This window comes from Micromys minutus, assembly GCF_963924665.1.
Source record: "Micromys minutus genome assembly, chromosome: 5".
In the NCBI taxonomy this organism is placed as follows: Eukaryota; Metazoa; Chordata; class Mammalia; order Rodentia; family Muridae; genus Micromys; species Micromys minutus.
In genome coordinates, this window is record NC_137974.1 from 26,836,283 (window position 1) to 27,078,622 (window position 242,340).

The window sequence follows — 242,340 nt, forward strand, 5'->3', positions numbered from 1 at the left end:
GAGAGTGCCATGAGGTGCTGAGAAGAAGGCATATTTGTTTGCTTTAAGGTGAAATGTTCTACAGATGTTTATTAGTTCCAATTGGTTCATAACTTCTGCAAGTTTCACTGCATCCTTTTTCAGTTTCTACTTCCGTGGTCTTTCCATTGATGAGAGTGGGGTGTTGAAGTCTCCAATTATTATTGTGTGTGGTGCAATGTATTTTTTGAGCTTTAGTAGAGTTTCTTTTTTGAAAATGGGTGCTCTTATATTTGGAGCATATATGTTAAGAATTGAGAGTTCCTCGTGACAAATTTTCACTGTAATGTGTAAAAAGTGTCCTTCCTCATCTTTTTTGATAACTCTTGGTTGAAAATCTACTTTATTCGATATTAGAATGGCTACTGCAGCTTGTTTCTTAGGGCCGTTTGCTTGGAAGATTTTTTCCCATCCTTTTACTCTGAGATAGTGTCTGTCTTTGTCTCTGAGATGAGTTTCCTGTATGCAGCAAAATGCTGGATTCTGTTTATGTATCCAGTCTGATAGCCATGTCTCTTTATTAGGGAATTGAGTCCATTTATGTTAACAGATATTAAGGAATAGTGTTTTCTGTTTCCTGTCATTTTTGCTTTTTAGAGGTAGAATTATGTCTGTGTGTCATTTTTTAGTTTTGTTGCTTAGTTATTTTCTTGTTTTTTTCTAGGATATAGTTTCCCTCCTTGTGTTGGGTGTTCTATCTATTATTCTTTTTATGTCCGGATCTGTGGTCAGATATTGTGTAAATTTAGTTTTGTCCTGGAATACCTTAGTCTCTCCATCTATGGTGATTGACAGTTTTGCTGTGTATAGCAGTCTGGACTGACATTTGTGTTCTCTTAGGGTCTGTATGATGTCTGTCCGGGATCTTCTAGCTTTCATAGTCTCTGTTGAGAAGTCAGGTGTGATTCTGATTAGTCGGCCTTTATATGTGACATGAGCTTTTTCCCCTTACTGCTTTTAGTTCTTTCTTTGGTTTGAACACTTTGCATTTTGACTATTATGTGTTGGGAGGAATTTCTTTTCTGGTCCACTCTATTTGGAATTATGTAGGCATCTATTATGCTCAGGATCATCTCATTCTAAAGGATAGAGAAGTTTTCTTCTACGATTCTGTTGAAGAAATTTACTGTGCCTCTTTGTTGATATTCTTTGTTCTCTTCTATTCTTATTATCCTTAGGTTTGGTCTTCTCATTGTGTCCTGGATCTCCTGGACATTTTGGGTTAGGAGCTTTTTGGTTTTTGCATCTTCTCTGAATGATTTGTCTATGTTTTCAATGTTGTCTTTGGTCCCTGAGATTCTCTCTTCCATCTCTTGTAGTCTGTTGGAAATGTTTGCATCTGTGACTCCTGATTTCTTTTTTAGGTTATCCACCTCCAGGTTTGTTTCTTTTTTTGTTTCTTTATTGTTTCTATTTCCATTTTCAGTTTCTTTATCTCTTTGGTTGTGTTTTCTGGTAGTTCTTTGATTTCTTTGAGTGTTTTTGGGTTTCCTCCTTAAAAGCTTCTATTTGTTTATGGTTGTCCTCCAGTACTTGTTTAAAGTAGTTATTCATGCTCTTCTCAAAGATCTTCATCATCTTGAGGTATGATTTCAGGTCTGAGTCTTCTCTTTTGGAGTGTTTGGCAATCCACTACTTGCTGTGGTGGGAGAGCTGGGTTCTGATATTGCCAGGTTGTCTTGGTTTTCATTGCTTAAGTTCTTTCATTTTCCTCTTGCCATCTTGCTGTCAGTGATTATATGTTGTCTTGTTGTCAGTGATTTGTACCAGTTTCTCTCATGGTCCTGAGGGCCCATGGGTTCAGGAAGAAAACAGCTTCTGAGTGTTTGGCTCTTGGTGGGCAAGCAGTGGGTTCTGGTAGCAGTGACTCAGCTCTGTCTTTGTTGGCTCAGATGTGGGAGCTCTTTTGAGGTTGTTCTTGTAACTCAGCCCTGTACCCACAGATCCTGAGTACTACTGGCAGGAACCTGGCTCTTTCTCTAGGCTACAACTAATCTTTTCCAGATAGCGTGGTACTTTCTGCTCTCTCAGGACTCACACCATGCTCTCCCTGGTCCTATGTGTCAGACTCCCCTCTAAGAGGGTCTATTGAGTTGAATTTTAACCACTGTCTTTTCCTAGGCAAACCCCAGCTCCCACTGACAAGGGCCTGTCCTTTACTTTTGGCCTGTGTGTCTAGACTTTAAGTCAGGGCTTTTAGGCCCGTGCCAAGTCCCTATGCTTGAGTTCCAGCTCCACTGAACCAGAGGGTCGCATTTTCCACGTGCTTCGCTTTGGTTACTCACGGCACAGTCTCACCAGGCCTGTATCCCTGGATTTCTGCTGTTCCAGGTGCCAAGGGGCCTGAGCATTTGGTCTGTGCCCAAAGGCTCTCTGAATTCGCTGTTTTTAAATAGTTGAGTAGTATTCCATTGTGCAAATTGAGCCATTCTTATCTCCTTGTACAAAGCCCAAGGCCAAGTGGACAAAAGACCTCCACATAAAACCAGGTACAGTGAAACAAACAAAAGAGAAAGTAGGGAATAGCTTAGAACACATAGGCAGAGTAGAAATTTTCCTGAAAAGAACACCAGTGAATTATGGTCAAAGATCAAGAATCAACAAATGGGACCTCATAAAATTACAAACCTTCTTTCAGGCAAAGGACACTGTCAATAGGACAAACAACAGTCAACAGATTATGAACAGATTTTTAACAGTCTTATATCTGATAGAGTGTTAATATCCAATATAATCATATAAAGAACTTAGCAAGTCATACTCCAGAGAATCAAATAATTTTATTAAAAAATGGACTAAATGAAACATTCTCAACTGAGGAATACAAAATGACTGAGAAGCACCTAAAGAAATGTTCTAGTCATCAGGGAAATGAAAGTCAAAACATCCCTGATATTCCACCTCACACCAGTCAGAATGGCTAAGATCAAAAACTGAGGTGACAGCAGGTGCTGGCAAGGATGTGGAGAAATATAATCACTTCTCCATTTTTGGTGGGATTTCAAGCTCGTACAACCACTCTGTCAATCAGTCTGATGGTTCCTCAGAAAATTGGACATAGTACTACCTGAGGACCCAGCTATACCACTCTTGTGCATATACCCAAGGATGCTCCAACACATAACAAGGACCCACGTTCCACTATGTTCATAGCAGCCTTATTTATAATAGCCAGAAGCTGGAAAGAACCCAGATGTCTTTCAACACAGAAATGGATACAGAAATTGTGATACATTTACAAAATGGAGTACTACTCAGCTAGTGAAAACAATGACTCATAAAATTCTTAGGCAAATGAATGGATCTAGAAAATATCATCCCGAGTGAGTTTACTCAGTCACAAAAGTACACACATGGTATACATTCACTGATAAGCAGATACTAGCCCAAAAGTTCAGAATACCCAAGAAACAATTCACAGACCATATGAAACTCAAAAACAAGAAAGACCAAAACGTGGATGTTTCAGTCCTTCTTAGAAGGGAGGAAAAAAACACTCATGTAAAGAACTACAGTGACAAAGAGTGGAGTAGAGACTGATAAAAAGATCATCCAGAGACTGCCTCTCATGGGGATTCATCCCATATGCAGCCACCAAACCCAGTCATGATTTCTGATGCCTAGAAGCGCTTAGTGAAAGGAGACTGATATGGATGTTTTCTCAGAGGCTCTGTCAGAGCCATATGGATACAGATGAGGATGCTTGCAGCTAACCATCTGACTGAGTACAGGGACCCCAATGAAGGAACTAGAGAAAGAATTGAAGGAGTTGAATGGGTTTGCTTCCCCATGAGAAGAACAACAATATCAACCAAACAACCGGCCCCCAGAGCTTCCAGGGACTGAAACACCAAGCAATGAGTACACATAGAGAGACCCATGGCTCCAGCCACATATGTAGAAGAGGACGGCATTGTCTGGCACCATGGGAGAAAAGACCTTTGGTCTAGTGAAGACTCGTTTCCCCAGTGTAGAGGAATGTCATGGCAATGAGGTGGGAGTGGGTGGTTGGGAGTAGTTGCATCTTCATAGAAGCAAGGTGAGGATGGAGGGTTGATCAGAGAGGGAGGAAAGAGGATAACATTTGAAATGTAAATACATAGCATATCCAATTTTTAAAAAAGATATTATTGGTCAAACAGAAAATAATAAAAATTTTGACTATAAAATCCATTCACTACTTCCATTACCTATGCAAATTTACCTATTTCAATTGATAACTATCATTTTTCAAAAACACCAAAATATTTGTACAGTTATTTCCAAAAAGAAAATAAAAGACTGGTTTAACCACAGTGGCTAGAAATGTAGAAATGTTTACAGGTCTGTTTTTCTTACATCTGCAGAATTTCCTGAGTTTATCCTTGCCACTAAAGCAAATTGTACCTGAAAAACACTTTGGCATAAACCCCACCTTTTTCTTCTTTTTCCTCCTTGAGTGAAGTTATCACTATACTGTTTTATGGTGCTACAGACTGTTGCCATAAATGTGATCCGAATGCCATGAATTCAGAATTTCAGCTTTGGAGCACCAGTGGCACAATCGGTTAGCGCATGGGACTTATACAGAATTTCAACTTTATGGCACAGTTGAGGTGGGAAAGATAACAACTCTATTCTGAGTGAATCCTGCCAGTACTGCTGTGTGACAATCCAAAGGTGCACAGAAGCAGTACAGTGGACAGGGAGAATAAAAACAGACACTGGGGACGAGTATTTCTACGTAAGCCACAAAACTGCTCCCATCTCACCCATAAAGGTTTCAACATGGCCGCTTCTGCTATTAATTGTTGTGTGCCCAGGGTGAAAGGATAAGACATTCATGTCTGTTGTGAGCCCAGGCTTCTGTCCTTTGAGATCAGTAGCTAAACTACGGACCCATCCTTGAGCTTGTGCAACAGATGGTACTCAATAAAGGTAGCACCACTAAGGGTTTCCTACTATCTAATAGGAGTGAATTCAGTCTCCGATTTATAAGTCCCTTCAAATTGATTCGTGAAAGACAATTCATTATTTACTTTATGGACAGATTTAGATGGTCAAAGTGAAAGAAAGCACTTGGGTCTTAAAAAGCTGTCTCTCTGCACTTAGCTGTGCTAGTTTCATATCATCACGTTCATTATTCCCTTGTATTGTACAGAGACCAGAACACCTGCACATCATGGTCCGTACTCACTCCTGTGATTCCAGTGTACCAAGTCAACGTTTCCATACAAAGCTTGGCAGCCCCCCACAAGCTCAGTCCTGTTCTAGCAGTAGCTTTCAATAGCTGCCATTGTCTCACAAATCAGAACCCTTAACCATTCCCATGCCCATCGGTTCGAGTCCCTCACTTGTGTATACTACATGATGCAACTTCTAACATCATCAGGAAAAAGAAAAGTGCTGTTGCAAGCTTGTATTTTTCAAAACCTACTATTAATAAGGGTACTTAAATGTTTTAACCTAACTTCAAGTCCACCACTCATCAGAGGCAGTGGAAATGAAAGATTAAAACGACAAAGGAGGATGTGGTCCTGTTTAGAAATAGTTCTTTGGAGCGAACCCAATCTGCATTGTAAAGTTACCAGCAGTTCAGTTTACACAAATCAACAGCAGTGGCTTGATCCACTCAAAAACGCTATTCATGAATCAGCAGTGGCAGTTTAATCCAGAAGAAACCTCCAGACTCTGTCAATATGCCCAAGTCCATGGAAGCAGCAAGAAGAGCCACCAGACTACCACCAGTTCTTTGGTGCGTTTCTCTCTATGAAGTCATAACAAATGATGATCAGCAAACAATGGCAAGATGAACCAATACCATACAATGTCATGAGTGAAGAACCACCATAAGCTGAATGATGACCAGCAAAGAATGGTAAGACATAAGAATACCACACACTGTCTGCTGGGTTATATTCTCTTTCCAAACATCATGTGTTTTCTCAACTGTTACCCCCCCCCCACAACAAAATATCAAATGCCCTTTTCCAGGATGCTTCAAAAAAAAAAAAAAAAAAAAAAAAACCACATGTCTGTTCTCAGCAAAACATCCTCTCATAAGACATTTTCCAGAAAAATGTCATGACACAACTGAGTCTCCAAAAGGAACCAGACGTTTCCACTTCATATTGTCCTTGTTCTTTTCTCTACGGTGTAGGAAGAGGAAACCAGTTCAGATCAGTTACACTCTCCTCTTGATTAAGATTCTTTAGCTGTTTTCAGATTTAAAGTCCCATTGTGACTAGAGCTACATGCTTCTACACAACCTACCCACTGCCCATCCCTCTTCTGCTCTAGCCACCTGGACCTTCACATTCTCAAATGCACCTCCATTTTTTCACCTCTTACTTAGCATGTGGTTTTTCCCCTTTTCAGAAATGCTTTCCCCATCTTCTGCTACCATCCAACCCCTGCTCAGTTTATCCAATTCATTCTTAATAACCACTTGCCTTGGAGTGCCTTTTCTGACTTTGGATTTGGGAGTCAATCCATTTCCTGTATGTTTTTATATAAAATCGCATCCCTTTTCTTCAGAGCTCATATGTCAGTGGATAATTATATAACTATTGGAAAATTGTTTAATTAACATCTCATTTCTACACATATTATAAGTTAGGCATCTGTTTTTAATAGGCAAGTCATCTTTTTGATGCAGAAATTAGTAACATATGTTAAAGAAATTTTTGAAATTTTGTCTGATGGTATTTATTACACTTAGATTGTATCACAAATGACTTTTTAAGATTCAAAAATCAGAGTGTAACCATAAAACTGTATCTGCTCCACTACGTAATGGTACTATTTTTAATAATTTTTCAAAGTAGTTTTAGTAACAATAAAAAAAAGAAAATGAAAATTCATGAAATGATTGTGCAAACAATAGGAAAACTAATATTTGGTAGCTACATATCTCAAAAACATGTGTCCTACCTAAAAGATGTTTACAAAAGGGTAAACTTTAATATAAGCAGTAATAGTTCAGCAATCCTCAGAATCTTTATTCTGAGTGAAAGAACACAGCCATATCTAAGGCATCCTTCTGATTTTATTTGTATAAGTTATAACGATGGGAAACATGTCAGTAATTGACTGGGAACTGATAGAGTTTGACAAGGAAGATTGCATAAGCAGGACTGAACTGGTTTACTCTGGCTACACTGAAGAGACAAGAATTGAAAAGTTGATAGACAATTATGTGAGACCAGTATTTCTCTTTTTGGTGTAAGCTGTAATGACAGGAAGCATGTCAAGTATTAGCTGAGAAAGGGAGAAATGGCAAAAAAAAAAAAAAAAAAAAAGAGAGAGAGAGATAAAATTAGAGGGTGATAGAAATCACTATTATTCTGAGTGTGGTGACCATTTCAAACATGTAAGCCTATGTCAAAAGGATATCCTTGAAACAGAGATTTATAAATTGTCAATTCTACACTGACAAAAAACATACGCATATATACATCCAATAGAAACCATTGAGGTCAGAATACGACTGCTTCAGACTTAACGGTTCATATAGAAATATCATAGTGGGTATGAAAGGGGGGGAAACAAAGTTTTAAATTTCACAGCTTGGTCCTTTAAAATTTTGTCATATTACTTAAAAAAAAAACAGGAAAATAAGCCAATTTTTTAAATCTCAATTTGAATACAACAATATTCCCTGCCAAAAAGTAATAGGTAAATTAATAGCAATGTATTTTTATTTGGGTCTTTTTTTGCTGGTAAACACTGAAGAATAGTTTCATGTTCATCATCTATGAGGATGTGGAATACTCAGTACTCTTGCAAACAACATGATCAGATTTTTTTAAATCAAGAGATGCATAATTTTCGCACCAGTATTTCTAAAAATAACTAGAGTAAACAGCTCTTCTGCATTTTCCCACTCTCCTCTGTATTTCTTCATTGGAATTTGGCTTCTGCATCTGAGTAAATGCTCTGGGCATGTTTTGCCACAGGCAAAATTTCATATCCTCTTACTTCTGCGATACGGATGCATCAGCTATTTCAAATTTTTGCAGACTAAATAGAATATTAATGGCCCTAATGATTTTTAAATACTATTTGCAAGGTTGTTTAAAATGTCTTGGCAACAATCAATAAGATAATGAACATGAAAATACTGTGTACGTGGCAAAACGCTACCCAAGCATAAATAAAAAGATTAAAATGCTTTTTATAAAAAAGTACCTTCGATGGAAGTTATTTGAGGGGATAGAATAGATGATAAATAATCACTACTTATTCAAGTAGAGGATGTATTAAAAATAAATCCAGACTGCTACAGATCCCAAGACCAAGTGGAAACTCATATGGTTTGTTGTTTTAGAGCAAGGAGACATTATTTTCCATAAACTGGGAAATGATCCAATCTGAGGTGTATTACTTTTTTTAAGCCTCCAGGATAAAAATATTCTTTCATTGTTTTCTATTCTGGGAAGCTTAAGTCCAAAATAAAAAAAAATATTTTGAGGAGAGTCTAAAATATGAACATAACTTCAGGAGTCTGGGACATGTTAACACAAAACAAAGGTGTTGGCAACAAACATGATAGCAACGTGCAAGAAGAGAAAACAGTGAAAACGTCCTAAGTGATGCCTTCAAATGCCCTTGCCTGCTTAAACAGTTTGCTAAGAGCCCCTCAGAAGTACACAAAGACCTCTGGCCAAAAGAGCAAATGGGTCCTAAAAGCTACTGCATGACACTCATCAGCTATGCTCTTGGATTTGAGTGCTTCAGAGAGATAGATGATAGATAGATAGATAGATAGATAGATAGATAGATAGATAGATAGATGATAGATAGATAGATAGATAGATAGATAGATGATAGATAGATAGATAAATGATAGATAGATAGATAGATAGATAGATAGATAGATACACACATACATACATACATACATACATATAATTAGAGAGAAAGAGAGAGAGAGATAGGGATAGGGACAAAGACAGACAGACAGAAATAGAGACAGGCAGAGACACAGACATTTAGTGTTTTACAAAGCCAGTACCTACCAGATTCCTCCATGCAGAGGGTAGTTTTCCTCCCTAGTTCTCCATCGAGAACCCCTGAGTGGAACTGACTCAAGGGTGCTCTATTGTGTTCTCTCAGCTGACAGTTTCTTCCTCTGGTCCTTTTCTCAGAGTGCCTCTTGACTCTAGTGACATGGTAAGACACTAAAGGCTCAGCCTCCACCCACAACCCAGAGGGCAAGGACAAACTACATCCCTTTTCTTCACCTAGATAGAAATATCTACAGGACCTCAGGTAAAAGTAGGGCAGTGGATATATGGGAAGAAAACTTTTAAAAGTAAAATTGTTGTCATAGGTCTAAGGCAGGCTCTGGGTAGCATATTTCTAGGTCCAGCATCATACATAGCCACAGGAGAAGTGATTGGCAGGGAAAGACAAAAGTCTCTGCAAGGCAGTGAAATAGGTCTACACTGTGAGACACCTACTTCTATTTTCATCCAGGGTTATATGCGTTAAACATCCCTGCTCCTCTAACGTTCCACATTGTATTTTATAATCATAACTTTTTTGATTATATGTGTGTATATACACATATATGTATATGTATATATATGTGTGTGTAATTTCATATACATAATGCTATTTTAAAGCTTCTCTTGTACAAAGAAGAAATGACTTGGTTATTTGTTGTGGTTTATGCCACTTAGCAGCTTCTGGTAGCATGGACACCCTTTAAAACACTTCCCATAGATACTCTCTTGGGATCCCCATAGGAACCTATACATGGGAAAATGCCACAAAGAGGAAGGCTTTGTGAAGGGGTGACTTCTCTCAGCTCCTCCCCAAATTCCTGTCTATGACTTCTAACCGAACCCAAATGCTATCTGGCATTTCCCCAACACTTAGGGTGACATTTTTGTTTTTTTTAGGGAGAGGAAAGCAAACAAGCAAATAAAAGATTCAATTAGATATAACAAAGCAATCGGCTTTCTGCAGCCTGGGAAATTAAAGCACTGTCATTCTGTGTGCCAGTCTATGACAGAGCCCAGCCAGCGCCGATGAAGATGTGTCCAGAGTGCTTACATCAAGACGATGAGACAGACCTTGGTAGGGAACAAGAAAGCACAGAGACGGGAAGACAAAGGGGAGCCAAGAGGGGTAGAAAGGAGGAAGGGGGGTGTAGAAAAAAGGAGGGAGGTGGGGGAGTAGAGAACCTCAGTTGCCTGTGACAGCCCAGTCTGCCCACACTAGCACAGAATTCCCTCCAGTTTAAGATATGGTTTGGAAATAGACATCCGAGTTAAGTAAGACATCAAAAGAATGACCACAGAGCTTCTGACAACAAAATGACATTGGAAAGACAGCCAAGCAGGTTCTTTCAGGTCCTAGTTCCTATCCCTTCGGAGAAATGTGACGATTTTTTTTTCCAAGTTAGAATTAGCTTAACATTCATTTCTGATGTTCTGTCTGAATGCCAAGACCCTGCTTATTCAAGTGAAGTGGGAGGAGGCTTCTCCACAGGAGAAACAAAGCTCAGGCCAAGAGCATGTAGGAACTGATGAGCAGATTCTCCTGGATTCTCCCTCCCGAGGTTTCTCCTCAGCAGCACAGTGCCAACTGCTTGCAACTCAATACTGTCCTACATGTGAGACCGCCGTCTCCCAGCAGAGCGGGACCCATTTGATAGATGGTGTCAGAGAGCTAAGGTGGAAGTGGGTTTTGATTGCTTTGATTGTGAAAATCCAGGCATTTAAAATGAGCTAGACAGCTTAAATCTTTATCTATTGGTCCTATAATAAATGGGACAACCCCCCCAAAAAAATTTTTGTACGTTCCACAGCGCAAAACAGAGATCAGTTTGATCCAGCGTGTCTGAGGTGGATTGATGAGACGTATATTCTTCAAAACTATCTTATTACATGAATAATACATTTATACACTTCAGCAAAAAAAAAAAAATTCAAACACTGCAGAGAATAGAGTGAAATGAGTTCATGTTTCTAGCTTTTACATACCCCAAATATTCCTTCCGCAGGCAGCCAAACTTAAGGTATTGTGATTTTAGTCATTTTTCTGTATATTAAATAAACAGAAGATTTTTTTTCTGGATATGAGCTTCAGTTCCTACATATTGCTTTCCTTTTTCTGTTTAGCCTCACATCTCTGAGGAACACGCTGCATGACAGGACACAGAGTTCTTCTACTTTGCTCTTTGGTACCTACAGACCTAGTACAATTGATGTAGAACACTGTAGTTGTGCTTTGGTGGCTTAAAGAAAGTTTGCAAGCTTATGCAACCTTGGCCTGGTTTTGCTGTAACTTAAAAAAAAAAAAAAAAGTGGTGGTAGCTGGCAAATTCATGCTCAAGTTGTTAGTCACTGAAAACCCACTTCACAAAAAAAAAAAAAAAAAAAAAAAAAAAAAAAAAAAAAAAAAACGACACCATCAGGAGCAGGCTGGCTGGCTTTCTGCCTCGGAATCTAGCAAGTGGTACAGAAAATTCTTGATTCTCCGTCTTTGTGCTACCTACTTTAACCTGGCTATGGTTAGATCATTTCCAAATCTATGTTTTACATGAAATGCATATTATCATGTGACTCTGTAGGTTTTTAACTCAAAAGAGGGATACTGGGAAGGGCATGAAAATAGGAAACAGATCAGCTGGCTTGTTGAGATGGTTTCTGAGCTTACTTCTTTGTATCAATCCTGAATGGCTCCGAAGTATCTTACTAAACTCTGGTGTTAACTGGATACTTCACCTTATTACTACAAAGTCTTTCTTCTCCCCTGTGAACGACATTACCAGTGTTTGGTTATTGTGCCAATAAACAGGCGTCATTGGGAGTTTTCTACAATCATTTTCTCTTTAAAAAAATAAAATGAGTCAGAAGTTCAGAGGCAGGGGAAAACACTAGCAACCTCAGGAGCTTAAGCTTTTAAGACAAAAGTGTATCCTATTTACTCCCCAAGAGCTAAAATCATCATTTTATGTCATTTTGTCATGAATTAGCACAACTCTTTGATCAGTGACATCAAAAGCTATCAGCAGTACCAATAATACAGTTGTTAAAAAAGTTTGCATTGATTAAGTGGCTGAAATCAATCAACCTTTTACCATCCTCTCCCTCCTCCCTTGCTCCTGTAGAAGGAAGGTGACTCGAGTAAATTCGAATCTGACTCCAGGAAGCCTTCCATGAAGAAATGGATCAGCTAGATAGTACCAATAGTTCACTCGTTATCAGCGACTGGAACTGAACCCACCAAAAGCTCACGTAGTTCAAGTTCCCTCCTCAAGGAAATATCAGAACCCAAGTGGTCCTCACACCCTGAGATGCTCTTGCTCAGAGGATTTTCCAGCTGTGTTCCTTGTGCCCACCGTGGCTCCTCTGCATCCTTGCGCCTAACAGCGTCGGTCTCAATGCAGCCCAGGCCGTGCCCTTGTTCCTTGTGTTCAAGTGACATTTCCAGGGCTCTGCTGTCGGGCCAATTATCTCAGAAACAAGCAATTATAACCACATTCACAGACCCCTAAAAGAGTGGGTGCATTCTAATAACAATTTCTCATGAAAGAAACACGGTAGGTCCCCGCCCCTTTTCTCCTCGCTCTCCAAATACAGAGAGAGGAGCGAGAGAGAAACACTCCGCACTTACCTTCCCATTGGAGGAAGGGCTCTTCTCCATCTAAATCTACTAAATATATTCAACAAGGAAAAAAAATAAAGCCTCAGTAACAATAAGGAGCTTGGCATTCTGGGTCCTGGCCATGCTGAAGTCTTCAGTATCTATGTGTTCATCTCTTGCTTACATATTGTTGAACATAAGCACAATGTAAAATATTTGCAGAGTGTTCTCCCTGAGGTAACACATGTAGAGGTGCTTTAGAGAGGCAGATTATCCTGCTGACCTAAGGTAAACTTCGTCCTTTGGGGAGTTAATTCACATCTTTATCAGTGTAGCATAGTTCAGCTCAAATCAAGTGTGGCGAGTCTTTGAGGAAACCAGACTGTCCTATTCGCTGCTAGATGCGGTGCTCTAAACAACTAGAACAGCCCCTCAGATCTCAATCTCAAATCACTACAATACAGCAGCCCACAGCTGCAACTTCGAGCCCCACACTCAAACACAGGCCCTAGCTGCTTTACCTGTCCACAGCGATTTTCCTATGACTGGGTAGTGAATTCTTGGACATTAAGCCCTTATCTTTGCATCCCCGCGACACAGAATAAAAGGCTTTCTCCAGCATCCTAGGCAGTAGCTAGCTGTTGAATTGATTAACCATCATTCTGGATAGTTTTTCAGATATTGGACCTCTGAAACGCCAAATAAACACACAGAGAGACAAACACAGAGTTTTAGCCGAATCATGAAAACCTTGTCAGATATTTTATCCAAAAGAAAGAAAGTTTCGCTTATTTGTGTTTATTTATATATTTCCTTTTGGACAAAGTAAATGTGGACTAGCCACGACGCTATTCATATTAGTTTATATATACACTTGCCTGAATATGTACTGGGGCTTTGAGACCACTTACTCCATTTGGTTCTGGAAACGAGGAAAGTAGACCAGGGTAGGAGAGATAGAAAATGTCTAACCTTGCTTTGTTTTTCATGCATCCTACCAGAGCATTAGAACAGAGGGGAGACAAAAGGTAATTGAGCTGGGATCCTGGGAAAGCATTTTCTAAGTGAATAAAAGGCCACTGTGATGAGTTCAGCGGCAGAGGGAGTTCCCAAGCACATCTCCCGAGACTCTGGAGTCAACCTAAACACAAAGGCTTTCTTTCTCAAAAATGCAGGGAATGCTAAGTTTAATATTTGCCTCTTGCCTGCGCTGGTGACACCGGTTTGGACCTCAGAACACCCCCGCCGTTGGGTGGCAAGGCTGGACGGGTGGCTGAGCGGAGGCGGAGCGCCATCTACTGGCGACTGGAACAAAGCCGGTCCGTAAGCTCAGTTCCTAGGAGCCATCCTGCACACTTACAGCGCTGCTTCTTCTCCAAAAAGAAAGGACAAATTACACGAGCTTCTTACCCCTCCATTAGCTCTCCTTCCCCAGTTAACCTTACGGAGAGCACACAAAGGAAAGAAACTGTGAACATTCTTAGAAAATAATGGAGTAGCAGGGTGAAGGCGGAGTAGCCTTGAGAACCTACTTGTTTTTACCTATTTGGTAAGGCTCGTGCAAGGGACTTCTCTATGCCCTCAGTTCCTCTAAGGTTGCTGAATGCCAGGAGGCTCAGACAGTGACCTGACACAAAGGCAGAGTAATCTGGACGCCCGGGGTTACCCAGCACACCTCCATCCCAGTATAGAGACTTTGCATGAAGGGCTGGCTGATTTTCCACTGTGGTTTCCCCCACCCAGCAGTAGAGAATCATTTGATGTCCTGTCCTACTGGTTTCTGAGGAGGGGACCTTTTTACCATTCGGTGGTTCCTGGAGTTTCTCTGAGGAATTAAAAAAAACAAAAAACAAAAAAAAAAAAAAAAAAAAACAAAAAAAAACAAAAAAAAAAAATAAATAAATAACACGGGATAGCCTGTTTCAAAGGGTTAGCATAGCATAACCAGAAACTCACCGCAAGACCCTAGGCCTTACCATCAACTTAAAATAAGAGGACAGCATACCACTCTCCATGAGGTGTCCAGTAATAGAAAGCACTGTGGCCTCGTTACCTATCGAGTAATCTTCTTCCCACGTCCATGTGCTCTTCCCAGGATCTCCTTCATTGGGAGAAAGTTCGGTCTCACCCACCTTGCTTCTCAACAAAGTCCCAGGAGGACATCTGCAAGGCTGGGTTTGCCATGACCACCTCAGACATTAGCACCCATTTCAAAAAGATGAGACCTGATGATGATGCTGATGATGATGATGATGATGATGATCCTGAAAACAGAAAAAAAAATGTTTTCAAAGGGTTTGATGTCTATTTTTAGAAAAGTATTCAGTGGGTCCTGCATTTTCTTGGTTATCTCTTGGAACAAAAATCCTCTCTCAGAACTTCAGAGAAGGCGAGTTCAAAGCGACTCCTTGCTCTTCCTGATGCAGCCTCCCTCAATTTCTAAGTAAACCCATACTTCATAGGAAAACGCAGAAAGCATTCAGCTCCAGTGAGGTGTTAGATGGCCGTCTCAGATGCAGGAGTGCACAACTTAACCTTAGGTGCTCTTTGGCTATGTGTCCAGCTGGTAATCCCAAATGATATCTGCATTCTTCATGGGTAAGGAGCAAGTGAATCCTTGTATGAATGATCATTCGTGACATCAATGATTCGGAACTCTGGGAATCGGGAGGTCTTGCCAAGGTCAGGTTCAGAGGAATGGCAAGACCCAGACTAGAGGTTGACAGAGCCTTGAGAAAATATCTATCTAGACTTGCTCCTCTGGGCTACATGTAGCCATGGACTGCTCCCCAAACTACACTAGCTAATCTCCCTCCCCATTCAGTTACACACAAAGAAACAGGCTGAGTTTCTAGGCTGTTGGAGCACCTTCATTGTGGTGCAGTGGACCATACCAGGAAACCTAGTATTGACCTGACTTCAGGAGCAAGATAAGTAGCTCTCCAGAAATAACTCATCTCTAGTTTTTGCCTGGAATCAGCTTCTCCTGGACCAATTACCTTCCCTTCTAGTGATGTGATAATGCTTGAGTCTTTCTCCCTAGAACCTGGCCCATTTCAGCTTGCAAGTATGGTGCTAACCTTGGGTGTTTTAGAAGTACCATCAAACCATAACAGGACAACCAGAGCTTGAATGAGTTTCTGGCTTATGGAGCACACACCACCTAAATGGCAGAGCCTTTACAAAATTGCAAAATGAAAGCATGTCAGACCTTCAGAAACTTCCCTCTACCTAAAATTGTGTTACATTCTCTTCCCAGGATCATTCAAATGTGTCGTTGAGCACACAACATCCCTTATATGATTTCACATTCCAACTCACACATGGACACAATTAGCCTGCCAATAACTGGGGCTGTCCTTCCAGCCAACAGAGTCCAGAAGGCAGAGGCCCATCTGGACTCCAGATTCCTGATTGTCTCCCAAGAGGCTTCCAGGAGACCCGACGGTGACAAGAAATTCCTCCCAGGCAAGTCCCAGGTGTGGGAAACATGAACAGCACAGCCTGCGCCTCCCTCAAGAGGGAGAGGCCAGCTGGGCCTTGTTCACAGGGACTCAGGATTGAGAACACAAAGATGATTTAAAGCAGGCGATTTCTGGAGTTGAGGAATTGTAGAATGTAACATTACAACCATGGGTGGGATGCTTTCCTAATCTTGGCAGCATGCCAGGGGATGCTTGCCTATGACCTGTTTTAGCTGCCGGTGGAAACAGCCTCCAATATGGGCTGAGAAGCAGAAATCAGAGCTCTTTCTAGATTTCATGGGAAGTGTGATGTCAGTGAGTATAAACCTCAGACAGACTTACATGGGTAGAGTAGCCTATATTCATGAGTTCATGGCTTAATGTTGATACCCCTTAACGCAGCTCCTCGTGTAATTATTCCCCAACCATAAAATTATTCTTGTTGTTACTTCGTAACTGTAGTTTTAATGCTGTTATGAATCATTAAGTAAATACTTGTCTTTTCCAATGGTCGTGGGTGACCCCTGTGAATGGGTCACTTGCCCCTCCACAGGGTTTGTGACCCACAGGTTGAGAACTGCTGGCCTAGAGACTCGTTCGATCCTCAAAAATAGTCTTTCTTCTTCTCACTTTTCCAGCCCATATGAGAGTGTTGCCTATGGAAACACTTCCTGCCACAGTGCCATTGAATACCAAGGACATCCTAGAGTTAGGTACAATTAAAATGCGGTGAGGAACTTGGTTTCCCTAGCCAGGAAAGAACGACTCATCAATAAATTTTGAATTTTAGGTAAATAGTGACTTTTCCTCAATAGATAAATGTCCCATGCAATGCATAAACATGGACATGCTGTACAAATTATTTTTTAAAAATATAACTTCAAGAGTAATTGGCCATTGGGTATTTTATGTCACAATCCTACATTTTAAATCTTAGTTTATCTTGTATTTTGACAGATTTGACTCTTGTAAAACTTTCACTGCACTGTTTAGGTTCTCACAAGAGTGGCAAAAATAAAATAAACTAGGCTGCTGCTAAATATAATTTTATCGAGTACTCAGAATTCATCTTTACTCAAATCCTGCCAGAAACTTCTCTTCTTGTTTCCTAATCTTATCAGTCACTAATTGATCAATTCACCTAGACAACACTTTAATAGACACTAAGTTCCTACATGCACTGGTCCATAGCTCTATCTCTTAACTCTAATGGGTGGAATGGGCTCCCGTATTCTTCAGTATAGAGTCACTATAAACTCATCTCCCTTTGTAATTAATTAAATTTTTACTTTTTCACTTTACATCCCATTCATTGCTCCCTTCCCAATCACCCCACACGCAATCCTTCCTCCATCCCCCCTCCTCTTCTCCCACTGAGTATCCCCCGACCCTGGCACTTCAAATCTCTGCAAGGCTAAGCGTTTCCTCTCCCACTGGAACCAGACAAGGCAGCCCAGCTAGAAGAGCACATCCCACAGACAGGCAACAGCTTTTGAGAGAGCCCCTGTTCCAGTTGTTCAGGACCCATATGAAGACCAAGCTGCACATCTGCTACATATGTGCAGGCTAGCCTAGGTCCAGCCTGTGTACGTTTCTTTGGTTGGTGTTTCAGTCTCTGAGAGCCCCAAGTGTCCAAGTTAGTTGACTCAGTCTTCCTATGGAGACCGTATCTCCTTTGTGGCTCCCAGTTCTTCCTCCTATTCTTCCATAAGAGTATTCAGGCTTAATTCACTGTTTGGTTGTGTGTGTCTGTATCTGTCTGAGTCAGCTGATGGGTGGAGCCTCTCAGAGGACAACATGCTCCTATCTGTCTGCAAGCATAACAGAGTATCAATAGTGTCAGGGACTGGTACTTGTCCATGGGATGGGTCTCAAGTTGGGCCAGTTCTTGTTTGGGCATTTCTTCCGTCTCTGCTGCATCCCCCATACCTGCATTTCTTGTTGCCAGCATAAATTTTGGCTTCAAAGTTTTGTGGCTGGGTTGGTGACGCTATTGCTCCACTGTGGCTCCTGCCTGGCTACAGACTGTAGCCTCTTCAGGTTCCATATTCCCAGTGTAAAGCGTCTCGGCTATGGTCACCTCATTGATTCCTGGATGCCTTCCTTATCCTGGGACTCTGTCTCCTCCTGAGATACTCCCCACCTCCTCAGCCCCAACCGTTGCAGATTTCAATTCATTTTCATGCAAATTAGCCTCCTGTCCTTCCCCACACCTGATCCTGAATTCTTCCTTCTCCTCCCTACCCCCTCTACTTCCCAGTTCCTTCCCACCATCTGTCTCTTTTATGTTATTCCTCCTTATAAGTGAGATTCAAGCTTCCTCACTTGGGACTTCCCGTTTGTTTAGCTTCTTTGGTTCTGTGGAGTGTAACATGGTACCTGCACTATTTTGGCTAATATCCACTTATAAGTGAGTACATGCCATGCATGTCCTTTTGGGGCTGGGTTACTTTACTTGGGATGATATTCTCAAGTTCCACCCACTTGCCTGCAAAATTCATGATGTCTTTGTTTTTTAATACCTGGATAGTATTCCATTGTGTAGATGTACAGTATTTTTTATTCATTCTTCAGTTGAGGGGCATCTAGGTTGTTTCCAGTTTCTGGCTATTATGTATAAAGCTGCTATGAACATACTGGAGCACGTGTCCTTGTGGTATGATAAAGCATCTTTTGAGTATATGCCCAGGAGTGGTATAGCTGGGTCTTGAGTAAGAACTATTCTCAGTTTTCTGAGAAACCCACCAAATATATTTCCAAAGTGGTGTACAAGATTGCACTCCCAGCAGCAATGAAGATGTGTTTTCCTTGCTCTACATTCTTGCTAGCATGTGCTATCTCTTGAGTTTTCATCTTAGCCCTTCTAGGTGTACGGTGAAACCTCCAAGTTGTTTTGATTTGCATTTCCCTGATGACTAAAAATTTTAAATATTTCTTTAAGTGCTTCTCAGCCATTTGAGATTCCTCTGTGTTGAACTTTCTGTTTAGCTCTGTACCCCCTTTTTAATTAGGTTGCTTGGGCTGTAGTTGTCTAATTTCTTGAGTTCTTTATAAATTTTGGATATTAGCCCTCTGTCAGATGTAGAGTTGGTGAAGATCCTTTTCCAGTCTATGGACTGCAGATTTGTCCTATTGACAGTGTCTTCTGCCTTACAGAAGCTTTCAATTTCATGGGGTCTCATTTATCAATTGTTAATCTTAGAGCCTGGGCCACTGGTATTCTGTTCAGGAAATTATCTCCTGTACTAATTCTTTCAATGGAATTTCTTACTTTCTCATCTATGAGATTTAGCATATCTGGTTTTATGTTGAGGTCCTTGATCCACTTGGACTTGTGTTTCATGCAGGGTGATGAATATGGACCTCTTTTCATTCTCTACATGAGGACATCCAGTTAGCCCAGCACCATTTGTTGAGAATGACTTCAGTTTTCCATTATTTGGTTTTGGCTTCTTTATCAAAAATTGAGTGTTCAAAGGTATATAGGTTTATTTCTGGATTTTGATTTGATTTCATTAATCAACCTGTCTGTTTCTGTACCAACACTGGGAAGTTTTTAATCGTTATTGCTCTATAGTACAGCTTCAGGTTAGGGATGGTGATTCTTCCTGAAGATCTTTTCATTGTTCATGATTATAAACACATCTCTTGACAGCTCTGCACCAGTGACACAATGTTGGTAGCTCAAAAGTAACTAAGGTAGGCCATTCATATCACCATAATAACCAAAACCTAAAAATCTAAACATCTTTTCCTTGGTATGTGTGTGTATATGTTTATGTATATATATATATATGTGTGTGTGTGTGTGTGTGTGTGTGTATGTATATATGTATATGTATGCATATGTATGTGTATGTGTGTGTGTGTGCCTGTGTATGTACATGTGAAAGCTAAAAATTAACACTGGATGTCTTTTTCTACCACTCACTCTCCACGTTACTTCTGAGGCAGCACCGTCATTAACCAGAACATCTAAACTGTCTGGACAATGATTCTTTTGCCTGAAATGTTCTCCTAGTACCTCGTCCTAGGATAACAGGCCACCACCACATCCAGCGTTTCCGTGGGTGCTAGGGATTTTACTCTTGCAGAGAAAGCACTTTATCCAAACTGTACAAAATCTAAGAGCCACTCACTGCAGGACATTTATCACACTGTGAACCCCAAGTTTATATACTAAAAACAAACTGTCATCTGGCATCAATATGAGAAGAGGTTTTTGGTCCAGGGAGGGCGTGTTTTCCCAATGTAGGGGAATGCCAAGGCAATGGGGTGGAGAGGGTAATCAGGAGGGAGGGCACCTTTGTGAAGGCAAATGGAGGGGGAGGAGGATGGGAGCAGGGCAGGGAGAAAGTGATAACATCTCAAATGCAAATACAGAGTATATAATAAAAAAAGAAAAAGGAAAAACAAAAGTAAACTGTCTCTAATTGTGGTGTGCCTCAGCTCTAGCATACACCATTCCAAACAGTAACCTTTTAGGTCTTCAAAATGATTATGAATCCACAATGGTGAATACACCTGGATTGTAAAAAACACTACCAATGGACAAAACTGCCTTATTTCTGGGCAAGCGGTGGACACCTTTGGGTTTGCTGACTAGGCAAGATTGCCACTAAGCTGACAAACACTACCCAAAGATCAGCTTCAGACTACAAACTGCTCAGGACATTCAAATTTCTGAGCTCATATGAGACTGACAAGAACATTTTACAGAACTTTGAACTGAAAAAATAACTGTCTTAAGACTGCCAAATACAACCAAACTGGACATTGGCAGAAACTTGGCAAAAATAACTTCATTTTTATAAATAGTTTTGTTTTGTTAGAGTTAAAATCTTTCCTTTCTATTTAGACAAAAGGGGATACGGGAATAATATAGGAATAATAAGAATAAAGGGTAAATTATTTAATCTATTCTTAAGCCATAAAGCTACTACTACCCAAAATTCTTATATTGGTATGGATCCTTGTATATCGATACATAATTGGGGTTATATTTGGTTAGGTCTTTGTATATTGATTCAAAATTAAAGTTATATTTGGCTACATTGATATAGATCTTTGTATGTTCATATAAAATTAAGGTTATATTTGGTTACAACATATTATGTATCAGGTCTTTTTAAGGTATTTTTAAGGTAGTGTTTTTGAGAGCTGCTATTATAGACTGTTAGGGTAATTTAAAAATGCAAGTTAATAGTCAGTTAATCAAACTTATGCTCCATTCATATATTGGTTTAGTTTTTATAGAAATATGTTTCCAATGTTGAGCAGATGGTAAATAGCTAAAAGCAAGCAGCACTTGCCTATTCAAATATACTTAGATAGACAGGTGGTCTTCAAAAACCTTCTGAGATCCACAGAATATGGCATTTAAAGATGGTTTATTAATTTGAATTTAGGACAATGAGACATGTCAGCTCCTGACAGTTCCTCCACAGTACCTCAAAGATTATGAGGATTGAAAAACCTCCACATGGAGTTTGCTTCAGGTGTGGCAAAGCTAGCCATAGAGCAGACAATTCCTTAAGCCTCAACTGCCGTTCAACATGGATTGGACATCCAACATATGTGTGAACAAGCAGGACACAAACAAAGTCAGATTTCAGTGGAAGTTTCTGGTTGTGTCATATGATGCATGCTCCTGTGGTGTTTTGCTGAGGCAAGACTCATGGGAGCACACGTGGTGTCCGGAAAGAGTGTAAATCGAACTCAACAGTCAGTGGCAGGGCCCTTGCGTGGTTAGTTGTACAACTCCTCGTTGTTCTCACATCTTTGCTGACCTTCACTTCATCGAGAGAGGCACCAGAGAGAACTCCTGGCAGCCATTCTGGTTTGTCCTGGTCATGCCTGCTGATTCATGCAGCATTAGAGGCCTGAAATTCTCTTCCGCTGGAGATCATGTCACCATTGCTGATTCATGTTTGGTGACACTTTTGAACTGGACTGTTGGTATCCTGACACTACTGAGCGAAGCCTACTGTAGGCTTGGATTTTTCAAAATCTACTTTTATAAGAGTTCTCAAATGCTTCAACACCTCTTTCACCTGACTGTCCAAAGGTAGGGGAGAAAAGATGGTTGAAAAGAACAAGGGGATGGGACCTGTTTAGAAATAGTTCTTTGGGGTGATTCCAATCTCTGTCAGGATACCAGCAGTCCAGTTCAGTGAGCAGTCCTGTTGTTGTTGTTGTTGTTGTTGTTGTTACTGTTGTTGTTGTTGCTGTTGTTGTTGTTGTTGTTGTTACTGTGATGGCTTGAATAAATGTGGCTCTCATAGGTTCATATGCCTTGGGGTTGTTATAGGGAGGCAAGAGCAGGGTACAGAAATTTGGTAATACATTGTTTCAGGAAATACATTGATATTTCTTCGTGAAGGCTTTCAAGAAAACATTCTCTTGGAAACCTCATAAGTCATAAAGGGTATGGCTTTAAATACCAACCATCTGATAGTGACTCCCATTCATAAATTCTTAGGCATAACCCCTTCATCAAAATCTACCTAATATTTTCAAACTACTAATTTTCTTAATAAGATGCAAAAAATAAAAAGCAAAAAACAAAAACAACCTAGTTCTCAATACATGATCATTCCAAGCCAAACTCCAGTTGTCTTTGACTCCCTCATGCTGTATATATAAGACCTCAGGAAACCATGTTGACTCTGTGGCATTGTGATGGTTTCTCAACAACTCTATTGTGCCCTGGTCCACTAAGATCAACAAGGCTGGTAAAAACACCAGGTTATTTTTCCATTAATTACAGTCAGCCTACAGTTTAAACACACACTAAGTTGCATCATCCCAGTTTTCTCTTCTTGTCTGCAACAGTTGATCATCTCATCAGCATTAAGTACCAAAGACCTTCCCACAGCCACAAGTTCTCTATAATCTTATCCCTAGCTCCATCTCTCTCTGACATTCTCTACCTTCGTTCTCTTGCTTCTTCCCTAGTAGCCTCTTTTGTGTTTTTCAAACACTTCTAACTCTACTTTTGAGGTAATTATTCTATATGTTTGTTCAACTCCCTTTTTTTTGTCTGTTCTTTTTTTTTTCCCATTATCATGATGGCTTGAATAAAGATGGCCCCAACAGGTGCGTCCATTTGAATACTTGCTCCCTAGTAGGTAGGACTATGTGGGAAGAATTAGGAGGAATGGCTGTGTTGTATGTCACTAGGGTTCAGGCTTAAGATTTCAAAAAATTTAATTCATCCATACCTCCAACCCCTTTTCCTGTGGTTGTTTCAAGATAAGAACTCTTGGCTACTGCTCCATCCCCATGACTGATACTATATTCCCTGTTCTGATTGTCATCAACCTCAACCATGTGAAACCATAAGCCCCAAATAAACTTTTTCTTCTCCAAGTTGCTTTGGTCATGGTGTCTTTCCAAAGCAATAGAAAATCTACTTGACCAAGAAAGTCATTTTATCAGGGAAGTATTCTCTGAATACTCAGCCAGACACAAGCCACTCTCTATATCTCTTAACATAGCTCAACTTTTCTTTACAATGTTTATTATACCATATATTTAATTGCATGAGAGGAAGAAAGGGAAGGAGGAAAGAAGGAGAGGGAAAGGGAGGATAAATATAGATATGTTAAAAGTAATAAAAACCTTACTCAACATTTTTCTATTTTTCTAATAATTACATCCTCTGTGACAGAATGTTGTCATTTGTCATGTACAGCTTTCCAAGGTCTGGATTTTGTTGCTGACATGTTTGCTCTATTGTGTCCAGTGTTTCCTATAAGTAGGCCTCAGAAGGTAAGGCTCGATTAAATTCAGATTTGAGTGTTTTGGCAAGAGTATTTCATAGGTATGGTTCTTACTGTCATTAACACAATGTGACTGAATTTCCTTTTTTTCATATCAGTAGCCATTATTACTGTCTGGAGTGATATACCTTATGTGTCTATGTATTTATGTTAGTATATTTATGTACATGAATTTTCTTTTTAAAGCAAAGTGACTTCCAAAGATTTTATTAACCTCATATCCTTTTAGGTTTAATCTCCTCTCCTTTGCATGTCTCATAGCTATGGTGAAAGAGCAAGGTTTACTGGGGTAGGGTTGGTAGACGTTTCTAAAGAAGCCAGAATTGAAAAGAAAGAAGAATGCCAGGTAAAGGGAAGAGTTCCTAGACAAGGAGGCAGAATTAGTCTGAGTCCAATAATTTCTTCTCATAAACTGTGAGCATGTTCACTGCTTAGGTAGAAAACTCCAGGCAAGAGAAGACTATGTGTTAAGTTGGTAAAAATGAAGACTTGGGTTTGACAGGGAAAGGACTGCTCATACGTTATCTCTAAAAGTATTCCATCAGTGACTAGCACAGATTTGTTTACAGTGTTCTGATCACTTCCCTCTAAGGAAAGGACTCCAAAGATGTGAAGCCAGAATAGTCAGACAGACATGTCTTAGCCCTCTCTTGCTGCTGTGACAGAGTATGACAAATAGGTGGCTTATGAATAACTGAATTCACTCACTACTTGAGGGAGGCAACAAGGTCTAAGATAAAGGTTCTAGCATTAAATGTCTGGTGAGGGCCCATTTTCTTGGTTAGAAATAGTGATTTCTCTTTGTTTCTTAACAAGGGGGAGGGAACAAATTCTCTGAGGTTCTTTATTAAAGACTCTTTTCATTGCCTTCAGGACCTAAGCAACTGTCAGATTCCACACATCCTAATATGTCAACCCAAATATACTGGTGATACCACTATGAGTCCATCCTTCTAGAGGCAGTGACTTTGGAGGATGCTGTTCTTTTGGAAGGACTGAATTCATGTTCCAAGTGGAGCTCAAATCCCCTTTCCTCACACAGAAATCTTTTTCAACTTCTGCTGAAAGAATAATCAAGACACTTCAGGCACCTCACCTGTGGGATGGGAGAAGAAGAAATCAGGCATGCATCCATTATATCATTTTTCTTGTCACTTTAAATTACTAGGTGGCAATGCCGAAATACTATACATGGATGAGTATGGACTCCAGTAAATACCATGTCTGATGCTAGCAGAAAATAGATTTCCACAAGGCTAAAGTAATTTTAAAGCTCTCTTTCTTGAAGAGGAGGAGATTTTTTTTCCACATGGAAAAATGATAAGCTTTTTGAATATTGCCCACATAAATTATATTTAAATTTTTGGTCTGCATTTAGCATTTTAGCATTTATTTCTCTATTTTTCACTCTTGACATAGTTTTGATCACTATCTGAGCTTTTTCTCATCCACCCCATGGTCTATTGATGACCATTTTTACCTCCTTTGGTTATTGGCTTCTTCATTTATCTTGTCTAAAATGGAACTTTGTATTTGAAAAGGGATGTCGTCCTTCCCCATCATTTCTTTTCCTGGCTATCAAGACCTTTAATTTCCTATTTGACATATAAATCTAGAGTAAAATGGTGTGCAAAAACCAAGATAATTTAATTTTAGCTTTTCTACAAGGTCAACACTATTCTGATTACACAAGTCCCCACATTTTTCTTACACATTTTTTACTAAAGTTTAATTTAAGAGTCCTTTTTATTTGTAAACCATTCTCATTGGAATACTACCATGGGTAGAATACTAGGTATGCACAGAGGAATCAGAGATGAATTATAAGAACATGAACATGAAATGCCCACATCTGAAATCAAACCCACCCTCACCTTCTTTCTAATAAGTTCTCTAAGCCCCAATATAAATCTTTTAATTAGAAACTTGTTACTAATTTTTTAAAAGTCTCTTTTCTTATCTAATTTTAGGAAGTAATTTATTTCTATTAACAGAAATACACTCCTGATGTTAACTTTCAAAGTTCTTTTCTGTCCCCCCTTCTTTCTCCTTGCCTGAATCTGCACATGATGTCTGTAAACTCTCTTCTTGGGTGCCTTTCTTGCTCTTCTCTTCAATGTATTCTAAAGTTCAAATTAATTTTCCAACCTTAATAATTTGGTTACAAAATTATCTTTGTTTAGGCATCCTTCTTAAGGTTTTATTGCTGCGAAGAGACTCCATGACCATGGCAACTCTTAAAAAAATTATATGGGTTTAGCTTAGAGGTTTAGTTCATCATTATCATGCCAGAAAACATGTCAGCAGGCCAGTAGACATTGTGCTAGAGAAGGAACTGAGAGTTCTAAATCTTGATCCAAGGGCATCAGAGGGAGGTTGTGTGCCCCACTGGGTACAGCTTGAGCATAGGAGCGAAAGCCAGCCTCCACCATGAAACTCCTTCTTTAACAAGGCCACACCTACTCAAACAAGGTAACTCCCTATAGGCCAGTCATCCAAACACATGAGTCTGTGGTGCCTGTTCCTATTCAAACCAATATAGTATCTTTACTCACTAAATGTGTAACTTATTTCCTTAAATGTTTCCTCAAATGTAGTATAAAATGCCACAAAATATGGCAAATTTATCTGACAACACAAAGTTTTTAAAGATTTGAAAACAACTAAGTTAAAAAGTAAAACTATCAAAGAAGCTTCTAGCTACAACTAATGGAGACCATTGCAAGAAATCACAACCAATTGTCATGTAGATATCAGATCATGGGGAGTACAGCACTAATGGATACATTTCCAATGAATCCCAGCATCTAAGTCCTAGAAAGCATTATGACAGAGTACATGGAAAGATCCAGAGAACCAGAAAAGCCCCTGTGAGATTGTATCTCCTAGAAATGACAGAAAAGATAAAACTAAGATACCATAAAATCGATCTGCCTAAACAAGACCTGAACAGTAATAAATAATAAACTTGCTTGCATGGGAGGAGAAATTTCATTTGTCCTCATGTGTCTAGACAAAAACAAACAAACAAACAAACAAAAAACCCTATAGGCAACTAATGACTACAGAGAGAAGAAGAATTAGCCTATCCCAGGGATGAGCCCCCTAACTAGCTATGTAATTCAAAGAAGTCAGTGTGGAAACATAGAAGATGTAGATCTAAATATAGATATATAGATACATAGTTGTCATTTTTGAGAGGGAGTGAGGACAGCATGGGAGGGACTGGAAGAAAGATAGGAAAAATAGAATAATGCACTTTAAAATATAGAAAAAGAACAAATAAAGCAAATGAGTTGTGGATATGATGATTTCTATTATGGGCTTATGAGAATATCCATAAGAAATACGTGCTGAGTACTGTAGCATTCATTCTCACTGACCATGGGAAACTTCTTCACCACCTGTTTCTATCCCATGCAGTTGATCTCGTGGACTTAGTTCCATGGGTTGTTAGCTTGAGAACTATTGATCTATAGTACAAGTTCTAAATTCCTTGGAATCATTTTCAAGGCCTTCTACAATCTGACTATTGTGGGTTTTCCACAGTCTCCCTTGTCCACAACTATATGCCTGAGTTCACTTTAGTTCATGGAACAAGAGGTTTACCTACTTTTCATACTTCCTTTTTCCTAGAACAATTACTTTGCTTTGATTTCTTGAGAGAGTACGCATCATTAGAGACAGAAAGCCCCAGAGAAAAAGACAGAGCAAAACTGATGTTTGGAGATCCCTGAGGCTTGTGACAAAGGCACAGTCAGTTTTGGAGAATTCTGCCAAGCACTCTGGAAGGAAAAAGGGCACAGAGTAGGTATATGATGAGTGTATATGATGAGTTCACTGAGCCACAGAACAAGTTCTGAACTCCTTCTTTCTCCTCTACTTTCAAACAAAGTACATATTTCTTTGAGGTTTAAACCTTTGCTACTAAAATATGTGGTTAGGGAAGCAGCATTTGGCACCACCAGGGAGTGTGTTGGAAAGAGAAAATCATACCCCACTGCAGAACTACTAAATCAAAGGTATACTTAGTATGTTTCCTAGCTAATGGAAAAGGCTATAGTTTGAGAATGGATTGAAGTCAATGGCTGTTGTTTTAAAAACAAAATCTCAAAGGTTTGATTTTACCAAAAGAACACTTAGGAACTAGACACTGTAGTGAAAGCCCACTAGCTCAGAGAGGCAAAGGAAGCACCCAGTTGATCTTCCTCCTCAACTGACATCCCAGGAGGAATGAAGGAATGAGCCAGTTGCTCTTCTAGCCCTTCCAACTGACTGTCCCTACTTTTTACTTCCTGTGTGTGTCTCTATCCATCTCACTTCCTCTCACTCTTTATAGTTTTTTCCTGTGTTTACAACCTGGCAACTGGTTGCTTCCTCCGCCTCTTGAACTACTGTTGACTTTACTTAATCTTGTTTACAATAAATAGAAAACTCTTGGATGAAAGGTGTATGCTAGAGCTAAACCACAGCACAACTAGAAACAGGTTTTCTAGTACACAATCTGTGATTGAATATTCTACAACACTCTAAGATTAACGGTATGTGCTAGGGCCAAGCTACACAATTAAAGTCAGGTTTTTTTTTCCAGTATGCAATCTTGGGGTTCACTGTGTGATCAAATATCTTGAATAATTTCCCCTTTTTGTCTCAATAAAAGACTCCTTGTCTAGCATCAACAAACTATATTATATATGGTAAGAATTACATTCACAATGTCCAGTCCATTTGTATTTGACAAACTTGGAGAAACTCCTCTATCTATCCTATCTTGGTGAGTCTAAAGCTCTGTCCCTAAATCACTTTCTATCATAACCTGCATTTAGCAACCTAGACACATTATTTTAGGCCTTAAAACATTTTCTTAACTCCTAAGCAATTTAAGCTTAATTGTGAGACTATAACTAACTAGTCTTCAACCTCATCAGAGACCAGAGAAAGATAAATATTGTCTGAGTAAACATGAAGTGCAGAGGAAAGAGCTTCTAAACTATAGAAATGACAGAGATTGGTGGCCACATGGACAATCACCCGAGATTTGCTATCTAAATAAATAAATAAATAAATAAATAAATAAATAAATAAATAATGGTTTTACAAACATAAGGAATAATTAGCTCAAAACCTAAAGTTAAATGTATTTAACCAGTTTTTTCCTACTGGTTTCATCCATTTCTCAAATAGATTCTTTAGCATATTAATATACCTTAATTTATCTTTTGGCATTTCTACCTAATGTTTTCTTGAAGCAAAAGGAACATTTACCAAGTATTCGCTATCAAAAGATAAAGTGGACAATGTGATTTATGACTTCTCACAGATAACATGCTTCAAGTGAGTGAGATCAGCTTAGACTATCTTGGGGGGAAAAGCGCATCTGTGTCTAAATCAGTCAACTATAAAATTTTATATTGAAATTTATTTTTTGTAGTTCATAAAATACTGTCACTTTTTTCTGAACTGAAATCAATATGCAGATCAAACCTCTAATTGACAGTGTTATATAACATATAAAAGCAAATTTGAAAAATACTTTATAGATATTAATAAATTTGAAGTTGGCTTTCAATGTATACAATACTTTTAAAAATTTGATGTTAAAATATAGCATTTATACAAGCCAGTGAATTTCATTCTCTGGAACATGGTTATGAAGCTCATATTTGGCTCTAAAGTCAAATTAAAGTATGAAACATTTCAACCCATGTCAATCTGAATATTTTAGTATTTCAGAAAATACTAAATTTGGAAAAACTCAAGCATGTAAAACTTCAGCAAGAAATTTTATAAAATACTAATACAAAGAGAACCTTGCCAATGAAGATCCTACATTTAGGATACAAATTAAGAGGAGCAGTAAATACAAATGACAGAATATCTCAAAGAGTTGGGAGGAAATGTGCTGATGCTTTTTGTTGATTAAATGTTAAATGATAACGTGATAATAACATCTATTGTTAAAATTAATGTTACCTGTTTCTTTTACTTTTTTAGTCTGGCTACCAGAAAATTTAAGATAATGTTCATGGGCTGAGAACGTAGCTCAGTGGTAGAGTAGGGAAATCAGCATGTAGAAAGCATTAAGTTTAATTCCCAACACAAGGAGTGTTGGGGTGGGTGTAGTGGACCCTGAGGTCTCTATTTCTGCAACCAAACACCATGACCAGAAAAGAAGCTGTGGAGGAAAGGATTTATTTCAGCTTACACTTCCATATCTCTGTTCATAAGCAAATCCGGACAGGAACTCAAATAAGATAGAAACGTAGAATCAGGAACTGATGCACGTGCCACGGAGCATTGATGCATACTCTCTGTCTTTCCATGGCTTGGTCAGCCTGCCTTCATAGAAAACCCAGACCACCATCCAGGGATGGCCCAACCTACAATAGGCTGGGCCTTCTCCTATCAATCACTAATTTAAAAATGTTTCATAGCTGAATCATATAGATGTGTACTGGCTGGTTTTGTGTCAACTTGACACAAGCTGGAGTTATCACAGAGAAAGAAGCCTCAGTTGAGAAAATGCCTCCATGAGATCTGACTGTAAGGCATTTTCTTAACTAGTGATCAAGGGGGGAGGGTCCAGCCCATTGTGGTTGGTGCCATCCCTGGGCTGGTAGACCTGGGTTCTATAAGAAAAAAAGCTGAGCAAGCCAGGGGAAGCAAGCCAGTATGCAACATCCCTTCATGGTCCCAACATCAGCTCCTGCTTCCTGACCTGCTTGAGTTCCAGTCCTGACTTCCTTTGGTGATAAACAGCGATATGGAAGTGTAAGCTGAATAAACCCTTTCCTCTTTATCTTGTTACTTGGTCTTGATGCTTGTGCAGAAATAGAAACCCTTACGGAGATAGGATGTGTGTTATCAATTGAGGTTCCCTTCCAAATAACTGTAGCTCATGTCAACTTCACATAAGACCAGCGAACATAGTAAGCAACGATGAAGGCGTTTGTCAGTGGACAGGGAAGGGCAGCTAGGAGGTAGGTGGGTAGCCTATATTAGATGATACATTTAGGTGGGAACTTTGGTGAACAGTTGCTTCTTGTTTCTTTGGGCTCTTTTCCCATAAAGCATTTGTTTCTTACTGAGACGTTAAGGAAGAAGTGACTTTTCTCACATGACACAAACACCCATCCCCCAACATCAAACTTGACAGCTTTGCAGAAAGAATGGAAAACTAAAGTACATGGATATTATTAACCTCTTGGAGTAAAGAGACTCAAAGAGCCTATCCTCAATATCGTATAGTGATAAAGGAGCTCTGTGTTTTACAGGAACTCATGACGACATAAACATGTGTGAATGAGACTTCATATGCAGACATTATGTCTTGAACAAGCACATAAACAAATATCAACTTTCCACAACTTTTCATGAGTCGTGAAGCAGCCAGCCCAGCATAGAATTTAATAAACTAGAGAAGGAGGTGTAACAAAGGCATTTGGAGAAAGAGACTCACCCCAAGAAGAAGCTGGGAACTCAGTCAGGCATAGTAGCTAAGTATAGCCAGCATTGATTTAGTAAACCTGAAGTTAATATTAAAACTCACTATAAACCATTTATACTTGATACATATTTTATGCTGTTATTACTTATAAAACAAAACCAACAGAGAGATATTGCTCAATAATATGATTTCATATATTCATGACTTAAATTTTTAACATTTTCATGAAAATCTAAACAGCTTATCTCAGGACATTTATGAAATGATGCCAGGTACTGAATGGTCCCTTTTTGCTGAGAATTTATACCGGTACTATCACTGTGCAAAAAGATAGGAATACCACTGAGCAACTCCTCTTTAGAAGTCAGCTGATGATTACTTTTGTCTGAATATGCTACATGTTGACCCAGTGCTGCTCCCCAAAGCAGGGAAGAGCCACACATGGTTACTTCAGTACTTAAATTTGTATCTCCCTGTTCTGAAGAGCAGAAACAGAGTACTAGAGATGCAAATATACAATTAACTGCCTCAAAGGTTTAGAAGACAAATAGTCTGAGAAATAGGAATGTGAGATTGCTCTCTCTCTTTCTCTGTCTCTCTCTCTCTCTCTGTCTCTCTCTCTGTCTCTGTCTCTCTCTCTCTCTGTCTCTCTCTTTCTCTCTCCCTCTCTCTCTCTTCTTCTCTCACTCTCTCTCTCTTCCTCTCTCTTCCTCTCTCTCTCTCTCTCTCTCTCTCTCTCTCTCTCTCTCTCTCTCTCTCTCTCTCTCACACACACACACACACACATATGAATATATATATATATATATATATATATATATATATATATATATATATATATATATATATATTCATGTCTGTTTCCTGTCCCGTTAGTTCCTGTAAACACATATTCTTACCTGGCGTGTAGGGGCGGTATGTGGCCTGATTCTAGGAGGATATGTAAAAAAGACTGTTTGCCATACCATCTTTAAAAAGACTCCCAGTATAGCTACACAGGATTTTCTGTGACCCATCCGTTTCTCCACCTCAGTTGCCTGCTAATTTAGAACCACTCAATGAAATAAATTACCAAGGTGCTTCTCAACCAAAACAGTCCTAATTCTATGACTCACTGAATCATGAAACAATATAATGGATATGGCACAATACAGATGATCCCCTACCCGGTGAATTCACTGACATTTGACCCCAAATAGCCTGAAGAGGGTAATGGAGTTCCTATAACTGAGTACTCCCACCTCACTCCCCCCACACACCAAAATAGTCTTAGCCATTTCCCTTTAACTTAGTCAAATCAACCTCACCCACAAACCAGAACCGAATTAGAACATTAAACCTAGTGCACAAAAATGTACTAAACATTTGCAGCATAAGCACATGGAAAGTACAAAAAAATCAGTTTTTATTATGAAATTTGTAAGAGCCACTCACTTCCAATTTGGAATCATCTTCCTCGTGACTCATTTCCTGCATCCTCCAGCTGTGCGGGAGGGTGAGTTATCCCAGCTTCCCTGCCATAATTTCAGCTGCACAGCAGAGAGAGGAGCAAATGCTCTGCTCGCTCATCAGATTGCACTCCCTTTATTGACTTCATATTTCCCTTAACCAAAAATGCACCTTGCATGTGTTTGCGCTCTCTCTCTCTCTCTCTCTCTCTCTCTCTCTCTCTCTCTCTCTCTCTCTCTCTCTCTCGATTGGAGGTCAGTTTGCAATTGTAACAGGGTAGTCAGTGAAGCATCAGTCTATGAGTATCTTAAAGTTTTCATCTGGTCCTCTTTGGAGTCAGGTGTTGCTTTATTTAAAGTGTTGAATTATTTTGTTTCCATGATATGTTTTGAGGCTAAATCAACACTAAACATTGTGCTATATATATATAATTTCTTATATATATATGATAAAAGAAATTACCTGCCATGTTTAGCCAGGCTTTATGAAACTGTGCTTTGATGGTACATGTGTTTTTGTTGTTGCTGTTTTTAGTCATAATTTCTGGCCTTTTAACTCTCTTTTCAAGGAATCATATGGGATCAGAATTCCATTTCTGCCAGGCAGATCTTAAGAACTTCTATCTCTCTGCCTTCGAAGATGCATAAGAAAACTCTCTGACCTATCTTGTCTGATGATAGATGCTGAGACACTCTTTCAGATAGTATCTCATCTTGTAGGTACAGGAAAAAGTACCAGGCAGACAGGCTGACAGGAGTCTAGCCAAAAGGAACCTGCTAGGTCTCACCATTCAGTCTAATCCTAGTATATAAACAATGAACTCTTCATAAAGTGAAGTGGAAACAAGTTTTTTGAATGGTGTTTGGCTGGGAAACACCGAGAAAGAGTGGTGCCCTCAAGTGGACACAGGCGAAAGACAAAGGCAGACTCCTACGGGGGCTTTGTGCTCAAGCAGACACAGGAGAGAGGATGCTCAAGCAAGCACATGAGAGGACAGATGATGAAGGAATCTGTGCTAACCACAAGCATGTGTTGGTCTGTCTTACATTGTGTAGTTGAGCTCCAATTGTCTGGATTCCAAAGAAAGATACGCCAGAAAAGTTCTAGTGGTAGTGCTGCAGTGTCTTCCTGCTTCCAATGACTTGGGCTGATTGGCAGAATGATATCAGCTGAGACAGACTCACGAGCTGAGGGGAGATATGTGGGGAGGCAAAACCCCTGAAGGACACATATTTGTAGGGTATAAACAGTACTTGACAGAGAGTGACAAAAGCTGAGCTTGGCTTGTTTATGGAGCTGGCTGAGCAACACCTGTTGGTCTTACATCTTCAGTGATCTTCAATACCCTTAGAGAGGCACAGCCGAGAACTGGCGTCCATCCATCCAGGCTCCTCCTGCTGAAACTGAGGTCTAGCTGCCTCTGTCATGGTTGCTAACCTGAGTCTTCTGAACTGGACTGATGGTGTATCCATGAAATACTGATCCGTGAGTGACTCGAGCTGCCATTGCTGACCTGCAAACTGAACTGCCGATTTCCAGTCAACACAAATAGAAGTTACTCCATATTATGTCTGTTATTTTGTGACTGGGTTACCTCACTCAGGATGATATTCTCTAGATGCATCCATTTTCTTAAGAATTTCATAAGGTCATTGTTTCTAATAGCTGAGTAGTATTCCATTGTGTAAATGTACCACAATTTTTGTATCCATTCATCTACTGAAGGACATCTGGGTTCTTTCCAGCTTCTGGCTATTATAAATAGGGCTGCTATGAACATTGTGGTGCATGTATCTTTGTCGTATACTGAAGTATCTCTGGGGTATATGCCCAGAAGTGGAATAGCTGGATCTTCAGGTAGAACTATGTCAAATTTTCTGAGGAATTGCCAGACTGATTTCCAGAGTGGTTGTACCAGTTTACAACCCCACCAACAGTGAAGAAGTGTTCCTCTTTTTCCACATCCTTGCCGGCATCTGCTGTCATCTGAATTTTTGATCTTAGCCATTCTGGTAGGTGTGAGGTGGAATCTCAGGGTTGTTTTGATTTGCATTTCCCTAATGGCTAAGGATGTCGAGCACTTCCTTAGATGCTTCTCAGCCATTCGATATTCCTCAATTGAGAACTTTTTGTTTAGTTCTGTACCCCATTTTTTAATAGGGTTGTTTGATTCTCTGGTGTCTAGCTTCTTGAGTTCTTTGTATACCTTGGATATTAGGCCTCTATCTGATGTGGAGTTGGTAAAGATCTTTTCCCATTCTGTTGGTTGCCGTTTTGTTTTCTTGACAATGTCCTTAGCCTTACAGAAACTTTGCAATCTCATTAAGTCCCATTTGTCAATATTTGAGCTTAGCGAACAAGCCATTGGTGTTCTGTTCAGGAAATTTTCTCCTGTGCCTATGTGTATTAAGGTTTTCCCTACTTTCTCTTCTAATAATTTCAGTGTACCTGGTTTAATGTGAAGATCTTTGATCCACTTACACTTGAGCTTTGTACAAGGAGATAAGAAAGGGTCTATTTTCATTCTTTTGCATGCTGAGTGCCAGTTGGACCAACACCATTTGTTGAAGAGGCTGTTCTTTTTCCATTGATTGTTTACAGCTCCTTTGTCAAAAATCAAGTGACCATATATGTGAGGGCTCATTTCTGAATCTTCTATTCTATTCCATTGATCCACGTGCCTATCTCTGTACCAGTACCATGCAGTTTTTAGCACAATTGCTTTGTAATATAGCTTGAGGTCAGGTATAATGATTCCCACAGATGTTTTCTTGTTGTTGAGGATGGATTTCACTATTCCAGGTCTTTGGTTATTCCAAATGAAATTGCACATTACTCTTTACAACTCTATGAAGAATTTGGTTAGAATTTTGATGGGGATAGCATTGAATCTGTAGATTGCTTTTGATAAGATGGCCCAGTCACAAAAGAACAGACATAATATGCAGTCACTGATAATTGAATACTAACCCCAGAAAGCTCTGAACACGCCAGAAACAACTCACAGACTATATGAAGTTCAAGAAAAAGAAAGAAAGAAAGAAAATGAAACACCACTATGCTTAATCTTTACACACTAAGAAAACTTTGACTATTTCCAGGTTACATCTTGTTTTACATGTACTTTATGCTCATTGTAACTAGTAAGATCTTAATGCACACTATCAAACCTTTAAAAAAAACCAAGTAGTGACAAAAATGTATTCGTATACTTTTATGCAAAAAAATGCTTAAAATCTGTACATTTATCTTTGTTTTTTAAATAAAATTGTTCAATTAAAAAAACAAGAAGAAAAAGTTGCTCCAAAGAACCTTTCTGAACAGGTCCACTTCCCCCATATCCTTTATTTCCAGGTACTTCTGGTGGGTCCTGGGCTAAAAGGTAGGTTACAGCATTTAAAGATCACTATTAAAAGTAGTTTTTAAAAATTAAGGTAACAATGAAGTATAGAGTTCTGAGACAGCAAAGCATATGGAGGATTCTGAAGACAGGTGGAAGGCAACATGAACGTTCTGTGTTCCTTCCCAGGCACAGCCCCAAACTCATCTTCATCTGAGGCGTGTCCTTCATCTTCATTTCCTCATCATTTGTAATACCCTTCCAGCAGACAACATGTGTTCCTCTAAGTCACATGAGCAGCTCAAGAAATTTAGCATGGAAAAATCCTCCCAGTAAGAACCAGGAGGAAAACATCTTGTGATTGGCATCAGAAGAAGAGGAACCAGTGTTGGCCACTGCACCCCAATTCTAGATTGCCACCAGGTACCATTACAGTTGACTTCATGGATATCCAGCAGTGTCCACTGAAAAACTGTTGGCTATCTTGCTTTGGAGGAGAAATAACCCCCCACTGAACTTATTGGAGCTGTGAATCCATAAGTATCTACTTCCACTGAATTTCATTTTTCTACTCTACCTTCAGATGCCAAATAGATGAATTGTCCATCAGAGAAAATTTTAGACTGACAACAAAGTAGCCCATAAACATCAATAAAAACCAGCACTTCTAGTCTTGTTCTGCAACAAAAGTTTCTAAATTACTACATCATTCATATGTTCTAGAAGTAATAAATTCTAAAATAGAAAGTAAAATAAGGTAAGTCTGTGAGTATCCAAAGTACCATAATAAAATGAGCAGAGCAAATTTCTTTAACTGTGTGCATAACCTCACTAGAATCTGCATTGCATTTCAGACAATAATTGAATCATGGCCACAACAACTATAGATATTATAAATATTCTAATGAATGGAATGGAAACAATAGAAGGTTAAAGCCTATAGACTCTGTCATCAAAGATAAATTCTATGTGTGTACGTGTTGGTTTATACTTTCTACTTAAGCATTATCTGTTTTCTTCTTACTGACATTCAATATTTTACTTTCCAAAGAACATATGCTTACGGACAAAAACAAGAAAGCATGTCCAATGTTATTATCCAGAAAGGGTTACTGCTAACACTCACTAAACCTTAGGAAAAGGACAGTTAAGAAATAAGGACCAGCATTACACTGACCATAGTCTGTGTAATATCCTTTCAATAATGGATAATACACCTCTGGGTTCTTGAATAATTATGGTGTAAATGACCTCAAGGACTGCATGAAACATCCTGAAAACAGAGCACAGGAATCTCAGAAGACTGCAGCAAAGAGATGGGGCTAGGTTTGCAAACTGCTGAGCTAACATATACACAGGAATCTATGTGTTTTAAAGCTAAACATCCATATGAAATATAAATTCTTATAAATTGCTGACTTTCTGCTCAGGATTTTATATGTTGATTAAGATATTGATCCACTTATTAAATAAGCATTTATCAAACAACTATAATACACCAGCACTGCAGTTATTAAATGTAGTAATAACTGCCTAGCTCTCCAGGATTTCAAATTATAATAGAAGACTATAACTTAAACACAACTTGGTAAGAACCATTATTAAAAAATGAGCAAGGCATTGTGGGAGTCAGATTAATATTAGAGAAAAATTCCTCTACTTCCCTTTTTCTCTAACAATAGTCTACCTCCTTTGTGTCTCCTTTCTGCATTTCGCATAGACCAGTAAGGCACCAGAGAAGAGGATGTGAAACCAGTCAAGTCAGAAGAACACTAATGATGTCATTGATTTAGGACTTGAAAATTCACTGGGGAATCACTCCAAACTTTGTTTTTTAACAGTCCAGTGAATAGGGACTCAACATGAAGGTGTCTTCTGGTGCCATCTAGCAACAAAAACCTGCCAATCTTCTACCGTATTCTACAAAGAGTAATTACTACTCCACCTCTGGATTTACTCTCAGGAACTTGTTCTTCATGCATAGTGGTGGTTGGGAAAATGTACAGCCGAGGTCCATGCCCTCACTGGTTTATAGATTTTGCTAAGGGAGAAAGTAGCTCTGCTTCTGGGGGCATGGTTTCACACATCAGGAATCTTAACCCTCAGGAAGCTGAGGCAGAAAGATCAAGAGTTTAGGCTAGGTCTGGGCTACAAATGAGATCCTGTCTTGAAACAACAAAAGGCCCCATGTCATCTGTGGGAATAGGAAGAACTACCTTTGAAAATGCAAAGAAAGCCGGGTTGTTTCTTAATTCTTTCTGTGGTTCTCCATGTCTGCATTGCTGGGTATCTGGCATCTCACTGAGGCTAAGGATGAAGAAAATGGTTCCAGCTCTCCCGTGTCCATACTCAGGACGAGCTAATCCTTCAGCCCCTCTCCTGCTGTACCTGTTCCCTAGGGAAACACAGAAGGTTTAAGGTAGGAAGCGGGATGTACGGATCCAGCACTTGACAAACACAATAAAAATCACCTGATGGATTCATTCATTCATAAGGTTTAACCTGTGTATAATGGCAGCTGCCACCCAATTTCCCTTTTAAAATATTCTCAGATGTGTAGGGCAATCATTGTAGGTCCACCAGCTGCTGCTCTGTTTTTACAAAGTGCAGGAGTCGCTATCTAGCACCTATAACCTGTCACATTCCGTCATTCTTGCAGAGATGTGGCCATTATTTAAATTAGACTATGAATGATTTTTTTTCCCCCTCTACAATGGCCTTTTAGGTGGTGATATGTCATCCGGGGCCACCATAAGTTGGCGGTGAGCATTCTCAACACATTAGTTCTGCTCGTAATTTGCCGCTTTCAGAAAAGCACGCTGGTCATACAAAAAGATTTTGTCTCTGTTTATGCCTGGCCAAAAAAGAAATATATTGGACATCGTTACCTGATTATGAGCTGGTCATTATGGGATGTAGGGAAACGTAAAGTGGCTTTACTTATTGCCAGCTAGAATTGGTCCTTGATGAGATGTCTCTTTTGAATAGAGGAAGGAAATAATCCCTCACATTTGATTAGTACTTAAGGGTTCATAACGCCTTAAAGGGACATGATCTCATTTCATTTCCACCGCAATGCCATGCCCTGGCCGAGGATCGCAGCTCATCACTACTCTCGTTGTGCATGCAGAGAACAGCACGGAACACTTTTGGAGACTTGAGGGTACAAAAGTTTAACACAGAGAAACAAAACACACCCAGACTTGTAGTTTCAGAGCTGCTTCTAGGACAAGTCTGCTGCTTCCTGGGGTGTTGTAATCACAGCACTCGTTTCTTTATTGGGTATTTTATTTATTTACATTTCAAATATTATCCCCTCTTTCAGTTTCCCCTCCAGAATCCCCTTATCCCATCCCCCCTCCCCCTGCTTCTATGACGATGCCCCACCACTTGCCCACTCCCACCTCCCCACCCTGGCATTCCCCTACACTGGGGCATGGAGCCTTCACAGGCCCAAGGGCCTCTCCTCCCTTAGAGCCCATTACTTTAAGGCTAGCCTGATCTATATAGTGACCTCTAGGCCATTGATGGCTGTACAGCAAGACTCTGTCTCAAAAACAGTAACAGATGGAGCTGAGTGTACTGGCAAGCACCTATAATCCCAGCCCCTGTGGAATGGAGACAGTCTGATTAGGAGTTCAATGTTATTCTTTCCGACATAAAAAGTTTAAGGTCAGCCTGGGCCACATGAGATCCTATCTCCAAAGAAAATGCAAGAGGCAAAACTAAGCAGCACCAACAAAAAAATATTGTTTTTGAGTCTTTCTGGCTTCAGGCTATTTTCTGTAATGGATTCACTTTCAAATGTTTGAAGATGTAAGCATTCAAATTGCAGAGAAGTCATATGGGGTTAGTGAAATGGCATAGTGAGAAGTCATATAGGGTTAGTGAAATGGCATAGTGAGAAGTCACATGGGGTTAGTGAAATGGCATAGTGAGAAGTCATATGGGGTTAGTGAAATGGCATAGTTGGTAAAGAGTTGGCCTACAAGCCTGGGGACCTGAGTTATCTCTAGAACACATGTCAATGTAGACAGAAGAACTGACGTCAAAGTTGTCCTATGACCTCTACATATATACCCATCATACACATACACAACAACACATTTTTAAAGATTACAGAAAGAGGTCGTATCTAACTATAGTGTGGTTCTCACAATTTTCAATCTGTGTACTAGGCTCATCTGGGAAGATTATAAATATCCTGGTTTCCAAGGTCAAGGTAGTCAGATTACCTTTGGTGGGAGCAGCAATCAGCATCTTTGTAATTCTCCAGGGACTAGAGAAAGTGTAGACAAATGGACTAATTCTCCAGACAGCTGTGCACTGTACTCGAAGAATCATGTCAGATAACAGCCCTTTCTGCTCTCAAATTTAACTGATTAGACAGGAGTGGATCTGAAATACCTGAATTTTAACAGGTTCCCTTAATGGTTCTGATGTTTACAAAGTTTGAGTACCTACAGTCTAAGAACAACCTTCAAGTTCAATGCACTTGGGTCTGACAGTCATCTAGCACAGGTGTGGCTCTAAACAGGTTGTTTAGCCTCTCCAAGCTCCTAAGCTCTGGGCTCCTTATTGTTAAACATAACAGCATTGCCGGTTCTTCCTTCACAAGTGCCCTGACACTGAGGCAATTCTACTCACAATATGTAGTTCTCAAAATGTGTTTTCTGGGTCAGCAGCAGCATCAGTATCAGCCAGGGTATTCACAGATCCACAAACATGACTAAATGTCCCATGACACTAAATCAGACACTCAGAGAATGAGCCTGGCAGTATTTAACAAGGAGCCCTTTAAGACAAGTGTTGTGCTTGCTAAAATCTGACCAGTGGTCCACATGGTTAGATGGTCCAGTGCCCGGTAGACGGTATCAACAAATAATACATACCATGCTGTGGTCATCCTCACTGGTCTAGTTTAATTTCTGTTGCTGTTATAAAATATAATACACCAAGTTTACACCGGTCTATTATTATATTACAAAATATAATAAACCAAGTTTGAGGCAGGAGCTTTAACATCCATAGTCAAGAAAGGACAGAGATGAATCCTGCCTGCCTGCCTTGCTGTGAGTGTGAGGTAGCATCCTTCTCCTTTATACCCCTGCCTGGGAAATAGTGCTGCCCACAGTGGGCAGGGTCTTCCTGCATCAACTAACAATCAAGACAGCATACACACAAACACACACACACACACACACACACACACACAGTAACCTCACCTAGATAATTTCTCTCTATAAAGGTTTTTTTTTTTTTTTTTTTTCCCCCAGATGATCCTAGGGTAAGGACAACAGGTAAAACTAACCAGCACTGTAAGAAAGATTTCTAAATCCTAGTTTGAAATAATAATAATAACTTCAAACATCACAGCTGGAGATAAAATCACTAAGGAAGAGAAGATTGAGCTCAAAGTCACTACCATAATTCTCATCGTAAACAGTTTATCTCTCGTTCAGCAGTCCCCATAAATTTTAATTTATGACTGTATCATTTCTCTCTTGAGGATCCTACCCAGGGTGTAGATGGTACTCTACAGTCTTAAAAACTGCCCTTGCTTTCTATATCAGATACGTATGTTTAACTGGCCCATCATTTTTTTTTAAGACAGGTCTTGATATAAGAAATGTGCATGTCTAGCTCCTGACACTTTTTGTTCTGTGCACTCAAACTCTGTTATGAACATCAGGATGAGATGTAGTGATTTATGCCAATACGGACTTCCTTTTCTGCATTTCAAAACTCTAAGAACAACTGCCTCTTTAGAAAAGAATGCTAACTAAATTGAGTAATTATCTTTAATAGGACTTCTGAGATCCTACTTTGTGCTGAAGTTTTGTAAATGAATAAAATCAACCTCAGACTTAATTTATTATAAATCTAAGGGGGAACAGATATTAAAAATGCTCATAAATAAGTGTCGATACGTGCACAAAATCTACAAAGGATGGGTGGGTGGCTTTGATTGCCATGGGTCTAGTGACGTGTCTTGCACAACAGTGAAGAGGGCATACCTTAGTTCCCTGAGAAAATTACATGCTCCCTGAGACCGGGTACACAGAAAATATGGAGGATAATGGTAAGGTGGGCACAAAGATTGTGAGGACTCTAGTTGTAATAACAAGTGCAAAGGGCAGCCATGCATTCTGAGATGGTGAGTGTGTCACAAGTCAGAGCTGATGAACACTGAAACTATTATCAGTGTCAGGATTAGGTATGGCGATTTATGTCAATACGAGCTTCGTTCTTTGCATTTCAAAGCCCAAGGGACCCTTGCAGGTCTCACTGCTGAAACTCTATGATACTATCAACACGAATCAAACATATTTTAAAGAACACAGTATTTTGGAACCCCAGTGTTTAGACCTGACAGAAAAGCATTAAAAATTAGGCAGAACACCTCGTAAAGAACTATAATGAAGATGTTTTTTAAAGTGTGTTGGTTTGCCTTTATAAAACAAGGATGAAACACTGGGCAGGGGATGCCTGTAATTCCAGAACTCAGGGTGAGACCTGGCAAGGAAGGAGGAGGAAGGCTGGAATTAATGGGATGGGGAGGAGGACAGAGCTGAAAGAGGGAGGAGGAGGGAAAGGGAGGAAGGGGAGGAGAGAGAAGAACGAATGCACACGAAGGGGATGAGAAGAAGGAACGCCTTGGCTCCATCTTGGTTTCTCTACTTTTCCCCCACGGTGTGTGGTGTCTTCAGCAATAGCATCTTAGCATCTAGTTCCAGTGAGCAGTCACAAGGAGCAGAAAGAGCCTCTGCTATTTGGGAGCAGCTGTGGACACTGCCCGTGAGTCTGCACCCCAGTCCTTGCACTGGGAGCCCTGGTTAATATACAACGGCTTTTACGAGCAGCACCATCCAGCCGGGCAGGGCATTGCCCTTCTCTTTTGGCTTTGCAACTTATATTTTTAGTTGGTTTTTCGGAGTATTAGGGTGATAGACTTCTGTGTGGCTTTTTCATACGCCTTTCCTTTTGGTGACACACACTCCTCATCCCCTTGTCTCTTGTGTGCTGTCACACCCACTTGAACCTTTCCACCTCTCTCTCTCTCTCTCTCTCTCTCTCTCTCTCTCTCTCTCTCTCTCTCTCTCTCTCTTCTCTTTCCTCCCTCCCCCCTCCCCAAGCATCAACTGCAATGGTCCCTTTCTAGTCCCCCAACTTCTACATGCCCTTCCACATGCAAGTGTTTCTGGACCTCGGTTACCTCACCAAGTATAATTTTTCTGCAGTTTTGTCTATTTACCTGTAGACTTTATAATTTTGTCTTCACAGGTGAACAAAGTTTCATTGTATGTGTCCCCCAACTTCATTATAATTCACCAATTTATGGGCCTCTAAGTGGTTTCCACGTCCTACCTACCTTGCATAGAGCAGAGAAGGACATGAACAGGTTCACAGCACTGTACTAGGACATAGAGACTTTCAGTGTATGTGCAGGAATGGTATTTCCATAGTGATTTCCATATTGGCTGCACCAGTCTATAGGCCACCAAGGGTGAGAATGTGGCTCTCCTTTCCTTACAACCTGGCCAGAACCTACTCTCATTTGATTTTTGGTACTAGCCATTCTGATGTGGATGGGCTGGAATTTCACAGTCCTGTTCATTTGAATTCCTCTGGTGGCTAATCTCGAACGCTTTCTAATGCTTTTAATATTGTTTTGAGAACACAGTCTAGTTCCCATCCCATTCTTCAACTGGGTTGTTTAGTTGATTGACGCATACAATTTTTAGTTCTTCATATACAGAGATAGAAATCCTCTCAGACATATAGCTGGGAAAGCTGTTCTCCCATTCTGTAGGCTGCCATTCCAGTCAGTTAACAGTTCCTGTCACCATTCAGAAACTTTCCACCGTCATGAAGTCTATTTGTCAATCGTTGAACTCATTTCCCGGATGTTCAGAGTCCTTACCCATCTGTGTATCTTCTGTGTATTCTTTACCTTGCCTCTAGTACTTTCAGAGTTTAGACTCTATCCCAGAGAGCTAACTTTCTTAATAGCAGAAAGGGCCGTGCAGGCTGCTGGGCACATGGGCACTGTGGGCTAGTGTGCCTGTGAATCCTAGGAACTACAATCCCAACCTGTTGGGCAAGATATGCCAACTAGCGTATGTTTTTATGTGATGACCAGTTGCTCTCAGTTTGTATTTGAGGCCCAATCCCAAGGAGGGGAAAATACCTAGGGTTGTAAACCCATCAAAAACCCATAGCTAGGGAGATCTATGTCTTAGAAGCAAACTTAGTGTTTTGTTTATCCAAGTTGCCATGGCATCAAAGAGCCTTCTCATGCTTATTCTCAAGGCACTCAGCCTTAGTCAGAGAAGCTTCACTTTGGTGTGAATGACAGAATGCAGACACTCATAGCTGTTCAAGGTCCTGACAAAATACAGCGGCTGAATTTTGAATCCACACACGATACTTATACGACTCCCTCTCCGTCTCAGAGAACATCATGGAGGGGGAGGGGCAGACAGAATGAGGGAAACGCTGTGTTCAGGGCATGGCACAGCCAGTGCAGCCATGGTCTCCTGCACTGGCCCTGTTCAGCACTGGGACTGTCAACTGAATCATGGCTTAAAGAGGGGATCATAGGTCCCTATGCCTCCTTGCAGAACTACTGGGCACTGAGACAGGAACAGTCATTGTCTCCAGTTGTGTTCACAATAGTTCCAAACTCGTTGCCACACAGACTGTTCTAGCTAAAATCAGTGATTAAACAAACAGGCAAAGGCATGAGTCTCTAAGAAGAGACTTCGGGGATGGGGGGGTGTTAAGAGAGAATGAGGGTGGGGTAAAAATATATTCACACAGACATTCCTGTTGGTCTTGTGTTTGGGGAAAGCTTTTACATATAGGAAGATCGCCTGATCTGCTTCGGCTCCGCTGAGAACAGAGGAAATCGTTAATATCTTAAACATCAGTGAGCAGAGAAAAAACCCATAGAGTCCATGTGAAGCATTTTCTTGACGTCAGCACACAGAACTGTGTCGTCAGGCCGTTACAGACGGAAGACTGATGGAGATCCCGAAGGCATTGCTAAGTTGGTACTTACTCGTGTTCTGGAGCTCTTTTCCCTGGAAGAAGAAGGGTCACCGCTATCGTTTCTTCATAAACGTGGTGCTCTCCGAAGAGGAAAACAATAAAATTGAAAACAACAGTGTCATCTAGTGGAAATCGCAGGAACAGCATCCAACACGCCAATCTATGATTGAATGAATAAAAAGGATACGTTAAAATCAAGTTGATTTCTACAGAGAGATGCAGCTTGTCTCAAACGTGTGTCTTCCCATTCATGCCTTCTCCGCACACCCTGATGGAAAGAACAAGTTCCAAACCATCAGACTGGTGGATGCTAAATCCTCCAGGGCTGGAGGGTGGGGGGGTGGGCGGGGGTACATACAGGTTATTATGTAGTCTGATGGCCACAGTTTAAAGACTAAAGCACAGCAAAACTAGAATGTTTTTATTACATTCCTAACAGAATTATAATGTTTTCATTAAATTCTTATCATCCACACTCTTTATTGTATAGGTGCTATTTTCCAGATTGATGCTAAGTAGAAAGCTCTGTTACTAAGACAACGGGTGATTATTGATCAGTTACCAGAAAGTGAAAACGTTAGCAAGACACCAGACTGCCATCTAGTCCTCTGCAGACTAGAAGGCCTTCTCCGTCTCCTAGAAAGCATCTCACACGGACCTTCCTCGCAGTAGGATCAAATATCGGCTGAATTCAAACACTGAGCAATTTCTGAACTTATGATTGGTGTCTCTGGTAGCAATTACTTAAATTACTTAAAATAGAAAGGGTTTTATGAGGTTTCAGTGTGATAGAAAATATGAATTACACGCCAAATGTCTTGGTTAAGGTTTCTGTTGCTACAACAAAACGCCCTGGTCCAAAAAGTTGGGAATGAGTTTATTCAGATTACACTTCCACCTTGCTGTTTAGCACCGAAAGAAGTCAGGCCAGGATCCTGGAGGCAGCAGCTGATGCAGGGACCATGGAGGGCTGCTGTTTACTGGCTTGCTTAACCTGCTTTCTTACAGAACCCAGGAGCACCAGCCCAAGGAGCGCACCACCCCTGGGCTGGACCTTCCCGCATTGAATATTTTTGTCCATCGTGAAGCTGAATCTTCTATTTCTTGTTTGTAGCTTGGACGGTCACATAATCTAAACTTTGCAGGTAGAGGATGCAGGAAGAACTCAGCAGAAGGAAGTTGTGCCTCTTGTTTCCACGGTACTCTTCTCTGGGCATACACCTGCGTCTGCTGCCTCCTCCACAGCCGCTTCAATGCGGGCAACTTCCCACGAACCTGACTCCTGTAGTGCTCGACGGCTGGCACAGAACGTTATTCCCCAGACACGGCTTCTCTCCGTGCTGCACAGACATCTCTCGGTAAAGTGCCATCGGCCTGGCATCTGCTCATATGCAGCTTCCAAAGGGTCCTTTGGGAAGATTTCACACTTTGTGAGGCTTCACCACTCTGTCAAGAGCTGTGGCCATCCCTCTCCAGCGAAGCATGGCTCTCTGCCTGATGGGGGAAATGAAAAAAATCGGAGGATGCAGTTTCCATGTTTGCCCTCTGCTGGGTATTTCGCTTAGTGCCTGCTCCCTGCACTGGCTATTTTGTGTCCTTTGAATTCCTCTTCACTTCTTACTTTCCAATTCCCACTCATTCCCATTATAGTTTAAAAAACAATCACCGTACCAACTCTTCCCTCTTCAAATTACTCTGTCTCCTGCCTGCATCATAAGTACAGCCCGAGACAATTGCTAGCGAGTGACAGGCTGAAGCTTTGTGAGTTCTGAGCTTCACATAATTTGACATCCACCTTCAAAAGAAATGCTATGAAATACCGATAGAGAATCTTGGGGACTGGGGGAGGGGGGTCTCATGCAAATGAGGAAGCTTGAAGCAATGACATCACAGGAAATCCTCCCCCAACGGTAGTAATGTTTCTAACATGAGGACTGTGTAGTGCTCACGGATCATCTGTGGGCTCCTGGGATTTGAAAAGGAAAACTAGCCCCCACAGGCAAACAGTACTTTGATGAGCTGCTGGGAGATGTCAGATATTTACGTTACAATTCCTAACGGTAGCCAAATGACAATTATAAAGTGGCAACAAAATACCTTTATGGCTGGGGAATCACCAAAATATGAGGAACTGTAACAAAAAGTCACAGCCTTAGGAAGGTTGAGGACCAGTGTGCAGAGGGAATATTGAAGCTTGGCTGAAGGGCTGTTCCGTGACTATTGTCACACTTTGGGTCCCTGTAGGTCCTTTCCCGGCTTTTCCTAGACCTGTCCTTACCTCATGCCTGCCAGCCACAGCCAGACTGAACACAGCAATTTTTTTGTCCTACTTACATACGAATAAGACCTTCAGTCCAGCTCTCACCATGAGATTCTGCGAACAGAAGTGTAAGCATGTATCTGTGTCTCTCTTGCCTGGTAAATGTACATACAAATCGATTCAGTGAAAGCTGATCTAAATAGAATTAAATGATACAAATTCCTAAAACTAGCCAGTGCCCTTCAGGTCATATGGTTCAAAGCTGTGATGATGGAATTATTAATATGAGGTAGCTCCCACGCTGAGGTCTATAAACACCAGTCTAGCCTGAAAACTGCATGTTAATCTAAAAATGCACTGCAAATCAGTTAAAAAATGGATGCAGTTTTGCATCAAAGGAAAAATGTACAAAAACAAAACCTCCATAAAGTGTTTTGAAGTGGATGTCACCTAAATTATATTAGCCCTGAAGTTATAGCCACCATGACAGCTATTCCATCTTTTAATCTTCCAATAAAAAGAAAATCCATTTACTTGAAGATCTATTCTAGATTGTTCTCTGAAAGGCAGAAAAGCCACAAGCTTTTTTTTTGGTTTGGTTTGGGTTGGTTTGACTTGGGTTTTTTGTTTGTTTGTTTGTTTTTATTTTTCTGCTCAGATTTCATTTCCTGTTGCTGTGATTAAATATCTTGACAAAAGCAACTTGGGGGACAAGGGGTTTATTTAGCTCGCAGGTTACATTCATTGTAGTGAAGTTAAAGCAGTGGGAACTTGAAGTACCTGGTCTCACTGAACCCAAAATGAAGAGTAAAGAGCAATGTAGCTAATGCTCAGATAGCTTTTCCTACCCTTATACAGTCCAGGATCCCAAACTTGAAGAATAGTGCCACCCACAGTGGACAAGTTCTCCCCATTATGAACCTTATTTAGATAATCTCCCATGATATTCTCAGAGGCCATTCTAGATTGTATCAAATTGAGGAAATTGATAAAAACTAACAATCTCAACTCCTTAGCTACCTAGTTACATGCTCCAAGGCACTGAGATTTCTCCCATGTCCTCCCCAGGTCAATTAGCCAAGCAGACAATAAAGAGCAATGGTGATCACAGTTTTAATCTCTCATTCTAATCTGTTAGCCTGTCTTTTCTTTACACTTTTCCTCAGAGTAAAACAAATCTTATTTTCTATCATACCTCTTGTATGATCCTAGAAGCCTCTCACTAAACTTTGGTATCATTATGTAAATTTCTTTCCATTGCATAAGCATTGAAATCATGGCAGATAAACTTGATTCATGATCCATCTTGAATAGGATAGATGGATGGATGGATGGATGGATGGATGGATGTGTGGATGGGTAGATATGCGGGTGGGTGGGTGGATATGTGGGTGGGTGGATGGATGATTGGATGGATAGATGGATGGATGGATGGATGGATGGATGGATGAATGAGTGGATGGATAAATGTGTGTGGACGAATGGATGGATGGATGGGTGGGTAGATGTGGAAGTGGATGGATGAATGTGTGAGCATATGGATGGATGTGTGGGTGGGTAGATATGTGGGTGGGTGGATGTGTGGTTAGGTGGATAAATGAATGGATGAATGGATGGATGGATGGATGGATGGATGGATGGATGGATGGATGGATGGATGGATGGATGGATGTGTGAATGAATGGATGGATGGATGGATGGATGGATGGATGGATGGATGGTTGGATGGATGGATGGATGTGAAAATGGATGGATGGATGGATGGATGGTTGGATGTGTGGGTGGGTAGATGGGTGGGTGGGTGAATTAAAACCATGTCCACAATTCTACTTCTCTACCAGCCCATTATACTTAACTACTATGGCTCTGCTTCTCTCCTATGTGAAACGTCTTCCTAGTCAGAACCATAGTCTAAGACCAGAGAAGAAAATGAGGCATTGAGCTGTAGGACATAAGGCCATTTCATCTTCATCACATCCCCAATGTCTCTAGAGTAGAATACCATGGAGGCTTGAGGATGCAATGGTAGGTGGGAGATGATTATATTGTGGGATCCATCCAGGAATTTTGTTAACATTTAATACAACTCTATTGAGATAGAAATTATTATCTTTTCCCAATTCATTGTGCTAAAAGTTCGTGGAAAAGATACATCATTAAATGCTATTAGTTCATTTAAATATGAGCATCCAGTTAGACAGCAGTAGATGTCCACAATCATCTCTGACTTCATTCAAAGTTGTTCTCACAATAGCTCTGAACAGTTCAAGTCATCAGAAGTGAATATTGTAGCTCTATTTATCAATCACCCTTCACCTTTCCCATCCCTAATCTTTAAACTCACTTCCCTCTGGCTCCTTAAAATGTTTATCAGTGGAACAATGGTGAAAGGGCTCTCAACAGAACAAATGAAGAAACACACACGCACATAGTCACATGTACAGTCACATGTATGCACACACACACTCATAAATAGCCACATGCCCACATACACAGTCACATGCACACACACACACAGTCACACACAGTCACTTACATGCATACACAGTCATATGCACAGCCCGACAGGCTTTTTGTGTTTGTTTAAGCAGTACTTTGTTCCCAGATAGTGATTCTGTTTGTGGAGGTTATGGAGTCTTTAGGATGTAGAACTCACCTAAAAAAAAATAGTGGGCTAGGCTAGTGGGGGCAGATGGTGCACTGATACTGGTACGTTCCCTCTGCTTCCTGATTTACTTACTGCCATTCACTCGAGTTTCCATGGACCCACCCACTCGTATGCCTTCTCTGCCCAGGCAGGCAGTTTCCCCAACAAATCATGATCCAAAATAAGTCCTTTCTCCTTTAAGTTACTTCTTGTCCGGGACTTGCACACACAATAGATAAAGTAACTAGTGCATTCCCCAAGCATAACAGGGGCACAGAAAGAACAGGCTCTTCAGACACACCATGAAGAATTCAGCCCAGCCTCCCTGATTTACCTAATATGTCATTGTTGTTTTCTTATCTGTAAAAAAAAAAATGTAAGATTGTTTTCATCCATAAAGTTTTTTTAATTAAATAAACAAATAAGGGAAGGAATCTAAAACAGCATTGCTCTGATACGTTACCAGTACAGAACAGTTCTAATTGCTACATTATTAATATTACTATAACAGAAGTCTTTCTTTCACATTTAGAGATCAATAAGAAGTGATGATTTTTGCTACATTCAATAAGTCAGATTGTCAAAGCAGAAAGGCCCACTATATGTTCTTGGTTATCCTTATCTCTAGTCATAAATGAGAACTGTCACATTTTGCTTTCTTAATTCTAATTTGTGGATCAAGACATCTTCAAGATGCAGCTCCAAAGACCTAAAGTAGCAGCGGGGACTGCTCTGTTTATACACAGGATAAGCTGGGCACATCCTGTGGGCAGCTGCCTTGAACAAAGCTGCCTTTATGATTCTCTCCTCTTTTTTTTCTTGCCTTAAGAAGAAGACTTTTCCAGATTTCGTGTCCCTGCGATTGCTGATGTTAGTTAAAACAGCACAATGTGTATGAGGAGACTGGAGCTTTGGGTAAAGGGGGCTTTAAGTGTCAGATGAAAGCTTTCAGAATTTGAAGCCTATGTGACAATATGGGGGCAAACTATACATACTTTTATTACCGCACTAGTGTTATCTCTCTGGATTTGTGACCTATACTAAGCAATAAAGAGAAAGCCAGTAAACAGCACTCCTCCACGGCCTCTGCTTTGGTTCCTGACTCCAGGTTCCTGTAGTGAGTTCATGTTTTGACTTTCCCTCAAGGTGAACTTGAAGTTGTGAAATAAAACACCCCCCCCCCAAGTTGCATTGGTCATGGTGTTAACCACAGCAATAAAAAGCAAACTAAACTAGGACACACACACACACACACAAATACTATATATATAAAAGTCTAGGGTCCACACAAACATAAAAATTAAAGTCTGTGGTCCACATAAGGAAGAAAAATATGCAATATTAATCTGAGTCACCTTGCTGAATATAATTTCCAATTTCATCATTTTCCTGAAAATACTGTGATTTCATTTTGCTTTATGGGTGAGTAAAACTCCATTGTGTATATGTGCCATATTTCCATTATCTATTCATCCGTGAATACATACCTGGGCTGATTCCATCCCCTAACTACTGTGAGTAATAAAATGTGTGGTATCTCTGTGCTAAGAATCTTTTGGATAAATGCTCAGGATTGGTATACAGAATCTTGTGGCAGATCTATTTTTAGATTTTTGAGAAACATACATACTGATTCCACCGAAGCAGAAGTAGTTCTCATTCCCGCCAGCAGTGAACAGTGTCTTTTCCCACATCCTCATCAGCATCTCTTGTCATTTATTTTCTCAACATTGGCTATTCTGACTGTAGTAAGGTAGAATATTAAAGAGATTTTGTTTGTTTGTGTGTGTGTGTGTGTGTGTGTGTGTATTCTCTGATGCCTGAAATACTCAACATTAAAAAACAATTTTTATTGGTCATTGGCTATAACTACACTCGTTTATCGAACACAGTGAGTTGTCACATGCAGGAAGAGTGCTTACCACTGAACTTGATAACCTGAGTTCAGTTGCTGCAACCCCACACGGTGGAAGAAAAGAACTGACCGCTGTAAGTTGTCCTGTGACATCATAAGTGTGCCATGGCATAGGCATGTGCCAAACCACATAAATACACAATATATAATAAACAAAACACACATATAATAAAAATGAGTTTTAAAAAGAATGGCTCATCGATGGAGATTTAGAAAATAAAATGAAAAATAAATATTTGCCTTGATTCTTTGAATATGGAGGAAGTCTATCCAGACGTCAAAACAGGTCATTCTAAGACTGTTTTAAGAAAGAAAATGGACCCTCCACAATTCCCATGGACTAAAACACTAACCACTGAGCACACACTGAGAGACCTATGGCTCCAGTTGCATATGTAACTGAAGATAGCAGGGTCTGGCATCAATGGGAGGAGAGGCCTTTGGTCCAGGGAGGGCATATTTTCCCAGTGTAGAGGAATGACAAGGTGGAGAGGGTGATTAGGAGGGAGTGCACCTTCATGAAGACAAGTGGAGGGGGAGGGGGAGGGTGTGGGGGAAGGGGATAACATTTTTAATGTAAATACAGAGAGTATCTAATAAAAAATAAAATAAAATTAGGATGATAAATGTAAAAGAAGAGAAAATAAAAAATGGAAAGGAAATCAAACATATCAATGTACCTATGTGACAGGTACTACCCCTTTCTGTTTTACCTTTCGATTGTAAATGTAAGTACTGGTGAAGGCCCAGTGACTGCTCTAATTGCATGAGCTACAATAGACTAAAACAGGGAATGGTGGCTTCTCCCCACGAGTACCCAATTTACTATACAAAAGCTAAATGCTGGTTCAGACAGGACTGAAGCTGAAGAATCATTTGCTAGACAAAATAAAGCACAAATAGAAAAAGGGAAATGCATGCATCTAAGCTATTGGAAGTCAGCATAGAAGGGGCTCATTTCCTGTTTCAGAGCCGTCCTTCAGCAGAAGAGCAAAAGATGCATTTTAATGGCAATAATTATTTCTGAATAACATCGTGTTCCATTGAGATTAACAACTGTGCGTTTGCAAATTAACTCAATTTGGGAAGGGAAACAATGTCAGGGCACATAAGGATTCTACGTTGCAAGAGATAAACATGAATCTCAGCAGCATTTGAATAGCTTGTAGGAAGACAAAATCCGTCTCTTGTATCTGCAAAGCACCATTATTACTGTGAAAACCAATTTGCCAACACCAGTCTTGTATGTTTAAGGTTCTTCCATGTAATAATAATAACGATAAGTCACCCCAAAGCTTCACTTACCCGGATGCATTTGCTCTAATTTCAGACCTTGAAGGCACAACAATTTAATTTCATAAAGCAAAAACTACAGATTCATTCTTCATGGGTAGAGTCATAAAACCCAAGTTCTTAAGACAGATAAATTTATGCACCCGATATCACAGCAGCATTAATCATAATAACTAAAAGAGCATAAGAAACACAAGCATCTAAATACACCGAGATTAAAGAAACAATGTGTGGTTAATGTGTATGTTATGGGATCCATGTCTTTAAAAGGAAGGAAATTCTGGGCCAAGGAGAAGACTCGTTGAATAAAGTGTTTGATGCACAAGCATTAGGAAATAAATTCAGATCCACAAATCTATGGAAAGCTGGACCCCATAGTGTGCACCTGTAAGCCTAGCACGCCTGTGGCAAGATAGGAAGCAGAGACAGAAGAATCCTGCTAAAAACTGATGGGCCAACAAAGTACATAGCAAAATGAATAAGCCATCCCATCTCAAACAAGGCAGAAGGCAGGAACCAACACCTCCACAAACATACCACAGCACATACACACCACCACTCATACACATACACAGACCCGAGACCCATGCACACAAAGTGAGGAGGAAATTCTGACACTTGGCAGAACATAAATGGCAAGTAACAAGGGCTAGGGCAGAGAACTTTCCCATGGAAGCAGTTGCTGTTTGGCAAGAGGGAAAGAGTCACCGGGTATAGAGAATGGCTGCACCACAGTGCGGATACAGTTGGACGCCATTGGGCCTTATGCTTCAAAAGTTAAGATCCTAAGTTTTACACTGCATACATTTCACCAGAATTTTTAAGAGCAGGACCTCCTGTTTCTAATACATTTCTACAAACACATTTGTCAAGGGGACTCGGATAACTGCATTATATGCATAGCTTCATATTTCTCTGTGGCAAAAAGCAAAGCTGTACAACAAATGAAAAGATGCCTGTAAGGCACAGACTTTGAATCAAGGGAGACCCATGAGTTGGGTTCCTAGGGCGCCAGTCCAACACAGATGGCACAGAGCTCTCACAATAGGGACAGACTTGTCATAGAAGGGCCAGACCACATGGACTATAGAGGCCAGACCTCTCTGTATTCACAGTCACGGTAGGGACATTGCCAAGGGCCTTGGCAAAGGTTCCCTTCAGTTGTGTCTGCCAAAACCTGCCTTCTTTTCTTTCTTCCAAGACTGACCAGTTCTTATTGGATTAACCTAATCTTTTTCTAGATATGCAAATATATTCAGTTATATCGTAGAGAATCATTCAGGCCTAGAGGCTATGCTGCCTAGAGAAACCTCTTAGATGAAATCAAAACATGTTGATGTCTCTTCAAAAAAAAAAAAAAAAAAAAAAAAAAAAAAAAATCTCACACTGCCCATAGCTTTGAAGTTTCAGGAATACTTCATGCCAGTCCAAGGTATTAACTTTATGGCCCTTCCTTTTGTGATATTAAGCAATATTCAGTTCAGATTTTTTTTCCTGCATTCTATCATTTGTAACAAGGAAGGTTAGCATTGTCCTGTACCAAGGATTCACTGATTAGGGATTGCTAAGATGAAGGAGGCTGAAACAGATGGCATGGAAAAATGATTCGAGAAAGAAAGTAAGTATGGTGTAGAGAAAGAAAATGGAGGCAGTAACAGTAAGTATGTGGTTAGCCATTTATGTGCACATTAGTCACTATTACTAAATTCCAGGTGTCACTTAAATGTCCCCAATGTGTCCCATGGATAGGAAAGAGCTGAGTGTATTCCCTACCATGGGAGGGGAAAACACAAACTCTACAGAGACTTTGACTGTGTCCACATAAGGGGGATTGATTTAACATTGGTATTTTTATGCATTGTTTGTTTAAATTTGGGTGATGATCGGGACATACTAGTTTAAAGGTGGCACAACATGAGGATTTGAGGATAATAAGTCAAAAAAATAAAGGGATGTAAATTATATATTAAAAAGGTCCTACTGGGTAGTCTCCAGGATGAACAATAACTTAACTTTCCTGGACCAGTCTCCTGGAATTATAAACTGTTTCAATGAAAAGGATTGAATAATAAAACTGTGATAATATGGATTATAAGGAGATTAGAATACGTAGTCTCATGTTTAGTATACTACATTTATGTATACTTCATCATATGTAATATATTTTATTAACTGCAGTATACATAATCCCAGGGAGAACAAGAGTTGGATGACTTTTCCCCTCTAGGGAGGTGTGACTAAGCACCTATTCCTACTACAGAGTCGGTGGCAGACCAGGCTACAGTGTAGCCAAAGTCCAGTTCAGTGTGACTTACAGGAATGAGGATGATTCCAAAGCAGCATTTCCAGCAGAAAGGCTGGGAGTGCTGGATCCACCTCAGTATGGATAACGGCTTCTGTGGAGCTGCCGACAAGGGTCAGTTCACCCTTCTTTACATCCTCTATTACCTCCTGAGACCACAAGCTTCCATGTGCTGCTGGAAGGAATAACATCAAAGTGTGGCTCAGCTCTCACCGGTGGGTCTGATGACCCTCCTCATCTTCTTCTATAGGAGAATGTCAATGGGACCAATCCTGATGTTCCCTCCTGGGTCACCAGAGCTACTTCTGATGAAGATGATAGTGGATGTTCTGCTCAGAGGGCATCATTCTATAACCATCTACACTGAAGTCCAGGTAAATAATACTCCTATTAAATTCTTACCATATGCTGTGAAGCACCAGATATGGAGTATATGGTACTGTGTATGATATAGTCTGAACACAGTGCATAGCCAAAGCCCCCCTACTTACCATGCTTCCCACTGTTTCCCCCCTAGTGCTTCTGGTTTATTTTCTCAATCCTACATATGCCTTCTCTCTTCAACTCAACCATATACTTTCATTTCTCACTCAACGAAACAAGAGTGAAGTTGGTTAGCCTCTTTTTTGTTTTTTGTTTGTTTTTCCTTTTATTGGATTTTTAAATTTACATTGCAAATGTTATCCCCTTTCCTGGTTTCCTCTCCAGAAACCCCCATCCCCTTCCCATCCCCTTGCTTCTATGAGGGTGCTCCCCCATCCACCTATCCACTCCCTCCCCCCTCCCCACTCTGGCATTCCCCTACAGTGGGATATTGAACCTTCACAGGACAAAGAGCATCTTCTCCCATTAATACCTGACAAGGCTATCCTCTGCTACATATGAGGCTGGAGCCATGGGTACTACTCTTTGGATGGTAGTTTAGTCCCTGGGAGCTATTGGGGGCTCTGGTTGGTTGATACTGTTGTTCTTGCTATGGGGTTGCAAACCCCTTCAGTTCCTTCAGTCCTTTCTCTAACTCCTCCATTGGGGACCCTGTTCCCAGCCCAATGGTTGGCTGCGAGTATCTGTCTCTGTATTTGTCAGGCTCTGGCAGAGCCTCTCAGAAGACAGTTATATCAGGCTCTACCTGGGGATTCATCCCATATACAGTCACCAAACTCAAACAATATTGTAGATGCCAAGAAGTGCTTGCTGACAGGAGCCTCTTTGGGTTTTTTAGCTTACTTCTGTATCATATGCAATATGTTTTGCCTGCACACGTGTCTGTGTGAGGGTAATCAAATAGCCTGGAACTAAAGTTACAGATAGTTGAGAGTTGCCACACAACTACTGGGAATTGAATACTGGTCCTCTAGAAAAGTAGCCAGTGATCTTAACTACTAAGCCATCTCTCCAGCCCAAATGGTAGCATCTTAATCCACTAATAACAAGGATGTGGAGTTAGGTAGTTGCTGTGGGGGTGGGAAGATGGCCAATCTGTTTCTACAAAGCTAGCAGGATTCAGTGGTTATCTATATTAAACACACAGTTGTAAAACTGATTACCCCATGCAACACAGAGTCCATCTGTCCATTCTGATGATCAGGAAGATGGCAGGCTCTAAGATGGAGCCACAGATCCTTGTACAGTACTTAATATTTTGAAAGGACCTATTTCAAGCTCCTTTTATCTTGGCCTCAGCCACATTGGTAGTGCAGGTTTGCCACACCACTATAGCAGCCTTGCACCTTCATCGAGACCATCGGCACACAGCAGCTCATCTCCAGGAGCTGGGACGCATGCGCGTGGTGGTTCTCGAGGCTGCTGATGAGAGCATCTTAAAGGAGCAGGCTGAGACCCTGCAGCAGAAGAACATCGACCACATGCTGTGGCTGGAACAGCCAGAGAACTGGCCACTTGCATTGCCCTCAGGCCGTACCCCAAGGAAGAAGTCAGCCAGTGTCTGAAGAAGTTCCTATTGTTCAAGTGACTGGTGTTCTGGTAGAAGAGAATGTCAGCTGGGTCTGGGGAGCCAAATGGCCTGCATCCTGATGCATTGTGGACTCCTTTCAATGTTGATGTGCTCTTCCCTTCTAGTTATGATGGTTTCTCATTAATAAGTTTAAAAAAAAAAAACAAACTGATTTTCCAGAAACTGATGTCCTACATCTGAGTTTCACTAAATTTGTAAGTTGGGTTTTTATTGCATTTTCCTACTCCTTAGTTTCTGTTCAAATATCTCCAAGGGTTGAAACAATCCTGTCTCTCCACAGGTTAGTGACCATTCTTTTTCTAACTACTTTAGGGGAAGAACTAAGCCTTTCAGTGGTCCACAGAGGCCTTCAAAATAGTCCTTTTCTTGCCTATGGAAGCCCATCTCTAACCAAATCCCAAGGATCTGCACTTACTTGGTGAAGTATGACCTACACAGTGTCCCCTCTTCATCTGATGCCCTGCACCACCTAGGGCATTTCAGCGGGTACTTTGAGACTCTAAACCAAAAACCTCTTCTTCAGGACATTTGTCATACCCCCTCCTGGAATTGCCCAACCTCTTCGGCCTCAGCTGACCTCAGTGCCTCTTCCTGTTTGTTTCTTTGCATGCAACAGTATGTCATCTCTTGTTTTCCCATCATCCCTTTCCTCTTATCTAGACCAGAACTCTCTGAGGACAAAGGCTGTGAGTTCTCCCCATTGGAGTCAGCTTTGACCTAGCTGATAAGACCTGCTTTCTGAGTGAACTCATACCAATGGCGAAGCCAAAATCATATCTAACTTTGACCTCACATCCATGGATGTTCCTGTTCATGTCACTCTTCTTGTGGGTGGAGGGCAAAAGAGCACATGCTGTGAGGTGATGAATTCCTCATTCATTAGCTATCAGTGTGAAGACAAGAATAATAACAAAACTGGTAGGGCAGTGCGGATGTTAGAAGACTATACCGTTAAGACTATCCTGAGGTCTGGGAACTGGTTAAGAGCACTCATGGCTCTTATGAAGGACCTGGGTTTGGTTTCCAACAACCACATCAGGCACCTTATAACTGCTTACAACTTCAGCTCCAGGATATTAGATGCCCTCTTTTGACACTGCATACATATAGTACATATACAGACAATTGAGCATATACATATACACATATAAATAAATACATACATACATGCATACATACATTTTACAAAAGACCACACTGCATCCTTCTCCAACTTCTTATGATATACAATGATAAAAATACCTAAATATTGATTGGTAACATTAGCAATAAAATTTGGGAACCTCTTAGTGGATTCCAAACATATGAAAGAATAATTTAAAAGAAATATTAGCTATGAGTATACTCACATTACATCTATCACTAATTGCCTTAATTCTTATTTGGAAGCAAGGCTAATAGGATAATTTTGCAATTTTATATACTCTACATAGACATAAAAAATAAAAGTTCAAGTTAAAGATACAGTTAAATGACAGAGTATTTGCTTAGTGTGTATAGAGTCTTATCTTCCATCCATAGTACTGGGAAAATGGGAAAAGAGGAGAGGGAAAGAATAAGGAAGGGATGGAGGAGAAGAGCAGGATCCAGGGAGGAAAGAAATGTGGTACAAGTCCTTCAGCTCAGTTTCCCTTTTATTTCTTCAGTCAGTAATAAAGGCTTCATAATGAATGAAGTTGAAAATTGGTAACAACGTATTCCCATAATTATCTTAAACTCTCTTTAGCATCCAGGATTGTTTCAGCATGTTCAGGCTCAGGTAGTACCATCGCAGCCCATGCAGGCTTTGTTTCCAAGTCCCTAAGCAGGAGTTTGTGGCCTACCCCACCATTCAAAAAACAACAACTGAAAAGCTCAGGAAATGGCAGCAACATATTTATTGGAAATGATTCTAGACATTACATGAACATGATGAAGATGTAAAGTTACAAATCAAAACAGGTGCAACATTTTTTTAAATCACCAATGAGAAAGAAAAATCATTTTTACAAGAAAAGACCATATCCGCATTGTCTTGATCACTGAATTCCATAAACAACCCATACTGCTGACTCCCAGCATCCAGAACACAATGAAGAAATGGGAAAAAAAGAATACATATTTCTTTTCTCAACATAAGGCTCCCTCAGCCACCACCCATGTATCACATGCACAAGGCAGTTTCAACCATCAGAACATCATCCTGCTAAGAGAATAAGAGAGAGTACAAACGAAGACATTTTCAGAAGATCCAAGCAATAGATCAACCGATGACCCTCAACCTAATAAAGAATTGATAATGAGCACTTCCTAGAATCTAGAAAGCATACATCAACTCTACTAGCTATTAAGAGTTTTTTTTTTTTTTTTTTTGAGAAAACCCCATAGATCCAAGGCTACTCTGACCCTGTGAGACTTGTGACACTCAAGTGGGGAACAGCCTAGAGGCTTGGCATCCACTCTTCCATGTCTTTAGAAGCTTTACATCTTGACTCAAGAGCACTAGAGTAAAACTTCATCTTGTGTATAATAAACTCTCTTTGAGGGGAAATCACCATCTGCAAGAAGAGAAGGACTGAAAGAGCAACGACAGTAAACAGAGTTCGGAAAGGCAGAAAAAAAAGAGAAAAGCTGCATCGGTGTTCAGAGGCACTATTGCAAAATCGTCTCTGCTGTCGAGACTGAACATGTACTGAGAAAATGACTTGCCATCCATGCACCCAGCATGCATGAGCATTCTCTAGTAACCTATCTGCACGCAGCAGAAGCCAGGAGTCCAAACACAGGAATTGTAGGTTTTCACCTAGGTTGGAGACATTTCATTCCCTTACAGTGTGCTTTACATGGTTGGTTCCTAAATATTTCACAGTTCTAAATTTTCACATGAGAGGGGAAAGTGATTAAAAATATGTTCTGTCATTGAGCAAAAAATAGAAAAGCAACTTGACACAGTATATAATCTTTGGGAAATCCTAATTTTGTCTCCCTATTCTAAAACCAAAGGTCGCAAGAACTACATAGAATGCTCCCATAATTTTGTGAGAAAAAAAAAAAAAAAGCAATTCCTCTCACTTGGTAAATACAGTGCCAAGCAACTGTTTACCACTCTAGAAGTCACTTAAAATTAAAAAGGCAAAAAGCTACTCTTGACAATTCAGGAGCTTAATGGAGTTTTTGAGGCCTGGTATTTTTGTTTTGAATATCAATGCTGGTCTAATCTGCTAGAAAATTAGCAACATTCCTCTTCACCTTGAGGTGGGTTGACTCAGCCACAATGACCTGCTTTCTCCCTATGTGTACTTAAAGCAAAGCCTAACCAGACTCAAGAGATGCAAAGGTTAGACATTCTTCTTGTCACACAGCAGGCAGGGCAGAAGAGCCCCACCTTCCTAGAAGACTCACAGGAGTGGGACTGGCAGCAAATCATGGTTCTTATAGGCACAGACACATAACTAAAGAAATGTGTCTGCCTACCACACAGAGTGAAGCATGCTAGTCTTTGGGGGCAGGAAATACATTCATTTTTTTCAAGTATATTTCAATATACAAAGATGTTATAGATTTGTTTCACTACAAAACCAAAAGGATTTCATGTGTATCCAAGGAGATTCTCACTTGACTTTCTCTCTGACGTGAATTTCATGAAGTTCTGAAGAAGAAAAATTGTTCCAAATACACACCTACTGTTTGATTTGAAAGCATGAATCTTTATATATAGTTATGTACATAGTTGGCAATCAACCAGAAGAAAATACAGTCTGGATGTCTGTGATGGCTTAAGATGGAGTGCTCTGCAGAGAGCTGTGTCGCCTACTGATGATCTCACCACCAATAGTAGCTGTCCTACCAGCTTTCTCGTCAATCTTACACAGGATCCTTTTTCCTGGTATTTTTGAGGAAGCTGTTTGCTGGGGCCATGTTTGAAACTATGGCTTATTTCCTGGCTTGGCTTTGTCATTAGTTGGGTAAGTTGGGTCTCTCAACAGCAATTCACAGTTGGCCAGTGCATCTGCTGGTAGCAGCTTCCGGATTTGTTCCACTGTCTTTTGATAAGCCATCTTATCTTGTTCGAGGGTCCGGATTAAAGCCTTCATTTTGGTTTCTCTGGTCAAAAGAGTCTCTAGGTTGGATTCCAAGGCCTGAATTTTAGCATGAGCCACCTGTTTGTCAAGAAAAAAAATTCCTCTAAATTAAATATTTGAGAAGTCTGATTCTCTATAACAGTAACTGCCATGTCTGACATTTGTTATTAGATAATTAGATCACATTAGTTAACAAAACATCATGTGAAAAAACACTGAGAAAAATGTATACTTTTTTCCAAGTATATTTCAGTATATAAAAATGTCCTCTAAAATAGAGTTTTGTGGAGGGTTTGTTGTTTCTCTAAAAAGAGTGCCCAAAAATCCAGGTATTGGAAGCAGAAGATGTAGGTCAGTACTTTCCTGTCATTTAAAAGATTTTGGATTCAAATCCCAGCAACATATTAAACATGGATTATATAGACATGTGTATGCATATGTTTAATACATATATGTACAGGTATATATGGGTGTGTATATTACACTCACATGACTTATCTCCTCTCACTGATGACAACAGTAAAGCAATACTGTGATAACACCCCACAATCATCACCCATACCCACTGGAGTCCCCACCTGACTGAAGAAGAATAAGGAAACTCGACTACTTTTTGCTATGTGAGTCAGTTTCAAGCATAGTTTGGATAGATTCTACTCTAAGCAGCATGGAGCTGACTCTGACCAGGCCCCCTGCTGTATCATCCACCAAAGTCTGAGTATATTGGTGAGGAAAAGCTCATGTGTTTAAGAAGGAATCCAAGTGATGGATAGTTCCTGACAATCTTGCTCTTCGATAAGTACCTTCCAAGAAGAACAAAGTGGGATGCTCAGAAACTCCCTAATCTCTTCCAAGGCTAGAACCTTCAACAACTCAAAGACCTTCCAATAGATTTGTCTTCTCCAAATGTTCTTGGAACTCCATTCATCTCTACTGATTGGGAAGCTTGATGCTGACTATCTAGAACTGTCAGTAGAAAGTCTGCAGCAACTAAAGACCATCACCCATGGGAAATAGATGCAAATAACTTCCCCAACACAAAAGTCCTCAGTGGATACTGAAAAGGTCAAGTAACAAGGCACAGTGTAGCAACTATTTTTGTATTGTGAATTGGTTAATCACTTTGGATTAGTGTTTAATAAAAATAAATATTTTTTAAAAATTTACCTTGTTTTTATTCACACACACACACACACACACACACACACACACACACACACACACACGAGATTTAACTCCTGATAATACAAGGCTTTAGTGTGGATGTGCCCAACCCTACCAACCCTGCACCTGTTAGAAGGCTGTGCTGATACACCTTGGTATAAGTTATAATGCTACACACTGCTATCATCTTGCAGAGATCACTAAGGAGGGTTCCCTTAATCGTCATTAAGGTTCATTTCACAAGACCCTTCTTACTTCTTATAAAACTGGTTTTCCCCAAAGAAAAAAACTGGCCTTCTCTGTCCCTGGATTCCTTCCTCATCATGACAAGTCTCCCTCTATTTCCTGCTCCCACTATGACACCATCTACATGTGACACAGCCAAGGGCCTTTGCCAGAGTCAACAGCATGCTGTGTCAGACTCCAAAACTGTGGATTAAATCAACCTCTTTGCTCTGTAAGTGATCCAGCCTTGGGGACTTTAGAGAGAAATATACCTACTAACTTCCTCTGTCGGATTACTTCTTCACGCACAGAACACAGATCCAGAGCCCCAATCACACTACTTCAAGGACACAATATTACTTTGTAGAAGGTTTGTTATATTTTTGTCTGTTTGAATACTACAGTAAATTATTTGGGAATAGAGTAATTATGAATTCCTGAGTGGCAGGACTATTTGCTATGTGCTCAATTCCAACTAACCTAGAAACACTTTTCTATTTCTGTTTTATTCTAGACAAATGTCATCATCTATAACTAGATTTTCACAAATCTGCCCACCTTCCTTCTTACTCCACCCTGAATTGTTTTTGGTTTATATTGTTCTTTCAATTATGAGGCTTGAATCCTTTTGAGATGTTTCCTTCTTATGGGGGACACGTACAACTGCATTCTTAGACAACAAAGAAAACCCGTTGCACTCCATTCTCCAACTGTTCTTTCCTCAGTATGGAACCTGACCTGATACTAAGCTAATTCTACTCTTCTGCAGCCTCTGAATAAGCAGCCTCCTGCTCTGAGCAAACAGGGGCTCTCCTCACTCACTACTCAGAGCCCAGCCCAAACTCCCACATCCACATTCCCAACTCCTCAGGTTTTATTCTTCCCCTGCTAAGCTTATCTGAATTACATAACAGCCAATAATATGAACCTGAATTCTGCTTTGAATTGCTCTGTGAGTGAGCATTTTTCTCTCCCAAGTGATGCTTAGGCTTTTAAGTACATTTGTAGACACTCCCTCCTATGCACAGGAAACTGATGTCTCTTCAGTGGTTCAACCTACATGCATATCACAATCATTCTGAGCATTTCCAAGCATGCAGGACAGCACACTGATCAGTGTTCCAACCTTTATTTCCATACCTGGAGTTTTTCTAAGAGGTCCATGTTCTGTCTTTTCAATTGGTTGTTGGCTCTCTCCAGCTTCTCCAGAGATTCATTATCCTCACAAGTGTATGAAGATTCTAGAAGCTCATCCTGAAGCACGTGATATTCTACCTCATATGCATGTAACTGTTTGGAAATGTCCATCTCAAAAACCTGTTGAAACACCACAGGTTGGTGGGTCTGGCCTTCAGTATCTATGCCAAGAAACAAGGGGTAGATACTGGTAGACCTAATGTTTACTTCCCAGCACTAATAGAAATATTAAAAACATACCAAAAGTGAAAATAGGCCTGGCTATCCACACAAGAACAAATGAAATAGATTCAACTGCCAATACAATAACACAGAGTGTGCTTATATGCAAATGAAGCATGCTGAGAATGAGACCAAGTCACAGGAATAAACTAACATCTAAGGATATTTTGCAACCAAGATGACTGTAATCTAATAGCTGTCTTCTGAAATGTAGACTACCGCATTAACATTTGTTGTTGAGCAATGATTATGAGTCAGAGATAACCTCTGCTGGTCAGCAAGCACAGTTACAAGAGACTATTTTAATGGTATGCATTAATGAAACAAAAAGGTTTTAATAAATGCATAATTCATCTGCTATTTTCGGGAGCCTCTTTCAAGATCAGCACTAGATTTCAATTAATCAGTTCAAATTCTACTAGGAAGCTGGGAGTCAAAAATTCCCTTTTTAACTTCATATTTTAGTTTTGGGGGTTTTTTTCCCCTCCTTGGTTTTTTTTTTTTTTTTTTTTTTTTTTTTTTTTTTTTGCTTTTTTAAAAGAATATATCTGATTTCAAATCTCCAAAATCAAAATACATAACTGCTTGATATTCATACAAGTTATGTCAGCCAGTAGCATATTTCTGCAAGCCCAGCACTTGAGAGACAAGAGTGAGAGAAAAGCAAGTTCAAGGATAGCATGGGTTCCAGGCTAATTTAATAATTAGAAATTACTGATAATTATGCACACAATAATATGAATATTATGTATGCTTTATGATGCTCAGAATAAAATGCAGGGCTTTGCACATGGTGGCTAAACACTCAATCACTGAGTGACATCACTAGGGTAGCCTTAAACTTGGGATTGCACAGTCTCTGTCTCCCAAGTAGTTTGGGTCACAGGCCTTCTTATGAATTCTGAAGAAAAGAATTAGTGACATTAAAAAACCTAGTGAGCTTCATTTTATTTGGCTCTCTCCAGCTTCTCCAGAGATTCATTATCCTCACAGGCATACGAAGATTCTAGAAGCTTATCCTATAGCACATGACACTCTACCTCATGGCACGTAACTGGAAATATCCATCTCAAAAATCTGTTGACCTCAACTACTTCAATTGAAGAGTTGTCTTGACTCTTCAAGTTATAACCTGGGTCTTAGCATTGGTTTAAATAAAAAGAATTTCTGAAAAAAATCACTAGGCCATATTTTCTATGCATAGGCAGATGGACAATGTAACAATGATAAAATTTCATAATTGCCTCCTTTCTAAATAAAATGTGCCTGATAAAACAAAAGAAGTCCCTGAAAAAAATCAATTTTTAGGCAAACTACATTTTTATGTGAAAACATTTAGTACTTATTGGATCATTTACATCATACCTGGGTAATAATTTTTTCCATTTCGGTGGTATTCATATCAGGTAATGTACTTTTGAGAAATTCAACAATATTTTCAAAGTTTTCACACTCCATTATAAGTGCCTCTTGGCTGCTCAGTAAGCTGAGAGCAACCTTAAATATAACTTCAGTTCCTTGAAGAAAAATAATATCTAGAAAAAGAGACAAAATTTTCACAATCAAAGTTGTGTATCTATTTTTGCAAAGAGTACGTTCTTCGTTCTAAAAGTATGTTTTTATTACAACAGTAGAACTAGAAAATTTTATTCTTAAAAACAAGTTTGATGTGACTGAAGCAAAAGAACAGGATGTTGTTTCTTCTTCTCACTAAGGACCTCAGACATGGTTAAGGGAACAAAGGAGATGTCACCTCTTTTCTAACTTTATATTGTTTACAGTATAATGGTAAGTTTGTGAATTCTAGATAAAGTTCAAACATAGGTTTTTTTTTCCACAAAAGAATATAACAATATCTTGGTTTAGTCAACTAGACTATTCAAATTATCAAAATCAAAAAAGTTAGTGAGCCAGTTAATATGTCAGTAAATCTCCATTCAAGTGAAAATTTGAATTCTAAAAAAGTAGAAAGTTAAAAAAAAAAAAACTTTAGCATCCACAACACCTGGGCAAACTCAAGCCAGACAAAATCCCAACATGAAGAATGGGGCTAAGTATGAAGTCCTACCCCTAGCTGAGAACTACTGGGTTTTCTTGGTAACCGCTAAAAGAGGGAGAGCCAGTTTTCTTTAAGGTTTTGACCCCTGGGAGGTCAGCTACTCTCCAGGTTGGTCCAAAAGTATTGAGGCAGCATAATTGACTGGATGGGTTTATAAAGATACACACAGACAGACAGACAGAGTTAGTTAAATAGGGAGGTGGAGTTGAACCTAAGAGGTGGTGAATATGATAAGTCATTTATGAGATTCTCAAAGACATATCATAAACCAGATGCTAGGAAGGAAGAGAAAGCCATGCTAATTCTCAGGTAAGCTGGATCACAACAGAAGCACGCAACCATTCTAAAACACGTGCAGGTAGTTTTGTTTGAAAACTTCTGTCACCATATGTTGTTCTTTCATCAATAATACAACACAATGGGCTGCGCAACTGCTCAGTAGAATGCCTGCCAGTTTCAGCCTCTAACAGAGAACAGATTGATTGGGAAGGGGCACTGGTGTGGTGAAGTCTGCCCTTGAGAGTCCATAGGCAGTGAAAGAATCATCATTTACAAGGACACAAACACATCTAAGAAGATTCTTAGGAGTCCCACTACAAGGACTGCTCATGAAGTGCAACTGGACATTCTATTTCAGCTCAAACTGTGACAGAAGACCGTATTATCCTCCCATTAAGAAAATATGCTATAATCTTCAATATGGTATATGTGTGTTTGCATAAAACACACAAATGCTCAAAATCCGAATGTCTCCTAACAATTTTCTACTTGTTATCATCTCTATTTTTTCTGAATTTCATACTAATACATTTTTAAAGAACACTCCAATGACTTAAAATTAGAGAGCATTTAAAATTTGACCAAAAACATAACAAAGCTTCAACTTAGCACAGTGGTACAAAAATACTGAGGTCTCTGCCATGGTTTCTAGACAGATGTGCAGAACCCAGCAGTTGTAGAAGCCCTCTCTGGGCTACTGAGGTCCCAGCCAACATCATCATACACATTTATAGAGAACAAAGGTTGCTGATGTCTTTTCTTCCTTTTCCATTTTTAGATTCCATGCTGGTCAGTTTTATGTCAACTTGACACACATTGGAAAAGAGAGAACCTTGTTCGAGAGACTGTCTCCATGAGACTATCTGTAGACAAGTCTGTGGTACGTTTTCTTATAATTGATGGTTTATGTGGAAAGGCCCAGCTCACAGTGGATGGTATCACCCCTAAGTTGATGAATGGTCCTAGGTGTTAGAACCCCTAAGCTGGTGGTTTTGGGTGTTAGAAGAAAGCAGTTATTGTTCCAACCACAGTGTTGTCATTGGAAAGGGGGAGATTATGGTATCAGAAGCCAGGAGGAGGAAGCCAGTAATCAGCACTTTCCCATTTCCTCCACATCTTCTCGTGCCTCAAGTTCCTGCCTTGACTTCCCTTGGTGACAGACTATGCCGTGTAACTGTGAGCTGACATAAACCCTTTCCTTCTCATGTGGCCTCTTGTCATGGAGTTTTATCACAGCAACAGAAATCATAACTAAGACAGATGGGGTTTTATTACGTAGCTTACACATGCTCAGACTCAGAACCTGACTGTCTCTGCTTCCCAAGGTGCTGAAGCTACAGGTATGCATAACTACACTCCGCCTTGCATTTTGATTTTTAAACTACACTCTGATAAGCCAGATTAAGATTTATAGATAGATGTAAGGGCCTCCAGAAGGCACACAAACCATACCATCCTTTGCTTTTTCCAGTACTAACAGCTACTCAGTGATGTGCCTGTCTAAACTCAGTGATTTTTCTATTAGCCAGGATCTTAGGGATGCTATGGCTTCTTTAATGGCATGAAAGGTAGCCATGCAAGCAGTAAGACAAGAGCAAAGCTACATGTGAACAATAGACATGCCATTAGAAATCATAGCACAGCAGTGGGGTCGCTTTCTCTGTATGTTGAATATTAATTGAAGAAGATGAGAGAAAGGGGGAAAAACAAAAAAATAAGAATTTAGAAAACCACAGAGTCTGCCTCTAATCTAGCTTGGAAAACTGCGTTTTCTATGTTCTGTTCCCCACACAAACAATCACAGGAAGGTCACAGGAGCCCAATTATTTCCACTACATTTGAATTTTACTTAGAGCTCTACCAGCCCTAAGAGAATAGATAATACCATCCCTCTTGAACACAGGCATCTCTTACCAAAAACTCTGGCTACAAATCCTAAGGGAAACTGAGAGGCAAAGAGTGTGAGGAACCAGGGTGCAGCGTATAGACTGGGGCTGATCTCATTTTCCTCAAGATGATTGTAGAGTTCCCGGTGGTAGTCATGAAGGAGTCTCGACAGCTGGTACATCTGAATCTGCAGTTCGTATAGAGAAGAAAAATAAAATTTGTAGTAATCTGTGTGTGTATAAAATATATTAACTTTTCATAACACACATTTAGTAAGAATGACATATCTACATTTAGCTCATAATTCATGTCAGTGTAAACTCAACTAAGTCTCCTGAGCGGGGGGGTTCTACCACGTGTTTAGTATGGTGTGCATGTATGGGAGGAGCATCATTCTTCCTATGGAAAAAAATTGTTTGTGAGTTTCCTAACAGATTTTCAACATCTCCTCCAGAACGTGAACTTTTTCTTATAAAAAATATAACATAAATTAATAAAAATGCCAATAACCAATCGTGTTGTAAATTCAAGAAGTTTCCAAAGTAGAAATGAGAAACGAGACAACTTCTGTTCGGGGGGAGGAGGAACGAATCACAAAGTGCTGTACACAGCACAGCAGATTCGTCCGAGCCTTATCTGCAAGACAAATCTTGGAAACTAAGTTTCCACACACCTTAAAAGGAAGGAACCTGGGCCACAGGAAGTCATGGTTATAAAATGTGCAGCCCAGCAGGAGGCAAACACAGAAAAAGAGGTTTTGCAATGAGATTGTTATCTCGGTAAGTCATTTCAGAAAAGGAATCAAACACTGCCTTTAGGTCACTTCCAGTTCAGAAACTAGACAGGGTGGGGGCGCTCATCAACCAAACCACTAGCATTTTGGCAAGCTCAGAATCAAGTCTAATTAGTAAAATAAGTAAACAGAAAGCACGCTGATAAGGACAGTCTGTTCTTGTTCAGTTGGGGACCTGAGTGAAGAAACAAACATTTGCCATCTCATTAATTTTTAAGGATCTTATATTCTGTGCCCTGGGTTCTAAACTTGGGGACAGGGAGTCTTCCTCCATTGGAGTATATTTGGGTAGAAACAGAAGTTCAAGGTTCCTACAAAGTAAGCTTTAACAATAAAGCCCTTCCAAATGCAAAGCTGCAGATGGAAGAAGGGTGATGGAGAAGAGAGAATAGAAGGCTTGACCATCCAACACGGAGATCAGCAGAGATGCAGTGTGATGAGGAGGAGGTAAGGAAGCAAAGGAGACGTCGTCCCTGATAAAGTCACCGAAGCCCTGTATGCCCACACTCCAGAAGAAGCAGGATGTCAGGCTCACTGGCACAGGTACCGGTGCCATCTTTGAAAGCTTACAGATCACACCTGACTGGCTTCCTGCTCCACACAGTGAAGAGGTGTTCTGTTTGACTTTCTGAAGCACAGAGTTCAGCAACCTTAGAACATCCCTGGTGTCTGTCACAGCTGGTAGGAAGGCTGCCCGGGAAACTGTTACCTTTGCATTTCCGAAATCAGAAAGGGTATTTTTAGTAACGCTGATGATCATTTTAATAATTTTCTTTCTGGATTTCAGGCATAGGACAGTATTTATATCAATCACTTCAGCTACTCACTTGTCCCATGTCTCCCTCCAACCTGGATTAATGGCCTCTTCTATAATCAATATTATTACAAACACACACACACACACACACACACACACACACACAACCCATTTAATGTTGCTCATATATGTACATGTGTTTAGAGATTACCACTTGAGACTCTAGACTCTTCTGAGGTGCTCCCTTTAATAGAAAAAAACATCACATTTTAAAAATATATAACTAAATCTTACTGCCTGTGAACCAAAATCAAATACTGTTCACGTATAGTTTCTATTCTCTGAAACTCTAATAACAAAGAAATTGTTTTCTAGAAATCAGTTATGTAATTCCTTACAACAATATTAATTTTCCTCTCTGCTATAAAGTGTAAGTAAACTGTTTAATATAAAATATCATTTAACTTATTAAATATATGTATATACAGTTGCCAAATGTGTGTGTGTGTATGTGTGTGTGTGTGTGTGTGTGTGTGTGTGTGTGTGTGTGTGTGTGTATAATTGGTGAGGACACTCTGTATGCCTTTCTAAACACATGGGAGTTTTGCAAATTCTCCAACCCTCCACTCAGACAACAACTAACTGATACCCGTATATTTGTTCAAGTTCTAAGACAGTGGGCCTAGGATGCTCTCAGCCAACCTCTGGAGTGAGAATGGGGTCCCCAATGGAGGAGTTAGAAAAAAGACTGAAGGAGCTGAAGAGGTTTGTGACCCCATAGGAGGAACAACAACATCAACCAACCAAACCCCTCCGAGCTCCCAGAGACTAAACCACCAACCAAAGAGCACACACCATGGCTCCAGCCGCATATGCAGCAGAGGATGGCCTTGTCAGGCATCAGTAGCAGGAGAGGCCCTTGGTCCTGTGAAGCCTTGATGCCCCTGTGTAGGGGAATGCCAGGGAGAGAGTGGGTGGGTGGGTGGGAGGGAGTGGGTGAGTGGGTAAGTGGGTGAGTCAGTAAGTGGGTGAGTGGGTGGGTGGGGAAACACTCTCATAGAGGTGGGGGGTGGGAAAGGAAGATTCCAGAGGGGAAACTAGGAAATGGGATAACATTTGAAATATAAGTAAAGAAAATATCCAAAAAAAAAAAAAAAAGACAGTGGACCTAAATTTCTTAATTCTGAACTGTGATTCAGAAATGGCTGGTACTAAGGTTTCTGATGAGGGTCTCCTGCACCCCCAATTCATCAAGAGCCATGCCTCACCTGAAGGGACATCATGTCTGGTCGGTACTGCTTGCGGAAGCCCAGGTCGTACATAAGGAATTTGAGCATTTCAAAGGCTTGTTCTTCACTCATGTGCAGAAGCAGGACTCCGGCCACAAAGCTGATGCCCTGACAGTAGCCCACCTCCTTATCTAGCAGAGAGTAGGCTTTGAGCAGGTTAAAGAGGGACAGCTGTCCTGCCCCGAGCTGCACTGAAAAGTAAGGGTGAGTGGGAAAAGTCCTTCCTGTGGAAAGAAAGAAAAACCACGCTTACAAATCACAAGGGAACCCACCGCAGTGACCTCTGGGATGAGCTACCTAGGACACTCCTATCCTCCCCCTCCCCCTTTATCTCCTCCATCCTGCCTCACTATCCCTTAAGTTCTGTGCAACTGTGCAACAGAGTATCGCCCCCTTTCTGCAGATGATTCAGGGGTAACCATTTTATGCTGAGCAGCATTGCTGGAACATTCAACAGGACCCTGACCTCAAAGGCAGATCCAAAGCTTACCACGGAGTGGATTTCAGATTTGCTCTGCATTTAAACCAATGAGAAGTCTAAATTCATACAAAGAATCTATCCACAATCAAATTTTGCAAGGTCTCATTATCTAAGGCAAAACAGTGGCAATCTATGACCAGGTTTACATCTTATTTTGCTTCCTTGTAATATGAAGCTCGAGGGCTTTTTAAAATTTGTTTTATTTTGCTTTACATACAGTCTCTCATTTAGGAATTCTGCTTTTTTTAGATAAACTTTATTTCTCTTTGTGTAAACCATGTAGACTTTTAAAAATATATATATGGGATGTATATAATATGCATATATGCATACACACATATATACAACATACATGTCCAAGGAAAATAAGGACAGTAAAACTTAAACACAATTTTAAGTACATTCCTACTTAACATTTGTTTCTGGATAGGAAATCACCATCAATCACATCAACAAGCAAACAAACTAAATCCTGAGTCTTTAAAAAGCTGGGGTTCCATGTTCCATCATGTTCATAGCAGCCTTATTGATAATAACCAGAAGCTGGAAAGAACCCAGATCTCCTACTGTAGATAAATAAATACAGAAATTGTGGTACATTTACACAATGGAGTACTACTCAGCTATCAGAAACAATGACTTTCCGAAATTCGTAGGCAAATGGATGGAACTAGAGAATATCATCCTGAGTGAGGTAACCCAGTCACAAGAGAACACCCATGGTAAGCAGTCACTGATAATTGGACACTAGCCCCAGAAAGCTCTGAATACCCCAAGAAACAATTCACAGATAATATGAAGCTCAAAAAAAGAAAGAAAGAAAGAAAGAAAGAAAGAAAGAAAGAAAGAAAGAAAGAGGCCAAAAAGTGGAAGCCTCAGTCCTTCTTAGAAAAAAAAAAAGTATTTAGCACCCTCTTAGAGTGGAGTACACCTAGACCTTAAATCATTAATAATTCAAGAGCTAAGAATGCAGCCTTGTAGCAATTCTTGGTATTTAAAAATTATTATGCTTAATCTTTACACACCAAAAAAAATTGTCTATTTCAATGTTACATTTTGTTTTACATGTACTTTATGGTCATTGTAACTAATAAGATTTCAATGCACCAAACTTTTTTTAAAAAATCAACTACTGACAAAAATATATTCATATAGTTTCAAGCAAAAAAAATGCTTTTAAAAAGCTGTATTTATCTCTGTTTTTAAAAATACAGTTGTTTTTAAAAAATAACATCAGAGAACATTCATAAAATGCTGAGTATTCAATGTATGGTAAATAATATGATATCAATTTTTTTAAAAAAAGAAATTTACATAATAGTCTAGGCCCTCAACTTTCTTGAATAATTTTCTAATGAGAAGAATTACCTAGGTTTTAGTCATTTATTTTATCTGATGTTTTCTCAAGATGTCACATACCTCAGTTCCTACCATTGACTTACTGATGTTGTTAAAACAGAATATGTAGATGATTCTGGCTTGTGTCTTTCTTATAAAGAGTCTAAAAACTTAAAAAAACACAAAGCTGGTGTCTGTTGGTACTAATGCAGACAGGTCTTCCTCACAGAGCTGTTTAAACTAGTTTAGGACTTTCTTTGAGCCACCAGAAAATGAAGGGGAGCTGTGTGTGTGTGTGTGTGTGTGTGTGTGTGTGTGTGTGTGTGTGTGGTGTGTGTGTGTGCGCGCGCGCTTCCTTGTGAAGTGATTATTCCAGGCAACTAGAAACGGCAAAAATTTACATTTTAAAATGTGTTCTGCCACATATGCTCACAAGTCATTTTTGTTTTCCTTTTTTCCTCGCCCGGGGAACTGATAAGGTTATTTCTGCGGAGTAAGGAGGAGAAGTGAAAACCAGAAAAGGCTGGAAGAGCCCATTAGCCACTAGCAGAGCCAAACAGGCAATTTTTAAAATGCATGTTCTAATTTCTCCCTTAAATCTTTTCCTAAGAGAAAGTTCTATACACTGTGCAGGGACTTGATTCCGGCTCCCTTTTGTCTGAGTCTTTCCCTGTTGCCTTACCTCACCATTTCCATGTCCTCAGACATCCAGACTGACCCCAGCTGCAACCCCTCCATCTTAAGTCCCATCACCCCATTACCTACACAGTCCCAAAGCTCGGCAGAGGCCACCTCTAGTCCTCAGTGAACAGAGGACTAGACCCAGGGTCAAAGTAGCATGCTAACAGCCACTGTCACAGGGACATTCAGGACACTCCAGTGTCCAGTGTTCTCTCTAGAACACTTCCAATTTAATTCTATCGCGGTCAACGTGTATTAACTGAGTTAAGCCCTCCTCCAAGAAAAGTTGCTTTTCAGAGAAAAGAGCAGAGGTAAAAAAACTAGTTTTTAGCCAGTTATTTTTTTATATGCCTAATATAAACTGACCCCAAATATAAAGTATTCCTGTTTACTCTTCAAAGACTCTGGTCATGTGATATCTATTAGCTTTCAGGAGCACAGACGAAATAGTTAAATAGCAATATGAATGATTTAGATACATTAGAATAGTAAAATTACATGTAACAGTGTGCTTTAGAAGAGAAAAATTATTTTTTTTAATTATAGTGTTTGGGGGATGGGGATGTATCTCCGTTAGCAGAGTGCTTGTCTAGCATGCCCAAAGCCTAGCTTCCATCTGTAGCACCCCAGAAACCAGGCAGAGTGCTAGAAATCTACAGTGGCAGCATTTGGGAGATGGGAAAGTGTCTCTTGACTTACACAGTGAATTCGAGGTTGCCCAACACCTTGTCTCAAACAGTGAAATAAAATTAAATCATACTGATTCTACTTTTTATACTAAGTACAGTATTTAAAAGACTGCTATATGATGCTATCACTGGAAATTCTTCCAGAGAATAGAGTTATCCATCCACCCACACAGAATTAACACAGCTAACCTGTTGTGCAACCTGTAGGGATGCATCAGCCCTTTCTCCAGCTCAAGCACTTGCTGGGTTCCTTCTCTTCCCTGAGAGTTCTAGAAAGTGGCCTCTTCTCTCCTCCTGACAGAGACCATGATCAGCCCACCTGTCCTCCCATAGGGCTACTTCTTTTCTGATTTGCTGTTATCTAGGTGGTCACAGCCAAGTGCCTTCCTGCGTGGCTACTGAGTTACTTTTTACAGTGTCTGATAAAAGTTTGCATTCAAAAATGTCTGAAGGTCTTCAAATGTCCCTGTTAAGTATTTCTATAGCCTTTGAACCTCTTTCAAAGGCAGCGTAGATTATGACAGAGTTGCCTCACTGAGGAGATAACTCAGTAGAGCAGCACTTGCCCAGGGTGAACAAAGCCTTGGCGTTTTTCCCCAGCACCAAACACACACACACACACACACACACACACACACACACACACACACAAGCAAAAGTCTACTGTTCAAAATTGAGGAACTGAGAGCACCCAAAATATGACCTTCATAGTGATTCCCATTTCAAAGAGATAATCTGGGGGCGAATATTCCACTCACTGTTCTTCAATCAAAATAGAAGGTCAGCTTACCCAGACAACACAGCAGATGCCAAGAGACCCTCTTCTTCGATGCCAACCAACCAAGTGACCACCCAACACTAAGATGCCTTTTGCTTTTGTAAATGATAATCCACTGGACTGACGTACCCAAATCCACGAGGATGGCGTGCTGTTGAGCAGTGAGCTGCTTCAAAAGTTCCTTATAGGAGGTGTCCGGAGGCTGGTGTTTGTTGGGCAATCTGTGTCTCAGGCGGTACTGTAATGCTAGAAATTGCCAAATTTCCCCACGCCGACTTTTAGGGACTCCTACAATCCAAGAGATGCAGAGTCATTGGGAATAAAGCCATTAAAGTCGCGGTAGATGAAGCACATCACAAAAAGCCACCTCAGCTCGCCTTGCTGTCTGTCACCCACAGCTCATGGTCTCCAGTGTACCAACAGGAGCGTAAGTTAACAATTTCTCCCCTGCAGTCCCTTCGCCATTATTATATGTAAATGAGCATTTATAATCAAATGATTGCAATACTAAGGCACACATCGATTCTTCACTAGGCAAGAATACCAGGCATCAGACAAATTGGGGTAAGTATGAGGGAGTAACAGAATAAACTGCAGCCTTCCTGGGGACAGTACCACCGATTTCTATCCATCCATTAGCAAGCTATAGTTAGAAACAGACCCACCCATCTACACAGCATTGTTCTTTCCCTGCTTTATAAACAACTTACAACAAAGGGGAGAGAGAACATGTAGAGACCATATCCAGAGGTTAGGCACAGTCCCCATTTGAGGGTCACCCACCCTTTACAAATTTTAACCCAGAATTGCTCCTGTCAAAAAAAAAAAAAAAAAAAAAAAAAAAAAAAAAAAATAGGGACAAAGAGTGGAGCAGAGACTGAAGGAAAGGTCATCCAGAGACTGCCCCTCCTGGGAATACACCCACCAAACCCAGACACTATTGGGGATGCCAAGAAGTGCTTGCTGACAGGAGCCTGGTAGGTGTCCCCTGAGAGGCTCTGTCAGAGTCTGACAAATACAGATGCAGATGCTTGTAGCCAACCATTGGACCCCAATGGAGGACTTAGGGGATTGAAGGAACTGAAGGGGTTTACAACCCCATAGGAAGAACAACATCAACCAACCAGACCCTCCAGAGATCCCAGGGACTAAACCACCAACCAAAGAGTAAACATGGAGGGACCCAGGACTCCAGCTGTATATGTAGCGGAGGATGGCCTGGTCTGGCATCAATGGGAGGGGAAGCCCTTCGTCCTGTGAAGGCTAGATGCCCCAATGTAAGGAAAGCCAAGGTGGCAGAGAGGGATCAGGTGGGTGGGTGTGGAGCACCCTCATGGAGACAGGAGTGGGGAGGTGGAATGGGGGGATTTCAGAGGGGAAGCCAGGAAGGGATAACCTCTGAAATGTAAAGAAACAAAATAACCAATTTAAAAATTTTTTAAATAATAAAATAAACAACTTACAGAATCATGTTATGTATTCACTTCATGAAACAGAAACCTCTCCATAGCCTTCCTTAAGTAAAAATTTACAAAAATGGGGAGTACCTTCTTTAAGGGATGTGTGGATATCCTCCATGTCACATCTGATTTTAGTTCGGCAATTTAACAGCTTCTTGTCCCATGCTATTAAGACTTCCTTCTGACACGTACCAACTTCTTCATAGTCTAACTTAACTTTCCTAGACTGGAGTTCATCTCTTCTTGCTTGAAAGGAAACAAGAAAAAAAAAGAGAAAAAGCAATCAAGGCCAACCTGATGTTAAATTTAGCATTGTAAACATTGTATGCATCATTAATCTAAACCCAATCGCTTTTAAAAAATCAGCTACTGACATTTATTCTGGGGTGGGTGGAAACATAAAATTGTGAGAAGTGGGGCTGGAGACATGGTTTAGTAGTTACGAGGACCTAGGATCTAAACCCAGTGACCAGCACCCACATGTTAGCTAACAAACTCTGTAATTCTAGTTGCAGAGACTCAGATGCCCTATTGCACCCTATATTGATACTGCATGCACAGATATATAGGCAGGCAAAATACTCATATGCATAATTTTTTAAAAAACTGCTGAAAATTTTTGAGGAAAATATAGGTCTTCAAATGTTGAGTCATTTCTATGAGAGAAAACAATAACTAAGAACCTTTTACTACCTTATACGCAGTAATTTTCCTAAGGATAAAATACAAATTGGAGTTAAAGAGATTGCTCTATGTGTCAAGACAGTTGCCACCAAGCCTGAATTTGATCCAGAGACTTAAAGGTGGAAGAAGAGAATCAGTTTTTCAAGAGTTTCATTCTATAGTCACTGAACTCCATAGTAACATCATAGCATGCACAAACCATAGGTGCACACACATATACACACACAGTGTGTGTGTGTGTGTGTGTGTGTGAGAGAGAGAGAGAGAGAGAGAGAGAGAGAGAGAGAAAATAGAAGCACACACAAGCACAGAGAAAGTGTGAGAAAGAAAGAACAAGAGAAAGAAAGAATAAATGAATGAACGAATATATGTTAGCTATGCTATAAATTTCAACTTTCGGACAGATATGAAAGCCTCAGAAGTAACAGCTTCTAGCATCGTAAACATCATTAAAGCAGGCTGGACGGTTCAATGGTTAAGAGCACTGGCTGCTCTTCCAAAGGACCCAGGTTAAATTCCCAGCAACTACACAATGACTCACAAACATCTGTAACTCCACTTTCAGGGTACCCAATACTCCCTGCTGGCCTTCCAAAGTGGAGGCATGCACAGACACACATGCAGGCAAAATATTCATATACACAAAACAAATCTTAAAATCCCCTTAAAAACATTAGTTTAAATGGGATATATGTGATATTTGTATGTTATATATTCATTATATAATTGATATATAATATATAATTAATTTATATGTTAATTAATATATAAATGCACACTTACTTATTCTATATTTCTACGGAATACATATCCTGTATGAAATGCATGAAGACGACATCTCATGTATTAGCCTTAATCTGAACACTATTTACCTCGAGTGTGTCATGCATTTCTATTACTATCTGATGGATTACTCACACTCTCCTTAACACTAGACTATGTGTTCGTATATTCTTTTTTCATAACATTCTGTTTGTTTGCTGTCCTGGGGAGTAAGCACAGGGCCTTGTGAAGGCTAAGCACGTGTTCAATACTGAAAGACCCAAGCCTCTATTCTTATTAACCTTAAAAACATCATTTTATTAAAGTCAATGTTCATTCCACATTTCAAATGATACAGAATTCTCTTATTTGGTGGTTGAAAGCATAAGCCCAGACTCCTTAAAGGGAATGGCCACAAAAGCGCCCACTGTCTTGACCCATATTCATGGTAAATAATGGACTCCAGAGGAGAGTCATATCTCCTCCTTCCTCATGTTCCCCTCATGGAAACCCAAGTGTCCCCACTCCCTCCAGCTCCAGCCTCTCCACTGACCAGCTTACCTTCTGCAACACAAATCTTTGTCAAGTATCCAGAGTCCTCGACAGCACAAAAACAGTAGCAGGGTGAGTGTTACTCTTTACTTTACACAGTTGAAAGAATCCCCCAGAAGTAAAATATCTTAAAACAGACTTTTCTTCAGGCAGGGCAGTAAAGATTCTTATTTAAAAATTTGGACATACCCAAAAGCCAACTATGGAAATATTCCTCCTGGATTCCACTAGGGGGCTCTCTGGTTGCAGTTCAGTTTTGCTTCTCAATACTTGATGGGTGTGTGTATCTGACATAACCCAATTCTTTCAAAGGTGGATGTCCTCCAAAGCTAATAACCACAACCCAGCTATGACATTAGTGATAGTGTGCTTCATGGGGAACTAAACATATTCCCTTAACTATTTTTCCTACAGCCTTCCCTGTCAGCGTGCATTCTGAGTCATCTTAGAAGCCTGCTATAAGCTAGCTACCAGGCCCTGAGGACGAAATGGTGAGAACATTAATCTCCATCCTCTCGCAACTGCTTAACTCCAAGGGGACCTTGAGAAATGACTGCCATCAGACTAGAATTTTATCCTTTTTGTTTAAGCTCTGAAGTAAGAGTGGAGTTGATAAAGAGAAAGAGTTATCAGCCTCATCTCTGTCCTTCCCCTGCACAATTATATCGTGTAGCTGACCTCTGAGCGGACATGTAATCATGAATATTAAAACACTCCACCTTCTCATGCTAATACATACAGTTGAGCACTACTGTGGCATACTCAACAACAGTGTGAGAGTTTTCATGGTTAGCCCTATACTCTAGAATCTGTCCCACTTATATTCCAGCATGTTAAAGTCCTTAGTGTCCCTGCACCAGCCAGTACCTGGTCATTAGCAAGAAGACTGAGCTAAATATCCTGTAAAGCCATTGGCCATCTAAATTGCCAATGATTCTAAAACTTCTTTATGTTCAGGATATTCAAGATAAAAGCCATTGCTAAAAGTATGAATTCCAGAGTCCTACGGAAGTCTTTGAAAGCTCCACAGGGTGTGCCGTAGGTCACACAACCTCTTAAAACCGCATCACTAACAGTTTTTCATTTCCTAAGGATATTTATTTCCTCGGGATATTTAGCAAATTATGCACCTTTCATTCTGATAAGGAAATAACAATAAAAATAAACTATGTCTTTACAAACTCAATAAGAGGCGTTAAAATAAAAAAATAAATGTGTAACTGAACGGCATTGAGGTGCAGTAACAAGGAATGGATGGTAGAAAATGCACTCAGAACGTGAACACCTACATTTTAAAATCTGTCTTTCAGAAGACAATACAATGAATGCAAGTGGGAGAGGGAAGGGTTATTTGTACAGATGCCAGGAATCTGAGAAGCCAGGAACCCTCTTAAGCTAATCATGCATTTCACAGATGAAAAATCAAGCCCTGTAGGTAAAGCAATTTGCCCAAAATAATGGTATTTGTATATGTTTTGAACTTGCATACTGTCTGAGTTCTCTTTGTGTATGGATCTACTGAAATTAGACAAATCACATTATTCTCTCACGGGGCTGAAAAACTCATTCTAAAGCACTTGGTACACATAAATGTATACGAAATTGCTAATTTTCAATTGCCATTAACAACACACCAGCTCCTAGGAGCACTAGATTGTAAGTTTAGTGACTTGACAATGATTTTAAATAGATAAAGCCTAGGAACTTTGCTTTAGTTATATTTAATTGACAGCAATTAAATTGGATAAAATACAAACAAATTTGTTTGCAATGGGCATATTCTTCTTCAGAATTTACAAGTATACCTGGAAGTTGACAGTTTACATTCAAAAAGGAAAGATTTTGCTTTTTCGTGTTCCAGAGGTTTTTCTTAAGCAATGCAGAATGATATTAAAATCTCTAGTAAGTACAAGGATACTGGGGATCTAGACTCTTCACTACTCAAACGCCTACTGGCATTTCAACTCTATTTTTTAAAAGGCAAATCTGTAAAACCCTTATTTCTCAAGTCATAACTAACACAAAAAAAAAACTAGAAATAATGAGAACCAACCAATATTCAAACAGAGTATATATTCCCCCAAGAATGAGTGTGTATGGTATGGAGTCCTTATCCCTGCTTGAATAGCTAACCTTCCAGTTTCTGGTTTTCTTTCTCCATTCGCAGCAACAGGATTTGCTGGTGTATAGCTTTCTTCCACAGACTCTTTAGCTCCTTTGATTTCTTCTTCTCTTCAACTTTTTCTGTGTCCTCGTCACCAGACAGGAATATAATGAGAGGCTCTTCCTCCATGGTGGGAGAGAGAGGAGACAACGGGAGCAGCTCGGTCCTGTCTATCCCATCTACAGAGAAGAAGACAGTGAGCGGCATCCTCGGAGGTCCCCACACTGGGGCCTTGTCTGCAGAGCAGAGCGCACGTTGTTCGGCACAAACTACCACACGTTAAGTGTGCTCATGGCCCACTTGGCTAGTTGCTCTGGGTTACTGAAACTAGAGATCTGAGTAAATCCTGACTGATTTCCCCTTCCAGTTTTCCCTCATGTGGTGAAACAAAAACACCAGGTCACCGCTTCTTCTTTCCAGTCAGAACGATGTGGGAGCGAGTGGCTACAAAACAAACCGGCCTTTCCCCCAGAGGCTGGCACTTCTGCAATTCATCGAGGTGTGTTCTCAGTCTGCGTAACACGGGGTTGTGTGAGTAGGTGTGGGTGATCTCCTGAGGTCCCACAGAATACCACATCTGGGTCTTTCCATGCTGATCAATGCACCACGACCATTCCCTTCAGGCGCTGTCTACTTAACTGGGTGCCCAAGCTGTTTCTCCATCTACTACAGCTGTTCTCTAAATGTGCCAATTATTTTTCTATTAACAGAATGATACTATCTCTTAGAGCATTTCAGTGATGGCTGATGTAGATGATGGATAGAATAGATAGATAGATAGATAGATAGATAGATAGATAGATATAGACAGACAGATGTATATAATTTGATAGATGATAGATAGATAGATGATAGATAGATACATAGATAGATAGATACATAGATAGATACATAGATAGATAGATAGATAGATAGATAGATAGATAGATAGATAGATAGATAGATAGATAGATGTAGGTAATCTGATGAATGGATGAATTTAATTTTGTTTGTAAATTCACTGATGCTGCTCTTAGGCTACTGCTCCTCCTGTGCTTGTATGCCAGTGGCTGTTCTGAGCTTCCCAACAGTTCAGTACACTTAATTTCTCATTTCTTTCTTTTTAGATAAATGCAGTCCAAGCTACGAAGCCCTTGGAATATCATGTGATTTTGAAATTCAGAACAGGGATCGTAATCTTCCTTCTAGATTCTCCCACTAATTTTCTCAAATACATAAGATGTTTCAATTTCATTTTTCTGAAGTGCCCAGGATGAAACCGGGAATCTCATGGGTGCTGCAAGGACTGTAGCACTAAGCTATGCCCCAGCCAGGGTCCTCCATCTTTCTCCACTCCTATCACCCCTCACCAACCTCCCCCCACTTCCGACTGTGATTACAAAATAAAGTGCATATGATCACAATTGTGTGAAGCTTTCCAGCATATCTTTGGGCCACGTATATAACTAGTTTGTGTGAGTATTTCCTATGTGCTCAAAATGAACTAATTTTCTCTACAACTGCAAATTCCTTATCAGTGTTCGTGGAGCTTGTTTGGTTCCATCATTCGAATATGACTCATAGTTCACATCCCTATACTGAGTTTTTGGAGAGAAATTTGTCAAGCTCTCTAATAAGCACCATTGAGCTCTTTCCTTCCCTGGTCCTCTACATCCTTTCCTGGCTCTCGCAGAGACATATGTAGCACTCTCTCCATACTGCCCCGCCCTTTTCATTCCTGCCGTTTTGTCTAGGGTTTTGCTGTGATCTTTTTAGTAGGTCTAATAGATCACAGAAAGCTGCACTTGCTCCCTTTTGGTTGCTATGTGCCCTCTCCAGTGTCATCTATACGTTTCCTTATTGTCCAACTTTGCTGTCACTTTGTGTATAAAACAGCATTCCCACAGTATCTTAGCATTACAGAGTAATGCCCTAGTCAGGAAACTCACTCACATCTCCATTCAAGCATGTGGTCTCACGAGTTATGCTGATCACTTTAAATAAGCTGCTAAGAGCACAGTAGAAGCTACCTACGGATTCTCTTAAATATCTATATATTAAGACTCGTCGGTCTGTTATCTAGCCTAATATACTCGTGAAAAGGAATTCCTGAATGACTAGACACAGACCTTTTTGCTGCTGCATAGCTGAAGGGGACTTGTTCACAGGAGATGCAACCCGGAGGAAAATCCGCTGCCTCCACGAGATTCTGCGAGGGGTGACAGGGGTTCCTCCAGCATTTAGAGACTCGTTGCTGCAGGTGGATGAGGTCCTCTTTCTCCCTTCTCCATCACTGCAGAATGTCAACAAATGTGTAACTGGTAAGGGAGACACACACTTCATAGAGAGATGGAAGCACAAGCCATTCAAAAGTTCTGCAGCAGGCAAGCACAAGGCACAAGTCACATGGGAAGAGGAGATACAAGCCCTCGTGCCTCCCAGCCACCACATCTTGGGAAAACTGCAGCCCTGACCACAGCCCCATCACAGAAAGTCAGCTGTTTCTACTCCTTCCTTAGAAGGCAACCAGCCCGGGTTCTAATCTGAGGAACATCGGTCCTTATGGTGGGAGGAATGGCTACTTAAGTAATGAGTTTGTACACTGCCTTGGAAACAAAACTGATCTTTTATTCCAAACAGTGTAAGTAGTTTGTCCAATGCTCAGAAAGAGCTTTGATTACAGTTCATTCTAGATATTACGAGGTTGCTTCAACCTTGTGTGACTGTTAAGATTGATAGCTATCAAATATCCAGACCATGGTAAAATAAAATAAAATAAAATAAAATAAAAACCCAAATGCAGAGAGAATGGACAACCTGAAGGCTATTGTTAAGTTACATATAAGTAATTTTAAACAGTGAGCCAGCCAGATATAGTGGTACATGCCTTTGATACAAGCACTAGGAAGAACAATGCACGTGGATTTCTGAACATACTGAACCAACAAGAGCTGCACAGTGAGACTGGGACCTCATGAGACTGCAAAGTTTCTGTAAAGCTAAAAACACTATCAAGGAAACAAAATGGCAGCCAACAGATTGGGAAAGGGTCTTTACCAATCCCACATCTGATAGAGGTCTAATATCCGATATATATAAAGAACTCAAGAAGTTAGACTCCAGTTAGACTCTATCTCAAAAAAAAAGAAAAAAATGCAGTTAGCCTGATTTGTATGCAACATGACTTTTTGGTTTACCCTACTGCTGTGCAGAGATTTCCCATCAGGGAAATAGTGAACAGATATTATCCAACTTAGATAAAGGAACTGATCTAAGATTTCTAACCTTTGGGTGAGAGCAGGGAGGAATGTTCTATCACTGTACCTTGGAGCTCTGTGAAACTTGCATTTACAAATGCTGTTCGATGCTAAAAACCATCTTTTTTTTAAGGCCACTTCTGTATTCACTAGGCTATGTGCAAATGGAGGTCAGTGTGACTCAAAATTACTTCTGAGACCAAGTGTGTGTGTAGTTAGACACCCGTGTGAAGCTGAGAGCTGCGGACGGTGAGGGTGTTTTACTTTCTGAAGTTTCAGTCTTCGGTCCGTCCTGGGAGAACGGCGGAGGCAGCGGTATTTACAAGTGGTGATGTCCACAAAAGTCTGCCTTAGCTCAGGAACAATATTCAGCTAGAAAATCCACTGGTTCTCAAATGCTCAGAGGAGTTCGATAGTGCTGGGCCACTAATACAAGGAGAAAACTTCAATACCACCCATTACATTTTCACTCATGCTTTCCCTGTATATCTGCACTTAAGGTTGTCAGGAAATGTGTAGCTGCTGCTGCTTCTCCTCCTCCTCCTCCTCCTCCTCCTCCTCCTCCTCCTCCTCCTCCTCCTCCTCCTCCTCCTCCTTCCTCCTCATCCTCCTCCTCCTTCTTCTTCTACTACTACTACTTTTCCTTCTACTACTACTTCCTCCTCCTCTTCTTCTTCTTCCTGCTCTTCATCCCCTTCCTTACCTTCCTTCTCCCCTCTCCTTCTTCCTTCTCCACCTCCTAATTTTGCCTGTCTTTGAGATGGTCTTTCATGTAGCCCAGACCAGCCTCAATGGCTTCGTATGCTCAAGGATGACCCTGAACAACTTCTCCTGCCTCTACCTCCTCCTGAATGCTGCAGTTACAAGTGTATGTTCAGTTCCCATGGTGCTGCAGAGCAGATTCCAGGGTTTCATCAATGCTGGGTAAGCACTGGACGAAAAAAGTTCTATCTTCAACCTCACGGATAGTTATATCTAATCTGGTTCAATCTCCTACAAACACTGATTCTAGGTTCACTAAATTAGGGGTGAAAAGGGACGTAGGTGGGAGCTAACTTGCATATTGCAAGCGTTAGATGGTCTCACGTTAGGAAGTAGCTGGTTCATACACCCCATAGATTCACATGCCCTTCGATATCCTGGATAAAGTCATAACCCCACTAGTGAACAGTGCTCAAGACTACCCACGACACTGAAAAGTGTTTGCCTGTATATCGACTTGGGGGAGACATAGTTCAAGTGTTTCCTCTTCAGCATTTTTGGTTCAAATATTCTCCACTTGTCCCGCAGAATACTCATGGAATGGTGCCTGTCTTCACCCTGTAACACTACTTTGCTGGAGTTACTTTTGTTGTGTTTCAAATGCACCCTTCATGCTGGCTGTTATAAAAGCGTCCTGGTGTTTAGTCCACCAGGACACATTTGCAAACTCCGCAGCATCTGGTTGCAAGCCCCCTGATGTGATGTGTTTTATCCACATGTGGCACATAGCTGCCAAAACTCAGTGCCTAAACTGAATACTGATAATACGGGAAGGGGGTGCGTACGTAGAATATGGACCCTTTGCTTGTAGATAAAGCCTATGCTTTGCAAAAGCAGCCTGTTGCTGAAATGAGGTGAAAGCTACCCTGCTTTGCTTAAGAGAGGAAATTGGAAGGCAGCCTCTAGGTGAAGGCTTACCCAGGCAGTGAGCAATTACAGCAGCTCACTGCTGGACCAGCAAGTGGTCAGAAGTATGCAGTGAAAGTGGTCACTTAAAGAATTGAGGCTGTATGAAACATTGTGTCCTGATTTTCCTGCATCCTCACTTAGGGTACAGGGTAAAATGTAGTGTGGACATAAGGGACAACTTTTTTTTTGTCTTTTTACACTTTCTAATGTTTAAGCTTTTCTGATTAAACTTTTTAATGTTTCAACTACATCAGTTTTCACTTTAACTTCCTTAAATTTAACATTTAGGACGAGTATAACTTCAAAACTAAGCTGCTTACAATGTCTCCTGCAGCAGAGGTAACCCCGGGGAAGACAGAACACACACCACATACTGTTCAGAAATGTCCCAAGTATGGCTGGTTTCATCCTTACAGTAGCACGGGTGGGTGTCGTGATTTCCATTGCTAGTGAGAAACTCTAACTAGAAAAAGGCTAGGGAGAGATGGGTCAGCGGTTAAGAGCACTGACTGTTCTTCCAGAGGTCCTGAGTTCAACTCCCAGCAACCACATGCTGGCTCACAACCATCTGTAATGGGATCTGATGCCCTCTTCTGGTGTGTCTTAAGACAGCAGCAGTGTATTCAACATAAAAGAATAAGTAAATCTTTTATTTTTTTAAGGCTAAGTATCCTGTTCACTTCCTGTGATGGCTAGGAATGCAGCCTGAACTCAGAGCTATGTAGTCCATGGTCCAGAGAAATGTCAATGACCATTGCATTAGCTCCTACAAAGCTCCAGGGCTCTTCAAAAACAAAGGACCATAAGTGACTTACTTATGCAAATGCTGTATTGCTTTTCTTTGCAGTGCATGAGATTCAAAATGTATATGCTTATTTCAATAAAAGGGTGAAGTGAACATGCCTTAACATGGTAGACTATATGTACACTTATGTACTTTTTAGGCAATCTAACATGTCATATACATATTTTCTCTTAGTTTCCATATGACCCAGGCCACTTCCTTTTGTGACATTTAACATGAACCTATGCTGTGCTAAGTGCTTCGCTGGGTACATCCAGGAAAAAGTTGTGAAATTAACAATAAATAACCAGGAAGGCAGGGCAGCGTGGAGAACTCGTGACCACTGGCAGGTTGGCACACTAGGTTGCAACTAATCAAGAACCACAATTTGTGAGCCTTGTGAGGAATTTAGAGGGGAAAAGAGAACAGGCACCATTCTGTGTCCAATCACCACTGAAGCTGCAGAGCCAGGACTCGATACTCAGTGTTCATAAAACATGAATAGACTGTGGATAGGATGCTTCAGGGTGATGCTTTGATGAATCCTTGGGGAAGCAGGTATAATCCTGACCTAATGAATTGCTGTTATCAGTGGGCTTCTGTGACCATAGACTTTCTAACTATTCACTTGCTTTAATAAGAATCCATCCACTGGGTACCACAGGGAATGAAGGTATGCTGGTGACAATTTTCCTACTAAGGCAAGAGAGATCTACTTCGCACTCACATAAATTCTCTTGCCAGATTTACTGCATATACAGATTTACAGCAGTAAACTCTCCTGGTCCTCCTGCACCTCCTAGCACCCAGTAAAACCAAGAATCATAAAGTTCAAATCCATGACTCCCTGCTGGCAAAATCTTCATCTAAATCATTCATTGCATCTAAATGCATTACAAGTCGAGACAAATATTGGTTGGCACTTCACTAATCCAGAAGCAGCTGTTTATCAGACACTGAAAGGTTTCCCCTCCCTGAATGTCTGAAGAAGCCTACATAGGGCAACAAACCGATGAAAATTTGGTTCTTTCCGACATGACCCACGATGCTGGATAATTTACAGTTGCATCATAAGCTCTCGGTGTGTGAAAGTTCTGGCTCTCACCTGGGCAAACATCCTATGGAAAATCTTTACTAACTAAACAGAACTCAGATTCTGCCATCCTAGCAGAAGTCACTATGGTATTTTTGAGTGTGACCAAATGTGAGAGGTGAGTCAGTGGAAAAATGCACAGGAAAAAAGAACAAGAAGAATGAAGAGTTTTATACGAGAGATTCCACATCCTGATGCAGAGAGTGAAAAGGTGTTTTGTACATTGGGTTTAAAATATCTGTCAGTAGGGTCTACATTTATTCATACCTCTGCAATGTAAGATAAATAAAAAACATACCTAGTAAAAAATATATAGACTTTCCCAGAGTCGGTTTAACGCGATGTAAAACAGAACTGTAGTCTGGCCAATGTTCAGACCCAAAAAACACTTGTATTTGACTTATAGCTTTTTTGTCTTTTTCATTTCAATGATATAAACTAAACTCAGACCCTTGTACACGTTAGACAACTGCTTTGCCACTGAGCCTTGTTTCTCTGTTGGGCTTCTGAAATGGGAGAAATGATCATCCTACAATACCTGCCCCCTCCAAAGGGCCATCAATTATAATTCTCAGCAGAGTCTCTTTTTATCTTAGCATTGTGGCCAAATGATTCTCTCAAGACTCTTTTTTCCATGTGTGGCCCATTGTAGAGCAATCTTTAATACCTTTATTGCAAGTACAAAGAAGTCCAAGTGTTAGATTTTGACAGAGAGATGCCATGTGTAGTCAGGAGTCTAAGATGGGGGACACAGGCAGAGTAGGGAAGGTAGAGTAGGCAGGAAGGGGACACTTATAGTGACAGTGGCCTGAATCTCCATGTTTTTCAGAGAAAGTGAGTGATCCTCCAGGAAAAGGTATTACCACCATCCTTCCTGTCCATAAACAGGAACTCGGTGCTTTCCTGACTGTGACCAATGGGATATCTGCAAGGCATCAGCAAACTCTCACAGGAACCAATATGAGAGCAGTTAGCATGAGGAGAAGCAGACCATGTCTCTCCCCAGAACCCACCACTTGGTGTGCTTTTTCTGGATGCTCACTTCTCTATCTTTCTGGGATCAGGAAAAAAAAAAAAAAAGAAAGAAAAGAAAAAACCTCATATGCACATAAATAACTATCTAGCTAATTCACTGTGTAACTTTAAATTTCAATTGGCATTTTCTTGAAGGAATCTTAGTGCAGAATAGAGTAGAAACAGGACTTTAGCTAGCAACGGCATTGTACATGGCTCTCTGCAGTGTCTGATCACACCACAGGGCACATTTCCGCTTCCACAGCCGTCAGAGTGTGCAGAATGACAGCATGCATTCAGAAGACAACTAAAACTATATCTTTAACTGATGCAGCTAACAGCTGGGAAATAGAAAACGTTATTATCTGAAAACGTTTAGAGTGTTAATCACCTTGATTCTGAAGCAGTGTCCTGTCTAGCAACAGGAAAACAGGAATGGCATTAGCACAAGACAGATAATTTCCCCAAACCACAACTTTAAAAGGCATTCCATAAGTCATCAATTAATCACAGGCAAGTTAATTCAATAGTGAACCATAGTAAATAATCATATCAATCAATGAATACAAATAATTATAAAACAAAAACTATACCACACTTTATCAGCAATACCTTATTCTTTCTCATTAAAAAAATATATAAAATAAAGCAAAGAGTATCACCGTGTAAAATAACCATTTATTTTGACCAACAAACTTCAATATAAATAATTTTTAAACAGAAGCTTAAGACTTAATAGCAAACTTGTAAAACACAGAAGTCTGTTGCTGGAATAGAAATGCCATATTTGGTGACTATACGTCATAAAAACATGAATCATCAGGCACAGTTATGACTCAGCTATCAAGAAAAAGAATATTAACCTTTCAAAAATTAATTTGAACTAAGATTTTAATCATAAAATGCACATATTTCTTTTCTGTTGCAATTTCAAATCTGTGCAAATGAATCTATCACTCAACAAACTGTGACATTCAAAAGACCTTGGCACCTTTTTTCTCAGTGTGCTAACATGAATCAGTAACTCAGAAGAGTGGTCCTGTTTCAAAAAGTAACACTGTCATTACCCTATATCCTCCTATGTCCCATTCCCTACTCAACTAGGACTATTTAGAGATTCATTTATGCAACTAATAAGATATTAGGTACCCAAGTGACAGGAAAATTATAGCTGATAATATTATATACCTCCTTCCCTCATCATTATGAATAGTTGGAGATATCACTGTAATTGTATGTGCAAGATGTTCTCTCTATAAAAAGTGATAATGAGAGATGTAGAGTTCAGAAGCCACTGAGTTAAAACCATTCTCTTTAATGTCATCATTCTTGGGAAAGACATCCTGGTGTACTAAGAACAGGATGTGGTATAATCTACTCACACACAGACTAGATTGAAGAATGCACACATACATTTGTGCATGGAGAGCGCTCTGTCAGTGTACACAGCAAATGTAGCAAGAGGTTTAAAATTAATTAGTCAAGATATAGGATTAAAGAAAATCCTATAATATTTTGTAATTTTCTATAAATTTGATATTATTTCAAAATAGAAATATGTATATTTGTCAAGATTGTAAGTAGTATGTTTACGTCCAAGCAGCTTATACAAACCTAAGAATATATACCTTGTCCAATACTGTTACTCTGAAGACATCCAATAATGATGCATATGCATATACAACTGAAAATGCACACAACAACTGTCACAGTAGCACTTTAAGAAACCAAAATCCTATAGCTTTGTGCATGAAGAAGAGCATGGATGGAGAGGATGTGATGTATTAAACAGGATACTGTATAGCAATAGAACTAAACACACTGCAGCCTCCTACAGCCAGGAATGAATCTCACGACACAATGTCCAAAGAACGTGGATACAGAAGTAATGGATGCTCCACCAGCCCATTTATGGTGTATCCCAAAGCAGCAGAACTCCGCTCATCTCTGTGAGGTCAGAAGGTAGTAATGATCTAGGAAATGAGAGTTGCCACCAGACTTCTGGTGCCCTTGTGTGTACTAGTGTTGACATGTTGATGTTCTTCCTTAGTGACCCACTGAGCTGTGTACTGAGCTGGGGTCCTAGCCAGCGAAGATGGTTTGGGGTCTTTTAGAGTCAGGCCTGCTGACCCTGTGCTATTAAGTTAAAAGCATTGGGGGATGGGGAACCTCTTCTTTAATTTTTAGAATCTGTCACAATTTTTTTTTAAAAAAACATCTAAAAGCACTTACAATCTTCAATGTTCTGAATGTTGAGGACTTTTTTATACCTTCAAAGCCAACACTGCTAATGGCATAGCTACTAAACAGTGGAATTTTCCAACCCCAAACTCTGTGTGTCTGTGTGTGTGTGTGTGTGTCTGTGTGTGTGTGTGTGTGTGTGTGTGTGTGTCCACCTTCTGGCTTCAGCACCCTTCCATTAGCATGAGGAATGAAGGGCTACGGGAAACCATCATCAAAAATAAAGCACAAGTAAGCATGAATCCCTGAAGACTAATGAACAACCTCACACCAAACAACAGAAGTAACCTCTGTATTAATGACAAGCTCTGAAACAGACTGTGATTCATGTCCAGCCTTTGCTGACCCTGTAGCTTCTTAATGACTGTTTCTAACAGTCATTTTAGGGACAGGCTGTTCCCTAATTAAGGAAGAAAGATACGGTTCTCCCTACACACTTACCTCAACTATGTTAAACCGTCTGAATGGTCTTACTGAGTGATATATTTCAGAGAGAGGACAGAGTTAGAGACACCTTGATTGTGGAAACTCTTAGTGTTTTAAACTCACAGCATAGTCCACAGCATAGTTTACTATTTCAGGGCAAGCTTCTTTAAAAACTTTCCCACAATATTCCCCCACACCCCCCATGAACGCTCTTTATTTTATTGGCCTTATGTCACCAGAAATTCTGTTTGCGCACATTCAAAAGGAAAGTTCACATTTTTAATCATGCTAAATCCAACATGAATGAGTGGGCACATATGGACAAAGGGTACTGAGAAATAACTCTAGGATGTATCTAATCTAAGCATTTAAAGAGGCCTGTCTACTTATATGCTAGCTTTCAGATATTCTTACATCTACAAGAAAAGGAAACAAAAGAATATTCAACAAGGTATCATTGGCACACATGCTGGTTGACAATAAACAGTTCTCTACTTGACTACAAGCCTTGCCAACCATGAAACAACTGGAAACAGCCCACATGTCCATCAATAGTAAAGCAGATAAACTACGCTAAACTAAGCAGAATACTAGACAGTAGTTAAAAGAAAAAAGGAATGAGTCAAGCTAGACACAAAAATAGTAAGGAAATTTGGGATTGGTAAGCCAACAGCAGTCCCTTAGAGGAATCCTTTCATATCCCACAAAATGGCAACAGTCCACTTAGCATTTACAGAACCAGTATAATCTCAGCTATCAGAGAGGTGGTTCTCTAAAGACCACTGTTTCTAGATTTATGAAAAGAGTATTCCATGGGAGATATGTAAATATTTTAGGGCAAAAACGGAAAGAAAAGCTACAAGGTTCAGCTCTCTTTCTTGTGCTCTGAGTACCCACTGACAATCTCCTGTGCCCATTGCAGAGCCTAAAATGAATGTAAACCTGGTCATTGAAAAAAATCAAATAAATGTCTCAGAATTATCCCACATACTTACAAAACAGAGAGATATTGCACCCACCCTGTTAGCAAGCTGCTTTAGTCAATGGCTTTGGGCTGCCAAGAATATACCCAGAGACTAAAAAATAAAAATAAAACAGAAGCAAGACTGTGGAAATCTTACTACATGATGACACCGGGTCTCATTTCCAACAACAGGAAGTTTAGATTCAGGGGATGGTGGCTAAGAACAGCCTGTCATAGATCAAAAACGTCATTCAAGAAGATATAACCAGGTCACCCAAACGCTTTGTTAACTACATGTCCTGTTTTCCTTAATAAGATTAATTGGAACTGAAGTCCACACATTCGAAGCAGGTTAGAGCAAGCACATGGATGTACAAGCTTCACTCCAAAATTAACCAGCCACTTTTTTTTTAGTAAGATTATCAATGCATCACGGGAGCAAATGGTGCTTGGCAGACGGCACACCGGTCTCACCTGATTTCATTTTCATACTGTGGGGACAGTCTACCTGAACTCTGGTAAAAGCTTTTCAGGAAAGAGGGAGCAGTGAAGGAAGGGGCAGAGAAGGATGTGTGAAGGCTTGGAAGGCTGGAGGAAGAATTACTCTCCTTGTACATGCGCCGGGCTGATGGGAGAATGCTGAGTACAGAAAACACAGCAGATTTCTCTTAAAATCTATACTTCAGCGACATCGTCACGTACTAAGAAAAAGCACATAAACAGGTTCTTGCCATTAATCTATTCTTTCCTTGGAAGGCTTCGAGCTGGAGCTTGCATAGGACTTACAGAGAAGAGCATGCAGTCCTCAGCTCGGTGGCTAAGCTGAAGCTTCACCCTTTCACAAGTTATATTTCTCAACACTTTAGGAACAAACCATACGTTTACATGCAGAAGAGACTTCAAGGGTCGAGGTAGGAAAACACAAATCGCTTCAGGAAAACCATCTCCTGAGGATAAACTGATGATAAATGATACAAAGATTAACTATTCCATAGACACAAACCCCTTGAACGTATTGGTTAATAAGGTGTTTGGCAGATGTCAGTTTCCATACATGATATCTCTGGCTTATCCAACATTAAGTTCATGTTATTTCCTGTGTAGACCTGAGGCACTGTTAATCCAAAGCCCGAAGTCTACCACATTGCTCTGTTAATAAACAAGGGTTTTCAGTGGCAAATGTGTTTAAATAACATGAAATGGTACCTTTTTATACTGACAATGATAGACATTATCTCAATGTATATGATACAACATGTGGGAAACTCGGGAAGTATTGGGAGAGACATCATTTGTCTTTTATTCATGACAATAGTTTGTTTGCTCTTGGGGTGAAGCTATTTATTGTCTTAGGTAAAAAATCAATGAAGTAATCAGTTGTAAAATTTTGATTTGCTATGAACACTTAATCTCCTACACACACACACACACACACACACACACACACACACACACACACACACACACACAGGATCTCAAGACAACTCACTGCTTTGATTTTCTTTATTTTGGTAACCTATGTGTTTTATAATCTACTTGGCTTTTGGATTTCAAATCAATCAGAAAAACAGCAATGAAAGCTGCACTGTGAGAGGAAACCATGACCAAAAAAAAAAAAAAAAAAAAAAAAAAAAAAACAGTGAAATAAGTCTGATAACATTTCACAGTAAAAGTGGCCCTTTTTATGACATTTTATTTGCAGATGGTTTTATTTATGTCTCTGACTAACACGGGTAGTCAACCCTCTTGTCTACATGAAAGACATGGGGGGAAGGATAGCATCAAGATGTCAATCTGAGATAAATGGAAAGAAACTCCATATTTTACTTTTACTCCTTCCTGACAACAAATAATTCTTGTTAAACTATATACATACATACATACATACATATATACATACATACATACATATCCTTCATAGATACAGTTTTAGATAAAATGATAAAACATGTAGTAATTGTCATACTCAGCTTTAATGAACTATGTAGTAAAAACCAGCCAAATGCTGCCTGGAGTGTGAAGGGAACTTAGACTCATGCCTCAGCGTGCTATGGGACTGCAGGCTGACAAGAGGTTCTAGGTTCAACATTGAGGCTGCTTGAGTCCCTCAGAGACAGCATTAAAGAGACCAGATGTAATGTGCCTTTGTGATTTTTAGGCAAAACAATTGCATGCCATGTTTTCTCTATTTTTTTTCCCTGTGGCAAAAATTAATTAATTAATTAATTAATAGGAAGCTTCTATTTGGAATATGAGGATGTTCTCAGGGTATGTCTTAACCTCCCCCATCTTCCCTTGACTGAGAGACATATATACCTTTTTTTTTTCCTGCTCCATCTGGACCTTAACACCTGGTTAAAGCATAAAATACAATCCACACTGACTCCAAAGTGACCCTAACAGAATGACAATAAACTTTGCTGGCCCATACTGGAAACAGGCAGGACTTACCTGCAATGCTCGCTGGAGCTCTGCCTCAGCAGAGGGGACCGCAGGCCATGGGCCTTCCCATCTTGCAAGTTCAGCTTCCTCCTTGAACTTGAAGGTGGGTGGCTGAATGTGTGTGCCCGTCTGCGAAACTGTGGAGAGTCAGAATCCTCCTCGGGGAAGGCGTGCCAGGCAGAGGACAGTGGAGAGGCTGGCGGTGTCCCGGGAGGAGAGTCCCCTGGTGAAAAGTCCTACAACAGAAACCGGGAAGGTGTCTGCTGCCAGCAGGCTCGCCACAGACACCAGACACTCTGGGGCTGAGCGCTGAAAGGAGACCTGTCGTCTTCCTGACTCATGACAGAACTGTTTTGTTTTTCTTTTTACTCAACCCTGGTGAAGACTAATCTGTTTCACCACAACCCACTGCTGCTGATAAGCAGGTGTCACAGAGCATCCGAAAAGAAGGCTGATAAGAAAAGGTACTCTTCCCCTGAGGGATGTGGTGAAATACTAGGGCTACTACCCTTCCCATTGTTGCCAGAGAGATGAACAGAGGCCATGACCGAAAGAGGGATCTCCTAACTTCTGTGACCTATGGCTCTGCATGTTTCCAGTAATGTCAGAACAGTATCTCAGCGCCTGGGGCTCAGTGCAAAGCCTTTGGAAAAATAAATTAAAGCCTGTGAATTATCTTCCTCCACTCTGGATATTTCTGTCCAGTGGCATGATCCCTGAGATAAATTTCTTTGAAAAGACATGAAAAACAGGAAATGAACCAAAATGAGTCCTCTGGAATGCCTCTCCCATCCGGTCAAGAGACAGCATTAAATCTCTCAATCCAATCTCAGTCAATTGGGCACCACAGTCAAACCACTTGATGGGCTGGGCTATGGATCACAGACACATACCAACTAGGTCTCTGGTGCCAGTAAAAGTTTAATAAAATACAATTTTTAAACGGTAGTGTTTTCCTAGGACAACAAAGGTTGATAGTGCCCCTAGTTGCATATTGCAGAAAACAGGAAACAGGAAACCCGCAATAGGGCTGTCTGCGAGACAGAGGATGGTGTTGCAGCTGAAACAGAAGGAAAACCGAACAAAAAAAGAGGAAAAGAAATAACATGGAAAAAGAATAACAAGTTAGGGGCTCATGTGCACGCACGTGTGTGCATGTGAGTGTGCATGTGTATCTATGTGTGTTTGTGTCTTGTGTATCTGTGTGTGTGCCTTGTGTGTATGTGTTTCTATGTATGTGTCTGTGTGTCTTGTGGGTATATGTGTCTTTGTATATTGTGTGTCTGTGTGTGTCTTGTGTGTCTGTGTGTGGATGTCTGTGTGTCTTGTGGGTATATGTGTCTTTGTGCATTGTGTGTCTATGTGTGTGACTTGCGTGTGTGTGTTATGTGTCTCTGGGTATATGCTGTGTGTGTCTGTATGTATGTTGTATGTGTCTGTGCATATAGTGTGTGTGTCTGTGTGTGTGTGTCTGTTAATGGGGTAGTAATTGGATGGTTCAGTTTGTTTGACTTTAAATCAACAGGTACTCAAATACTATATGCAAATTATCTGTAGAGCTAAAGTGCAGAGTTAGCCAATGAAAGGGATACCTCACTCCAAAAGGAGGAAGCTTATCTGGATGAAAAATAAACTTTTTATTATTTATTTATCAAAAGATTAAAAAAATAAAAAACCTCATCACGAAATAATTAGGCACGCACTTTTACCATTGCTTTGGCTAACAACTGTTTGGTAAACCAGAGAGCCATGACCAGATACCTTCTCTGAAGCAAGACTGTTGGACCGTTCAAAGCTGTCCACACTTCCGAGCCGACCTCTCATTCTGTTAGCTCCCTGTGTGAAGAGCGTAGACAAAATCGTCATGACTGCAGTTTGCGGTTGTACAGGAAAAATACACAGGGCAATTCACCGTTTTACCTGCGCCTAAGTTAAGCCCCTCGGTTCATTCAAGCTTGTCAGCTGTAACAGCCACTAGGACATAGCACCACACACAACTCTTCCAAGCTGCCGTTTCTCCTGACTCAGTTGTTGGACAACAACAAAGATGCATCAAGCTTCGGGGTTTCTCCCGTGTCAGCCCTAAAGGTTTCTCATCGGCAAGATCAGTGAGCGTGCCAATAAGTCTTCCTCATACCGACAAATGCAAATGTGGGCACCGTGCTAGGGACACATACCTTCATCACAATGTATTACAGAAGTCACAAGTCACATTACAGGAATGCCACAAATATGTAAAAACAGAATATAATGTAATCACAGTCCTTGAGAAGCCGAGGCAGGAGGATTACAAGTTCCACATTTGAACCAGCCAGCATGAGCTCCAGAGTAATCTCAAGACCAGCCTGAGCAAGTCTTTTATCAAAATCATGCGCACTGGCTAGGCCTGTACGGAAACGAGAATTCTGCCCTTCATACTTCATTTCTTTCCGAATAAAGGAAAGAAAGCGCAAAGGTGGGTCGAGACACATATCAAATACAAGGAATGAATGGGTGATGCATGAAAGACATGGAAAGGTTCTACAAGGAGTGACCAGAAACACAAGTCAGGTTGGGCCAGTGCCTCTGCGAAAGGGAGAGAAAAACAACACAGTATTTACTTAAAAAAAATTATTAGATATTCTCTGTACTTACATTTGAAATCCCGCCCCCATCCCCCTTCTCCTCTACTTGTCTTTACAAAGGTGCACTAGCTCCCAATCATCCTCTCCACCTCAGTGCCTTGGTGTTCCCCTACATTGGGAAAACGTGCCCTCCCTGGACCAAAGGCCTCGTCTCACATTGATTCCAGACACTGCTATTTTCAGCTACATATGCAACTGGAGCCATGGGTCTCTCAATGTATGTTCGATGGCTGGTGTTCTAGTCCATGGGAGCTGTGAAGGATTTGGCTGGTCAACAATGTTGTTCTTCCCATGAGACCACAATCCCCTTCAACTCCTTCATCCCCCCCCCCACCGGAGTCCCCGTGCTCAGTCTAATGGCTAGCTGCAAGCATGCTCAGTTGCATAACTATGGCAGAGTGCCTGAGGAGGCACCCCTATCTGGTCCCTGCCAGCAAGCACCTCCCAGCATCAGCTGTAGTGCTTGTGCCTGGTGGCTGCACATGGGGTGGATCCCCAAGTGAGGCAGCCCCTGAACAATCCCCACTTCAATCCCTGCTCTTCCACTTGATCCTGTACCTTCTCCCGTGCATTTACTGTTTTCAAATCTGCCCTCATATATTAATAAATAGTGTGTGTGTGCGTGTGTAATTTAGGGGGGTGAAAGGAGATAATTTTTATTTTAGCTTTTAATTGAATACACGTACAATGTTCCAAAATTCAAATTTTGTTAGCCAATCTTATAATGCAAAGTTTTACTATCACCTTCATCTCTCACACTTCGAACTGTACCCCCAAAAGCAAGTCTTGAGATGATTTATACCAGTGGTTCTCAACCTTTCTAATGCTACATCTCTTTAATAAAGTTCCTCATGCTATGGTGACCCCAGCCACAAAATTGTATTACTACCATGGGTTATAATGTAAATATCTGATATACAGTATGTCTGACACCAAACTATCCCAAAGGGGGTTGTAAACCCTCCACCACTGTTGAAAGCCAGTGACTTCTACTGATGTTCTCAGTATTCCACTCAGAATCATTCCTTAGTCTTTCTGGGTCAGACATGATCTGGAAGATGAAATAAGTATTCTTGCTTGTTTTAACACACATACAGCCCCTCTCTTTCTCCCTCTCTCCCTCTCCTCCTTCCTCAAAGTAGTTTCATCACCAGTTAAGTTCGTGATTTCTTCTTTCCTTGTCCTGCCTTTGTAAGTACTTTCTGTGGCTAGCTACATAACTACCACAATTCCATCCGTGTCTTGGCTCTTCCTTTCTCAAGATGTTAATGACTTCTTATTGAGTAATCATGAAATTCTCCAACAGATCGTTGTATGGTCAAACACCACATGATCCACCAATGACGGACTTCATCTTTGAACTCTGTATTGAGACCTTTGTCCTCTTGCCCTGATCTGGATTCAATCTATAGAGCTTCCTGGTAGCTGCTTCACCATCAACCTAAAATTTTTTTTCAAAGCCCCAGCATTAGAGTCTTGTCTTCCTCTTTTTCAGTGTTCTTCCTCATTTTGGGTGGTACACATTCACCAGGTACTTTCTGAGGAAAGAAAGGCTGAAATGGCATTCCTCTTGATTTTCATAGCTGCAAATGTCCCTGTTTCTATGCCTACATTTCATTAATCGTTCACTTGGATGTTTGAAAAGTTTCCCTCACCATCCCTTACCCTTGCTCGGCATCCTCTGTTCAAAGGTCTAATGACGTTGTGATTCTATAGCTTCTGTGTATGTGGCCCTGTTACCCCTTCCAAGCATCATGCAGAAATTCCGGGACCACATGCCCCAGTATGAATTTTATCCAGCTGCTCTGAAGTGCCTTTTCTAAGCCTATTAGATCTAGAAAGCCATGTTCATTAAACTCTAACGTATTTTCTTTAATTATTTGTGTCTTTGGGGGTCTTTGTTTTTTGGCGGAGTTCTCAGAACATATATATCCCTTCACGTTTCACATTGTTCAGTTTTCCCACTCAGTTGTTTCATTCTGTTTCCAGATGGTTTCCTTTTCTAGCCTTCTACCGAACTTTTCCTTTGTAGCTACAACTGTTCTACCAGCTCTTCCTTACCCTTAGTCAGCTGTTTCCTACTTGCGCCAGCCTACTTCGCTTTACAGAGTAAATTATTCTTAATCATGGTCAGTGTATGCGTTAAGGGTTTAGATCTCCATAGGCTCCTTATAGAATATCAACTATAGCAACAATAAAAGTCCATCATGAGCCACATGGTGGTATGCATGTCACAGTGCATAGCAATTCTGATAGATTATTGTGACCAAGGCAACTCCCTAGCTAGCAAAGGACAGGCAGCAATGTAAACACAGGAAGTACAATTTTAAGTATGCTCTATGAGCAGGTGGGGGCAGGGAAGGGGGAGGGGAGGGAGGAGGATTGTGATGGGAGTGATGGGGAGGGGGTCAGTGAACGGGATATAAAGCAAATAAGTTTAAGGGGGGGTTAATTTTGAACAGCAAAATAAAAATTATCTAATCCAAAATAAAAGTATGCCCCTGAACCCCTACTCAGTGCTGCCCCTGTGGTCAGTGGAATTACAACACCAGAGAATTCACCTACTTGGGAGTCAGGTGTCCTGAAATGACCTAGAGTCTCTCAGTATTTAAATCCGAATTATAGCAAGCAGGCATCTAGATAGGAGACAGATTTACAGCTAATCACCTTTTTGCAGTAGTGTGTGCCTGAAACACAATCAGCAAAGCTGATGCCTGCTCCTTCTAGCTGTGGCTTATATGCCAACCTGCCCCATATCGCAAACCATGTCCATGATAAAAAGAATTGAAGTCATGTGCTTCGCTCCTTGTGGTGTTTTATTCATACCTGTGTATTGGTGTCTATGTAAAAGTAAAGAAAAATGCTTTAAAAGGACCAAGAAACGTCAACTCCTTGGAAATAGAGTGGACACTGCTCTACAGAGCAGGAAAGGGTTAAAAATAAATCACATGCACACCAGTGAGTAGATAGGAAACCCTAGAAGCAGCAACAGGCCACCAGAACACAAGGTTCCATATTTAACCACTAAACGTGAGGCTTTCTCGGTTTTACGGTGTGACGATTGGGTAACTCCTGTGCCAGGCCTTCTCCTTGGGCCCACGTCTCAGTGTTAATGATCTGAGCTTCTAAGAAATTACAACAGGAATCCCACCTCATAAACAAGTACATCTAGCTTTGGAAAGCAAACTGGAGCTCCACCCGGGCTGCACTGAACTACTGTGTGCAACCCAAGGCGGGGAGATGGTCAGTTGAGGAACACAAACCCCTTCAGATGTGTCAGACTTTTATCAAACAGATGGAGTGGCCATCCTTCTGTCACATGTGAAGACCTTGTTAGGCCACAACATTTACAGCATTTGGCATCGCTCCAGGACACAAAAGCTACAGTACCCACTGAGACCAAAAATAGGTTGGCCTTGTCCTTGCTGAGAGCCATTACAGCAATTTAAGGCATGCAGAAGAGACACTCCAAAGTCAGTCTGGCAGAGCACCAAGGTCTAAACGGAGATCAAGGGCAGCCCTTCAGCTTGTTTGTAAACAACAGGTTTCCAGTCTACAGTGAATACTGAGATCAGATCTCCGGTGTGGCCCTTTCACAATGCCAATTTATAAGGTAACACACTATTGCAATGCGCATTTTATAAATTTTATAAATGGAGGAACTACCATCGAAGAGAAATGAAATAAAGCTGTCCAAGTCCCTAGCCATAAAAGCGTCCAGGGCCAGGTCTTGCTTTCAGGTCCCTTGCCAGCTACTTGATCATTCAGATGAAATTGTTTACTAAATACGGCGTTCCGTTCCTGCAGCTGACATTTTGACAAATACCAATCAATCCCCTTCCTGAGATGTCAGAGCTTCAAGCATCACACTTGTCAGGCGCAGCAGCTTCTAAATGTGAGGTAGTGTCAGTGTGAATTGGGGGGGTTGTTCAAGTACACACGATTGGACGTGACTCCAGACTTTCTGATGAAGCAGTTCTGAGGTTAGGCCAGGATTCTGTACAACACACAGGGTCCTAGACCATCAGTTCTCTACCTGTGGGCTGCAACCCCTTTAAGGTGCCATATTAGATATTTACATATGATTCACAACAGTAGTAACAAAATAGTTCCATGGTTGGGGAGGTCACCACAACCTGGGGAACTGTATAAAAGGACTGCGGTACTAGAAAGGTTGAGAACCACTATTCCAAATGCTGCTAAAGCTGCTGGGGTGTGTCCACACTTTAAGAATAAAATGTCCCATAGAGCATAGAGAGTCACAGTGGTGAGGTAAATAGCAAGCTTCATACTCTACATCAGAATCACCTGTAGTGCATCTATACCTCAGTCCCCATTGATATAATGAGCTCAGGGCTCCTTTTCTGAAAAGCCCCGTGAAAGGTAATAGCAGCCCGTTGCCATAATCACTGAGCCACCTCATCTCTGTTATGCTTGCAGACCAGGGAGAGGTTCCGCCCAGTAGCTGACTCAGACAGATACAGACACCCACAGCCAAACAGTGGGTGGCGCTTGGGGTCTCTAATGGAAGAATAGGAGAAAGGACTGTGGGCCCAGAAGTGGACAAGAACAACACAGGAAAACCAACAGAGTCAATTGACCTGGGCTGCTGGGGCTCTCAGAGTCTGAACCAGCAACCAAAGAACATACATGGGCTGGACGCTGATCTCTCTGCACATATGTAGCAGATGTGCAGCTTGACCTTCATGTGGGTCCTGAACAACAGGAATGGGGGTTATCCTGTACATGGAATATGTTCTACCTGGGCTGCCTAGTCTGACCTCAGTGGAAGAGGACGTGCCTAAAGTTAAATAGCCTAGCATGTGATCGTGATCAAGGAGACTAGCAAAGAGGCTCAATCCTCTTCACTGCCTATCTCTGTAAGTTCTGTTTGAAGACGAAAGTAAAGGACTGCCTGCGCTCCACTGGATAACCCTGCATCTATGCACATAAGAACAGTATTAGCTGGACACAGTGGGATATAAATATATTCCCACCATAATGACGACGTCCCACTGACTTCTAAGCCCCAGCCTGTCTGTGACAAGTCTTTTAAACTGAGATCTTGCAATGACTTTTCTCAAGAGACCCTAATTATGCACATTTAAATATATTAACGTGACAAGATAATTTATAAGCAAATGGACTGTGAATTTAGAGTGGGCTCCTAAGGTAATAAGCACATTCACTCTGGCAGCCCTGTCAGTTATTCGCATGTCCTCCCTGACAGAGCAACAGCACCAAGTTTTGTGTTGGTTAAGTCATGCTTTCACAGTGGCACATGACCTGAGAGGGACAAAATGTTGGCTTGGAGTGTGTTGCCATCTGCCTTCCTTAGGGGCAAAACTCAGTAAAACATTTGCAATAGGGGACTTGAGCTCCTCATGCTAATAAATTCCCCCAAAAAACACTACTTGGAATAGCCTAGGATGGATGGAGAGACTGACGGACAGATGATAAATTGATTGATTGGTTGGTTGGTTGATTGATTGATGATAGCTAGGTAGATAAATAGGTAAACATACATATATACATACATACAGTTTTGAGTTAACTGCTAAATGACACATACAACACCGTTTTACAATAACGGCAGCCAGGTTGAACAGTACTCTAAGTGATGTCTGTCTTTCGGTTCATTTACTTCTCACCACCTCCCCAGGCAAGGCACACACCACTGCCCCACTCCCAGAACACACTGAAGTGGAACAAAAACATCTCTATTCCTCGTGTCTTCTTCTACTTTCTGGTTGCTAATGGCGTCACACCATGAGGTAAGGAACTAATAAAAAGCAAAGCTTGCTTTTGGCTCACAACTCTAGTTCAAGGTCAAGAGGGCATGTCCATCCCGGACCTTCCTGCTGGCAAAGTGAGGTGGTGCAGGGCATCTCATGGTGACAAAGGAAGCACAACAAACCTGACCAAGCTGGCTGGGACAGCAGCCCCACTCTGGAGCTAATCTATTCACACATCGGTCAACTAGATATGTGAATAAGTTAATCACCTCAGCAAGACTCCTCCTATTCTCTCCTAATAGAGGTTACACTTCCCTACGAGTTTTGAATGAGATAATCCATAACCCATCCTAATAACAGGTAGTCTAGCTTCTGCCCAGCATGAGGAAGCTGGAGTCCTCCCCTCCTGACATGGTGAACATAGTGCGGCTTCTGGGGTACAGCAAGCACAGAAGCCGTGCCTGAGCCTAAAAGGTACGTGTCGGCAAACATAAGCTGAGGGACAGCTCAGAAAACAGCGCTGGACTCAGAACGGTCAAAGACCGGAAAATGGAGAATATCTCAGGAGCCTTGACTAGAGGTATGTCCAAGCTGTAGGTCATAGCATGTGACCAACAATAGCCATGAATGTGGCACAGCACCATTTGTCATGTAGAAATCAAACTCCAGAAGTCACATTTCACCCAGCCAAGATGGCTGTCAGGTGTAGACAGGAAAGGTGCTCCCAGGTTCTCGTGACTGAAAAAACTAGGAGCTGAGTAGAGCATGTACATTTATGTGCACAATCTCAGCACATAAGTGTGGTTGATGTCGATATGCAGGTGTGGGTAGGTACAAGATAAGGCAAGGCCTGTGATTGGGCAGTGAAAAAGAAAGGCGGGCAAAAGTTTTTTTTGTTTTTTTTTTTTTTTTTTTTTTTTTGAGAGGTGGGAAAGATAGAAGAAGAAGAAAAGGAGGAGAAGGTTGACTCACCCCATGTGGCTTTAAATAGCTATGGATATCTTATAAGGGATGGATTATTATAGGACAATTTGTCTTCTTTAGGTGGGCAGTTTGTATCAATATCAGTTGGCTCTGAATTTATTGTGTGGACATTTTGTGGAGTGAGAATTTACTGATATAAATCTGATTGATAAATTACAAGCTTCTAGAGTTTTGATTTTGTTGGGAATTGTGACAATAACCACAGAGGGCGGATGCTGGGAATGTGAGCAGAGACCTCAACAGAGACTCGTAAGAGGGCAGCCACTGCTGGGGCCAGAGAGTAGCCGGTGCCAACGTGAGAGTAGCCATGGAGGCAGAGAGACTGCCGGGGACAGAGAGTAGCGAGGGGAGAGGGGTAGCATGGCACGGTGCACGGAACCATTTCACATTTTTCTAATATTTACCACAATATATAAGTCTAAGTTAAATCCAACAAGAGTTGCTTCTGGCTTCCACCCTTTGCTTTGCAGTTCCCTTCTCCCCTGATGTCATGAACATTAGTATTACCATACAGATAACCATCCTCTGATGGAGACCATTCAGCTGCATGTGATCTAACACTCCCTTCACCCCTCTGTGGCTACTATACCCCAACTGCAATCAGCACCATCAGCCTGCTCAGACTTTACCTCCCTGCGTAAGGCACCTTCCTCTGTGAATGCTTGCTCCTCACCTCCTCCTCTAATACTCAGCTAGACTTCCCTTCACAAGCTGTACCTTCCCTCACTAAGTAGGCTCCCCACACCAAGCATCCTCTTCTGCTGTGGGCTGTCTCCTGTAGTCTGGCTCTTGGACCACAAAGGCATCATTCACACTTGGAAAATGGCAGTCCAGGCCTAAGACTTTATGACTCAGAAAGAGGAGTCCCAAGTGTAAAAGGGAACATTGTGCTAACATTTAAATTAAACGTATAAAATTTCTAAACTGTATACATAATTTTCTACTACTTCATACTGTTTTTAATATTTTATGTCAGCATCTAATTGGGGACAAATGAAAGGCAGACATTTTACAATACATTATGACATATCAAAACATGTAAAGTTCTTAAAGAATTACACATCAGAATTCGATTTCCCATTTCTACACATACATATCTCTAACAAAAAATCTCTGTGGCTTGATGTCAGATTTCAGAGGTCAGAGATTGTACTGGCTGGTTTTGTGTCAACTTGACACAAACTGGAGTTATCACAGAGAAAGAAGCCTCAGTTGAGAAAAGCTCCATGAGATCCAGTTGTAAGGCATTTTCTCAACTAGTGATCAAGGCGGGAGGGCCCAGCCCATTGTGGGTGGTGCCATCCCTGGGCTGGTAGACCTGGGTTCTATAATAAAGCACGCTGAGCAAGCCAGGGGAAGCAAGCCAGTAAGTGACATCCCTCCATGGCCTCTGCATCAGCTCCTACTTCCTGACCTGCTTGAGTCACAGTCCTGACTTCCTTTGTCAATGAACAGCGATATGGAAGTGTAAGCTTAATAAACCCTTTCCTCCCCAACTTGCTTCTTGGTCATGATGTTTTGTGCAGGAATAGAAACCCTGACTAAGACAGAGACCAAACCTAGACCTCTGAGAAGGAAACTTGTTTTATAAGATTTCTAAGACATAGATAGTGCTGACAGGTAGCCCAGCCTAGCTGTCCACCCCAATCTTGCCTCTGATTCTCAATACAGGGATTAAAAGATTATGTTATTGCAGTATTAACCAAATAAAAATTATCCTAACAGCACCCCTTGATGAAGTCTTCAGTGATCTGATCATAAGTAAAGCAAAAAAAAAGATGTGTCTACCTAAAACATCCCCGTTCAATCTTACCCTGGAGAAGATATTTTCCAAGGAAGAAGTTAAGGATCTTTTCGCTTTGTTTTTCAGAACATCAAGCTTGAACCTCCCACCACTTGTAGAATTTTCTGGGATTGTACTATTTGGAATAATCTAGGAAAAGAAAAACAGCAAGGTTACAGTGTCAACACACCTGCAGTTAAATGAGGTTTTAAATGCAGGCTCAGGAGTAAGCAGTTAAAAAATGCAAGCATTCTTCAAGTTGCTCAATTAAGAAGTAATAATTTAGGTTCCATGCTGCGAACACAAAGACTATAAGGAAGGGAGCTTAGTATTGTAAGTAATAAAATAGAAATAAAATCTTCTTTCCCTGTGTCTTCATTTCATACACATTTTCCTCACTTCATTTACCAAAGATTAAAAACTCAGGATGCCAGTTTTTCTGCCACTTTTCCGTTGACTACTACCATCCCTTTCCAAAGTGTCTGTACTGTGTGCCAGTAGTCATCGGGGCAAATAAGTTTCAAAGAGCAGAAAACTCTGTAACCCACGCTGCAATCGAATGATGCTTCTGTAAAAATCTCTTTTCCAGGCTGGAGAGGTGGCTCAGTGGTTAAGAGCCCAGGTTAGATTTCCAGCAAAAACACAGTCGATCACAGTCTTTCTTAACTCCAGTTCTCGGGGACCCAGTGCCTTTTCTGACCTCTGTGGTCACTCATGCTCACACATGGACAGACAGACACAGGTGCAGGGCAAAACGATCATACAGACAAAATAAATAAATCGTAAACAACAACGACAACAAACCCTCCATTTTTATTTGTATGTGGTCATGTACTTTTCAGATTAGTAAAGTTCCATTGGTAACATGAATCACTGAGGTGCCCACGGTTAGGTGCTCTGTGTTTTTAATCCCATCAGAGTTCTCTACTGCCATGAGAAGGGGAAGCTAGGGGAAACCCTGAGAGGAGGCCCTCAAGCACTAGATAAATGTGAAATACGTTGATGTCAATGCAAAGAGAAGCGCTCTGTTTTAGGGGAATTTATCTCCTAGGCAAACATAATGTCATACAAAGGTCAGGGAAGAACAGAGACTGAAAGAGCAAACTAGGCTGCTGGCTTCAGGCCGGTGCAGGAGCCCCCAAAGGGCCACATCGGATCACCCTCTGCATCTCTGGAGGGGAGGATGAGACGGCTCAGCTAACAAAGGAGTTTCTGCCTGCATGACCGCCTGAGTTAGACTCGTGGGAGATTTCTGGGAAGAGAGAAGTGAGTCCTGCACACTTTCCTCTGACCTCCACACTGCTGCACACTCAAAACACACAAAATGCACTGAGGAGAGAATCAGCAGCTTCTAATTCTGCCTCTGGGGAGGCCAAGGCAGGGAGACTTGGGGTTTGGGGTAAGCCTGGGCTCCATGTCAAATGTCCAGACACAAAAATAAGTTACTGATGCAAATAGTGCAGTGAAATTACAAGGCTAAGATTTATCTGTGTACTTAGGTGTGCGTGTGAGATCCTTCTGATGGTGGGCTAGTGGTTTTTTGTTTCTTTGATGGTTTTTGTTTGCTATTCACCGTGCAGCTGAGAATTTATTCAAAGCTATGGGCTCAGACATGCCATCCTCCCGATTACAGTGGAGCAGACACGCACACGGATGACGATTGTCCTTGTTCAGATAAAACAGGCGTACAAGTATGTAAACCAAAAACTCATAGATCAATGTCATTTTAGCATGTATTCATTTTCTGTATGTTGTGAACATACAGGGTTGCCTTTCTTACTACCCAAAATACCAAATTATTTTACATTTTGAAACTATGATTCCATGAGCCAATGTTGGCTAAAATTTCCCATAGACTTCATAAACACTGGGCTTTTTTAAGGCACAGTAGGCTTTCACGCTAACAAAGATGAGAGCCCAAGTGAAGAATTCTCTCCCATGTCTTGTGTGTTCCTTTAACTACATGTGTGAATTAATGCACAGACAGACATAAGCCGAGGAGGAGGTCTGTTCTCACCGCTGGCCCTTCCCCGATGTGCACGTGGGTCTTCTGCTTGGCTTCACAGAGCTGCCTCAAGTGCAGAATCACAAGCTCGTTCTCCTCCTGGTCGCTGATGGGTTTCATTTTCTGTCGAAAACAGGAGAGCCAAGTCAGGCAAACCAGACTCGCTGCTCTGGGTGTGGCCTCAGCTAGACTCAAGTGTCCAGAGGATCTGTAGAAAGTTAGCCCTGGGGATGTTCGTCTCCCAGGCGATGGAACGTAAGTAAGAATTCAGTGATTGGATTCAGTGCTGCTCCCGATGTTTATTAAAGGAATCTGTGAATAGTGTTACCTGAACCCGTTCAAAGATGTCAGCTTGCTCATTATCCGTCAGCGAAGAGAGGTGCCTCTGGATTACCAGCTTGGCTCGTGGTGGGTAGAGACCTGAAAGATAGGGATGTGTGAGGTGGAGTCTGGCTGCAGAGGCACGTCGGCCAATACAGGACTACTGAAACAGGGGTGATCCGCTCCCCTTGAGGCTTCCATTTAAATAAACTAAAACTTCGTTTAGGACCATTATTCCATGAAATACTTTACTTCTCTGTGTTGAGATGTGTACAAATCTTTCCGTTGTTTCTCGTTGTCATTTTGTTGTCCACGTCAGCTTCAAATCCTGTCTCGTCAGAAACCTCTGTGCTGTGTAGCATCCCTTTCCATGTGTGCTAGACCATAAATCCCAGAATATATTACACACACACACACACATACATACACATACACACATATACACACACACATACACACACACATACACACATACACACACATACACACACATACACACACACATACACACACATACACACACATATACACACACATACACACATATATACACACACATATACACACACACATACACACACATACACACATATATACACACACATATACACACATACACACACACATACACACACACATATATACACACACATACACACACACATACACACACATACACACATATATACACACACATATACACACATACACACACACATACACACATATGTACACACACATATACACACACATACACATATACACACACATACACACGTATATATACACACATACACACATATATACATATACACACATACACACATATATACACACACATATACACACATATACAAACACATACACACACATACACACATATATATATACACACATACACACACCTACACACATACACACATATACACACACATACACACATACATACACACACACACACATACACACACACACACACACACATATACACATATATACACACACATATACACACACATACACACACACATACACACACATACACACATACATGCACACACATACACAAATACACACATATATACACACATGCACACACACATACACACATATACAAAAACATACACACACATACACACATACATACACACACATACACATACATACACACATACACACATACACACATATGCACACACATACACACATATATACACACACATACAAACACATACACACACATACACACACATACACACACATACATACACACATGTACACACACACATATACACACACAGAGTTTGTATTAAGTTCTTGGATTATTGTCTCCATAAGGATGTTTCTATTTTTAATTTTTTTTCATAAGGGGAAAGTTTCATTCACAGTTACAACGATTAAGTGAGCACCCATTGTAAAGATACAGGTTACCTGTCCCTTTAAGTACAGCTGCTGTATTTGGATTATAAAGAAACAATCTAAAAAAAAAAATTTTAAAGACCATCTAGCTATATGTAATATATGGGAAACTTTTAAATGGACTAGCAATTTTAAAAAATAATTTGGTATTGATTGATCAAGATGGTGCTTGCTGCCAAGTATGAACCCCAGAAACCAAATGGCCGGAAGTGAGAAGTAACTCATACAAGTTGTCCTCTGCCCTCCACTCGTGCTCTGTCACACTAGGACCCACATTCCACTATACGTGACAACTAAATAAATACAACTTTCAGATGACAAGACGGCACTGCAAGGTCCTCACTCTCAGGCCGTGGTAAATACAGTCTGGAACATCAAGCCATAGTTTTAGCATTTCCCACACATCCATTACTCTCACTTACAATGGTTAAGACCGAGTTGCTGACTGAAAACGCTTTCTTATGACTTAATTTGGTATAACAGAGTTTAAATACGAGCACTACCGTGTTTTATGAGCCTACTGTTAAGTTTTCTGATTGGATTTCTAAGGAAAACACCAAGTGTCAGCTAACTGAAGCAAGCCAATCTTGTTCGAGTTTTAGCTGTATGTGTGGGTGAATTTGGGGGGGGGAATGGAGGGATGTTCTCCTGTGCAAGTGCTGTGGAAGACAGAGGTTGATGTTGGATGTCCTTCTTCTCCCTCTTCCACCTTAGTCTGGAATGCCATTTCAGCTTCTGCTCGACTGTCTTGCCATCTGTCCCCTAAGACACAAGACACATGTCTGCCCCTTCCACCCCAATGGGCAAACAGGCTCGTGCCACCGTGCCTGCCCTCTGCAAGTGTGCTAAATGTAGGTCCTCACACTTACACTGCTCTCCACCCGCTTAGCCACCTCTTCAGCATCTAGGCTTCCATCACTTGGTGAGAATTAACCCATATCTCTTCAGATTAACAGATCTCTTCAGAAGAGCTGGCTCTCACAGACCTGGCTACAAGCACACCTGCTGAAATTCACTATGAGGCAGGAACAGGGACAAGGAACTTTTCAGCCCCTTCTTTCTCTCTGAAGAACATGAAAGATTCTGTGGAGAGCGGCAGAAGGAATGCTGCAATCTATTCAGATGGTAAGAAGCATGCATAAGCCCGGCTTCTTATGCTACAAAGGCTCCCTAAGAGGCCCTCAGACGACATCATATTGATTCTCAGATGACATATTATCCATATCGGTTCTCAGATGAGATTTTAGCATATTGATTCACACCCCTGTGTGAAAAAAGAAGAAACTTTCATGCTGCCTGCAGACTGTGAGCTAACAAAGCCAAACATCAGATTGGATCAGAATTGACAGGGCCAGAATTGGATCCTGGATGAATTAAAAAAAATAAATAAATAAAACTGGTGAGGAACAATGAAGGCTTTTATTTGGATGAGAGCTAATGTCAACGTTCACTTCCTGTTCTGAGCATTGTCCTGTGCTACAGACAGCATAAATAATAGTGACTCAGAAAACTCTACAGCCATTCCAAAAAACCAAACTGTCAAAGATCTTTCAAACTTAATACTTGTGTTTTCTTATGTGTTTTTTTTTTTTTAACAGATATGCTATCTCTGCAAGTGAGTAAGTTCGGTTTGCATTGACCAGGATGTAGCCAGACATGGTGGTGCATACTTTTAATCCCAGAAGTCAGGAGGTAGAGGCAGGAGGATTTCTGTAAGTTAGAAGCCAGCCTGGTTTACATAGAGAGTTCCAGGACAGCCAGGACTACATAGAGACCCTGTCTCATAAAAAGGAAAGAGGAAAAGGAATCCATGCCGGATCCAGCATCTCTTTTTTCTGTCCTGGGATCAGGATACAACTCTCAGATACTCTTTCTATGCCTGCCTGTGAGTCACCATGCCTCCCCCATGATGATAATGGACTAAACCTCTGAAACTGTTAGCCAGCCTCACTCAAGTGCTTTCTCTCATAAGACGGCTGTGCTCATGGTGTTCAGAGCAATGGAACACTGTCTAAGACCGGAAGGTTTGCAGTACCAGCCATGATTCCCTTCTTGGTGAGAGGATCTTAAGGGCAATCAGAGAACTGTGAGTCATCCTCAAGGTGTGCAAACCACCTGAGAAATGGCTTCCGAAACTTCCTCAGAAGTTTGCCCTTTCTCTTACATGTAGGGGTTTGACAAGTTTGGGAGCCAATCTGCCTAGAATGTACTTCTAAATAAGCAGTTGCTGTTAAATAAATGCTTGGGATTAGTAAGTCCAGGTTGTTACTGGCTGCTTTTATCATGTGTTTTGTTTTGATTTTTGATTTTTTTTTTTTTTTTTTTTTTTTTTTTTTTTTTTGCTGATTACAACTTTTCTGTCTTTCAGGAGTAAAAATATTTTTCTCTTTTAATTCTTTTTTTTTTTGGTGTTGTTGTTTGGTTTGTGTACACTGAGAACTTTCTTAGATTCAGCTGGAATATCTTATGGATATGTAAGTGGATGTGATCTCTCTCCCTCTTTACAGTTAGCTAATCATACAAATCACTATCCACATAGATCAGAATGCTCCCTTCACCAGCCACATAAACACACACACACACACAAACACACACACACACACACACACACTCCTTCCATTTGGTCACATGCATTCCATTTGGCAAATGGTTCCTATGTTTTAAAGTAATAACCACTTTTTAAAAATCACCCTTATAAACTCTAAGACCTGAACGTTAGCTTCAAATAGTTTTAGACCCTAGAGTTGTGTGGATATTCAATAAATCTACACCCTATCACATGCTTGTTTGGTGCCCATGAAATAGAATTGACACCCGGAAGCCACAGTGACTTTAGCAGCCTCCCTGTGGACTTTGCTCTGTTTTCACCCATTACAGCATCTATCATCCAGAACTGCGGGTCTCTACTCACATGCCTGTCTTCCCCTGTAGACTAAGAGGTTTCTGGAAGCACCGTGTGTGTCAAACATCTCTGCATCCCCAGCATATCCTGCCTGGTCCACAGAGAACAACTGACCAGTGTTACCAGATAGCATCTAAGCTCAGATTTAGAAGAAAAAAAAATGCTTCATAACACCCTTCCATTATCTTAACTCTTCCAAAGATGCCAAAAAGCCAAGCAAGCTTTGCGACAGTTCTCAACTTTCAAAATAAAGGAATCTATCACCAAGTGAGAGAGAGAACAGAAGGAAATAATTGAACAGTCTTTAGGGAGTTTGCATCTCTCCCTTCACTCAGCAAATGTTTGCTCAGTCCCCACTGAGCACATATATAACCAGTCATAAGAACTGTGGGAAATACAAGCTCTTGGCTTGAATTTGCCTTCAGAAAAAAAGGGGGGAGGGGGAGAAAGGCAAGCATGCAGAAGGGGCTGATGGCACAGCTCAGTTTGACTGAGCTTGAGAAACGCTCTGGGGGTTCTTGTTCACAGTGAAACAAAGAGCTGTTCAAGGACAGTGGGGACGTCGGTGTGTCAAGGTGCCAAAGCAAACTCAAGTCCCGCCAAGCCCTGCTCTATGGTACCTTCGATTCTCTCACAGAGCTTATGCAGAGAGTGCATGGGGCAGGCCTCACACAGCTTGATCTGCGTCTTGGCACTCTGCAGCGCAGCGGCCGTGCTGAAAGCTTGCTTCAGAGTCAGCATGACCTCATCCACCTGCAAGAAGAAACAGAACTCTTGTCTATAAAAATTGGCTTTCACGGAAACATTAAAAAAAAAAAAACCAGCCATGTGAGCGCATATAGATGGCTGACTAAATAATAAATAATAGAATTCTGATGACTAACAGAGCTGGCAGAGAACAAACAGCAAGTCTTGAAGTCGGATCTTTCATCCATATAATTAAACGCTAGACGAAATAAGACTATTGCCGTCTGTGGTATATAATACGGATCTATTATTGGATTGCTGTTTTCAAGTCCCAGGGGCAGCTATGCTATCACAGACAGTTTAATTAGCAGGTCAAGTCTCTGCTTAATTAAATGGCTTATCAGATAAAACATCTCTTTGGAAGTTTCCTTGGATATATATTGGGAACAACAAATTAGAGTCAATGTTCAATTGTGCTAATAGGCACCCTATTCTTCTAGGTTGTTCTTACGAGTAAATAAAGCTTGGTTTGAGTAGAGCTCTGAGGATAAATAATCTCAAGTTAAATACCAGTGGGGAAATCTATGAATTCTGTTGGTCTTGTGGTTACACTGTCTGATTTATTACCATCTGACTTATAATTTGTGGTTCTAAGTTCTTGCATCTACATTCGTAAGACCTGGCTCCCACTGTGGGGTCAGCAGCCCGGAATGTAGCCTATTTTCTGCATTGCTCTGGAACTTGGCCAGCATTCGAACCAACTATCTAGTATCCTAGTTACTCTTGTAAAGTCGCTCTTTGTCTTCCTCAAGCTTCAGCCCTTTCTCTGTGACATAATCACTAATGGAAGGGAAGCTGTCCCCACACGTGGTAGGATTCTGGTAAAATTCTGAAACCCTCATGGCAGAGATGTTGGATCCCAATGGTCTCATCTCAACCAGATCTGGTAAACAAACCCTCCTTTCACGAATAGGACAATATGTTTTCCCTCTGTTCTTCCTTTTCTTCCATAGCCGAGTCTAAGAATAAGTTGCTCTAAAAGAATATCAATCTACTTTTTTTATATGAAGCAAAGATGAATCTTGGATATACAAAAACCTTACTACCCAGGAAAACTGCAAGGAGACTTGAAAAACCTAAGCAACCGGCCATCGCTGTGGGACTTCATGGTATAAGGAGCCTCAGAAACGCATTGGAATAATTTTACAACATTCTATAAAGATGGATTTCCTAAAATGTCACCTTATACTACAAATAAAAATAAAAATTCCCTGTTGTTAGAACTAAAAGTGTTTACTGCCTTTGTATTTTTGTTTCACTTACTTAATTTTCTATTTAAAATAAATTTAGTTATTTATGCCTATGCTTCTTTATTTTATTTCTTGTTTCTCATTTATGTTAGACACTGAAGGGGCTGTCAATAGATTTAATAGTACATAGCATATATACATATATACCTATATATGTGTGTGTGTATATATACATATATATTGTGCATACAAATACTGTGTGTGTGTGTGTGTGTGTGTGTGTGTGTGTGTGTGTGTGTGTAGTGTTTGTTTCTTAAATGTTTCTTGTGAAACATCTCCTATAGAAATATTGGATATCGGCGCCAGGGTCAGCGCCGAAAGAAACATGGCAGAGGTTGGGTTCAAGTCAGTGCTGTTCGTGTGTCTCGGTAACATTTGCCAGTCACCCATTGCAGAAGCAGTGTTCAGAAAACTGGTCACTGATGAAAAGGTTTCAGATAACTGGGTCATCGACAGCAGCGTTTCCGACTGGAACGCGGGCCGGCCCCCATACCCAAGAGCTGTCAGCTGCCTAAGAAATCATGGCATTAGCACAGCCCATAAGGCAAGACAGATTACAAGAGAAGACTTTGCTACATTCGATGATATACTATGTATGGATGAAAGCAATCTGGGAGATTTGAATAGAAAAAGTCATCAAGTTAAAAACTGCAAAGCTAAAATTGAGTTACTTGGGAGCCATGATCCACAGAAACAGCTCCTTATTGAAGATCCCTATTATGGCAATGACTCTGACTTTGAGGTGGTGTACCAGCAATGCCTTAGGTGCTGCAAGGCCTTCCTGGAGAAGACTCACTAGCTGGTCCTACCCACCACCATTGAGCAACTGCCTACTCACCTCTGCTATGCCCAAGGGTGGTGGCAGTCCCATTCCCCACCTCTCTTTTCAGCTGACTTACTGCATATCTTTAAAATAATTGTAGGTGGAAATTAGGCATATGTTCAGAAGGATAAAAACATTTGAATTGGACAGTTTAAGGTGTGGCTAAGCATTCTTAGACTAACTAAATCTTGCCATAATTACAAAATAGTGGAACAGCAAATATGGAACAAAAGAAAACCCAATAACGTAAGAATGACCTACAAGCTCTAGGTCAACCACTGAGCCCAGCAAACCTGGGTAGCCTAGTCTAACTGAAGAGCATGGCCAGCACCCAGTGGTGCTGTCTGCTTGCCTTATACCTCTCTATTACAGACTCTTATTGTGACAATATCTCCACCCAGGGCAGCCTTCCATTTACCCTTAGAAGAGTTTAAACTCTGAGGGTATCAGGTGTTTGAGAGGGAGAAGCTGGATGTGATGGGCCTGGAACTCCAGCAGGCCTTCCTGGGCTATATAGTGACAGCCTGTCTGAAAAAGAAATAAAAGTAATAAAAGATGGGACCCACAATTGGGGGTTTTTGAGCTTTGTTCCTACTTGAGCCACTTTGCTTTAAAAAAAGTAAGTGTGCTTAAATAGTGGTATGAGTTTGTAAGTGTTCTCTATCAACATTTTACAAAGTGACAGGCAAGCATAAATAAATTTAGTGTATTTTCAGAAAAGGGAACTCAAATTTATATGGATGTATGTCAGTAAGGATTGTGAATTAAACTGGGACGTTATCACATACAAGTAAAATACAAAAATAAATATTGGATATCCATGTTCTCTTCTTTACTTCCAGATGAAACAAGAAGCCATTTCAATGTGACTGAAATGTGACTATTAACCTCTCTTTACCATAAATACTATTGTTACTATTAAAAATTCCTCGTAATGTACAAAATGTTACATGTTTCCTTTTCTAAAACTCACCACTTTTTCAGATAGCCTATAAATTCTGTCACAAGGTTAGTGCACTTAAAATTTCAAATTGGATCATTATAAATACAAGGAAAACATCACAGATCATGTCAGAAGGGCAAAAGCAAATGGACAGGCAGAAATGTCAGTCATACGGACAAAAAGCAAACATTCTTGGCGGTCACTGTCTGGCACAGTTCCCATCTCTCCAAACAGCAAAATTACACAGAGAAAAATCTACTCGTATTAATAATAAGACAATCTATAGTGAAGATAATATCTGTAGATATAATATACTAACCTTAAGCACTGTATTATTTTGGGCCAAAAATAACTGGAGAGCATTTAGTCATCTTTTGCGGGAAAGCACCTTCAATTTTTCAAGGTACCCACTGAGTACTAGCATTTTAACAGCAGCTAATAGAAGGCAACGCTCAGCTAAAGATGCTGACTAGTTACAAGATGGAGCATTCCCTGTAACTGCTAATTTAAGCCTCTGAAGGACACCCACCTATGTTTAAATATTCATACCATTGTCCATGTGCCCAGTTATGTCCTATGTCTCCTGCTCTGAGGCCAAACAGTATCAATACTTGTATTTTCCTCTAAATAAAAAACTCTTACAAATTAGTTCTGTTTCTTACAACATCAGTCTGGCTTCCTCACCACCTTCCACAGAACCCCCAAACTGGACTCTGTCCCTTGTCTATCCTCCACATATTGCTTGTTCCTCATATGTTAAAGATTTGGGGTTTTATTCATTCACATCAGATATGAAAAGAAGATAACTTCTAGAATATAAACCTCATTCTTCAATCAGTACACCAATATTTTATTTAAAATATTATTATATCACTAAAGGGTTAAGTCCACATAAACTCTAGATCAAGAATAGCATAGATCTTTTTCTCTTTAACTTAGTTACACTGTAATTATATATTTCCTATGTGTGTTTACAGTTTATGGTAGTTACTTATTAGTAAATGTAACTTTTTGACATTCTCTCAGTCATTTTGGAGAAAGAACTTTGAAGAAATTATATTTTCTATAAAACTTAAGCACTGATGATATTCACCTTCTCCCTAGGGGTAAGAAAGGAGAAACCAGAAAAGAACATCTCAGCCAGTGCACAGCCTGGCCTAACCAGTCCTAGAACTACTGTTTCCTTCACTGCAACTGTTACAAAGAAGCAAAGGAAAATGGTAAGTGTGTAGAGTTGGTGTGATTTGGGGATACTTTTGTCTTCTACAACTGCTAAGCACCAAACCTGCTCCCACGTGTTGCTGACTTGGCTTCTGTTCTGTTCTATTGGTCAGGGCCCGGCCAGTCTCTATTTCACAAAGAGCACAGAGTAGGTTTTTCTTCTGACTTGCAGTTCTTATACCACGTTATGTTTAAGAGTCTGACTGATAAGATTTGAAGAGAGGGGCCTTAAAAGATCATAGTTTGGATCTCTTCATTAATAATAATAATAATAATAATAATAATAATAATAATAATAATAATAATAATAATAATGAAACCCAAACTAAGCCTGACAGTGCCTTGTGGAACAAGAAGACACACACAGCCAGTGTGATCTGTGGCACCGACCCGAGTAGAGACGCGGAAAGTCTGCACACCCCACATCTTCTATTGCTATTGGCAGTTTCTAATGCAAAACCAACTAAGCCCTAAAAATGAAAGAAAGCCTGAAAACAAGACCATAAATACATGGAATTTACCATGTTCTCCCTCCTGAGCGAGGGATATAGTGAGCACCTCTGGCTGTCCCTGGACCAGGACAACCCCTGACCTCATGAGCAGTGTGATCATTCTCTTATAGGAAGGTCAAAAGCATAAAGGACAGCAAGAGGAGCCTGCCTAGCTGAAGAGCCATGAGCAGGGTGTGTGGATCCAAACATCAGGCTGCCCACTATGACCATCTAAGGACAACTCCCTCAAAGTTTATTCCAGGCCCCTAAATGGAATCTATTTACCTGCAGAGGTATGTGTGGATAATTACCAGATAACATTAATTATCTAGAGGGGAAAAAAACATGAAGCTCAAATGGCAAGTTTCTAGAATAAGAAACTGCTAAGGAATAGGCATTTCTTCTTCCCTAGAGAGACAGCTGGAGACCCAGAGGTCAGGGGTCAGAAAGCACATTTGCGCCAGCTTACTCCCAGGTCTTCAGTATCTTCTCAGTGTCCTCACCAGGAATGGGAAGGTCAGAGTTAAGTGTACCCGACACTAGTTGTGTTTAAGAAAATTGGGGTGATGGGCTGGGATTTAGCTAATTTGGTAAACTTACAAACCTGAGTTAAATCTCTACAAACGTGTAAAACTTCTGGGTGTGGTAGCTGTGTTTACAGTCCCAGTGCTGGGGAGGTAGAGACAAGAGGGTACCTGATGCTCACTGGCTAGCCAGCCCAGCCTAATTGATGACTGCCTTAGTTAGGGTTTTACTGCTGTGAACAGACACCATGACCAAGGCAACTCTTATAAGGACAACATATATTTGGGGCTGGTTTACAGGTTCAGAGGGTCGGTCCATTGTCATCAAGGCACACGCATGGCATCATCCAGGCAGACATGGCTCAGGAGAAGCTGAGAGTTCTACATCTTCATCTGAAGGTTGTTAGTGAAAGACTGGCTTCCAGGGAGCTAGGGTGAGGGTCTTAAAGCCCACACCCACAGTGACACACCTACTCCATCAGAGCCACACTTTCTAACAGTGCCACTCCCTGAACTGAGCATATAAAAACCATCACAATGACCACAAAGAAGATAAACATTTTTCCTGATGTCGATGATCTCCATGCATATGGGCATACATGCACATGTGCACACACAAAAATGCATGCAACATCCTTGCTTACACAACCATGTACACAGTCACATAATACAAATATAAAAATTAATGCTTTCCATAAATTCATCTTCAGGGGTGATGTAGACCTCTGGAGGTTTGTATTACAATGAAAGAGAAAGCTATGTGTGCATGAAAGAACAGAAAAAACATTGAGTAGAGAAAAATATCAATATATTTCTTGACCAGATGTATTTTCAAGCCTGCTTCATACAGTTCTTCTCAAACAAAGAAGGGGGAAACGGGCTCACCGATTCCAGAGAAACAAAATAAATGATGTGTTTTGAAAATTAAGACAAGTTCTTTACTCTCTGGGTGGAACTATTAATTTCTGATGCTATACCCACAAAGAAAAGAGATTAGTGCCCCTGTCACTACCCTTAAGCAAATGGAAACACAGCAGCTTTTCTCCTGTTCAGTCTTTTCCTCCCCGCCCCAAAAAACACCCACAAAAAAAAAAAAAAAAAAAAAAAAAAAAAAGCATGGTTATTCAATACTGTCTGTTAAAGCCAAGTGCCTACACTTAAAAGTGTCACGATGACCTGTCTGTGGCGCTCTACTTTTGTGCATCCTTCCAGAGTATAAACAGCTCTCGAGCCTTTTCTTTCCTCATTGAGGACTTGTCCCCAGCACATGAGATGTCTGTAAAACAGAGGGACCCACTGGCAGAGGCACCGGGAGGTGGCAGCCCACTTACCAGAGATTCGTTGGCACACTGGAACACATAACAGATGTACTGGCTCAGCCCTGGCTCCGGAGACTCCCGACAGATAAAGCCAAAGTGATCCACATGCTTTATTCCCTGGATGAAGGGGAAGAAACACAAGCAGTGCTTATGGGAATGTGTTCTGCAAAGATCAGCGTGTTTGCTACACTTTCCTAAGTCCACAAGCTTCTCCCTCATGGCAATGAGACAGAAGACATGGTGTTGTGGCAGGCTCACAGGATACCTGTTAGTGCAACAGATAAAAGGGGATATCCACTCCGACCCTTTGCTTTCTGACAAAAAAGAAAAAGAAAAAAAAATGCTACTGTGATGCACTTCTTGGTTTTTTTTTTTTAAGACTTATTTATTGTGTATACAACATTCTGCCTGCATGTATACTTGAAGGCCAGAAGAGGGCACCAGATCTCATTACAGATGGCTGTGAGCCACCATGTGGTGGCTGGGGATTGAACTCAGGACCTCTGCAGGAGGTGACAATGCTCTCAACCTCTGAGCCATCTCTCCAGCTGATCCACTTCTTATAATGAAAACGTGCTGTTTGCCAGTAACGAGTTTTCAATGTATTGTCCTAGAACAACAGTCAATGATTCACCATAAAACCCTTCCTACTCTACGTGGAGCTACGAATCTCAGGAAAAGTACAAGTGACAATTCTCAGATTAAATATACAGTTCCATAAAGCTTGTATGGAACATGCTGGAATATTTGTCAATGTATAGATACTGAAGGGACCACATAAAGAAAGATTGATATCTGTGTTCACTGTCTCTTCACTATTGCACGTTCCAATTATCCACACTCACAAGTCACTGTGATGTAAGATAAAGGATGTCAGCTAGATTTACTTTAGTTAAAACTTGACTCTTTGGGATGAGATGGCTCAGAAGTGAATTCATTCGGTGTACAAGCCTAGAAACCTGGGTTCACTCCCTAGAATCCACATAAAGGTGGGAACCAACCCCACAAAGTCATCCTCACGTGTACTGGGGTGTACAGGCATGTGCATACACACTAATACACACATGTGCACACGGTAATAATACATAAATATGTTTTCAAAGTTTTTAAAATGTAAAATGTATGATTTTAAAATGTAAGCTTTTAAAAATGTACAAGTGGAGTCTAAATACACACAGAGACCAGTAAGTAATCAGCACCTTATTTCAACAGCAAGCATGGCTATTTGAAAAGCTAGGTTGATAGAAAATACTAAGTGTTTCTGATACCACCTAAATTCAAATAAAATAAAAGTCCCTGGGGACAGATTCACACTTAAATTTTGGCTCAGCTGATGATGAAGGTTTGAGAAACTGTGCTGAGTTGCTGAAAACTGTCTCTAAGGCTCCTGGTGGTAGTGGTGGTGGTGGTGGTGGTGGTGGTGGTGGTGGTGGTGGTGATGGTGATGATGATGGTGGTGGTGGTGGTGGTGGTAGTGGTGGTGGTGGTGGTGGTGGTGGTGATGGTGGTGGTGGTTTGTTTGTTTCCATATCAAAATAACATAATGGCAGCCACTTGGAGACAGGTGTGAGAGCTGTCCCAAGAGTCTTCTACCAAGAGTGGACACTGTTCTTTCTTATTATAATATACTCGATCTATCCAGTGGAATGGCAAAAAAAAGGGGGGGGGGGAGAGAAGTCAGTGCTGGTTTTTACAAAATGTGGGGGAAAACAGAGAGAAGGGAGGCTCTAAGTCAGGTAATGTGAGTTCCACCTGGAAGAACTTGGGTGAAAGAGCTTTTATTACTGGCTTGGTACTAAGTGGAGACCTCTCAGGGCCCCATTAGCTCAGTGAGTCTTCAGGCCAGGTACTGAATGCAGCCACCCTGCATCCATCCATCTCCTATGAGGAAGTTATAAGACTAGGTAATGAGCGGGGACTGACCAGCCACTGCTGGAACAGGCTGCTGCCCACCAGCTTCTTTTTTGCTGCTGACCGTCTCCTGACCCAGGATATCACAAATCAGAGCTTGTCTTCAATAAATGGAAGAAGGAGAAGATCATATTGGAGCTCCTACATCTGCATTTGTCTTTGTGTGTGCTTGTGTTCATTTGGATAATTAGTGCACACTGAGGTATACTTCTTGCACACCTTAGGGAAAGCAGAGACAAGAGGTGCTACCTTCAAGGATGCCCCTTGACATGAGTTCAACATGAGTGACTATCACTTTCTCTGTGGCACTTGGTCAGCTATAAAGATGGGCTCATTCACAGTGGCCATGTGTACTGAGAACCTAAGGGCTACATGGGCATCTAATGTCACACCCAGTAAGACATATTCACACCATGAGTGGCCAGCCCTGGTAAAATGTGTGATCTTATGGGAACCTTCCCATAAACAGACAACTACAAGAATACTTTACAAGTATTGGGGATGGGGATAAGATCAAATGCCCACCAAAGTTCTGTGTTTCTTAAATAAGAAATTTCAAAGTCTGCAATATGACCTTCCTACAGTCAAAAGCTACTGCTCTCCTAAGTGGCTAGAGCAGAAGATGTTAAAGACGACAAAACTTGCTATTACAGGAACAATATCAAAACAGGGTATTAGAAATGAAGGTGTATAGCCAAAGGGGGGGAGGAGGGGAGGAAGGTGAGAAAAGGACGCAGAGGGGGAGATGCAGCTGGGGAGATGCAGCTCAGGGAATATTTTTTTCCTGCTCCTGTTGTGATAACACACTGTCTACCGGTTCCTTCAAACAGAACTTGCACATCTCCTGTTGATTTTGCTACTTACGATTTTTTCCCCTACCAAAAAAAAAAAAAAAAAAAGAGTATTTTACTTCATTCGTTCTTTGCAATTGAAACATAGAAAAACTAGTATGTTTTGTTTTCATTAATCATTACATGAGGCTTTCACTTAATACTTGGTATTTTCTAACAGCAACTGATTATTATGCAATCACACCAGTGAGTAATAATTGCTGTCTCCCTTCTAATGTTCACCCACACAACATCCTGTACAAATAGCAATACAAAATGTAGCGGGGATATCTGTTTCTGAGACCCCTCCACACCAACCACCACAAAAAAAAATTCAAAGTAAAGAAATAAAGGTTTATTAGCTAAAGCAAACAACTAAAAGAACATAAAAAGGTCCTTGTCATCAAAAGAAAGTCTTAATGTCACACCAAAAGTAATGTTAACTCCAAAATTTAAATAAACATTTATTTATTTATTATATATGTGTGTATATATGTGTACATATCATGTATAATGCTTTCTATGTTTAGAAGTGTGACCCTTTGTCTTTAACAGTAGAGTTATCTCTCTAGCTCAGATTTTTCAACATCAAATGTAGAGACCCTGTTTAAAAAAAAAAAAACAAAAAAAAAAAAACAAAAAAAAAAAACAAATTCTTGAATGCACTTTAAGTCACAGGACAAAACCAAAAGGTAATTAATTCTACATCCCACAGAGATACCTTTGAATATGTAACTTTTCCAGAGCTTGATTTAAATACACCTTGTTTGCTGACATGTTTACAATATATTTAGCTAGCTCAGACTTTGGGGTAGCTGTTGTAAAACATTGCTATAGTCTGTAACTAATAATACACGTATTTGTTTCTATTGGGGTTTTTTTGTTTTTGTTTTTGAAGTTATAAGTATATATTTTATAGAGTAAAAAAATAAAGCAATGAAAGTCCCAAAAGATTTTTTTTTTCAAAATCAATCATTTATGGTAACACACACTGAAAAGCCTACTTCTCCTTTTATCAGCTGCTGTGGGATAAAGAACCAATATATCTTGCTGACACCCCCAAAACCCACAGCGAGTGTCTGAGGAATGCTCGCTGTGAGATATTTTCAGAAGAATTCACCACCACAAAACCACTAGCAGGAGAGACTGGATGAAACATCACAAGTCAGAGAGCTGAGCAAAAAGTGGAGGACAGACACTGAGGTCCGGAGAAAGAGTCTGTTACCATAGAGACAAGCACACGAATGCGTTTTAATTGTAAGGACCAAATTTTTTAACATTTCCCCCCTTAAATTGGAGCTCACTGATGGAGCAACTGGTGTATTATGTGTAAGAAAAGTGCTAGGTTCTTGCCTCAGGAAAGGAAGGGGTGATGAAGGAAAAACATACTTAATGTAAAAACAATAACACTTGGTCTATGTACGCCCAGGTGTTATGGCTTATTCTGGGATGTGACAATTGGCTTCCTTAGACACTGTGCTGTGGCAAGATACATACCTGAGAACAAGAGGAGATATCTTTGAAATTCTTCTCGAGCACAACCGATTTAGTGTCTGGACTGATGAGGTTAATCTCGAAGCGGCCGACCTTTGAAGGTAAAAGAGAACATTGCAGGTACTTCAGCCCTCAAGGACCTCAAGCATGTAAATATGCAACAACAGCAGTTCCGATGATGAGGCCCAGACAAGCCTCTACTGCATGTGTTCCACCAGGTAATTCAACCCAAAGGCAGCTGATTCAAAACATTTCTTTCCTCCGGCTGAAAGTCAAGCGACCTTGACTTGACCTTGTACAGTTCAAGCCAAAGAATATAGATCTGTTTGTTTGTTTGTTTGTTTGTTTTGGGTTTTTTTGGCAGTCAAGAAATGAGGTCTTTTTTCAAAAATGTGCAACCTGGAGCTGGAGAGATGGCTCAGAAGTTAAAAGCACATGTTGCTTTTACAGAGGACTCGAGTTCAATTCCCAGTACCACTTGGTAAGTTTACAACTCTCCATAACTCCAGTTTGGGGGGGATCTGATGGCCTCTACTAACCTCAGCAGGTGCCAAGTAGAAACATGCTACACATACATACATGAAATATGAAATATGCAGGCAAAACACTCATACACATTAAATAAATAAATAAATAACCAATTTCAATATGCCACCTTAAGTCTAGTCACGAATCTTAAAATCATCAGTTACTAACCTACATTGTAAAATGTTTTCCAAAATAGTCAATAAAATTAAATATACAGGTCTGGGTTTAATTAAAATTTCGGAAAATAGATATTCCAAAAGGCTAACAGAATGAAATACGAGTGGTGAAGAACAACTCTCGCAGCCCAAAGAAGGGGTAAGACTGACTTCACACATACCACAGAAAAGCCAGAGTCACTCTGACCACAAGTCTAGGACAGGACTTTACACCACCAACAACAACAATCCAAGAGATTAAAATGTGGCCCAGATGCTAAGAGCTTTGCGAGTCTGGGAACTTGAGTTCAGGTCACCCGCTTGGCAAGGTGGTCTTGGTCTTCCAGATGCTGTAGTGTTAGCACTGCAGGGGGCAGACACAAGAGGATGGCAGAATCTTGCTGTCTACCAGCCTTCCTGAGAAAAGAATTCTAGGCTCAAAGGGATAGGGCGGAGAGTAATAAAGGATAAAACTAACTTCTTCCTGGGGCATCGGTTCAGACACATCTGCATACACCATAAACCCCTGCCCCTAGAAAACAATCTTTTACTCTGAATGGAGCTGTATCAAATGACTTAATAACTGACCCAGTGAATTATCAAGCCAAAGGTACTTCTTTACCGCTCCATTTCTGGTGGCGGAGTAAGTCAGTGTGCTATATGAACGACTCTCTCTAGAAGACATCACTTTTTTCTGCTCCCTGCCAAATCCTACTTTCCAAGATCCACACCTCCGAATCACTGCTAAGACTCTAGTCTTTTATAAGAATGCATTTAGGAGTCAACCCAAGCCGGACACTGGTGATGGACACCTAGTATCCATCGCGTGAGTCATTCCAGAAGTTAAAGGAAGTCCTTCCTTCTCTCTGCCTCTCTAGGGTCCATGACACGTCTGTGCTGTTTCTCTGATTCTTCTGCCTTAAGGTAGAAGTGTTTGCTGTGGCTACTGGGGTGAGCAGAAAGGGGAGAGAGTCATGGGGCAGGGCTATTGGGAAGATGGCTTAGTCTCAGATGCAAGCAAGAGCATGATTCCCAGATCTCAGTTTACAAAGAAAAAAAGGGGGCAAAACCAAATAACTCAAAGCAAGGAAAAGAGGAAGGGAAGAAGAGAGGAGGGGAAAAGGGGAGGGGGAGAAAGGAGGAGGAGAGGAGAGGGGGAAAGACGAGGGGAAGAGGTGAGGGGGAGAGGAAGGGAGGGAGGGAAATGGAGGAGGAGAGGGGAGGGAAGGAAAGGGAAGGGGAGGAAAAGAATGACATAGTAATCAAGTACTTGAAAGACCAGTGTTGAAAAATAAAAAGACATGTAAGTCACTGGGACTCCGCTAGCCAAATCAGCCTTGCATACTTACAGAGTTCCAGTCCAACAAGGGACCCTGCCTCAAAACAAAACAAGGTGGATGATGCCTAAGGAATAGTACCCAAAGTTTGCCCTCTGATCTCCACGTGCATCCAGGCACATGAGGGCAACGCCCACCACGCACCACGCACCACGCACCACGCACCACGCACCACGCACCACACACGCACATGCAGTGACCAGGGAAGAACTATAGCTGCCCAGCATCTTAAGAAGCTGTAGGCCAACTACCTGGAAGAGCATGGTCCGGTTCTTCTCTGAGTCTGAGGGCTGCACGTGACTGGGCGCACTTGCGTGCCTCCTTCTTGGCTGTATTTTCTGGTTGTTCTCCTGAACCTTCTTTTGCATGACGCCTGTGACACTGCTGCACCGAGATCGGAACTCCTGCTGTTCATCAAAACCACAGTCCTCCAAAATCCTCTCTGGGAAGCAAACCCGAGAGCTGGCTAGTACGGGTTGGCTGGCCAAGGCAGGGAGGCTAGCCAGGGAGGGCAGAGCACGGGGACTGTGGACTTCTGCCTTCTCAGGCCAGCTGTCATCTGGAGACACCGGAGAGTCAGCCTCAAGGACACCTATCTCATCCCCCGGGTCGCCACCTCTCTCGCCCTGCAACTTGAGTCGCTGCTGCTCATGCAGGCTGAACTTGTCCTTACAGTCATCAATGAGGCTGGAGGGCGCCTTCTTATGGGTCACGATCACCCGCCCACAGTAGAGCACTTCGAACTTCTGAGAGTTGTAGAAGGCATCCTCATTATCTTTGCTGGGTTTGGAGTCCTCCTTCATGACAGCCTTGGATAGCTGCCTGATGCTACTGATCACATCTGGAACCTGGGGAGACAATTAAAGGCCTCCTTTTAGTGGTGTGCCCCAAGATCATGTCTTTTTACCTGAACTGTTACACAGAATAGATTTTCGAGTACTGTAGCTCCTACAAATGGGAGACAGAGTTGGCAAAGTGATATTCCTCTGAAGTAATCTGCTTCAGGGGGGAATTAAAATTTAAAGAGTAATATATTTTCCCACTTTAACTCCACGAGTATCAGTCCAGCAAGGTGACTCATACCTGGCCGAGGCAGGAGAGATTGCTATGAGTGTGAGGCTAGCCTGGGCTACAGAGTGAAACACCATCTCAAAAACAACAGACGTACTAGTTTGTCTAAAACAGAACATGGCTGTTTAGCCCACGGAATCTTCAATAAGTGATACCTTTTATTCACAGGTAAAAGTTGGAATGTACCTCTGCTGGAAGAAACTGGCGTTCCAACAGTGAGGATAAAACCAGATGCCCTCATCAGGATTAGCAAACTAATCCAGAGTGGCTGCAATTCCCACTCATATAAATATATATATAAATACCTTAGGACGCAGGATTTCACAAAATTGTTAAACAGCCTCTTAGATGGAACCAAATGTTCATCACCTCAGTGCTCACTTACACACACGCACACATGCCAGCATACCTCCAGATATTTTCAATATGTTTTCAAAGGACGGAGATGTCTGTCTTTATTTTTATCCCCAGCTTCCAATGCACCTCGAATAATTCCTGGATCATATAGCAGATCCCAAGTATAAGTATTAGTCCCAGCAAAAGTCTTTCTATTGTTTTAGGAAAAAGGAAAAACCGTAGTATTCTCTGGGTTGCTCTATATTTTGACATGTGTGTCTTGTCCTTAAATCTTCTAGACCCACTCAGTTTAGAAGTGGGATTTCTTCTTGTCCACAGTTACTTGGAACTTGGTGCCAGAGCAGTCACTGTTGTTAAACAATGTGTGTGTCAGCAGGCAAACATGAAGCTTCTCTGTGGAGGGTAAGCTCCCCATACTATTTTTGCAGTGACTCGCCATGATCTGTCACTTCAAGTGTAACGTCAGGTGTCTATGCCAACCTGTAACTCAGAAGCTTAACCCTGTTGTCTACCTGCTTACCGCACCTGAAGGGTTCACAGTGCTGGACAGTGAGCAACTGACACTCAACCCTATGATACAAAGTACACTTATGTCAGCGGGTAAAATACAGCCTTATGAGAATGATCTGTTCCTTCTTGTCAACTCTGTAAACTCAGTAAACACTGATTATCATCTAAACCTTAAACCTCAAGGATCTACGTGTTTGTGTCTGTGTGTCTGTACGTCTGTGTGTGTCTGCATGTATGTGTGTGTATCCCTACAGCTAATGTTTCGAGATATATATACATATATATACATACATATATATATATATGTATATATATATATATATATATATGTATCCCCAAATTCATTTGTGTGTGTGTTTGTGCAATATATATACATTGCATGTGTGACTGATGCCTACCAAGGCCAAAAGGGGCTTCAGATCCCTTGAACTGGACTTAGGAGGGATGACTATAAGCCACCAAATAGGGTTACCAACCTATCCAACCTGGGTCCCCTGCAAGAACAGTAAGCTCTTAACTTCTGAGCCATCTCTCCAGCCTTTGTGGGAACTTCAAGTTTGACTGCCTACAGCCAGCTCAGCACTGCTTTTGACCAAGCCCTCAGAACTATTCTTTATTGTTGGGTGGAGAACGGAGCTCTGTGGTGAAAGTCATGGTCGGAACTGAGCCATGGTCAGAACCAATAGAGCTGCTGGGACTCTGCTCTGGAAGCACAGAAAAGACCCAACTCCTCAGTGAAATTCAGTCAGTGGCTGCACTTACACAAGCAGAGGCTGACATCCTGAATTCTAAACTGAGTGGGTCATTTCACCTTCCAGCAGTTTAACATGTTGACAGCATAAAACTGATTCCAAATGCCTTTGCTCTCTCTCCCAGACCATGATTCACCACAGCTTCAGTGACCTGAACCACAGGCACTCACCGCCAAAAAAAAAAACCAAGTTAAGGGTGGTCCAGCTCTGTGTGCTTTTCCTTGTGTGGAAGACACAGAAAAGGAAGTTGAGCATCCCACATGAGAAGGACAGTGTTTCTTATCATTACTGTGAGGACAAGAAGTTATCCACAATAGAGAAATGAATTACTAAAGAAACACACACACACACACACACACAACCAGATGTTCAGTAAAACGATAGTATTCTCCTATAGCACAGCACTAAATAGTATGCATTTACCTGTGCAGTTATGAATACTGCTGAATAAATTTGAATCCCCTGTGAATGTGTTACATCTTTTTCACATCTATTTCCTGTATTGTGACAGATGAGTTTTATGTGAGAAAAATCTAAGCTGTGGTAATGTATGTCTTACCATAATTATTTGTGACCAGTAGGAAAAGCTCGGGCTCAGAACTTGAATGAATACTGTGTGTGTGTGTGTGTGTGTGTGTGTGTGCGCGCGCGCGCACTCCTTATATTCAGGAGACATGGGCCCCTCAAAAATGGGGAACCATAGCTTCTCCCTCTGCTCATTGCTCACTTATAGTAAAAAGTACCATGTGCTTCCAGGACACCCCCAAATGCTGCAGAGCACCCTACCACATATAGTCTAGCCGTGTGTTGTGGCAACAAATATCTCCACTGCTCAGATGCTGCCTGCAGCCCACACAGCCTGATTCAGACTTACAGTTAATCCAAGGCGCCGTTTTTATTCTGGGCAACATTTACTCTCTAGCCAAAACAAAACCAGAAAAGATGCTCGCCAGCTAGGATGTTCATACCCCTTGGTCAGCTCTGCTGATGTTTTCCAGTTACCGCTGGGGAGTGGTATTTTACCTCTGCAAATGAGAGTTGTCCCTAGGTGATAGAGGATCAGAAGAGAGCTAAAATCTGTGACTCTGTCTCTCCATCAGTGTCAACGTAACAGAAGAAAAGAAAAACTCTTAGAATTTTAACATTAAGCCAGAAAAGGCCTACACTGTTGGAACTCTTCATTTCCAGTGAGGCACGATAATTTGATGAACAAAACAACCGAGGGAGCTTTTTCCAGCATCTGGTGCCATTTAGAAAGCGCCCAGTGCCACCCTTTTGCTTTTACACATCCAGGGACTCAGTAAAACAGCAGATTCAAGTACCAAGAGTGTGCGTTAAAGCAGCCCACATGCTAGATTCCCCCAGTTCCCCACAAAGGACTACTTGCTCCTTCAATGCCATGATTCATCAACTAAACCTGATGATTTCACATATTGATTTCACATATTCAAAAATATTGGTACATTCAAATTCCAGTTTGCCCAACTCAGGAGATCACTAAGTCTACCACTCCCATACATGTCGGAACGTTAGACACTGAAGGTTTCAGAAAATCCAAGATAAAACCCTGGTGTTCAAACATCCCCAAGGAAATATACCTTTGCTCAGGAAGCCAGCTGACGTGGAGTCTTCTGAGAGTATGGAGTATGCTAGACTGAGGGCCTCCCCAGCTTCCCCCCTCTGTCTCTCTCTTTCTGAACAAGCCACCTCCAGTTTGAATGCTGTTAAGTCCACATCATTGCGGTGTGGCCAACGAGACTTCCCAACTGTAACTGTTTCAAAAGTTAAGCACTCCTTGAGTCTGCAATCTGGAAATACACATTGCTCGGGACAATGGCGCCAAAACTTTGCCCCCTTTTTTTCAAGAGAGGCTTTGTTTTTTGATGACTGTTCCCTTTCTTCTGCTCTTTAATCTTGTCTAACATTTATGAATTTTATGAATACAATAATAATATGATGGGAGAAGATTAATCTATAGCATGAGGACATGTTCCTAGCAGGGCTCACATAGACTTCAGTAAATATTTTGTAAAGGAATGCAGATGAGAACTTAAGGATATACAAAGTAGCCCTTTCGGAAGACCAGTGAGGTCCGCTGTTTACAGGTGATGCAAGCCTAGTGGATTGGTTCATGATCAGTCTCTTCCTATAGCCAGAAGTAGGCACGGCACTATTAAAATGAAGGGAAAATATGAACGCTGAGGGGGAAATACTACAAAACATGTAAACTACACTGACAGAGCTGTCTCTCACCAGGAATAGCAGGTAAAGTAGCCTCGCCCACATAGAAACAACATGGAGTCTGTCATGTAAATAACATACGCCTTAGAGCAGTGGTTCTCAACCTGTGGGTGGCAACCCCTTTTGAGGATCACATATCAGAGATCCTAACTGTGAGATATATGCATTACAATTCATAGCAGTAGCAAAACTGCAGTTGTGAAAGAGCAACAAAGTAAATTTACAATTGGAGTCCCCACAGCAGGAGGAACTGCATTTAAAGATTGCAGGAAGGTTGAGGGCCACTGCCTCAGAGAAGGGTAGCTCGCTGTAATCCTACCATGCTGATGAGAGGAGATCATAGGGTGGGAGAGATGGGGGGATATACAGAACACCTCTGCTGGCCCAGAGGACTGGAGTTGGGTTCCCAGCACACATGCACGACACACAGCCTCCTGTAACTCCAGCTCCAGGAGAGCCCGATGCCCTCTCTAACCCCAGCAGGCACTACCATGCAAACTCCATATGAATGCATAGAAAGAGGAGGAGAGGAAGGAGGAGGCGGAGGAGGAGTAAGAACATAGATTGTCTAGTGGGGAAATGATGGACGTAGAGTGGGACGAAGTGAGATCACTTTAAGAAAGAGCAGTTAGGTAGCTCAATGTTGTCATTTCTGTCAGGCTTCATTAAAATGTCATTATCAAACAATGGGGGATGACTGTAGGGTTATGGGGTCTCTTCTCTGCTTCACCAGATTTGGCTGCTGGGGAAGGTAGGACGGATGTATTGCTCTGATGGTGAGGAAGCAAAGTCTAGCATTCTCAGTGGGAGGACAGAGGACAGCTGGAGCTGGGGGCGGGGGGAGGCCTGGGGCCTGTGACAAGGCCAGGGGGGGTGAGGTGCATCTGAGATCCAGGCACTGCTGTATGCCTCAGACTGGACTGGGGGTAGGTGGGGAGGGGAGCTCCTTGGGAGTCCTTAGGGCTTGATGGTGGCAGCAGACTTGGTTTGAGCTTGGGTGGCAGTTGTGGCTGGGAAGCTCACAAGGGCCTTCTACTGGAAACTAAAGGTCTTTATAGGCAATGGCCTTCTCTGTGGCTCCCCTCTGTGGATCACAACGAAAAGAGGCAGTCCATGGTTTTAAGGTGCTTATCGTCATAGCAGAAAGTGGACGAGTAAAACCATGCCCCACTTCTCAGGGTGGGCCTGAGGTTATATACCTTTATGCAGAGAGGAATGTCTTATTGGCTAAACCCTCCAGGCCTTCAGGTACCTCATTAAAATGGAGATCTCCTTGAGCCTACATGACTACTCCTCTAAATGTAGAGGGGCTTGGGGCATTGCCCTTATGTGACTGATGGCTACAAATCTATGGGGGGGCTGCAGCTAGTGACAGGGGCTTCGAGCCTTGGCTCAATTGGGGAGCAAGCTGCCTTTCACAGCCACACCGGGGATGGGAAGTGTGCACACACGCTGAAGCAGCTTGTTGGTATTAGAGAAATACTACCAGACTTAGCCATTTTTGCAGACACCGTTGCCTTGGCAACACACCGGGTTCACAGCATACTCTGAGGCAAGGCTGAATATTTGTAGATGAAATGCGGCCATGTAGCCAGGCTGATCCTAAATTCTGAAGCTCATACCCTCAGCCTCACAGAAGGTGGGACTACAGGGGTATGCTCTCACATACGGCCTCCCTTTTAAGTTTTTTTCCACAATTCCTCCAGATTCTTTGCATTTGCCTTAAGAACCCTAAGTTATTATTTTAAATGAAATGTTCCACGGTAAGTTAAAGTTTAATTCCGGGGGGAGGGAGTGGGTACATTCAAAATAGAGTAATAGATGTTAAAATTCACAGAATTGCAAAGCCCTTGGTGCCCTTGAGAAGTCTCTGGTCAACTCCATCTTGTTTCTAAGCAAACTTCTTACATCAGAAGTTAAAGCAATAAAGAAGATAATGAGATTAAAAGAGACGATTCGGGGCCAAAGGAAGAAAAGTAACTCTGTGACGTGAAGCAGGCTTCTCTGAGCAGCTTTAGTTTTCATCTCCGGGCTACAAGCCAAGATGGTTTCCTCTTAGCCCAGACTTTATAGTTCTAGCAACCAAACCTCAGATACTCTGCTCCAAACCCTGGTAACAGCACAGCTTTTCTTTCGTCGCTAGTCTCCTGATTTGAGATAGAATGGAGCAAATCTGTTTAACCTTCGTACCAAGTTCTTCCCCGAGTCTGTCTTACTGTTCATGGCATTGAACTTCTTCCATAGACAGCTCAAGGTTTTAGCTTATTTTCACTTCCTTGTGTATGTGTGCTGTGCAGTGTGTATGTGAGTGACCACGAAGGCCAGAAAGGGACATCAGAGCCCTTAAAGCCATGGTTACAGGCGGTTGGGAGCTGTCTGACGTAAGCACTGGGAACCAAACTGTGGTCCTTGGCAAGAGCCCTTAACTGCTGAGTCAGCTCCCCAGACCCCAGACAGATCTTCTTAGCCTAAGATCATTTCAAATTACCGAAGTATATGCCATACCCAAGGGGCACTCAAGGAAATCTTGGGGAATCAGACCACAGAGATAGGCAATAAAAAGCTAGAAGAAAAAAGTCATCATATTCCCTGTATCAAATAAACCACTGCTTTTTTTGTTTGTTTGTTTGTTTGTTTGTTTGTTTTGTTTGGGGTTTTTTTTGAGTTGGATATTCTCTGCATTTACATTTCAAATGTTATGCCCTTCCCCCAATATCCCCTCTTCCTCCCATTACCTCCATGAAGGTGCTCCCTCTCCCAACTACCCTCTCTCACCTCAGCACCTTGGCATTCCCCTACACTGAGAAAACGAGCCTTCACTGGACCAAAGTCCACTCCTCCCACTGATGCCAGACAATGCTGTCCTCCACTGTATATGCACCTGGGGCCATGCGTCTCTCCGTGCAAACTCATTGGTTGGTTAAACCACTGTTTTAAAAACAGATGCAATTCACTGCATGCCATGGTGCAAAAACAAAACAAAACAAAAAAAGCAAAAATCACAGAGCGTGAACTTTGTCCTCAGTAACAGCCCAACTCCAATACCTACCGATACCTATAGAAGGGACGACACCTGTCTTCAGTCTCTCACCTGGAACCTGTACATCACAATGCTTATCTCAGAGGTAAGCTCGAAGGAAAATCTGAATAAAGTATAGAAATGTGTCTGAAAATGGTGGGACAGTAAAATAGCCAATAATGTTTTTTTTTTTTTAAATTGAAACTAAAGTATATTTCTGCTCTGTGCTCTATAAGAAACTGAAAGAGGCTGTGTCAATATAAACACTATGGCCTTCATGAAATAAGGGGAAGAGAAAGACAAGGGGAGCAGACAAAATTACTATGCAAGACGAGTCAAAACCCTGAGGATTTTAGAGAGTGAAAATTTCCAAAAAGAAATCGGAATAAGACTCTTCACAGTTTTAGAGAAAGGGATCCTCTGTAAGACAGAGTAAAAGTCAAGCCAGTAAGGACCTGGTCCTACAGAGGAAGGGACATTCCGAGCAGTGAGAATGTCAAGTTCAAGGTTCTGAGCCACAAACTTGCCTGGTGTGTCTGGGGAACTGCAGGAAGTCCTTGTGGCTGGGGCGAGTGAATGATCGAGGATTATGAATGAGGAAATTGTGGGGACGTACAAGATTGATATTGTGCGGGCTTTGAGGGGGCTTCAGCTTTTATTCCTATTGTTGAATGTCTGAATGGAGAAACGACATGACTTAAGTTATGTTTCCCAAAGGACCCCTTTGGTTAATGCAGGGAACATGGTTAGCTCTGGCAACCCAGGAAAAGCTCACCCAGGAATAACCACGGGGAAGTGAAAAACAGTGGCTGGCATCTCCATACTGTTTTAAAGATACAGGGTGGGTTCTGAGGGTCCTGAGGTGGGGATACCTCTGTGCTTGAGAGGAATTAGAGATGCAACAGGCTGGGAGGAGCAGCTGGAGGCATCAGAAACTTGGGATGGGCTATACATTTTGAGTCTCGCAGTATCAACAGGCAGCTGAATCTACATCCCTCAGAAGGGAGAGGATGGCTAACATAGTAAACATGACACTATTGTCGTATAGACGACCCTCAAAGCTGTAAGATTAGATGGTATTTGTCAAGAGACTTTATATATAGGCTGGAGAGATGGCTCTGTGGGTAGAGGGCTTGCTGATTAGGAATGAGAACCTAGGGCTGGAGAGATGGCTCAGCTGTTAAGAGCACTGACTGGTCTTCCTGAGGACCTGAGTTCAAATCCCAGCAACCACATGGTGGCTCACAACCATCTGTAATGGTATCTGATGCCCTCTTCTAGTGTGTTTTCAGACATAATAAATAAATGATAGATGGATGGATGGATGGATGGATGGATAGATAGATAGATAGATAAGTAAATAAACTGTTTAAGGAATGCAAGAAGGCAGAATATAGCCATCCACACAAAATAAAAATAAATTTCAAAAAAAAGAATGAGAACCTAAATTTAGAGATGGGAGGTGAAGAAGCCCCCAACACTCCAAGGCTAGCTAGTCTCACATACTCAGCAGTGAACAAGGGGACTGATGCCCATGGCTGTACCCTACTCTGTGACAGTTTAAAAGGAAAACGGCGCTGTACAGGTATCCGAGGGAAAAAGACAGAGATGAGGCAAGTAATTCACACAGAAAATTCCCCTGCCCAGCCCCCTCCCACGAGGAAGAACTGAGGAGAGGTGAACAAAAGAAAAGTACATCAAGAACCAGGAATAAAAGCATCAGAAAAGAGGACCCTGAAGCCAGTAAAATCGGAGTAACCAGTGTGGCATCATAGGTGGTTTGGGCACACACACACACACACACACACACACACACACACACACACACACACATTGTATAGGCAGCAGGCAAAACCCGTAGTAGGGTAGACAATTTCAGGAACAAAGCCTCCAGCAACAGGGACAGACTATTAAGGCAGGAGAGAGAGGACAAACGAAGAGGTGCTGAAGACTTGGCTCAGCTGGTACTGGCTGCTCTTTCGGAGGACACAGCTTCCATTCCCAGCATTCGCATGGCAGCTCAAGCATTTGTAACTCTGGTTCCTAGGAATCCGATGCTGTCTTTCGACTTCGTGCACCAGTCACATACTCGTGCACAGACACACATGCCGGCCAAACGCTAATGATCCACAAAGAAATAACCAAATAAACCTAAAGAGAACGTTATAAATAAAGATGTTCAAATGACAGCTTTTGACTAAGAATGCCCAATGACAATGGGCAAAACTGGTAAGCTAGGAGGGGGTAGGGTCGCAGCAACATTGTGCTTACGTGGGGAAAAGAGAAGAGTCAGCACCAGCGAAGCTGGAACACTTTGGTGAGTGGGAAAAGGAGCTACAAGGGACCGCTGTGGGCGGGCATGGCGCTGTGGGCGGGGCATGATGGCACTGTGGGTACCAGACTTCCTCCTCCCACTCTCTCATGCTCCCTTGTAAATCACAAGGCATGCTGAGCTGAGCTGGGCAGGGAGAAAGGTTCAACAGGAAACTGAATTTAATTCAGAGTGATTACGAGCCAACAGGTGAGGCAAACTTGTCTTGGTATCTTGAGGTTACTATTTCGGAGGCGTCACGGAAGCACCTACAAGTTAAGGGAAGGTTTTACTAGGGAGCGTAACTGTCTTGGGTAAAATCTGGCCATTGGGAAATGGAGAGCAGGAGTCTGCATCCACATGAAGTCATGTATATTAACTACAATGCCAGCATACTCTGAGGCTGGGAGCTGAAGCGGAAGTTTCCAGTTGTGTCCTGTGATGAGGTCTCATATGGTCTTTTGCTGAGACAGACTTACGCTGTATTTTGCTAAGGCAGATTCTCGTGGTGTTTGGGAGGGGGGGGGGATTTGAAGCATTTTAAAACCCTTATTAAAAGTAGGATTTTAAAAAAAAGTCTAAGCCTACAGGGAGCTATTCTAAGAAGTATTGTATTGGTTCCCTATCTTGTTGCCATGACAAATTATCTACTTATACAACTTAGGGAAGAGTTTATTTTAGCTCGTAGTTTGAAGGGATGTAGTCAATCAGGGAAGGGAAGGCAGGGAGGCAGAAGCATGGGGTAGTTAGTCCCACTGTGTCTGAAGTCAGCAAGAAACAAATTTAAAAAAAGATGAATTTTCATTTGCTTGCTTTCTCCTTTCTTCTGGACCCGTAGCCCTTGAGACTGTAGCACACACATTCAGGGTGGGCCTTCTTTCCTCAGTAAATCTGTGGGAGCTTCTCTCACAGACAGACCCAGGGGTGTGTCTGCTAGGTAACTACAAATCCGGTTGGGTAAACGGTGAAAATTAACATCACAAATACACTTTTGGATAAGTCTCTGTGTGCTTAGGGTAAAATAGAACATTTCGCATCTTACCAAAAATGTGTTGATCAAGTATTTTTGCCACTTAGAAAAAAAAATCCCATATTTCTTTTCTTACCTAGATACAATCTTCAAAAGGCCAAATGAAAAGCAAAATATTGAATCATGACAGTAAAACTTCCTATGCACTCAAAAGAGTTAATTTGTTTTCTAATTGTAGTAACACAGAGTTCAGGACTATTAAATACTGTGAATCGCTGTTATTTATTATGGCATTTTTAAAATCCATGGTTCTGAATGATGCATATCCCTGAAACCCACACAAAACACAGTAAACCAATCTGCTAGTTGATTCTGTTAGTCAGAATAGCAGAATACTTAATGCTGGTTAATACTGCCTGCGCTTACTTCAGTGACCACCAGGGGGAGGGTTCTCACATGGACTCGTGTAAGTAATACAACTGCAAAAGAATAATACTGAAAAATTATAGTTTGTAAAATATCATTACCACTGCTCTTATTTTTGAGTCATAAAAATCAACCACTTAGAGTTAAAGTAATTGTAAATTTTGAATGATTAAACAAGTGTGCCAAACCAATTAGCAAGTTAATTAAAAAAAATGTTACTCTGAAAAAAATTATTGTAAAGTCAGGATTTAATGGACTTGAATCTGTTAAATATGTTCACAGAGATCATAATAAACATAATAATTTAAAATATGTCTTGGCATTTGATCAGGATATATGAAAAGATAGAGCCTTCTAAACAAAATGTCAGAGGGGACAGTTAATAAATTTCAACTCATAAAATGTCTGAACTCAAGAGGAGAGGAGGCTTTGAGCAGGGCACGTTGTGCAACGGAACGGGGGCAAGGGGGTGAGCCCTGAGCCAGAGGATCTGGACACCACAAGTTCGCTGAGATCAGTGGCTAGAGTTGTAATGGTATCGGAAAACAAAAACACCGCGCATTTCTCAGAAACCTATTTCTGTCCTGGCGTGCCGCATTGCTTCAGACATTTGTAACGGCACCACAGATCCTACACATTGTAAACAGAGCTGTACACAGCATTCCTGATAGCTTCTCTCCAGAGACTTCGGCTGTTTACAAACATTAGCTTTCATCAGGAAAGGTGCACAGGCCCCTCTTCTTCCAAGAAGAAAAACAAAAACAGAAACAAAAAACGATCCTAAGCGCTTATCACCGAACGATAAGGAGAAAACACACAATTGCCTGTCTCCAAAAATAGGCGTGAAGGAAGGGCAGCCACGAGGTGCCAGATGCCTTTCTGACCCAGGCGGGCACATTCCACGGGTCAGAGACGTCGGCTGCGTTCTCCACGGCCACTATTCATTCTGGAGCTCCGTCCTTGACCCTTACAGTAGATTTCTACCCCTCGGGAGAACAGGAGTCGAGGTGAAGTGTGTCAGATACAGTTATTGGCAGTAATCGAAAAACGGGCAGTGCATTGTCTTCCAGAAAGGCTGCCCTTTGGGCTGTCAGTACATGCGCAGATCTGGAAGCACGGTTAATACCTATCGCCCAGAGAAAGCTCTTACCAGAAAACACAGGTTCGGCTCACACAGCCGCAGAGTGGAGGGATTCCTCACTGTTCATTAAAAAGCACAAAGCCGCCTCCCCTTCCCACTCAACCAAAGAAATCATAACCATTAGCAGGCTCAAAGAACATGATTTTTCCAGTCACCTCGGATGGCAAAAAAACAAACAAACAAACAAAAACCAAACCAACTCGGTTCTGTAAAGGGTCTTACAGAAATGGCATGTTTACATGTGTGCTTCATAGATCTAGCATCAGATTAATAAATGTAATGCACACTGTCACAAGCAATAAGCCTCTACCTCTGTGATCTCTGGAACTGCTTGAGAGACACCTAAAAGGGTGCCCCTCCCAGCCACGAGGGTCCCCACCCAACCTTAGACGTGTGCTGTCTGGCAGGTCGCCTCTCCCGTTTGACAGAACTCAGTCTTGCTCCTCCTGTGTGCCGTAACAGCATAATCAAAGACCTCAAGAAGATATTTCTACTTATGAGAGTGTTTGGCTGGGGATTTTTTAGACCTTCAGTTTCTCTCTTCTCAGAAATTTAAACTCGTTTGTGACACTATCATATTTTTTTTAAGAATATAGAAGCCTTGGGCTGGGGAAATGGCTCAGTGAGCGAGCGTTTGCAAGAGGACCACAGTTCAGGTCCCCAACACTCACTGCAAAGCCACATTGAAGGCACCTGCCTGAAATCCCAGCAGTAGTGAGACAACTCAGGAGGATGCTGGGAGCTCATTAGCCAGCTTGGCTACCCTGACATCCATACCCCTCACACTCACACACACACACACACACACACACACACACACACACACACACGGCGGGGAGGGGTGGTAAACTTAATATGTGAACATCTTGGTTTCTCCGTAGGATTATCGAAGCTGCTGTTTGGGTGTTGGCATTACAATCAACATGTTCTAAGATAAAAAGAAATGAGCAAAATCTGTTGGACAGTCACTAATAATGGATGTGTATGGTGTGATCCTCTGGGCAGAACTGAATGCCATCAGCATTCTCAAAGAAGAGATGTTTATCTGAGATGAACATGTTTGAGAGACTTCACATCAGAAACCGAACTCAAAGCAAGTATTAGTTTGATGCTCTAAAAGGAACTTCTAGATTGCTACAGGGACAGTAACCGAGCAATGGACATCCAATTAAAATGTACGCCAACTGCAGCGTGTTCCTGGTATATACTGGTCTGATGGGATCACAAAACAGTACGGCTAATAAATGCATTGAAATAATAGCTTAAATTTCATAATTGCTTTTCAGCATAGAAAATACAGGTCCGAATCATTCCAGCAGGCGGACACAGGAGGCAGCATCGTGTTTGTAGACATCCTTTATCTGGTCATAAAAAAAGTTTACTGAGCCGTAGAGACTCTCCCATCCTTGCCTGTAGGTTTCCACTTCAGCCATCTGAGGTATGCATCACAGACAGTACTATGCGCATCATAAATCTTCCGTCTGATTCCTACTGGGGTGTCTTATGATTTCACTGTAGCACAGTGGGGTCCCCATCACCTAGGCATCTGCTAAATAAATCTCAAAAAAATGGTACCAGGGAAAAGAAGCCTCCGCCAAAGTGAGACAGCTGAGTGTCCAAATATGCCTGCAATAGTCTAAGAAGCATATCTGTTATCACAGTTGGAGCTGTGCAAGAGTAGTAACCATGACTGTCTGCTTGTTTTTATGTGTGTTGTCCTTTAAACCTATAGAAAGCTAACACACAAGTTTCTTTCTGACTCTTTACCAACTTTATACCTGTTCCTAGAAGAAACTATCCCAGCAATTCCGTTGAATGAAGGTTTCAAAATGGCTCTGAAAGCCAGCAGGAAACAGTGATCCAACAAGAACATGAAGGCCCAGTAGAAACAGTGATGCAGTGCAATTAATGCTGCATTATCCCGTGGGCACTACAGGTCTGTCCTCAAACAGGTGAACAGAACAGACTTCCACTTATTGGTACTACTTAGGCGTGACATCGCTGACTGTGATAGCTTGAATACGCTTGGCTCAGGGAGTAGTACTATTAGAAAGTGTGGCCTTGTTGACGTAGGTGTGTCATTGGTTTACGTGCCCCCCCACACACACACACACACGAACACATCACACACACACACACACACACACATACACACACGAACACATCACACACTCATGGGCACTGGCTGGCTTAGTAAGAGGCCTAATTAGGTTTCTGGGCAACTCCATTTTTTTCCCCCAACCCGGAGCAGCAACTCCATTCTTATAATGAATACATAAAAGTAGTGTTCAATGACATATTAAATGCATCTAAATTATTATTCTAGTTACTAAGATCCATTTACTGCATTTCTCTTTTAAAATAAAATAATCTTACAATTTGGGATTTGGGAGTTTCCTCTCATAAAGGTTCTAAAGCTATAAATTGTAATTCCTAGTGTGATAAAGAGCAGGTAGGTCCTAACCCTATGGCTATAGATGGCATTTTGGAAGTGTAAAGCCCAGTTGATATCATTTCTGACCTTAGCTTCTGATTTCTGCATGCAATAATTTGTATAATAAACAGTCAGGAAAGTATCTTTACTTCTTGTCTTAAAAACTGCCTATGCATCCTCAGTCAGGAAACAGAAAACTGTACTCAGCTTGCTTGCTCTTTTTCTTTAGCCCAGGGCCCCAGCTCCTAGCATGTGCTTCTCACATTCAGGGTAGGTCTTAATGCTTTAGTAGGCAGGGCCAGAAGAGAGGGAGGGAGGGAGAGAGGGAGGGAAGAAGAGAGGGGGGAAGAAAAGAGGAAGAGAAGGAGGAAGGGAGAGAGGGAAGAAGGGGGAGAAGGAGGAAGGGAGGGAGGGAGAAAGGGAGGAAGAAAGGGAGGAAGGGAGGGAGGGAAGAAGGAAGAGAGGGAGGGAAGATGGAAGAGGGGAAAGGAGGAAGAGAGGGAGGGAGGGAGGAAGAGAGGGAGGAAGAGAAAGAGGAAGGGGAAGAGAGAAGGAGGGAAGAAGGAAGAGAGAGGGAAGATGGAAGAGGGGGAAGGAGAAAGAGAGGGAGGGAAGGAGGAAGAGGGAAGGGAGAAAGAGAAAGAGGAAGGGAAGGAGGGAGGGAGGAAGGAAAGGAAGGAGGAAGGGAGGGAGGAAGGGAGGGAGGAAGGGAGAGAGGGAGGGAGGGAGGGAGGGAGAAAAAGAAGAGAGGGAGAGAAAGAGGGAGGGAGGGAAGAGGAGGAATGGGGAGAAGAAGGGAAGAAGGGAGAGAGGGGAGAGGGAGGAAGGGAGAGAGGAAGGGTAGAAGGGAGAGAGGGAGGGAGGGAAAGAGGAAGAGGGAAAAGAAAGAAAGAAGGAAAAACTAAAGGAAGACTCACAAAGGTGCTTCTGTTCACCTGAGATCAGAGCAATGAATACTCTGAACACAGATATTTTCACTTGTCTTCATCAAGTTCAAGTATCAACTGAAAAGCAGGTTCCTGCTCTGAGGAAGAGCCTTTGTATGAGAGCTAAGAGGAATACAGGAATAAACAGCTAGGGACCTGCTGGGAAGGTCTCTGTGAGCACTGTAGTCTGGGCTTACCATGTGCTCTTCTAAATGCTAATAGCTGCCCTCAAGGTCTTGTCCTGGACTCCTGCTGAAAGTGCTTTCTGTGTTTTATCTCCTTTGAGGCAAGTCTATTGCTATCTTTGCCTTATTGCTAAGACACTGTCCTGGAGGTACCGGTTTTAACTTGCAGAACCACACAAACTAAATCAGGTAAGTGAATCCGATGCTTCCTAACTTGAAAGAAAAGAACCCAAAGACTACTAAGACACCCATGAGTAGACAATAACTACAGGGTTTAGGAGGTAAGAGACTGTGTGCCACAAGTCTCAGAATTGTGCTATGGTCTTGAGTGACCCAGGACACTTTCATAAACACGAACAGCTTCATAGTATCTTCCGAGGAGGGCTGACTCATATCTGAGAAGTAGAAAATAAAAATCACCAGAAAAGGTTTGGCTATATGGTCAATAACAAAACAGCTAATATGAAAACAAAAGGTTTAATAAGGGCATTCTAAACACAGAGCTTTATAGCGGGCTTTGTGCTTGAAAATGTGGCTGAATATTTTTTCCACGACAATTGTTTGGATATCCATTGTCACTTTTAAAGTACTTTTCTAGAAGAACTCTCCTTAAAACTTGGGCTTGGAGAAGTGGTTCTCAACCTTCCTAATGCTGCAACCCTTTAATACAGTCCCTCATGTTGTGGTGACCCCCCAACCATTATTTTGTTGCTACTTCATAGCCATAATTTTGCTGCTCTTGTGAATTATAATGTAAATGTCTGATATGCAGAATACCTGATGTGTAAACTCTGTGAAAGAGTCTTTCAACCCCTTGCACAGCAGTCGATAACCACAGGTTGAGAACCATTACCTCGAAGCTTCTGGAATAATGACTGTATCTAACAATATTTGTCATTTTAGGAATCCCAACCAAGGAGAAGAACAGAGGGCACTTGCTGCTCTTGCAGAGGATCTGGGTTCCATTACCAGCATCCGCATGGCAGCTTACAACTATCTGTAATTCCAGTTCCAACGAATCCAACATCCCCCTGTGGTCTCTGCAGATATGAGGCATGTACGAGGTGCAGATACATACATCCAGGCAAGCACACATACGTGTAAATTAAAAAATGAATGTCTAGAGAAATAAATCCCAATTAAGAAGACGTTTTTATTGTTGTTTCTCATGTGTACATGTCTGTGTGAACACGTGTTATGTGTATTCACTACCCTCAGATGGTGTCAGAGTCCCTGGAACTGGGTGCAGGTGGGTGTGAGCTTCCGGAAGCTGGTGCAGGGAAAGGAACTCAGGTCATCTGAAAGATCAGCTGATAACCACTGAGCCATCTCTGCACCACCACCAACTCCACCACCACACCACAGAAATGAGGAGGGTGTTTTTAAAAAAAAGAAAGCCTAGAAATCAGTCATTATATAATAACTTCACTTTATTAAATGAAAAAATAAGTTAGAAGACTGTTACTGTTTCACAATATTGCAGTAGTAGATTCTCTTACCTGTTTTACTCTGACAGTGCCGTGACAATTCGTTCTACCTCCTCCGCCCCACTGCAGCCCGTTGCTTGGCCTTCCACTTCAAACGGACTGTTGGAAAATGTACGACTTTGAAACTTAGGCACTGGGTTTTAGGAAACTATAGTTTCACTGAACTGTGCAAATGTTGGCACGTTGTTTGAAACATCAAAATACGACACTTGTTAACCTAACCACCAGTCTATTCGAGTCTTTAGTACTGGCAAGCTGGCACGCCCATGGTGCCAACCCAAGTTTTTCCTGAATTCTAAATGCTGTCGGCTCTTTTCCTTGGTAAACATCCCTTCACTCATTTGCAAGAAAAATGCCACTGACTTTGGTGCTGTTGAGTCAGTCTTTCAGATAACCGTGTTCCACGACACGGTGGCTGTTCAGCTCATGCGTGCTTGTTTTTCTCACGCAGGTCAAGCTCTCCTGACCCCTTGCAGGTCTGCGGGTCAGAGTTCAGGATAAATCCATGCAGGCTGACATCTCAGTTGCTGACGGCAGCAACCCTTACTTTACTGAAATCTCCGGCGTGAAACACTTTCCATGTGGCCCCAGGGCTGTCATCCCCGTTCTCTGGCTGTCACTCAAGGGCTATTCCTAGCCGCTGGTGGCCTCAGCACTCTGAGGAGGGTGGCATCCTTAGTCTATCCTCAGTGCTAGCAATCTTAGGTCTGTCGCACACCCTCATCTCCAACCCCTTCTGCCTTCCTCCTTCCGTTGTAAAGATGGAAGTGACATGCCTAGGTTGCATCCACCCACAGGACCCGGGATTACTGTCCTGTCCCGAGGTCATGAACTTTAAGCAGTCCAGCAAGTTACTTCTGACAATGAGCAAGGCAAACATACATTTGCAGAGCTGTGACTGCTTACCACTCAACTCAGACAACTACACTTAATGGTCTTCTCTGGACTGGCATGTTGGGAGGAGGCCTCTCACTCTGGTTTTTATCACGCATTCTAATAAAGATGGTCAAATTGCAATATGAGTAATGTCTCAAAAAACCATAAAGTGGTTTGGGCTTTAATTTTTCTTGCCTATATTTATTTACTTATTTATTTAGATGTCATTAAGCAGATATGCATCTCAGGCTGATTTGCAGCTCATGGTCCCCCTGCTACCTCCCAAGTGCTGGGACTAGGTCAGATACTACCAGTCTCCCTGGTTCAACCTCTGAGTTCATTTTTTAAATAAAGACTTTTATTTATCCTTTGAGAATATCATACAACATTTCAAACACATTCACCTCCAACTCCTTCTCTTAATTGCTTTTCAATCCACCTGCCTAACTTCCTGTCTTCTCTATTTTTCTTTCTCAATTTATAAGCACATTGACTTTTGTTTGTATGATCCATATACTTCTAGAAACAAGTCTGTTCACTTGATCATGGTCCAGTCACACACATGAAGAAAACTGACTCTCCTCCAAAAAGCCATCAATAGTCCAGAGATGCCCATTCTATGCTAGGATACTAACTTGTGTGGGCCGTGTCCAGGTGGTACCACTTTGCTGGAGTCTTCCCCAGCCTCTGGCTCTTAAAACCATCCCATCCTTTCTTCTTCAATGACACTTTAGCCTTGGAAAGAAGGCGTTACATGGGTGTCCCATTTGTAGCTCTATACAACACAGTTATTTAGTCTCTGAACTTGGATCCGTCATGAGTTTCCCGTTAATCGCCATCCGGACCTGCGAAGTCTTGAAGGTGACAGATGCAAAAACCAAAGTAGAGTTTGTTGATTCGTGCCAGTGGTTTGCTAGCCATGGTTAGCTTGTTAGCAGTGTTCTCTCTTCATGGTATCAGTGACTCTCCTTGGAAGGAATGGTTACCTCGGCTCATTGCCTCATTTCTTCATTTCTTTATTAAATTCACAGCTGCACCAGTCCCCTCCCCCACCCCCAAGCACCCATGATGGAAGCTTCGATAGGTCCAATGCGTGGTTCCCAGACAGTCTCCCTAGCCCTGTCGGAAGCGGAAGGACAGGAGCACTTCCTGTCTTTGAAATATGTTCTTCATTTGGCCACCCCACACTCTCCCAGGTTTCAGTCCTGATCCTGGCTCCCCTTTTTCAGTATCCTTATTCCTTCTATCCCGGCCCTCTAGCCTTTAGTAACTGGTGCTCTTGTCTTTCCTGTTTACATCTCTCCTTTAGTCTTCCTGTCTAGTCTTAGGGCTGAACAAGAACTGTCTGCTTCCACACTGTGGTCTCTGAGCTCAGTTCCTAGCACTATGGCCTCACGGAATCAGCCTATCCAACAAGCCTCTTTATGGTTGCTCCCACACAGACTTCCTCCTCAGCTTCAAGAACACCCTCCCTCTCTCTTTCATCTCCTGTAGCTCCTCACTCAACCTTGGTCTTTCTCACTGGAAAACATCACTCCCTACATTTCCTAAAATAACCCTCTCATCCTCATTCTTCCTGTCTCTCCTTTCCTTCTCGCCTGTCCTACCACTTTTCCTGCGAACTTCCTCTTCAAACACAGATACTCCAGACTTCACGTCCTTTGATTGTCAACATCTGCCTTCCTCTCAGGAAAGCATGAGACCTAGGAAAGCAAAGACTTTCGGCAAACAAGTATTTCCTAAACAAATGAGCAAAATATTACAGTTAGAGGTACATATAAAAATGATCTTGGTTTAAGGATTATAACACTGTTGCAAAGATTACCACAGCAATCACCAAGTCGATGCCCCCCACACACCTTATGTCCGGTGTTCAGTCTACCCACAGGTGAGTCACCTACATACATTTTCGTTTCTTCTCTAATCACTTTGGTCTATTTTCGTCTACAAATAGCAGAGAAGGTTAGCTCCGGAAGCGAACCATCCACTGCAGTCTTCTGGCCCTTGTGACACCAACTGTGACTTCTCTGGGTTACCTGTCTTCGATTCAGAATTCCCCTCCCTGCCTCCCTGCACCTCTCTTCTCCTCCTCCTCCTTCTAAACTCCTGAGAACAGGTTTCTTCCTCTTCAGTGACTCCCTTCATCTTTTCCAAGGCCCCATCTACCTTTCTTTCACAAGGACTCCAAGTCTTAACTTATGCTGTTCTTTCGGGTCTCAGGCTTTTCCTTCCTATGAGCTTCGACCCTTGGCAATGTGAAGCCTCTGTTTGATCTCACTACTAAACGTGGTTTTGTGTTTCCCTTCCTTTCACTGCCAGGCTCTCTAGGCCTGAAGGAAAAGGTCATGTATCTGACAGCAGTGAGGCTCTTGCAGCCAGCCTCCCCTTTGACCTCCTTTCTGTGGGGCTGTGGAAAGTTAACACTGAACCAGCATTCTATAAAAGCAATTCAGTTTCTTAGTTAATATTTATGTAAGCAAAACTACACAGGGCATATGGTCATGTTCTAAACAATGTGTTAGTGGTAGGAAATATCTCTCCTTCATTTCCCGAAACCCACTAGATAACACACTACAGGTTAACAGCCTTTTGGCTTGCTATTCTCAGGCCAGATCTACAGTGAAGAGAATTCCCAGTATAACACAACAGTTTGGGGTTACCCACACCTGGGAAATTTGTAGGCTCTACATTCCTGGGCAAAGTTGTTTCTTGGTTTGTTTTAAGTGAAATAAATAAAAAAAAATCATGAGCAACACTGATGTTTGTTTTCCAAACGGAAGAATCAATAGGCGGCAGGCAATCCAAGTATGATAATTTCTGAAAATGTCTACATGGATGACTTTGAAGCAAGGGTTACATAATATGACCCTGTAATTAGGAGTTTGTATATACAGCTTAATAGCTTAAGAGGTGCCTTTCGACCAATGTCAAGTTAAGTGCTACAATTACCTTAAGAAGAAAAGGAAGAAAAAATACAATTAACTGGGGAAAGCAAAGGACACAAACTTAGCAAACCCAGACCTGGTCCCTAAACTCTGAAGTTTTAAGTTCAAGTTTGTGAGCATTTCAGCCCCTCGCGGTTTAAGCTAACTTGATATCCATTCACTTCCTTACTTATTTACATATGTCCTGCAGGACCAGCGTTTAGATTCTACCAATGTTCCAGCTCATCATAACCCTTGTGAATTCTAAAACACTACGAAGAACAAGAGGTTCTAACAGCACTGGCATTCAGGGGGGAAAAACTTTGAACTGTGCGTTAAATCAGTTTTTCAGATGTTCCTGATATATTTTTAAATGTATTCTTTGAGATTTTCACATATCTAGACAATGTGTCTTCATCAATCTACTAGTTCCTTCCAACTTTCCCTACCCCCACCCCAAACACCTCTCTCTCAATATCACATCCATATATATATACACACACATATATATATGTATATACATACATTAAATTAAAATTATGTTAGATATAGCCTTGACTTACATTGCTTCTTATTTCGGATTTACCCCATCTGATAGAATGACACCTAATTCATTTCATTCTACAAACATCTACAGAGTTACCACAATGTACAAGCCCTTCCTAACGTCTGGAAGGGAATACACAGGGAATAGGTGATTGGGACACCTCTGTCCTTTTTCAAAGAGAAGACATCTAATATGGAAGCTACTAACCGAATCCAAACACACCCACTGACACCCAGAGCAGAGGCACCACGTTTAGAAATGTGTTTGCAAGATGTATGTGAGATTTTCACAGTTTATCTTCTGAGCAAAATGCCATTTCCTTTAAACATTACAGTCATGAGTAGCGCATCTCATGACAGAAGCAGACCATCCCTGCGACGTGGCCGTCCCTGTCTCAGCATCAGACAAGGACAGGCACAGGAAGCACACATTCAACACACTTCATCCTCAGTCCCTGCTCATCACAGCCCTCACCCATCACCAGGCAGTGTCCAATCACTGTCCACGTGAGTCAGAGACTGGGTTCAACCCACAAATACCCTCTACAGAGTCTCTGTGAAAGCGAATGGAGACCTGCTGGGGTGTGACATGCAATGCATTCCTCTAACACTATAATAAACCCCTGTGTATGATCAGGGGAGCTATTTTTAACCACTGCTTGCATTGCTCAATGAGTTTCTAGAAATAGCAAACTCATAAACAGTTTGCAAAGCTCATAAGCTGCTAGTGAAAACATACGACACCCTGGTATGTTCCCTGGCTCCATACTAGTCAATAGGTGTATACCTTCCATCTTGATGGGTTGTGTTGTTTAAGCTTCCTTGTTTATATATGGGACCAGGTTGTTTTGGCAACTTGTTGGCCAGAAACTCCCCGCTGAGTCCTTTATTTGTGTCATATCCTGCTACAAATAACACAGTACCTGATGTCAAGCACTATGTCCCACAGATTCCTTCTACCTCTGTGTGTACATGATAGTTTGACTCAGTTGCTCTCATTAAAAACTGCAAGCTATGAACCTTATGCTTCCGCCGGATGAAGAAAAGTGCCAACCAAGGCTGCCTCCCAGACAGTCCCATTCCTTACACTAAAAGTAATGTGTTTCTTGCAGCTATGCACGATCATAATGGAGTTGATACCTCAACCTTCAGTGGCTTGGAAGGCAGAACTGGTCTGAAACACTCTATGCCCCAAGGCTGCAGCTTCCCGAGACCTTGTCTGAACTGTCAAAACCCAGGTGCACCCACACAGAGTGCCCATCCTCTCTGAAGGTGTGTCTAAGAAATAAGTGGTTTTCATGAGTTATTAGTAGCGGAGATGTTAGAAGAATTTAAAGGTCTGATTAAAGTGTGAAAAAATGAGTAAATGTGGACTTAGAGAAAGAAAAAGAATGAAAAAAAAGGGAGGAAGGGAGGAAGGAAGGAAAGAAGGAAGGAAGGAAGAAGGAATGAAGGAAGGAAGAAAGGAACAAAGGAGGGAAATGAAGGGAAGGAAGGAAGATGAAGGGAGGAAAGCTAAAAAGGAAAGGAAGAAAGGAAGGAAGAGGAAGGAAGGAAGGAAGGAAGGAAGGGAGGGAGGGAGGGAGGAAGGAAGGGAGGGAGGGAGGGAGGAAGGAAGGAAGGAAAAAAGGGAAGAAAGGCCTATATAAAGAAATATAACCACGTCTCTCACTCCTCTGTAAATACACAACCTGTCCTAGTTAGATCTACCTTTGCTGCAATGGAACAACATAACCAAAACCAAGACGGGGAGGAAAGGGTTTATTCAGCTTGTACTTCCATGTCACTGTTCATCAAAGAAACCACAGGAACTCAAGCAGGGCAGGATTCTGGAGGCAGGAGCTCATGCAGAAGCCATGGAAGAGGGTTGCTTACTGACTTGCTCTACAATGCTTTCTCGGTCTGCTGTCTTATAGAACCCAGGACCACCAGACCAGTGGTGGCTCCACCCACAATGTGCTGGGCTCCCCCCCATCAATCATTAAGATGATACCAAGAGGTTTGACTGCGTGGCTGCATCCCAGTATTATAAAGACATTTTGTCAGCTGAGGCTCTCTCCTCTCCAATGACTCTAGCTTGTGTCAAGCTCACATGAAATGAAGAAGCACAGCTGTCCCCTTGTCAGTCTAACACACAAATGCATCCTGTTAATCTATAACTTTTCCCTTCTTGTTCATACCCAAGATCACACATTTATAAAAACATCACAATAGAAAACATTTTATAAACTTAAAAGGTCTCACAGTCTAGGTGTTGGTGGCACATGTCTTTAATCCTAGCACTCAGGAGGCAGAGGTGGATAGGTGGATCACTGTGAGTTCAAAGCCAGCCTGGTCTTCAGAACAAATTCCAAGACAGCCAAGACTATGCAGAGAAACCGTGTCTTTAAAAAAAAAAAAAAGAAGAAGAAGTTTTACAGTCTTATAAATTAAATACTTTCTGACTTCAAGAGGGAAGAATCAGGAATCAGGACACAGTCACAATCAGGACAAAGCAAAAGTAAACTCCAAACGTGTAAATAACTAAATGTTCAATGTCTGTGGTTCATCTACAATCTTCTAGGCTCCTCCGAAGGACTTGGGTCACTTCTTTAGCTCTGCCCTCTGCAGCACACACAGCTTGGTAGGCTCCACTTCCCACTGCTGCTGTTCTTGGTGTTCATCCCATGGTACCACAATGTCCAGAAAGCTGAGGTCTTCTGCTATAACTGAGCTTCAGTTTAGCCAATATCCCCTCTTAGGCTCTTTTCATGGTGTCAAGCCTCAACTTCTCTACATGAACTGGGCCTTCAACTTCCAGTGAGGCTGTACCAATGGCCTCTCATGGTGCCAAGCCTCAGATGCTCTCTACGACACATCCATGCCTCCAAAACTAGTATCATGTGGGTGACTCTTACACTACTATGCTCAATTGTGTCAGTTTCCAGGGCACAGCTCCTGCACACTGACTGAAGAAGAACATGCAAGATGTCACTTCTGTGGTGGTGTGAATAAAAAATGGCCCCTATAGACTCATAAGGAAGGAGTGGCATTATTAGAGGTGTGGCCTTATTGGAGTAGGTGTGGCCTTAATGGACTGGGTGTGGCCTTATTGGAGTGGGTGTGGCCTTATTAGAGTAAGAGTGTGTGTGTGTGTGTATGTCTGTGTGTGTGTGTAAGGGAGCCTTTGAGGTTTTAGAAGTTCAAACCAGGGTCAGTGTCACTGTCTCTTTTCCTGCTGCCTACAGATTCAGATGTAGACATCTCAGCTACTTCTCCAGCATCATGTCTACCTGCATGCCGCCATGATAATGAACTAAACATCTGAACTGTAAGCCAGCCCCAATTAAGTGTTCTCCTTCTTAATAGTTGTTGTGGTCACGATGTCTCTTTGCAATAGAACTCAGACTAAAGACAACCCCATTGATGCTGGTCTCTTGGTCACCACTAATTTCTCAGTTCCAGATGATCAGCATCAATTGTCCCAGTAACACGAAGTTTTCACTTCAGTGGTGCTGGTTTCTTTTTAATCATGGCTGACTCTTGAGCCACAGCTAACCAAAACCACAGACACTTAACTCAAAACAGCAAATGGTCCCAGAAAAACCTTTGAACTTCTCTGCAAAACTTCATTAGCAAGAAATTCCATTATGTGCATTTCCCTGATCATTCTTATCCTCCAAAGCTCCTACGGAACAGCTTCCTGAGTGCTGGATGGCTTTTCTAGCCCAAAGTTCCAAAGACCTTACACAATCCTCCACAAAACAAAATCAACTGGTCTGTCATAGCAACACCCCATTGTCCTGGTACCAATTTCTGTCCTGGTTAGGATTACTATCGCTGCAATTAAATCCTATGACCAAAGCAAGTCAAGAAGGAAAGGTTTATAGCTCAATATCGCTGTTCATCATCAAACAGAGTAAGAACCCAGAGGCAGGAGCTGATGCAGGGCCTGTGGAGGAGTGTTGCTGGCTTGCTTCCCATCGCTTGCTCTGCTTGCTGGGCCCTCTCCCATCAATCACTAATTAAGATGCCCTGCGGGGTTGCCTATAGACCCATCTTATGGAGGAATTTCCTCAGCTGAAGCTTTCTCCTCTCCAGCGACTCTAGCTAGTATCAAGTGGCCATAAAACTAGCCAGTTTACAACTGCAACAGCAGAAAGCCCATTACTGAAGGATCACCAGCCAACATAAAATACAAGGGTGGATCTCAGGAAGCAGAAAGTGGAAGAAGTATATGAGAGAAATAATGAGCAGGTGTGGCTACAAACCAAGAGCCTCATCCACAGCCGTCAGAAGAGGAGAGAGACTACAATCACAAGATGAACTCTCTGAGGAAGACATGGCGACCCTAGTCTACAATCCTTGGTCTACAAGCACACTCACACACTCACACATATACACTTTTGCTCTTATTTGGGGTTTTTGTCTTGTTACTGCAATTTTTATAAGCTGTTTTCTCAGAAATGCATCTATGAGTGAGCCACAAAGAGCATTCATGTTGAAGTGAATAGAATTGAATCTACCTTGGGCTCCCTAGAGCAGAAAAAATCTAGGACTTTATGAAGAGGCTCTGGGTTCTGTCCCCAGCCTAAAAAGAGAGAGAAAGAAAGAAAGAAAGAAAGAGAAAATTCACAAAGAACCTGAGAGTATACCCAAGCACAATTAAAAGAAACAATAAATTCTTTCGATAGCTACCACTTCCCCTTGAATCCAAGGCCCCGTGACCATTTTTCATCAAAAGACTTAGGTAAAGGAACGTTCTAGGATCTCCAGGTTCGGATGCTAAGAATGCCCGGTAGCATCATTTTCATTCAGAAAAAAATAAAATCAAGAGAAATTAAAATATTGGCTGGCATGTCACATGAATGGGTCAAACTCGTGGGGCCCCATCCCTCAGTGAAAAGCTGTAGGCAATGAATGACTTCTTGGAGAGGGGGAATTAGTCTTCCACAGGCCAGGCCCTTTGATTGGTTATCTAATGTGAAGTGGTCAGATGCAAAACATTCAGGCACAAGCAACACTAAAAAGACATAGCAAGTTGTACATATGTATTAGAAAGCCATTGTTTCTATAAATGTGTATGTACATCTAACAAAAATAATTACAGAAAAAAAGGACATGAATTTGAAAGGACATTGGCTAGGTAGGGGAATGATGCGATTATATTTTAATTAGAAACAAAAGAATCTCTTTAAAAACTCATCAGCTGTGTGAAAAGCCCACCAAGACACATAGTCAGCCCACAGAACAAGCCTGAGCAGGCTACATGAAAAGCCACTAGGAGGCACAGACATAACTGGCCAGGCCCCACATGTTTCAGCTGTGCAGCTGAGACTCTAGCCTTGAGTAAGAAAGTCACAATGATAATCTAGTCCCAGCAGATGTCATGTGCTGAAGACATGAGACAGTCTCACCACAAAGGGACTCAAAGGTCAGAAGTCAGAATAATAAACAGAGAGTTGGTGTGTAGTCTCTCGTGCAAAAAACAAAACAAACACACACACACACTAGAAAATTTAGAATCTGGAAAAGGGGTGCTGCCACAGTGCAAATCCCAGAGTGTGTGGCATTGGCTTTGGGAATGGTTATTGTATGGAGGTTGGGAGGGGGTGAGGAGTGGGAGGAGTTACATGAAAATGATCAAACTACATTGTATGAAACTGTCCAGGAATAAACACGTATAAAGAAAGAATACAGCTGAGCATTTTGATGCCACCTTTCGTACATTCAATGACACACTCCATACATGACATTTGGAAAACATTCCATTTTACATGCACAAGCATTTAACTTGTATGTGTTCTTCCACCCTTAGCAAATTTACGAACTCTTATGTGCACTCTTTAATGTGGAATAACAAAGAGGCAAGTGTAGGGGAGGAGGGATAACATGCAGCAAGTGTCTCGGATCTACTATTGCTGATAAAATACCATGACCAAAGCAATAGGTAAGAAAGGTTTTCTTTGGCGTACACTTCCACATCACTGTCCTCCACGGAAGGAAGTTCAGTGCAGGAACTCAAAGCAGAAGCCTGGAGGCCAGAACTGAAGCAGAGGCCATGGAAGAAGGTGACTTACAAGCCTCTTCTTTGTGGCTTGCTCAGTCTGCTTTCTTATAGAGCCAACAAAAATACTAGCCAGGGAACTAACAGTATTTGAATAATCCATATAGAAACCTACTGTTTTATAAACTTCATATATATATAGGTGTGTGTGTGTGTGTGTGTGTGTAAAATGACCAAAGTCTGAGAAGACTAGAACAATAAGATGTCTTCTAGAAATGACAGGACTACCTCAGTCATGAAGGCACAGTAGCTGTCACTGCCTGCACAACACGGATCCAGGCGTTGGTCCATGATGTATGAGAGGGACTCGTGATCCCCCCCCAACCCCAAGCTTAGAAATGATTGATAGCTGATGGCTGCTAGAGGAGGGAGAGTCAGTTTTCTTTGTGATCCCTGGTCATGTGCCAGGGAATAGCCTTACCCTTATGCATACATGGGCAGTAGTAACTGGACAAAGTGAGTTACACAAAACAAAAAAATGGACTAGAAAAAGGCATCTAGTTGAAAGGGATGTACGAAAGGTTGCAGAGATCCAAGAGGTATTGGAGGAAGGAAATGGATCTGTATAAATGAAGTACATCATATACACGCATGAAATGCTCAACAAGTATCCTTAAAATGTCCCACAAAGATGAGTGAAATAAAAATAAGAGATGTGTAATATTACAAATTATATACCTTTTCAGAACAAAAAGACCACACACACACACACACACACACACACACACACACACACACACACCAGACATGAGACTATCCTCCTGCTGATGACACGAAGGAGGAAGCTATGAAGCTTGACAGAACCCTAGTTAATGAGCACCACAGCCCAAGATCACAGCATGTCTGGCATCTGCAGTCATGGGTAAAGAACACACAGCCCTCTGCTCTAAGGACAGTCTCTCGGGAACTGTTCCAAGATCAACCACACCAGGAGACAGAATTGCCTCTCCCCCCACGGAGCACGATGCATCCCACACCTGGTCAGGTTCAGGTGTGTGAGCATTCTTATCCACGGCAGTTTTAATTCCTCCTGTTCACAATATCATTCATTTCAATTTAAACCAAACTTAACTTCTCTAAGACTTGTCTTTTAATGGTTACAAAACCCAAGAAATTATCCATACTAGTAAAGTGCTGTGTGGCATTTAGTAGATTTACACATGCTTAAGCACCATTTGTTTATGTCAAGAACATCATATTCTTTCTTCTAACCTCCTAGAGTATGAACTGGTTGGCTGTTCTCTATGACCTCCCTATGACTGTGTGCTTCTAGTGGCTTTCGGCTCATTCAGTGTTGAAGAAAAATGATTTAAGCAAGGGGAGAGAAGATGAAGGTAACCATTAGTCTGTTTTCATAGTCACTAATAAAATAACTTACTATCAAATACTATATAACGGTTTCTGATTCTGAGCTCTTGTGGGATTTCTGTATGTTTGAGTGTGTGTGTCTCTGTGTCAGTCTGAATGTTTCTTGTGTGGTTTTTGTTTTGTTTTGTTTTTGTTGGCTCTTTTGTTCATTAGGTTTTTATTTTCTACTCTGGTTTGTTTGTTTTTGAATGAGAAAGAGAAAGAAAAGGTGTGGATTTAGGCAGGTGGGGAGACAGGAAGAATCTGGGAGGAGTTGAAAAAAAGAAATCGTGATCAAAATGTACTATATGTTAGAAAATCCCCTTTGAATAAAAGTTAGCATTATTTTTTAAATGTTTAAAAATAAAATTATTTGGGGGAAAAGAGACTTTTTAATATAACAACAGCAAAAATCTTGCCTTGGAAACTGTGGTGTGTCAGTGTGTCACAGTGTGTCACAGTGTGTCATGGTGTGTTCCACAGTGTACCCTTGGGTTCACACGTCTTTACTTGAAAATGTTTATTACAATAAGTAATCAGTCTGGTTTGAGGGCTCTGGTTTCTATTGCACTTTCAATACTGGATCCTCACCATGACTCTCTCTCTCTTTGTGTGTGTGTGTGTGTGTGTGTGTGTTTGTGTGTGTGTGTGTGTGTGTGTGTGTGTGTGTCTGTGTGTAGTTCAGCAGAATGCACATAATTTCTCTGGAGCTGGAGTTACAGGTGGCTTTGTGCAATTGTCCTCTTAAGTGCTGAACCATCTCTCCAGATCCAAATTCATCATTATTCCTAAACAACATGTTTTTGTGAAAGATTTTATTCATACTGTTTCAATAATTTTAAGCATTTCAGAGGTTTCTTCTATACAGGAAACTTATTGTTTTTAATCCACAAATAGACTGAGTCGTAAAGATGGGGAATGTAAATAATTTGACATTTCCAAAACCTATATGTTCCTCCATCATGGCCAAGGCATCAAACAAGGAGATAATTTAGAGTTCCTTATCACTTCCTTCCCTTTATAATGCAGATTTCAATTCATTTTTAGACTTTTTCTACTTACTAGTTACAGGCAGTGTCATTATAAAAGAATACATCATAAAAGACACCAATTTATTTCATATATAATGCACATATACATATAAAATGCATATACATTTATATGTAAATACATAAAGATAAAAATATCTTTCTTGTTTTAAACAAATAGCTAAGTAACTTACACCATACTTATTCTCAGGAAGAGTAAACAACCACTAATTCCTTTTAAAGGCCACAGTAAGAGCAGGAGAAAGTTAAGAGCACATACTAATCTTGCAGGGATCCAAGTTTGGCTCCCTCTTCTGGAATCAATGAGTACTGCACTAACAAATGTATATATCATACTACACACACGGGGGGGGGGGGGCGGGGGGAGAGAGAGAATTAAAAAAAAAAACCAATCTTTTAAATGCAAAATAAAATATTAAAAGTCAAGATTTTAGACAGAATACAAAAATTGTATTCATGGTATTATTACACACTTGTAAGACTTGTTTCATTTTAAAATAGTTTTAGATTTACAGAAAAGGTTAGATGACAGTAAAAGTTTCCTTGAAATACAGCTTATATCTCCTACTTTAATACCCTCCTTTTACATAGCACGATTAGCTCAAATTGATACATTTTTATTAACTAAAGCACACTTTTCAGTGTAGATGCCTTAGGTTTTTCCCAAACATCTGATCCAGAGTCTGACATCATAGTCTTCATGTCTCTTTAAGACACCCTGCCTAGGATAGTGTTTCACACTTTTCTCATCTCTGACTGTGACAGTTGCTCACCAGGCATTCCGTGTAACATTCCTTAACTGGGACATTCGCTTTTCATATCATTAGAATGACATCATAGTTTTGGGGGAGGAAGTCCATTTCTGCAGTATGCCATTCCTCGTAAGACATTTAATAGAAACCATTAAAAGAGAGAAGTATAAAAAGCATCAGCTGCTGTCATGATTGGGGGATAATAAAAGAGATTACTGAGACCTGAAGCAACCCCAGCCAGGTGCCACGCAGCCTAGGCAGGCAGGACAAGGTCCCGATGATCCCTGCCTGGCACCATAGGCACGGGCCAGGCATAGCATTCCTGAGACAACCCCAGACACCCAGAGGCCCTGGGCACCACTAAGATGAGCAAGTAAATGGAGGAAAGATGGAAGAGGAAGAAAGGCAGAATTGGAGACTTGACAGTATTGAGGAACAGCCTGAGTGGCTTCTAAGGCCACCTGAGGCTCTGTGTGAGACCCGTGACCTTGCAGCAGTGGGGGGTCTGTTACCATCAAAGGTCATGCTGATACTCCTGCTCTGGGTTGACCCTTGGGGCCATGTTGATATCTGAGGACCTAGCAGAGCTGGCACCCCTTGCCTGGGCATTGTGGGAAAGCTGGCCCAAGGAGGGAGAGAGCGGAGGAGGAGAGCTATCTCTCAGCCCTAGCCAGATGCAGCACTTGGAGACTGGGCCCCACAACCTGACCTGGGAAGCACAGTAAAGTTGGCCCTAGTTGCAAGGATTGCAGATAAGCCACAGGAGCGATACCCTCCCCAACACTCATCCCACACCCTGGAAGCAGCAGGTGGACATGAGATCTAGAGAGCTGGCCCTCCCCCCTCACTGGCTGCACCAAACCTGGGCAGCACAGCATAGCTGGCCCTGTTGGCATAGGTGCAGGTAAGCTGGCCGTGCCACTCGCTGGCTCTGGAACCGGGTGAGCTAGCCAGGGCTGTGCTAGAGAGCTCGCCCTGGTGGTGTGGGGTGCAGGAGCCTTGGCGGGATGACCTGCTTAGCTGCGACCCAGGCCCAGATCCAGGGTTTTGAGCTGGTCCATGCCAACATCCACCCCATTTAGAAATGGCTGGAGTGTGTACAGGTGCTGGTCCCGCAGATCCAAAAGCGTCAGGATCTCCATGACATGGGATAACAACACGATCTCCAAGAAGAGTTCTACTGCGGATCCAATCTTGATAATAATATAGCAGAAGCCAAACGCCTCAAACCAGAGGAATAACTCATGGCAATAAACATTTGCAAGTAAAGATCCTTGGGCAAAAGGGTGACCCCATGAGACACTACAGCTTCCAAGAAGACATGTTGTTGTTGTTGTTGTTATTGTTGATGGTGATGATGACGATGTTGTTGATGTTTATTTTCTTTCATAGGGGAGGTTACAAGGGTAGAGAGGGTAGATAAGGGAGGAAGGGGAGAAGAATGGGATCGGGGTGCATGATGTGAAATTCACAAACGAATCGATAAAAAGTCAAAAACATAAGATAGATAATTATTTTTTTATCTAGATTTGTATAACCATTTTGAAGAAACATTTCAATCGTAGAAATATGTCTGCCTGCTGTCTTCCAGGCCATGCTCAAACAATGGGTGGCCACACTCGTCCATCAACTGTCGCTCTTTCTCGTGTCTCCAGCAGCAATTGATGTGACAGGTGCAGAGTGACTTCTAGGCCCCAGCCCGTCCTTAAGGCTAAGGGTTGAGAAGTGTAGCCACAGGGGGTATCGCTATGGTAACCCAGGCATCTTTCCGTCCACGCAGGGGCCATCCTGTGTCTAATACACTTAGGCACACATTAAATCCCGTAGATCTGGAAACAAAACTATTAGACAGTAAACATGTTTCGGTTTGTGGTTAAAAAAAATGGTGATGAAATTTTCACAAAAATGTATAATCTGCATATCATCATGGGTACATAATTTCTAAAAAGAGCAAGTATTGGAGAAAAAGTAGCTTGGGGGATGCTTTCTTTTTCTATTGTATACTATAAGTACTTTACCAGTATCATCTTTTGTTTGTGACATGTCATGAAAACATAGAGATTTGTGCCAAAACATCATTAATTTAAGGTAGCCATCACATGTGCACACGTGTTTGTGAGCTGCCATTCTCACAACTATACCAAAACAGGAGATACTTCAATAACCTCAAGCATGACATGCTAAGAGTATCATTCTTCACTCACGTGTTCTGTGCCACATGTCTATGTTTTGGGTTTTTTTTTTTTTTTTCTTCACCTGAAACAAAAAGTAACCATCCACCTTCTTCACAGATGCCCTTCCCACAGCCCCACGATTTCAGGACAGAGTACATGGGAGACAGAGGATCATTAACAAGGTTAATCAGCTGCAGTGTTTAATGCACCCAACTCCGAGGGATTCCTGCTCCTTCTGTCAACAAGCTGACTGCATCCCCCTATCTCTAGGGAATCTGTTACGAAATGCATCCAAGTGTGCAAGCCAGAAACGTGCCATAAACTTCTTCGCTGGCATTCAGAACCCGGTAAGCACAGTTTCCGTGTAATTTCCATGACTGGCTCCCGTGACTTAGATCCAAGAACAACGAACAGCCCCTACATTTGAAAGGTGGCAGCACTTTCCTTACCAACTTCGCTTGAACTTGAACAGCACTACTGGGTTTCCTCAAAGCAGCAACCTATCCTCTGGACAGACAGCACACTTCAAGTCCTCATCCCCCCAGTTCCTCCTCCACACAATTCCTCCAACAAAAGAAGGTGAAACTCAGAGAACCAAGAAAATAAAACCGCAGGTGAGCTGATGAGAAAACAAGAAGCAGGATGAGTTTTTAGACATGCCTTGGCTGGCCCAAGGCAACGGGGAAGTAGCTTCCCAGTACTGAGCTTTGGGAAAGTCTATCTTCTGACAAGTATATAGTTCTTTTTACTAACCCCCTGTGTTTTCTGAGGGTAGAATAAACAAAAGCAATCAGACACAAAGAACTCAGGAACACCCACGCAGTTCCCCTTCCTCTCCCCCATCGGAGCAGAAAGTTCTGGCGTGACCAGAGACCTGTACAGGATTTACTTACCCAAAAGCAATGTTTAAGGCAGGAAATCAAAAGGAAATTGTAAAGCTTTAGGTATTTGGGACATAGACCCAGAAAACCAGGTCACCTAAGGACATGGCGCACTCAGTAAGGCGCTTGGACAATGAACTTCTCAGAAGTCCATCAGGGGAGCTACGTTTTATATCCAGATGTTCTTGCCACATCAAGGTGTGAAAAGCCGAACTCTGAGATGCAAAGGGAAGCTCCAGGGATGTTTCTGATCTGCACATGAAAACAAAACGGTCTTCAGGGTGCCCAGACGGCACTACCTCATCCCTGCAGCCACTCAATTCCCGGCATGTCTGTTTGTCAACAAGACTTGACGTGGGTGCTTACTAAGTCCGAGACATGGGTGCTTACTAAGTCCGACGTGCACCAGCGATGGATTTCAAAAGATTAGTAAGATGCACTTTTTTTTTCTCAAAGGCATTGCTATTTTTTGTTATCACCAAGCCAGTTCCTTTTAAATCTCTTCCTCGGTTGTCCAAAAGATAGAGGTAGAGATGGAAGCCTAAATATTAAATACTAAATCTTCCCAAATCTATGTTCAAAAACAGCGATGATCAAAATCAAAACCCACAAACAGTATATTTTCACAACAGAAGAAAGTTTAACAAAATCCTCTGGAATCTAAAAGTTTAAGTGGGTTTGTCCAAAACACACACACACACACACACACACACGTGCGCGTGGCTTGCATAGTCTCAGCATCACTGAAAAAATGAAGTAAAGAAAAATAACAGTTGCCCGGTGGAGCCGGAAACCCGATGTTGGCTGATGTGGATCACACAGCAGAGCTCCCAGTGGGTACTGGCTAGGCAAAATGAGCGAAGCAACTGGCCCTGGAAGGACTACGCTCTCCAACCAATGAGTCCTTACAAGATGACCTACAGCGAAGTCCAAGGAATTCAAACTCGGGAAACCTTCCAAGGTTCCCACCTAGCACAAGAGTGCACACCGAGGAGTGACTAGAAAGCATGAACCAACTTGAGCAGGGCAGGGAGTTCAGAAGGAAAAGAATGAGGACCATATCAAAGAAAGGAAAGGGCCAAAATGAAATCTAAGAACAGGGCACTATCCAACTTCCTAGGCATTTCTTATCAGGCAGCTGATTCTACGGAATTTTCTTGACATTCTTGCTGAATGACAATGAATAATAAATGGAACCGGAGCCTCGTTTTACCGAGACCGGTTAGGTTAACATGGGCTGCGTTCACACCATGACTGTGAAGAAGGTGACCCGGGTCACCATTGAGAAGTGCTCCTGGATAATGACTCCACACCAACAAGCGCATGCGCGAGAGATCGCCATTATCCCCAGCAAGAAACATCGGAAGAGAATAGCAGAATAGTCACGCATGAAGCAGATTCAGAGATTCCATGAGAGGTATCTCTACCAAGTTGCAGAAAGAAGAGAGAGGAGCAATAATTATGTCCCTGGGGTCTCGGCCCTAGATCAGGAGATCATTGAGGTAGATCCTGACACCAAGGAAAAGCTGAAGCTGCTGGACTTTGGCAATCTCTCTGACCTCCAGGTCACTCGGCCTACGGCTGGGATGAGTTTCAAAACACCACACGGAGCTGTTCAGTTGCTATGCCATATTTTCAATAAACCTGAAAAATGTGGAATGGAGCCTCACTTTTTGTCTATCCTGATCCAACTATCAAAATAGCTTGTTTATGGAAACATTATAGTAAACTTTGAAAAGGAAGAACATTAGCTTACTCCAGCTTTCCAAATTACTCAGAGTATAATTAATATGTCTGTTTTCTTGAATTAGTTTATACATCTCTGTAAAAAAGCCAATTAGAAGTCAAGAGGATTAATTGTCTTGAATCTGTAGATCAACTTAAAAATGTCCCTTTATAAACACAATGCTTCCCATCCGTGAACATGTAATGATCTCCCATTTGCTTAAACCTTCTTCACTATTTACAGGGATCTCTACATTTTCATATATGCATTTCACATCTCTTTTGTTAAATTTGTGGAAATGTTTTAGTGTGGATAGAATTTTCCATAATACCACTTTTAGTTATTAATAACATATGGAAAGACGAATGGTTGTAACATGTTGATCTGGTACAAATTCTGGTTCATGTTGCTTATATTCCAGTGATGGCTAGTTATGGGCCAGTTCCTTTTTTCCCTCAGTTTGACTCTGAAATTTTTCCACAATGAATTTACCCACTTTAAATTGTGCAGTCTCACTTAGTGCCAGGAAGCTCAGGTCTCGCTTTCCTAGTCAGGGAATAACGGCTGCTCTCGGAGGTTTTTGCTGCTCTATCTCGGTGGCCCATGTTCAGCTAACAGGTAGGTATTTCCACTGCAGGCTTACATACAGGATTCACTTGTGGCTTCCTTCCCTGCTTTAAGATACCCTAATGGATAATCTAAAGTATTAGGTACTTGTTGATGCTTTATGACCTCTTTAGTTTATTCCACAATCTATTTCAAAATTACCCCCAGGAGAAGCTTCTCAATCAAGCAATCAAAGTTTTATTCCTTTACTTTTTATTGATTCTTTGTGAATTTCACATCATGAACCCCAATCTCATTCGGCCTTCATATCTGCCCTCCACCTTTGCACCCTCTGGCACAAAAGAAAACAAAACAATTAAAATAAAAATAAATGAATAAAGAATGAATTAAATATAGAACCTCACCCTGGAAACTACGCTGTGTCACACAATCAAACTTTTAAGTAATATTAAGAAGAAAACCGCCAATGCCATGTAAATTATTCTTCTATTATCATCAAGGAATACAAATGTTCTCCAGATTTCAGCATTTATATCATTAATATAATTACATTTAGCAAACTCTATAAAATGTTCCTTTAAGAAAGGTTAGGGGGTCTGGAGAGATGCTATAGTGTGCTGTTACAGGACAAATCCACTAAGATGTTTGGGTGCTATCCTAGGCATAACATGTTCTTAGGATAGCCATTCAGCAAATGGTACCTGCAATCAGTAATATTTGATGTATTTTTGTCATGTCTCACTTACAGTCTTCTCAGTATGATGAACGACTGTCCTTATGCCACAAGTTCCCATGCGTCCAGCCTGCCGTCCAGGCTGATGTGCGTGAACCACAGCCACCACAATGCATAGCTAATCCCAAGCAAGCAGGACAGGTCTCCCCAGTATAAAAAGGTTAGGATGATGTTTCTTTTTCTCTTCTCCTCAGCTGACCCCGATGAATTATGCCCCAAATAAAGTAGAAGCCAGAGGTCAAACTATAAATAGACCACACACATGGTTGGATTGAGTTTAAGAAGGTGGTCATGGCATGCTACATCAAATTAGTGCCTTAGTGGGATAGAAAGCCCTATTTTAAATATATGTCATTTTATTTTAGAGATAGTACATAGAAATTAAAGGCAAAAGTTATTTCTGGAGAAGACCTACAGGTACTTTTCATAACCTACATTCTAAGCAAAGATATAAAATGTTTCGGCCAATTATGAATCTCAAAGCATTCGCATAGGCACCAATCCATTTGGCACTGGCTTTAACAGAACAGGCGAAAAAGATGCTGAGTGCCCTTCGGCTAGGTCAGGCCACGTATTCCACAGCAAATGGCTCAATGTTCCACTCTGCCACAGAGCCTCTGTTCACTGGACTTAAAAGGCCCATATGTGGGAACCGTGCCAATAATTCAAATCCCAATGCAGATAGAACAAAGATACATACCATTCTTTCACTCTCAGTGTAGCCTACTAAAATGAAACTGGTTCCCACAGTGTTAAACATGAGGGATTAACAGAAACGTGTTCATACTTTGTATATGTCTGTCCTATGGGCCTATGGTATCTTCTTCACTCCCACAAACATGTGAAGGAAAGGTCTCTTCCCAAGTTTGAGGACTTGTTAACAAAAGTATCTCAAAGAACAATGCTGAAATTGTATAAAATTGTAGTAACAGACCGAGCTACTAAGCCAGACAATCATGGGACTTTCAGGACTTGGAGAGCTGTAACAGCAGGAGCTTCGTTTCTAATGTTTTAGTAATTCTTCAATTTTCATAAGTCATTAATTAAGTCTTCTCAGTTATTAACAAAGAAAAGAAATCTACAACACAAGTCATGTAACTTCAGCAAATAATACACGTTTTAGGATTAATTCCCACCTTCTTAGCAAACCTGCTTCCCAAATTACTGATACGAAGAAACCATCTGTCAGACTGCACAAATTCCTGTCTTAGTTAGGGTTTTACTGCTATAAACAGACACCATGACCAAGGCAAGTCTTATAAAAGACAACATTTAATTGGGACTGGCTTACAGCTTCAGAAGTTCAGTCTATTATCATCAAGATAGGGACATGGCAGCATCCAGGCAGGCATAGTGCAGGAGAAGCTGAGAGTCCTATGTCTTCATCCGAAGACTGAAGTAGTTAGTAGAAGATTGAATTCTAGGCAGCTTGAGCAAGGGTCTTATATCCCACACCCACAGTGACACACCTACTTCAACAGGCCACACCTTTGAATAGTGTCACTCCCTGGGCCGAGCATATACAAAACATCACAATAACACAATTCTTAAATAGTAGATATAGTCGCAATGCTTATTCACCTACGAACTTCTATTCTGAGTCCTGCAAGCTAAGTGACACTCACTAAAAGGTGCAATGCCAATGAAGGTAAACACGGTGGCCAGACACCACTGAGGTCAGAATGCAGTGGGGAACACAGAAAGACAATCTGTGGCTACATAGTAGAGTGTGACAAATGGCACATCAGAGGTTGTTGCTGTAAATATTAGAAATTGAATGGCTTGTCTCTTTAACAGCCCTGCGATCTCACTCTGTGGGCCGCCGCCTCTAGCATGGAGCCAAACACACACTAGACTCTGTCACTAAGTCTGCAAGCCGTACTCTCAGCAAGGCTCCCTTTCCTAGCAGTTTACTCTGCCTGCCCTGGTGCTTTTGCCCCCGTCCCGGGTGGAATTACTGCCCCGCCCAGCACAACCATGACTCTAAGGCCCAATAGCTTTTCATACAAGTTTATATATCAAACTCTCAATCCACAAACCTGCTATACAATAAATTACATCAAATAGACAAAGATACAAACTGTCCTTCTATATGAGATAAAAGACCTATAAAATCCTTAAAATGTTCATAGCTACCTAATGCCAATTAAGTCCACCTGGATGCAATTCATCCTTCCTGAGCTCCATCTTGCTCCTCCTCTCTCCTTCTCTCTCTCTCCCTTCCAACTCTCTCTCTACCTTCCCTTCCCATGCCCAATCACTGACTCTCACCTTCATTTTACTAATTAAAATGGGAAGGTTCTGATGAAGTCACCTGAGTTCATGACAAGGCAGCCCTTCTTCGGGGAGTGAAATTAACATCAAAATACAAATAGCTGCAGGACAATCTACAAGAGGTAGTCAAGGTGTTATCACAGCATCTGAGTAGGCAGAGGGTCAGAGAAAATACCAGAACTATGCTGAAACACTGACTAGTCAAAGCTCTCAATTTTTAGCTGGAAATAAAAGTAACTGGGGTCCAAAGAGAGTGGTTTGTATTTTAAGTGTAAATATCAAACATGAAATGTTATGCATAATGATGTCAAGAATGCTAATGGTAAACAATGTCCATGGATAGTACCCACTATGTCCACACACTCAGCTATGGATGCCCTACTTGAGTGAATTTGTGTGGCTGACCAGACTCAGAGGACAACCAAGGTCACAGATGGCACTCTCATTAGCCAACAGGCAAAGTGATCTTATATACCAGCTATTTCATATGATACAAAATTTGGGTCAAACAAAATACCATAATTTTATCAAACATTAATATTGATTTTTTAGCATTACACATACAGGAATTCTGTTTCCAAACCTAAGTGCTGTCTATTCCATTTATGTCAGATTATGCAGGTGTGTGTGTGTGTGTGTGTGTGTGTGTGTGTGTGTGTGTGTGTATCTGTATGTGTGTGTTTGTGTGTGGGGGGGGAGGTGGGTGGGTGTGTGATGTATGGAGTGTGAAAAATAAGGGGTTGCATTTACAATACAGACAAAGTATCACTGCTTGAACTTTACATAGCCCATGCAGTGCTTTTCTCCCGATACAGCCCCCCTCGGCAACTGGAAATGTTTTGATCTCTGTGGTGGTGCCTTGACCACATTCACACAATCTCATTCATTCACATTTCCAGTATGATTTGGGGGGTAGGGTGTGGTCTTGGACAATCCCAAGTGAGTTCTGAACCACACCTTTAAAAAAAATGAGTTTGTTACTATGAAAGTCTTAATAAAGGGCACACACTCTCCTACATGCAGAAGCCCTGGGCACAGCAGAAGAATACACAACCAAGTAAACTGAAAGGCAAACCACCTTCACAATTTGACTGCTCAGACTGCATTCTATTGACCATGAGGAACCATCCCCTGGAGGTGTTACAGTGTGCAGAAGTAATGGGAGTTCTTCAGGCCAATTGATCTGACCATAACTGAGAACAGTTAATGATGCATGCGTGATGGGGGATGTTGCTGCTACTGCTGAGGGGAGGAAGGAATGAGATGTTGATTTGGGGTGTATCTGTGTAGGCACACGTCTTCAGTACATGTATTTGCATGTCTGTGCCAGGAACATAAGACTGAGGAACGTGAATCAGTTAGGATGTATCAACCACCCAGGTGTATTATCCAGCCTGAAACTAGGCATATGGGATGAAAAGGGGGGACATATTAACACCAAGGTCATTTAAGAATAGGAAGATGAAAACAGCTTGAATACAGAGTTGGAAAGAAAGGAAAATCAAAGACAAAGTAGATGGGACAACTGAATTGCTCCCATACACTGAAACACACACACACACACACACACACACACACACACACACACACTACTGGGTAGCCAGCTGCAGAGATCCACTGTGCAATATACTAAGAACAAACATCAGAATAATAATAATAGATGGGTGAGATTTCCACTATGTAAATTCTATGCAAACCCAGGCTTTTTAAACCATTTTTACAGGTGAATACCTGAGAGGACCTTTAAACTCAGCAGTTAAGAACATTGGCTGCTCTTACAGAACCTGGGTATGATGCTCAACACCCCACATGGCAGCTTACAGCCTTCTGTAAATCCTATTTCAGAGGATCAAATGACCTCTTCTGGCCTCCATAGAAATCAGGAATATACACAAGGTACACATATATACGCACAGTCAAAACACACACATCGTTTTTTGAAGTTACACTGAAACAGTCCTCTTCTGGCCTCCATAGGCCCCAGACATGCATACAAGGTACACAGATATACATACAGTCAAGACATATATACACATCATTTTTTGAAGTTACACTATAACAGTCCTCTTCTAGCCTCCATAGGCCCGAGACAAGCATAAAGGTATACAGATATAAATACAGTCAAAACACATATACACATAATTATTTTTTAAAAGTTTAAAGTAAAATAGAACTTACTGCATTGCTTAAACTAATTTGGGCTCTTTGTATTTCCAAGTATTTATGAGGACAAGCTTTTCCTTTGTAAATACTGTATGAAGAAAGCCATGTAATTTCTTGGAATCAAAGACATAAAGGCTAACCTGTACACAGCAGGGAATGTCAAGGATTTAAAGTTTTGCTTTATCATCTTCTGAGTTTTAGAGCTTCATACAAAACCACAGAGAAACAAAAATCATCTTAACTGTTGATTCATGTTGCTTCTATCTACAATATGAGGTACTCCTCATAGAGACACAGTCCAGAAGAGTAGCAGAAAGGCCACATAATATATTCCAAGTTTGCCAGTGTTCTATCAACAACTCCCACATGGCTGTTGTTAAACTTCTGTAAAACTGAGAGAAAATTGCGTTATGTTCAACATAATAAAGTACTCATGGATGTTAATGTCCTAGTTAGTGTTACTATTGCTGTGATGAAACAACATGACCAAAAGCAAGTTGGGAAAGAAAAGGTTTATTTGTCATATGTTTCCAATGCTCTTCATCATTAAAATAAATCAGGACAGGAACTCAAATAGGAAAGGAACCTGGAGGCAGGAGCTGATGTCGAGGCCGTTAGAGGAGTGCTGCTTACTGACTTGTTCCTCCTGGCTTGTTCAGCTTGCTTTCTTATAGAACCAAGGATCACCCACAATGGACTGGACTCCCACCCCATCAATCACTGATTATGAAAATACTCTGTAAAAGGAATACATAGAGGCATTTTCTTAATTGAGGCTCACCACCACCACCACCCCTCATTCATACAATTTCAACTTGTGCTAAATTAACATAATCCTAGCCAGCATGGCTGACACCCATGTATTACCATATTACCATCACCATATCATTATCAGTACCATTAACAATATATTCAGGAATCATTAAGTATCCAACCAGACAAGGACTGACTTGAAAGCCTGGTAGGATTCACTTAGAACATGGGTATGATTTCCAGTCTTTCACTCTCACCTTTGCATGCTCATTTCCTGGGTTACATCAGCAATAAGTCCAGAAATGGAATATTTGAGTATTTTTATAATCAATAGGGAAGAGAGAATGGTGAGAAAAATTATAATAACTGGTATAAAATGGCCTGCTTAAATACAGATGGAGGGACAATTATCCCCCATGCTGCAGAGGGGTTGGAACTGAAACACATCTGTGAACCGTGAGGCACTAGCAAACTGGGCCCTGGTGCATGGAGCAGACGGCCACTTTACTACCAGACCAGGGCGAAACTGGTCGTTAATCCAAGGGAAGGCTGGTTAAGCATTCCAATTGTTTTTTCCTTATTTAAAAATATTCCCCTCATGTGTGTATGTGGGGAATGCATACTGGTGAGTACAGGTGCCCACAGGGGTTTCAGATCCCCTCGAGTTGAAGTTAGAAGTAGTTGTGGGCCACCTGACTTGGAACCAAACTAGAGTTCTCTTCAAGAGTTTCTCGTCCCTCCCTCACTTAAAACATTTTTCTGATTGTCACCTTATGGAGGTGGTGGGTATACCACAGTGTGCCTATGGAGGTTAGATGACCACGTTCAGGCATTGATTCTGACCTTCCACGGTAGGTTTGGGGAATTCAACTCAGGCAAGTACATCTACACACCGAGCAATCTTACTGGTCGCCTTGTCCACCAGAGAACACAGATATTCTAAGACTTCCTGTTGCTATATTTGAAAGCTTGACTGTAGTGTCTCTCAGGGGTGGTTGGCAGGCAACCTTGTTGGAAGAGTTGTTCTTCCTAAGCAAGGAAGGACATCTTCTTCTGCTGGTATACTGTTTCAAGGCAGACACAAATACACCTGAAGCTGACGACAAAGTGCTACCTGCTTAGCCAGCTGGATTGTCCAACCAACGTTGGTGTGACAGAAGTTACAGACAGATTGTTTTCACATTCCAAGTGCTGTATTTGAATTACTTCATTCATTCCTTCTCTGCTGCCTGCTTACCTCCAAGCCACTGAAGCCCAAAAGACATACATATATAACCTACTTATATTACAGAAGCCATTCTTATTCCTCTGGTAGCCTAGAGTGAGGATCCCACTTATCCAACTGATCAGGCCACAAGCAGGATGACAAGGATTCACAGCTATAAAAGGCCTAGGGTCACTGATGTATATTTGTCTCTGGTAAATAATCTCTCTCTCTCTCTCTCTCTCTCTCTCTCTCTCTCTCTCTCTCTCTCTCTCTCTCTCTCTCATTCTCTGTACCTCTATCTCTGCATTTTTGTTTCTTTGTCTCTGTCTCTCCTTCTCTCTTATTCTCTGTCCACAAGAAGATTATATAATTCATAAGCACTATACAAATATGATAGTATTTAGCCCCTCTCTATGTGTTACCATTTCCTGTGATTTCTCGTATAGCTGCTTAAGAAAATTTGGCTGGTGTTATAAAACCGATAAAACTGTGTTGCAATCTAACAAGAGCTGTTAAGCAATGGTTTGGCCTCTTTATAGCTCTGCCCTCTTCCCATTTCATAGTTGAAAGGACAATCAAAACGCTGTTGGAGTCTTGTGCAACAATCTCATTTATTCCCGATGTCTGTATAAGGATAAATGTGCTAAGAGGGAAGTGGAGTTTCCCACCCTCCCCCCCCCCCCGTTCATATTCTATTAGCAGCTCTAAATATAACATGATGTTCTGAAGTAACGTTAAATGAGGAAAACGTCCATCTAGTTAGTCTAACAAGTGTAATTCTTAAATCACAGCAAAAATTTGAGAAATTGCAGTAGCACCAAGGAATCAGGCAACTTAGTCTTCCAAAGGCAGGGAGCAAAGTGCCCGCCATCATTTTAGCTGGGCTAACTCCAACAGCACTTTGTTCAGGACTGAAGCTTTCCCGTCACACATTTCATTTCAATACAGAAGACTTTACTGAGGACTGAGCCTATGCAAGGTGCCTGCTCCAAGCTATGGAAACACAAAAATAAATCATGTGACATAATGTTTCTTCTTAGGAGTGATAAGACAGACACAAATAACCACGGGAGAATGCCAAGTGTGGAAAGCACAGAAGAGCACTATGCCCTTCGCACAGATTATAGTATCTAGAGGGATGAGAAAGGCCACACTGGAACAGGCGATTGGGCCGGTTTATGGAGAACAGGGTTTTACTTGGCAGACATGAGAACACTTTGTGAACAAAAGAAGGGAGGGAAAGAATTTGAAGAATGATGAAAAACACAGTATAGCACAAAGACAACAGGTAAGACTTTGATATAAAAACCTGGCTCTGGAAAATCCTTCAGTGGCCGGTGAAAAGGCCCCACGATCACCATGCCGGGGAGGAGACTGACTGTGCATAGGGATGAAGCGATAAAGCAGAGCAGACGAGTCTTCTACGCAAGGGACACTGGGCCCTGCAGCAGTTCCAGTGAATCAGGGAATGTGTGTATCCTTCCCCTTTTCGTTTAATGCTTATTTGCTGCACCTATGGTGCGTTGTGCACTCGGATGCATGGGAGGGTATGCAGGTACATGAATGCCTCAGCAGGTATGTGGAGGTCCAAGAACAACAACCCCGGGGTGTCATTTCTCATCTTCAAACTTGTCGAGGCAGGGCCTGTCTTGGCCTGCAGACATGCTGGCATTAAAAATAAACACCACTGCTTTCCTCTTTTTGAAATATGAGTCCTAGGAATCAAACTCAGGTCGTCTGTCAGGGACGCACTTTTCCAAGATGAGCCGTGCAGAGTCCTCACGGGATCCCGGCATCCGGTTCACAGACTGACGTCTACAGTTGAAATCTATATGAGTCCTCAGAGGGAATTTGTTGAGGGGAATAACTGAAGAACATAGATGTGCATGACACAGCCTGAGCGGAGACCTTCTATTTCCATAGTGATAGGCAGGGACATAATCAGATTCCAAAAGCTTCCTGGACCATAATGGGGAAGAGAGCTTCAAATAACTCTGACCAGTCATACCTCAAGAGATTCTTATGAACTGCCCAGATATAGTGGGATATGATCCCTCCATGGGGAGAGGAAGAGAACTCAAGGTATTTTTAATTGGACAAAAACATTCCCAAAAGGGGCAAGTAAGTTCTAGTGGGAAAATGTAACATGCAGTAGAGTTGAATGAAACCTTCACAGCACAGATCTTGAGGTGAGTGCTTAGAGTCACAATTACACAGGAGACCGAGTTCAAAGCCAGCCTGATCGTATTACATATTAAGGAGCAATGGAAGCGGGGAGCAGTGAGCTGGAAAAAGATACAACAGACCTTGAGTAAACACAAAGTGTATGGCAGTCATTAGAAATGGGAACTCAGGCACGGTGAGTCAGGCCTTTAATCCTCAGCATTCGGGAGGTTAAAGCAGGAGGATCTGGAGTTCGAGGTCAGCATGAACTATCTGCAGCCTGATCTCAGAAACAGAAAGAAAGAGAGAGAGAGGGGAAAAAGAGAGAGGGCCAAAGGGGGAAATAAGAAGAAGAAGGGAAGAAGGAAGAGTTGAAATTATTTAAGCCAACTCTTATGTAGTTATTAGGAACCAAACTTGAGGGGCTGGAGAAATGGCTAAGCAGTCATAGCACTTGCTGCTCTTGGAGAAGACCCAGGTTCAGATCCCAACAACTGCATGAGTCCACCCACTGCCTGTGACTCCAGCTCTGGCAGATCTAGAAGCCTTCTAATAGGCTCCATGGGCACCTGCATACATGTGGTTCACATACAGACAAGAAAACACACACACACACACACACACACACACACACACATACACACAAGTTAGCATATCAACCTTGGGCAATCAACAAAGGAAATGGTCTCTTGAAGTCCAGTGGATTGCTTATCAGTGGAAACACTACACACACACACACACACAGAGGGGGGGTGGGAGATAGAGATAGATGGGGGGGAAGGAGAGGAATGCACTCCTACCTACCTTGAAGCTCTTCAGCCCTGCTATAATTGATTCCCATGTTCTTTTGAGAACAGGTCATTAACTAACTGGAAATGGGGCCAGAGGCCATGGCTCTGTAGGAGGGCCTGCAGCACAAGCATCACTTCAGAACAGAGAAAAAACAAACAAAGAAGTAAATCACCTTCCTGAGAAGACTGATCTAATCCCGTGGGTCACAAACAACCTCACTGACTGCTCTTGGTTTTAATCTCTCCTGCTCTGTTTACAGGATCCCGACTTGGTCTTGGTCCCCAGTTTAGGTCACAAAAGTCCTAACTGATAAATGGAGTTGCTCTCATCTTCCCTACTTCTTGGACATAGGAGAGGGAATGCTCCCTGAGAATTAGAGTCTCGGATGCTAAATATTTCTCAGGAGTATATTTATACACCCTTTCCTGTAACAAAATGTTCTAGAACAAAAACTTCAGAATATAATTATTCTTGCTAAAAACAATTACACTTCAAAGGGGGCACTGATAGTTGTATGTAGTCTTGGAAGAAAAACATGACTCAGCATATAGTGTATTTGGCAAAAACAACTCCAATAAAATAATGACTTCCACTATTTTAGGCCTAAAATGCACCTCTCCCTTCCTTTGCCACTAGAAATAAGTGACTATTTTGAAAGAAACAACATTCTCAAAAATATAACTACATTCAAGGTCTAGAAAAGGCATTTGCTTTAGAGTTACTTACTATGATTTAATTATTGATATTGGATAATTCAATTATTTATGGTCTTTGTCCTTCCATTTCCACCAATGTTCTACAGATGCTTTTGTCCCTGTCTGTGTGTGCAAAGGTGGAACACACGAATGCACATCCAATGGACTCAGCACATAGTGAATGTCACAATGCTATGATGTGGTTTTCAGTCCAAGAAGCTAATGAAGTTGACCCACGTTGTAAAATATTGAGGAAAGATGATCTCATCTTGACCTAAATTCAGCTGAGTTCCCTGGATGCTACTAAAATACATAGTGCTAAAACTCAAGATATGAAACAAAAAATACATCCAATAAAATACTTCAGGCTATAACTTAGGAAACCTCTGCTCTGGGATCACTTCCAGGTGAAAAATCCAAAAGGCTCCTTCCTCACAGCTTAGAAAAGAAACTCATACATACAAATTTGTAAGAGGTAAGGGTGAGAAACAGACAGGCACATGCTCACACACACACACACACACACACGCACACACACACACACACACACACACAGAGGGAAGGTGAGAGGGAGAGAAATTGGTTCATTTATTTCTGATACAAAACTCTTTAGTTACACTGTCTTTGGTGTCAGGCAAAAATTCATGTACTCAAACAAATGGAAAATTAGACATAGTTTGAATAATAGAAAAAACTGAAATCCATCTCATGGTATTAAGTGTGGGGCATCATACATGCTAAACAAATGTTCCACCCTCAACTGTAGATCCAGTGTGGAAGCCCAATTTCTCTTTGGAGAATTTCTACTAAAACAATTTAATTGTGGGGGAGGTGCTTTCAAAAATGTGGTGCTTCACAATATAGACCCCATCTTTCCTAAAACTGCTGTACTTGCTAACTTGTTTGTTGAGTTTAGAAAGCATCTATACAGTTATTTATGCTAGGGTGTCAGTAAAGGCTAAGTGGCTTGGATGTGGTTGGTGCAACTTTTTCCTAGAACCCAAAATCCAAGCAACAAGAGGAAAATAATATGGAAGAGACCAAAGGAAGCTAAGATACATTTACACAGTCAAAGAAACAACCAACAGACCCAAGAGACAACCAGTAAAGCCAGAAAAACGTATTTCTGGACCACACATCTGATAATATCCAAACTGTATATAAAGAACAATTCACTTAAAGAACCAAGGGCCCACTTCCAAAATACAGAGGACTTGACAGTTCTCAAAACAAAGGAGCAAGTGGTTAGCAGATGTAACAGGTAGAACTTACTTTAAACTGTCCAACACTGTGAGCCAACATAGAAATGAAATTAGAAAGGCAATGAGAGATGTCAGGAAATCAACCAGCAGAATGGTCAGTGACAACCAATGATGAAAGAAGGGTGAGAAGAGAAGAAAAAAGATCACTTTTCATAATGCTGAACCAGACATGTTCCCCTGTTCTAAAATAGTAACTGTGGAGTTACTAAGTCATTTCCTAGAAAACTCACATGCATTTGATAAATAGGAAACTTACTACTAGAGTAACTGGCTCTTCCTATGCTTACAGTTTAAGATGTGTGACAGTGATTGTGATGAATAATGCCTGATCTGTTCACCTCACATTTTAATGTATTTCCTGGCAACTAATAATAAGAACTATTCATTTCCAACTCACCAACTTACTGACAAATGTCCAGAATCAACCTGTGTGAGTGAACGCACATCAATCACAAAAGGCTAGAGATATAACTAAAGGAGTTGGAAAGACATTCCCAGACCAAAACTCTTCAAACAAAAATATTAATGAGTGACTAGACACCCAACACTTCTTTTCAGACCTGTGAACATTGAGGAGAATATTATGAGATTATCACCATGCACTTAGAGTTGTGTAAGTATTTTGAGTAGCCTAAAAAACATTAAACTTGTAGGCATGTCCTGAGGGGAGACTGTTTGATCACTGAAAAGATTACCAAATCAAAACAGGAGCTAGGAATTGAATAAGCTCAATTTTTAAAATAATAAATACATAAATATTACTATAAAAGTAGTTTTAATTTTTTTAAAGAAAAGAAAAACAAACCATGTAAGAAGATACCATAATGAAACCCCATTACTCGAGTGCTATTTTTTTAATTTAATAAAGAATAAGTGTATACATTAACTAAAAGGTCAGGCATACGTATGGCCAAGAACCAGAGACTGCATAGACCAGAGACCTAAGACAGAACAAAAAAAATGACTGGACAGAAAACAAAGTCCATAAAATGATTCCTAATGATGTTCTGCTATACTCATGGGTCAGTACCTAGGCTAACTGCCATCAGAGAGGTTTCATCCAGTAACTGATAGCTGCAAATGCAGAGACCCACAGCCAGACATTAGGTGCAGCTTGGGAAACCCCAAGGAAGAGGGGGAGTAAGGATTGTAGGAACCAGAGGGGTCAAAGACACAGAACTAAGCAGGGTTCTTAGGGGGTCACAGAGACCGAAATGACAACCACAGAGCCTATGTACTCTGACCTAGGTCCTCTGCATACATGTTATAGTTGTATGTTTAGGTGTTATAGTTGTATGTTTAGGTGTTATAGTTGTATGTTTAGGTGTTCTTGCATGACTCCTAACAATGTAAGTGCAGGTGTCTCTGACTCTTTTGCCTGCTCTCGGGACCCTTTTCCTCCTACTGGGTTGTCTCACCAATCTTTGCTATGAGGGAGTGTGCCAGGTCTTACAATAACTTATTATGCTATGTCTGGTGAATATCCCTAAAAGGCCTGCTCGATTCTGAAGGGAAATGGGGGAGAAGTGGATGTGAGGGAGGTGGGAGGGACTGGGAGAAGTGGAGGGAGAGGAAACTGTAGTCTTAATGTATCATGTGAGAAAGGACTTTAAAAGGCCAGGCTCGGTCAAGTGATACCAGTAGCCCCAGAGGACTGATAAGGCCTGTTTGTTGGCTAACAGCCTCATTGCAAGTTCAGGGAAGGAGCCTGACCTGAGGAAATAAAGCAGAGAGTGTAGAGAATGTCACCTGCCATCCTCCTCCGTCCTCTCTGTGTACTGCTATGCACACATCCACACTTACGCAACTGCTCATATGTTCATACATACATAAGAAAAACAAAACTAAGTGTCCATATTAATAATGAATTGGTGGTCCAGGACAATGGTTCTCAAGAGGAAGAAAGTGATTGTAAAGCCGTGAAGCAGATTCAGAGGCCAAACCAAACCTTTAATCATGCTGTTCCAGGATCTACTTTGATTAGCTCAGAAGATGAGACAGACAGAATGGGGATACCTGGTCCAATAGAAGGGCATATCCTCCTAACCCTACAGCTACTGCAGAGGACTAGAGAACCCATCAACTCTGCCTTCTGAAACTCCGTGTAAAAATGGTGCAACCAGCCTGTGAAGATAAACCAGGTTACCAATGCTTATGATGCCAGCACCTTAAGGAAATGCTTTTCCCCCTCAACCCTTCTATGAAGTCAATAGTCTCCACTGAAGAGGGAACGCAGCTTACTGGAACAAAGATCAGAACTGTATCCTGGCTCTAGCTCAGCCATGTCAGGAAAGGTGCTGTGTGGTCATCAACATGATGCCTACCCCTTGACTCTCAGATATGTAAAATTGGTATCAAGACAACTGCCATGACTGCTTAGCCAACTACAATGACAGTCACAAGTCATAGCATAAAATGCTTTAGAAACTCAATCCATCTCCCTATGCCTAAGGATGTTGAACATTTCTTTAAGTGCTTCTCAGCCATTCGAGATTCCTCAGCTGAAATATTTATGTTTAGCTCTATAGCACATTTTTAAATTGAGTTATTTTGTTTTCTGGAGTCAAACTTCTTGAGTTCTTTGTATATTTTATATTAGCCCTCTGCTAGATGTAAGGTAAGTGAAGATATTTTCCCAATCTATAGGTTGCCGTTTTGTCTTATTGACAGAATCCTTTGCCTTACAGAAGCTTTTCAGTTTCATGAGGTCTCATTTGTCAGTTTCTTAGAGCCTGGGCCACTGTGGGATCCACTCAATGCACAGGTACCAAACCCCAACACTATTGCTGATTCCATGTTGTGCTTGCAGATGGGAACCTGGCATGGCTGTTCTCTGAGAGACTCTACCAGCAACTGACTGAGACAGATGCAGATACTTACAGCCAAACATTGGACTGAGCTTGTGACCCCTATGGAAGAGTTAAGAAAAGGACCAAAGGAGCTGAATAGGATTACAACCCCACAGGAAGAACAACAGTATCAACTGGACTCCTCAGGGCTCCCAGGAAGTAAGCCACCAACCAAATGCCCTGCTACATATGTAGCAAAGGACTACCTTGTCTGGCCTCCATGTGAGGGGATGTACCTAGTTCTGTGGAAGCTTGATGCCCTAGATAAGGGCGATGTTAAAAGAGTGAGATGGGAGTGAATGGATGGAGAAGCATCCTCTTAGAAAACAATGGGAGGGAGTGGGGCTTGTGGAGGGGGGACTGAGAAGGGCAATAACATTTCAAAGGTAAATAAATAAAATAATAAATAAAAAGAGAAACCCAATCCAAAAGTGTCAACAATAACTTTGACTTTCTTCCTTCAACTAGAAATGATAAAATCTGACAAATAGAAGTACACCATTTTAACAGATACCCAGTTAATGTTGAATTGTTATCCCACAGCCATACTTAAAGGTAACCACAGCAAAAGCAAAGCAAAACCAAGAGAATCTGGGATACTTCACTGCAAGTCTAATAATCAAAAATAACATTAACCTCTTGCCATTATTAGTAATTCATATACATGACATGAATATGCTTAATGATTTCCCCTGTTAGGTAACAAAGTAAGCAACAGTAATTAGTTTGTAAAAGTCTTATCCAACTCTACAAGTAAGGTAGTATAAAAAGTAGAAGGCTCAAATTGGCGGTCTCCCTTGGGTCTCTCCCCTCAGAGATTGAAGAATACTATGGAAGAGGGGGAAGAAAGACTGTAAGAATCAGAAGCAATGGAAGACACTAGGAAAACAAAGCCTTTTGAAACAAGTAGGCAGGGCTCACGTGGGCTCACAGAGACTGAAACAGAAAGCACTGGGCATGCATAGGTCTACACCAGGTCATGTACATCTATGTTATGACTGTTAGCTCCGTGTTCTTGTGACCCTCCTAATAGCATGGGCAGGTGTATATCTGACTCTTCTCCCTACTCTTGAGACTCTTTTTCTCATATTGGGTTGCCCTGTCCAGCCTTGATATGAGACCATGTGCCTTGTCTTATTGTATGTTGTTTTGCACTGATTGGTTGCTGTATCTTGGGGGCCTGCTCTTTTCTGAAGAGAAAAAGGAGGGGGGATGGGAAGGATGGTGTAAAGCTAGAAGTGGAGGGAGGGAGAGAGGGAGAACTATGGTTGACATGTTTCATATGGAAGAAGAATCTACTTTCAGTTAAACAATAAGGAAGGTACTGGTGAAGGCAAAGCCGATCTCTCATTATTCATCCTATCACTGAATATTATTCTAATTTTGTGATCACAAAGTGTTTACCCCCAAGGGTCAGCTAATATGCTCAAAGTCCTAATACAGAAAAGAGCTTCTTGGGTTCTGGTTGACGCAAAGCATCCTTGATCTTCTGCTCTGTAGGCAACACCAAGGCTTCAAAGCCTGAAGAACTCGGTGTTATCCACATGCACATCCATGCTGGGTAAGAATGTCTACACAGTTCTTCTACCAAAAGAAAACCTGTGAAAACTGCCGATGAGCAAGACCACACAGGCTGTGTAACCAAACAAAACCAAAGACTTCATTTAAACAATGTCAGAAGGTTGGTTGTTCTGTTGTTGTTGTTGTTCGTTTGTTTGTTTGTTTTAAAATTGTATCTATTTTATTTACTGATACACTTGTAGCTGTCTTCAGACACATCAGAAGAGGGCGTCAGATCCCATTACAGATGGTTGTGAGTCACCATGTGGTTGCTCGAATTAAACTCAGGACCCCTGGACAAGCAGTTAGTGCTCTTAACCACTGGACCATCTCTCCAACCCTTGTTTTTGTGTTAATTTATGTAGAACCAGTGCTTTTGAATTCCAACCAGAGATTGGGATGGAGAAGAAAGACAAAAAACACTAAGAAAACTAGGGGAAATTAATAAAGAAAAACTATAGGAAAGTTGGTTAAAAATAGAGAATGCTCATACATTTCTTCTCCTAAGAAACCTTTAGAACAAGATAAATTTAAAAAAAACAAAAAACAAAAAACAAAAAACTGTAACTACTGGAGTGCAGAATATTCCTGAAGGACTTGAATAAATGGATCTTCAGATGAATTTCACAACCTACATGATACACCCAAAACAGCCTCATGGAGGAGAGAAACTAAAGAGTCCACCTGTAAGCAAGATTAGAGAGAAGTACGTCACCCCAAACTTCCTAACAGGGAGGTCAAACACAACAATCAAGGTCTCTGAAGGTCATTTAGAAGGTGAACGTGAAGACATGGGGTGGGGAGTTTAACAAGTGTTTGTCAGCTGAGTCTCCGCAGCGCCACTGAAGCTACTGCTGCTTCTTTTCAGAGACTCGCTCTGCAGTGACACATTATTGGTTTCACGCTGTAGACAAGAAGTGACAACTAGACACTTTCTCACCATGAATCAAACATAGAGCTTTAGATGCTGACAAGTTTCTACTCTGAAAGAAAAAAAAAAGTGACATCCCTTCTTCCCAAATATGACCAGAGGGTCACTTGAGCAGTTTATAGGGCAGAATGGGATGCTGGCATCACAGGGAAGGAGCGACGCTGGGCTTCTCCAGTGCCTTTGCTTTTGACCAGTTTAGCGCTCCAGGCTCATTAAGGCACAGATGGGGAAGTCGCACTAAACAAATGGTTATTAGACGTGCAGATGGCTGTTTCTGTTTAGAATCGTCCAGTCCGATACTTCCTAGTTCACTTGTATAGGTGTGGACAGTTGCTCCCTGGAGGCTTTTTGTATGTAATTAGGGCTCCTCGATGTGTCCCTGCCCAACCCTCCCTCTGAGTGAGATAAAATCCATTCCCAGTGCACCTGCTCACGCTCTCAACATTACACACTGATCCACCCAGAACTGAGAATATCCTCGTTGCTAATGAGCTTGACTCAAACTCAGCTCCCTAGGGAATTCCCAGAAAACGGACTTCATGGCAGGCTTGAACCAGGCTATTTCTGGAGGTGTCCCAGCGACAACTTACTAAACTCCATCTTAAAGAATCAGATGTGGAAGTGACCTGAAAATGAGAGCCCGTGCAATCTGCTAATTGATCTGTGGAAACTAGCATGAGCGATGTTTTCTGGCTTTGTCACCCTCTGTGATCTTTATTCCTGAGAATTTTGAGATTGTGCATCATAAATTTCTTCAAAGATATGGGGTGGAAAGATTATAAGAGTCACTCTACAAGTTTCTTTTGCAGTCTGTGTTTTCTAGACAATCTTCATTCATCTAAAGAGGACGCTTGGACAAGAATATCATGACAAAAGCGAAATTTGAGGCATTGTTCTGCTAAGCCAAGAGCTTTGCTAAGGGACCATTGGCACGTCATAAGGTTCAGGAGGAAACAAACCATTGCTTTGTCGTTCCATGTAATGAGCAACCACTGGCTGTCCTGCAGGTGACCACTGTTGATCCTATGGAGTTACACCATTTATAGTCAAGAAGTAAAATGTAGTGAGAGACACAGGCTTACACACCAACCTTAAAGTTATCAATATGTCACAGACTGAAACAACATATCCAGTGACAGAAAGAGAAGGAAAGCCCAGTCTGGTCTAAGGGACAAGAATGGACTCCTGCTGAAAGTGAGTCTACGAGAATGAATTAAAATGAGAGCAAAGAGGAAGGTTCTTCACCAAGCCCATGCTTAAGTGGGAAGTAAGAGGCATCCAACCCAAACTAAAGTAAAAAAATAGAGTATCTGTGTTCCTTGGAATCGGGAAGAACCAGTGTAGCACCGGCTTTATAGACAGGTGGAACCAGCACCTTCTTGGTTCTGTAACCTGAGGGTGGGCTCAAGTATAAAGCACTTAGGAAGTAGGTCTATCAGGTCTCTCCAATCCTCACAGCAGGTACTGTGACTAAGAAGTAAGGACCAGGTACCTGGATGAACGTCTACATGCCCAGAGACCTGGTGGGGGGCACCACAGAAGTTCTACATGTTCTGACACAGTAGTCTCCTGTAGCACCGTCTACTCCTAAGCAGCTAAAACAGTCAAGTCAGCAACACTGAAGCAATCTAAAGGCCATCCAGAGAAAGCAATGAGTCATTTTGGCTTTGAATTACAGAATTAAGTCCAGACTAAACTATGCAAACAATTAGCTTCTGGTTTCTTGTTTGTTGCTTGTTTTTTCATTACAGGGTTTCTCTGTTTGGAGTTACACTGTAGACCATGCTGGCCTTGAACTCAGAGATCCACCTGCCTCTGAGTGCTGGGATTAAAGGGGTACACCAGCATACCTGTCTCCCTTTACACTCTTTAAGGTTCTACCAGGCCAGGTCCTTTAAGGCCTTTGCTTTGCTTTTCTCCCGTTTCTTTGTTCTCTTGCCCTTCAGTCTTTCTTTGGCTCTGGTTCATCCACCCTGGGTACTGACCATGCTAGTCTAGAAGAGTCTTTCTGATTCTCTCAATTTCAGTTTCCATTTTCATGTCATCCTTTTCATTATCTGCATCATCCTGCATTTTCGAGCCACACTGCATTTTCTCCTGGCAATGTCTGGGCACCACCATGGTTGCTATTTCTTCAACGCTTTTCATTAAAGCATCATCAACTTTGACAATACTTCTGAGTCTGTTGAGCTCCCTTGGCGCTTTCTTCCTTCTCTTCTCAGTGTGCATCTTCCTTTTCCAGGGAGCTGGCAGAAGGACTGGAGGAACAGAGGGGGATTGCAACCCCATCTGAAGAACTACATGAACTATTCAAATGACACAGTGCTCCCAGGGACTAAACCACCAACCAAGGAATGTACCCATGGCTCCAGACACATATGTAGCAGAGGATGGCCTTGTCTGGCATCAGTGGGAGGGGAAGCCCTTGGTCCTGTGGTGGTTTGATGCCCTGGTGTAGGGGAATGCTGGAGCAGTGGGGTGGGAAAGGGTAGGTGGGTGGGTGGGGGGAGTACTCTCATAAAGGTAAAGGGGAAGAGGAGAGGGCAGATGTGGGATGGGTGGCTTGTGGAGGGGTAATTGGGAAGTGGGACTTCATTTGAGATGTAAACGAATGGAATGATTAATTTAAAAAATGTAGAAGCACCTTGAAATGCCTACTCAAAAGTAAAAGAGAAAATCAAAAGCATTTAGATTTAGATAGTAAATTTGGTGAAAATGTTAACAAGCATGAAATTTGATCTAAAAAGTGTAGGGAAAGGTGCTTTGTGCTGTTCTTTGAATGTTCCTATAAGTCTGAACTTATTTTTAATTCAAAGCAAAGCTGTGTACAGTCTACATATGACCTGATATACAGGAAACTTTTCTTATAGAGCACATTCCTTGACAGCCACAGTCTCATAAATATTTTTAAGGTGAAGTTATTTCTAGTTTCTCCAGAAAGCACTAGACTACAAATGCTTTTAAATTTGATACCCTAAAAAGTAGTTGATGTCAAAACTCTGGCAGTTCTCCAGTGGGGAATTGACTATCACCAGCTAACTCCGCAGGAACAGCTAATTCCTCTATAAAACTGAGTGAGCTGCTAAGTAGCCCTACTTCTCAGTGGGAAGTTGCCCCCAATGCTGTCAGCTACTGGAAGGTACCCCATCTTTGGCTGCTGGAAAAGGGTGCCCATGAAGCTGAGTTGTGCTCAGCGTGATTAATAAACCCAGGTTTTCTAAATCATTTCTAACAACTTTTAACGAAAATATATCCAAAGTTACTACAATGTAGGGGATGTTTTTAGATCCGTAGAGGAATAAACATACACAGCCTGAGACATAGATTTCTCCACTGTAGGGAAATGTTCTTAGATTAGTAGGCTAATAACCTTACACAGCCCAAGATGGATTTCTCCACCACACCTTCATTTTCCAACATGGCCCAACCTTTGTCTCTCCTGTCTGTACTAATAATTACATGATGGGTTTTCAACAAACTCTTAGTTAATGCACTCTTTCTCCTGAAAGCATGGCCTTCTTGTGACCCTTCCATTACCTAGGCTTTCCTAGAAATCCCTAGAATGTTATAAATGATGAAAAGCAAAGAAGCTAAGCATCCCTATTAAAATAACCATGATATTTTAACAATTCCAAATGATTCGTGTAGGCATATGTGCAAATGCCATTAGAACATTCTATTGCTGTACTCTAGAAATTCACCACTCCTGAGATGCCTATCTTGACAAAAGCCTAAAAGTTTCTGTAAAACTTAAGGATGGAGAAACAAAAAGAACTCTGTCTCAGATGCTCAAAGGGGAGCAAATGCCATTCGTGTTCCCCAGAGCATACATCTTCCCGGTAAGCAGAGCATACAGCCCTGTGTCTGGCTCCTGTGATGGTGCAAAGTATGAGAGGAAAAGAAAGAGCATGTATTTGAGAATCCAGGCTACTAACATTACCCTACCAAAAACAGTTAAAATATTACAGCTGTTGATCCATAAAAGTGGGGTGTCTCTTCACTTAGCCTGTGTTGCAATTTAAAGGCACTTCAGGGAAAAAAAGTGAGTAATCCATGTCCCCAAAACTCCTATTTTAGAAAACCTAGTTTCCCACAGTTTTGTGCCTACGCAATAAGAAGACATATGACACAAGACAAAAGTGTTTACAATTCAAGAGAAGTTACTGGAAAGCTAGATATTTTAGGTGCTGAATGTTTTATACGGCTTTATGTTGACCATCTATCTTTTGTATAATTTTTATTTAGCCTACTTTAATTAAAATATAACTACATCACTTCTCATCTACCCTTTATCCCTTCCAGTCCCTCCCATAGTGCCTCTCCTCTCTCATTCAAACTGATAACCTTTTTTTTTTAGTATGATACAGACACACACACACACACACACACACACACACACACACACACGGAGAGGCATAAATATACAAATACAATCAAGTGTGTCTGTATTTATTGTCTGCATATGGTATATGGTATATAATTTCAGGAATTAGTCAATGGGTAACTAATTAGGAGGTTCTTTCTTGAAAGATGCTAACCCTCCCTCTCTTGGCAGGCTTATAGTTCTTTGTCTAGAAGGGAGACTTCATGAGATTTTTTTTCCCCATCTGCACCAGCATGTCTATTGATAGTGTCATTCTTTGAGTCCTGGTTTTGGAAGCCATTTCTAGAAAACACATTTGCACAGCAGATCCCTTGGTCCTCTGGTTCTTACAATCATTCTATCTCATTTTCATTGATGTCCCACAGTCCTAGATGCTGGAGGTCTGATGAAAATCTATCCATTGCAGCTGGGCTCCCCAGGATCCTTTATCTCTGTACTGTGTCCAGTTGTGGTTTCCTGTGATGTGGACTATGCATCCTGAGAGCAATAAGCTTAGTTCTAAAGCTGAAAAATGAGCTCTCTATGGTTGAGGCATTTATGTCTGAGCATGTCTGCTCTAAAGAAATTGTCAACCAAGGGGTCCTTCCAAGACCTCCATTAAAAAGATCTTAAGTAAGATTTACTATAACTAAATGCATTTGTTGAACTATATGAGTACATTTTTATTCTTATGGAACTTAGGCTGACCTTGTATTCAATCACATAGCAAAACCCATAGTTTCTATATTTTACAATTTAAATTCAATGCTTTGACACCTACTTAAATGTCACTCATAACTCAATAAGCAACACTTAATCATTTTTATTATATATGTGGTGTGCATGTGTGCACATGTAGAACCCAGAAGCTGACACTGTTATCCTCCTCTGCTTTATCTTTTGAGATACAGTCTCTCCCTGAGTCCAGAGTTCATTGATTGGCTGGACTGCCTGACCTATGAGCTCCAGAGATTCATTTGACTCCTCCTTCCCCACAACACAAGGGTTATAGACATGTGCAACTAGGCCCAGCTTTAAATGGCTACTGGGGATGAGTACTCAGATGCTCATGGCCACAGATGCAGCAAGCACTTTACAGATGGAACCATCTGCCTAGCCCCCAACATGCTTAATCTCTTAAACTCACATTCTTTCTCCAATGTATGTACTGCCTACTTCTTTATTAAGCAATATTGTGGGACTTCTCCTCATGGAGCATATCCTATCAATGACCAACGAACACTTCACTCACGCTTAGAGAACATCCTGCAGTCTGTGTGGTGGGGTTTAGGGGTTTTGATTGGTTGGTTGAGTTTTTTGCTTGTTTGCTTGCTTGCTCGTTCATGCTGATTTGTTTTTAAGTACTAATTTGTATTTACACTTAGTTTAGAAAGCAAGCAAGCTTTAATTTAATCCATAGAGTGGATGATAAATTAATGTCTGCACAAAGATGTCCATGTTTTAATGTCCTAAATTCAGTCTTAGTTTGTTGTGATTTGCTGTAGATTTTTGAGATTCCACATAGCCCAGGTTGGCATGAAATCGCTGTGTAGCTAAAAAAGGTCCTGAACTCCTAGGTTCCTGCCTCCACTTCCAAAGTACATGGATATGCTAGTGAGAAACCACACTCACCTCAGTGTCCTAATTACTGATTGAATTGTGGCAAAAAGAACTCTGAGGGTGGGATCAAATGAAGGGTCATGAAGTGAGGAACTATGCTGGCTCCTCTCAGCAAGCCCAGCACACTCGAGTCCTTACTTGGAGAGGCAAGGAAGTCAGAGAAGGAGGTATGACCCCTGAAACAGATGTCAAAGTGGTGCAATTTCTGGAAGATGGCCACAAGCCAAGGAGTGCGAGAAGCCTCCAGGAGCTATGAAAAGCAAAGAACAGATTCGCCCCTGAAGCATCCAGAAGGAAGGCAGTCCTGCCAGCACATTGCTCCTGGCACCATAAGACCTATTTCAGGTGTCTGACCTCCAACACTGTCAGGTAATAGACTTCTGCTGCTCTAAGTTTAGTCATTTGCTGCAGTAAAAATGGTCAGTTTTATTAGTTGCTAGGATAACCAGGGACAGTATTTAAAGCTGACCAATCATATGCAAAATATCCAAAACAATTTAGGAATAAATATCCTGAAAATTACAATTATCACTGAATTTAAAGGGTGTCATTTACTAAAGGATTCTCCAGAAGCATCATAATTATGTCAGGCTCTGGGGGGAGTACATAATCATTAGATAAACAGTTTCTAATCTTCAAGGTGTCAAGCACTGATGATCAAAAGATAAGTAATAAAATGATACATATAAGTGAATGAGCATCTGACAATAATGTGATATATGCTACAATCAGAGAAAAACATAAAAAGCAGGTGTGGTAAACACAAACACACACACACAAAAAAAATGGCTAACTCTACAGGACAGTGGGGGTGGTGGTGGTCATTGAATAGAAAAGTCCGGTTCTAACCTCAGTCAGGCTACAGAATAAAGTAGACAAGAGTCCTGAAGGAAACTAGATTTCATCCTCAAACAATGATAAATCTGAAGAGGCTATAGGGAAATTCTGTGATTGACACAAACTTAGAAGGAAAGAGGGCTGGAGAGGTGGCTCAGTAGTTAAGAACAGTTCTTCCAGAAGTCCTGGGTTTGATTCCCAGCCACCACCTGGTAGTTCAAATTAATCTGTAACCTCCAGTCCCAAGGAATAGACATTTTTCTTGCCTAGGAGAGCACCAGGCACATATGTGGCACATAGACACACATGCAGGTCAAACACCCATACATATTAAATAAAAACAACTCTAGCTTAAAATAGTATATTTTAGAAAGTCAAAACACTGCCTATGGATGGTGTAAAGTATATGAAGACTATACATAAGCTGAAGGAATATATTTATTCTAGAGCAACACAATCATGTTTCTTTTTTGGTTTTTAGCCCTGCCTGTAGAAATCCAATTCTACCTTATCACTGACTTCATGAGTAACAGCCACCACACTGACCCTGGTTACTTTTCTCCACACAAGTTCCCACCATACTATAAATACATAAAGCCATTAAAATGGGTGGTGCTTTATAACCAGACTCTGGCACTGAATACACCTGCTATCTTGGATGTTACTTTGAGATAAGGTGGGTGCATTCCAGCTATGATGAAGCCACTGTATATGTTCCCTGCTTTCTGATTCAAACCCTACAGATCCACAGCTTTGGCTATCACCTAAGACACGCTTCTCTGCCTAAGTACACCCAACAAATTGCACTCTGTGTCACCTTGATTCTGTCTGCTCTCCCTTCAAGTCTGTGACATCTTCTTCAAGCTGCTCTGACACCTTCAAGCTGGTTCTCATACGCTGAACCCAGGTTTACCTAGGACATCACCAAATCTTAATATTCAGTCACAAACACTCAGAGATCATCACCTTCTACCAGGCAAGTGCTTTGTACACATAAAAGAATATTTGTGCCATGGGTTATTAAAAACTATAGAACCGTATACAAAGTAAGCAAAATGAATGGAACAAAATTACCTATGTTATGAAGTTCATCTGCAACTTATATTTTGAAGAAATAGTCCCATATTCATATCACAAAAAAATAAAACTTAATGTGAAGAAACAGTGATAAGGATACTTTCTAAAAATGTGGTCTAGTCTCAAAAAATGTAAATCCACTTTTTTTTCAAAAAAAAATATCCAAGATTCTTTCCCCATAAGTATTTTTAAAGCATCTTATTCCTAGTATCTATAAAAAAATTAAAACTATTTTTCTATAGTACAATAATGTCTATAGTACCAACTTTAGTGGAAAATTAAGTTATAGCATTGTATCAATGTGAAGTTGCAGACTCTAACAAGGTTCAGCTCGGTGTTAGACACAGAATGGCAATTCCATAGCGTTCACACTCCTGCCAATACAGCAGCAGGATAAGTTGCAGCCTCATTACATGTGTTTGTGTTTCATCTGTAGGACTCAAATCAGACTCACATACCTTTGTCTCTAGTGGAGGGCAAGGGTCTATGCACACTATGTGTTCAACCCATGTGCTCAGACATGAGCATCCTATACTGGATTAGCAGTGGTTATTCATAATCTCCATCTCAAGACTGCTCAAGTCTTAGTTTCAGAAAGTATTTAGACAAAGTGCAAGCCTCAGAATAAATACTATGTTTGCACATACCTTTTTACATCCCCAGTTTTCTATAGCAGAATCGCAAATAAAAACATGAACTGCCAACGAGGAATAAGTGGTATTTAGTTTTTAACAAATGCTTTCACATTTAATCTCTGAAAATCTTCAGTTTTCCCATTATATGAAATAGCACTAACAGCAAAATTGGCTAACAGAATCATAGTGAAATAGTATTTATTTAGATGTAGTTATTGTTAGAAACACACACACACACACACACACACATTTCTTTGTGTGCACCATAGGTGTGCAGGTTCAGGAGAAGACCAGATAGTATCAGATCCCCTAGAACTGGAGTTACAGATAATTGTGAACCACTAGTGTGGGTGCTCAACACAGAACCTGGGTCCACTGTAAGAATAGAGAACCCTCTTAATAGCAAAGCCAAGCATCTTTTGACCATGAGACATGTCTACTCCTGACAGCTTCCCCATTGCTTTTCAAAGAAGAATGAACATCTTTACCTACAGACAAGGTTGTTTATTGTGTCCATGGAACCACTAGACAGAAATAAGCTATTTCATCTACAGACAATACAACGTCCAAAAGGATAAACAGAGGTGGGATAGTCAACTACTAAGCTCTGCCAAGATAGGGTAAACTAGTCCTTCATATTTTCTCCTTCACGAAAGGTCTGCCAGATGGTTCTGGACTGGAAGGCTGAACACAAATGCTGCAGCATTATGGGAAATTAGGGTCTGTCCAGGTAGTCATCTGTCTCTATAATTGTGTAAGTTTTAGAAGCTATGTTTAGTGCTTCCTATACACTCAGGCAATCTTCAATTCATTCTCGAATTTCTCATGGCATTGAAGACTAGTTATAGTCTCATAGTCAAACTCAAGTTGTTTAGCATTGAGAGAGAAGTTATAGAGTGAAAGATGCAGTTTTCAGATAGTGTTACAGGCTAAAATCTAAACATAATTCAGGGACACAATTATAACTCTTTAAGTTAGGAATGAGGATAGAGTACTTTATCTAATTGACTAATATGATGGCCTGGATGTTAACTGTATATCGCACTATGTAATTTATATAACTGTTATGGTTTTGTTCAACTTATTTCTGAGAGAAAGGGGTTTGTTGTTAATTGGACAGAAAAGGAGAGGTGTAGGGGTTGGTTCTGATGCTTTGATCAGTAACCCACATATCAATCCTGAATTTATTGATTGATTGGTTCTTGATCAATCAATAAAGATGCTAGTGGCCCATAAGCAGGGAGAAATAAGCAGGACTTACAGTTCTCTCTAGGCAAGCTAGCAGATTCAAGGGGAGAAAGAGATTTTACCCTGCTTTGGAGGGAGAAAGAGCCATCAGCCGTGTGAGGTCTCCATCAAAGTGGCTCTCGACCATTTCCCCAACTGGGCCTGGGATAGCAAGCAGGTTTTTAAAACACAATTAAGCTGAGGGCAGATTTGGGTTGCTGAGCTAGGAAAGAAGGTAACTGGGCAACCAAAGTTGAGGGCAGATTCAGAGGCATTGAGCTAGGAGTGAAAGGGCATGTGGGATAGCCAAGGAAGGCTTAGAAGAGCCTGGCCACTGAGCTAAAGCATCTTAAAAATAAGTTAATATGTGTATGTCTTTCATCCAAGGATCCGAGGGATCCTGGGTGGGGCTGGTAGCTCGGTCTGCCCAGAGCTTAAAGCAGGGTAGTAGGAACTACATGCTCCAGCACCAGAATTAGTAGAATGAGATAAAATAACTGGGCATATAAACATCACTCAGAGATAAGATTAAAATTATTGTGTAGATCCTAGTGTTTGATCATTATATTGTATATACTGAAATACCACCATGCCGCACTCCAAAAACACAGGCAACATATACAATTATTCTGTATTAATGAAAAAGGAAAAATGAGTTACAAAAATTTTGAAAAGCAGCAGGGTCTCACTGTTTCCACTCATTCTTGTCTTGGTCTCACTTGGTGAAGTCCTGAATGGGCTTGACCTTCATATCTAGCATCTGATTGGTCTGCATGATCACGTGGTCTCAATCAACGGCATGAGGGATGGGGCCACACACACACATAATGCAGCTCCCAAATAAGAATGGGAGCCATGAAGCCAATGAAGAACAGGGCCGTGCCCACAACTGTCTTCTACCTATTTGTGCCCTCCTGTTTATCTCAGCGAAGCTCTTACTGAGCTGGACACAATACAATTGGACTTTCTCATCCCAGACACAATGCTCCAAGCAGGTTTTTCTTCCCTCGGGGTCTTATGGCTGGCAGACAGCAACCTGACTTAGGCCACGTCAGGTTAGTGGTAGTCATCATGGAAGAGCAGTCTTCACTCTAAACGACATTCCCATGTGCTCGAACACGCACCGAAGTGGAATGGCTCTCTTGCCAAATGGACTAAGAGCCCTGAAGACCCCTCTACACCCGGGCTGCTGGTGACCCAAAGAGTGGGGACCTGAACCAGAAAAGCTAAATTCACTTTCATTTGCCTCTGGAACAAGAAATGGTAAACTAGTATTTAAATTCGAATGTAACTGGGAAATTAAAAACTGAAGAACAAAACCAGGGGTGAACAGAACAGACAAACAAAACAAAACAATCACGGGCTCTCTGTCCTGCCCCAGCCGAGAAGTTTCCTCTGGGGCTAAACTAAGCCAAGCTAAAAATAATTTCCCCACTTAGCTTGATGAAAATCACCAACTGCAGAACTGACTGCCGCGTGCTTTGTGTATTATATGTCATAGGTCCCCTGGGCTTAAGTAGGTAATTAGCTACTTCAGTATGGAGTCAGCCCCCTCCCAACAGAGGTATTTAGATAGAAAAGAGCATGCAAACACTGGCCAGGGGGCTCGTCAGTGCCAAGTAACCTCACTGTGGTTTGAGCATGAAATAAACACAACAGTGTGTTAAATGACGGTTTGGTCCTCAGATGGTGGCACTATTAGGGAGACTTAGAAACAACCTGGTGACACTCGGGTGGGGTAAGTAGATAGCTGGAGATGTCCTTTGAGGGTTTTATTTTGCCTTGTCTCCTTCTGGTTTTTCTCTGCTTCCTGCCTACCTTTAGGACAGCAATGGATGCCCTTCAGCTAGGACTCTCTACCTCATGAAAGCCTACAAACAAGAGAGCCAGATGACCATGAACTGGACCCTCTGAAACCATGGTGAGCCAAAATAAATTTTTCATTTTTAAATTGTCTCTTGGGGTGTTTTTGGTGTTTCTAACAGGGCTTGTTTAAGCAATAAGGCAGTCTTGATAAGCTGTCCTACCTATTCTGGTCCTAGAGCAGCCAAGCTGCTTCAAAGAGGCTCAGATCAACTGGGCTTCCTGGAAGATCTCCTCTTCCATGTCCAGCTGACTGTAAGCTGTGCAGTGAGTTCCAGGGCTTAAGATTTTATGAATCTCAGGCTTTTAATGATGCTACTGATGTCTCTGCTTTGAGTCCTTTCTGCTACCAGTAAGTAACCCAATAAAAGTCCTAAGTTCACCCAACAGGGCTTTAGTAATGTCCTTACTTTGGTCTGTTACTGATTTCTCAGTAGACAACTGATCACTGTTACTCAACACTAACCCCTCACATTCAACCCTACAGTGAAACAACAACAACAACAACAACAAAATGTATCCGGACTGATGAAATTTAATCAATGAAAAGCCAAATTCTGTGGCCCTATTGTCTTATATTCTTATTACTGACTCACACAATAATACCATGCCATTTGCTTTTACAGAAGATTATTACAGAAAGTGCCGTGTTATTTCATAGTATATACTGTGAAACTGCAATTGCTCAATGTCAGTTAAGTCCCAGGTATGAAGTTTTATCTAGAGCTGAGTACATAGAACTACATTCAGCCAGGCGTGGTGGCACACACCTTTAATCCCAGCACTTCAGAGGCAGAGATAGGCAGAACTGTGTGAGTTCCCAGCCAGCTGGTCTACCTAAGAAGAACCTGTCTCCATAAAACCAACCAACCAGCAAGAAAGAGGAGGAGTAAGGAGAAAGAGAAGATCATTTCTCATAGCAGCTGTTTTTGTTTGTTTTGTCCCTTGCTTCTTCTGGACAACTTATCAGATGCAGTGCTATGTTCTACATCTTAAAAGACTCATAACTATGTTAACTCTTATTTGGTTCTTACCATTCATCTCTTTTACTAACAGCCTTTATTTGAAGCTACTCTCAGATCCTTTTTAAAAAGAAACATGGTATAAATAAACTTTGTAAATTACTTTTCAAAAAAAAAAAAAAAACATAATGATAAAACTCTTTGGGCCAAGAGAGCAATAACAGTTGCATATCACAAACATTCTAGCACCCTTAACCTTGTATGGGATGAACTCATCCCATGTTTTAATGTGCAACGTAATTTTAGCAAATACCATGATTATCGGCTGCATGGTCATTACAGTCTTCTTGGTAACTCTGTGCTGTGCAGAGGGAAAGCTAATCTCTCTCCTGGCATCTGTATCTCTTCTGCCATGCCTTCTCTTCTCTGTGTTTTGGGATAATCTTCTATCACCCAGCTTTTGTTAGAAATCCCTGACCATTCTGGGAAGCTACTGGTTTCTTAGTTAGCCCGTAGTATGGACTTGGAATTGCTTTTTTTTCAAAGAACATTTTTCATGGTCTTAGCTTCCCTCCATGCATAAATCAAATAAAACCAGCTGTTCTGGTTAAGGAAGTTGAGCTAGAGGACAGGGGACCTCTCTCAGGTTTCCCCAGGCCACACAGAAAGAGAGGCAGAAACTTTAGGATAGAAAGGGGCTGAGGGGAAACTTGTGTAATATTTTTAGATCAGCACAGTGAAAAAAGTTGATTCATCTGATCTGTACAGTTACCTCAGTCCTCCACCTCACTTGCAGATAAGAGATGCAAGCATTTTAAAGGGGAATCTAGTTCAACCACCCGCCCTCAGTTTCTTTAGCAAAAAAAAAAAAAAAAAAATCACTGGTGGTGGTAATTTGTAACAATCTCTAAAGCTCAGTTATGCAATGGAATGCAGGCTAATGACTGATCATGAAACTGGCAGGATTTTAGAAATAACCATGGAATAAGGATATCTTTTCTACATACTCAATAAAGATGAGTCAGTTGATAAATTGCTACCCTTAATAAAAGATGCAAATTACATTTCCCCAATTTTAATTGGTGTTTTAATTCAGCTTTGTCAGTGAACATGACATGTTTTAGGAAGACAGGCTTAGAGTTATACATTTTTGATTAGTGTTTTAATTCAGTTGTGTCAACCAAAGTGACAAGTCACAAAAAGTCGTGCCCATTGTGAGTTCATGCTTTCTGAATGAATGCAGATTTCTAACATGTTAATTAAGGTGTTTTGGATCCCAAACTTCACTACAGAATCTTTACTTTTTTCCTGTGGAGAAGTTACATAAAGATTATCTAACCTCTAATTTCTGATCAGACAACAGAACCAAATGAATGACTCCCCATATTGTAAACTAATTAAATAACACTAGAAATAAGCTGTTTACCCAAGTTAAATGTGAGTATAAATAACCAAGAGACACAGGCAGGGCTGCTGTTATTTGAACAGAAGCCTGGACTATTTAATATATTCCAGGCCAGGCAGACCTGTACTGCAACAAGACCTTCCAAAAACCAAGTAAATAAGTACATAGACACAGTTTTCTTCAGAGAAGGAATCAATAGTAACTATATATACAAATATATTATACTATATTATATTATATATATGATAAATGCAAGGAATGAGCAAAAATCCAATCAAATCTCCAATCAGTGGTGTAAAGAAAATGGCCAAGAAAAAGAGACACAAAATTAGTCAAAATGCAGATCGAAGGAGACTTATTTAAAATCACATCTAACATTTAAGAATTAGTTTACGGGGCCAGTAAGAGGACTTAGAGGGTAAAAACTCTTGCCACCACAAATGACAACTTTATCTCCAGAACCCACATGGTTAAAACAGAGACTAAGTCCCTAAGTTGTCTTCTGATTTTCACATTTGCATTGTGACACACATGCAAACACACACACACAGATACACACACAATAGATAGATAATAGATAGATAGATAGATAGATAGATAGATAGATGAAAAATAAAAATATAACAATTTTAAAAACAATTTACATGTGTCATCCAAAAGTAGGCAACTGAATTGTCTCAAGTTGCAAACAGTCTTTATTTAGTTTGCTTTGCACAAAATCAGCCAAACGTCAACATAACCATATATTTTGTATCGATAAAACAGATATTTTAGATAACCAAGATATGATATATTGCATATACATTTATATTAGATACAATTATATGAGGTATTGCAGAATATACATATATAACCATTGTGTTATAATACTGTTACATTTCATTTAAACTATAATATACACAATACACGTTACATACATGTCACAAATTCCTAACTTGGATGGAAACATAGTCCTAACTACTATATGCTTATAAACATCAGGAAAAACAATATATTGTTTTTTTCTTCTCTTTTGTTCTAAGGCAAGGTTTTACTACACAACTCAAGCCAGCTAGCTGGCCTCCAATATGCCTTCCAAATGCTAAGATTATGGGTATATATCACCAAGTGAGGCCTGAATAAGCTCTTACGCACAGCATTTGATCAAAACACAAATAGACACATCCTAAAAGTTGGTATCACTTACAGAACACATCGTGTGTTCACCCTGTGAGAAACTTGGTTCATTCTTTAGCAAATATGTGTTACTAGTTCTGTTATTCATTGAGACTCTGACCAGTGACTTATCTGAGTCACCCTAACTTGGCATGAATTCTGAATGCCCATGGCAGTCAAATACGGCTTTTTTCCCAAAGAAAGACATATAGTCCAATCTTGCAAGGTGCCAAATAAAATTACAACATAATTTTTAATAGAACAAAAGAGAATAAACATTTGTCCCAGTTCCTAATTGCGAAACCCTCCCAATTTCCCTATTGATAAATATCCCTGTTCTATTTGGCCTTTTAGAGTTACACCACTCAGGGGTCTCATTGTAAGCACCAAGTTATACCAATAAAATGAGTTAAAATTGGGCTAGCTACACCAGAAAAAAAAAACACAGGATTGGAGGGCAGGATTTGGACCCTTACAATATCAGCCCAAGCTACACCTCAGGAGATGGGAAACCAAAGAACTGTATCCAGTAACTAGACCAGCGCTGCCTGCCCAGGAAGCTCCAATAAGAACCTAGACACTCATAAAAAGAAAACAAGCTGTAGTTTTGTTTATGAAATCAGAGTAAGGAAATGAACATAAGGCTAAATGCTTGAACAAAATGTGTCAAGCTTAAATCGGTGTCAAAGACGCTACCGAAAGACTCAACACTGGACCAATGTTGTAGGCCATTGTAGAATTAGCGCATCTCTTCAAGAATAACTCGGTAACACTAAAACCAGCCTCAGACTCAGCAGCTAAGAGCACATAGACTACAGGGTTCAGATTCCAACACCCACATGATGGCTCACAACAGTTCTTAACTAAAAGAGTGGATCCAATACCCTTTTCTAGTCTCAGGGTTCAGATTCCAACACCCACATGATGGCTCACAACTGTTCTTAACTAGAGGAGGGGACCCAGTACCTTCTTCTAGTCTCCAAGGACTCATGTGGTGCACATACATGTATACATATATGCACACAGGCAAAGTGTTCACATATAATAATCAATTAACTAATAAAATTCATATTTAATAATACTAACAGCAATGTGCCCACTCCCCACAAGCTACCAGTAACTGTTGGCTTCCTGATTCGCCAAAGCTTCCCTTTTCTCTAAGTCAATTTTTATATTGAAAAGTCTGGCGTGGCAAAGGATTGAAGAGTTAACTCAGTGGCTCAGAGCACCAGCTGCTTCAGTTACGAGCATCCACTCTGGGTGGTTTCCAGTGAGCAACCACTTGTAGTTCCAGTTCTGGGAGAGCCAACACGCTCTTCTGGCTTCTGTGGGTACTGGCATGCACATGGTGCACATGAATTCATGTGGGTATCCACATACACAGACGGAAGGATAGAAGGAGAAACTATAGTAGGACACAAGTGGAATAGAGATGATTAGGGGGCAATGTGGAAACCTAATGCAGGGGAACTTTCTGGAACCTATGTGGGTTAGCCTCTTGAGGACCCTAGTAATGGAGGACATGGAGCCTGATCTGGCCACCTTTTGTAACTAGGCAGGGCTCCCAATGGTGGGACTGGGACATCGACCCAGATACAAAACCTTTGTCCTACAACCTGTCCTGCCTTGCAAGATGTGCTAGGGCAATGGTGGCTCAGAGCATGTGGGGGTGACCAGCCAATGACTGGTCTCACTTAGGGCTCAAGCCTGCAGAGGGATCTCATGTCCCCATGATGACTGCCTAGATGGTCAGAAACTGAAAGCTAAATGGCTCTGAACCAAACACAAGTGAAAAAAAAAAAAAAAAAAAAAAAAGCTAATGAACTAATTTCTAATGCTATTCTGCTATACTCATAGGTCAGTGCCCAGCCCAGTGAGCATCACAAAGCCTTCCTCCTCTGTCAGCTGATGGAAACAGATACAGAGACCCACATCCAAATATTAGGTGAGGCTTGGCTCTGGGAACTCCAAAGAAGAAAAGGAGGAAGGAACCAGAGGGGTCGAGGGCAACAGGAGAGCACAAGCCACAGAATCAAGTAAGGGGGGCTCACAGAGACTGAAGTGGCAACCACGGAAGCAGCATAGGTCTGCACTAGGACCTCTGCGTACATGCTATGGTTTTTTAGCTTAGGGTTTTTGTGGAATTCCTGACAGTAGGAGTGAAAATGTCTCTGAATCTTTGGCCTTCTCTTGGGACCCCTTTCTTCCTACTGGATTGCCTTGGCCAGCCTTGATGAGAAGGTTTATTGCATCTTGTGATGTCTGTTTGGTTGACATCGCTGGGAGACCTGCTCTTTTCTGAAGGGAAATGGAGGAACAGCGGAGCTCAGAGAAGTGTGGGGGCAGTGGGAGCTGGGAGGAATGGATGGAGCTGAGGCTTTGGTTGGGATGCATTGTATAAGAGAATAAACAAAAACAATAAACAAAGAAATAAAATAAAATAAAATAAAATCTCTGTAGCAGCTTTATTCACAATAGCCCAGCCTTAAAACAGGAAGCCCAGTCTGCAGTTAAAAAAAAAAAAAAGGTAACTAAATTATGGTACACATACCAAGGAACAAAAACATGAAACATCTGTTAGAGTGTACGGACAAGACTACCTCCCAGAGGATAGGCTGAGAAAAAAAAAAGGCAACGCAAAACCGTGCATAGCAGATGGTTCTGTTTATTATACTAGGCTCAGACACAGACAGTACGTTACCTATGGTGAGGAAATCAAAGCAGTAATTGTGAAGAATGAGAATGTGCCAGAAAGCCATTAGGAAAGTTGGACTGCTGGAATTTTTCTCCACGTTAATACAGATGATGGTAAGCAACACAGAACAACTGATGATTTAAGGCTTCAGTTAGGAACTAACCAATTTATGTGTTAACAAAGACAGACCTCAGGCCTAAACCAGGATTCTTCGGTCTCTGTGTGGTTGATGTTTTATTACAGACAATTTTGGCAGATGGTTGTGCTGTTCACTGTGAAAGGGTTAGTATTTCTGAGGTCTATTCATTAAATGGCTTAGCTCCAGCCACCATGGTTTGACATCCATAAGTGTCTCCAGATACTGTCCCCTGGGGAATAAAATCACCCCTAGTTGAAAACACCTTCATCAAACTACTAGTTTTGTTAGAAGAGTATTCTGTAGGACCTCTCAAAGTAAAAACAAGAATGCAGTCAGACCATGGCATAGAAATTAATTCCTAGAACCCTTGACCTGCAAGAACTTAAGTTATAGGCAACATTTATCCAAGGCTGCCCAAGCAAAAGTGCCTAGGATGCTTATAAACACAAATTCCTAGGTACTTGCCCTGTAGATGTAGTTTTGATAGATAGAGGGCGGGGCCTAGAAATCTCAGTTGTTCAACAAGTTTCTAAGAATATTTATATATGTACCCATATATACATGCTAGGTAGGTGTATAAACAGATAAGAGATGATAGACAGACAGTAAATAGATAAATAGAGATAGATGGATAGATAGATAGATAGATAGATAGATAGATAGATAGATAGATAGATAGATGGAGCTCTGTGTCTTATTCTGCTCTTCAAACCTCCAGCCTTCGCCTTCCTCCAGCATTTCATCCGCATCCCCCGGGCACTCGTCTGATTTCTCATCTACTGCATCACCTGTGTCTGTCCCGAGACACCTGACTGTTTGCCTTGGGTTCCCTTCAGTTTTACACCTGACCACTGCAATCCAGTGATAACGAATATAACAAGGAAGGGTGACGTGACCAATGATGGCACAAGCCTATGATCCTAGCACTCAGGAAGGGGTGAGACCCCGCCCCCCAAAAGACAACCCATATTACTTCCACCTGTGACAAAAAGCCACCTGTGAAAGGAACAGTTTGTTTTGGCTCCGGGCTGGAGGGGATAGTCTCTGAAGGCAGGAAGGCATGGCGGCTGGAGCCTGAGGTCTCATTGAATCTACAGAGAGGAGGCGGAGAAGTAAACACTGGCACTCAATTACTTTCTTCTTCAGTCAGGGACCTTGGCCTGCAGGGTGGAGGCACTACCCACATTTGTGGTGGGTCTTTCCTCCTAGAAAATCCTAGAGGTGTGTCTCCAAAATGATCCACGAAAATTGATAATGAAGGTTATCCACCACAGAGTGTTAGATAAAACATCTGACTAGTTCTGCAGACTCCACCCAGACGGTACTCTGGCACGTCCCACGTTTCCAAAGCATGTGTGACCCTGTAGCTTCTGACAGACCAGAGAAACTGAGTAACGGAACTGGAGATTTGGGGGGGGGGGGACTGAAAAAATTGGGAAGCCAGGAAAAGGAGCTCAGGCAGTCGCTAAGACACTGCAGTTGGCAGAAGAAAGGAGAACAGGACTGGAGGAAGAAGTAGCTAAACCAAGTCACCTCACAGGTGACCAGTCTTGCAGACTGCACAAAGCGGCCATACAAGATGAAGTGCATATCTGTTCACGGTGTGTACGCCAGGAAGCCGGTAACTAACACAATGAGTCTAATTGTTCTCCAGGTGTCTGCCAGCAACCTTAACGTCTGCTCAGTCACTTGTCACTTGTTGACTCTTTCACCTGTTAAGAGTTTGTCACACATTGTGACATGAACAGAAGTGTGCACAGTAGCTTCAGAAGACATTAAAGAGCACCTGTGTTAATCTGGCCCTGGCCTCATTCGAGAAAGAACTGCAAACGAAGTCTGTGGCCTGCACTCACCACACGCTACCCACCGCACGTTTTCCATGAGTAGTGGAGCTACAAGTCACTTTAACGCCACCGATCTGAGAAGCTACTAGGTGCCATAAACCTCTCGCTTCATCGAGTTGTTCTTGCAAGGTAGTATGGTTCCGTTCCTAAGCAACTTGGAAGTCACTCCGATGACACTAATAGAACTTTTTAACTTGATCGAACCCATAAATGTCACATCCTTTCTAAAATATTGAAAATGACAAGGGGGAGAAAACACACTGCCATGGAATTTTCCCGATCGTTGAGTGCTACACTTTAAAGTCAGGTTAGAGGATTCATTTAGTATGTCACTTCACCCCAAAAAAATTAATTATTTATCTCTTGTCCCTAAATTCCTGAGCCAGGCACAAAAATCTACATTCCTTGGGGCCAGTTGTTGGTCTGTCTAAATAGCAAGCACTCCAACAATGCTGAAAAACAACCTCTTCTCCCTCGTAACTCTCATGAGTTTATGCTGTCAACCCATCTCTGCGGATTCACTTAAACCCCTCCATATTCCTGGCTGCTAGCTTGCTAATCTTACATTTTATGAGTCCCAGCCAATACGTGCTAGGGCTGTGGGACTGGTGACCAAGGAGCTGGGTGACAAAGGGGACAAAGACACTGACAGCTACGGCTTCCTTGGGGCTCTCTTTAATGCGTCAATAAAGATTGACGTCTAAAATCCCCATGCTGACACCAAGATTGTCTTTATTGTTCTCCTATCAGCTAGTGTGTAAATACCCAGACCAGTTTCATTTGGGATCGTGTGTTTAACGCTGTGAGGTTCCACATGATAGAACCTTCAAAATATATCAATAATGAGAACAATGCCACCACTGATATGTTGCGTGCTTCCTAGCAAACAGAAACTCACAGTAACCAGATAGCCCAGCACTTTCTAGATAGAAGAGTTAGTATGTTACATGCTTGGTTCCTCATAAAAATAGAACTCCCATATGATTCCGCTATATTCCACTCCTGAGAATATGGCCCAGAGTATCTAAGTCAGTATACAACAGAGATACCTGCACATCTATGTACTATACACAATAGCAAGTTATGGGGCCAGTCTAGATGGCCATCAACTAATGAATGGATGATATATACATATATATATATATATATATATATATATATATATATATATATATATATATATATATATATATATATATATATATATCATAGAGTTTCATTCAACCAAAATCAATATGTGAATTTATACTCAGAACAGGAAAGGCTATGAGATGTTGTTTTCTGTATTTACTGCCTCTGCTTTAGACAAGAATTTTATTCATTAAAACCAAGAACCAAAGGCACAAAACACCTGCAATGTAAGTCTGTCAACAAGTCTAAGTATGCATGTGTCTTTAGAGGTACGAATATGATCTATATGAAGACCAGCAGTCAGCCTCTGGTGTACTTCCTCAGAACACCATCGGCCATCCACCTTGTTTTTATTTTGAGACTACATCTCCCACTGGCCTGGAACTCACCGATTGGCAAAGCTGGCAAGCCAGCAAGCCTCAGGGATTTGCCTGTCTGCACCTCCCAGTCCTGGGATTGAAAGAATACAGCTCCACCCCTGTTTTTTTTTTTTTTTTTAACAAGGATTCTAAGGAGTCAAAGTCATGCCCTAATACTTGCAGGCAAGCACTTCACTGAATAAGCCAAATCCACATCCCACATTAAGTGTTTAGGCAAACTAATGGATTCGGTGTCCCCACATGAATTTAGTAGGTATAGACATATTCAGAGCATTGTGCTGTGATTCTCTTCCATGATTAGCAATGCAGCTTTTAAAAGAAAACCATTTACAGGGCAAGCATATGCCAACCCCCACTATCAGAGTCCAGAATCAATTCTATTCTCATGGGGGAAAAAAACTCATAGTCAACAGGACTTGAAAATAAACTATTACACGAGGCAATCACACCAGAAAAACTGGTTCCTAAATAAACATCTAATGCCCTGCTCCTCAAATCCAATACCAACAAGGATCAGCTCCCATATTCAGAATGTACATTGGAACGCCTCCCCAGAAACGACCGAACTGACAAGCTAGCCCAGGAGGTGAAGCTCCTGCCACCAGGCCTGATGACCTGATTGTGATTTCCAGCACAGATGGAAGGACAGAACTTCCTCATGTGGTCCTCTGACTTCCACCCTTGCTCCCCGGCATGCATTTGTATGTGCACTTGCATGTGCTAACACACAATAAACAAGAACAATTGGTTTAAAAGAAATGACTTGTGAGTTTATCCTCCACTCCAGGGCTGTAAGGAAACATTCTAGTAACGTGGAAAACATGTTATGAGGTGTGTTTTCCCTGTTGCCTTGAGAAGGAGCTGTATTATGTTGTTTCCAATAATGTACCACCAACAAGGTCTATGTCCTCTGGCCAGACTTATTAATGGAAGCCAGGTTTCAAAGACTACTTCAGTCATTACAAATGACAACTTGAACAACAAAGAAACATATATATATATATATACCCAAGACACAACTTTAGCAGTTAAGTAAAAGAGAAATCTGCTTAGAGCTGATAGTTTATCTGTCCTCTGTCAACTTGGTTGGGCTGAGCAGAGGATTAATAGATCACACCTCTGTAATGCATCCAGGACGGTTGTGTTCAGGCTTCCCTGTATCACAAGGGCTCAGATCTAATGTACAGCATAATATGTAGACAGATTCGAAAACTGGACTAGACCATTGAGAAGGAGAAGCCTAGGTAGAGGAGGTTTGTCCTTGAAGGGTATATCTTGACTTTGGCCCCTTCCCAATCCTCCTCTTTCTTCCTGATCTGCATCAGATGGCCTCTACCATCCTCCTCCATGATGCTTCTGCCTTCCCAGAGGCCTGGAAGCAATGGAGCCATCTGGCCATGGACTAAAACCCTGACCCAAAATTAATCCTTCCTCTGGGTGGTGATCTTCTCAGGGACGTTGTCATAACAACAGCAGTGTGACTAATACAGAGCCCATTATATGACAGAGTCTCCTGCCCCCTGAAAGGGAAGAAATGTAGGCATAAGTGTTCCTCAGAGGTAAAGAAACTAGAATAAAGAGAAAATGTCCTTCAAGAAGGAGGTGGAGTTAGAAGAAGGACCCTGTGTTTATAAAAGCATATAATCACTGTAGTATCTTTTGGAAGAGAGAAAGGAGGAAGAGGAAAAAGGGGTCCTTTCAAATTTAGCCTACAAAATGTTTTCAGAATGTACTAAAACTACTGATTTAAGATGTGATTGGTCTATGCTTACAATTACAGAATGTAGGAGAATTACAAGTTTAAGGCCAGACTGGGCTACCCCTGTCTCGAGGATATTTCTAAGTTTTCATTTAAAAACATGCTTCATAATCCCACTTATCATTTTTCCACTTAACATTTATATGTGGTATACTTTCTCTATGATTATAAGTATCCATGTGGGAAAATTCTATTGCACAAACATATTACAGTTGACATCTGTTAAAGATGACAACTAAAGCTGAGACATGCAAGACCACACATGTACTCTTGCCTGTGGTCAGCAAGCCCTAGCTGTAGATTTAATTTCCTGAGGACAGGGACCAGTTTCTATTCATGTCATTGGATTGGAATGAACTCCTCCTGCTGAACTAGGTCCTGGTCACACAACCATGAACAGACAGCAGCTCCCAGCACGGAGCCTACATTCCACAGGTGGGGTAGTCACCAAAAAAAAAAAAAAAAAAAAAAAAACAGCAATCAAAATAATGTTTAGGTGTCGAAGGGAAAACAAACATCTGACACAGAAATGGAAAGCCACCTGCGTCAGCTAGGTATTCATTGGAACCAAATCTGAGGAAGTGGCACTTGTCACTTAAGCAAAAACACTGAAGGGCTGAGGAGCTAAACCAGCAAAAGTTGGGAAGCATGCAGAGGCTTTGAAATCATCTGAGGACCAGACTTGTTTTGAACAGGACAGCCAGCCTGCACATAGGAATCTGGGAGTATACAGATGAACAAGGTTCTCGGACAAGGCTCAATTAGCCAAAACATTCAAGAACGTGCACATGGCCTGAGTTCATAGGGCCTAGCTTGCTCTTTGAAAGGACCACTCCTCCGGTTCCTTGGAAGGATGCTGATGGAAGGGAAACAGATGAACAGGGACCAGAGTAAAGATACAGTCTCAGCAAAGATCAAAGTTCTTGCACCCACGTGGAGATGTGATAAGCAGAGGTGTGTGAGCACATTGCAAATAATTTCAGTGGGGCTGGGCAGGTGGCTCAGTTGGAGAAGCGCCTGTCTTAAAAGCATGAGGACTTGAGTTCCACCCTGAGCATCCATGTAAAAAAAGCCAGGCCTCGTGACGCACACACCTGCATTCCCAGATCCAGGGAGGTAGAAACAGAACAAGGCTTTAGGTGTGGAGGTAGGGGGTGTCGGTCTACCTGTAATCGGTGAGCTGTAAGTTCAGTGAGAGACCCTGTCTTTAAAAATAAACAAACAAATAAATGGAGGGGCTGTAGAGATGCCTCCACAGTTAAAACCGCTGCTACTGCAGAGGACCCGGGTTCGGATCCCAGCCCCCACTCTATGGATCACAACTATTAGACCTCCAGTTCTAAGGAATCCTATGCCCTCTTCTGAGGACCCAGGGCATGCATGTGGTATACATACATTCAAGCAAAACAATCGTGCACATAAAATATAAATAAACCTACAAAACAAAGGATGGTTGAAGACACTGAATGTCGACCTCAAGTCTATAGGGCAGGTGGGACCTTGTTACCAGACAGCGTAAGAATGGTAAGGTCAAATGAATTCAAACCTCTGAAATCTCGAATTGAGAATGGCCACCGTGAAACCATTCTCTACCTGTTCTGGAACATGTAACCATGACAGCCCACTAAAGGCCATGTATCGTAAACACCTGGAGTTCTCCATGCTAATAAGGAAACCTATGTAACCCCAATGGTAGAGAGCCTGCCCAGCGTGAACAAGCCACTGGATTTAGTTCCGAGCACTTAACAAAAAGAAAACTAAGTAACGTTTGCCCAACATGTCAGAGCATATCTATAATCCTAGCACTAGAGAAGATGATGGGGGAGGATCTCCAGTCTCGGGCCAGCCTGTTCTATTGTCTTAATGGAAAAAAACAAAAACAGAAAAAATACCTCAGAGGCCAAGTTGGTGACTGGCCATGAGGACCAAAAGCAGGAAGTGAAAAGTAGGACTCAACTGTAATTCCTACTTCTCCAGCATCAGCAACTACAATTCAAGTGCACAGTCAAGTCAGCATCTAGGCCATGACTCTCAAGGTGCCTAATGCTGTGGCCCCTTAATACAGCTCTTCATGTTGTGATGACCCAACCATAAAATTATTTCATCACTACTTTGTGACTGTCATTTTGCTGCCGTGATGAATCTTAACATAAATATCTGTGTTTTCCAGTGGACGTTAGCAACCCCTGGAAAAGGGCCAGTCAACCCTCAGGTTGAGAAATCTGATTTACAGCCTGAAAAGTAAAAGGTGAGGCCACAATGTAAGTATGGAACCATCAATAAAAACCTACCAAATAGATGTTAGAGCATTCATGGAACTTGGAATATCTAATCTGCTAGATCCTTGGGGAAATCATTTGAGCCCAGGTTTCAACTTCTGCAAAACGAAGATTCTTAATGCCTATTCTCTCGTAAGACTAAGAGGAAAAACCAACAAACATCTTCTGTAAAGAGAAGAAAAGAACAAGTCTTGGCTTCTGTAGCAAGTGTTTCCTCAAAAATTGAGATGGGTTTAAGAGGACTGGAGAGGTGGTTCAGTGGTTGAGAGCACTGACTGCTGTCCCAGAGGTTCTGAGTTCAAATCCCAGCAACCACATGGTGGCTCACAACCATCTGTAATGGGATCTGATGCCCTCTTCTGGTGTGTCTGAAGACAGCAACAATGTACTCACGTACATAAAATAAATAAAAAATAAAAGAGGATGGGGCTGCAGCTCAGTTGGTGGACTTCTCTAGGAAGGAATGAAGCCTTGGGTTTGATCCCCAGTGGTGATTCAAACAATAATCCCAGCCCTAGGGAACTTAGGGACAAGAAAATCAAGAGTTCAAAGTGTGTTGGAGGTCAGCCTAGTTTATGAGTCTTCTGCCTCATATTCCTTCTGTTTATTAAAATTAGCAATCACAAATGTCTATATCCTCCGCAATTTCCAACAGAACAGTTCTATGTTAATTATTTCCCAGATCCCCTAATCAAATATAAATTATTTGTTGGCGATTTTCATTTCCACAACTATTAATGCACTTCATTATCTCAACAGAAAGAAATTAACAGATTTTATTATCCCAACACGGAGGGGAAAGACACCCAGAGGCCCATCTGCCTCGTGACTTGTCCACAGATGTGCTAGACAGATGGGACAGCAAGAGAAGCAGACCAGTTTGAACACTATGAAGAGAAGACAAACTGGAGAAAAGGGTGGAATGAAACAGCCTGATGTGAATAGACTGCCTTGCTACCTAAGGTCACGGTGAAGTCCCAGCCAGTGCCACTGATGGCCGTATCTGACTCCCCGGCTGTGCAGTAGAGGTCTACGTCAATGTCTGGGACTAATAATTCTATACGATGTCCCAGGTTGGGCTGCTGCCTGAGACCATGTTGATGTCCCAGGACTGAGCAGAGCTGGCCCCACCCCCTCAAAGTCTGCATCACTCCTGGGCAGCACGGTAGAACTGACCCTGGGAGGTTGGCTGGTGGGGGGTGGGGTAAGCAGGCCCAAGGGCATGAGCTCCCAGGAGAACTAACCCCACCACTCCTCTGTGGGATGTTGATGGCATGGGCTTGGGAGAAATGCCCTCCACCACCACTACTGCCTGTGACACGCAGGACAGATGGGCCTGGGGTCATGAGAAAAGGGGAGCTGACCCCACCTCTCCCTAGCCGAAGCACTCAGGAAACTCCCCTTGGTAGCACAGTAGAACTGGATCTGTGGAGTGGGCACAGGTGAGCTGGCCCCGAAAGCATAAGAATGAGAGAGCTGTTGCACCCCCTTGCCGGTGAGGATCTAGTACTGGGGGAGTGGTAGAAGCCAGAGACCTCAGACTAGACCGAAACATTCCCATGAACATTTGCAAGTAGAGACCTGTGGACACACAGTGACACACCACAGCTTCCGGGGTGAGACTTTGTTTTGTTTCTTTATTAATTTTATTTACCTAATTATCTTTGTGTGTGTGTGTGTGTGTGTGTGTGTGTGTGTGTGTGTGTGTGTGTTTTAATTTTCTTTTCAGGGAAGGTCACAAGGGTGGGGGGCAGATACAAAGGAACAGGGAGATGAGAGAGATTGGAGTGCATGATGGGAAATTCACCAAGAATCAATAAGCTCACAAAAATGTAACTTCACACACAGACTCTATTGCCATCCTTTCCTTACTGTTTTATAATTACTGCTAGACACTAAAGATCTGTCTCTGTAACCTGACTTAACTTAGACAGAAGAATTTATGCAAAGGTTAAACAGGGACTCGGGCTTACCACCATATGTGTATGTAGGCTGAGAGGACCTATTTATATTGACATAAATACTGCACAAATATTTTTACAAATGTAATAAGCACATTTAACTAAGGAAACTTTAAAGTAAGAAAAACAACATAGAACATAAGGTCTCTAACTCGGACACGCGAAAACTAACTTCCAGCTCTATTTCAGCGCAGCAGATTCAAGAAGAGCCAGTGAAATCTGCATTTGGTTTCTAGCATTCCATGTCTGTCTGCCTGTGTGCCTCTGAAAAATAATTTAACCTTTCTATACCTCAGGTTTTCCATCTGGGGGTGGGGGATACCGATATATATCTTACATGGTTACTATATATTAAAATGCATATAAGAAAAATCAGCAAGAGCCCAATAACCGTTCAGTGTGTGTGTGTGTGTGTGTGTGTGTGTGTGTGTGTGTGAGCGCACACATGTGCGGCCCTTATTTTTCCAAGTGGAATGCAGTGGTTGCCAAGAGTGGACATCTATCGCTTTCACCCTATGATTCATCTACTGCTCATGTTTTGGAGGAGGGGGATGGTAATAAATCTATCACTGAACCTGGCCATTTCGGCTACACTGGCTGGGCCTCGAGGCTCCCTAGAGCCTGTCTATCTGTGCCTCCTTGTCCCATTCACCGTGTTCACATACCTTGTGGATGTTAGGGATTTGAACTCATGTCTCCTGCATGCCCACCAAGCACTTTACCCACCAAGCCATCCCCGGCCCATCATTCAGTCATAAGGAAATAACGTAAAGTTCTACGGAAGTGGACAAATGCCTACATGACACTCATGCCGAGTGAGAGATCTGAGGTAATGAGCCAGCAGCGTCCCCAGCTCACAGGGCGGGTGAGCTATCAAACTTGTACTAGTATGTTTATGCAAACAACATTCCAAGCAAAGTATCCTGAATATAATGGTAAAATGCATCCTAAGTTAACCAGCTAGTGGTGGCGGTAAACTCCTTTAATCCCAGCACTCAGGACAAAGAGGCAGGCTTAGCTCTGTGAGTTCAAGGCCAGCCTAGTCTGAGTGACTTCCAGAGAACTCACGGAGAAACCCTGCCTCAAAATAAATAAATCCACCCCTTAACTGATGTGTCAGTCATTTTACAATGGGGTACAAGGAACCTTAATAAATGGGACACTAAAGCGATCACCCAATTTTTTTTTTTTTTTTTTACTTTTACATTTGTATTGTTACTGCTTTTAAGTATATGTCTGTGTAGGGGTATTGCACATGAATTCAGAGGCCTGGGGCGCTGATTCTCTTGAGATGGGGATCATGGGTTGGAGAAAGCCCCCCAATGTGCATGCTGGAAATCAAGCTGGGGTCCTCAAGCGCACAGGTATAGAGCAAGCGGAAGCCAAGGAGAGGAAATGGGGAAAGGAACGGAATACACAAGGCCCTTCTAACAACTTTCAGACTGGCCACCCTCTTACCCTGTCCTTGCTGCTGTATTCCTTTTTCAGCTGGATTGTCTGCAGTGATTGCTGCCGTATGAGACAGGCTGGGACGTTTCTTACTCCATCTTTCATTTCAGAAACAAGAGACACACTAGGTGATCTGGAATCCCTGACATCGTCGGTGTCCTCACCAAGCAACTATTTCCCTCCCTTCACGGACAGAGGAAAAATAGGATTTGAATGGAGTTTGTCTTGCTGGATGCTATTGTTTATCAGGATACAAATAAGGAATGTCTCGGTCTCTGTACAAACTAACGTAATTTGACACTGAAATATATCCCTCATCCCGCCTGACCACCCAAGACAAGTATGAGCCCTGTATTACCTCCACTACCTAAAGCTTTCGGCTAAAAGATAAACTTCCCATTCGGCACATCCCTTGGCTTAAGGAGTAAGGAAAGAAGCCAGTACGCTGGAAGATTAAAAATGTCTGTCAATTGCTCTGCAATCAGATCTTCTCACTTTCCCGTAAATCTGACTCCGAAAGTCACCAAGAGTGAAGAATTGGCCACACAGCCCACCAAATGAGATCTGCAGCGCCCAACCCTGTAGTCTAGGTATCACCACAAAGAGAACAAGAAGAAGTAAGGAGATCTGTCTAGTAACCCCTTCAAGTGGTGCAGACACGTGCTCTACTGGGACGCCTGCATTTTCTAATTGTGTAGCTGGTCCTCAATGGCTGTGGTGTTTCGAATAGGTCCCCATCCTAAGGCTGGTGCTACCTTGAAGCTGGGCAGCTCTATGGGCAGGCGTTTGTCTTTCCCCAGGCATTGTGGTTCTTCCATAGAGTCAAGCCAGGTTAATGTCCACCTCAGGACAACAGGATGAGTGCACTAGTTAAGGTTACCATTGCTGTAATGAAACATCATGACCAAAAGCAAGTTGGGGATGAAAGTGTCTATTCAGCTGACACTTCCACATCACTGCCTGTCACTGAAGGAAGTCAGGATAGGAGCATGGAGGCGGGAGCTGATGCAGAGGCCGTGGATGGATGCTGCTTACTGGCTTGCTAAGCCTGCTTTCTTACAGAACCCCAAGAGCACCACACCAGAGGTGGCCCTCCCCCATCAATCACTAAGAAAATGACCTAGAGGCTTGCCTACAGCACGATCTTACGGTGGCATTTTCTCAGTTGAGGCTCCTTTCAGATGAAAGGTGACACAAAACTCGAGAGCTCAAGGATGAAACAAGAGGTGTGTACAGCAAACAAGTCAAACATCCCTGTGCTTGAGGGGGCAGCTCAGAGGCAGAGTGTTTGCCTGGTACATACAAGGTCCTGAGTCCAATCCCCAGTGCGAGCATCCCACACACACATACACACACACAATATACACACATACACACATACACACATACATACACAAACACACATACAGAAACACACACACAAAGGCATGCACACACACTGATAATAATAAAATACGTTTTTGCTTTTGAGATAAGATCTATCTCTATGGTTCAGGCTATCCTGGAGCTCGCTGTGTAGACTAGGCAGGGCTTGAACTCAAAGAGCGCTGCCTGCCTCTTTCTCCTGACTGTTGGGACTAAAGGTATGTGCCACTATATCTGGCTAATAAAATAAATTTTAACAAGAAATCTGGCCACGTCATTAGTCATAATGCGGTGTTCAAACCGTTAACATCCTTGTAAAACCTTGGAAGAAGCTGGGCATAGTGAATAATCCTAGCTCTCAGGGGGCAAAGGCAGGTGGATCTCTATGAGTTCAAAGCCTGGCTGGTTTACCCAAAAGGTTCTGGGCAAGCCAGGGCTTCATAATGTGACCCTGTCTCAAAATAAATAAATAAATAAATAAATAAATAAATAAATAAATAAATAAATAACAACTTTGATTTGGAGGACGGAGACATTGCTCAATTATTGGAGCACTACCTGTTTCATTTTCCATCATCAACATGGAGGCTTAAAAACCATTTCTTATTGCATTTCCAGAAGGCCCTCTTCTGGCCTCTGCAGGCACTAGGCATGTAAGTGGTGAACATACATACACGCAAGCAAAACATCCGTACACATGAAATGCAAAATAAATTTAAAATACTTTTATTTAAGTATGTGTGTAGAAGGGGTGTGATGTGCGCATTTCATTTAATTATGTGATCGCAGGCGCTAGTGGAGGCGGGGAAGAAAGATTTAAATTCCCTACAGCTAGAGTTACTGGTTGTTGAGAGCCGTCTAAGGCAGGCTGGGAGAGGAACTCTGGTTCTCTTCAGGAGTAAGCATGACATGCTCTTCATGTTTTTCCTTGTCCTTGTTATTTTGGCTTTGTTTCTTGTTTTCTTTTGAAACCGGGTTTGTTTCCCTATGTAGCTCTGGCTGTCATGAAACTTACTATGTAGACCAAGCCGGTGGGGAACTTACAGAAACCCACGTGCCTCTGCCTCCCATGTGCTGAGTTTAAAGGTATATACCTGCAGTACATGCTCTCAACCATTTAACTTAGCCATCTCTCCGGCTCCAACACGTACAGTCTCTAATTCTTACAAACATAGACTGACTTGGTTATTAAAATTAATATAACATTAAAGCTTTTTTTGAAGAGGAGTCTGACATAGCCCAGGCTACCCTTGAATTTGATATGTATCCCAGGTTGGCCTTGATATGTAGTGGAGGATGACCTTGAGCTCTGATCTTCCTATCTTCAAAACCCAAGTGCTAAAACCTTTAGAACTGTACCACTGCACTGTGTGTGTGGGTTCTGGGGGGAGGGAGGAACCCAAGGCTTCATGCATGTTAAGTAAGTATTCTACCAACTGAACTACATGCCCAGGCCGAAAACCTTTTTAATGAGGAAACTGAAGTAATGTTATACATGCACAGTCTCTTTTTGAACGGAAGTAAAGACACCTATTTGCAGATTTGTGACCTCACCTTGCTTGTAAGAAAGAACCATGTATTCTTTATGCCAATGGGGTCTATAAAGAGTTTATACAGATAGGTATTTCCTACTCTAACATGCTAAAGCTGACACACTCCTTTCACATCATGCTACAGAGGCCGGCACAGATGGGGACTACTGGACACACTATGACATGCACTTAGCCTCCTGAAAGGCATAAAGACACACTAAGTCTTTCCAGCTGAGTGCTTTTCCTGACACACATTCCTTACTCTAACCGAGGAAGAGGTGTGAACCCAGAGGGTATGTCACCATGGCAACTCCCCACAACAGCCGAATGCTATCAGCTCAACACTCTGATCTCTGAGATCACATGGAGATCCACCCTCAGGAAAGGTCACGTGAGCAGATACCCTCTGTAAAACATTATTAGCCTTCTCTGTTAGATGAGCCTCCAAGTCAGTGGCCCAGGGTGAATGCCAACTCTGTAGTTAGCTGCCCTGAATGTGAAGGCCATTCTGCCTTGCCAGATCCAGGTGTAGAGCTTGCTATGCAGGGGTAATCTGCTTGTGGTGTCCTCTTTCACAATAAAAGCAATCCCAAACCAGTAAACTATTTAGTCATCCTCCAGGCAGACACACATCAGAAAAGGGACTGCCATGTGAGACAAAGGAAGGCCAGTGGACTGGAGATGTCCCACTCTGCTGCCCTAGACTGCCTTGTAGACTTTGCTCAGTGAGTTGAGGAAAGAGTAGGCTCCCTCAGCAAAGAGCTTGAATCTCCACTTCAAATAAAGAACTGGGACAAAGCAAACAGGAATCCTCTTTCCATTGCAAAGATACCCAGAACCCTAGCCTACTTTGTGTGAAGCAAACCCTTGGGTGCTAAAACTATTGAATGTATCAGCAAGTCTGGCTGAAGAGGCACCGCAGTAGAGAACGTTCACTGTGAATTCTGCAAAGACAGTTGCCCCAACTCTGCCCACTTGAAGAGTCAAATGCAGTCAACTGAGGTGCACCAGGAAATGTGGCAAACAGAGTCAATGACTGAATTAATCCATTTCCCAAATATTTATATTTGGTAGAAATTGAGAGCTATCTGAAACCAAACCTTCTGTGTATTGCTTGAACCAAAGAGGGTTATTAAGTGTTTAAAATGTTTAAAATATTTACCAATGCTTTAAAATGTGAGAAGAATATACATGTGTGTGTCCAATTTCTTTCTTTTCTTGTGAAATTAGAATTTCAATGTATATTGAGTACCATAGAGATGAGTACCATACCAAGAAGGGACACCCCCCATTCAGTTACCCCACAGTCCCCACGCAACCCTCTTCTGAGGCTCTGGAGTTCGGAACTAATTCTTAGCACAGATAGTCTCTATAGAGATCACATCTGGCTCTTCAAATAAAAGATGCTCTGGCAGGATTTTTCTCAGTTCACAGCAAATAAAAGTCCAGCTCTGCCCTATGTAGTCTACCTTTTTATAATATCAGAAGGTGCTATGCAAGCTGCCAAGAGAGGGAAACAGTAAATTGTCCTACCCAAGCGTGACGCCTGTAAACCACAACCGTGAGCTACAAAACAAGGTTCTGTAATGCTGCAATAGCGGCACTCATATCTCAGCAGTAACCAATAGCTGTCGAGTCGACGTTAAAGCCCACTTGGGAGTGAAATCATGCCTCATGTTGGAAACCTAGCCAACTACCCAAGGTGAGGAAGGTCATGGATCTTAGAGGTTAGCCTACGATGTCACCACCTCATTAGACCAGCATAATTCCTAACTGCACTCTAATATGAATGTATCCTCGTAGTAACAGTTACTGTCTGGTTCTACTAGCTGACAGTTACCTTTGTACTGTAGCTCTCACCCATCGTCAAAGAAGCTGCTTGTCTTAGTTAGGGTTTTGTTGCTGTGCACAGACACCATGACCAATGCCAGTTTTATAAAGAGCAACAGTTAATTGGTTCAGAGGTTCAGTTCATTATCATCAAGGTGGGAGCATGGCAGCATACAGGCAGTCATGGCACAGGAGAAGCTGAAAGTTCTACATCTTCATCCGAAAGAAGGCAGGAACAGACTGGGCCTCCTCCGGCAGCTAGGAGGAGGGTCTCCAAGCCCACCCCCCCCACTACAGTGACACACTTCCTGCAGCAAGGCTACACCTTCTAATAGTCCCACTTCCTGGGCCAAACATATGCAAACCACCACACTGCTCTTTGCAGAAGACAGAGACTATTACAGAACACCACAACTTGTCAGACGCAGAAAACAACTGATCATGAGGTACCCAGCCCCATTGGATACATCTGCCATACAACTCCTGGAAAGACTGTAAGAGCAAAAATCCTGCCGTGAGATGGTGTCTCCTGGAATGACAGAGGAGCTACAACCATGACACCTCACTAGTATGGCTGGCTAAACAAAACCTGATTAATACCAATAAAAAATCCTGTGGGGAAGATCTCATTGGACCCCACCCTTACACAAAGAACTGCAAGCAATAACTTCTGAGAAAGAATTGGTCTTTCCCACACAGCTGCCCTCTGAGAGGCCCAACAAGCAGCTAAGACAAAAGCAGATACTTTTAAGTATCTTGCTATTTTATTGGTAGGCTTTTAACCCTAGCAATGGGTTGGAGGTTGGGGGTTTCCCTGTGGTTGAATTAGGGAAAGGCTGAAAGAAGTTGAGGAGGAGGGTAACCCTATAGGAAGTCCAACTAATCTGGACCCCCAAGATCTCTCAGACACTGAGCCACCAACCAGGCAGCATACACCAGCTGGTCCAAGGCCCCCAAAACATATGCAGCAGAGGACTATCTGGTCTGGCCTCAATGAGAAAAGATGCACCTAACCCTTAAGAGATTTGAGGCCCCAGAGATGGGGAGACTAGTGGGAGCGGGGGATTGGAAGTGTGAGGAACATCGTCTTGGAGACTAGAGAGGAGGAATGGGATGAGGAACTGTCGGAGGGCAGAACAAGAGGGTAGTAACAAGTGAACTGTAAAAAGAGGTTAAAGATTAAAAAAGAGAGAGAGAATTAGTCTTTCCCAAGAATGAGCCCCCCCCCAACTGGTCACCAAATACAAGTGGTCAGCCCTAAAATTATATACATAATAAAAGAAATGTTTTATTATATATTGTGTGTATATATACATATACATAAAGAAATATATAAAAGGATATTCACACAGCAGGTCATGTGTGTACATTTATGCATGCATACATACAAATAATAATCAAAGAAAAAGAAGGCATGAATGTGAGAGACAAGGAAGGGGGTGTAGGAAGGAGGGGCTAAAGGGAGGAAAGACAAGGGAAATTATGTAATTATATTTTAATTTAAATTTTTTTGTTTCGCTTTGTTTTTATGAGATAGAGTTTCTCTCCATGGCCCTGGCTGTCCTGAAATTCCCTCTGTACGTCACGGTGGAACTCAGAGAGATCTGTCTGCCTCTGCCTCCTGAGTGCTGGGATTAAAATTGTGTGTCACCATGCCTGGCTTTAAAAAAAATTTCAGAACTCCCATGGACTAAAACACCAACCATTGACCACATATGAAGAGAACCATGGCTCCAGTTGCATATGCAGCAGAGGATGGCATTGTCTGGCATCAATGGGAGAAGAGGCCTTTGGTCCAATGAAGGCATATTTTCCCAGTGTAGGGAAATTCCAAGGCACTGAGGTGGAGAGGATGTGTGGAGAATTAGCCTAAACATTCAATTTGTGAAGTGACAGCAAGTTCAGCCTCTAACACTTAAGTGAAACACTGGAAGTGGATCCAAGCATGTGTATGATTGACTCCAAATTCACACATCCAGAAGGGACTCAGTAACTACTACTGAGAGCAATACCTGCAATGAAATGAGCGAGGGTACTTCACAGAGCAGATGAAAAGTAGAAAGGGTAACATAACCAGCCGGAGTCATCACGAGTCTCTTACGCCCGGAAACTGTAACGTATTCATTCATTCTTCCTTATTGCCAGAGGCAGAACATTTGGTATTGGGATACAATAAAGATAGTGATAATCTTGAAAACTTTCCAATTTCATTTGTGAGTTTTAGATAAATAAGCGTAAAATGACCTCACTGGCCACCCATGGTGGCAAGGAATTTCAAGTCATTTGTAGTGGAGTATTCTGTTGCAAACATAACAATTAAAATCACCACCAGGAGGCCTCAACCCTACCAAAGGAACTGCAGGCAGCTAAGGAATGTTGAGTCTTCCCCAGGGACACACAGCAATTGGTTATCCAATGCTAAATGGTCAGCCCTGAAACCATACATACAAGTAACATCATACAGACTTAGCAACTTAATCTCATATATATGTGTGTGTGTGTGAGTGTGTGTGTATGTATACATACATATATGTGTATATATATAGTTTTGATAATATGTATATATCACATATGTATCACACACATATATATATATACATATATGTCAAAAACAATTAAAGAAAAATAGGCCATGAATTTGACAGAGAGAAAGGAGGGGTTCATGGACTGGAGGGAGAAAGGGAAGTGGGGAACGATGTCATTTTGTAATCTCAAAAATAAAACAAACAATAAGAAAGTCTAACTGCTCACTTCATATCACCAGTTCAGGTTGTTTGAGGCATGTGTCTCTTGGGGGCTGGTATGGTAAAGCCAAAAGCGCTTCCTGTTCTTCCAGAGGACCAGCATTTGGTTTCAGCACCTGACAACTGCTGTACTCAAGGACATCCAAAGCCCTCTTCTGGCCTCTTCAGGCATAAGTTTGTGTACACACACACACACACACACACACACACACACACACAAATATAAATAAATCTTAAAAAAGAAAACTAAACAAAAAGGTTTTTTTTTTCTTCTAGGAAGTAATGAAACAAACTAAAGGTAATCCTCTTTTCAGTTTGGTTATAGGACTTTTGTGGAATGCCGGTATCAAACGATATTCTTTTCTTTTTTTTTTTCAAACAATAATCTTAAAGTTCAATTATGGGGGCTAGAGAGATGGCTCAGCGGTTAAGAGCACTGACTGCTCTTCAGAGGTCCTGAGTTCAATTCCCAGCAACCACGTGGTGGCTCACAATTATCTCTAATGAAATCTGATGCCCTCTTCTGCTGTGTCTGAAGACGGCTACAGTGTACTTATATATAATAAATAAATAAATCCTTTCTTAAAAGTTCAATTATGGAATCAGAATAAAATAAGGACTTATTATAAGTTGTTCCTTCTATCCTTAACTTCCCAGCTACCAGACAAATACCATGTAACAGAACCTGAGACTTTATTTATTCATTTATGTTTAGCCAACAAATTGTATTTTTAGAAAACAGTACAGGAGTGGGGCTTTAATATTGGAAAGCAAACAAACACAGAACACACACACACACACACACACACTTCTTTCCACACTTCTAAGCTTGTTTCCCAAGGCACAATTACTGCGAGTTTTCCTCTTTTTCTATTAGAGCAGTGGTTCTCAACCTTTCTGATGCTGGAACCCTTTAATGCAGTTCCTTACGTTGTGGTGAGCCCTAACCGTATTATTTCATTACTACTTCCTAACTATGATTTTGTCACTATTATGAATCACAATGTAAATATCTGATATTCTGGATCTCTGATATGCATGCAACCCCAGGTTGAGATCTGCTGTGTTAGATAGACCTGCCTGCACCTGCTCATTAAGGAACTCAGGGTTCTATTTAGTAGCAAAACACTTCGAGTTAGAAAACTCTCGAAAAAATTCTGGACATTAAGTATAATACTTTTAAATGATTTTTTAAATGATTTTTAATCCTCCTCCATCACACTGATTTTTTAAGTTACTCAAGTATGCATTGATTGTCTCTGTGGATGCAAAAACAACAGAAAGATCTTCCGCCTCCAAATTCGCAGAATCATTCTTAGCTAACATTCTGGCATTTCTAACTCTTCCCTAGACTGGCCTCGGAAATCACACACACACACACACACACACACACACACACACACACACACACACACACACACACACACACACACACAGAGGCCCAGATACTTAGAGGTACTTTGGTGACAGTGACGCGCCAGCCAAACTAGTATGAATGCAGGACCAACTGAGACTGAGAACCTGTGCCCCGCGCCAGGTGCCCTACCACGGTGGCCAGTGAGGTTCATTTTATGCTTGTTTATTTAAAACTCACAAATGAAATTGGAAAGTTTCCGGGCGCTTCCAAGAAACACACACTTGCATACACACATTAGCGAAAGCCAGGCAAGTCATCCATCACCAGTCCACCACAGGAGCCTCCTGGGATCCGCGCTTTTCCTTGAATCCTCTGCAGGCTTGCCAACTCCTCCTGGGTCCCAAGACCACTCTGAGTCTACTCTCCTCTCTCCTCGGGGCAGCCAGCTGGTCCCGAGGCCAACCCAGCCACGAATCGCTTTTTCTCCCACTCCCACATCCCAAAAGGGAAGGAAGGGAGAACCCGAGCGCGCCACGTGGAGCGCAAGTCAGCAGCCAGATCCAAGACAGTTCTTAAAAGATAGGTCCCTGCCTCGACAGTCCTCGCCGCCCTAGTCCCGCCCCTGGCACCCAAAACTTACCTGGTTAGGGTCCGTGGCGCGGAAAACGTGGCAGGCCATCTGTGACTCGGGGTCGTCGGGCTGCGCCTTGATCAAATAGGCAAAGTAGGTGAGATCGTGGCTGTTGTGGATGAAGCGCGAGATGTGCTGAGCCTTGTGCTCGAAGATGAACACCCCGGTGTTGGGCTGCACAGCCCCGGAGCCTGCGCCCCCGCCGACCCCGGCACCGGGCGCGGGGACGCAACGCAGGAAGGGGGCGCTGAGCACCAGGAGCACCTCCCGGGCCGCGGGCGCCCCGCAACCGCCCGCCTCGGGCTTCTGGCTGCGCCGACGGATCTCGGCCATGAGCCAGGGGAGCATGGGCAGCGTGGTCCTGCGATCCAAGCAAGACCCTCCCACGTACCAGAGCCGGAAGCGCTTGTCGCCAGGCTTGGTGGTACCTGGCTGCGCTGGGGCACTCGGCTCGGGCTCCAGGGGGTGCGGGAAAGGTTCATCCTGAATGCAGCTAGGCGACTCCATAACTCGCGCCTAGCGAGGGCGCCGCGCCCCCAACTCTCACTGTGCAGGAGCCGAGGAAACTGCTAACTGTCGCCCCAGGCCCTTGCGCCTGTCTTGGTGCCACCGGCCCTTAAAGTCTGTGCTTCAGCGGCCCTGCCCCACGCGACACTTCCCCCGGCTAGGCTCAGAGCCTCGGGTTGCAGCTCAGTGGACTAGCGGGAGATCCAGGCTCAAGCGCGCATCCTCATTCCCGGAGATCGCGCCCCGGGGCTGGTCTGTCTCCCCGCCGCCCGTCTGTCCTCGGGGTCGGGGAACAGGGCAGCCGCGGTCTCCAGCTCCTGCTCCTGCTCCTGCTCCTGCAGCCCGCTGCGGCCGGCGCGCTCGCCCTGCGCTGGCACTGGAAGGCTGGGCGGAGAGTGAAGCTGTGGGCGGGAAGGGGCGACTCGGGGCGGAGCTGACTCCTAACAGGGTGACCGGCTGTCACCTGGAAGGTCGGGGGTGCGGGCTTGCGGCCGGCTCAGTCCCGGAGAGCTACTTCAATGGAAAATAACAAAAACAAACGTGGCCTCGCGCAGGGCGGCTCCTGCACCCGCCGACTCTGCAGCGGGGCTCGCTGCTCCTCCTCCAGGGTTCCCGTCCCTCCCTCGTTCCTTCCTTCCTTCCTTCCTCCCAGGCTGCTACTTTAAAACCCGCTGCTGCTACTCCGCCTCTAGTCCGCGGGCCCAAGAGCTCTGCTAAGAAGCTGAGGTCGCCTCCCCTGCTTCTTCCTCCTGCCTCCGCCCCTCACCTCGCCTCGGGGAACAGCCATACCCAGCCTGGCGAGGGCACTTTCCTGAGCAGCCCGGCTTCTCCCCTCCTGGAGACTCTACTGCCCCCTGGAGAGGGGCCATTCTCAGTGGGTCGCTGGGATTTTTGTTTTTGAGCAATAGTTATTTGGTTTTTATTCTGTCTTAAGCCTTAATATTACTATGTTCTGCATCCTTTTTCCTAATCTTCAGGACTGCTCAGGTTTTCGATGACCATTCTATGACAAAATAAATTCCAATATTCACTTTAAATTTTAATGCTGCTTGATATGAACCTTCCCATATTTTTAATGCAGCTAACTTCTTAAAATACATAGAAGTTAAACTTCTTTACCTTATGCCCACTTCAGAGCCAATGCAAATTTTACACGTGAGGATGCATATTTTGAAAAACATTTTAGGGAATAATTTGATTATTGTAATTTTAAAAGCAAAACAGAAGAATATAATTCCTTTTCCATCCTAGCAGATTAAACCGGTTTTGTTATTGCTGCTGCTGCTGCTGCTGCGTGTGTATTGTTAGTATTTTTTAAGTCGAAGTCTCCTTCCTGGATAGTACAGGTTGACTTGGAACACTCCATCCTCCAGCCTCACTTTTCCAAGACCTGGGGTTATAGGAATGTACCACCATCCTGGGAGAATTCCCATACTTCCTTTCTACCTTCCCTGGAAGATAAGAAATGAGCATCAGGAAAACAAAGCAAAGGGGGAAACTTTAAACTTTCCCTAGGCTGCACATCTGACACTTGTATAAAAGAAAGGAAGGAAGGGAGGGAGGGAGGGAGGGAGGGAGGGAGGAAGGAAGGAAGGAAGGAAGGAAGGAAGGAAGGAAGGAAGGAAGGAAGGAAGGAACCCATAGAGATAGAGCCCTTCAAATCAACCAGTGTGCTGACCAGGGCTGTGTTTGGAGCCCCACTGGGCGGGTTCCTACTGGCAGAATAAATTCAAGCCAGAGAGAACAAACGGTGATTGGCAGGAAAACAGAGATGGTGTCATCTAGTGTATAACAAACTAAATGTGGCTGTACCGGTTGGCCCATTCTTTACTTATCTTTCATTTATATGCCTTACTGCATGGGAAGATGGCTGCCTGTCTCTGCGCTCTTAATGCTAAACATGGCCATGTGATTTGGCAGTGACGCATGAACAGAAGTGACTTGGGTCAAGTCTGAAGTTCAGCATTTAATTGGAAGGAGAATGGTGGCTGCTTGGCCCACTCTTGCTCTCCAGTGGCCCTGGTGAAAATAACACATCCAGATGGAGGTGCCTCGTGGTCAGGGAAGATCAGAGTGCTGAACCATCTCTCTGTGGACAACTGTCCTGGAAAATGCCAGGAGCAAGACAAACTCCTCACATATAAAATAATAAACTTGTCCTATTAAGCCATTGAGATTGTGGGTGTATTTATTTCCTTATTAACCAGTGCTAGCCTGGCAAATAAAATGGTCATTCACTAACCTGTTTTATAAATACTGATGGAGTTGACTCGGTAGTTTCATGAACTTTATGGTAAACTCTTTGATTCTTACAAATACTGACTCGCCCCCAGAACTTACAGAATTATTCACATATTAAAAGCACCCAAACTTGTAATCATCATTTGAATTTTGAAGACAATATGTGTCTTAGTTAGGAACTGTGAGCAGAAAACCATGACCAAGGCAACTCTTATAAAAAAAGACGGTATTTAATTGGGGCTGGCTCACAGGTTCAGAGATTATCAAGGCAGGAACATGGCAGCATCCAGAGAGACATGGGGCTGGAGAAGCTGGGAGCTCTACATCTTGTTCCCAAGGCAGCTAGGAGAGGACTGGCTTGCAGACAGCTAGGATGAAGGTCTTAAGCCCACACCCACAGTGACACACTTACTCCAACAAGGCCACACCTCTGAGTGCCACTCCCTGGGCCAAGCTTATACAAACCATTGCATACACCACTACAACACAAAGGACTTAAACACAGCAGATGCAGGTAGCTGCATAGTGTTTACTATGTGCTGAGGCAGACCTCCACTAGTAACCTCAGTCCTTCCACTGTCAACCCCAGCTATTCCAACAAAGGCCAAAAGAATATATGCAAAGACAGCATTCCCAAAGACCTGGTGGAATTTTCTCTTCTGCAGGATCTTGGAGAAATCTGTACCTGCAAAACCCAGAAATGAGCTTCAGATACATCTCAAATGATCATATACTACCTGAAATAAAACTGTACCAATATTGCTACAAAGTTGTAAGGTGCACTCAAATCCTTAACTAAATAGCACCTGAGAGACAGAAGGCCTTGAATTAGTGTAATGGTGTAAGGTTAGAACGGTTTAGAGGTTTGTGGTAGCCTTTTACCTTGATTTCTTCCTCCCAAATACAAGGGTTGTCCTCCCTCTCCTACCCTGTTCTCCCTCGCTTTCTCTTTCACTTACACATATGCATTCACCAAACACACACACACACACACACACACACACACACACACATATTCAGGAACACACACACATGTACAGAAGAACACACACTCACACAGGTCCACATTTGGTGACCACATACACATGCACTTTTCTTTCCTGCTTAAAAATAAATGTGAGGCTGGAGAGACAGCACACTGAGAAAAGCACTTTCAAAGAAAGGGTGAAAACCTGAGACGGACTTCTGAGAAACCAGATAAAGCCAGGCACAATGACAGTGTGCAGTCCCAGAAAATTGTGGACCAGCTAACCTGGTGGACTTAGTGACAAACAACAGGGAGATCCTATTTCAAACAAAATAGAAGGCAGAATATATTCTGTGGTGTGCACTTACACACACACACACACACACACACACACACACAGAGAGAGAGAGAGAGAGAGAGATCATCATAACGAAAAATTAAAAATAATAACAATCAATAATTGCATGTTTGTGCCTTTATGAGGCTTAGGCAGTCTCTTCTTTCTTTTCCCAGCACCCCATGACCTCTTCCATCCTTCACTACGTGAGCACCTTCATTCTTCAGTGTCCAGTGCAAAAGTCACATCTCATGAGGCTACACTTACCCATCCATGGCTAGGAGCTGCCTCGCTCCGCCCCCTTTCCTATGCATCCCTGTGAGTCCCTGTGTGTCCCTGTGCATTCATGTGCATTCCTGTAATCCGTCTCTCATTACTTTCTTCAAAATTACTAAGTGACTCTCTGTGTTCCTGAAAGTGATGCCATCAGGATGATGTCATTTGGAGGGGTCCAGGAATTAATCCATTTTCTCTGCTGACTTGAAGAATTAAAAAGTCAAGAAAGACACGGTCGGATCAAAGAGCAGAATTTTCTTTTTCAACTTTATTTTTAAAAACAGAGATACATATACAGATTTAAATAAGCATTTGGCATAAAACTATATGAATATATTTTTGTCAGTACTTGATTTTTTTAAAAGTTTGATAGTATGCATTGAAATCTTACTAGTTACAATGAGCATAAAGTATATGTAAAAGAAAATGTAACATGGAAATAGTTCAAGTTTTCTTGGTGTGTAAAGATTAAACATAATGATCTTAAAATACCAAAAATTGCCACAGGTTATCTTCTTAGGTCTTGAGTTATTAATGATTTAAGGTCTAGGTGTACCACACTCTGAGAAGGTGCTATACACTTGTTGTTGTTGTTGTTGTTGTTGTTGTTGTTGTTGTTTTCTAAGAAGGACTGAGGCTTCCACTTTTTGGCCCTCTTTTTGAGCTTCATATGGTCTGTGAGTTGTTTGTGGGGTGTTCAGAGCTTTCTGGGGCCAGTGTCCAATTATCAGTGACTACATATTATGTCTGTTCTTTGTGACTGGGTTACCTCACTCAAGATGATATTCTCTAGATGCATCCATTTTCTTAAGAATTTTATAAAGCCATTGTTTCTGATAGCTGAGTAGTACTCCATTGTGTAAATGTACCACAATTTTTGTATCCATTCATCTACTGAAGGACATCTGGGTTCTTTCCAGCTTCTGGCTATTATAAATAAGGCTGAAGAACAGAGTTTTTATTGAAGATTAAAAAATGCACATATAACGCAGCACACAAAACAACACTCCACGAAGGGAGGGAACCAGAGCTGGAACTGAATCTGCCCACCGATCAAGATTCTTATGCTTTGGGGCATGAGTTAGACTGGTTCACCAACTAGCTCAGGCTATCGCTGGAAAATTGAGTAATGTGAACAAAGGCAAAAAACATTGATTGGATTCCACCAAAGGAGCCTATAAGCAGATGGGTAAGTTCTGATGAGCAACTCCTATTTGGGGGGATGGGGATGGGGAAAAAGAATGGGAAAGTTGGCCATCATACAAATGATCATACATTTACTTACCTTCGCCCTTTTCCATGTCTGCCTGTGTAAGCTGCAGGATGACTCTTAATCCCACAAGGAGAGTAGTCTGAAAGAAGGATTTGACTTGTCTCACATTTGTCCCCCACGGCAGCTGATAATTACTGGGTAGATGATAAGTATTCAATGAGCAATAGGGCTGAATAAGTAGCTAATTAGAATAAAAAAAAAAACAAAGAGGTTTACTACTGCAGAGGTGATATGCCAGATTCTTAATTAGATAATTTCTGGTTAACAAATAGAACCACTGGATGATTATGAAGCTTAGAAGATGAAAGAATGCCTCCCTAAATGGATGGTTGGGTTCTGCCTGGGGAGAATGTAAGCCTTTGTGCATGGGTGGGGTATTGAAATATTACCAGGGATTCCCCTGTTCTCTGTGACCTTGCCCAGCGCAAGCAGCTGGGTCATTCCAGGCTCTGACTTCAGGGAAAGGATGACACAGCAGAACACTGAGAACAAAGGAGCCCATTCTTAGCATCCCTGCTTCAAAAGCCAGGAGCTGGCAAAGGCCCAGAGGATGTATTTCTCTTGCTGTAGATAGTAAAGAAAAAAATTCTCAAACTTGGAAGATGGAGAGACAAAAGGTAAGAGGGTTTAAGTTCGGTGAGCTTCCTGAGGAGAGATCTTTTGCCTTGCCACTCAAGGCAAGGTTAATTCATGGGAGACGTAGACCCCTAAAGCAGAAGACTTGCTACTTTCCCCTGGAACAAACCATTTGTCTTGCATGGCAAAGGAGCTGCAACCCCGCCCCTCCCCCCAGCAGCCCAGGGTGGAGGGCAGAGGCAAGCCAGTCTGGCTTGCTGCCACTAGTAGGAGGAAGAGAAAGATGATGGTGATAATTGAGGAGGAGCAAGGGAAAGAAGAGGAGGAAGAGGAGGAAGAGGAGGGAAACTCATGAATTATGTAAGCTGCTGCCCTGGGTGTACCTACTAGGATGTACAATAGAGGAGCAGCCCCATTTCTTCCTCCCAGTGCCTCCATTTCTTTCTGGAACATTCTGCTCTGAAGCTTCAGATAAGAAAACAAGGAAGAAAGGGAGGAAGGGAGGGAGGGAGGGAAGCTTGAGTTTGAAGAGGAAAGTGACACAGAATAAAATATATAGCATGACTGAATTCTTTATTTATATGAGAAGTTTGATTTATTTCCATCCACATACGGCCTGCCCAAATATCACATTTTATTAGTTACTTCCCTGTTGACTTCATAGAACACCAGGACCAAGGCAACTTAGCAGGGCTTTATTAGAGTTTACAGCTCCAGAGGGATAAGACACAGCAGCAGGAGACACAGCAGCAGGAGCCAAAATCAGAGAGTTCACATCTGGAATGACACGAATGACACAAACAAAGCAGAGAGGGACTGGGAGTGACATGAGGCTTTCAGTCTCAAAGGCCACTCCCAGTTACACACTTTGACCAGCAAAGATGAGCCAACCAAATCTCCCCCTATTCATTGTTCAAGTGACCAACACTATGGGGAGCATTTCCCACTCAAACCACCACATTCCACCCCTTGGCCTCCTTGGCTTGAGGCCATATCATAATGCAAAACTGCATTTGGCCCGACTTCAAAAGTCCCCATAGTCTTTCACAATCTCTACATTGTCTAAAATGTCTAGAGCCTTTTTGGAGACCCAAGACAACCTCTTAATGGTAGCCCTTTGTAAAATCAAAAAGAAGTCCCATGCTTCCAAAATTTCTGTTCTTCCTGCAACAGATCTATCTCTTCCTTAGACTGATTCCACTCCCTGTGTGCAGCTTCCTTGACAGATATCTCATCAATGTGACATCTCCAATGTTTGGGAGGCTCCACATGACTCAGGCCTTCATCTTCACCACTTTGCAAAACAGCTTCTTGGGGCTTTCACACAGGGACACCTCTGGGAGACCCTGGTCTCAGCTGGCTCTCTGAAACCACAAAGGAAGTACCCTCTTTACTCTGACATCCGTCATGCTTCCAAGTCACTGCTATGTGAGTGACACTACTGGGTTTGCCTGGTAGCTCGGGGTGGACCCTGAACCTCTTGAATCACATTAGCATCAGAATTCTTATTCGGTTGCTTTCTAGGAACAGAAACCCTCTGGAATGCTCTTTCACAAGGAGAAAGGTTAGCAAGGATGTTATCTTGCTCTGAGGTTCTCTTCCCTTTATCTCAGAGGTCCTCAGAGGTCCTCAGAGGTCTCTCATTACATAAAGGGATAGTTCATGCCTTTAATTCTAGCACTCAGGAAGGCAGGTATAGCTCTGAATTTGGGGCTAGCCTAGTCTAAGGGGCAAGCTCTAGGACAGCTTAGATAAAAAGCAAAACACACAAAGATAATCTTTGCCCCATCGGCACAAGCCTCTGCCACAACAGTAGTTTTCCTGGTGCTCTTTTTCCATGTCAAACTGTATATTTTGTATTTCTCTCTCCCCAGCTTGTTGTTTTGTACATTATAGATGTGCATGAGAGACACTGAAAATATGCCATAGATTTGAGCCCCTCCACCCTTGAAATTGCCTCTACTAAAGAAATTAGTCTCTTATTTTTTATTTAGCCTATGGAAAGTTCTCAGGGCATTCCTTGCCAAAGTTTTACATGATCGGGCCTCCACAGACCACACCACTCCCAACACCTCTGTGTTCCAAGTTCAAGCTAGAGTGGCCTGTTCAGCTCAGCTGAGAAAGTTCAACCACTGTCCTAGTTTTGAAGTCCTCCTAATTCTCCCCCCCCCCAATAAAAACCATATGATCAGTGTCTTTACATCAGACCACTGTCTGTAACTTCTGTCTTAGTTACTTTAATGTTGTGATAGCACAGGGGTCCCCAATGGAGGAGTTAGCGAAAGGACCAAAGGAGCTGAATGGGTTTGCAACCCCATAGGAAGAACAACATTATCAGTCAACCAGATCCCTCAGAACTCCCAGGGACTAAACCACCAACCAAAGAGTACACATAGAGGTCCTGTGGAGACTCAATGCCCCAGTCGATTAGAATGCTAGGGTGGTGAGGTGGGAGTGGGTGTGTGGGTGGGTGGGTGAGGAGCACCCTCATAGAAGCAAGGAAAGGAGGGATGGGATAAGGGGCTTGGGGGGAATCTGGAAAGAGGAATAACATTTGAAATGTAATAAATAAAATAACTAATAAACAAAATAAAACAAACAAACAAAAACCACTATATAACCAAGGCAGGTTAGAAGGAAGAAGTTTATTTGGGCTTACTGTCCTGAAGGATAAGAGTCCATCTCACTGGGTAGGCATGGCAACAAGCAGGTAAGCAGCAGGAGCAGGAAGATATCTTCAAACTCATGCAAGAAACAGAGAGTGAGCTGAAGGAAGTGCCATGAGACTTTTCATTGCAATGCCCCTCCACAATTACTTTCTCTCACTAACAAGACTTTACCAACAAAAAAATCCCGAAAAGAAACCAACAACTGGGTTCAGTAATTAGCACTACAGGGAATGGTTGTCATTAAAACCACCCCATGTACAAAAGTGGATAGAGGCTTTAAGGAACTGAAAACAAGAAGCTGCCCTTCCTCTTTCTGTGCTCCTCCTCTGCCTCCTCCCTGCCTCCACCTTCCTCCACTGACAGCAGACTCCATTTCCTTAGGCCTTCCAGGGAGAACTAAATACCTCATATGCTCCTGGAGTCTTTCAAGCCTGCAATGTCAGCCTGGGGTTGCTGAGGAATCTATCTCCATGATCAGCTAAGCAGGTTATCTGACTCTCAGGCACCCAGATGACATTTGTAAGGCTACCTGGCCCCTACTGGGTAAGCTTTTCGAATGCTTTTCTGATACATAGTGTTTTGGTTCTCTTCCTCAAGAGAGCTCTGCTTAATACAAATGTTAACTGAAAAGTTGGTTGACCATTCAACCAGCAGAGGCACAGTATAAGGTTAATGGTACAAACTCCCAGAAGTGTGATTTAAATTGCAAGTTCTTGACATTCTAATATCTGGTGCATTTCGTTTCTGTTATTTTTCTCTTATTTTATTTTTTTTTCTGCTTAGTACAGCCAGAAATCTACTTTTTTTCTTTCTCCATGAGTTGACAGAAGGTTATAGCAGCTCTAATCTAATGTAAGAAAATAGAGCAACCCCACCCCTCTTGCTCAGGAAGCCATTCAGACTTGGCTCTGAATGTTGCTCTGTAAGAAGTCATGGCAGAATTAGATATAGTGTTCTGAATGCCCAAGCCTAGATTGCATGCACACCTGTGAAGATGTTTAAGTGGTAATTTCAAACTTCCTTGTGCTATAATAAATATTCTTGAGTGGGGGACAAAACAGTTGTCCATGTGATTTATTATATCCAAAACCAACCCTACAAAACACTTTGAAAAGAAAAGGAAGACGTTATAAACTAACTTAATGCACAAGTGTATATACACAATTCTGCAATCAAATCCAAATTAAATGCAGCAATTTATGTATGTGAAAGATAAGTTTACAAATTACAGATTTTATACAGCCATACATTGTTTATAACAGGGATAGGTCTGAAAATTTCATTGTAAAAAAAAACATGATTCATCATTGGAATACATCATAAAATTTACCTATATGGTTGGGGAAAAAGGGGGTAAAAGAGCGTATTGTGTGTAAAAATTTTTAATGACTCAGATGCCATGATACCCCCTAAGTGATACAATGTTATTAGACAGCCCAGATAAATGCAGTTCCTTGAGGACCAAAGGATCATCATGTGTCCTATGTCTGTAAACTTACCTAAATAATATAAATTTATCTTTAATTAATAGGTATATTAATATGAGGCTAGAGAGATGGCTTAACAGTGAGGAGGACTGATTGCTCTTCTAGGGGACCTGGCTCTTGATCCCCAACACCCAGATGACGGTAACTCCGGACAGTGTCCTCTGACCTCTGTTGGCGAAGCATACATACAACACACAGTCATGCATACAAGCAAAATTAATTTTTAAAAAGTATATGCATATGAGAAAGTAGATTAAAGTATCAAAATATTAAAACCTCCTAGCCATGTCAAATACCCAAGAGAGCAAGCACTTGGCAAACCTTCATTCCTAGTGTATTCTACTAACTTAGCTAGAAACAAAACACTGTCACCTCGATAAAGGTTAGTTAAGATTTTAATATGAAATGTCCCTCATGTTCAGGTATTGACGTTGCCAGCTAATGGGTTCTTCAGAAGTGACTCCTGAGAGCTCTGACCTAAACAATGCATCAATCTTTGAAGGATTAATAATATAAAACTAATAATAGAACATACATCAGGGGATGCTAAAAGTAGGAAGTGGACATAATTTTAGGATTGGCATTGCGGTGACCAAAAGCAACTTTGGAAGAAAAGGGTTCATTAGCTCACACTTCATCAAAGCAATGAGACCATGAACTCACACAGGGTAGGAACTTGGAGGAAGGAGCTAATGCAGAAACCGTGGAGGGGTGCTGCTTACTGGCTTGCTCCACAGGGCTTGCTCAGCCTGCTTTCTTATAGAATCTGGAACCACCAGCAATATTCACAATGGTCATGGTTGAGGCTTTCTCTCACTAACCACTAATTAAGAAAATGCCTACAGCCTGATCTTACACACACACATGTACACACACACACACACACACACACACACACACACACACACATACACACACACACAGAGATAATAGATGAGTAAATATATGTAAATTTTTATTTAAAAGCAGTATTTTAGAGAATGAATGTAATGCTTCAACTAATTGTTAATCAATGCCTTCAGCTGACTGTACAGTGCCTGTCACATGGAGGGTGATTCATAAGTATTTTATAAATACATTTATCTAGAGCTCTGTTGGATTCCAAAGAATAGAATCAATTTATTTAGGCAACTAGAAGTTTTTCTAAAAGTTTTTCATTCTTGTCTTAGTTTAGGAATATGTGCAGTGGAAATGTTCGAGCCCACAGCGGTCTTTTGTGATAAACCCAATTTAAAGGGTAAAGGTAAGCACAAAGTTAAAAGGAATATTAAAACACAAAGATAATGATGTATACTTTCAGCATGAATAGCCCCACATCAGCCAAACACAGGAACACAAATTGTAAAATACTGTATGCTTCCACAAAAATATCCCTATGGAGATATTGAACATGCTCCAACCACACTTTGCCACTGAGTGAAACCTCATGTTTATGCATTTGTATTAGCGCCATGACTGATTTTCTCTAAGGGAAACCTTTACAACTAAAGGCAATATTAATGTCTCAATAAAACTGTCTCCCTGGGGAATTGCTTCTTGTGTAATTGTTATTTTCAATAGGCTCTTTTTTAAAAGTTTAAAAATCAATTTATTTTAAATTTCTTGCAAATCCATTATTTTTTCTAGTTTTTGAAATATTTACTTATTTACTTATCTCTCGGTTTTTGAGACAGCCTCCTTCTACGTTCCTGAGGGTGGTTGTAGGCGTAATGTTTTTGTGCATTGTGTAAAGGTTATCCTTGTGTTGTTTTGACTGCTAATTTCTCAGCCCTCGAATCTTGTTTCAACCCGGACACTTTATTGTAATGATTCTATCAAGAATCTTCTGTAGCAAGTTTGTGAAAACAAACCTTACCATTTGTTCTCTGCCCTGTCAATAAATTCTGGTTACCCAATGCCTGGCAGAAGAGAGAATAGGGCAGGATGTCTCCCAGCGTGGGTGGAGGATGGGGGTGGGGCTGGAGATGCAGATCGCTGCAAGGGGAGGGTCCAAGAAGACACCTTGAGAAAAAAAAATCCGAAGCCCAAGGAGCCAGATCACATGCAAGTATCATGGGTTCATGGCTGGGAGGTAGTCAGATCAATTTAGAGGTTAAGGTAGATCATTTAACTGCTAAGCTATTGAGGTGTAGCTTGAAATAAAACGTGGTTTTTCTGTGTGGTTATTGGGGACTAACAAAGGTAAAGAAATACACCTGCTGGATTAATTCACTGTTTACACCTATATCAAAAATAACCCATTTTATGGGTGATTTTGAATTCACGGTTCTCCTGCCTCAGGCTCCCCTTCCTGGCCTTCAGATTACAGACACGCACAACCATGTGTCAATTTCATTCTTGTCTTAAATATACATCTTTCTATCTTTCCGATATGCCGCGTGCACTGGGATGTCACCATAATGCAGATTTTCACAGGCATGCTTACAGGAAGACTATCTTGCTCAGGGCTGAACCTTTGGGCACAGGAAAAGGTGAAGGCTAAAGCCCAGGGTAAGGAAGGAAATCCTCCTGCTCGGTGAAGGCTGAACTTTACTGGTGAACAGTTGAGTGGTGGACTTTGAATATAAAATTCAAAAGGAGTCCATCCTTCTTCCGGTGCCGAGACTCCGTGGTGCTGAGAAAAGAAGGACGCTCACACCACGTCCAAAAGAACCGCACACTCACAGCACGTTCAAAAGGACCGCACACTCACACCACGTCCAAGAGGACCGCAGAAGAGAAAACAGATTAAACTGGCAGAGCTGGGAACCCAGAAGGTGGACGGAATCGAGGAAATGAGATGCTAGCATTTAGAGCCTTGGTTTCTCCACCTGCGGGGTGCGACCCCCTTTGAGGATCAAATACCAGGTATCGTGCATATAAGATGTTTACATTACGACTCCTAACAGTAGCAAAATTGCAGTTATGAAATAGCAAAGAGCTGATTTTATGGCTGGGGTCCCTACTGAATGAGGAACTGTATTAAGGGGTGACAGCATTAGGAGGGTTGAGAAGCACCGCTCTTGATTGACTTCTCATGAATGTAGTGCTGGGGTTTTCAAGCTAATCACGTTGACAGACATTGCTGCGAGTGTTGTCTGGCTTACTGCTTCAACAAACAGCAAGACAAGTAACAGTTCCGACTCCATGGCACATAGGAAGCCCTCTGTGGGGCAAGAAACAAAACAGAAAGTCAAAAACGTAGGAAAGAGGCTTGTGAGGAAGAAGTGGGGCTGCCAGGCATCAGGAGGAGGTAGGACAGTGGGGAGAGAGAAGCCACAACATTAGACACATTTTGTGTGAAATTGTAAAACAAGCACATTGATTGTTAAAGCAGGACAGCAACTAGAATGTGGGGCAATGCTTTAAAACAAGGCTGATTCTGTAGTTTCATCGGACACCCTATGTAGTATTCTTTCTTGATGTGTGGTTAACACCTCAAAAAGGCATATTGGGGTGAATGTGTGTATAGTTTTGTGTGTTTGTGTGTGTGTGTGTGTGTGTGTGTGTGTATGTGTGTGTGTCTTTCCCTTCTGCCAGATCTGTTATTTGTTAACAGTACAGTAGTAAGTGCTTAGGTTTCATAAGCCTTTTCCTTAAAATTGCACACACACATATAACTATATATTAACTTCTTATGTTTCTCTTAGTTCACATAGCTACTTGTCTTGTTGTTGTTGTTATAGATAGATGATAGACAGACTGACAGACTGAGAGAGAATTGTAGGAAGCTTAAAGAATAACTCAGTCAATAAAGTTCATGCAGCACAAGCCTAAGGATCCAGATTGTATCCACAAATGTCTACACAGAAGGCCCTGCATGGTGGCACTAGCTTGTGATCCTATTGCTGAGGAGATGGAGACACCGGAGATCTTTGGGGGTTAGGAATCACTTTATTTGACATGCACTATCTCCCAAGTAACAACTGAGTCCTATGTGCTGGAACAGGCAGGAGAAGTGCCACTTGATGCACTTTTGGATTTGAACAAAGAGATTTCAAGCCGAAAAGAGAGTTTAGAATACAATAAGATGCTCCAAAGAAGGAGATAAATTCAGAAAATAAGTGGCCAATTTGAAAACAGAGAATTATAGACAGCTTAGAAATTGATAGTCTGGGGGGGGAAGACTTCATGTTTCCTAATTCTCATGCAAAATAAAAGATTCTTAATTTAAGCAATGATATCAAAGGGCCGCAGAGAGACTCTGTGGTTAGAACATTTAGTGCACAAGCTGTGGGGCCAGACCCCAAGCACTAATTGCAGAACTCTGAGGTGGTGAATAGGGATCCCTGGGATGAGCTTGCTGGCGGTACTAACGGAGTCACCAGTTCTGGGACAGACTGCAGAGATCAAAGAGGACACCTGAAATCTACTTCTAGCCTCTAAATGCATTTACACACACATACACAGTTACACACACACACACACATATATATGTATGCATATATATACATACATATATATGCAACAGGCAAATATGTGAATAAAAATCACACTTATATATACACAAGCAAAAAAAGGAGGAAAAAAAGGTCTCGTAGATGGGGGTGGTGGCTCAGGACTATAATACCAGCTCTCAGAAGGCTGTGGCAAGAGTGTCATTCATGGTGTATTTAACAAACTGCTATTGCATCTCCATCCAAGAGCAAATCCCACCCTATTCGAGCTCTGTATTACCGGTGCCCATTTTTCTTAGTCTCCTATTGCTCGCAGTCAGGCTTCCGTGACTTAGCTGCACACGTAGAACCAAGCCATGGGTTTTGATAGGTTTATAGTACCAGCCAGGAATTCATCCAGAAGTGGAGGAGTCAGTTTCATTCATAAAGCAAGCAGCTGGCTACCCCCATACCATTCATGACACTGTTGCTGGAAAGTCAGAAATGAAGCGTGCGGAGTCCATCACTGGGTGAAATCGGTGGTGTCTGATATTCAATAGAACACAGTTTGGAACGTGTCCTCTCTGATGTTGATAGTTTCCCACAATTTTCAATGTACACCTCTTAAGGATAATCTTTGGCTTCCTCCTTAACATCGTGGAAAGATTTGCTAATTATTAACTCTAGAAGTAACACAACATTCTGTCATTCTCACCCAGCCTTTTGCTTTTCCTCTCAACAGCTATTTTAAAGAAGGTGTAGGTGTCTTTAAGTCTTGGTTCTTTACTGCACATGCATTGGCAAACACTCTTTAGACCAACAGTAGTTTCACCGTTACCTATTTCTAGTGTTTTTTTTTTTTTTCATATTGCTCAGTGGTGGAGTGTTACATATAGAAAACATAGGACCCTGAGCATGTTAGCCAAGCACTCTACCCCTGAGCTGCATCCCTAGCTCAATTTTTTTTTGTTTTAATAAATATAGCACATTCGGGGCTGAAGAGATAGCTCAGTAGTTAAGAGAGCTAGCTACTCTTCTAGAGGACCTGGGTTAGATTTCCAGTACCCACATGGTGGCTCACAATCTTCTGTAATTCAGTCTCAGGGGATCAAATACCCTCTTCTGACCTATGTGGACACCAGGTACACATGATACACAACCATACATGTGGACAAGCCCCTCATACCATACACATAAAATTAGTTATTAATGAACACAAAGCACTGTTATTCATAGAACAAGTTGGTGAATTTTAGAAAGAGGGGTAAGAAATGAGAAGGATATCTGAAAAATAGGTCAGACTCGCTCACAGATACTATCTGGAAATAAAGAATATTACTTCTAATTATATGCTGGAGGAGCAGAAGAAGAAAAGGAAGATTTTTTAATACAAATCTCAGGGTTTTTCATTATAAGAAACAAATGGAAGCATTACTCAGGGTATTACATAATGATAAGGGGCCATTACATATTCATTACATATGTTCATTACATATGTTCATTACATATGTTCATTACATATGTTCATTACATATGTTCATTACATATGAACACAAATGCAGAGCTCAGAGTGAAAGAAAACACAGAGGGAATGAATAAAAAGAATTTCAGTAAGACATGCACACACATATGTTAATTTATAGAGTATGTCCAGACTGAGTGAGAAAGACAGTGTGGACATGAATTTATTTCCTATTATGAAAGAATATTTAACACTAATGAAATCCGAACTGGTCAGAATTTTCAAGTAGATCAAACTGAATAGGAAGATATAAATACAGTACCTCGTTACGCTTATTAGAAGGGTCCTAGACTCAAGCATCTTCAGAAACAGGGCACTAGGAGAAGCTGGCTGCTACAAGTATGAAGACACTTTCTGTATCTGTGTAAAATCATTGAAACTCTGTAATTTTACCTCTCCTGCCGTAGGGGGTCAGCTTGGAGGGACCTGAAAGGTGATCCTGGGCTGAATGCTCCTGCCATTTGTTGGCACTGGAGAATGTGGGTTCGCTCTTTCTAGATCTTTAGATTATTTTGTTGTTGTTTCTCTAATTGTTATTATTTGTGAATGTCACACCATGTGCCCCAATCCCACACATTTCCCAGTCTTTCTATATCTACCCTCTACCTTTGTAACCTCCCCTGAGAAAGAAAATAAAAAATGAAACAATAAGTTATTGGTTGGTTAAAGGCCTCTGGCTTCTGCTATACTCTCAGTACTGGATTCCCACTGGGACTCCTTTGGGATATCCTGTTTTTACCCTGTGTCATGTGCTTTGAATCAACAGGAACCATCCCTTCATTGCTCTAGCAGTTCATAGGTAGGAAAGATGATGGAGTAGGCCAGCTCAAAGCCCAGGATCTGGGCCCAAGTGGTAGCCAAGTTGGTCAGCCTGCCAGCTCACTAGCACCTTCGCCAATGGGGCTTTGAATGTCTTTTGAGAGTCTTGGGTCTGTGGAGGGGTACCCGGGAATCAGGATATCATTTGAAATGTAAACGAATATAATAATTTGTATAAAAAAGAATGAATTAGTAAACTTGTTAGAGAGCTGAAGAGCTGGCTCAGTCATTAGTAGCATTTGTTGCTCTTGCAGAGGACCCAGGTTCGGTTCTCACCACTCTCATGGTGGCTGACAACTACCTGTAGCTACAGTTCCAGGACACCTGTTGCCTTCTTTTCCTGGCATCTTGGGGTTCTAGATGCACGAGATACACAGACATACAGTCAGGCAAAATACCCACACGCATACACGTTAAAACATGAATCGACCTTTTAACAGTTAATTCTCTTAGCAGCATAACAAAAAGCCATGCTAATGCACAGATGGAAGGGAAGGGAAACTACTTTATACAGCTGTGACTGTGTTTGCAGTTTTAACAATAAACACATAATAACAATAAGTTGTGGTATTGTTTTCTGATTTTCTTCTTTGTTTTTTAAATATCAAGAAAATTTGTATTAGGGTTTATAAGAAAACTAAAAAATCTTAGGGCAAGCAAACTCTAAGTCTTGGCAGCTCCCCAAGGAGGACAATGGAGAAGAGAAGGGAAAAGCCCATGTTGTCTGACCTAAGCCAGCATGGAGGACAGGCCTACAGCAGTAGGCAGACACAGAGTGGAGAGGAGACTTTAGATAAAGAGGAGAAAGACATGTTGTGGAAAGCATGCTTAGAAAGGATATATAAAGGAGAGAGAGAGAGAGAGAGAGAGAGAGAGAGAGAGAGAGAGAGAGAGAGAGAGAGAGAGAGAGAGAGAGAGTTAGTTACACTCTTCTGAATGGTTCAGAAGAGGGAGTGGACTTATGAAACCACAAGGCGGCACACTATCAGAGACGGACATTCTACTGCAGGCTTGTTTTTGCAGGGTGGAGGTGATGCCTTTTATCTTAGCACTTGGGAGTCAAAGGCTAGCACATTTCTGTGAGTTCAAGGCCAGCCTGGTCTACAGAGCAAGATCCAGGTCAACCAAGACAACACAGAGAAACCCCTGTCTAGAAAAGCCGAAATAAAGGGTGGGGGTGGGGGGGACAGAACTTGACTTTTGTTATTTGTTTTTTTTTTTTTTTTTCCAGTTTTTTTCATGGTTGGTTAGTTGGTTGCCTGGTTTCATTTCGTTTTGTTGTTGTTGTTGTTGTTGTTTTTAATAGAGCTCTAGATGGCCTGGACCTCACTTTGTAAACCAGGCTGGCTCCCCAAATGCAAAGATTATAGCTGAGTGTCACCCTTTTGTGTTCATTATTAATTTTCTTTGACTTATCTTTGCTCTTGAGACAGGGTCTTGGTAAGTAATGTAGGTGTCTTCAGACTCACAATCCTCCTGCCTCAGCTCTTAAGTACTGGGACTAGAGGTCAGGTACGTGTTGGGGTTAGGAATCACCACACAAACCACTCAGACCCCGGTCTCAGTTAAGAATGGTTTGTTGAAGGCACACTCCCAAGACTTATCCGTCCGGGTCACAGCCTAGACTTAGGGGTTAAGGCTAGACCTTGAACATTTCTCAGGGTTGGCTCATAAAGGAATAGAATACAATGAGCACGTGCGCAGGTGCAGAAAGTGCTGCCTGGTGGTCAGCTCCAACTCAAGCCATTTTGGCTAAATAGACAGAACTGTTCTAGCTGACCTTTCTTCCACTGGTCCTAAGTGGAGACTATGTCTGTCAAATTTCTAAAGATGAGTCAACCTCAGAACATAACAAGGTATGGGTTCAGCCTAATGCTGCTCTGAGTCAAGTTATTTTTTGTCAACAATATGAAATAGCTGGCAGGCATGGAACAAAATGGCCACAGCTATGCTGGGGGGGGGGGGGGCGGCCTCAAGAGTATGTACCACCACACCAGGCTGTCTTCTGGTGGTATTCCCTATTGTACATGATACTGAACCAGGACTACTTGCCTTCCACTCTGCACCATGACATGTCAGAGTAGTATGCTCATTTAGACCTGTCCCTCTGCCATTTTCTCAATTTACAGAATGCTTTGATGATTTTCATCTAATCGGTGCTTGTAAGTGATCTAAGTATAAAACCACTTTTGGAAACATTCTGGAGTCAAGCAGGCATCACTTTCTGCCAGTGTAACTGAGTAGCATTTACCCATCCACATATCACCAATCAAAACATAAATTGTCTGAAGCAAAACCTACTTCAGTTCTGCAGCATGTAGGACTCAGTCCAATAACCATGACATAAGCTGCTCTGTGACCAAATATATGTGTAAGCTGAAAGGTTCTCTCATGTTTAGATCTCTCATAAGACATGGTAATGTCCCAAAATGTAAACATATTTTATTATGAAAATCTTCATATAAACAAAAAGTCAGTAGTATATTATCCCAAAGAGCTCACTACCCAACAGTTGACAGTTGTTAATAGGGGATGACTTATCACCTGAGCCTCCTTTACCCCGCCCCGCAGTGGCTTTTGAACAATGCCTATTCATTAAACCAAGGCAGCTGAAATGATGCCTATTTATTTATTCATTTTTGAGACAGGGTCTCACTATGTAGCCTTAGCTGTTCTAGAACTTGATTTGTAGACCAGGCTGGCCTCAAACTCAAAGATCCACTTGCCTCTACCTCTGAAGTGCTGGGAATAAAGGCCACTATGACCAGCCTATCATAATTATTTTGTTAAAGCAACAATACAATCGTTATAACCCAAGATAAAATTCTGCTGTCACAAATCTTGTCACATGACTCTTTTATAGTCTGCTTGAACCAGAATGTAAGAGTCTTGTGTTACCACTGGTGCACACTTTCTTCTTTCTTGTTGCTGTTGTTGTTGTTTGCTTTTGGTTTTTCAAGGCAGGGCTTCTCTGTGTAGCCTTGCTTGTCCTGGTACTTGCTCTGTAGACCAGGCTAGCCTCGAATGCACAGAGATCCACCAATCTCTGCCTCCCGAGTGCTGGGATCCAAGTTGTGCACCACCACAGTCCAGCTGAACACTATTCTATCTTTCACTCTTATTTTTTTTTTTTTTTTTTTTTTTTTTTTTGGTGCAGGGGAAAGAATTTGAGCAAGTCAGACTTCTATCTGACCCTGTAGAACACCACGGATTGTTACAGTGAGGGGTAGGCATAGGATGGGTAAGCAAGAACAGAGAAGTACAGCCAAACACTGGAAACTTGTGATCATCACGAAGGATAAGGTGAATTAAAAAAAAAAAAAAAAAAAACCCTTATCATTAAATTTTTTTAAATGTTTATATTTATTTCTAATTTATGTGTATGGGTGTTTTGTCTACATGTGTGCCTATGTACTCTCAAAGGTAGGAGGAGTTTCACAGATGCTCTGGACCTGGAGTTACAGACAGTTGTGAACCGTCATGTGAGCACTAGGACGTAGACCCAAATCCTTTGGTTCAATGACTAATGTTCTTAAATGCCGAGACAACAATCTGGGGCCCTGGGTAGAGCTGCTGATTTTGTTTGGCTTTTGAGGTCTTATTCAGAAGTGGGATTATGGAATCCCATTGTATTTCTACTTTCAAGAAAGTTGGTTATTGCTACTCCTACCCCTCAGTATACAGTTCCGAGTTTTCCACATCCTCATCCTCTATACATTTTCCATACTGACCAGGGGAAAGAAATATCTCTCAGGGTCTGATTTACATTGCCCTGATGATTAGAACATCTTTCTATAGCTTGTTGATTGCTGTGTTTTTTTTTAAAGAAATATATCAAGTCAACTGCCCACATTTTTCTTGTTGTTGTTTTATTTTGTTTTGTTTGAGACAGGATTTCTCTGTAGCTCAGGCTGTCCTGGAACTTGGTTTGTAGACCACATTGGCCTGGAACCCAGAGATTCACCTGCCTCTGCCTCCAAGTGCTGGAACTAAAGGTGTGCACCACCCCCACTCAACTCAACTGCCCACTTTTAATTGAATTGTTTGCTCTTTTGCTTTTGGGTCGATGGGTGTCTTTGGATACTCTGCATATAACCCCACTTCCAAAATGTTTAAATGCTATTGGAAACTAGAGTTCCCATGATTTTCTCTAGCTCATGAGTCCTATGCACATGGAATTGAGTGTTTTCATGTTGAAATACAAATGCCACCCCTGTGGGTAACGTTTTCTTTTCGTGTTTAGACACTAATACGACAGTCAGGAACTTGGTATCTGCGTGCATTGAGAGACTGAGATGAAGGAAGGTAAAGGGGGTTATTGGGCAGGTGAGTGCAGGTCCAGGAGGGACATACAAGATAATCTCTTGCTGTCAGGAAGCAGCTTTGGGGACCTAGCCTGAGTGAGTTTCTAGCTATTTCCGACAAGAGCTGAGGCTCTCCAGGTTATTAAAAAAAAAAAAAAAAAGGTGGGGGGGGGAAGCAGAAGGGGTATAGAATAAAATGTAAATTCTCATATCTCCTTTTAGATTAATATTGTATTATTGATAGAAATTTAAGTTACTTTGTTCAACTCTTGCTTAATGTATTTAACATATGCAATTCAATTTAAAATGTAATGTAAAGCTCTAGTCTTAATGAAAGCTACTATTGCAAACTGGTTAGTATACTCAGAAAAGCAAGTTAGTAGTTAGTCACCTAGAAATAATCTTACTTGTAGAGTTGTTAATGACAGAAATAAGATTTATTTAGCCTCCTGTTTTCACAGGTAAGCAGAAAATAAATAGCTAGAACCAAGCAACATTTGTCCATTTAGATAGATGATAGGTGGTCTTCAAGCACTTCAGAGATCTACAGAATATGGTACTTAAGATGTTTAGCTCCATTCCACCTAATGAGCTAATGGACTGCCCCAAGGAGCTCTGTTTCTATTAAACTCTTACTATGTGCTTCCTTACAAATCTGTTGTCCCTTGTCACTTAGTGGATAAACTTATCACCTGCTGACTCACCTTTTCCCACAGGTTCATCCCTAATTCAGGCCTCTGAATACAGCCCAACTGTCAGTACAAGTCAGCATGGGCAAAGCTGCACGGACTATGACAATCACTGTACTTTTCCCCTACACTTTGTTTTGATCGTGTTTTATCTTCTCCCAACTCCTCTCAGATCCTTCCTTAGTTCATGTTCCTTCTTTCTCAATAAATTGAGGGAAAAAAATGAAAACCAATACCAACCAGTAAGACAAGAATGTTAAAACAAAATGCAACAAAAACAAGCCAAAGCAAAGAGAAACACTTGGAACTTGGTGTTGGACAGCTTCTCTGCAGCCTGGCCTGGAGCTTGGCCGATATACTCAACATCACATTGCTCTTAACTTCAATCCACCATTGGGTACTTTCTCCGTCCCCCGTCAGTGTGTTCATCTCTATCACAGCACCTGCCCATTCCTGCTGGCACCATTTATGTCATCAGGAGATTAGGCATGTAAAGAGATGAAAAGGCATCCTGTCTTGTACCTTGACTTAAGCTTGAAACAGCTCTGAACGCACCAAAGCATGCAAGATGAACAGGTCATTGCTGTACACGTGTGTATCAGTCCCAAGAACTTCATGGCTGTGTACATGGACATTTCACCCTGTGCAGACTGATGCCCCATCTGTTTTTAAGGGTCATTTATGTGTTTTCTGTATGTTTTCCTAAGCTTGTACAGCACCCAGAGGGTGTATCACTTGTATCCTGAAATCTTTTCAAGGATGGATGAGCAAGTATCAAAGGTAGGTCCTAGGTCAGCATCCTTCAACAAACATCTTTTTGATGCAGGTGCTTGCATAGGGTTTGCAGAATTTCAAGTTTTCTGATTTTTTTTTTTTCAGTTTTTTTCCCCTCTTCAGCTGACTAACCCATCTAGGATGCCTCAGCAGCAGTCTCTTCATGTTCCACATGTGCCTTCACTGTAATGGGAGAGAAATTACTTGTCCTCTATCATTAGTTCTTTCTCACACTGAGGGGCTTTTATTTAGGCAACTCAGGCTATTATTTGGAGGAAGCCTCTGGTGATATAGGTTCCATCCTCTGTCCTTTCTGACTTTACCATTTCAGTACTAAAGACAGGAGAGGTTGAAAACGCTAAAAAATAATTTATAACCTAATCTCAACATATTTAGGGTATTTCTAGCCAGATCTTTCTAATTTCAACCTAGTCATATGGCTCTGGGGTCCAGCTAATAGAGGTTGAAAAATACAATCCCTTAATAGGTCTAATAGAAACAATGTATGAGGTAACGTTTGCTTATTTCTAAGGGCATATCCCTGGACTGAAATTTCTATGTGAGGTGTAACTGTTTTGCAAACCAGGTATCATAGGGGCTGGAGCATCCAGGCTTGATTCACACCTAAACATCCATCCCTAACTCCTGGGAGTATTTGTGGAGAATTGGAAAGATGAAGAAAGCAACCGTTCACTCATCACACAAATGGTAGGGGCCTTAGTTACTGTTGTATTGCTTTGAAGAGACACTGTGACCAGGGCAAATCTTACGAAAGAAAGGTTTTTAGTAGAGGACTTGCTGGACAGGCAGTTGTGACACATGCCTATGTCCTAGCACTTGAGCAGGAGAGGCAGGTGGATAAATGAGTTCAAGGACAGCCTGGTCTACAGAGTGAAACCTAGGGCAGCCAAGGATACACAGAGAAACCCTATCTCAAA

General features: G+C 41.7%; 2 protein-coding genes and 3 pseudogenes across 8 annotated transcripts; 3 read left to right on the top strand and 2 right to left on the bottom strand.

The window, feature by feature from the left end:
- Positions 1–57,102: 57,102 nt before the first annotated feature.
- Positions 57,103–57,524, top strand: LOC308420907 (putative peptidyl-tRNA hydrolase PTRHD1; annotated as a pseudogene). The gene has a single exon. The product of its transcript is annotated as a putative peptidyl-tRNA hydrolase PTRHD1 (transcript).
- Positions 57,525–59,387: 1,863 nt separating this feature from the next.
- Positions 59,388–219,674, bottom strand: TBC1D4 (TBC1 domain family member 4). Of its 4 annotated transcripts, XM_080917214.1 has the most exons (22): positions 218,998–219,113; positions 218,616–218,681; positions 126,518–127,114; positions 124,250–124,339; positions 120,024–120,128; positions 113,314–113,446; positions 108,380–108,471; positions 108,064–108,174; positions 106,077–106,196; positions 96,682–96,756; positions 94,930–95,156; positions 92,953–93,117; positions 89,239–89,262; positions 83,158–83,321; positions 81,019–81,228; positions 76,975–77,133; positions 75,557–75,715; positions 71,440–71,684; positions 68,649–68,808; positions 65,762–65,931; positions 64,118–64,294; positions 59,388–61,666 (listed from the first exon to the last, which is right to left on the bottom strand). In XM_080917214.1, the coding sequence occupies exons 2-22, from the start codon at positions 218,652–218,654 to the stop codon at positions 61,433–61,435; spliced, it is 3,456 nt and encodes a 1,151-aa protein (XP_080773340.1). In that variant the 5' UTR covers positions 218,655–218,681; positions 218,998–219,113; the 3' UTR covers positions 59,388–61,432. The 4 variants fall into 4 exon arrangements, with proteins under 4 accessions (XP_080773340.1, XP_080773337.1, XP_080773338.1 ...); XM_080917211.1 differs by having other exon boundaries at positions 218,616–219,673; XM_080917212.1 differs by lacking the exon at positions 89,239–89,262 and having other exon boundaries at positions 218,616–219,672.
- LOC308420960 (low molecular weight phosphotyrosine protein phosphatase-like) lies at positions 115,016–115,489 on the top strand (the record flags this gene model as incomplete). The annotated part of the gene is made up of 1 exon (XM_080917216.1): positions 115,016–115,489. One exon carries the CDS (start codon positions 115,016–115,018, stop codon positions 115,487–115,489), a length of 474 nt encoding a protein of 157 aa, XP_080773342.1.
- Positions 161,924–162,394, top strand: LOC308420848 (small ribosomal subunit protein eS17-like; annotated as a pseudogene). The gene has a single exon. The product of its transcript is annotated as a small ribosomal subunit protein eS17-like (transcript).
- LOC308420849 (protein LLP homolog) lies at positions 182,244–182,655 on the bottom strand (annotated as a pseudogene). The gene has a single exon. The product of its transcript is annotated as a protein LLP homolog (transcript).
- Positions 219,675–242,340: the final 22,666 nt, after the last annotated feature.

What these genes read in the sequence shown, in the direction of transcription:
- TBC1D4 (XM_080917211.1), bottom strand. Translation starts at nt 219,113, where the DNA reads ATGGAGTCGCCTAGCTGCATTCAGGATGAACCTTTCCCGCACCCCCTG. An exon ending in ACAGTCTTGCTTCAGAGAAG is followed by an intron (nt 95,157 to 96,681) that starts GTATCTGGTCAT and finishes TTTCTGTTGTAG; the next exon opens with GACTTTTCACCAGGGGACTC. An exon ending in CAGACATGATGTCCCTTCAG is followed by an intron (nt 68,809 to 71,439) that starts GTGAGGCATGGC and finishes TACGAACTGCAG; the next exon opens with ATTCAGATGTACCAGCTGTC.